Source organism: Lissotriton helveticus, chromosome 4_1, assembly GCF_964261635.1.
Source record: "Lissotriton helveticus chromosome 4_1, aLisHel1.1, whole genome shotgun sequence".
Lineage (NCBI taxonomy): Eukaryota > Metazoa > Chordata > Amphibia > Caudata > Salamandridae > Lissotriton > Lissotriton helveticus.
Window position 1 is genome coordinate 1,526,681,695 of NC_136063.1, and position 265,913 is coordinate 1,526,947,607.

The following is a 265,913-nucleotide window of genomic DNA, read 5'->3' on the forward strand; positions in this document are numbered from 1 at the left end:
TCATCTGGTACCTGGACGGGCAACTACTGTCCCGGTAGACTCATATAAATAAATAGGTTTCCTAATAGACCGTAACCTCAACTTTAAATTACAATTGGGGCAAGGCCGTACCAGAGCTAAACAACTGCAGTTCGCCTTCAGAGTCTTAAAGAAAAAACTCACAGGGTGCTCTACAGGCCATCTGCTTAAAGTCATCTCAGCCAAATTCTTACCCTCGATTTCATACCGCTTGGAAATCCTAAATATGAAAGATGTCATTTCCCTAAACTCAGCACAATCAACCCTCTTTAAGGTCCTGTTCTCAATCCCCCAACATATCTCACAATCCCAAATTCGTCTTGAGTACGGCCCGAGAAACCAGATTACCGACAGACATGGGGCATTAGCCAAATACTACTGGAGAATGAGGGATGCAGAGGATAACACCCTTGCACACTACTGCTGGAAGGAAATTGAAATCCAATCCAGGCTAAGTAACTCAACGTTCAGTGTTCTGAAAGACTCCCTCGCGGCATTGCAGGTCGAGGAGGCCTGGCTCACCCTCCCCACTTACTCCAGTTTCAAAACCGTAGTAAATAACGCAATCAAAAGGACCTCCCTACTAATGGATAGAACAGATGTCTCAACAAAAAAAACACGCCTGGGCCGTGATTCAAGGCTATCAGCGGCTGAAACCTCAACCATACTTACTAGACCACTTCTCCCAGGAGAGAAAACACTACCTAACGTTACTGCGGCTGGGGTCATTTCCACAAAAAACCTGACACCAAAATGGAAATATCCCTGGCAATCCAGAGGATGGGACGAGTCTCTCTTACACTTACTATGCATATGCCCCTCCCTGGTAGTGACTCGAAGAACGGTCCTCCGGGAAGCCTTCAGGAAGGAACAAATACTGACATGCAGAGCAGCCGTCATCCAATGCCTCGGAGGGCTATCAATCCAACTGTCCTGTACAGCAATAACATTTCTCAAAATGGCAGAAAAAGAACTGGAAAAAGTCATTCACTAATTTAATAAGTTCCAGCATACCCAATAACGGCATTGTCTAAACGTTTTAAACTCTTCTGTTTTTAATTTCAAAATTTATTTTTACTAATGGTGGTTCCCCACCCTTTTATGATTTTTTTTTAATGAAATTAAATAAAAGTATTTATGATTATGATTATGAGTTGTGCTTCAGACAAATCTTACAAAAAAGGCTTAGGATCTGTCTGCGGTTTTCTGAAATCCTGTAGCTGAAAATTATATTTTAGCTTGGCTTTACGTGAAAACTTAAAAACATCAATATGTAAATCCGAAAAAGTGCCATGATTAATGGGACAGAATCCAAGTCTTTTACTTAAGACAGGCATTTCATATACATTCAGGGAACGGTCAGACCAGTTAATAACCACATTATCACTAGTCATGGTGGTAGTCATGGTGGGCAGAGCAGGAACACCATCAGATACCAGGTTAGTTGCCATCATTTGTTCAATCTCTTCTTCTGGTTTCCAGTTAGTGCTCCTTCCTTTATTTCAGTTTTTTCTCCACCCCCCTCTCCTTGCCTTGTGGTAAGCCTCTACTGTTTGTTTCCAATACGGTATCTTAAAACCCTCTGCGGATGAAGTCATGGAGCTACTCAGATGAGCAGCCTTATCATTAATACCACCAGGGCCTGCTTCCTCAATGGAGGATACATCCTAGCTGCTGTTCACACTTGAAAGGCTACCCAATCCATGCAAATGTTGGGTGCCTGGTTTAGGGACCATTATAGTCTAAAATCTGCAGGCAAAAGTAAATATCCTCCTGTTATCTTAGTCTCTGTCACCTCTGGCAATCCTACTCATCTTTCTTTCTTTAACTATTTTCTGGTGTTGCTGGATCTGATCCTTCAAAATCACATTGTTGTTATCTATGGCCTTTTTTAAATCTAAGCCTTCAATTTCTTCTTTGCAAGCCTTTATTTCCTCTCTAAGTTTGAGAGATTTTCTCTGAGCATTCTTGATAAGGGTACTCGTTATAGTGAAGGAGGAATTATGTAAATTCTCCTCCCACTCCTGCAGTAAGTCTGGGTCGAAATCATTGAAGTTTGGAAACGTGAGGATTCTTAATCTCAATGGGGCTTTTCTGTTCTTAAGATATCTGAATGTTTTACCCGATCCTACCATTTGAAAAGCTTCCTTACCTGTACCACCTGAGAGTAGAGTCATGCAAATCACACTGTTTGAACCAAAAAGATCGCTAGCCAACTCCTCCCTATCGTCATCAAAGTTCATTTGATGATATTACAGTCAAGAACAGGTGTGCTAGCAACCCTATAAAGATATTGAACTAATTGTGGCAGCTTGGGAAACTGGTTCTGCACCACCTGAAGTTATCCCTATGTTCCAAGCACAAGTTGTCCACCTCCAATGATCAACTGCTCATTGGTCATACATTCGAAACATTAAATATAAACTGAGAGGCAACAAAACCAAGGTGTACACAAATAGAGTCTGTACAGAAAACAGCAAAGATAAGACTAGTGGGTCCTATTTGTTTGTATCTATCTTTTATTCATCTTCTTCTTCAGAAAGCACAAACGCAGCCAACACATTTGGCCTTGACAAAGACTTTGTCATGGCTGCAAGCATGCAAGAAACATAGGGCCAGATGTATCAAAGCATTTTACTCATTCTGTGTCTATGGGAAAAAGTGTTCATACATACAGCCTATAGATTGAAGAGTGTGTGGAAACTGCAGAAATTATGGTTAGCAGAAGCCATTTTGTTTGTGGCATCTATTTTAGTCAGCCATGTGCTCGCCATGTGCTTCTCCCGTCTTCACTGTCGCCTGCTCATGTATTTCACTTGAGCCATGAACTATAATTAACTCCTTCAGCACTGAGCCAGAGAATGCATCTGTCTTAGTATGTAACTGTCAGGCTGTTTTTACTGATGCAAATACATATGTAGCAGAAAAAGAACAGCGCAAGACAATCTTCCAGAAGGCCTCGGAATTAAAAAATAAAGAGATGAGGGAAATTAAAGAGAAAGAAGAAAGGGTCTTCCTCTCTTACTGTGTTGTAAATCAGGAGAAAAATCTTCTTTTGTAAGAGCTGGAAATAAGTGAATTTTTGACTCGTATGATTTTATTTTAAAGTCTAAGTTCTCGTCTGCTTTCGAATTGCCACACCCTCAGTGTGCAGTAAATTATGTAATTCATTATAATGAGTAAATCTCTCCCCAGAAAATTAACAGGACTTGAACAACATATTATAAATTCATGATACCTTCTGATTGGGACAATTTTTATAAGTCTATTTGCTGAAACATGGTCTGTTATTTGTCACTCACCTTCTACATATGGGCCACTCTGGTCTACCTCTAGGACTGCAATTCTCCTCCACTCTTAGGCACCATCATTGCAACTGATTTCATCCAATTTTATTTGGAGTTGCTGAAAACTGAGGGAAATCATTATTAATCATGAAAGTATTTTGCTTAAACTGGAATTGTTTTGGAAAATAACCATTTTATATCAAATGTTTTGCTGCATCATTAAACCCTTGATTCTGCATGTTCTGCATATAAGCCAGTTGGGCTAGCACTGTTGACTGCAACGTTCCATTCCGCACCATATGATTTGCATTCTGCTATAGTTTAGGAATGATTTGTAAATCATTTTGAATTTGATCTGGGTTTTGTATACACTCAGGTTTCCAGTGTCCAAGATGCCCACGATAGTGAGATGGAGTACTTTTCTGCAATTGATGGATTTTTGAGGAATAATATAATTGCCATGCCACTCTCCTTTTGTACTTTCACTCCCATCTTGTTATTTCATACTCTGTGGGAAATAGGATGCCTTTAAGCAGAGGGAAGATTATTGGGAGGGCCTGGTTCCATTTAGGAGAAAAATGTTTGGGTCTTGAACACACAAAATTGCAGGTGTTTGTGTCTGCCTAATTGGCCACCCAACTTTTCCCCACCCATTACCTATCTTTACACTTTAATGCATTGCCAGGGATTCTTTCATTTACATACTGTTCCACGTTCCACTTAGTTTGAAGCATATGTTTGGGGACTTTGCGTTTTGCAGGTTTGTGATTCTGCATCAATAGGGGCTAAATACAAGCAACCAGTGGGCCCTCCTTACCCACCTGATTGGACGTCTGTGTTCCTCCTTCTCTCCAACTACCCTGCTCTATAAAGCTGTCTAAAGAAAAGTTTGTTTTGACACTGATGTGATTTGCACTTTGATTGAAACAGAGACACTGGGGACACGTGGGTTCAGCCCCTTAACCTTCCCCCAAGCAGCAACGCAATTCTAACCTGAAGTAACGACGCCGATCCCCGCAAGTGCGGAACAGGATTGGGCATCCTAACTAATGGTTCTCCTCAGTGATTTACGGGGGTGCTTGCCATAACCAAACAGGTGTGAAAAGCTCTGGTTCAAGCTGTATGTAAACCACGAAATAAAGGGCACAACATTTTGGTAATTGGCCCTGTTACTTATTAATAAGTCTAAAGTAAAAATGTACTTGATTTAACCATTGATGAAGAATCAATTGAGGTATGTTAGGGGCAAACTTTTTTTTTCCTGGAGTATCAAAATCAGAGGCTGGAACGTAAAGGATATTTAATATTTGTAAAACCATAAATGGAAAGGGTCACCTGGAAAGAGATTGCAGTCCAAAAAAGATCCAACAAAGTGTTGCAAAATATCTGTTTAATTCTTTCTTTATTTTCAATCCATATACGTACAATAAACATGTAGATAATGTGTTTCTTTCAAAGCATCTTTTTGAACTTCATCAGGACTTAGGTACGTTTAATTTAAACAATGGTCCAACAGGTAAACAACTGGTGTTTACCTGTTGGACACGGTGAAGGTGACCAAGATATGTATCAAGGTATCAATTCTATGGCAATTCCACAATTTTTACCATATCAATGGAATATAATGTAAAAATATACCTGGATATAACATGATCTTCGTCTAAGAGAGACACAACTCTATATAACCCATCTATTAATATATGAGGACTTAACTTTTTTTTTTTAAAGGCAGAGGTTGTTTGCATTCAACATACCTGAGCCCTGAGGAAGTTCAAAAAGATGCTTTGAACGAAACGCATTGGCTGGATGTTCATTGTACGTATATTGATTGAAAATAAAGAAAGAATTAAACCGATATTTTGCAACACTTTATTGTATCTTAATGGACTCCAATCTCTTTCTGGGTGCACCATTCCATTTGTGTTTTTTTTTATGTCTGCTGGACAGTGGTACCAAACAACGGCATGTACCGGAAAAGTAGTTCACGGGACACAAATTTGTTGAAACTCAGTGTGAGGTGCAGTACCTGAGGTCCACCATTGTTTATTGTTTTCTGAAGGATATTTAATATTTGTGTATAACCCTTAATTGATGCGCTGTTTGACAAAACTGGAGACCTTCCATTAAAAGATTTCAGAGGATAGCAATAAGTGCCCCTGTTGCATCGGCCCCAAAACGTCTTTACAGCACATGTTGTTGATCTTCCGGATTATAAATATTCAGAAAACGTTGCAATTGTTTACTCTCTCTGTGTGCTACATGTATTTAAATAGTGATTGTAGCCTTTAATCTGTGTACATAAAGAATCCAAGTATTGTCATTGCACAGAGGTTCATAAAAGGTTTAAATGTGAATTATATTTGCCCATATTATTTTCTGTCTGTATTGCTTTATTGGACCATTAGTATTATAAATTATACATGATGATGGTGATAAAAAAAGTACTACTAGTGACCTGAATAAGGCTCAGGTGCAACTGGTATTACTGGCTGTGGTACAGATGGTCATTAGCTGGTTGATGCAGTGGTGATTGGTTTAATGGTTGCATGAATGATGAACTACCCCTGAGCTTGTTCACTTGCAAGGCTGAGCAGTAGCAGCAGAGGAGCTGACATGTTTAGTAATTTATAATTTTCCTTCCCCTTCTTTTTCTTTTTCTCTCTCTTCTTCCTCTCTTCTTTCTTCTTTTCTCCTTTGTCTTCCTTTCCCCGATGTTAGATTCATATTTCACCACTATGTTATTTGCTTATCTATATTTCATAATTACTTTGTGCATATTTTATGATTACTTCTCCATTTTGTATTGTTCCAATTTTCTCTTTTGTCTTATGTACTTGAAAATTCAATAAAAACTTCTTAAACGTAAAAAAAGTCATTGGTAATTGATCTCAACGCCTTATGACAGTCTTCACAGAGCAATGGCTCCTGCTGCTGAGGGTCAGGACTGCATTTTTGTTTTTGGTGAAAGCCCATGGTGGGAGGCACCAAGAACGGAGGAGTGGAAGGTAGCTACAAATACTTTAGGGGACACTCATTTAAGATTGTATACCATTGATATAGAGTGCAGACAAGGAGTCACACAGCAAAAGTTGGGCAGTGTGATATATGGTGTGATATTTTATTAAGCACAATTTACTTGATCCTGTAAACGTAGACGTTTCTGAACACAGTTAACCACATTTAACTTCAAAATGTGCAATCGAAGGATGTTTTCCTGTTTATAGACTAATGTAACTGAAGATTTCTTCCGGGCTCACGGACCTCAGTGGTTCCCGATCCCCTCAGTTGGTTCAGCCAGGTGTTCTAAAATGAGGGCTGGATCAAGAGAAACCTCTGTGATATGAAAGAGCTGTGTAAGAAGGATTTCACAGCCTGAACCGGAAAGATTTCCCAGGTAATTCTATTGAAGCATTAAGCTTAATATAGCATTCCATATGAGTGTGTATCACACTATTTTACACAGTGTGGTATTTCAACGTTAAACATAACACGTCATCCAATACGTTGCAGTTTTGTACATCGCTGGCTCGCACCCAAATACACTAGTCAGCCCTAGCTGAAAGACCTGCTCCAGCTATGCTTCTTGTCCAAGCAAGCACACACTTATATTTAGGTGAGTTCTGGCTCATTTGGAAATATTAGTTTAGATAGAGAATAACGATCTGCGCATAGGACATTTAGGCTGATTGTCCGTGTTTTTCTGGTGTTGAATGCCCAAGGTGTGATAGGGAGCACATTAGAATGATGTTATCAATCGTAAAAGGTAAGAAAAATAACTGACTGACATAACTGTCTGGTAGTCTAGTGTATTAGATATACTGAAGTATTGCGTTCCAAGTGAGCTCTAGAACCAAAATCGGTGAGGTGCACCCATATGGGCTTTATAATGTCAATGTTATGGTCAGTCCATCCAGGCATTCTTTCCAAAGCGTGTGCTTGATTGTGATGAGGACAGCCTGGTTTCAGTTCATCTTAACAAAAAGAGAGAGAACCACTGAGAGGTGCAGTCAACTAATAAAAGAGAGAGAACATATAGCCATGGAAAACAGAATATTTGTGAATATGGTGTACTCCGAAGAGCAGAACTTCCATTATTACTTCATTAGACGAAGTCGTCATTGTGAAGATCATGATCCAGTGAGCACTACAAGTGTACCAGTAAGACAATATAATAATCTTCAGTCAGGTGGTAGGGCATAGTGGAGTCTGCTAGAACCAGCTAAACTGATGATGACATGTGTACTGTGTGCGATGGCACGCCGGGACGCGCTGAGGCGGCACCGATGCGTGAGTAAATAAATGAGACAACACACAGTGTCTGGGACTGAGATTCGAGGGACTCATCCCCCTCTATTATATCAGCTCAGCCATGCCTGGCTGAGGTGTTGCGTGCTGTAGAAAACTGCCCCTTTTCACATGGTCACCCCACTTTTTGCCTGGTATATGATGCAATTTTGTGTGAAGTGCACTGGGGTCCTGCTATCCAGGTCCCCAGTGCTAGATCTATTTTCCTAAACTGTACAATTGTTCCCCCAAATTGGCAATACATTTAGCACCCCTGTAAGTCCCTAGTAAATGGTACCCCTAGTACCTAGGTCATGAATGCTAAAAATGGTCCCTAAGGGCTGCAGCATGTATTGTGCCATCCTGAGTGACCCTTCACCACATTCATGAAAACTGCCATTGCAGGCTGTAGGACATGTTGCAGACAAAAGTGAAGACATGACATGGCACACCTTGTGTGCCATGCCTATAGACACTGCATGCAATATTTATAAGTCACCCCTACAGCAGGCCTTACAACTCTAAGGCAGGGTACATTATTTTACATATGAAGACATATCTGCATGAGCAGAAATGCCCCTGTGCTGTCCAAGTCGATTCTTGGACATTACCAGTGAACAGGGAAGCCATCTTGAGTATATGTACTGGGCACTTGTGACTACACGTTTTCCAGCTACATGATGGCTTCACTGAAACCAAAGATGTTTGGTATCAAACATCTCGTACTATCAAGCCCACACTGGCTCCAGTGATGTATTTATCAGTAAATGCACCCAGAGGGTACCTTAAAGTACCCCTGAAACCTACTAGTCAATTATTGTGTTGAGTGACTGATAGAATGGCTAGCAATCAGCACATCAAGGACGGAGGCTTCAAAGCCATGCAACTTTGATATGCGACCCCGGCATCCTCCAGACCTGGGAGATGTCACTCCGTGCCAAAACAGATTTTTGACAGTATATGGGAAACCCAATTAACCCTTGACGGCTTGGGAAAACAAATATTAGCGTGTAAATGAGCCTACAAGGGATTTGTTTGGTGAAATATTTATATAATTACTGCATTCAATGTAGCAAGCTCTATCAAAGTAGTTTGCAATTAGAATTTTCTTAAAACCAAATTCCAATTATTTACATATAAACAAATCATCAAATAAATATTTATCACATGGGTGTATATATTCAAAGACTGAATTTTATATTAATCACATTTCATGAATTAATAAGGGCATAAAATCATACAAAACACTAAGTAACCAGAAGTCACAATCATATATATCCTTCTTAGTTACAATTGTGAACACCTTATCACAGATAATTCTACAGCAATGTGACTAGATTCTACAGACAGCTTTGCCTTTGATACATTGATCCATGAAATTGGTGTAATTGTCCATGTTTTGGTCTATAAGTGTTTGTATCCACCAGACCATCTTCAGGATTTTTAAAATACAGATGAATGACCCTTCAACAGTTTTGAGAGTAATTATTGATACTAGAATCCAGACCGATATGAAGTCTTACAAGAACCTACAATTTATCCAGCAATCAAAGTTCAATGTTGCTTAAACTGAAGACCAGTATATATTCTTCAATAAGCAAACCGGTAAATCTGTATAACCACGACGTGGGTCACAAAATCAGTAACGCTCACTTAGGAGTCGGCGTTTGGCACCAGGACAGATGGGAAATTAGTATGAAAAGTAGGCATGGAGCACACCCAAGGCAGTCACACCCACCATCAAGGAAAATTAAACTATCTTGGTGATGGCAGAATTTAGGAAACTGGGACAGGGTTATGCCCACTACCCCCAGGAAGTGGTCTTATGGAGGGCATAGAGAACCTATGGGTAGGTAGCCTATTCGCTACTACTCTCCACTCCCCCAAACACCCCTATATTTTGTATTTAGTGGGCTCCCTGAATCCAGAACATTAGATTCCACTCTCTACAAAGAAGAAGAAGACACTGTAGAGCCAAAACCCGCAAGAACTGAAGACTGCTGTGGACATTTGGTGCCAAACCCTGATTGTCGCACAGAGACTTGACAACTGAAAAGACCAGACTTGTCCTGCATCCTCCACAATCCCTGGAGAGTTGCCAGCATTTCACCAAGCAGCCAGCATCTCCCTTGGAGTAGAGGAGCTACTCCCCTGCAGCCTGGAGGCACCAACACGATGTCTGGTTTAAAGAAGCTGCTGTCCACCGGGTCCACCAAGCAGTAGCCAACCAGGAGAAGGTCAGTGCACTGAAGGAGGACAGATCTATCTTCCTGCCAAGCTTGAAGAAGCCAGTACCTCCATGAGCCCTCCTGCAGGAATATCTGGGGTACTGGGTACTTGTTTAACGTCCAGTCAGGACTCCAACAACATCACCAATGACCAGTTCCAAGGGATGTCAGCACAACAGAGGCCAGCGCCAAGAGTGGCCCAGCTGTCCTGTTTGTGTCCCCTTTGGTGATCCTGATCGACAGAAGTGAGTGCTTTGCTGCACAAGAGCCAGCCAACCACAAACACTATGCACCAGAGCCACCCGTCCCGGGCCTAAAGAAACTGACTGCTCCCCCATGCTCCCAGAAACCTCACAACCCAAGCCCCCTGTTGGGAGCTCCCAGACTGTACCCCCTTACAGGCTATTTCAGGTGGACCCCTTCCTTTCTACCACATAGCATCCAAGGCTACTACCCAGTCTAGCACCTCTGCACCCGGACTCACCGGGGCAGACATGACCGATCTGCTGGTGGAAATTTGGGCCTTTTCCCTCTATCACCTCAAGATGGGAAGGGGTCCACGGAAACACCTCGCAAGTATACGTATGCAGTAAATGTTCTTTCTCCCATAGGAAAGAATTGCGCGTAAAAACACACTGTTGGTTAACTGTGATAAAAATGCATAAAGTCTAATATGAAGAAGTACTTACCTGATAACGAAGTTCTTGAGTTCAAAATATATATAAAGATACCTGTTATTTTTCAAAATTGGTGTGGGTCTCCTTTTTGAGTGTGTGCATCATTTATTGACTCTGTGTGCGAAATAAATGTCCTACACTCCTCATTGATAAACCTAAGGTTGCTCGACCACACTACCCTAGATAGAGCACCTTGGGATTGCTAGAACAAGCCACTGTACACTCATAAGCAATACCTGGACTCTTTACATAGCATGCCTCTTTTTGGTATACTATTTAAAGAGCCAGCTTCCTACACAGCTCTGAAAATGAGCCCGGGTGGCTCACTACATCCCATCCAAAGTTAGATGTTTGAAGCTAATCCCAACTTGGCACACACAAAATCACAGCATTTCTGACTGCGTGCTGGGTTTGGCTTCTCCCACTCTTGGTACTCGTGGACTCCTCCATTTCTCCAGTCTTAGGTCTGAACTCACTGGTAATGATGGGTGTCTCACATGGATTTCACTGTTTCGGGGTCTCCAGGCCTCCAGATGTTGTTCCATTCTTCCCTTCGGGTACCATTGCCTCCTGCGTGTCCATCTCTTCCTCATTCTCCTCCACTCTTCTGTCCGGTGCCATGGTGGTCCTGAACCACAAAATATTCCTTGTTGTCACTTCCTGCCCTCTGCGAGCACTGATCATGGTTCCATTCACCATGGTCACTTTCCACGTGCCTCTCTCGAACGGAGTGGGGAACATCCTCCCTGGGTGACATTCTCTTACTGGGACATGGTCCCCCAACACCAGGCATCTTGCAACTGCTAATCAGGCTTGACTGGCTCTCTCATTAGTCCTCTGCCTTCTCCAATGGACTTCTTCACTATCCAGGGGTTCTGGTTGCCACCCAGTTGGGATGCTGTTCTTAACTGGCCTTTGGAACATGAGGTGCATGGGTGGGCACCGAGTTGTTCAATGGGCAATGTTACAGTAGGCTCTTAGGAAACAGTGCAGTTCCCATTCACTGTCATTGTTTTGGTCAACAGCAACTCACAGACCTTTATTCATCATCCGCATGAATCGCTCTACAGTACCGTTCGCCCAGGGCCACTCCAGGGTTATTTTCTGATGCCGGATTCCCAGTGTCATCAGGTTTTCTCTAAACTCTGCCTCTTGAAAAAGAGGATCATTTACAGATTTGATTTCTTATGGTATGCCTTATGCAGCAAAGGTTTCCTCTAACATTCATTTGACGTAAATTAGTGGTTTTATTATGTGAAGTATTTATATTGTATCTGTGTTTCAATAAGTCGTTTAATAGAGATATTATGTATAACAAGTTTGCAAATGTGACATATTGTAAGTTTTTTTTAATTAACTGAACAATAAACTCAACTAAACTAAACTTAGTGTGGACAAATGATGTGGTTACTACCAGCTCTACCACTGGATATTTCGACCGGTCATCTACCAAACCACGGTCAGTCTCCCATCCGGAAAATTTCCAAAGTCTAGGCTTACTATCTCCCGTGTGGAGGTGAGGCCTTCTTCCGTTTCCACTGGGGCTGGTGCAGCAGGACTCTCCATGATATGGCATGTTTGACAGAGTTGCACTAACTCCTCCACCTTCCCATCCGTGCCTGGAAACCACATTTTGCTTCTCATCCTTCTCTTTGTCTTCTCAGTGCCTTGATGGCCTTCATGTGCCAACTCAATTACCCTGTTTTCTAGGAACTTGGGAACTACTATGCAGTGACCCCTCATAACTTTTCCTTCCGGCTTGGAGCTTAACTCATCTCAAACTCTCCACAGATGCGAGAGGCTCGTCTTTACTTCTGGGTGTCAATGGTTTGCATCTTACAGAAAACACCTCCACACATTCCCGCTGATGGCCGCTTCCACTCACCGGAGCCCATCATCTTCCGATGATGCCTGCCGGATGTCGTTGAGCAGCATCGCACTGGGGCATGCATTCATGGCCACCAAGCGCGCAAACTCCTCTGCCCCTTCCCTGTAACTGCCTGACTCCTCTGCTTATTCTGACGGGTGCCTCAAGTGGAAGTCGGACAGTTTTCCAGCTCCTCATAGGTAGGTAACACTGAACCTGTATGGTAGCAGTTGCACTGCACATGACTCAATTCTTGGGGGTGGGTGGGGTGCGGTCCCTGCAAACAGACTCACTAGAGGCTTGTGATCGGTCATCACCTTGAACTCTCGCCCATAGACATAGAAATGAAAGTAGTGACATCCATTTGATGGTGAGAGCCTCACATTCGATTTGTGCGTAGAGTGCTTTGGTTGTTGTCAGTGACCGACTTGCGAATACAAGTGGAGTCCACACTCCTGGCTCTTATTCCTGTGTCAAGACTGCCCCTGAACCCACAGGACTTGCGTCAACCACCAACTTGGTTGCCTTGTCCGCGTTGAAGAAATCTATCATGGCATCCACCAAAAGGGCATTCTTTATCTTGTAGAGTACTTCTTGTTCAGTGGGGGCCCAAGCTCACCATACACCAGTTGTTGTAATCGCCCTGAGCGTCTCTGACAGACTGGCCAGATTCAAAAGGAACCTGCCACAATAGGCGGCCATGCTCAGGAAGCTGCAGATTTCCGTTGCGTTTCTTGGTACAGGTGCTTCTTTAATTGCAGCTGATTTCCTTGATTCAATTTGTAAACCATCCCTTGAGAACACAAAACCAAAAAACTCATCTCTGGGCTCAAAGAAGGGACACTTGTCCTTGTGCAGTGTCAGGTCAGTCTCTTTCAGCCGCCAAAGGGTGGCCTTGAGGTGCTTGTGATGGTCAGCCAGTGTAGTTGAGCAGATTAAAATGTCATCCGTAATGTTTAGGACCCCTCTGAGCCCAGACAATAGCTCTCTGATCGCATTCTGGAATACCTCAGATGCAGAAGATATCCCAAAGTTTAGCCTCTTGTATCGTCACAGCCGCAGTTGCGTCAAAAAGGTGATAATGTATCAACTATCCAGGCGGAGTACTAGCTGGTGTTATACCACAAATAAGTCTAGCTTAGAGAACCACTTTGCCCCATTAAGGTCAGCGATGATGTCGTCCATCGTTGGTTGTGATATGGCATTTTCTCCAGATTGCTCGATTGGGCACTCATGGCGATACAATGTCAGATTACTCCTGGCTGCTTAGGCTTCACCATGACCATTAGTGGTGAGATCCATGGGGTAGGCCCAGAGACTATTTCTGTCACATCCATTTTCTCCAGTTTTTCCAGTTGTGCTTCCAGCTGATGGTGTAAGTGGAATGATATACGCCAGCGCCTCATTGCTGTTGCTTGTAGTGTCTTGTCTATGCGTAGTTTGACTGGGGCCCCTTTTCTGCACCTGAGTCCTTGGAATAGCTCTAGGAAATGCTCCAGTTTGCAGTCTATCTGTAGGTCGTGGACCTCCCAAGAGAAGGTGATGAGACCCAGATCTTCGGCCAGGTGGCACCCGAGCAGTTTGCCCTCCCCCTCCAAAGTCACATGGAACCTTGTCTTGATTGCTCTGTCTCCACCTGAACTTCCGTTTCCATGGTGCCCATCAAGGTGAGTGGCTCCTTACCTTCCTAGGTGTATATATATGATACACGGCAGGCCGAAGGGCGGGTGCAGCTCTAGCAGTAGATATTGTCAATGGATCATCACATTAACTGACGCCCTTGCTCAATCAGGTCTTGTACTGTTGTGCCGGCGATGACCACTTTGCAGAGAGGCTTGGGCTGTGAATGAGATGAAGAATATGTCCTCTTCTTCAGGGTCTTCTTCCTCTCCCTCGACTTCCTTCCACCAGTCTTTGCTCGTGCCTGGTCACTGATAGACAAATGCCAGATTGACCTTTTTTTTTTTTTTTTTTGCAGAGTTTTATATAGCGTGAACTAGAACCGAACCGAATCAGTTATCAGAGCGCTTTACATAGCACCAGTTACGTTACATGAGGACACACTTTCATTTTAGGCACGGGGAGATTAAGTGATTTGCCCAGAATCACAGGGGGTTTTTGGCGTCATTACCGAGACTCAAACCCGGATCCCCAGGTCCGAGGTCCAGCGCCTTAGCCGTTAGGCCAACCCCTTGTTGGCGGTCTTCTGCCTTGGCCTCGGCATCCATTTTCACCATTTCTGCAGACTTGCTAAGTGGTGTGGTTTGCCGCATGCTGAGCACATGCATCCCACTGCCGGGTATCTGTCGATTGGTTGGTACTCCAGCCCATAGTTTCTGCAGGAGGCATCTGTCTTTTCACACATTCTCTCTCTTTGGGGTGGGGGTCTGCTGCAGACAGAATCGACTGTCTCTGCTTGATACCTGACTCCTTGTGGGCAACAGCTTGCCCGAGCCCCTCTTAAAGCTCCATGTCCATTTCCTCTGCTCTGGCACTGGAGAGACCATATGTGCGGGCTAGAATAAGCATATCCTCTAGCTGTATCCCTGGTTGTCTGAGTATGAGCCTACTCAAATTTGCCAACCTGCATCCTTGTATCATTTGCGCTCTGACTTCTTTTTGTTGATCATGGTCAGTGCAGGTGCTGGCTAGGGCCCTCAAGCATGCGTAGAAATTGTCCATTGATTCCCGCTCTCTCTGCCACACCTAGCAAAGCTTAAAACACAAAAAATAGGGGTTGGGGGGGCGTGGCTAGCGGGCGACAATGGCGGCAGCAAACTAGAGAGGCTCCCGGCGTAGGGCGGCATCCCGCAAAAATCTGCATCTAAATCCGTTCAACAGGGAAGGGATGCCCCGGGTCCTGTGACCGAGCGGCAACTAACGGAGCAATTTTGAAGCGGCGGAGCACCGGGAAACAGCAGGGAGACGACGCAACTGAAGGGGCCTGCCGCCGGCCAACGAGCAGCGGGCTGTGGTAGGAGCGGAGCCCGGGCGGAACTGAGGCCTTGGCGGGGACTGACTACCGGAAGTGGCCGCGGTGAGACGGAGATCCGCGAGAGCCAGAGAAACACCTGCGGTAGCCTCGCGAACCACTGGTGAACTGTAAGTGGACGCGGTGCGGCGGTGGTGCACAGTGGGCAGCAGCGGAGCAGAAGGGGAGCAGACACCGCGTTGCGGGTGATGGCGCCGCCGCTTCACGGCATGGCAGCTAGCCGGATGAAGTGACTGCTGTATGCCAGACGCTGGATACCCGCATTTAAGGCTCCTAGGGTGCCGCGCATCAAAAGGCTATAACATCGCAGTGGCCGAGACCGTGCCGCATGGCCCCCCGTTGAGCGCCTAGACATACCGCCCCCGAGACCTAACCTGAGCGGAGTGGTTATTGCTAGAACAGAGGCGCAAAATGAGCGCAGGCGACCCCCGCCTGTTTCATTGAGGCGGCACCCGGCCACACAACTCTGGTCCTACAGACAGCGGCCTTGACGAGTGTCAGTTTGCTCGGCCCACTCATCAACCTGAGGGGGACATCAATGGTCCGGTGGTGGTGCGCCGTCTCGGCCACTCCCTTGACCCGCTGAACTGGAGCTACGCGGACCGGGTACGGTGGCGGCGGACTGGATACATCGCGTCACCTCACATTAAGAAAAGGAGAAGCTGACCACGTGAAGACCGCCATTCGGAGGGCTCTGATTGGGGCGGATTTAGTCGTGGCATCACTAACCGGGGAGGCAAGAACTTGGACAGACCTACGCCTCGCGCCCAACACTGAGGGATAGGTGCACTAACATTGGACAGGTATCACAAATCCAAACGGGAGAAGTGTGGGTACACCCCCCCCCCTTTTTGGACGAGCGACACGCGACTCGGAGGTGAGACGACTATCTGGTCCTCACTATGGCTGGCAGAGGAACTAAACACAACTCCACGCAAGCCAAGCTGGATAAATTCGCCTATGACAAGCACAATCCCCCTCCGACGGAACAGCGCAAGTCCACTGGGAAACCGGCGGAGAGCGAGGGGGCAAAGAAAGCCACATTAGAGGACGTGATGAGTGCCCTGGCACAGGTGCAGGCGACGGTGGGGGCAACGGCGACGGAAGTAACCCTAATACGTGCGGACTTTCAAAAAGTGAACGAAAGGGTGAAACAGGTTGAGGTGGTGACTAAATCTTTGATAGACGATGTATCGGAGCTACAAGTGGAAGTGGAGAAAATGCAAGCCGAAAACAAATCACTCAGGGAGAAGTTAGACAATCAGGAAGGGCGCTCTCGGAGGAACAACGTCCGAATACTGGGAGTACCGGAATCGGAAACTGCAGGAGCTATGGACCTCTATGTGGAGGAATTGATCAAAAACCAGCTCATCCCCAAGGGACTCTCACACTTCTTCTCTGTGGAAAGGGCCCATAGAGTACCAGGAGGGCAGCCGAAGCCGGGGGCCCCCCGAGGCCAATCTTAGCAAGACTCTTTAACTTTCGCGACCGGAAGGCCATTCTGCAGGCGGCCAGAGTGGCTCCGGCTATCCAAATTCAGAACTCCAGGATATCCTTTTTCCCAGACTATACGGTGGAAGTTTCGCGAAGAAGGAGGACGTTTCTTGAGGTTAAAAAGATGCTGCGAGAACAGGAAATACCCTACTCAATGCTGTTTCCAGCCAGACTACGGGTAGTCGCTGACAAAAAAGTCTGGTTCTTCGACACCCCAGATGCGGCCAGGGACTGGCTCGAGGGATGGCGCACCGCAGGACCTCCTCGCAGATCACATAGGACAAACCACGGACGCCGTGACAGCAGCTGGGCCGGGTCACAGACATCTGGCAGAGACGATGCGGACAGATCTCCGACTCAAGAACATACTGAGGCCGGCAGAGGAGAATAACCCGGAACGCCCAGGGCAGTAATGGACGCTGCTGTTTTTTCTACTTGACCTAATTGCATAGTGGTTGCGGTTGGACGCTGGCCTGGGGCACCCGGAAGAGTGCAGGGATGCCGCCTGCCCGGAGAGATACTCTCTCCCAACACGCAAGTACTCTGGTTATGGGATGGGTTAAGCGTTCTGCTCAGTTGGGGAGACGGGCAGTTGAAGGTCCGTTAAGCAGGGAGGCAGAGAGGGGGGGAAAGGGAGGACGGTTGGTTGGGTTGTATTGTAATGAAGACGACATGTTTCCTGAAAGTAGATGCATTACAGGATCTCTCCCCCGCAATGTTAAGTACACTGATAAATGGCTGCACAAGTGGCAGATGCACCTGAGACTCGTATAACCCGCCAGTCAGCTTTCACAGTCCTAACTTGGAATGTTCGGGGATTGGGGGACAAGGTGAAGCGTGGCCTAGTGCTGCAATACCTAAAGCGTTGTAGCCCGGCCATAGTTTTACTGCAAGAAACTCATCTGGTAGGCTCGGCATCAAGGGCAATGGATAGATGGGGATATAAGTTCATTGCTCATGCAGACTTCTCTTCGGGTTCGAGGGGGACAGGGATACTAATAAGAAAGAACTTTCAGTTGGTGGTTCAGCAGACACGTGTAGATACACAGGGACGCTTTGCAGCGGCAACGGTGCAGTGGGAGGGCCAGCTTTTTAATTTTGAGTCCGTATACATTCCGCCAGGCCTACATGCCGCAGCGCACACTGCCCTCGCGGCTTTTCTCTTGACTCTGCCGACCGCGACATTGGTGATAGGGGGCGACTTCAATGACATTGCTGATCAGGACCTTGACAGACACCCACATACGGCGACGGTGCGGGGAGCCGGACGACTCCTCGGACTATTTGACGCCTTGGGACTCACGGACTGCTGGAGGCACAAACACCCTTACGATAGGCAATACACTTACTACTCACCTGCCCACGACTGTCTCTCACGGATAGATTACATCTTGGTGTCTGGGGATGGGCTGCAGGGCATTGAGGAGATAGACATCCGCCCTAGGGGAATATCTGATCACTCTCCACTGCGACTCACATACACGAACCACCGCCCCCATAGAAGCCGAATTTTCCCAATCCACGCGAGCTACCTGCAGGTCCCCTCTCTAATGAAAGGTTTAAATAAGGCTCCTGAACAATATTTCCGGGAGAATTCAGGCTCGGTAGATTCACACAGTACCCTGTGGGAGACTTACAAAACGGTCCTACGCGGACAGGCCATACCTCCATTGCTGACCACAAGCGAACACAGCGACGGGAACTTAGCGCTTTGGAGGAGGCGCTTAACACTGCGATCCGGGAACAGGAGACTCGACCGTCCCTCGGGGCTGCCCAGGCTGTCCGGCTACGGCGCACCGAGTGGATGACATGCCAGAAAGAAATGGTGCTGAGTACAATTCAGGCCACCCGTCATAGGGTTTACGAGCTGGGGGACAAGGCCGGAAAGATGCTGGCTTGGCTGGACAAGAAGGAGAGAGCGGGTAGAGTCATTGCACAGCTGACGTCACCTTCTGGCCATACGACCTCGGATCCCGAGGCCATAGTCGACCTACTTGCAGACCACTTTGAAACACTGTATACCCCCCAGGCGCAATACTCGATCGAGGAGGCATATGATTATATCAAAGATTTGACCATTCCTGGCCTCTCCCCAGAAGCGGCGCTCCAACTTGAGGCGGATATCACAGTGGAAGAAATACAAGAGGCAACCCACGCGTTGGCGTCTGAAAAGGCACTGGGCCCCAACGGGTTCCCAGTGGAGCTCTACAAGAACTCGGTTCACATCACGGCCCCCCATCTCATCAAAATGTTTACCGATAGTCTGGAAGCAGGAGAACTCCCTAGAGATCAGCGCCTCGCCACAATCATTCCGATCCATAAACCCGGTAGGGCGGCTGAGGTTTGAGCCTCTTACCGCCCTATCTCTTTAATAAACGCGGAACCAAAAATCCTTGCCAAATTACTAGCGCAGCGACTGGCCCCGCACCTTACTACCTTGGTGCACCCAGATCAGTCTGGCTTTGTGCCATCCCGCAATACGTCGCATAACATACGACGTTTGCAGGCTGTCTTGGCCCGCCGGGACAGTATAAAAGAACCAGCTGTTCTCCTTTCCCTTGACGCCACTATGGCATTTGACACCGTGGAATGGCCCTATCTATTTGCGGTGCTTCAGCGTATGGGCTTTGGCCCCAAGTTCTGCGCCTGGATTCGATTACTTTATACCGGGCCCCTGGCCCAGGTGGTAACAAATGGTCACATATCCAGAGACTTCCCGCTCGGTCGAGGGACTATGCAGGGCTGCCCACTCTCCCCCCTACTGTTTACTCTGGTCCTTGAACCGTTAGCAATTTCAATCAGATGGGAACCATCCATTAAGGGTATCCGATGGTCACCGACGTGGGAAGATCGCATATCTCTCTATGCGGACGATATCCTTCTCTATCTCACCTCTCCCAAAAAGTCAATTCTTGAGCTTCTTAACGTCTGCGAAAAATTTGGGAGAGTGTCGGGATATAGGATTAACTGGACTAAATCGTTCCTATTCATTCTTGCAGGCCACCCATCGTCGCTCCCGGCGAGCTGCCCCTTGAGTTATACCGACGCAGCGTTTAATATCTGGGTATTTATGCTTCGTCAGACCCGGATGAATTCTACTTCCTGAATTTGAAACCCCCACTGGACCGTTTTAAACGGGATGTGAAAGTATGCCGTTCCCTCCCTCTTACTCTCCTTGGCAAAGCTGCACTGTTCAAAATGATGACACTTCCCCGCTTCCTGTATATCCTCGAAAATACGCCGTTCCCGGTCCTCCCCTCCTATTTCACAGCGATCTCATCTGCGGTTTTGGCTTTGCTATGGGACGGTAGGCCGGCACGGATTGCGCAATGCAAACTGGTAAAAGACTGGTATGATGGTCACATAGCACTCCCCAACATAGAACTATACTACTGGGCGGCCAATCTCAAACAAATTAACTACTGGCTGCATTCCCCGCAGACTGAGCCTGCTTATTTAGCTGATAGACAATGCTTGGAGCACAGGGGCTTGTTGCGAAACCTCTACAGCCGTAGTGTGCCGACCGACCTGGTGGGACCGACGCGACACACGATTCAACTCTGGTACAAGGCACACAGACACCTCCACTGCGCTAACACAAGCACGCAAATGACACCATTGTGGGACTCACACAGACTAGGTTTCCTTCGCAACAGTAAGGGGTTCCAGGCGTGGGACAACATAGGAATATCAGTAGTGGGAGACCTTTGGAAGAAGCGCAAGGTAGTGGACTTCGCGTTTCTACAAACCAAATATGAGATGGCACAGTCTGAACATTATAGGTACATACAAATCCGCCATGCACTGCAGACAGCCATCCCAGCAGAGACAGTCCTTCAGGAATCCACTCCTTTAGAGGATAGATTGTTAACAGAACACATGCCCTGCAAAGCAACATCATTCACATACCGAAAGCTGGTAAACAATTTTCCGGACAGGTTGGCTAGGTTGCGGTTGAGCTGATCAGGAGATGTGGGCGACTTTGAGGATTCAGAATGGCAGGAGGCTATCTCCTCGCCGCGGGAAACAGCGATCCCCTCCAGACTTAAACTGGTACAGCTGAAAATACTGCACCGCACGTATTACACCAGAACAGTCCTGCATAAGATAGGGAAGACCTCTCACGAGTACTGCCTTCGTGGATGCGGGGAGAGGGGAACGTTCTATCACACTATTTGGGACTGTGGTCGAGTGGCTATGTTCTGGGCTGCTGTGATGCGTACCATATCCCAAACCATGACTGTTTCCCTGCTGCCTGAACCCCGGCGTTGCCTATTAAACGTATGGGACGCAACGGATCTAACCCTTCGACAGCAGGACTGGGCCATGCTGGGGATGATGGTGGCAAAGCGAAACATAGCTAGACTGTGGGGTGCTGAAGCTTCACCTACGCTGAGGGACTGGTGTAGGGACATGGATGTAGCGATGGTTGCCGAGAAAGCGGTGTTTGTTCATCGGGGGTGCCCCAGGAAATGGGGGCAGATCTGGGGGGCATGGAACAAGTTCAGGGGAGATATTTGTGAACCGCCCCAGATTGACTCGGATGAGGCCCTTTTAGACTGAGAGTCCCATTCCCACGATTCAGTGCTGCTCGGTGGGTTTTCTGCTTCTTCCGGAATTCAGCCATTAACTGCAGAAGGTTTACCGATGGGGACTTACCTGTATTTGCACTACGTCTTTTCCAAATATCACATACATGATTGTTTATGTCGTTTTCCATATTTGATACGATACTAACAAGTTTAGTTAATTTAAAATTAAAAATGGACCTAATCGGATTTATGATCCTTCTGTGAATTATGTACTCGCATGATTATGGAATGCCGCCGTACCCCTGGGAAGTCGGCACATGGGCTGTGTTCTTATTGATACTATAGTGTAACTGTGAATACGTTGCGGCCGGCCCAAGGGGTTGTAGGCCAGATGCTGTGTATGATGGTGAAGTACAATAAAGGTCTATAAAAAAAAATAAAAAAAATAGGAGTTGAGTTGGGGATCACAGTGCGCACTCCATGCAATGATGGCAGTGTCATAGTCGTTGACATCACCAGTGTTTTAGAACCGATTATAGATCTCATCTCCCTCAAAATAGTGACTGTTTAACTTAATTGACCTTCTCCCTCGTGGCCCTGAAACAGTTCTCTAGTCTCCCCACCCAGACCTTCCATCAGGTGCAGCAGTGGCTGGGTCCATGAGTTCACTAATGGGCCTGCTCAAAGCAGTCATGTGCACATAACCATTTTCTCCAAGGAGGCTGCTCAGAGCCTGCGTGGATAAAATGCCCACCACTCCAGCCCCTGGCTGAGTTCGGTGTCACGGCGCTCAGACCAATCACAATGCTGAATTGCAGGGTTGATTGGCTGCAGGGAGCCTGGAAGCCCTGGCGCTTCCTGCTTCCTATCTCCCGCAAAAAGCTAGGAAGAGGAGTAGGAGAGGCAGCGGCCAGGATATAAGTTAATTATTTTTTCAACCTATCCCACCCCACCCCGTCCCACTGCTGCTTCCAGGTAGCAGCCGCACTGATTTTTGGTGATCTTCAGAGTTCATTAAGTAAACTAGGTAGAAAAACAAATACGCTTTCAAGACTTTTTTAAAGGGGAGAATGTAAGGTATAATTCACATTTCATCTGGAAGATAGCTCCATACTCCTACAACGAAGGAGAATTCTTCATTCAGAGGTTTAGTTTTCTTTACTTGTGAGATGTTTTTAACAAGACCGGGTTTACTTCTAGCAGGCCTAAATCCACTAGTAATAGTAGGCATGATTGGCCAATAGTGAGGGGGGAGGTTAAGTAAATAACTTTCAAGGTCAAGCAACAAACTTTGAAAGTAATGCAAGTCTCTTGAAAAAGTGAATGTATGTTGATTAGAATGGGGTTATGATTTCATTTTTATTTTCACCAGCTATGCTCCAGTGGAGGGGTAAACACAAGAAGAAGATGGAAAGCCATTGAATGAGAAGCAAGCAAATGAGACTGACAAGAAGTTCAACCAATTATAAGCAATTCCCAAGCCCCTGTAAATGTGAGACCTAAAACAAGCATTTACAAAACCATCAGGTCTCGTCTTTTTGACCTACCAGTGTAGACGGTTTTTGTTCTGCATATGCAAAAAGCAGAATGCTGAAAAAAAGATGCATTGATGCATAATCTGCTGGCATTTCCTAAGCACATGGATGCATGATCATGTATGTGCACTCGTGCCTGATGACATACATGAAATATGCGAAACACGTGCCTAGGTAATGTCATGGGGAACATTTTTTAAAATGTATTTACCGAACCAAGATTGTGGACACCATTTGGATGGGTAAATAAAACAAGCATTGGCAAAGCTGATATGTCTCGCTTTTAGGACCTACTAACTGAAATTTCTATACAATGCTATGCAGCATAACGAAAGAGGAAGCAAAAAAAGGGTCTACCATGACATTTTGCAGGCATATTCACCATACAGGCACCCACCTACAAAACTGCAGGGTTTTATTTCTTTGTATTTACTGATTCAGTTGGATTGGCCCATTATTTTTTTTTAGGTCTTGCCTATGCAGCGCGCATGCGCTGCATAGGAGACCTTTAGCCGTCGCTCGGCTCTTTTCCAAGCACACAGTTGTGGCGGCATCCACCTTGCGGGAGCGTGCAGGGGCGCGCAACAAGCACGAGTGCAGTGCTTGAAAACAGATGCTGCCTGTTCCCTTCTCAACTGCTTATCTTTCACGCGCGCTTGTTTATCCAGTAACGCTCTGTTCTTGCAGCATAAGCATGATAAACCACGAGATAAAACGGGCCACCAACAGGATCTTTTTTAACAATCCGCCGAGCTATTTAACACACCCTTGTCAGTAGTTTACGTTTTTTTCTCACATAAAACACCAATCCTGGCATTATATAATCTACTCCCATCCCCAGCCCAAAAAACAAGAGCTATGACACCCGTACTGCGACATCATTGTTTTGATTTTTTAATATCTATATAGAAATAAACCACCCAACGATTATTTAAACATTTTAAAGAGCGTGTTTTGGGTTGGTACATTTAGATGGAAATCTGGAGACCAGATGCAATCCAAAGTATGCACACTATTGTTTCCTTTCGGTCTCCAGCTAAGAATACTAAAGACCACAGCTCACACTGTACAGAGCCTCTGGCTGTTTTCGCAGTTTCGCTTTGAAGAGCAGACTTACTTAGAATGTAAGCGAACAGTAATGAATTGGTATTTATCACAAGAGAATCTCCCTACGGCTCTGGTAAAATATACTTACGTCGGTTTGCATGTGTACGTTAAGTTTTATATAGCATTGGCTTATGTGTACGACAGCACTAAACCTTAGGTATTTTCTTCCACTGATGACACATTGAGAATTACGTTACCTCTCACATGCGAAGAGCCTTGGGAGGCGGGCGGAAAGTACTCCCAAGAGCAATATGCTGGTGGGTTGAGCCAAAGCAGCACTGGCTGTTCGAGAATCGTGTATCATGGAAAATATTTCAAATTACTGCAAAGCAATACAACGGAAGTAACAACGAACAGAAGATACATTTTAAACTGTTGTAAACGAATGTAGGACCCTAGTGTAACTTTTCCTGATTCATGCCCTTATATAGGTATACTTTACCCTATCCTTATATAGGCAAAGAAATCATTACCATATTTGACCTGAGCCATACAGCCCAAATACGGCAAGGATTCTTCCACTAAGTTCCGAGAATTCACAACGATTTCTTCGAAAAACCCGCCTTCAGCAGGTAGGATCTTCCCCCTGCTTGAGTATTAAGTTATCCAAGAAATCCTGGAGTTTTCTGGGAATTGAACCTTTGAGTGACGCTATTAAGTCCAATCATGCGTCAAATTCTGCACCTTCATGGTATAAATATGCCTACATTTGCCCAAACTAACACACAGTGGTTGTTGGAGCAGATCGACTAACTACTTGCCCGACGCCCTGCAGCAGCAAGTGCCGAAGGAAGCCGACCCTCCAGCAGACGCACTGAGAGACGCTGTTTCTTCTCTGGCCAAGAAATCCAGCTCCAGTGTTTCCAGCTTACCCTTGCGGGTATCTGGGAGATCGAGTCCTGAGAGAGAGATACAAGACCTCCTTGATTCTAAACCAAGGTACGGAGCTGATTAGACCCTTAGATAATTCTTGATTAGACTCTTGGCAGATTCTAGGCAAAGAATACTAAAGTTAAAACTACTCCTAAACTTATTTCTTCCCTTGTGCTAGGCTTAGGTCAGATACATTGGGGTAGGCGTATTTTAGAAGCACCAGTTGAGTACTTTTAGCCATCTCTTTTATCATTGTATGTATTTTATGTATTTTATCTATTTAGAGCAACTTATGGCTTTGAAACCATATCATGCTTTTACAGTACTACTTTATAATACTGTTTGTATTATATGCCTTGTACTTTATAACCAGCATTACTATTGTAGCATTAAATTTCTCATGCTTGAGATAGAAGACTGTTCAATAAATACCTTTAATTGAAAACGCCCGTCTCTCTAATTTCTCAGCAACTCTGGTGAAACTAAGTATACACGATTGACTGAGTAAAATAGTTATCTATTGTTTCCACGACTCTGAAGATTGATTTCTTATTCTTGGGAAACAAAGTTGTCATGTTATATGGTTGTCAGAAACTAATCCCTTCTTGTACTTTCGAGAACGTTTCTAGTGACCTCTGAGCTAGCTGGCACACACATAATTAAGTCTAATATATTCGGCAGAGACCTAGTTGACCTTAGTCCTATGTCTAAGCTGCAGTATATATTATTCCAATGCGCAGAGCCTATTGGGAATATAGGAACTGTACTACATGGCGCCCAGCGTTTGGTAAGGCGATAATTTAACGCTAGATACTAGAGTAACTCAGTCGTGCTTTTTACACAGACCCCTTTCTCCCGTAAAAACTCCAAAAGACGTCTGGAGTGGGTGAAAGGATAATATCCGCCAAAACTGAGTAGGACGAAAAATCCTATGTATTAGTTTTTGGTTTGTTCAACGTTGAAGGATACAGTGTTCCAAAATATTGTGCACCTAATCTTTGTTTCCTTGAAACTTATTCTGCAAACTCTTCAATAAGTAAAAAATAATGGTTACTGATGAAGAATTAGCTGCAGCAGCAGCTCAAGCAATCTTAGATGACGCTGAAATACTAGAAAATGACAGGGATGCTATACTGCTCTCGGAAAATGTAAGTAAAAGTATAACTTACAAACTGATAAATAATGGAGTATCAGCAAGAGGAGGCAGAGTAATCTTTGTCATAGAGGCACATGAATATCGGCAGACAGAGGTATTCTATGCATGGATTCAGTTTCCAGCAGCAAATGCAGGAACACGAGAGTTCCACTACTACAAAGCAGAGGAACCTCCAACGGAATACGTTCCTTTCGAAGACATTGAAATTCCATTACCTTACCAAGAGCATCAGCTCTGGTTTAAAGGTGCCCTAAAACATGAAAATCACATTACCAGGCTCGGTCCACTAGGTAGACCTGGAGCTACATGGCCGGTACTAGCCAGCTATACACCACATCCAGACATTGAAAGGATGTCAGATGTAGAATTGTTAGCACAGCTAAAACAGTTAATTAAAATACATAGACAATTGGTCCAATATGTCATGCGGACATTAACAGTCCAACCAGCTGTAAAAATTCCACAGCACACCCCTCACCAGGGGAACACAAATAAAATAACACCACCAACTATACAATCGGTCATTGGAAAGTTACCTGCCAAAAGGAAACAAATTCAGTTTTGGTTAGCACAAAAAATTACTCAAATAGAGGCAGTATTTCCTGATGGTTTGCCGGTAGCTAGAACGGTTGGAGGAACTGCAGCTCCTCTGCACAAAAGGAGGATACATAGACCCCTCATTGACCAGATCAATAATCCTGAAAGCAATACAATCACAGTACTCCGTGAACTGATCAGCTAGTCTTTTGAAGATCTATAAAAGAAAAAAAGAGCCATTGGATTAAATGGCCATTCACAAATATAAAACATCAGTCAGCAAATTATCAAGATAAAGAGAAATTACCTTACGAAGAGAGGAGGACCATACCCACATGACAATGTAAATCTCGTTTTTGCCTCCACTTAAGACTTCAGAATATAATGATAATAATATTTTCCAGAACTTTGCACTCTATAAGGTCTCTATAGCAGATCAAAATTTCTAGCACCGGCAATTGGCAACAGAATAGCTAGTTCATTAAAGTCTGTTCAGATCCAGAGAAACAGAGCATTCTAGTTGACTGGATATTTTAAAACATCGAGTTGCAGCTATAATTTACTTCAGCAAAGATCACATATACCTATATTAAAACCACTGGTAAAGAAAATCCTGAGGAAGGCAACTTGCCGAAACGCGCTGGTGGTAGTTAAACATCATTACCAGTGATGACAGCCATGAACTGATAAACTATGTTACAATGTTGATGTAATAGTTGCTGTAACCAAGGCATAGAATCTGCACCATATGTATCGGCATTAGACAGGATAGACTTTGAAAGAAATATAGTGGTGGTTTTTCACATATGTATGACTACAATTAATTGAAAATGAACATACAAATTGGAGAAAATTGACTATACAAATATAGGCCACATGATGTTTTTTTTACTGAAAATAATTATATATAAAAAAAATCCTTTTTTCACTAAAAAACGACAAAGAGAATAATAATAAAAAAAGAGTTTTTTATATCATTGTTTCCTTATGGTTATAATTTTGGATCTATAGTTTTTTCATGAACACATTGTCCTGATATTAACATCGAACTTGATGTGAATTTATTCCCTCCCTTTCGTTTCCCAAGAGTAGTATTTCCTGATAGTACACCTCATGAGAAACACAGGATTCTGACAATCTGTTTACCTATGGGGATTGCACCACACGTAGAGGATTGTGACACTTGGGGCACAGTCTTTGCTTCAATCTACACAAAAACACATGGTGTTCCGTCCATGACGGTAATACCAGATGTTTTAAGGCAGATTCAAAATGAATACGGTCTAGAACCAGCTTTAAATCTAGGTATGAAATTACTGAAAGATTTCAAACAGGTATCGGCTATACTACTAGCCAACATTAGAGGTGAAGCAGCATCAGTGGCAATCCGCCAGAAATTAAAAGAAACAGACATTACTGAGCAACCATATGAGCTTGCCAGAATCATTGAAAAATTGTATGAAGAATTAGGTAGAGATAGTTTGGGTGGGAAACCACTAAAACCACAATTAACGGAAAATCCTGAAAAAGTTTTTATTAAAAACAATCTCACTACTCCTAGAAAGAAGTGGGAAAATAATAAACAGACATTTCCTAGAGAGAAGCTTTCTCAGTCCAGAGCAAGGTCTCCCCAATGGAGAGTTAGATCTCCTGAACGGGGAGGAAGATCTCCCCAATGGGAGCCCTCTGAAAAAAGATATAACCTTAGAAATAGGGATACTTTAAGAAAACCTGATAGATATCAAGATAATGACACACGTCGCTCTCGATCTTTTCAGACTTCTTCGCAGAAATCAGAAAGAAGAGGACGGTCAGAACACAAAGAAGAACGTGTCAAGTCCAAAGACAAAGAACCCGTTCACCAAAGTAAAAAAGCTTAATTTTCAAAGAAGAAGGTAGCAAGCATAAAAATTAAACATGCCGAGGATTCTGAGGACACAACTCAAGAACGGGGAATGGGCTCAGACAATGCTAGACAGCGCAGCAGAAGTGACCATAGCTCGCAAGATCCTGATGGATCATCTGGAGACAGTGGACTTGAATGAATACATTCAAGTTGAAACTGCCGACACCAGGGTTAGTACACCCCACAAGTTATATGAAATAACACTCCGGATGGAGGGGGACATAACTAGAAAAATAAAAGCTCTCTTTTAGGACAAGCTTTCCAAAGGTTATGACATACTTCTAGCTGAAAAAGACTGACCACCTGTTGTTGTTAGGGAGTGCTCACACGGCGAAGAAATGATTATGCCAGCCTTCTCAAATCACATTCCAATTCATAAAAAATATACATATGCAAGGAAATGGGCTGTAGCTCAAGCTCCAGCATTATATAAAAATCACGTAGGATGGGATGAGGACTCTCCTCACCACAAAATACAGTTAAAAAATCCAACCTACTGCTCAGAGACAGTACCCTGTTAAACAGGAAGCTAAAAAACAAGTCGGGAGATTTTAAATCAACTTGAATATCAAGGGGTGATTGAAAGATGCACCTCATCTATGAACAATCCTTTGTTTCCTGTCTCCAAACCAGACAATTCATATCGTCTAGTTTTGGATTACAGACACCTAAACTCCTGTTGTAAAACATTCGCAGTACAAAATGCACATAGTACTGCACTGATGAATAACATCGTGCGCAAAAAATATAAAACCACATTGGACATTTTAAATGGGTTTTTCTGTTAAAACATTGCACCAGAAAGCAGACACCTGACCGCTTTCTCAATCTTAGGGACACAGCAAAAATGTTGCCGTCTCCCCCAGGGATTCAAGAATAGCCCAGGGTTATTTTCAGCCAGAGTAACAGAGTTACTACAAATGTACTACGATGAGGCATTATCTTATGTCGATGACATCTCTCTTACAGATGACGATTTGGATGTACACTTGAAAAGAGTGAACACCTTAGTACTTGGGTTTGCTTCTGAGGGGTATAAATTCAAATTTAAGAAATCATGAATTGCCCACCTCAATGTCCTATTTTTATGGTACGAGTTATCAAGTGAAGGCAAAAGCCTGGCAGCAAACTTTCTTGAGAAGTGTGCACTGCTTCAACCTCCAAAAACACTGAAAAACCTACAGTCAATTCTAGGTTTCCTGAATTTCGGTAGAACTTACATTTTGAATTATGCAGAGAGGGTTAAACCTCTCTATGAACTAATCAAACCATATTTCAAACCAACTAATTGGACTCAAGCACACACAGAAATTCTGCGTTCAGTCCAAACAGACATGTTATCTAAAAAACAATTACAGACATGCGAAAACGTTCGCAATCTAGTGATCCGTGTCATCCCAGGAAAATGTGGATTCACATACCTGACCTTTAATGAAGGTGAAAAGGTACCTTATCGCTTACAAATCACACTTGTACATACAAGCTGAAATGAAATTCTCATCAACAGAAAAAATTCTGACAGCGGTTCAAACTGCAGTAGCAAAAGAGAGAGCTCTCGCACAGGGTAAACGTATAATGATCGTTACAACTGTACCTTCCTTAGAAGCAGTGACAAGAGCTAGCATTCCCAATGCAAAAGCTTTACATCCAAGGTGGATTCAATGGGTTAACTCTCTTGCTGCAACAGACGTTGAATACCATTTTGACACTAATTTAAAGACACAAGAATTTCTCCAATACGAATATGAATGTCCTCTGCCGACTGAAATTCTGCCTCTGGAACATTACGGATGTATAATCTATACAGACGGATCGGATCAGCACAGCCCGCTATTGGGGGTAAACAAGCCTATAGTGCTGGGTGCGCGATTGTTAAAGGTCGTTGGCGCAAAGGCAAATTCAGACCTATGGTCACTAAAACTCAATCACTCGGGAACTGTACAACTCAGCAAGCTGAACTACAGGCTTTCAAGATGGCGCTTGAAAATACAGATAGTGTGCGATTCGTATTACTGCGTACAATCTTACAATGAGTATCTGCAGAACTGGGTTCAGAACGATTTCAAAGACGCAAAAGGTGGCACAATAAAGCATAAAATGCTTTGGGAACAAGTAGTTCTTTTACAGAAAGAACTACAAAAGACTCACGTGATTCATACACTGAGTCATCAACGTGATGGCGTTCACGTTGCAGGGAATTCATTGGCTGATGAAGCTGCGAAGGCAGCTGTGCAAACGGCTTCCGTAGCTGCGATTACTCGGTCAAAAACAAAAATAGACAGCGATATAATGCAAGCTGTCACTGCTTCAGTTAAAGACAGTTGTAAGACACTCCCGAAAGGCTTTCCAATAAAGTAATCATATATAACTGATGCGAATAATGTTCCTTTTGCTCGAATCCCTGGAGTGGGGGATAGGGCAATCCCAAACATGGAACATAGGTTAGGACTAATTGTAGCAGCACATGAAGGGCTAGCATCTACACATGCGGGAATTTCCGCCACGGTGTCATTATTATTAAAACAGAGATACTGGTGGCCACGGATGAGGAAATGAACTAGAAATTATGTTCTAGAATGTGAAATCTGCCAGAAAATAAACATTTCTACAGTAAAACGTCCTGCACAGACACCCCTTCTGATTTCAGACAAACCACTAGCGTGTGTTTACCTGGACCACTGTGGTCCCTTAACTAGGGATGGCAACTATAAATATATTATGGTCGCAGTGGACTCCTGCACAAGATTCATTTGGATGTGGCCCCAGCGCTCGGCTGACGCCAGAACTGTTATAAAGGATTTGCGAGTCTTTATCGGCACATATGCAATTGGCACGCTACATTCTGACCAGGGTCCTGCATTTAGCTCTAGGGCTTACAATGAGGCCATGGTCAGCTTGGGCGATGCATTGCGGTATTCTAGTCCCTTCCATCCCGAGGGTAATGCGGTAGTGGAAAGACAAAAACGTGACATAAAGCAATCCATAACAGCCAAGGTATTAGGTTCGGGTGAAGGGTGGGTCAAACATCTAATAAGTGTCCAACGTAGTCTTAATAATCTGCCAAGAAATTCTCTGGGTGGAGTCACTCCGTATGAAATAATGTTTGGTACTAGAATGATTATCGGGGACCTCGATAGTCAGACTTCAGTGGTAGAACAAAAACCCTTTGATATCAAAGATCGTTTTGCTGTTTTACAGGACTTAAATGAAACAAGAAGAAGTCTGAGTAATACAATACAGAAACAAACGACCGCTGAAGAAAAACCACCTGTCCCTGCAAGACCTGTCTGGATTCCAAAGATTGGGGATCTAGTCAGAGAAAGAATTGCGGTAAAGAAGGAATTTGGGCCTTCTTACAGAAAAGCCGTACCTGTCTTGGCAATCCACGGAACAAGATCAGTAGTACTACCGCCCCTTGCTGGTAAAAGGGAGAACAGAGTTGTGCCAATCGACCTGGTCAAACCACAATCATGTGGCCAATAATAAGTAGTAGGCCCAGTGGACTCCCAAGAAGTAGCAGGCGTCCAAATCTTGCTACAATCCAAGAGGTTCAAACTGAAAGACTTATCACATTTGATAAACCCGCAGTAAGAAAAGAAGGACTATGCAACAAAGCGATGGAACTTATGCCTCTGGATACCCAAATAACAGTTCGTCAAGACACACCTATCTACAATGATGTGACATCTGACTACGTAGATATGGTAAAAAGAGAAAAGGCTCCAGTGACTTCGAATAATCCTGAAGCTATCCCAACAATTGACAGAACTGCTTCTGGCTATTTCATAAACTTTGATACCTTTTCAGAAGATCCCAGTGAAATTGAAGAAACGCCAGGAAAAATAAAAACATACAAAGAAAAGTTAACAGAACTCTTTCATCAACTTGGAAAAACATATCTGGTTTCACCATGGGTTGGATTTTTGATTGGGTTAGGTGCATTTTTTCTCCTGCTCTGGCTCATACTTGTGTTAAGCTTGGGAAGGATGATAGATGGAAAATATAGTTCCATGGACACAGCAAGTCAGAAAATCAACTTGGTCCTGACACCTCACAAATCATCTCATCGTGAAAAAAGAGACGTGTCATCAGTGAAAATCACAGCCGTACCTATACCTGGTGGTATAGCATGGGACACTACTGATTATGACATTTATGGCCCGGTGTAACTGCTGAAGATTCAACACCAATTTAAGGTTTCTTTAAGTGACTTTGCATCACCCAGCACATTCAGTGATAATTGGGACTTTGAAGCTGTTAATAACAAGATGTCTGATTTAGAAATGTCAGCAAAATTCACAGAACACGAATACTTACAAGGTTCATCAGATTATGAACAAATTTATTGTTTTAATCACTATGGTCATCATTATTTGCATAAATCTGCTAACCCTAGAAATGTTTTTACTTACAATCAATGGGAACATTGTCCAACCCCAGCAAAAGGCAGCTCAAAAACATTTTATGTGAAATTTCAATACTTCTCAGGGTATAATGTTACCAATCCAGAAACGTTTTATTTTAAAAATGAAAATAAGACAGGAATGAAAACAATGTTGACCAACACTAAACAAATTTATTCTGCAAACTTTTATGCTCAAATGTCTACATTGGGTTTTGATTTTTGGAACAACAACATTGAGACGAAGACCATCTGGGGTACAAAAGATTGGCAGGTGCAAGGTTTAGAAGCATTATTCAGAGCCTGCATAATACCAGAACAAATAATGTTCTTAAATGACACTGTTCAACAAACATCTTGTCTTGGCATTGCTAAGATAAAAGATTTAAACAAACCGTCTATACCTAATCCCATACCTGATGGTAATGACAATACTGATAAGGATTTAGACGTATCACACATTTTAAAACAAAACAGAACTGATCCTGACTGGAAAAAATGGTTAATCTGGCCCACAGACACTAATAACTGTCGAGATAGATTCCTGAACAAAACACAAGGATTCAAAATGAACAGGCCAGATCCAAGATACTCCCAGAGACAACATCCAGGGATAGTAACTACTTATAGTGTAGGGAAGCTATGCCTTGAATGGCTACAGACATCTACACTCTCGGAGATTAAACAACACTTATCTTTACTTAAAGAAGGCAATGATTTGCGAGATTTCTTACTGGGACCTCGCAAACCACGTCAAAAACGTTTCATATACGCCGGTATATACGCTGGGTACAACGAAGCTTGGAAAGTAACGCAATTGGAAACTGCAGAAAAGATACGAGAAATTGATCGTATTAATTTAGAGAAAAGTCTCTCTGTAGTGGACAATGGGTTAACGACTCTGTCCTCAGAATTTATTCTTTGGACAACATTGTATTTTCTGCCATTGACATAATAGAGCAGGACTTGCTAATGCTACAACATGGTCAGTCCCAATTACGTTCTATCATGCAGTTAGGCTGGACGTTGCAAAATCTGCGTTCAGGCTACGTGCCTTGGCGTCTAATCAACACAACGTCATTGTTTTCTGTATTTAACCTTACAGATAAACAAATCTCTTTGGCACAAAAAGGAGCAGACTATACGGTGCTGAACATTGAAAAACTGAAAAGGTTGCCATTGACAGTGTCTTAGAAACCTGTCACTGAATGGATAATTCATGGCACCATAACAATACCGGTGACGATTTTCCAATTTCAGTATTGTCTACAGCATATACCAGCGGGCCTGTAAGAAAGGTTGGGTAAAGAATACATTAAGTCAACCTGGACTTTACCTTACACACACAAATGTTGGAATAGGGGAACAGAGGTATTCCTTAGTGGTAATAATTGTAAAAATTCACTAAGTGGTACACTTTTGTGCCAAGGTATTAATTTACATGGAGCCTGTGATGGTTCTGCAAATAACCTCTCATGCCACCTGCACAGAACTCCCTCCACAGTAATAGAACCAATTTTCAGACAGCTATCCAATGGCAGCTACGTTTTACTGAATGATCACAGCTGCTGTGGTATGTTGCCAGGAAAACTTTATCTCGTTAGTGTGTCCTCCAGGGTTACTTGTTGTATGCAAGTATTGTATCCAAGGAGCAAGTCAGACAGAGGGACGGCGTTATGGCCTTCACTGAATATCTCTTCTATACGGATTGATACTTTAAGCAGAATGAAAGCCATTCTTTTGCAAAAAACTGTGCCACTGACCTCGTCTAGAGGAATGTATGATCTGCAAGTCGCAAGGACTTCGGCAGAGATACATGCCCTATTATCAACAAATTGTCCTACGCATTTTGTAGAAATGTTGAGCCAAATCTTAAACATGTCTGATACCAGCGGAATCGCACATGTATTTAAGACAATTTTTTCTGGACTGTTAGCACCTTTTGAAGCGGTCCTCTGCATTTTTCCAAATTTCGTACACCTTGTGTTCGGCGGACTACCTCTCATCTTGGGACTCGTAGCTGGGATACTATTTTTATTTCTCCTGCTTCGATATGGCAAGTCTGACAAACAACGATACCCAGATATCCATGGAAGAAGCCCTCCGTACAATGAGGTATCGTGAGCGGATAACACAGATTCTCAGCTAGGCTTGTTTAAGAGACCTGAACACCACATGGTTTCTTTCGTTCAGACCAATCTGGCAAGATTGCATCTTACCTGTTTTACGATGCCTGCTTTGCGGAGAAGAATGCGTGTTGGACATCTGCCTTACACTTCCATCAGTACTGCCATTGGATGGTAAAGCTTTGCTAGGTCCTGTAACGGCTCATGCATCGTGTTGCCCCCAACGGCTGCCAATTCTGATGACGGCATTCATTGAGGTCTCACCGGCAAGTTTAACTGCGGGTGAGGTACGAGAAACTACAGGCATACAGGTAACATCGACTGCTGACGTTGCTAATGCTTCCTATGCTGACGGCAATGATCCACACCTATGTGCATTTGATCTGCTTGATCAAGTAGTTCCACTTTCGCCTACTACGGTAGATGGCTTCTTTGCCAGGCTCAATGATCTGATGTTTTCTCCTGACTCTGAAAATAACTTTTGATAATATTGACACGGCGTTCCCTGAACTCTGAAATTCGTCCTTCCTTTTTTCAAAACAAACCCTCCGGCTTACAAACGTTTCTACAAATGCAACTTTTGAACTTTTTCAAAATTAGAAGATTTTTTTGGGCACAGAGTATTCTGCTTAAAGTAAAACTATTCATAGAGAACAAGATTTCTTTATAGAACTTCCTACTGACAATATTTTGGCCTAGCCATCATATCACAATGGTTTCAAATATTATGCTATGGAATGGTCTCGATTTAATTTTTCTTTTCTGTACAGACTTAAGAGACATTTCATGAATGTATATTTTCATTTTGCTTTTTAAATATTTGAAGGTATGCTTTCTTATTAGCTCATACAGTGTACTTTCACTTTTGTTTTTTCATGTAAACAAGCCTTTTCAAATGCAAATTTGTATTTTGGGTGGGATTGTGAACACTTACTTTAGATTTGATCAGTGCTTATAGGTCTAGTCTTATTGAACTTAAAATCGTGGAGTAGGTGTTGTAAACGAATCTAGGACCCTGGTGTAACTTTTCCCGAATCATGCCCTTGTATAGGTATACTTTACCCTATCCTTATATAGGCATAGAAATCATTACCATATTTGGCCTGAGCCATACAGCCCAAATACGGCAAGGCTACTTCCACTAAACTACGAGAATTCACAACGATTTCTTGGAAAAATCCGCCTTCAGCAGGTAGGATCTTCCCCCTGCTTGAATATTAAGTTATCCAAGAAATCCTGGAGTTTTCTGGGAATTGAAGAACCTTTGAGTGACGTTATTAAGTCCAAACATGCATCAAACTCGGCACCTTCATGGTATAAATATGCCTACATTTGCCCAAACTAACACACGGTGGTTCTTGGAGCAGATCGACTAACTACTTGCCCGACGCCCTGAAGCAGCAAGTGCCGAAGGAAGCCGACCCTCCAGCAGACGCACTGAGAGACGCTGTTTCTTCTCTTGCCGAGAAATCCAGCTCCAGTATTTCCAGCTTACCCTTGCGGGTATCTGGGAGATCGAGTCCTGAGAGAGAGATACAGGACCTCCTTCATTCTAAACCAAGGTACGGAGTTGATTAGACCCTTAGAGAATTCTTGATTAGACTCTTGGCAGATTCTAGGCAAAGAATACTAAAGTTAAAACTACTCCTAAACTTATTTCTTCCCTTGTGCTAGGCTTAGGTCAGGTACATCGGGGTAGGCGTATTTTAGAAGCACCAGTTGAGTACTTTTAGCCATCTCTTTTATCATTGTATGTATTTTATGTATTTTATCTATTTAAAGCAACTTATGGCTTAGAAACCATATCATGCTTTTACAGTACTACTTTATAATACTGTTTGTATTATATGCCTTGTACTTTATAACCAGCATTACTATTGTAGCAGTACATTTCTCATGCTTGAGATAGAAGACTGTTCAATAAATACCTTTTATTGAAAACGCCCGTCTCTCTAATTTCTCAGCAACTCTGGTGAAACTAAGTATAAACGATTGACTGAGTAAAATAGTTTGCTTACAACAAGGAGCTTAGGGGATAAGGAACAGGTCGTCCCCCTCTCACTATAATGTCTACAACACAGGATCTGTTTCTCTGGTGAGTATAATAGTCCTGGTCAAACCAAACCTATAATTATATTAAGTTGGAACAGTGGCTGCAATAATCTATCCACCTTCTTTTACCCGATCATGCTCACCCTAATTGGGACTTTCCTTAAAAAGAAGATCGCTGTTAACACTCTATCTCCTACCTTACTCTCCCTCCCCAAGAACTGTCTGGAGTGAGAGGAGAGACAGGACTAGGTAGATCAGAAAGAAAAATGTGAGAAACCGAGTGGTGGAGCCTCACGGGAGTACCACCATGGAGGCTATTGCAGGGAGGTACTCGCCTGTCGCCTAGGTTCTCATCATCAGCGTCCACCACTCTAACCAAAGATGTGTTAAGTGTAAGAAAGAATAAGAAAAAGTGAAGGTGCTAGGGAGACAGTGCCTGTTTGCACATAAAGAAAAATGTGTGACAGGACTAGACCCACCAAATGCGGAAAAGTGTGTCAAAAACTAATGGCACTCTAATCCTGTGATTGTTAAAACCGAGCTGGATCACACTGGCCAACTTTACTTTATTCTTTGCTGTGTGTCTGCTCCCTTTAAAACGCCGCAATACAAAAGGGGATGATGGATGGAGCGTTTGAGCAAATCAAACACTCACCCCCAGTCAACTGATCTGGGTTTAATCCATCACCATTCTTTAGCCCACTCAGCCACCCCAGTTCAGACACGGCCATATGCAAATCAGTCTGACCCTGTGCCTCATGGGAACAGTCCAGCCCGAACTGCCAAGCCATGTCTTCCCTGGACTGGAAACAAGCATCCTGGGACCGGTTTCGGATTCATAATCCTCATCAGCCAGGCCCTTTAAAATGCCAACATGTTTCGTTGCCTCTTTGAAAACTTACGGAAACTTCTTCAGGGCTTGGGTCTATCACTCCCCCTGCACCAAACTTCAATTATACCTGTGAACAATGTATGAATAACAGCGGTCTTCATTATCTGTGGGCATTGGATGTCTGCACGATTCTCTCATTAAAATTGTATTCGATATAGATATACATCAAGAACTCCCCCCTTTTTTTGGCTCTATCGCGATTAATTTACCGTTTAGAGAGCTCCACGGGCATACCTAGACCTCGAGGATGGTTGTGCCTCTATCACTGGTTGAAGGGTTTTCCCTCGTACTGCTCCCGTCAGTCTGTGGAAACATGTATATAAAACACACATACTTGTGTTAACAACTAGTTGTACAACTCATTCCTAATTCTCTGTTACACGAGTCTCCCTTCTTTATTTGTTGGGCTGGTACAGGCAGTTTACTAAATGCTCGTGTTCGCCCCTCCATTAAAAGACAGCCATGCTGTTACGGCGGTTGTCGTCAGCTCAACTTTCACACATCCGTTTTCTAAGGAGTGTCGCACCGGGTTCACTTGCTTTGTGTTTCAACCCCCCAGTTCCATTCATACTCTTACCGAGAGGTGTAGCGGTGAGCCACGCGTTATCTCTGCACCGTTAGGCTTCCCGGCTCTACTCCCAAATATTCTGCAATCGGGATCACTGCGTGCTCACGTCCATTGCGTAAGCACGCGTCTCCTGTATGGCCCGAGAATGCAGGCGCCATCTTGTAATGTGTCACAATTATGTTTAACACTGTTTGTACCAGGACGTTTTATGCTTTTATTTCCTTGCCCTGTCATTCTCACTCATAGACTTCTATCAATTGTTATTGAGACTACGTTATGCGCGCTGGACATTATATTACTTGATATTAATTCTATCCCCGCATGATGCCTATATTTTGTCCTGTATCACCTTTGTTTATATTTTTAGTGTCCCTTAATGCTTTATTCATTTTACTTGTATAGGCAGTCACTTATCGTGACTATCACGAGAACCCCTATATGTGTCTCATTGTGCCTACATCATTTGTAACCTGCCAGTCATCTCAATGGGCTTCTGGTGATGTAAATATGGTACATATCTATTTGTCTCTATGGATACACCTATATGCTGTACATCTCCCTGAGTGCTGGATGTTTTACTATGCACTAAGACGGTCACTATATGTGTCTGCATGTATTGGTGTATTTACAGATTCTCTTGTGAGTTACCCTGAGTTCCTAAGGTTCTCATCCTGGATGGCTGCCTGTATGATCTATTAAATGTCTACTTTGCCCCACTCAATAAGGTCGTTTAACCCTGTCTGGTCTAAGCCCTCTTGATAAATCCATCTTGCTTCCCTGGTGCTAAGTCTTCGTTCCATATTGAACTGGTCTCCCTGTACTCTCTCCAAAACTACCCATCGGATATTTCTCGGGGTATGTTTTTGTGCTTTGTAGTGCTGGACCAGTTTGGTAGTCAGTTTGCCTTCTCGCAGGGTGCTTAGGTGTTCCTATATTCTGACTTTGACTTTGCGCGATGTCAGCCCAATGTAGTGTAAACCCCATGGGCAGGTCAGTCTATAAAATACATTGGTAGAGTTACAATTGCTGTATTTGTTCAGGTGCCAGATCTTATTATCCTTTAGGGTCACAGTTTTTGTGGTAGCTGTAAGCTCACATACTGTACATCCCCCGCATGGATGGTGTCCATGTGGGAGGGTGGTCTCTTGTAATATTTGTCTGGGGCGAATGTGGACCAGCCGGTCACGGAAGTTCGTGGATCGCTTGAATGCGAACCTGGGTTGAGACATCTTCATGTTCCTAGTGCTTAAGAGATGCCAATGTCGTCTGATGATCTGACGTACTTTAGTAGATGTGGGTCTAAAAGTGGTGACTACTGGGATGCAATCTTCGCTGTCTTTCACTGTGCGTTCAAGGAGTGCTGCGCGAGGAGTGTTAAATTCTCGCTTCTGTGCCTGTCTGATTATTGTGTTCGGATAGTCCCGCTCTCTCAATTTCGTGGCCAGTTCTTGGGGGAGGGAGAGTAAGGTCGGAGATAGAGTGTTAACAGCGATCTTCTTTTTAATGAAAGTCCCAATTAGGGTGAGCCTGATCTAGTAAAAGAAGGTGGCTAGATTATTGCAGCCACTGTTCCAACTTAATATAATTATAGGTTGGGTTTGACCAGGACTATTATACTCACCAGAGAAACAGGTCCTGTGAGTAAAATAGTTATCTATTGTTTCCACGACTTGGGAAACAAAGTTGGTATGTTATATGGTTGTCAGAAACTAATCCCTTCTTGTACTTGCGAGAAAGTTTCTAGTGACCTCTGAGCTAGCTGGCACACACATAATTAAGTCTAATATGTTCGGCAGAGACCTAGTTGACCTTAGTCCTATGTCTAAGCTGCAGTATATATTATTCCAATGCGCAGAGCCTATTGGGAATATAGGAACTACACTACAAAACACTCCCTTTTACACACACTTCCCAGAAACACATTCATTTTGAGGTGCACAGAACCATGTCTTTGTGAGGTTTTTTGCACGGTTTTCAAAACAAACAGCGTGTTAACATTTGTTTACTTTTAGATGTCAAATAATGCCAGTGGAAAATACTTTTTTGCGACATGCAGGTCTTGACTGGGAATTAGGTCACCTCACCCTTTCCCGACTACAGTTAAATTGGGTAATAGCAGCACCTCTTGTTTACAACGATTTGGCAAAAACAGCAATCTTATGCTCTGTATAAAAAAAAGTGTCACCATGTCTGAGCGCTTTTTTTCTCCCATTTGAGTCTGCAATTGTTTCCCTCTTGGAAAAAATCCTTCAAATTCAGGGAATACTCATACATTGTATGCAAGGTCATACAGTTCTTTAACGAGGCGAGTCATGCAAGGGGCACATGTTGTTCATGAGGTCTCACTAATTGGTGCATAGAATACAAATATGCATAGATTATGTATAGGTATGCACCGACTAGTCAGTAAGAGATGACCTTCCATTGAGCTTAATCAATGTTAAGGTTAAATCGACACCTCTGCTCTGTGCTCAGCTCCAAAAGCTTTTCGGGCAGTAACCTCTCTGGCCTACAACATAACCAATAATCAGCAAAAAGGGTGCAGTTTACACCAAAAAAACATGCATTCAAATCACCCATCGTGACGGTCATTCAACACACCAGGACTCCTCTGTGTATGCAAATGCACAGCTTGTGATAATGCATATTTATAATTAGTAGATGGAAATTGTGAATTGATTACTTTACATACAAAGTTTTAGGTATGATGTGCACATCGGTAAAGAAATAGAAAAACAACCCCAAAGTTCGGCAGGAGGTTGACTTTTCATTGCGGTGACAATAGAACTTAATTATGTAGAGTACATGATCTCAGGATGGTGGAATGTTTTGACCTATGACACGCCAATTGGGTAATATGCCTCAACTCACTGGATAATTAAATTATCATCAATAACTAAATGATGTTTATTTCGACGATTAAAAATGCAAATATTGATAACATGTAAATAATAGTTATGGTAACCAGCCCCCTTAACTACACACATGAATTCACCAGTCACCACATTTTGAAAGGGCTTTCCAAATATGCATTTGAAGTGTATTACAATGACTCTGCTAATTCACAGACAAATTATGCCTTCACTACAGAGACAATGTGTGGCAATTCCATAAGCTCACTATGTGGGTGCCTATTAAGGAGAAAAAACACCTATAGGGTAGGAGGGACCCTATATCTTTATAGTAAAAATGAACATTGATTCTATCCAAAATTCCTGTGCCACCCAATCCCCCAGCAGATGTCCTCATTTTGCAGACATTAAAAGTATTGTAGTATATCCCATTCAGGTAAGTCTTCACAGGTCCTTCCGTGATGGATTGTCACAAACACCATGCCAGAATCTCAAAGAAACTAGGGGCCCGAATTAGAGTTTGACAAATGAAGTAATGACAGTCAGGGCGGCGGAGGACTTTATGTCTGTCGCCGTGCCTTTACTTCGCCTGCCAGATTTAGAATTCACTGCCAGCCCTGTGGTGAACTCTATGGGTCTGAATCAACTGTCCTCATGGCGATTCATAAAAAGCCATTCAAAAGTTTGGTGTGCATCCGTCATTGGTGATGGACGCTTACACCAAACCTTTAAAAGTTTATACTTTTCAAAAACAAACTCAGAATGTGGGTTTTATTTTTTGTAAATGTAAAAGCTAATGGCTCCAACACTAGAGGAGTTTCCTCCAATGACTTGGAGTATTTTGAATTTTTTTTATTTATACTGTCCCTCACTGCTTGGATATTCCCTGCACTGACTGACCAAAACAAGCAGTGTCATAGCCAATAGGTCTCGCTTTTGGGACCTTATAAGTATTTAGTTATGCAGCACAATATCATTGGTGCAACAACATCAACTGTTGCATGGCTAAACACTTATAAAGTCCCAAAGGCGAGACCTATTGGCTATGCCAATGCTTGTTTGAAAAAGGTAGTGCAAACGCATTTCCTTTAAGTGGGTGGGTATAGCAATAAGGAGAGCGGATGAAAGTAACATGGAGGGCACTGGTGGTGTGGGGAGGATCGGGTAGGGTGGGGTCAGAGCAACATGACAGCGGCTGGAGAAGTACTTAGGATCGCCAAGAGAGACCAACATGGAGCAAGGGCGAACAGAAGCATGGAGGCAAGATAGCAATGCACGGGGAGAAGCACACAAGGCAAGCATAACACAGAGGAGCAAGTGGAGTAGAAGCACACTGGCAAGAGCAACATGGAGCACTGTGGGATGTCCCCATGAAACAAAGAGTACGCTTCAAGGCCCTCTGTACGGCCTTTAAAGCCCTCAATGGAATAGGCCCCGACCATTTGAGGCAAAGGCTCAAATGATATGCTCCTGGTAGAACTCTTCGGTCCACAGGAGCGAAACAAGTCCAAGTTCCCACATTTAAAAAAGCCAGTTGGGGAGGTAGGAGCTTCATCACCTGCGCTTCTAAGGCCTGGAATGATCAGCCATTCCACCTAAGGAATGCAGCAGATCTCATCTCTTTTAGAAGGGGCTGAAAACATGGCTGTTCACCCAATGATATCATTTCTCCGCTAACCAGTAAGCAGTGCATAGCGCCAGGACACCTCAGGGTAACCGTTGCGCTCTAAAAATTCAATTAACATAACATGCCATACATGAAGGAAACAGCTGGAAAAGCATGTACTCTCACAGAGTGCTTAGTAAAAAAAGAACAAAGAGTGGCTGAAAAGTAAGAATGGAAATGACTCAAGTAATAAAGCCATGCTCTAGGGGAGGAATAAAAAATAAATTAAACCAAAAAATACGCCAAAACTGATGTGTGAATTCAACACTAAAATTTTTAACTCGTAAGGTAAAGACACTAATCCAAACCTGAGATGTTGCCAGCAAATAGCGATTTATTCATTTAGTTTGAGAAAGTTTAGTTTCAAACAAATATTTACATTTTATACAAAACTACACCATTATATCATACAACACTCGATCAACTCATCATCCATATCACAATCACACGAAATCAGACATCCATAAGTGCACCAAATTAAGAAATTGTCACAAGAAAAAAGAACGTGGTAATAGAAAGAAAGAGACAAAAGGCTGCTCAAACAATATACATCTGTAATATACCATCTATCTATGCAATATGTACACTAGGAAATTAATCATAATCAACTTAGATGACGTAACACACTGTATATATACAGATTAGAGCATTCAAATTAACACTTGTTTGAATTTTTAATTTTAGAGAGAGCAGCACTTTGTGAAGGGGCCTACGCGTTTCGAGTCCTATACAATGAGGGGACTCTCATCAGGGCCATGGGAAATTATCTGAAAAGAAAAAATGTATCTCCATGTCAGAAATTTTGCTCAAGACCTTTTTAAGTGATTTTTTTGGCATCAACACCAATCCTCTCACACTGCTTACCCTACTGGTCTGCAAGGCCACTTTAAAGGTGTAGAATGTAGGGACTATTTGAAAAAGACGTGGTCATGCTGAAAAATAAAGGACAAACCTTAGCCTCCAGTGTTAACACTAGGCGAATACACATTAAAGCGTTACGTGGAACATAAAAGTTTTTACCTCGCTAAGTTTAAACTTAAGTTTAAACGGACCCACGGAATCAGGGACACAGTGTTTCTCCACTAAGTAGTCCAACAGAGTAGCCACGGACGGGGGCAGAGAGGGATTTTTCGCCTACAGGGGAACCAAAAAGGCAGTGTGTAAGGGTCTCTGACACAAACCTAGGTGTGTTGACACACTCATGTCATAAAAACATGTACACGAAAGACAGGGTCAGAAGGCTAGAGGAAATCTCACCTCTGCAAAATAGGGCTCAGGGCTCGGATTGTAGACGTCCCTTTCGTATTTTAACAAATACTGGATTGTATTATTGGCTCCTCTGCAGAGTCGGGCTTAGGGCTCGGACGGCAAAACGTCCCTTTCATATGTTTACGAATGCTGGATAGTCTGTTTTAAGCTCCTGAAAGCGAAACCAAGGCGTTAGTCACCGGAATCCTTTCACATGATTGACTGAAAGTAAATAATCACCGCGTTCGTGGGGAATAACACTGTACCTGGTAGAAGCTGAGTCCGTGTCTCGGGCGGCGTCTCCTGAGCGCTAATCCTTCGCGCATTCGCCGTGGATAGCGGGTCCGGCAATGGAAATCTTCTAATATAGCGTGTCCACATTACACGCTAATCTCTAGCGCATGCGCGCTAGGGTGTGTCCTAAGTTAGTGGCGCCTGCTCTCCAGGCAACTGCGTCCTACATTCTATAGACAGCATTAGGCGGTTTATACTAGTACAAAGCCTAATATATGCGTAATAGAACTGGTGGAGACAAACAAAGCGGATTTACCTGGCCATAACTGAGACAGGATAGTTTACAATTTATAAATCTCTGATAGTTCGTTCAGGCCGGTGACGGCCGTGTTGAACTTTACAATGAGGAGCGCCTCCCTTTTGGAGAGTCTGGCATCCCAGTCTCCTCCTCTGGGGTCGCACTCGACCTTGGAAATTATAGTCCATTTAAGGTCCTTAATTTGATGGGACAATCTGTTCCAATGATTTACCAGTGGAGCTGTTTCAACCCGATTTCTTAGTCTGGATTTATGTTGGGAAATCCTTTGTCTGGCCTCCTGGTTCGTTTTCCCGATATACAGGAGTCCACATGGGCACAAGATACCGTACACCACATATTTTGATTTGCAATTGCTATGGGTGTCGTGTTTCCATGAGATACCTCTGTATTGAAACAGAGATCCCTCTATTGTAGACTCGCAGCAAACACAGGTGCCGCATTTGTGGTGCCCTGTGATCGGATTTAACCCCATCATTTGTCTGATAGTAGGAGGTGTTTGTCTTGGAGTGGCTGCTCTTACTACAAAATTGGCAATGCTTTTATCTTTTTTAAAAGCAAAAAGAGGTGGTTCCTTTAAGCTTTTAAAAAAGATAAAAGCATTGCCAATTTTGTAGTAAGAGCAGCCAGGAGGCCAGACAAAGGATTTCCCAACATAAATCCAGACTAAGAAATCGGGTTGAAACAGCTCCACTGGTAAATCATTGGAACAGATTGTCCCAGGAGACTGGGATGCCAGACTCTCCAAAAGGGAGGCGCTCCTCATTGTAAAGTTCAACACGGCCGTCACCGGCCTGAACGAACTATCAGAGATTTATAAATTGTAAACTATCCTGTCTCAGTTATGGCCAGGTAAATCCGCTTTGTTTGTCTCCACCAGTTCTATTACGCATATATTAGGCTTTGTACTAGTATAAACCGCCTAATGCTGTCTATAGAATGTAGGACGCAGTTGCCTGGAGAGCAGGCGCCACTAACTTAGGACACACCCTAGCGCGCATGCGCTAGAGATTAGCGTGTAATGTGGACACGCTATATTAGAAGATTTCCATTGCCGGACCCGCTATCCACGGCGCATGCGCGAAGGATTAGCGCTCAGGAGACGCCGCCCGAGACACGGACTCAGCTTCTACCAGGTACAGTGTTATTCCCCACGAACGCGGTGATTATTTACTTTCAGTCAATCATGTGAAAGGATTCCGGTGACTAACGCCTTGGTTTCGCTTTCAGGAGCTTAAAACAGACTATCCAGCATTCGTAAACATATGAAAGGGACGTTTTGCCGTCCGAGCCCTAAGCCCGACTCTGCAGAGGAGCCAATAATACAATCCAGTATTTGTTAAAATACGAAAGGGACGTCTACAATCCGAGCCCTGAGCCCTATTTTGCAGAGGTGAGATTTCCTCTAGCCTTCTGACCCTGTCTTTCGTGTACATGTTTTTATGACATGAGTGTGTCAACACACCTAGGTTTGTGTCAGAGACCCTTACACACTGCCTTTTTGGTTCCCCTGTAGGCGAAAAATCCCTCTCTGCCCCCGTCCGTGGCTACTCTGTTGGACTACTTAGTGGAGAAACACTGTGTCCCTGATTCCGTGGGTCCGTTTAAACTTAAGTTTAAACTTAGCGAGGTAAAAACTTTTATGTTCCACGTAACGCTTTAATGTGTATTCGCCTAGTGTTAACACTGGAGGCTAAGGTTTGTCCTTTATTTTTCAGCATGACCACGTCTTTTTCAAATAGTCCCTACATTCTACACCTTTAAAGTGGCCTTGCAGACCAGTAGGGTAAGCAGTGTGAGAGGATTGGTGTTGATGCCAAAAAATCACTTAAAAAGGTCTTGAGCAAAATTTCTGACATGGAGATACATTTTTTCTTTTCAGATAATTTCTTATGGCCCTGATGAGAGTCCCCTCATTGTATAGGACTCGAAACGCGTAGGCCCCTTCACAAAGTGCTGCTCTCTCTAAAATTAAAAATTCAAACAAGTGTTAATTTGAATGCTCTAATCTGTATATATACAGTGTGTTACGTCATCTAAGTTGATTATGATTAATTTCCTAGTGTACATATTGCATAGATAGATGGTATATTACAGATGTATATTGTTTGAGCAGCCTTTTGTCTCTTTCTTTCTATTACCACGTTCTTTTTTCTTGTGACAATTTCTTAATTTGGTGCACTTATGGATGTCTGATTTCGTGTGATTGTGATATGGATGATGAGTTGATCGAGTGTTGTATGATATAATGGTGTAGTTTTGTATAAAATGTAAATATTTGTTTGAAACTAAACTTTCTCAAACTAAATGAATAAATCGCTATTTGCTGGCAACATCTCAGGTTTGGATTAGTGTCTTTACCTTACGAGTTAAAAATTTTAGTGTTGAATTCACACATCAGTTTTGGCGTATTTTTTGGTTTATTTTGTACAAGTGCTCAGCCTAACTGATTAAGAGCCAACTCTTCGTTGTTCATCTAGGGGAGGAATAAACACAAGAAAATAAAGGAAAGTCCACAGAATTGATTTCATTTGTAGATTGCCTTATTAAAAGAATGCCATTTACTGAGATTAACACTAAGTTTTCTTGTTCTCACTCTAGAGTAATTAAAATGTATAAGGAAATCAAATATGAAATGTATTCACATGTCAATCTGCCTAGTGCGCACTTGCCATAGGGTTCATAGCAGCATTCTATCATCAAGTTCCTTCTCACATACTGATTTCCATAGAATAGGCTGGCAGGTTGATAGAAAGCTATAGATGTCATGAAAATGTTTCTTGTCTTTTATATTACTTAGTTTTAATAGATACCTATTTTCAGATGAGAACAAGTTTCTTGAAAGTTAACAAATGCAAACATAGGCCACAACTTTCCATGAAAACAACAATCAAGTACTAAATTGAAAATGGTTGTTTAAAAATGAAGAGCCATCTTGAGTGAAAGAGAAGAGGTAGTGGTTACGTTAGGGTGGTGGCAAGAGTGGAGATTGGGGTGACGGTGGTAATGAGGGTGAGGCTGGTGGTGGTAGGGGTTGTGGTGATGGTAAAGATGGTGGTTAGGGTTGATTAGGGTTGTGGCTGTGATTAGACTGGTGGTGGTGATTAGTGAATGGTAAGTAGGATGTTCATTGTGGTTATGGTACAGTGGTGGTGATTTGGGTGGTGGTGGATAGGGAAGTGGTGATGTTGAAAGGGTGGTAGTGGTGGTTAAGGTAGGGTGGGGGTGATGGTTAGGGTAGGGCGGTGGTGGTTAGGGTGGCATGCTGATAGTTAGGATGGTGGGGGTTGGTGTTGTTGATTAGGGTGGTAGTTATTGTGATATTGATGTGTAGTGTGGCAGTGTTAGGACTAGGGTGGTGGTAAGGTGATGCTAGGATGGTGTGGTAGGGTGGTGGTGGTAGGTAGGTTGTAGATTGGTTGTAAACCAATTAGGGTGGTAGCATTGATTAGGGTGGTGGTTAGGGTGCTAGTGGTAGGGGTTGACAGTAGGGTGGTGGTGACAGGGTTGTGGGTGTAAGGTGGGGTTGGTATGGTGAGGGTGGTGCTGGTGGTTATGGGTTGTTCTGGTGGGTAGGGTGGCGGGGTGTGAGTGGAGTAGGTAGAGTGGCTGCTTAGGGTGATGCTGGTAAGGGAGGTGGGTAGTGTGACAGTAGGGTGATTTGGTGGTGGTGGGAGTGGTAGTAGGGTGGTCATTGGATGGTGATGGTTGGTAGGGTGGTGGTTTGAGTGGTGGTAGGGTGGTGGTAGTGTGATGGGATGGTACAGTGGTGGGGCGGTTGTAAGGTGATGCTGCTAGGGAGGTGGTGATATTAGAAAATGGTGGTAGTGGGAGTGTGGTGTCATTGTGGTGATAGGGTAGTGGTGGTAGGGTGGTGGTATGATGACGATGGTAGGGTGACTACGGTTGAGTGGTTGTGGTATGGTGGTGGTAAGATGGTGCTGGTAGGGTGGTGGCAGGGAAATGGGTGTAGGGTGGTGGGTGTACTGTGGTGGGTTAGGTGGTGGTTGCATTTGAGGTGCCCGCATGTGTCTGAGTGTGTGGGAGTTTGTTTAGATGTTTATGTTTCCCTTTTTCCATGAACAAATATAATCCCAGCAATATTTTCCCAGAAGCTTACATGAAATATAATTTTAAACAGGCAAAAGGAAATATTGAAAAATGGAGCCTAAAAGACAGCATAATTTGCAAAAGACATAATTACCTCATCAAATTTGAACAATGAGACATGAAGCACCACAAGGTCCTGTTAATGACAGATGTGCCATGTAGAAGAATAAATAATATTGAAAAATAATTATATTGAGATAGATATAAATAGCTGTGCCTCTCCTAAACACATTGTTTAGGTGGTGGGGGTGGTGGTGTGAACTCTTCAAAATAGTCAAAGAATTCTCCAACCCGGTAACCATAGAGAACACCATCCACCCCTCCCAAGACTCTGCAACACCCTCTCAGACTACTTCCACAGCAATATCACCAACAGCTACAACAATTTCCACCTCCAGACCGCCACACTCAACCCCAACAACCTCAACCAACCAGCGAACATCACCCATTACCACCTGGTCATCAGCCATTACCACCTGGTCTCCACTCACAGCTCTGACCACCTTAGACATCATGTCTTCTATCCACTCCAGGGTGCCCACCGACCCCTGCTCCCACCACCACTACAACTTAGTAACTCAATCAGCACGCAACTTACCAGCTTCTTTAACACCCCCACAGCAACCTTCCCAGACAGATGAAACACACAGATGTCAGACGACTCCTAAAGAAAGCCTCCGCCGACCCCAGCGATCTAAAAAATTATTGCAGGTTCTCCCTGTTCCCCTACCTGGCCAAAGTACTCAAGAAAGCCATCAACCAGCTGATCACCAATTTTCCTGGAACAAAACCACCTACTGGACACCTTACTATCAGGATACCGTGCCAACCACAGCACCGAGACCGCACTGATTGCTGCCCCAGACGATATCAGAACACTCCTCAACCGTGGAGAAATGGTGGCCTTGATCCTCCTCGATATCTCTGCAGTGTTTGACACCATCTCCCACAACACCCTCATAAACAGTCTCTACAACATTGGCATACAGCAAGAAGCCCTTATGTGGATCGCCTCTTTTCTTACAGGACGCATATAGAGTATCTGACTGCCTCCCTTCACCTCCGCACTCAATGATATCATATGCAGTGTACCACAAGTATCATCCCTCAGATCCACCCTGTTCAACATCTACCTGACCCCCCTCGCAGATGTTGTCAGATCCCAGGGAGTCAACATAATCTCCTACGCAGTTGACACTCAATTGACCCTCTTGTTCACCGAGGACCCCTCCAATGCCAAAACGTACTTCTGTAACACCATAACAAACATATCTAAATGGATGAGAGACAACTGCCTCCAACTCAACTCTGACAAAACTGAAGTTCTGATCTTCGGGAAGAAAACTTCCAAATGGGACCACAGCTGGTGGCCTGCAAAACTAGGACCTACACCCAATCTGGCTGACCATACACGCAACTTCGACATCATCCTCAACAGCCAACTGACCATGAAACAACAAGTCAACGGTGTCACCTCATCCTGCTTCCACACACTTCACATGTTCCGCAGAATCTTCAGATAGACCCCAGCCAACACCAGAAAGACCGTCACTCAGGCCCTCGTCACCACCCTGATTGACTACGTCAATGCCCTCTGCGCTGCATCTCCACTCAGCTCCTCAGATGACTCCAGACCATACAGAACGCTGCAGTCAGACTCATCCTGGACATCCCTAAATAAAACCAAATCGCTACCCACCTGAGAGACCTCCACTGGCTTCCCATCCAGAAGAGATGCCAGTTCAAGATCTTCAAGCAACCTTACAGAACCCTCCATGACCTAGAACCTGCCTACGTCAACCACCAACTGAATTTCCACCAGCGTGCTAGCAATGTGAATTAGCAGCATGTTGCATTATGGGACTTTGTCTTGTATTTACCTTTTCAACGGTCAGCTCCGCATTCACCAATACAAAATGCTGCTCATTAAAAAGGAAGTTCTGTTTCAATGGTCCATACATGTTACGTTCCCACTTGCTGCTGCAGACAGAGGTACATGAATGTCCTATGTGTTTGGAAATTGTACCTATGGGTTAGTCGGTGGTGAGCCAGTGGGCTGCTTTAGTGCTGTTACATGTACCTCAGGCACACTCATTCACTGTAAAATTCCTCTTCTTTCTGACCCCAACAATGACAAAATGTCATTATGTGTAAGCTTGGTTGCCACACACCTCACATGCTGTACTTGTTTAATGTGAACGGAGATTAGATAGGGTCAACTCAGTGACTTTTTCCCACACCCGTTTTCATACAACATGGAGAGGGACAGGAGGGTGGAAGAGGTCAAGCAACAATGTGGAGCGGGATGTGAGGGGGAGATGGCTGAAAACACATGCTGTCTTATGGAGTGCTGCTACAAACATTTTAAAAAGTACCTTTGAAAGCACATGAGCAATGAAAGAACATTGGATGCAGCAAAGATGCAGTATTTGGGCCATGCTCTGAGGGAAGGACAAAGACACAAAGAGGAAGTGAAGCCAGCATGCAAAGAAATGAGAGTGATAATGAACCCAAACAATGACTAGCAATGGGTGGGCGCTAAGCTTCTTGTTAGGAACCAAAATGTCTTGCAAGTAACAGCACATGCACTGGAGCAGGCGAGACCTAAAAATTGTATTTTATTTTTACGAAAACTATTTCTACTCTGTGGATTAGTCCAGCAGCAAATGTAAGGTGCAGGGTCTCTCCGAAAATTAAATTAAAAAAATATATATTACAGACTGCAAATGGTTCGTGGATCAACTGAGGATTTTTTTCTTGGAATTCTGGATCTTGTAGAATTATTTGTTCCTTTAAAAATACAGGAATACAAGTCCCAAGATAAAATGGAAAGAAAAACGGAACTCGATCAGCACATCACGCATGGACCTGGGAAACTTGGCAGCGATGGCTTAGGTAGAGGGATGAAGGAGCAACATGCAATGTACTGGTGACATGGGAGAGAATGCTTGCGGGGTGTTAGATTTGGGGGTCTCTAGTTGGCACAGGTAGGTACTTGTGACAAATAGGGACCCTTGCCTCTAGTCAGGATTATACTCCTAAAATAACCCCTGCTCAACCCCTTGGTAGCTTGGCACGAGCAGACAGGCTTATCGCAGAGGCAGTGTGTTAAGCATTTGTGACCACATACAGTAACTCAGTGAAAACACTACAGATGGACACCACACAAGGTTTTATATAAAAAATAAGTATACTTTATATAGATTTACCACAAGACCATAAACGACAAAAATACACAGTACTGTTACTTTAAGATGGTAGATTTAGCTTAGTTCAGTTCAGTTCTTAAGATGTGACACTTTGCGTCAATGTACCTGAGGTTGCGTTGCGCTTCCACGACAAGCAATGTCGCAGCGAGGTAAATGCGGCAAAGTTCAGGTGCAAAGAAATAAAGAGGTGAAGATCTTCCAGATGAGGCACGCTTCTCGGGTATGTGAGAAGTTCTCGGTTCGATGCGTGAACTGCAGCAGCGACACCCTTGTTCCGTGATGCGACGGCAGCAGCTCCAGCAGCGACACTCTTCTCCCATGATGCGTGAAGCTTCCGCACAATGCGACAACTACAGCGGCGACATCCACGATGCGACGGCAGCAGCTCCGACGGCGGCGCGCTTCTCAGGGATGCGAGGTGCTCTTCTTCGATGCGGTGCAGTGCGACAGTTCCAGCGGCGACACCCTCCTTCGGAGTTGCGACGGCAGGCACAGCGGCGGCGACACGCTCTGACCTCGTTGCGAGATTCTTCTCTTGATGCGGTGCAATGCGACAGCTACAGCAGCAACACTCTCCTTCGGAGTTTCGACGCCAGCAGCAGCGACGGCGACACACATCCTCTTCGTTGCGACACGCTTCTCTCCGATGCGGTGCAGTGCGACAATTTCCAGCGGCGACATCCTCCTTTGGAGTTGCGACGGCAGGCCCAGCGATGGCGACACGCTTCTTCTCGTTGAGTCGCGCTTCCAGCTCCTTGCGACATGCAGTTCCTCAGAAGGCCCAAAACAGCAGCAGGCACTTCCGAAAGAACTTCGGGGAGCTGGGGAGTGAAGTCTGTGTCCCTGAGACTTCAGCAGGAGGCAAGCTCTTTTCCATGCCCTTGGAGATCCTTCACAAGTTGAAAGCAAAGTACACAAAGTTCCCTTCTCCTTCCTTTGGCAGTAATGCAACCACTGCAGGCCAATCCCCCAAGCAGCACTTCAGCTTGGGAATAGTCTCTCCTCAGTTTCTTCAGGTTCCTCTCCTCAGTAAAAGTTTCTTCTTGTAGCCCAAAAGTGATCTAATTTCTTGGGATCAGGGCCCCAATATTTATACCGCCAAATCCTTTGTTCTCTCAGGGGAGAGGGGCCTTTGCCCAGTCCAAAACAGTTCTGAAGCACTCTGTTACCAGACTTCTCCTTTCCTTTCACAGTGCAGGGCAGAAACATCAGATGCCCCACAGGAGGTGGAGCCAGCATTGTAGAAGGCAAGTACAGTCCTGGAGCACTTTGTTTACAGGACTCCTTCTCTTCTTTCAGTGTGCAGGGTAGAGATATCAGCCGCACCCCAGGAGGTGGAGCCAGCATTGTGGAAGGCAGGCACAGCCCTATTCAAGGTTCAGGTGCAAATCCTCCCTCCCATCTAGATGCAGATCTCTCTATTCACCACTGGGCTGACTCATCCTGTCTCTTGGAATCCCCAGCCCTGTCACTCACAAAACCAGACAAAGGAATACACAACCTAGCAGAGGCAGGCTTGAAAGGTTTGACAAGCAAATACCTACTTTCTAAAAGTGTGGAACTGAAACATGCCGAGTGGGCTGATTGTTCAATTATTTTAAAAAAAAGGAAATCATTCAGACGATAAGAATAAAAACAGTGGGACAGAAAGAGTACATTGGGTATATTAATGACTTCCCACTATGCAGTAGCAGTGTTCAAGGTGGAGTGGAGTGATAGTTGTATCGTCAGGTTTACGCTTAAGAATGCGGATGTCTGCAAAATAAAGTCGGTATTTCTAGTAAAGAGGTTATTAATGGAAAAGTGTGTAAAGCTAATAGTGCCTCCGGACTATATAACATCATGGGTGACTTTGTGTACGATTGTCATGGGTTATTATCCTGTGCCGCTTACTGTTTTTTCATGTATGCTATGGGCATGGTTGTCATCAGGAGGCATGTAGTTATCCTCGTCAGATGATGTGGTTAGGAGCTTTATAGATGCCTCTTAAAAACACGTGGGGTACTTGGGAAGTCTACCTCTTAAGGGTGGCTCCTGCCCCCTTACGGGATTCATGATGTACATCGCGAATTCACTATATTAAGCATTACCTCTCAAACACCAAACTCGCCGCAATCTAGCCGCTCAATATATTATCACTATAGCGTATAGAACACCCCATTAATAAACGTGATGCACACATGGGTGAAACATACTGTTACCACCGCATAGATCGATAAATGATCGAGTTTGACACTGTGTGTGGCACACATGAGTGCAAGGATCTCTCATGTTCAAGCACTATATGTCAATGTTTATGTATTTGTGTCTTGTCTGTTTTTTCCTTTACAGGTGTCTACGGCATAACTACGAGGATACAACCAGCTCCCCTCCTCTCTCTCTTTTTGAATCGCACCTTAGCGCGTGCAACACTTTTTTTCACACACTTGGCCACGAAGACTCAACCTGACCAATACACAGTTTTTAACACTCCCCACTCCACAGTTCCTGAAGAAAGCCATATATTTTAGAGACTGGCTGAAACATGTAGACCTAATTTCAGGATATTAGAGTCATAATAATAAACTGTACAAACATCCGCACTTTGCTATTTTACCCCGTCATAGGGCGCATCATTAAAATTTAACTCACGAAAGGGACCCTATAAGCTGTTTTAATATCACTTTCACTGCACTATACCACACAAAAAAACCTGCTCCGCTGTAGTCGAGGCGTCGTAGCACACCGAAGTGCACTCAGCACCTTGGGTGGGACTTGATGATGAAGCATGCCACCAACTAGGTCGGTGGGTGAGGGTCTTCATTAAAAACCTACTGAGTTTCCATAAACATAAGCGTCAGGCCAGGTGTGAGCCAGTTCTTCTTGATTATAGGAATACATACAGGGGAAATGAACTAGCGGTCCCCTTTTTGATTCTTCCTCTCTCTCTCTCATTGATCTAGACAGCGCACAGCTGTGGGAGCATTTTTTCTTCCTTTTCTTGTACAATATCACCACCCAATATATAAAAGATGGCGGAAAACCAAGACCTAACATTAACAGAAGAGGATATAAATGAGATCCTCGCAGGCCCACCGTTAGTCACTGATTTTAACATTTCCCAAACCACCAATTGGGAGAAGCTCACAGAGCAAAAAAGAAACAGAATTTTGACAATTTTACAAGGAGTGATCCTGACCGAATATTTATGCAGCAACACAGCTTCTAAAGGACAATGCGCCCAAGATCTTTTTGTATGACCCGTCTTTTAGGAAGAACAGGGTGCAGATAGCGTGGCACTGCACTAGGGACTGGATTGTCCTAATCATAAAAACAGCAAAAAGACTGACAGATGCCATGCTCATAGAAATACATGTCACAGAGCGACTACCATTACCTCCTTCAAGAAAAAATTGGACAAAACTAACAAGGAGATGAATGAGTACAAATAATATTTGACCCAGTCAAAAATCACCACGTTTTAAAAAGATCTCAAAAGATTCTCTTACGCCAAAGCCTACCCATATGCAGAAGAAGATTATGTCCCACCTAACAAACAGGACACACTGTCAGACATTTCAGGGGATGATACATCAACAAGTAGTGGTTCAAGCACAGGCAGCAACCAAAAATCACAAAGGAGGAGTAAGCCATGCCAATGACTGCAACAGTGGGAAACATACACCCACCAAGGCCAACATTTCTTCCCCACCCCATTTTACCATCCACCACAAAACCCATTCTTTAGATGGCATCCCCAGTTACCCGGCTCCCCAACACTTTTTTTCACAAAACAAAAGATCGCCTTTTTTAGGGAGAGGCAAGAGAGGAAGAGGCAGGAGAACAGACAGACAACAGGTACACTGGGGAGAGGAAGAGGGACCAGTAGAAGCACATACTAGGAGCAAATCCAAGGAAACCCAAGCAGGACCGAGCGGACAGAGAACTTGAGAAGCACCTGCCAGGAACAAAACCTAGTGTTCAGCCTCTCTCTGAACAAAGGACTTAGCTTTGTACCAAATGCCTGCCTTGACAAATTCAAACTCCACTTTGAGTTAGCAGAATTTTTGCCGGAAATAAAAATTAAAGGTGTTCTTTGAAAACCAGACTCCAATTAACAACACAGAGAACCTTAATGAAAAGAGGATTGAAAATAAAATCCACCTTCGGCCCTCCACCCTCCACTACTCCGGTGGAATTAATTGCCTTCGAACAGGCCATCTTCAAAGAAATCAAAGAGACCACAGAAAACAAGACCTTCCACAACCTGACAAAGGAAGAATGGCAAGCCCTACGCAAACTCCAGAACAATGATTCCATCATTATTAAACCAGCCGATAAAGGAGGAGGCATAGTCATACAGGACAAGGGTGACTACACAAAGGAGTGCAGACGCCTACTCAATGACAACCAAACTATAGAAAACTCAAAGAGGACCCAACAGAGGCATTGAAAAACACCATCCAGGTACTAGTGGAAGAAGCAGAGACAAAGAACCACATCTCTAAACAAGAGGCTGAGTTCCTGAATACCAAGAAAGCCGGAATTCCATACTGTTATACAGTACTGAAAATACACAAAGACACCAGATCACCACCTGGTCGCCCCATCGTGTCGAGAATAAATTCCCTCCTGGAGCCCTTATCACGGTTCTGCGATTTCTTCCTGAACCCCCTGGTACAAACATCAACCACTTACCTTAAGGACACTAAACATCTCCTGAATCTCATCAAGGACATGCCCTTTGACCCACTCAACCATCTGCTAGTGGGACTTGACATAGAGAGTCTGTATACGAGCCTCCCCCAGGACAAAACTTTATGAGTCATAAAACAAACTCCAGAGGGAGCCATGTGGGAATTCAACACACCCAGGGAATTAATCATGCAGTGCACAACCCTTGCCCTCAAACAAAAACTATTTTGAATTTGAAAGGGAATTTTTTCTCCAAATAAACTGAACATCTATGGGCAGCACATTCGCCACGAGTGTGGTAGGCATCTATGAGTAAAACTTCGAAAACACATATCCTGAACCCACAAAACCCATTCAAGGAACACATAGTATTTTGACCCCGCTTCATTGATGATATCTTGATGATAGGGGTAGACCAAGAAGAAACCATCGCCACCTTCCTTACATGGCTTAATAGCCATGACCCATTTTTACGCTTTACTAGCGGGGCGGACAGAAGGAAACTCGTGTTTCTGGACCTGACCATTGAAAGAAAATAAGGTCCCATACAAACCACCACCTTCTACAAACCTACAGCCACAAATGCGCTTCTCAAATTTGACAGTTTCCATCCACACTCACCCAGGGAGAACCTACCATACGGACAATTCCTCGGGATCAGAAGGAACTGTAGCAACATTGAGGACTACCAAGCACAATCACTAAACCTAGCGGAAAAACTAAACAACAGAGGTTACTCTAAGAAAATATTACGTACCTCCAGGAAAAGAGCACGGAACCAGAACAGGGAAGCATTACTAGAAGGGAACCAAAGAACAGACACAACCATCCCACTGACGTGTGTAACAACTTACAATACCATCTCAAATAAAATGACCAAAATCATTAACAGCAATTAGAAAATCCTCAACACTGGGTAAATTAAAGTGGGAGAAACCATTGTTCTCATTTAAAAGAGCAGACAGCTTTAAGGACCGCGTCATTTCTACACGCCCAAGACAGACCAACAAACTAAGGGACACTACTGCCCTCAAATCATCGGGCCTCCCGAGTGTGATAGGCCACTTCCCATGCGGCAATTGTCGCGTATGCCATCTGACCACAACCACTAAAACCCTGGAACAAGGGAAAATCTGGTCTTTAAAGAAACACACCAACTACAACTCCACACATGTCATTCACATGATTGAGTACCTGTGTGGCCTCCGGTATATTGGCATGACTAGTATGAAAATAAAGATCAGAATCGGAGAACACAGAAGCAACATTCGCTGCAACAGAAACACTACAAGAATGACGGACCACTTCATCAAAACAGGACACACCTCAAATGACTTGAAGTGGGTTGTCATAGAACAGATTGATGTTGCAGCTGGAACAGGGGAAAACCCACTCCTGCAGAAGGAACAACGCTGGATCTACCGACTTTCGACTCATAAAACCGTGTTGAATGACAACATTCCATGGAATGCGCGAAACAACTGTTGACAATGCTTACATCCTACCACCAGTAAACACCTATGACTGATGCAGTGTCCCTCCACCAGGATATGGGACACTCTGTGGAGGCAAGAATTAAGAGGCAGACTTCCCAAGTACCCCACGTCTTTTTAGGAGCCACCCTTAAGAGGCAGACTTCCCAAGTACCCCGCGTGTTTTAAGGAGCGATCTATAAAGCTCCTAACCCCCATCATCCGACGGGGGACAACTACATGCCTCCTGATGACACCTATACCCATTGCGTACATGAAAACACAGTAAGTTGCACATGATAACCCAGGACAATCGTACACAAAATCACCCATGACGTTATATAGTCCGTAGGCACTATTATTTTGTTTATTTAATTTTAGGATTTTGTATAGCGTGAACAAGATCCTTGCAGGTATCAGAGCAAATATAGGTGATAACAACATGGATAAACATAGATTAAACTAATAAAAAGTAGTGACTATTACAGACTAACAAGTATAGCAGGTCAATACACAGGTGTATGACTAGTTCAAGTGAATTTGGCCAGAAGAATCGATTTCACTTCTTTTATTTAAAATGCTGTTGAAGGGTTCTGTCTCTTTTCTGGGGGCAAGGCATTCCAAATCCTGGGAGCGATTCCTGAGAAGGTCTGGTTGTATGTTTTCTTTTTGGTAAATCGTTGTGGTTTAAGAAGAAGAATATAGGAGCTCCTGGTGGTTCTGTTACCCCCCGATAGCGCCAGTTTCTCAGCTAGGTATCTCCGGGTTTTGTGGTATAATGCTTTGTGCATCATACAGGCACTTTTCAGGCGAATTCTAGCCTCAAAAGGTAGCCAGTTGAGGGAACGAAGGTCGGGGGAGATGTGACAGTTTCTTTTGGAGCCTGCGATGAGTCTAGCTGCTGCATTGATAGTGGCTCTTAGAGGGTCCGTCGTCGATTGGGGAAAGCCGCAGAGAGCGACACTCCCATACTCCACTCTAGGAATTACTAGAGCTTGAACTGCCTGTTTGAAATCATTTGCGGGCAGGAAGGGTTTCCGTCTTCTCAAGGTGTTCATCTGAAAATGTGCTCATTTTGTCGAAGTGATGATGTTTTTCTGCATATTTAGCTTTTTGTCCAGAGTTATCCCCATCAATTTCGCTGAGTCGATGATGAGAGGTTGACCGTTGAGTGCTGTTAAGTGCTTTATCCACTCAAGGATGATGATTGATTAGCTGGGGGGAGAGATTAGGAGGAATTCAGTTTTGAGGGTGTTTAGTTTTAAGTGTTTTTGGACAGCCAAGTATGTGTTTTTTAGAGCGCCGAATTAAGCAATTTGATGTCCTGAAGTCAATGGGTCTTTATGTAGAGCTGTGTGTCATCTGCGTACATGTGATAGTGGACTTTCGAGGAGCTGAGAAGTTCAGTGAGTGGTTCCATAAACAGGTTGAAAAGTGTAGGGGAGAGGGATGATCCCTGTGGTACTCCTAAGGTGACTGGGGTGGGCTTGGATAAGGATTGATTGATCTTGAATCTTTGTGTTCTGTTTTGAAGGAAGGAGGTGAACCAGTTGAGGACTGATCCCGATAATCCCATTCTGTGTTTCAGGAGCTCTAGTAAGTTGTCGTGTTTGACGGTGTAGAAGGCCGACAATAGGTCAAGCAGAATTAGTAGACAGGCTTCCTTTTGGTCCAGGATTTTTAATGCGTCATCTATTGTGTGTGTCATGGCAGATTAAGTACTGTGCTCTGCACGGAAACCTGATAGGAATTGATCGAGCAGGTTGAAGTGATCTATGTGGTTGCTAAGCTGAGTGTGAACACATTTTTCTAGCAGTTTGGCCAAGGTGGGGATGTTGGATATTGGGCAATAGTTATTTAGGTCTGCCGTGGCCGCCGATGGCCTCTTTAAGATGGGAGATACCTGGTCTGCTTTAAGGATGTCTGTGATGGTTCCTTGAAGGAGAGAGGTGCTCGTAATCCTAGTCCAAAGAGGCACTAGCATTGGGATGAAATATTTTAGGTAGTTTACTGGGAGAGGGTCTGTAAAGTGGTTGGAGGGATTTAGGGCCGCAAGCGTTTTTAGGATATTTTCTTCACTGTAAGTGTTGAAGGAGGCCCAGGATGCGTTGTTTTTTAGGTCGAACTTTGCAGAACAACTAAGAGGGATCCCTACCGGTGTCAGTGAGGAGATCATGTGGGGGTCGGTGAGGGATAGTAGATCGTTAAACAGATCTGTCTTTATGTTTTCTGTCTCTTTCGTGAAAAAGGAGGCAAATTCCTCGCATTTGGGCAGTGTGTTTGGATTAACTAGGGGGGAGTGGGAGACACCCTTAGATTGAGATTTGATTCGTTCAAATAGTCTTTTTAAACGATTCTTGGCTTGGTCTAATTACTTACTGCTTTTGATCGTCTAATCTTTCTGTAATAGGAGTTTCTCGTGCTTCTTAGTAACTTGAGGTGGTCAGAGGATGGTGCCGATATCTATTGTCATTCAATTACTCTAAGTGATCTTCTATCTTAATTTAGCCTACCACCATACCAGGGTTTTGAGTCTTTTGTGGTGACTCTTTTCAGTTTTAAGGGAGCAAGATTCTTTAGTACCAGGTTCATGGAGTGGAAGTAATGGTTTGTCAGATCTTGTACCTCTTCTAAACCTTCCGGTGGAAGCAAGATGTTGGGATTTGAGGTTGCGAGTATATCGGGACTGAGGTTTTTTAGGTTCCTCTTCCAGATTTTCATTCTCGTGGGTTCTACAGAGAGTAGTTTCACTGATTCATTGATGTGGAAATTGATGATGTCAGACCAGTCACAAGGGAGGATTAATTCAAGCTGGGTGGAGTCCCCTTTGGAAATTACTATATCAAGGGTTGAGCCTTTATTGTGGGTGGAGCTGTCACAGATTTGGGACAGTTTAAGGTCGGATCGGAAAGCTTTGAGGCTATTGACCTCTGGGTCGTCAGGGTCATTCCAGTGGAGGTTGAAGTCCCCCAGGAATATTTGAATGTTTTGTTGTCTCATATTTGTAGCTAGTATATCCATGAGGTGTTCGATGAAGGTGAGGTTATTCCATGGTGGGTGGTAAAGGGAATGTAATGAACATATTGGTTTGCTATTGTGAGTGATGTCTAAACATAAGTATTCACAGGAAGAGAGAACCGGGGAGATGGAGCGGTTCACAGAGTGATTGTTCAGATGAATGCAAGCAATACCACCACCTGGCCTAGCAATTCTATCTAGTCTTGTGATGTGATAGTTCGCGGGTACTAGTATGTCGAGGATGGGCGTAGATGATTTATTTAGCCCTGTTTCAGTTAAAATTATACGATCAGGTTCATTAGTTAGTATGAGGTCAGCTATATCAGCAGCATGTCTTGCGGCCGACCTACGGTTTAGTAGAATATATTTTAGCCTGGCTTTGGTAGGAGTAGTGTTGGGTTTGTATAGGATGGGTACTCGTGTGAGGTTAGTTTCAACTATACCTCTGGAGATGTGTCTTGTGGCGCTAGAGGCATTGATAGGGATTGATTGGATTAAGGAAAAGTACTGTGAGTTATTGGTGTGCCCAATATCAAGAGGTGGAGACGGGATCTTATAAGAATGGAGTAGGGAAGTTAAATCGTTCGATGATAGAGGGTTTTTCCTCCTGATCGGATGGGATGGGGCATTGGGGTAAGGTACCGTTCTCCACCTAGGGAGCTCCTGTTTCGGGGAGGTTGCGCGTAGCTGATGTGTGCAATTCGAGTGGTTGATGTTGCAGTATGTCTTAGCTTCTACTTCGGGCGCATGGACTTGAATTGTTGCAGAATCAGGCCATCAAGCTCTACACACTGTTCCATTAATAACGTCTTTACTTGAAATACCGACTTTATTTTACAGACATCTGCATCCTTAAGTGTAAACCAGACGATACATCTATCACTCCACTCCACCTTGAACACTGCTACTGCATAGTCCGAAGGCATTAATATGCCCAATATACTCTTTCTGTCCCACTATTTTTATTCTTATAATCTGAATACTTTCCTTTTTTTGAATAATTTAACAATCAGCCCACTCAGCCCGTTTCAGCTCCAGGAGCCATAGCAGTGACCACGCCCGAGTGATGATGCAATCACGCCCCGCGTGATGACGCGATCACTTGAATACCGGCACCAGATGGCGGGAGACTGCACATATAACGTGGGTCGCCAAAGCGGTCTCACATCGACGGAATCCCGAACTAAGGCCGCAACAGGTATTATCAGAGGGCAGTGGACCTTGACGAAGAAAGTGGAGCTCCCGGGCTTAAATTCCAGATCAGCACGAAGGGCCTCCCTGGCACCAGATGCTCATTAGTAACCTGTCACTTTTTATTTTCATATTTCAGCGTGTGACTACAGGCCCTGCCCCCTCCCAGGATTCATACTGTACATGGCGAATTCACCATAGTAAGCATTACGTCTCAAACACCAAACCCGTCGCAAACTAGCCACTGCGGTTATCATCACTATAGCGTATGGAACACCCCGTTAATTAACGCGATGCACGCATGGTTGAAACATACTGACACCCCCGCATAGATTGATAAATGATCAAGTTTGACATTGCGTGTGGCACACGAGTGCATGAATCTCTCATGTTCAAGCAACTATATGTCTATGTTTATGTATTTGTGTCTTGTCTGTTTTTTCCATTACAGGTTTCTACGGCATAACTAGGAGGATACAACTAGTTCTCCTCTTCTCTCTCTCTTTTTGAATCCCATCTTAGCGCGTGCAACACTTTTTTTCACACACTTGGCCAGGAAGACTCAACCTGACCAATACACGGTTTTTAACAAACCCCACTCCACAGGTCCTGAAGAAAGCCAGCCTATTTTAGAGACTGGCTGAAACATGTAGACCTATTTTCAGGATATTAGTCATAATAATAAAGCTACACATATCCGCACTTTTCTATTTTAATCCTGTCATAGGGCCTATCATTAAAATTTATCTCACAAAAGGGATCCTATAGGCAGTTTATCATCACTTTCACTGCATTATACCACACACAAAAATCCTGTGGTCCGCTGTAGTCCAGGCGTCGTAGCACACTGCACACTCTAGGTGCACTCAGCACTGTGGGGGGGACCCGATGATGAATGCCACCAACTAGGTGGGTGGGTGAGGGTCTTCATAAAAAAACCTACTGGTTTTCCATAAACATAAATGTAAGGCTTCAAGGTGTAGCCAGTTCTTCTTGATTACATAAAGTGTAAATGAACTATCTCCCCCCTTTTTGATTCTTCCTCTTTCTCTCATTGATCTGCATATATATAACTCTAACCACTAGTATATTTAGTAGACTAAAGTTCTTACTGCTATTCCTATGTGAATTTAGAGTTTATCTATTTGTACCTTGTATGTAATTTATGTACTGTGAAGTCCTTATGTAATGTAACTGGTTCCATTGTAAAGCCCTCTGACACCTTTGGGTAAAAATGCATAAATAAATACATAAATAAATAATATGCAAAAGGGGGTGATAAGAGGATATTTACCAGAGTAGGGACAAAACTAAAAGAAGAGCCATAAAAAAAGAAGCAAGCAATTAGAGAGTAGCAATAAAGCTAATAATGCGCGGCAATTCGCGACTCTAACCGCACTGTAAGTTTTTAGGGCTCGCCTGCTGATGCGCTTGCGCATAGCGGGCGAGCTTTATTGTGGCTTAACAAGAGTTTAACCACTGGCGATTTGATGCAGTGCACGTGAGCGCGTGCACAATGCCACCAGCCTCCCTCCCACAAGCTTCCCCCAGGCCGTGTCTGCATTTGTCCTCCCCTAATTATTCATGCGCGCTCGCCTTTCTGTAGTGCCTCGCTTTCCCCATATGCTTGAAGGCAATCTGCTTCCCCGCACCCCTGGTGTTTCTGGCTTTTCTCGCTTGTTTATTTGATTAAGCACTCTGTGATAGTGGATACGTTTTTCAGCTGTCTCCTTTGTGTGCTTGTCTTCATCCTGTGCTTCATGTTGCTCTATGGAACTATGCATGTTTGCTACTTTTTAAGTGAGTTCTTCTTGTTTTTGCGTTTCAAACTTTATGCCTCAAAGACTCATTTTAACTACTGTTACAGGTACTTTTATTTGAATATAACACACTTTTATCATTTCAGGGGGCTTTCTGTAACTTTACATGGCTGTGTGCATTTTCAGGCGTATTTTCACTCAGCGTCCTACTTTGCCTAATACTTTCTAACTAGTAAGCTTTCTATCTCCGTGCATTTCAAGCATGGTGGCAAGTAGCATACTTTTATCTTGAAACAATGAGTGTGGGATGCAACCGATGCACCCACCACACAGCTCCACCGAGGCCCCCACCACACAGCTCCACAGATGCACCCACCACACTGCTCCACGGATGCACCCACCACCCAGCTCCACCGATGCACCCACCACACAGCTCCACAAATGCACCCACCACACACCTCCACAGATGCACCCACCACCCAGCTCTACCGATGCACCCACCACACAGCTCCAATGATGCACCCACCACCCAGCTCCACCGATGCACCCACCACACAGCTCCACCGACACAGCTCCACCGATGCACCCACCACCCAGCTCCACTGATGCAACCACCACACAGCTCCACCGACACAGCTCCACCGATGCACCCACCACACAGCTCCACTGATGCACCCACCACAGAGCTCCACCGATGCACCTACCACAGAGCTCCACCTATGCCCCCACCACAGCGCTCCACCGATGCACCCACCACAGAGCTCCACAGATGCCCCCACCACACAGCTCCACCGAGGCACCCACCACACAGCTCCACCGAGGCACCACCACACAGCTCCACCGAGGCACCTACCACACAGCTCCACCGATGCACCCACCACTTAGCTCCACCTATGCACCCACCACACAGCTCCACCGAGACACCCACCACACAGCTCAACAGATGCACCCACCACACAGCTCCACAGAGGCATCCACCACACAGCTCCACAGATGCACCCACCACACAGCTCCACCGAAGCACCCACCACACAGCTCCACCGATGCACCCACCACGCAGCTTTACTGATGCACCCACCACACAGCTCCGCCGAGGCACCCACCACACAGCTCTACCGATGCACCCACCACACAGCATAACCGATGCACCCACCACACAGCTCTACCGATGCACCCACCACACAGCTCTACTGATGCACCCACCACACAGCTCCACCGATGCACCAACTAAGCTCCACCGATGCACCCACCACACAGCTCCACCAATGCACCCACTAAGCTCCACCGATGCACCCACCACACAGCTCCACCGATGCACCCACCACACAGCTCCACTGATGCACCCACCACTCAGCTCCACCGATGCACCCCCTGTTCCACCTACACAGCTCCACCGATGCACCCACCACCCAGCTCCACCGATGCACCCACCACACAGCTCCACCGACACAGCTCCACCGATGCACCCACCACACAGCTCCACTGATGCACCCACCACACAGCTCCACCGATGCACCGACCACACAGCTCCACCGATGCTCCAACTAAGCTCCACCAATGCACCCACTACAAGCTCCACCAATGCACCCACTAAGCTCCACTGATGCACCCACCACACAGTTTCACCGATGCACCCACCACAGAGCTCCACTGAGGCACCCACCACACAGCTCCATCGATGCACCCACCACACAGCTCCACCGACACAGCTCCACCGATGCACCCACCACACAGCTCCACTGATGCACCCACCACACAGCTCCACGGAAGCTCCAACTAAGCTCCACCAATGCACCCACCACACAGCTCCACCAATGCACCCACTAAGCTCCACCAATGCACCCACCACACAGCTTCACCGATGCACCCACCACAAAGCTCCACCGAGGCACCCACCACACAGCTCCACCGATGCACCCACCACACAGCTCCACCGACACAGCTCCACCGATGCACCCACCACACAGCTCCACTGATGCACCCACCACACAGCTTCACCGATGCACCCACCACACAGCTCCACTGATGCTCCAACTAAGCTCCACCAATGCACCCACCACACAGCTCCACCAATGCACCCACTAAGCTCCACCGATGCACCCACCACACAGCTTCACCGATGCACCCCTCACAGAGCTCCACCGAGGCACCCACCACACAGCTCCACCGATGCACCCACCACACAGCTCCACCGAGGCACCCACCACACAGCTCCACCGATGCACGCACCACACAGCTCCACCGATGCACCCACCACACAGCTCCACCGATGCAGCCACTACACAGCTCCACCGACACAGCTCCACTGATGCACCCACCACACAGCTCCACCGATGCACCCACCACACAGCTTCACCGAGGCACCCACCATACAGCTCCACCAAGGCACCCACCACACAGCTCCACCGATGCACCCACCACACAGCTCCACCGAGGCACCCACCACACAGCTCCACAGATGCACCCACCACACAGCTCCACCGATACACCCACCACACAGCTCCACCGATGCACCCACCACACAGCTCCACTGACACAGCTCCACTGATGTACCCACCACCCAGCTCCACCAATGCACCCACCACGCAGCTCCGACACAGCTCCACCAATGCACCCACCACACAGCTCCACCGATGCACCCACCACACAGCTCCACCGAGGCACCCACCATACAGCTCCACCAAGGCACCCACCACACACCTCCACCGATGCACCCACCACACAGCTCCACCGATGCACCCACCACACAGCTCCACAGATGCACCCACCACACAGCTCCACCGAAGCACCCACCACACAGCTCCACCGATGCACCCACCACACAGCTCCGCCGATGCACCCACACCACAGCTCCGCCGAGGCACCCACCACACAGCTCCACCGATGCACCCACCACACAGCTCCACCGATGCTCCAACTAAGCTCCACCAATGCACCCACCACTCAGCTCCACCAATGCACCCACTAAGCTCCACCGATGCACACACCACTCAGCGCAACCACAGCATCACTCAGCGCAACCACAGCATCACTCAGCACCACCACAGCATCACTCAGCGCAACCACAGCATCACTTAGTGCAACCGCACTGGTTCAAATATGTTCTTTCAATGTTTCAAGCTGTTTTCAAGCTTTCACGCTTTATTACAAATCTCAAAAAGATGTTAATATTTCACTTCTGTTCTTGGATTTTCGTCACAATAAAAAACACTGAACATAATCTTCACAAAAGTTATTTACAAAAGTTTAAGCTAGTGCCATTACAAATTAAATAAATATTTAAGTATTAATTATTTAAAAAAATTAAAAGCCATTGTTATTTGTAATATCAATACATCTAAGTCACGTAAATACAAAACATGTTGCATTACAAATGCTATAGGTGTCACATTTGCGAAAGTTATAACTATTGGCATTGTAAATGACAAAGTTATTAATTTAGCTATTTTAAAAAATAACACATAAATAAAAATAAATTCATTTATAAGACCAATAGCTCAAACTTTTCTAATGCGAGCCCTATTGCATTTCCAATGCTTGTTCTGTTCGGTCAACAAAGGCTTGCACTACTATAGTAAGCTCAAAACTGACTTGGAAAGGAGATCTGAGGAGGTCGTACATATGTCCGCTTTCTATATCCATGACCGAAAGGATGCCTAACACCTATCGGTGTTCGATTGCTGATCCTTGGAAGGCGGGGCTCGAGCTCCCAGAAGGCGTCCTCCTAGCGAGGCTTCTCTGCTGCAGGCTCAAGCTGAGCTCCATGATGTCTCTGCACGCACGGCTCCTGCGCTCTGTGAGCGCTGCGGTAAGTCCCTGAGCAGCCGGATTATGGTAATGCCAGCAGGAGGGCGCCATTCCGTGATGCAGCCCTGGATCCGGAGGCCGTTCACGGTCCTCGACCGCAGTGCTCTAGTATCGTTTTTTCTGAAGGGCAAAGCGGGTAGCACAGCCGTGACCTCAAGGGGTTGTGCTCTCCCAAGTGTCTAGCAGATGCCGGTTGGGAATAATGCCTGTGTTCACGCTGTCAGCTGGGTCCTGTTGTTTGCTATCTTCAGATTGATTCTGGGGAGGGAAAACATCATGTACCTATCAGTATCACGCTCCAAGCATATACCTTGGTGTGTTGGCTCAGTTTAATAGCATGACACTGTTTTTTCCACAGCAGTGGAGAAAACAATATGCATTATGTTTATATACTATATCCACAAGGGAACTTTCAGCACGAAGCCACGCGATAGAAATACTGTTGAGGCTTACGTTGTTTACAAACAGACCGCATTTGAAATTATGGTTTGGGAAGTAATAGGGTGGTACGCCTTGTGGAGTTTCTGTTGCCAGAAAGTAATGGGGTGTTTTACTGTTAAGGTATTCGCGGTAGATTCAGTTGCTGTAGTATCTGTGCGTAATCTGGTTGGGCGCTTTTTAATTTAGAGGGCCAACCTGCCTACTGGGAGCATTGTGTGCCTCTTGCAGGTTATATGTTTGCATCCTAGGCAGGAAGCCTCATCAGTTTAATGTGTTTGCATCATGTCCAAATTTCTTATGTTAGTCAAGTAGTTTAGTAGGTTGTGTATCTGTTGGTAACATTTGCCTGTAACTTGCAAAATATACTTTCACTTAATCGCAGGTTTAAATGTAATCTTCTGCTAAAGTTGATTAAAATAGATGGTTTGCTAAGCCTTCTAGATTATTTTTGACACCATACTGCTGTGCGGCCAATCATACATCTGAAGAAATGAGAAGAAGTGTCCCCTACTTTGACTCTGCATTGTCTCCTCTTGAGGAAATCTATTGTTTTCTAAGGCATCTGTGTTGTCTACTGGGCTTTTCAGGAGAAAGGACACTGGCTTTGTTAGTGGCATACTCCGGTGGTACAGATGACGGCTGAGATGTCTGCTCTGAGAATCGCCCTCTGGCAGTTCCCCTCAAATGTAATAAAGTAAGCATTTGAGTAGATTCTTTTTAGTACACGCCTCGGAAGACCTCTTGTTTTCGAGTCAAAAGGTCAGGCCTTGAAAAAGACTAGAAATGTTGCCAGACCTGCATGCCCAGTAACCTTAGTTATTTACTGGAACAAACAGCAAGCAATTCCCCTAACTCTTAAAAATACTTTTTTTTTTTTAAATTTTTTTTTGGGCAGGATTTGTGGATTCCATATTTTATTTTTTATTTTTTTTGCAAGCATATTTTAATTCATACTTTTATATCTAGATACGTGTATTACGTTTGTAAACAATAAATACTTACATTCAGTGCTTAATTTGAGCAGGAGCTTTCACCTGCACTTCTTTCACGTCTACAATTTCTGACCCTGCAGGTGGTGGTCTCAATATTAATTGTTCAAATTCAAAATAAAAAATATAACATACATTGCATGGTTTCTAGCTGGTAAATGTTCATAGACAGGCCAGCATACGCCTGTCCAGGCTGGCATGATTGTGTATCACCAAGTTAGTGATGATGTCATCTCGCGATCACAAATCCAAGAAGTCATCGACAAACTATGTCTTGCATTCTATTCCCAGAGTCTGCTGCACCATGCCACTGCCTGAGCCTAAGCCTCCCATTGGATAAATGTAGGTGGGGGGCTGGCTCAAGACTGAGTTGAGGCAAGGAAGCTGCAAGAGCGCATTTGGAACTTGGGAGTGAGGTTTCTTGAGGAAGAATAAATAAAAGTAAGTGTGGACTTTCCACTTGCTGTGTAGCCAGAGTAGCATATCCTGCAGCCCTGCATTGCTGCTATCCTCGACGTGCTCGATGCGGCTGTGGCCCAAAACAACTTTTGTGCGCCATGGCGTCACCTGTAGAATCTGTGCGCTGCACCCCAGCATGGTAATTGCTGAGCGTGCATGAGTCCAGTAGGCACCACAGCCATACTTACTGGCATTGGCAGCATTACGGCTCGGGACAATGCCTGTGCTGTAGCAGGCAGGGTCACAGCAAGCACAGCAGTGAATGCCAATGCCGTTGCCTTCCCTGGCCCGTCTAATTACAGGCAGCACTAGTAGTGATTTCACCTGCTGTGCTCGAGCAGCTACCTGTTCTGCAAATAACCCAGTTATACTGCACTGATTAATATATGCAAAAAAAGAATTGTCATTTGGTGTACATTTTGTTTTTGCACTCGGTGTAGGTAAGAGTAAAACATATCCTCTTCCTCTTCTTTAGGAAAGACTACAGGAAAACGCAGAGTTCAAAATAGCAGGGACATGTACAGGCTGACGACAGGGGTCACAGGCAGCAGCAGTGTTATAGATGAGAGAGCCAGAGAGCAGGAGTCAAGAGGAGAAAGAAACCAGAGGAGAGAGATAAGATGGAGCTAAGTAGAAGAGAAGGAGAGCAAATCAGATATGAAGAGAAAACAGCCATGATGTGAAGAAGAGAGCATTAAGAAGAGAGAAGATAGAATGAAAAGATGTGGAGGACAGGACAGAGGAAAAAAAGCAGACAAATGATAAAACGGAGACACAGCTAATCACTGCTGAAAGAGTGATCGTAAAGAGCCAAGATAGAGGAGAGAGAGAGCAGAGCATGGATACAAATGAAGAGGAAAAAGGGCAGAGGTAGAAAGAATAGAGGGCAAATTAGAAATGCAGGGAATAAGGTAACACACCAGGTGAGACAAAGATGATAGAAAACAATTAGAGAGGTTGGAAGATAGACTCTTAGAGCAAAGACGTAGGGGACAGACAACAGATCAAGGTTAGACGATAGAGACTGAGGTAGTGAGAGTGTTGAAGGTGGGGCTCACCGGAGGAAGAAGTGAGCTGTGGCCTCCTTGGCAAAATTTTCAGCACCTGCACTTCCTTTTTTACCAATTAAGCGCTGCTTGCATTTGCAATTCATCTTTACGTTCGTGATTAGAAGATTACCTATTTCTGTAACAAGTTACTTTAATAGTGAACAACAAGTATTTGGTGATGTTTATTCCCAAGTTTGCCGATAGTGCTCAGCAACTGTGGTACCACTCACTGCTGTACCTTGCTGCCTGATGCAAGGTCCATACCTCATCGAAATGGCAACTCCAGCACTCTTCTTATCCACTTACAAGTTGCGTATTATGTTTTATTGGTAGAGACCGTGCATACATCGAACTATAAAATTAGCGACATATATATGATAAGATGAATTGTGGTACACAATAAATAACCCACAGTTGCACTCTTTAGTAACTTTACAACTCTGATGTATCTCTCTCTAGCACTCCAACGTTCTTTGTGGCATTAACTGTAGTCAAAATCAGGCCTTCAAACGGATGCTGAGGCTGACGGTGTCTGCCATGGATTTGTAGCAGACACCAGTAATGGCTGCAGTGCCCCGTGGAAATGTTGCAGTCTCAGTGGCGTCTGGTGAAGTTTGAAAGTGATGAGGCGTAAATATCTTCTTCAAATTTGAAATAAACAAGCACACACACCCAGAGAGCACAACCTACTTCAAGGATTCTTTGCTGAAAACATTTTGTAAAATGTTCACTTTGGATACCAATTGCCACATTAATTCGCTTGAAGTCTAGGTGTTTTTTAAGGACACTTATGACCTATTCGAATATTCTTGTGATGTGCTTGGCTTTCCTAGGTATTGAAGGACTCACCTGCTTTATTTGGTTGTACAAAGTGCATCATGTTACCATGTGTAAGTAAAGTAAGTAATTCTTTATTGTATGAATACCTAAAATCATTTACAAATACAATACATGTTACATCATAAATAAATACATTTGATTAAAAGGTCACAAAAAAGAATGAACGTTTAAAACGAAAAAAGAAAATGCAGCAGAAAAGAGGAGCAAGACTAAAAAGCACGGTGCGTGGAAATTGCAATAAGATGTCATGCAGGCATAAGTGTAATTATTTTGTGCGCAGGAAGATGGATGGAACGGAACATATGTGAGCCATGAAAGAACCTAAAAAGAAGACGGAGCGATGTCACCGAAATAAGACTGAGCGGCATGGGTGTGAGAGCATGCGGGAAAGTGTCGTAGAGGCATGCATGTGATTTTTTTATTTTTTTAAAATTGATTTTTTGTGCATAGGCATGTGAGATAAATTGAGGGGCAGTGCACCTCCCAAAGCAAGCTATACAGTGTTAAATGATGAATAATAGTGCGTGTGGGCGAAATGCAAAATCATGATGCCAAGGTTGCTGCCACAGTTGATGATCTGTGGCTCAAGTATTATTTTGCTGTCCTCATCAGTTCTTGCGTTGATCGTAGTGCCATTCCTGCTACTGCATATAATTTCCCAATTTGTGCAAGCTCCATCGGCACTGTAGTGGTGTAGATGAACATTAGAGCCCACTTGCATGATCTTACGCCATTTTGAATAAACATAGTTCCTAAATATAGGCACCTTGGGCATAACAGGAGAGCAGCAGATAACGTGCTTAGCAGATTCTATATTGTATTGGCACAAATGACATCCACTGCTGCTTGAAGGTGTATTTTTCCAGTGAGCCCTGTAATCCTGTATTGGTAATGTTAGGAGTCTAGTCCTCATAACATTCTGTAGGGCTTGCCTTCCTAATCCTGCTTTCAGGTATGGTTGACACGAGGTAGCTTTTTAACTATTTGTAATGCTTCCCTGATTGTACCAGGACCGGCTTTAATCACTTGATGATAGAAGTTAACTATGTATTTTTTACATTCTATATCCATTTCTGGAATATTGAACTCTAAGCGAATCAGAGTGCGCCTTGTTGAGTATGTAAGCTTATGATTTAATTTACATAAGGCATGTGTAACCATAGCTGAACCAACAAGAACCAGACGATGAGGGTCCACTGTTCTGTGCACTAGAGGGCTATCTATGATTAAATTTCAAAATACGCTCTACTTCCTACAGGTTCACCGTCACCAACCCCTTTATACCAAATGCACAACACATACAGAAGGAGCGTAACGATATCTCAAACAAAAACTGTGCAGTAAAATTATTTATCAATTTTCTATTTCAATGTTGAGTCCCAAGACAAAATCTTCCAGTCGACTACTTTGTACTTCTTATTCTTTATTATGATTATTCAACATTATCAGCCAACTTTTCATGATTAAATGCACTCAACAGCCGACGCGTTTCGTCCCTAACCGGGACATCATCAGGGCCAGGACACCTCCGGGTAACAGTGCGCTTTAAAAATGTGAAAAATAAATAAAATAAATAAAGTAAAGCAAACAAAAATAACAAATAATCATAATCAACATCGCCAGTAATGTATACATAAACATCCTCATTAAGTCAAGTATTATCTAACAAGTAACCAACTGACCCTACACTGCCTATTTAACAATCTGAAAAATACATTTGCTTTCTTATCATGGAGAAACTGAACAGAGTTCAAACATATGTGTTGGCTTCGTTGGATATACCCATCAAAATTAGTACCCTAAATTTATATAGTTCTACATCATCTTTGGCGAGCTCTTTGCACTCTTAAGAGTAGGAGTTTCCTATAGCAAAAAGTCCCTTATCCTAGATACAGGATTAGTCTGTCCTTCATGGCGCTAAACATACCAATACACGAAACATGAAGGCATATTCGTCTCACCTCCTGCCACATTCAAACTCGGGCGAAAAAATATTTTTCTTGTTTTAAATTATCGTTGTAGATGTACGAGTCCTCGTGTCAAAGAACCCCTTTCACAATAAGAAGGCAAGAAAAAGATAATTGAGCCTCATGTCCTGATAGTACTCAGTTTAACCAGATGTTGACTAGCAGTCTACACTCGCCTTGGTGTGAGATTGATAGCTCTTCAACCATTAGAGTAACAATCTTCTCCACAAGATCCGTCCCAAAGCTTCCAATGAATAGACAGACGGTTCCACAAACCACTTATCCTTCAATCTATGCATAAACAGACATTTAAAAATAAAGAACGGTGATGGATTTAACCCAGATCTTTTGACTGGGTGTGAGTGTTTGATTGGTTCAGATGCTCCGTCCATCACCACCCCCTTTTGTACCGCTTTTGGCCGCCATAAGTGTGGCAGGGTATGCTCAGACGTGAGTCCCTTGCTCACTTTGCCACTGGATTCAAGCAAGCCGGGCTGAAGACGGCTGTAATGCCAGAAACCGGTCCTCGGAAGCTTGTTTCCGGTCCAGGGAAGGCATGGCTTGGCAGTTCGGGCTGGACTGTTCCCATGAGGCACAGGGTCAGACTGATTTACATATAGCCATGTCTGAACTGGGGTGGCAGAGTGGGCTAAAGAACGGTGATGGATTAAACCCAGATCTTTTGACTGGGTGTGAGTGTTTGGTTCAGATGCTCCGTCCATCACCACCCCCTTTTGTACCGCTTTTGGCCGCCATAAGTGTGGCAGGGTATGCTCAGACGTGAGTCCCTTGCTCACTTTGCCACTGGATTCAAGCAAGCCGGGCTGAAGACGGCTGTAATGCCAGAAACCGGTCCTCGGAAGCTTGTTTCCGGTCCAGGGAAGGCATGGCTTGGCAGTTCGGGCTGGACTGTTCCCATGAGGCACAGGGTCAGACTGATTTGCATATAGCCATGTCTGAACTGGGGTGGCAGAGTGGGCTAAAGAACGGTGATGGATTAAACCCAGATCTTTTGACTGGGTGTGAGTGTTTGATTGGTTCAGATGCTCCGTCCATCACCACCCCCTTTTGTACCGCTTTTGGCCGCCATAAGTGTGGCAGGGTATGCTCAGACGTGAGTCCCTTGCTCACTTTGCCACTGGATTCAAGCAAGCCAGGCTGAAGACGGCTGTAATGCCAGAAACCGGTCCTCGGAAGCTTGTTTCCGGTCCAGGGAAGGCATGGCTTGGCAGTTCGGGCTGGACTTTTCCCATGAGGCACAGGGTCAGACTGATTTGCATATAGTCATGTCTGAACTGGGGTGGCAGAGTGGGCTAAAGAACGGTGATGGATTAAACCCAGATCTTTTGACTGGGTGTGAGTGTTTGATTGGTTCAGATGCTCCGTCTATCACCACCCCCTTTTGTACCGCTTTTGGCCGCCATAAGTGTGGCAGGGTATGCTCAGACGTGAGTCCCTTGCTCACTTTGCCACTGGATTCAAGCAAGCCGGGCTGAAGACGGCTGTAATGCCAGAAACCGGTCCTCGGAAGCTTGTTTCCGGTCCAGGGAAGGCATGGCTTGGCAGTTCGGGCTGGACTGTTGCCATGAGGCACAGGGTCAGACTGATTTGCATATAGCCATGTCTGAACTGGGGTGGCAGAGTGGGCTAAAGAACGGTGTTGGATTAAACCCAGATCTTTTGACTGGGTGTGAGTGTTTGATTGGTTTAGATGCTCCGTCTATCACCACCCCCTTTTGTACCGCTTTTGGCCGCCATAAGTGTGGCAGGGTATGCTCAGACGTGAGTCCCTTGCTCACTTTGCCACTGGATTCAAGCAAGCCGGGCTGAAGACGGCTGTAATGCCAGAAACCGGTCCTCGGAAGCTTGTTTCCGGTCCAGGGAAGGCATGGCTTGGCAGTTCGGGCTGGACTGTTCCCATGAGGCACAGGGTCAGACAGATTTGCATATAGCCATGTCTGAACTGGGATGGCAGAGTGGGCTAAAGAACGGTGATGGATTAAACTCAGATCTTTTGACTGGGTGTGAGTGTTTGATTGGTTCAGATGCTCCGTCCATCACCACCCCCTTTTGTACCGTCATTGTTTGGATTGAGCATTTTACCAGCAGTTAGAAGTTCCTCATGCATCATGGTGCTTATATTCACGTGGATGGATATTGGATGGTGATCGCTTGCCGTAGTGACTAGCACCTTATATTCTTCACACCTCTTCAGGTGATTCTTGCTCAGGAAGATGTAGTCTAGCATGGAATTGTTTTTAAATGTAGATTGTTTCCTGTTTGTCTGCCCTGCTTGGTTCACAGACTCCAAGTTAAATTCATTGATGCAGACTTTCGACCACTATCCCCTTGGATTTGTTCCGGGGGGCACAGGTCTCTCATGTTAAAGTCCCCGGTCTTATTACATTTGTGCCCTGGGTTCTCATAGAGATATTCTCTAATCAGACCGGTGAAAATCCTAGTGTTTGCGGTTTTTGCTTTTTTATTTGGATTAACATAAAGGTTAATTACTGCGATTGTGGTCGGGATACCCATTAATCCAATTCCTTTTATAGTTGTGATCTGGACGTCAGGTGAGTGCGTACGCCATTCCTCGATTCGTACTTGCATGTTTAGTTTTACAAAGATTGAAACCCCACCAATCGGTCCTCCAAAGATGTTTTTCTTGTTGGCCAATGTGTGGGTCGCCTGAAAGCCTTTATTGGAATTTGATGTTACCGTCCATGTTTCCCACAAGCACAAAATATCTCCTGTTTTGAGAAGATCCATGGCTTCTTTGTTGGCTAAAGTCAATATAAGCCCTTTATCATTTACTTCACTAGGTCAGTTACAGCAGGACCAACTTGGCCCTTCAGGTGTCTGATGACATAACAAAAGGTGTTATGCATGAGTCAGAAGACATCCCTCTCCGTGCTGCATTGATATATAGTGCAGGTGGACAAGACCACAAATTAACAGGGAGAGTTGGCTCGGATCTTAGAGCCCGTGCACAAGCCCAGCTGTGAAAATATGTGTAAATCACACACAAACAAAAATATAATAAAATATATCTCTTATAAGTTCAAAAATGTATACATCTATAACATTTTGAAGCTTTGATATGAATTGGGCACATTGTAGCACTGCACTATTAAGTGGTAATGTTGTAAAACTGGTAGCTTGAACACACATTTGAAAGTGATTTTTTTTATACACGATAATGAAGTAAAGAGTTGTGGTGAAATAAAATATTTGCCTAAGAAGGCACAATTTAAGGTGGAAAGCCATGATTTATCCAGGTATTCTGGTTTCACTCTGTACAAATCAGCCAGTAAATGGGTATGTATTTGTCTTTCCTTATGTTAAGATTTGTCTTTACCTCTCAGTGAATTCTTCAACAGTTTGTAAAATGGGTATTATATGCATAGTAAGATATAGTGATTTGCCCAGAATCACATGATGTTGAGCTGCCGCAGAGACTTAAACCTGGTTCCAAGTTCCATAGTCAGCAGCTCTTCCCACAACACCACAGCTCGTGTACAGGGAGGGAACCAGAGGCCACATGAAACCTAACAGGCCTCTAGCTGAGCCAGAGCCAGGTTTGAGCCTGACCCGACTTTGTGGCTCGCCGACCCCTAGTAAACAGTAAAAACAAAATCTTTTTAGAAAGGTTAAATTTGATTTGCTCTCTATGGAGGTTAAGTGGGGCCACTGCAGACACTACATGCTAACATTTCAACACATTACGAAAAAGAAAAGCAACTTTAAAAATTACTTCATACACTTTTCATGTTTTCATGCGCTCTGCCATTTACGGGGAAAACTCTTAAAATTGACTGAAATAAAACTAACCTGTATTCCACCTTTCCTGTCGATTTACTGCAGGCCAGCTTCTTCATAGGGTCTCTCCTCTGCTTCTACGGGCCTTCCAAACCCATGCATCTGCAAATCAGGGGCTGATTTCAGACTGCCAAATCAGAAGGCTGGATGCAACTGGGGCCTGACCCTTCTTTACTCGGCTGTATCCTGCCATTTGACAGAGTATGGGCGACTGTGTCAAAAACACGGCACCGCCAGAGCAAGATGCTATCTTTAAACATGCTGCACTACACTGGGTATGCGCAGAATATGCAGTGGTTTGTCAATGTGAGTGGAGCGAAAATAAAGCATCCCTCACCAGGGGCGGATTGGCAAGGCGGGCATTCGGGCATCGGCCGAAGGGCCGGTGTCTCAGTGCCCTCTGTGGGCCTTTTTTTTCTCTCCTTTCCCAGTCCACAGAGAGTGGACTAGGAAAGGGGAGAAATAAAACGGCCCACAGAGTGCACAGAGACAGAGAAATTGAAAGCAGCCTTGCTGTGCGGCCGGACAGCGATTGTCAGCTGTGGCCTCTCCTTCACCCCCTGCCCTGCCAAGCAATCACACTGAGGCTGGGCTGGGGAGGGGTGATTGTTTGCAAGAATCGGCCTCCCTGGGGGCCAGGTGTTTCTCAGGCCTTTGAGCCATTTTCACCTCGGCCCCCCTGGCGCCCATGCAGCCCAGAAACGGTGTTAGTCTTAACACCTCACCCACAGCCCTTCACATTCAGTGCATAGTGGGCGAGGAAGAATGGGTCTTGCTGTAGGGGCCAAGTGATGTTTGGAACATGCACCATCTTCACCTCAGCCTTCCCCCTGGCTACCTGGCTACCTTGGATGACCCAGCAGCTGTGTTTTGTGCTCCCCTGCCAGGACATTTTGCCGAGGCCTTGAGGGCTGATTAATTTACTAATTGCAGGTGCATTACCTCTGTTCATGTGCTCCTGAGCTGAAGGTCTGGGGAGGGCTAAGTAGGTTAGTAATAGCAGGGCCTTTGCTGCTTTTCAGGTGCTCCTGTGATGGAGGGCTGGAATAATTTTGCGACAGAAATGGGCCTTGCTATTTTTTTTAGTTGCTCAGCATGTAGGCCATTGTCACCTTGGCCCTGTGTCCTGTCCTGTGCAAGAACAGTATCCTCCCACTTTCATTCCTTGTCTGTGCAAATGGTGTTTCATGAAAGGGCACGCCCCTTGAATGTGGGCCACGCCCCTTAAATATGGGCCACGCCTCATGAATGTGGCCCACTCTTTTCGTCAGTGCCCGGGCCGAATTGTGATCCCAATCCGACCCTGCCCCTCACATGCGCAGACCATCTAGACTCCTGCTCTCTCTCCTACCGTGGTTGCGTTGACGTGCACTTTCAGCTGTGTGAAACGCAGGCGTGGAAAAGTAAACAAATGAATTGTGAAAGCTGTAGATTCGTTTGCTTACATCCTTGTTGCCCGAACTGCAGTGACCAGTTTCTTTTTCTGTAGATGCTAGGGGGGCGTCGCTCTAGCGCCTCCTATGCACCAGCCCCTCAATGCAGTCTGCTCGTGACTGTGCAGTGACTGGCTGTAAGGCTTTATCAGTACCATTCGTGGGCAGCCCAAGTCATGTTCTACCAAAACTGTGCCAGTGTGCTCAGCTCTCGTCCTAGAAACTAATAGACCTTTACTTAAGCCCACCAATTTTGTAGAAGTTTGCCTACTCACACACGCACTGATTGATGCAAGAGGTAGGCCAAAAGAGCACATTATGTTCCTAGCCTCTCTGTCCATCAGTGCAGCTCTGATGGTGAGGGGTGGATGGAAAACATCACGCATCAGGTCTTGGAATTACAAGCAACATGGCCCTCCGCCAACCACAATTTAACTGACAATGCAAGCAGGCAAGAGGTTTCGAGCCATAAATTGGATCAACTCAGGTTTCCAAAATTGCAGAAAACCTTGATTTTCCAAGTATTTGAGCCACATTAGATGAAATTTGTTTGTAGTTTTGTAGTTAGTACTTCTTACAAGCTCCAATAAGCTTCTTGAAATTAATTGCCGCTTTTTATAATCGTGGTACTTGGAGATGGGTGCGAATTGGCATCAACTATGAAACACCCCAAAACAGTAAATTTGTTTTGTGTGCTTTAGAAGTGGTCAACATTTGTATCATTACACACACATATATAGCTAGTTACCTATTCTACAATATATTGTGTGATACAAATACCTTCTTTCAGGTTGCTAGGATTTTTCTCATAGTACGAGCACACACACTATTTCTTTAATTTCCATTTGAACTGATCCTTTTTAAAAAAAAAACATTTTTTTTAAAGAGCTTAAGAAATCAAAACACTTAATCTTTGTTTATCTCTTGGCCATGTTATGAAGTGACCCACAGAGTATATTTTTGGTTTCTGTAATTGACTGCTGGGTCTAATGAAAATCTACACCCATGCTTCTTTTTTTTACTTCTGACAATTGCTAGGAAACGTCACCGAAATGAATTACTGATTTGCTTTCGTAAGGATTTTTTTAGCTGTCTTGGTTGGGAGAGGCTTCAAATCCTGCTACTCCTTGCAGGTTTTCCCTGCATTGAGCGGACTGAATGTGTTCGCTGCAGTCTGACCTTGTGTTCGATACTGCACTGGGAAACTGGACAGATTGGTGGGGGTGGGAGTGTTAATCGTTTGTTAAACGGATAACCACCAAAATCAATCATGTTAACACTGTTTCCTACACCTGTTCAAAAGTAATCTAGGATTAGTCTTTGATTGAGTCGTAACATTTATTTGAAGAGATTATCAGTAGAGCCGCTGCTTATTGGCCCATGGATTTTTGTTGAAACTATATTTGTATTTTCAGACTAAGATATAACTTCATGTATAATAATACATTTTCAGAACACTGCTGTGCTCCCCAGAAATGTAATCTAAGCCCATAAATGTGAAGCTGAATTAGTATTTACATGTCAGAGTACGCTAGTTATAATTTTGAACTAGCAAGAGTGTCACAACTTGATTTTGTAGTTATATAATCACATCCCAGGGCCACATTCTCTTGAAACTTGGTATCTCATATTGTAGTAGTGGGCTGGATGGCTGTCTTGAATTTTGTCAAGGTAGTCTACTTTTTGCCTTGCTTGCTTGAATTCTAATATACATCTCATTCCACATTGTCAAATTTATGTTGACTACATTTTCATAAAAAATAGCTTTTGAAAGGTGGTCAAAATTGATGACTGCTTCTCTTCATATCCGCAGGCAAGAGCATTAAGAGACCCCTGAACTGATGCTTAACTTTTGTTCCTACCATACATGGGGGATAGTAAATGTTTTGTGTATAGTGAACATTTCTGTAAAGTGTCAGTGTTCTATGGCAATGTGGCTGCTGCATATTAATGCTCTAGTTAATTACGCAAATTTGATCACAGCAGGTTTTGTTAAATTACTATATTTTTGTTTGTTGCTGTGCATTAATTTTTAAAGAGATCATAGTTGCAGCCCATTAGGAACATTAAAAAGAGAGAAAAGGCAGAATGAGAGACACTTAAGATGAATATCTTAGATCTATTCATAATTTGTGAAGTGAATAGAAGATGGAATGAAAAAGATGTCGCCACAGCTTTTCTCTTCCGCGTCCTCTAAGCGTGTTGGGCTTCACCTTCAGGACAGAAGAACACTTTCGCAACCTAAATTGTAAAGGGCCCGCCCTCTTGGGAAAACGCTCTTGAGCCATGCCATGCTGCCTAAAGATATTTATACTGCCTCTGAACAGTTAGGTACTCGAATATGACCTAGACCATGATTTCATCATTCTTTCTAGATGTCCTCCTTGCTAGGCTGGAAATGTAATTTTTGTTTCTGGCGACAGCACATTTCCCCAGACACAGAGGGTTTATGCATAACGCAGACAGTCCAAAGACACTCCGAGATCTAGAGGGATGGGGTAGAGTGCCTGTAGTCTGCAAGATCTTGAGTTTGAGAGTCAAGCCGCAAATGCTAGGGTAGGGGCCTGAGCACAGCAGACATTCTCCTGGGCAAAATCTCCCATAAGGAGAGTAGTGGTTTTTGAGGTGAAAAGTCCATGTGTTTGCTGTAGGATATTGGTGATTATGTAACATATGTCTTTAGATGCCCAACCCACACAGCATTCCATGAAGCGGAGGGGTAGTGCTCCTTTCTTCTTCCTCTAAAGATTCATTCACATGCCTCCTCAGCAAGGAGATGAGAGGTGGAATCCCCCTTCATTATGGAAGCATATTGTGCTTGGAGTCGCACAAGAAATGAAAAGTGAACTGTTGCTTAGGAAAGCACGTTAGTCACAAGAGGCTTTCTTCTTTTTCAGTTTCCTCCTATTCCTCTGACTAATAAGGTTCCAGGTGGTAAGCTTATTTGTATATACTGAAACAGACAAGGGCCCAAATTCTGGCTCTTTTTCGGGAGGACATGGATTTTTCTAAAGAGGACAAACCCAGACCATATTTTAATCCCAGTGGTGAATCAATATAAGAAACTGAAACACACATGCCCCTTTGTAATCTGCTGCAGGGGAGGTGCTCTCCAGGAATAGAAGTCTCTAGAAAACAGCTTGTTTTCCTGGTTCGTCATAGTTGACTTGTGTCTGGAGATGATTCAGGCAGATTCTTTGCTAGCTAGCCTTTCAGCTCAGTGTCTTGAGATGGCAGCAAGGCAAGTAAAGTTCTTATTGAATATTGCATTTGATGGCATTAGCAATTGCCTCTGGAGCTTGCTTTGCAACCAGATAGTAGATAAATGTTAAACACTGAAAGACCTATACCATACAAATGTGACGTGAATGAATGAAAAAAATAACTTATAAAGCACGCAGACACTCTAGAGAGTGTCAATCCACCATCCCCTGTGCCATGGATATGTTGTTTGGGACCAACCAAGAAAATATCTATAAAAGAGAGGAAGCATGCTTATGCAATGCAGATGTTGTCCTCTTTTGCCAAACTTGTTCCAACAGCTCTCATGCAAAATACTTTCATAATACACCATCAGTCCAGTTCAAAGTGCAATCTAGTTTAGAAGAACGAGAACCAGTTCTTCTGACTATGTCTGGGCAGAATTATCTGTTGATGGATATTGCACTTATTCACGGAGATATACTTGTATCTGTGCATCCGGCCCATCAATTGGCAGAGTTATTTTTACAGTCTGAGTTGCGTCCTGGAGCATTTGGTGATATTGTATCACAATATCGTTACCAACCATAATATTAACTCCCAAGATAAAGTAATGGTGGAGTTAATAAGAAAAAATACACTGTTGCATTTATGATGTTTTGGGAGTTGATATCATGACCTTGATATATGCGTAGATCTAATATTTTGGTATTAATGAGGTGGAAGATAGCCTCATCTGGGACCATAATGAATCCCTCTTGATGAGGCAAGCTGTCCTGGACAAACATTCACTGATTTCTCTACCAGATCAATAAAGAGTATCTGCTTTATCCAGTTTCTGGTTCAAAAGCTTATCCAGGTATGAGTGGAGAGATAGGAGGCAATTTAAATAAGTACTGGCCGCAAGAGGTTGAACAGGAGTGCGACAGCAGCATAAGTGAAAAAGTAGATCCACAGAAAATGATTTCTTTCATCACCCTAGGGTTAAATGAGAAAGGAAAAACCTGGACGAGGGATTACAGCTGCGTAGACAGAATTGAATTGGTGGGGCTGTGCTAAAACTACTTGGAACCTCGGACTGAACAAACATTGGCCAAGAACTAACCCACATCTTCAATAGCAATAAGACTGACATATTTCAGATGGTTGCTCCATTACGTCTAAAAGGGCAAAGGAAAAAAACATCAGAACTGTGGGTCAACCATTTCAATAACAGTGAGAGAAGACCAATTGGACATACGGAATAACTATGGAGAAAGGAACCAAACATTACCCATCTCGGACAGTTGAGAATGCAAAGAATCTCATACAAAAAAGCTATTCTGGAAGCTAAAAAAGTAGTCGGACCCCAACCAGACTGAGTGAAGAACAGGTCTAGAAAAAAAAAAAAAAACAATCTGGAAAACCTCCAGATCCCACAATTGCAAACAACTAGATGGACATCTGCAGCGCCTTCTCAGCTTTCTTCAAAGATAAAATCGCAACTCTATTCCCAGCCAAATTAATGCCTACCCTAGTGAACCCACCAACCATACTCTCACAACAAACAAAAATAATTCGGACCAACACACCCCAAATGTCCTAAGGAAAAACTGAGCTTTGTGTAACATATTCAGATATCTTTCAAAGGCAGTAATCATGAAAACCATTCAATCTGTGAAACCTACCACCCGCTTCGAAGATCCTATTCCCTCCCACATACTGAAAGAGATCCTGCAAGCTGTCACCCCACCCTCAATGGACGAAAATTGTGAACTCATCTCTCCAACAAGGAGCTCTACCAGAATGCCTGAAAATGGGCCTGAGGATCCCCCCACCCCGCATGAAAAAAACAGGCACAGACCAGAATAACTTAGACAACTTCTGTCTGCTATCTAGCCTACCTTTTTCTAGCTAACTTAGTATAAAAATGCGCCTATGATCAGCTAGGTGAACACATCAAGACTTTTGACCTATTAGACAACAATCAGTCAGGCTTCTGACCTGGTCACAATACTGAGGTCGTCATTCTAAACATCCTAGATTTTATACAAACTTCACTAGACCAAAACGTACTGTCTCCTAATACTTCTGGATTTATCAGCGGCGTTCGACACGTAAGCCTTGAATGACAAAAAGAAACTCTTGATGTCAGAATGGGACTATTGGGAGCCGCTCATAAATGGTTCAATTCCTTCTTGCAAAACCGACAACAAAGAGTCAAAATTGGCTGCGCCTTATCTGATGTAGCATTATTCGAAAGGGGAGTCTGGCAAAGATCTACAATTTCACCAACGTTCTTCAATCTATATATGCAACTACTCACTGAAATCCTTAAACAATCGCAAATCTTGTACCACATGTATGCTGACAATATGCAACTCTACATCAGTCTCTCCTTTCAAGATGAAATCTGAAGGCTGGATGATACACTAAGGAAAACGCAGGCCTGGCTGGCACACAACCATCGAAAACAAAATCCACTGAAAACCAAATTCAATCTATTCTCCTCACCGCTTAGACACGAACAACCTCAGTCATGGTCCCTCAACATTAAATTGCTAAACTGCACCCAACCTTCTGCCATGTCCTAAAATCTCTAGGCATTACAGTAGACTCAAATCTAAACATGTGAACTCGCATACAAGCTGCAAACAGAAGCACTGACCTACATCTGTACATTATGAAGAAACTAAAATCCTTCATACTGCCAGTAGACCTCAAAAGGACAATTTAATCCCTTGTGCTTTCAAGACTGGTTATGGGAATGCCACACAGATAGATCTGTGATCTGCCTAAAGCCAGGCTAGCCCCAATGAAAGCGACAATAAATGCAGCAGCAAGGATCTTAACGGGCACATTCCGCTATGATCACATTTCCCCATCACTCCGAGCCCTCAACTGGCTCCCAGTGAATGCCAGAAAAGAACTGAAGTTGTCTTGCATAACATACAAAGCTCTCCACAACTCTGGTCCTAAATAGTTGGCGTGTAGAATCAAGCTATCAGAGGTGGAAGGGCTTCAAAGTGCTACACCCCTCACACTAGAACCAACCAGATTTAAAAAATGAAAAAATCACCAAACCGCTCTCTTGCAGGATCGGCTCCAAAAATCTGGATCACCCTAAATGAGAATAATTACATCTCTCTGGATCTTCAAGAAAGAAGTAAAATACTTACTAAAAGAAAACCATGTGTCTTAAGAAAACTCTTTGAAAACTGTAATTTATTCTGTTGTATCCTATTGCTCTGGAACCTGCCCTCCGAATACTATGTACAGTGTATCATACGTGAAATGAGTTTTACTGTACCGTAACTATCATCAGCTGTCTTTGTACAGCACTCTGATACTGTGATGGTCATGTTCACGCTTTATAAAACACTATAAATAAAAATAGATATTTTTTCACTGATGCCTGGTTTTCCTCAGTATTGAAATATCTTCACCAGGCAACTGTAACAGATGCTTGTGGCCTGTAGAATGACACTGAGTTTTCAGGTTGTACAAGAGTGGCGATAAGGTCTTGAAAGAACGGTCAGAGATCAAAGAGGTGGGGGTTGTAGGCTCCAACAACAATAAAAACTTCAGTTTAAGACCAAATCCTATGCATTGAATACCTACATATATTTGAATTACCTTTGTAATATTAACATGGTTTATACGTCAGTTGCTTTCACACACTTGCAGTTTCATAGTGCTTTAAATAATGTGCCTTAATAGGCCTAACCAAACTGTGGTCTATGTTTGATTGGACCTCTAAATTATCAAGGTTCAAACCTATAACCTGCAGTTTACATAGAAATGTTTGAAACAGATGCTTACTACTGAGGCTGAACTTCGTGCGAATGACCATTACTCGGAGGCTCTAGGATATTGGTTGTTCTTCAGATGTAATAAGTGGTAGGAGTAGTAATAGTTATTTGTGTCTTTTGCATTCTCGACTCCAAAATAGTCATCCTAATGCTGAAAAACGCCATCTGCTCTAACTATTGCCGCTCACTCCTAATCATTCTCTAAACCTTTAAAAATGCATTTCAGCTGACGTCCCAAGTACTTCACCCTTGATAATCTCTACGGTTCCTCCCCATCTGGTATCTACGTGCAGCTCTCACCCACATTACAATTCTCATAACCTCAATAGATCAGTCATGGTTCCTCCATCCATATTCTAATTACTTCATGACCTCCTCCCGTAACTATGCCAAGTCTGGTCATCACTGGTGCTGCGCTCGTCTGACACCTTCATTGCTGACTGATCTGTTGCATGCCTCTCTTATATTAGGGATCCCCAAACTCTGTCTGTGGTCCCCATACACAATCCCTTTTTACCACTGCTCTGTGAAGAGAGGTTTTGGCCATAGGCTATTAACTGTTGCAGACTGCACTTGACTCGTCTAACCTCCCACCTCATAATGATTTTGCTCTACCCTCACTGTGCCACGTCTGTCTTCAGTTCGATCCTCCACTCCGTTTCTAATTCTCAGCATAATCGGACAAACATCTACATCTCTTTTCTGCACTTAGAATTCTCCTCATCTTTGGCCACATTGCTTGAAACCCTTATTTGTATTTGTATATTACCTGTGAATAAATTATTTTCCACCTCAAACAAATTGTGACGGCTTTTCCTGCTGGAACTGCCTCAAAATAAGTTCTCTTCAAATCCTGATTCTTGAATATGTTTTCTATATTTTGTATCACTAAAACAGCCTATTTTTTAAACCCCATCCCTAGTATTTCCAATATCTTTATAAACTCTTGTTGAACCTTTCTTGACCCGCCTCCCACTACTGAAATCATGCGAACTGGCTAACAGTGAAATATATATTACACTTTTACATTCTTCATATGTATTGTGGACATCATGTCCTGAATTGCTGCTTGATCATAGGTGTTTTCTTCTCTTAACTTGATGATACTAATTGTATCTTCCTGTTCGTCAGATGGTCAGGTCAGTACGAGTACCTGTTATGAAATGCGGAAATAAGTCTTGCTGTGCGTGCAAAGCCCGGTAAGGCTGATGCAGGATCCATTTTAAAAAGTGTGGTGCATGGTTGTCTGCGCAATTAAGTTAAAACCTAAATCTACATTATCTAATAACCAGAAATACTATCTACTGGATGAGCTTTCACAGGAATTTTCTCATGCATAACTGAAATGAATGGCCAGTGGGAGGTGGCATTATATTCCAAGGTTTCAAATCACAGCCACTCAAGCTTTGGTGATTAATACCAAAAGTCACCAACACCTATTAAAAAATATCCCCAGATATATGTGCTAGTGTACGCGGCCGGCCCGCTAAGAGTTGTAGGCGACATGCTGTTACCATTAGTCTCCTACTACTTTTCTCTGTGCTGATAAGCATTTGAAAACAACGCGGCCGGCCCTCAATGTGTTGTAGGCTTAACGCTGTGTAGGTATGGACTTGTGCTATATTTTCTTTCTTTTTTGATTTTAGAAAATAAAACAGATTTCAAACAAAAAATATCCCCAGATAGCTACTAAGTGAATAGATGGAAATTGGACTCAGTGATCCATTGTTAACTTTTAGCAGCCATTTTTGCGGTAAAGGGGCTTTGTGTAAATCAGTATAATACGTATAATTCTGAAAGGATGAGGAGTATGGATTCAACCGTACATTAGAAGTAGCACATTCAGTATTAAAAATAATTTATGCTGTTTTGTACAAATGATACTATGTTTTCCAGTTAGATAACGAAAATATGCAAAGTAAGTTATTAGCTATCACAAAGCCCACTGTTTATTTTTCAAACCCTTTTTCTTGTGTAGATCGTTTCACTTTATGCACCAGGGTGCCCTCCTTGAATACGATGTCAACAGCATTTCACAATTTGTAAAATGCTGCATTCTCAGGACTTAGGTTTGTTTTTCCTCCTGATGCCTCAAAGCAGGAATGCCATTCTCCTCAACAAAAGATTTGCTACCTCTGAGCACCAAAAATAGCCACTTCTGCATCATTCTTCCAATTGAAGAGCATCTCAATTTGTGGTCTTTATCCTTGTAACGCCCCTTCAGAGATGTGGCCTGCTTGGACAGCAGTGACCTCATTTACACCTAGTTCCCAATGAAACGAATTTCCAGGCTTCAAGGTCTCCGAAAACAAGTTGTATCGTAACTATTCTACGGCACAGCCACAATAAACCAATCATGAAGCCATTTTACTGGTTCCAAATAGAGGCAAAAATAATTTTCAGTTTCTTTTATACCACGCTCAAGGTTTACTGGGGCAGATGTCTAGGATATCTGTTACGGATTGGCTGTCCTCCACATGCCCAACAGAAACATGCGATTAGCAATGGCTAAACTTATTTTTCAACTAGCCTTATGATGGGAAAACTTAAAGTTGGACCTCTTGGAAACTTTGAAACTTCTTGCACACAAGTGTCACAGGAGGGTTTTCAGGTAAGGCCTGGATACATAACTGTTACAAGTGCTTTCAACAAATGTCCACTCCTCTGGGCAGTGACTGAAGAATACCAGATAAGATACTCTACTGCCACTCCCCGGGCCCTCTCCCTTTGCTAAACTCCTTGTGTGTATTTCACTTAGCGCTCTAAGAAAAGGCATACAGTGCTTTATAAATGGTCTAAATAAATAAATCTGACGCAAGAGTTGCCACCATGTACATCTTGATCCTTCCTCAATTTGTGTTGTGATGTAGCTGTAGAAGAGGGGTGTTTGTATTGGTTGAAAAGCATAAAGAAATTATTGCTTTGACCAGTTGAGCAAACTGCAGTTCTACATTTGGATCCAACAGCAAGTGCTGGACTATCGTGGAGTTTAATACCAAGATAGTTTCCGACATACATGCAAAACTAGGCGTTCTGAACCCTGATTTTTCTACAACTGAGCAGTCCTTGGTGACCCCCTTCCATTGTTCTTTTGCGATTCATTTGCCCTACTGGCCTCCATTAGGTAGCTTCTGTAGGGTGTCTACATTGCTCTTGTCCTGATGAAGATTTGTTCCTCTCATAAGCAACATTCAACAGGTTGAAACTCAACGCTATTCCTGTTTAATGCTTGGATGTTCCATTAATGAAGCCGGCAATACTTTTAGGAAATTGAATGGGTGGCCGTGATTTACGGTGTTCGGACTTATCTTTACCAGGCATTTACCATCTGTCTTCGTTATGTTTGTATTACCTCTTCACCTCTCTTGAGCAGTACTCCGATTCACTTTTTCATATCTCATGAAACACCTTGTTTTGCCATTTCGAAATTTTTTGATAATGGCACCCCCCTAGCCCACCTGTCTAATATAGTGGTTATAGGGTTCAGGAGAGGTGTAATGTGTTATAAGAGTGTCATCAGAGGTTTTTACAGCTATCAGACTGTACATATTTGTTAATTAATGAATACTATTTAGTGTGTATGTAATAAAGTACTTTTCCTTTTTATAAGAAAAAACATTGATTGAACAATGAGCCACTGAGGGTTGTGTACCAGTGAGCTGGGGATACTAGCCAACACTAACACACCTCAGTGGGCCCTAGACTGCCCTTCTACGCTACCCAGAGAGAGTCAAGTGCTATAATGGTGTAATTGGTTCCCCTGTAAAGAGACTTATTACTTGAGGTGCTCACATTCTTCACAACTAATATCCCAATTTCTTAGTGTGCTTTCAAAGTTCACTGTCTCTCACATTTTGTGACTATGGGCAGTAGACCACATATAGGATAGGTGGGTTTGAGCTTACTTTCTTCCACAGGCTAGTAGTTTGACAAAAGAGAAGGCATTTTCACCCACAAAAATGACTGAAAACCAAGATCATAGTCACTAATAAGTGTCTTAGAACTATTGCTTTGAAACGGATAAGTGAATACGTAATGGGTAATGCACTTTCCCGTCCTGAGTTGGGCGTGAAATTAGAAAACGTGGAACGTATCCAAGCGACCATAATTTAATAAGAAATCAAAATTTAGGATATGCAACAATGAAGAGATGGGCCTTCTTTTAACAGGATGACATTACCTCCTCAAGGCTTGTTCTTCTCTTCCCTTTTACTGTTAGCCTAACCCTTGAGGGGGTAATGTCATCCTGTTAAAAGAAGGTCACATAATTTGACTAACCGCTTAATTTGTTCAACATTTATACATAATTATAGTGGCACCAAGTACAGTACTTGAGGACAATCAATGCCTTTGCTCTCCATGCCACCACCTGACAAGCTGATCATGAGGTCTGGCGTTATCCAAGACCTATTTTAAAAAAATGTGTACATATATTTATAATTATTTTATTGAGCAGTTCGGAGTCAATAATTTAATGTAATGTAATGTGTATACTTGTAAAGCGCACTGTTGCCAGCCAACGTCCTGGCGCTGTATACCGCTGGGGAACCTGTCCTGGCTTTCCCTGTGGGATGGTCCCTGCTGGGAATCCCCAAGGTGGAGCCAGGCATCCCCGGCGTTGATGGGGCCGTTGTGGAGATTAGGCAAGCTAATGCCCAGAGTTGCCGAGTGCGACACCTGGTTAGAGTAGGCACCGAGGCGAGAATTATCGAGTCCGCTGACCCTGCCGCGTCAGAAATCGATCCCTGGTCCCTGGCCGACTTACAATTCACCAGGCGGTATAAGCATATTAGGCCACTTCCAGGGAACCTCTGTAGTTCTGATAATAGATGTAACCCCCAGCCACCTAACCCAGTGCACTGCACAGTGTACGTTAAATGACCTTTTCCACAGCTGTACTTTCGGCCTGAAACAACCCTATGCCCCCCTCTCCCGCCCTCTTGTTATCGGTCTCAACCCTATACTACGTCTAAGACCCTCCCACCCTCAGGCTTGATATATCTCACGTTTTGCTAGCTTACATCAGTTAAGATCATCTTCCCATTCTTTGACCATTGGGGGTCTGATCGCTCCCCAGAGTCTAGCCAGGTTACGCTTATTCACTCCTGCAGCTGTGGTGAGCCATTAGAGTATTTAAGCCAGCTCTCCTCCCCTACGATACCCAGGAACATCCATTTGGTCTGTAGGCTGACAGCTACTCCAGTGACCACCTTCATCACCCCTATGATCTCTCTCCAGAAGTGTTGAATCATTGGACAACCCCAGACCATATGGTAAAAAGTACCCTATTCCCAGCATCCCCTCACACAAATGGCAGAGGCACATCTGCCGATCCGGTGTAACCTGGATCTAGAGAAGTACGACCTATGTAACACAGAGTTGCAGCAAATGGAATCAAGCACGTACGGCTCTCTCCCTGGGGCTCTGCAGGGCTACCCCCATACCTCCCGCAGTGAAAGGGTCCGGTGAATTTATTTTTTTTGTATACTCTTAAGACTGCCTTAGTGCGCATGGGATCTATGAGCAGCTGGCCTTCCATTGGTGAATAATCCAGCAGGTGCTCCCCCTCTGGTTGGTTGCACTTTAAGTTCAAAAAAGAGTTTATTGAAAGTATATAGGTGTCAGTACACAATACAGATAATGAGTTAAGAATCAATACATCACATATTTGCTCCAACAATAGTACATAGAAAGGATTGATAAAAATAAACTAACAGTGAAATGATAATGAATAATATAATAAATATTTAAATTTACAGTTGAAAGAATCATAGAAAATTCATGGGGGTTTAAGTACTTCTTGCTGGGAGGGATGCAGTGCGGGAGTTCGTTTGGCACATTTGTCGAAACACAGTGTAACTGGTGACCATAACTGAATACGTTTTGTAGCCATATGTATAGGATAAGTAAGAAAAGTGTCTACATTTTTGTGAAATCTTTCCAGTGCCTTGTTATTTGCTGAAAAGCGACTGCTATTAATAAATCTACAATTTTGACATTGAGGGTACAATTACTCCAGATTGGTGAATGCCTAAAAAGATGTCCGTAATCGAAAAGGGAGAAGTAGTGTCAAAAATTGAAATAATCTGAGCCCAAACACGTTCCCAGAAATTACATATTAGTGAGCACAAAAATAACACATGGAACAAATCTGCATTTGGAGATAAGCAAGTCCAGCAGGTGTCTGGTACATTGGGGAATCTCTTATGTAGAGTACTTGGGGATAGTAAAAGTCTATTGTATATTAAAACAATGTTTGCGTCAGACTAGCTGCTCTTGAAGATTTATGTATCTTGATCCAAATACTGTTCCACATGGGAAAAAGATTTCAAAGAATCCTGGTCTCTATCCAAGTAGTCTCTATACTCGACTTTTGTCTAATTGTATCTGTGGATTGTAGGAAATGATATACTTTAGATGCCTTGGGTAGAGTATGCAATAAAGTGGACAAATATTTAGGTGAATTGCAAGTATGTACTGTGGCCGGTGAATTGGCTAACTGAGTGCATGTGTCTAACACAGCTTTCCTTGGAATATGATATTTTGAGATCAAGGAAGTCTGTAGATCATACCAATGCTTGAATGAGGAAAAGGAAATGAATTCTGAGTGTGAAACTAATTGGTGGACCCATATTAAACCTTTTTGTCTCCCACGTTTTCCAATAAAAGGGTTTATCAAGCATTAACAAAGTTTTGTTATGCCATATAGTTGAGCCAAGAAAAGAATCAAGAGTCTCATGAGTCGAGGTGTAAAGTGGGCTAAGGAGCTTGGAAGTAAACTTAAATAAAGGAGTGGCAAGGGCCTGGGGTTTACGTGAGAAGGATAAGTACTCTTGCAAAGAAAAAGGAGACAAAAACAAATAAAGGACATTCCGCTGTTGAATCAAGTAACCAATATGAGGCTTGACGTAGTAGAAATGCTTTTTGATAGGGAAATTGGAGAAGTTAACGCCCCCTTCACTTTTGGGACGGATTAGTCTGAAGATAGACATTCAGGGTTTTTTATTACTCTATAGAAAGGAAGAAAGTATGGAGTTAATAGATTTAAATAATTTGTTAGGAATAGGGACTGGAATATTTGAGATAGTGTATAAGACTATAGGGGAAAGCATCATCTTTATAGTATCCAGACGGCCCCACCAAGATAGATAAAGGGGATGCCATTTAATTGTAAGCTCCGAAATCTTTTGAATGCACTTGTTAATGCATAATACCACAGTGCCTGGAATCGTAGGTGTGAAGTGAAGTGAAATCAGCTTTAAAAGTATATTTAGTCTGAGGTAAAATCTCGCCCTTATCATTAAATTTGTATCCAGAAATTGAAGAAAAGGATTGAACCTCTGCTAAGAAGACGGGATCGAATCGCTAGGATTTTAAATAAAAAGCAAAATGTCATCAGCGTATGCCACTAATTTAACATGGGATGTGAAAGTTTTGAAACCATGTATGTGTGTATTTTGGCATATTTTTGAAATAAAAGGTTAAAGGGCCAAATTAAAGAGAAAAGGAGATAACTGGCATCCTTGGCGCACTCCTCTACCAAGATCAAAAAATCATATTAGACCATTGGCGCATACAGCAGCGCGCGATTAGAGTATAATAAGGAGATTAAGGCTATAAATCTGGGTCCAAAACCAAACCATTTAAGGGTGTAAAATAAGTAACTCCATTCAACTCTATCAAAAGCTTTTTCCGCGTCTAGTGCTATTGCTGCCAGGGAGTGTTTTAGGTGTGAAGCTTTAGATAAGATATTAAAGAAGAGCAGTGACGGCTGGTGAATTTTGAAAGTGGTGAGGCGAAAAATTGTATCGTAGTACGAGCGAGCGAAGCCTGCACTGAGAAACAAGGGGATTGGAGGGTGGGGGTGGGGGGGGGGGGGGGGGGGGTTCCCCCGCAAGTACATTTTGCAAAAAATGGATTCAAATGGTGGCTTTTACACCACATATTTACAGCAAATTGTTGCAAAAACAGGATTCAAATAAGACATTTTAAAGCACACGTGTGAAGAAAACATTAGGAACATATCTAAAATGTGCCCAATCACCACCACTACACATCACGTCTCCATTGCACCCCCTAACTATTCGAGTACTGAGATCCTCATACACATCTCTGCCAGTACACTTGAGTCCTAAAATGTAGGCCTGCTATTCCAGTACTGTGATTCAGATGAACATCTCTGTCAGCACACTTCAGTCCTACCGTATAGGTCCTGCAATTCGGCTACTGAGTTCCTCATAGACGTCTCTGCCAGTACACTTCAGTCCTACCCTGTAGGCCCAGCTATTCAATTTCGAGTACTGTGACTCAAAGACATCTCTGCCAGTAAGTACACTTTAGTGCTATCCTGTAGGCCTAGCTATCTGAGTATTGAGATCCTCATACACATCTTTGTCAGTACACTCAATCCCTCATCTGCAGCACCCTATTATTCAAATACTGAGATCCACATTTGACCTCTGGCAGGACACTCCCCTCATCTGCAGCCCCCTATTTTTCTACTTCCATGACCCACATATAAGCTCTGCCAATAACCTCAAACCCTAGTCTGAAGCCCCATATTATTCTAGTACAAAGACCGACATGCATGTTCTGCCAGTACACTCCCTCCTCTGCAGCACCCTATTATTCTAGCACCATGACCCACATACAAGCTGTCAGCAGTACATTTCAACTCTCCTCTGTGCAGCCCCTATTATTGCAGTAACAAGACCCACACATAAGCTCTGCCAGTAAACTCCAATCCTCATCTGCAACCCATTATTATTCTAGTACCATGGCCCACATACAAGCTCTGTCTCACTTCACTATATACTGCTTGCCCCCTCCTCGCCTCCCCACCTCTTCCACTTTCTCAACTTGCCCTGTTCCCCTTGCTTCCCCCAGGCTCTGAACACCAGCCTACCTCTGTCCTCCTCCCCCCCCCGTTCAAACACTCCAGCTTCTTCAGATAATTCTATCCAGCGATCTAAGACCAAACTCCAGACCCCACTCGGGGGTGGTGTCCAGGGGATCCACATCATGCAAACAGCCCCCATGTCTGTACCCATGCGCCATCTGGCTTTAACCACAGACAGAGTGACTGAAAGAAGGGATGAAAACACAACCAACACCTAATATACAAGTACATTGTGCCCCAGAGGGGATGGGAGGGGAGGTTAGGCGGGAGGGGTTTAAGGGAAAATAAAAATAAAATAAACTTAAAACTTACCGCCCGCTTTTAGTGATGTCCCGAGACTCCCGCCGTCGATGCGTTTGAATTCCTCTGGGCTCGTCATCAGTAAGGCTGCAGGCAGCCTCCCTCCCCTTCACCCCAGCGTTGATTGGTGAGGCCGCTGCCCCACCCGGGTCATTTTCTCTCTGTATACTGCAGCATACAGAGAGAACAGGGAGAGTGGGCGGTGTTGCTTGAGGGCAGGGGGGAGTGGCTTGCCCACTGTTGTTTAATACTGACTGTTTGGGCGGCCTCAGGCTGCCCAAACAGTCAGTATTAACAACAAATACTTGTTAATCAGGAGGTGTAACTTGGGAAGTAATAATTTGGTAAAGTGAAGGAAGAATTCGACAGTAAATCCATCCGGTGTTTTGTCTTTTTTGAGATGTTGGAGAGCATCTAAAAGTTCCTGTTGTGTTAAATCAGATTCTAGGGAAGATAAATCAGGAGGAATCTGCTGGGATTTGTGTATGGTTGAAAATAAAACTTGACAGCATGAGATCTGTGGAGCTTGTTTCCGAAGAGTACAATGATTTATAAAACAGAGAAAATTCATTCAATACGTCTATATCCTTAAATTTTAAGACCGATTGTTCATCAAAAATACATTCAATGTTTAGCTTATTATTCCTAGTTTTCAAATAATTTGCCAAAATGTTTCCCACTTTGTTCTTACCACCATAAAACTTCGCACTAGATTTTAGTAAATTTAACGAGGCATTATCTGTTGAAACTTTGTTGAACTGTAGTTTAGCTTGTATAAGAGTATCCAGAACATCTTTTGCGTTGGATGTATAAAAAGGATGCTCCAGTCTCTTTGTATCTTGCAGGAGAGTCTGAGTAAGTTTGCGTGCAATATTACGTTTCTTAGCAACGTAGTTTATAATATCTCTCACAGAGGCCTAAAAAGCGTCCCAGACAGTTGAAAAAGGTAAAGAGTTAGTTTGGTTTATTGAAAAATAATCAATGAAAAAAGTGGTAAAGGAGGAAGAAAATACTGGATCCAGAAGTAGAGTTATTAAAACGCCATCTTCTAGTGGTGTTAGTTTTGGGTATGATGACTAGGCAAATGGAAATAGTAGCATGGTCCGATAACAATATAGATCCTATTTCTGCACGTGTAAGTGCTTGCGATATATTATGCGATATAACAAAGTAATCAATTTCGTGATTGAGATTGGTGGGCAGGGGAATAAAACGTGTATTCCCTTGTGACTGGATTGCATAATCTCCAAGCGTCCAAAAGTTTATGTATAAAAAAATGTATGCGGTTTATTAGGGATATATGAAACTGTGGACTTTCGGTCAATAAATGGATCAAAAATCTGATTGCAATCACCCGCTAGTATAAAATTGTTTTCCATGCAAAGAGTGATTTGCTTGGTTAACGAGGGCCAAAAGGAGGGGTCCCCACCGGTAGGGGCATAGACATTAAAAGAGAGACTGGAACAACCATCAATAACAATTTAACATTAAGCCAATGGCCTTCTGGGTCAGTCTTGAGAAATACATTTTACCTGAAGCGTTTTGCGGCATAATATCATGACTCCATTTCGCTTACCATCACCTTCGGAGAAGAAGACTTCTCCCACCCAACCTTTTTTCAGTTTTAAAGATACAACTTCCTTTAGGTGAGTCTCTTGGAGAAATATTATATCTGCATCCAATTTAGCCAGATGTGTTAAGACTCTTTGTCTTTTTATGGGAGAAGTTAGTCCCCTAACATTCCAAAATACTAATTTCAACGGCATAGCAAATTAAAAGATATAGTAAATGAAGAGGCTAAGCAATAATCCAATTCAATAAGGCAACAATAGAAAATATGGGGTAAGGAAAGCATCGTATGTATAATCACAATGACTGGAATGAGGAGAGATAAAAATGTAGAAATTGATGTGAGCGAACAATATAACTGATATGGAAAAATAGTAGACTTAATAGACATATAATAGGAAAAGCGATTAAGGAGGTAAATTAAATAAAATGAATGAATGATGACAGGAATATTTGACAGTAAGAGCTGGAAAGTAACGATTTCGGTATTGAATACAGTTGAAAGGAGAGAAAGACCACAATGAGAGAAGATATAAGGAGTAAAGAGAACAATGACACCTGCAAAAAGAAAGAGAAAAGTATTTGAACAGGAGGGAAGAAAGGAAGTTGGGAACAAAGATTAAAAAAAGAAAAGTAGTAAAAGAACCTACCTATATAAAGTGGAATAAGGGATACACGTGGAGGTGAAACCACATGGAACAGACGACACATCCCGGGTCAGCCAAATGGATAGACGGGGAGAAACCACGGTAAAGGGATAAAAATCTGTGGAGACGAAAAGTGATACATTTTGGGTGGGTACTAGAACGAACGAGAACAAGAAAAACTAGAAAAGACGAAAAACAGACTTACATAAATTGAACCCTAATAGGAACTATAAACTTAAGAAAATCACTCGTGAAATAACCAGGTATTATGAGAAAGAGAACAAAAACCAAACATTCTGTAAGAAAGAAATACAAAGTGAGACATTAAATGAAGGAGAAGGCCCTGAGGAGTCCATAGCGTTCGGTTTGCTTGAGTTTATGAAGCTTTGTAGGCGCAGCGGATCTTCATATGTTGTTGTTTTATTGTTGTATGTAACTGAAGAGGCTGGGGTGAAAAAGACCACAGCGGGCCTCTATCAATGCAAGATCAGCTCTCATGTTGAGAAAAGCCCTACGTCTGTTGGAAGTGACTTTAGCGTAATCATGCGCGAAAAATAAAGATGAACCAGACCATGTAATTCTTGGAGAGGCCTTGACCGCTGCTAATACTTTTTAATAAGTCTGTGTATTCCAAGAAGTATAAGATGACTCCTCTTGGCTTTTGTGAAGGTGAGGCAAGAGATGGAGCACATCCCAGTCAATGCGCTTGTTGAATGTTCAGCAAAGTTCCCTCTGGCATGTGAAGTAACTTGGGGAGAAACGGTAAAAAAAAAAGTAAGAGTCTGAGCCTTCAAGACCTTCTCCCAGGCCGTAAATACGTAGGTTGTTTCGCCTGTTACAATTTTCAAGATCTTCTACTTGTTTTTGGAGTGTAGAGACTTGAGAATTAAGTTGAGAAACACTGACACAAGTCTCTTTTAAAGAGGAAACGCTATGTTCAACTGCAGAGATTCTTGTATCAAGTTGTGATCAATTATCCGTTAAGATTTGCAACTTCGTGTTAGTCTCGTCCATAAAGGGTCAAAGTGCTCTAATTTCCTCCAACAAAAGTTCCATAGACACTGGCGACATTGATTTAGGTGGCGAAGGAGGATCTTTTTTGAGGCATCTGGTAAAGGATTTCCCTAGGTTGCAAATGAAGGGTCCATTGTTGTCTCTGAGCTTTGGGGTATAGATGTTAGAAAATCCTCCAACTTAGAAAATTCAGTGAAGAGTTTTGAGTTCTTTACAAAAACGTCCTTAGGCTTAGGTGGTGAAGGATGATATGTCTTTATTCTGCCCATAAAACGTAGTACAGATACTTCCTTCTGGTGTAAAAATACAGAAAATTAAGCAATCTGAGAGGAAAAAACACCCCAAAGGAAAACGATTTAAAACTGTGTCAGAATGTCCTTGAAGTTAGAGTAAGAAAGGTATGAGCATAAAAAGTAATGATTCACACTTTATTCCTCCCAGAGGTCAGTATTATGGAGATAAGAAGAGATGCTCGTAGTAAAACACTTCCTGATATTCACAAAATGGCTGCCATGAACATTTCTGCAAAATTACCTCAGCAATGTACAGAAAATGAGTTAAACATACAAAAACCAGGCCCCAAAATGAATTGTGATAAGTGTTCCTGTTTCTAAACATGGTGGAAGCATAGTAAGGATTTTTTTTAAAGCTTTGGCTGCATTCATGAGGAATTTCGCGATCGCAGTAAAAATCAAAATTGCGGCCGCGATGCCGTGAGAGAACTTACGAATTGAGATAAAGCTGCTTGTTCTCTTAGAAAGGAGGCGTCGAGGGTGTCATATTAGTCAGCTAGCCCTTAGCCATCCTCGGTCGTCATCTGGCGTCGCAGCAGTTTGCCGGAAAGCGTAAAGTCTCCAAGGCGCACCCGAGAGCCTCACCCGTGTGCGTCCATATTCCTCGGGCGCCAAGCCAAGCTCCCCCTGGTAGGTTGCACTTTAGTTCATGACGTAGCTGCAGATAACCAAACTTCTCCCTCTGATCTGGGGCATATTGCGTCTGCAGTTCTTCAAAGGCTAGCAGTGATTCCACCCCCCTCCCCTCCCCCTCGATGGTCTCCCAGCTTATCTATTCCTATCGGATGCCCCTCGTATGACTTCAGTTTTTTCACCTCCTCTAGGCTATCACTGTCCCACAGTGGGATTTACACCTTTTTGATTTTAGTAAAATATTACAAATTATAATGATATACACACACTTTACATAACTTTATGTATGATAGAATCTTACATTAGATGCTATTCTTATGAATGACATTGTACCCTATAACATTTTGGAAGATCTAGAATTGTAATTTTTTACGATCATGCACTGTGCTCTTTACGAGCATTATGCACTTTAAACATTTGAATCATATTATGAGCACCACGCACGTTACAGTACCTTCATGTGCGATAAATCCGACATTAAACGCTAATGACATATGTGGCACTTTATACAATCGATATTTGAATATGGAATTACAGCTCAAGTTGACCATTTTATGGACCTTGTAACTAATTTGTTGAAAAGAAGATTGGCTGTTTGAAGAAGTACCTTGTATTAACATGTAAATCATGAATTTGTCTTATAATCGGAAAAGGACAATCCTTGAAGGAATCCTATGGTCTAGGAATTATAGATTATATACAACATTGATGCACTTTATGATGAAGATTATTTGAATTTATTGAGTGAAACTATAAAGTTGAAAAAGTTGCGTCTCATGTAGAAAAATAGTTTATGAACTTTATATTTATCGTGTTAAATGAAGTGCTTTAAATCCTTCATCATATTGGCTATATATGTTCATATTCAGCCAGCCTTTCATCCACTCTCTGTTATTGTGTCATTGACTTTGTTATCCTGCCCCCTAGAGCATACTTGATGGGGCAGCCCATTTCAGCCATTGACTAACTAACTTTACGGTGAGTGATGGCAATTTACCTTTTTACAAGGAGCACATCTACAAAATTCTTCCCTTTAGTGCAAGGGGTGTGCGTGCTTTTTCAGACCAAAAACATATTTTTGCTTTTAAAATTTTTGTTTATTGTTCATTGGGCTGGGTAACGGAACTGCATGCCATGGCTCACTATGCTTTAGAGGGACATTTAATGCAGTATGCAGGTACAAAATTTGATTTTGAGTTAAAGGATAGAGTTCAGACCTTGATAAGGAAACACTGGACTTTCTAAATTACATAGCTGCATGTTGCTGTAGCAACAGCTGCAATCACCTCCTTAGACAATGAAAGTGTATTGCATACAGTTCAATCAATCAATCAATCAATCAATCAATCAATCAATGCAATTATAGAGCGCGCTACTCACCCGTGAGGGTCCCAAGGTGCTGAAGGGAGGGGGGTGCTGTTACTGCTCGAATAGCCAGGTTTTGAGGTGTTATCTGAAGGTGAGGTGGTCCTGGGTCATGCGTAGGTGGGCGGGGAGGGAGTTCCATGTCTTGGCGGCCAGGTAGGAGAACGATCTTCCTCCGGTGGTGGTTCTGCAAATCCGTGGGATGGTTGCGAGGGCGAGGCTGGCGGAGCGGAGCTGGCGGGTCGGAGTGTAGAAGGTGAGGCGGTTGTTGAGGTATTCGGGGCCCATGTCATGGAGCGCTTTGTGTGCGTGGGTGAGGAGCCTGAACGTGTTCCTTTTGCTGATTGGGAGCCAGTGCAGGTTTCTCAGGTGGGCAGATATGGGGCTGTGGCGAGGGATGTCGAGGATGAGTCGTGCAGAGGCGTTCTGTATGCGCTGAAGTCGTTTATGAAGTTTGGCTGTGGTTCCTGCGTATAGGGCGTTCCCGTAGTCCAGTCGGCTGGTGACGAGGGCCTGGGTGACCGTCTTTCTGGTTTCGGTGGGGATCCACCGGAAGATTTTTAGGAGCATGCGCAGGGTGTTGAGGCATGAGGATGAGCTGGCGTTGACTTGTTTGGTCATCGAGAGTGAGGTCAATCCTATGTTGCGTGCGTGGTCCGTGGGTGTCGGTGCGGTGCCCAACGCTGTGGGCCACCAGGAATCGTCCCAGGCGGATGGGGATTGTCCGAGGATGAGGACCTCCGTCTTGTCTGAGTTCAGTTTCAGATGACTGAGCTTCATCCATTCCGCGACGTCTTTCATTCCTTCCTGGAGGTTGGTTTTGGCGGTGGCTGGGTTCTTGGTGAGGGAGAGTATCAGCTGGGTGTCGTCTGCGTAGGAGATTATGTTGAGGTTGTGTTTGCGTGCGATGGTGGCGAGGGGGCTCATGTAGATATTGAAGAGGGTTGGGCTGAGCGAGGAGCCTTGGGGTACGCCGCAGATGATGTCGGTGGCCGTGGAGCTGAAGGGAGGGAGGCGGACTCTCTGGGTTCTGTTGGAGAGGAACGAGGTGATCCAGTCCAGGGCTCTGCCCTGTGGAGAAGTGTGGCTCAGGGGTTAGAGGCGGCAGACCCGGAATCTGAGATCGGTCCTGGACCAGGGTTCAATTCCCCGCCCCGGCGGGTCTTGGGCTAAAAATTCCACGGACTTGATAATTCTCGCCCCGGTGCCTCCTCGACTCACGGGTTCACACTCTGCGACTCTGGGCAACAGCTTGCTTAATCTCCACAACGGCCCCTCGTGGCGGGATGCCTGACTTTCACCTTGTGGATACCCTGCTATCTCACAGGGGAATATCAGGAAGGGTTCCCTAAGCAAGCGCCGGGAAACCCACTGCGGGTAGCTGTGCGCTATATAAGCTCAACTACATTTACATTTACATTTGATCCCGGTGTTTTGGAGGTGGGCTATTAGGGTGCGGTGGCAGATGGTGTCAAAGGCGGCTGAGAGGTCTAGGAGGATGAGAGCGGTTGTTTCCCCGTTGTGAAGCAGGGTCCTGATGTCGTCGGTGGCTGCGATGAGGGCGGCCTCGGTGCTGTGGTTGGCTCGAAATCCGGACTGGGATGGGTCGAGGGAGTTGTTTGCCTCTAGGAAAGTAGTCAGCTGTTTATTGACTGTCTTCTCAATGACTTTTGCCGGGAAGGGAAGGAGAGAGATGGGGCGGAAGTTCTTGAGGTCTATAGGGTCCGCTGTGGGTTTCTTTAGAAGGGCTTTGATCTCTACGTGCTTCCAGCTCTCTGGGAAAGTGGCGGACGTGGAGGAGTTGTTTAAGACGTTCCGGAGGTGGGGTGCGATGATGGTGTCGGCTTTATTGAAGATGTGGTGCGGGCATGGGTCCGAGGGAGAATCAGAGTGGATGATGTTCATGATGTGGGTGGTGTCTTCAGTGCTGATGGGGTCCAGGCGCTGAGGGTGGTGGTGGGGGCGTTGGTTTGGTGAGTGGCGGCGGCGGAGTTTGGGCGCCGAAGCTGTCATGTATATCGGCGATTTTGCGGTAGAAGAACGTGGCGAGGGAGTTGCAGAGGTCTTGCGACTGTGTGATGTCGTTGTTGCTGGCGCTAGGTCTGGAGAGCTCTTTTACGATGCTGAAGAGTTCCTTGCTGTTGTGTGCGTTGTTGTCCAGCCGCTCTTTGAACGATGTCCTTTTGGTGGTGCGGATTAGCTAGTGGTGTTTGGGAGTGGCGTTCTTGAGAGCTGTCATGTTTTCTGTTGTTCGTTCGTGGCGCCAGGTTTTCTCGAGAGTTCGGCAGGATTTCTTTGATTCTTTGAGGGCGTCGGTGAACCATGTGGCTTTCCTGTTGCCGGTTTTGCTTGGGGGGTTCCTCAGTGGAGCAAGTGCGTCGGCGCAGTCGGTGATCCACTGTGCGAGGTTGCGGGCTGCGTCATTGGTGTCGTTGGTGGGTTCTGGCTCAGTGATGTGGTTAGCTGGTCTGTGGTGACTTTGCTCCAGCTTCTGCGAGGCATCTGTCGCGGGCGGTGATGGGATGTAGTTTTCTTAAAGGTCAAATGGATGCAGTTGGTGCTCGGTCCAATGTATTCCGGTGGAGTGGCTGAAGAAGACGTGGTTGCTGGCGGAGAAGATGGGGTCGAGCATGTGGCCGGCGTAGTGGGTGGGGGTGTTGACCAGTTGCTTGAGTCCGAGGTTGGCGAGGTTGTCGAGCAGGGTGGTGGTGTTGTCGTTATTGTTCTCCAGGTGGAAATTCAGGTCCCCTAGGAGGATGTATTCTGATGTGGCGAGGGCATGAGGGCTGATGAAGTCGGCGATGGTTTCGCTGAAGTGTGTGCGCGGGCCCGGGGGTCTGTAGATGAGGGTTCCTCGGAGGGTGGTCTTGGGGTCGGTGTGGATCTGGAAGTGTAGGTGTTCGGTGGTGGTGAGGGTGTCTTCGGTGTTGGTCGTGACGCTGATGGTGTTCCTGTAGATGATGGCGATTCCTCCTCCGGTTTGGTTGACGCGGTCCTTACGGGTGATCTTGTAGCCGTCCGGGATGGCTATGGCGATGTCTGGGCTGAGGAGGCGTTCATCCAGGTTTCCGTGAGGAAGGCGATATCCGGTGCTGTTGTATCGAGGAGGTACCAGAGTTCTACGGCGTGTTTGTGGACGGAGCGGGTGTTGAGTAGGATGCACTTGAGGTGGTTGTTGTCGTTGCTTGGTCCGGAGGGTGGGGTGCAGGTGAATTTGCAGGCTTGGCAGGTGAAGGGTCCGTGGGTGTGCTTCGGGGTGGCTCAGTAGCAGGAGGGTGGTCGGCCGGTGTTGAGTACGTAGAGGGCGGCGGGGTCGTATCTCAGTCGGGTTTCGGCGGGAGCCAGGAGTCCTGGCACTGGGTACGGTCCAGGCCTGGACGGGCGCAGACGGGCTTGCCTGTGGCTCGTCGGCGCCGCAGCCGCTGTGCGGCCTCCATATGAGGGGAAGAGGGAGAGAGGAGCACCTGGGAGGCGGGAGCGGGGCGGCGAATGGGTAACCAGGGGGGCGGGGACGCAGCGGCGGGCGAGAGCGAGGGGGGAGCGGGCGGGTGTCACAGAAGGACGAGGAGCCAGTGTGCGCAGGTGCTGGGATATGTGGCAGTGTTTTGGCAGGTTGAGGACCAGTCTTGCGGCGGCGTTCTGGATGTTCTGTAGCTTGCGGATGAGGTTTTTGTTTATTCCGGCGAAGAGTGCGTTGCCGTAGTCGAGTCTGCTGGTGACCAAGGCGTGAGTGACTGTCTTTCGGTGTTCGAGGGGGATCCATTTGAAGGTCTTACGAAGGAGGCGGAGGGTGTGGAAGCAGAGATCAGGCCCTGAAGCAAGAAAGAATGGAGACATGCCCCCCTCCCTTAGAAATTCAATATAAGCATTCTTAAGAAGGAGCTTCTGATTATTTGTTTGTCCTGAAAACTGCAGGTTTGGAAGATCGCGAGTGTGAGAGTTGGAACTGCATTTACTATTACTGAGGTAAGGAAGTTTCTAGGCAAGGCCATTCCTTTTGTGTGTCTGATTACTGCTACAGGAAGCCTTGATGACGGCCAGATGATAGATCTTACATTTCATTATGCCTGTGTTGTGGGTGCTCCAGTTTGCAGAAAGCCCCAGTGCTGTCTGCCCTGAGAGGTATTACTTAAAAAAAAAAAATCACTAAAACACATTCTGTTCTCCTTTATCCCACCCTGATAATCAGAGGGGAAAAAGGTAGGAGAATCTCCAGCAAAAACATTTAAAATATATTTCTGTCTTATGGTCTCCTTCCACCCGATTGTATGGGGAAATTAAACGTATTTGAAATTCTGTGTGCCTGGTGATGATGTTAGTATGTGCGCGCATGCTGGTGTTTTCACAGCCTACATTGATATTGCAACACATGAAGGTTTTTCTTTAGTTTTGAATGCAATATCAAAAAGCCTCCACAGTATTCCTAAAAACCTTGCATGAATAACTGACTTTGACTTAGAACGTCTAATTATTGACTCTTCTTTTTACTGTCGAATGACTCTCCTTCTGTTCCATAGTCCACATGCCTCGTATCTGAGCAGAGCCTAATCCAAGTCACATTCATGTTTTCATTAATTCCTTTATTATATTTTTGCAAATTGCTTACACTTGTTTTTTAAGGTCACAACCTCTTATTTAAGTCCTACTCCTACAACCTAACAATACCAAGTCTTCTGGTGATCATTTGTTTGTAATGCCAACCAGTGCATACATTCACATATGTATCCCTTTAGCTCACTAAAGATCATAACATGATAACCACACCTAGTGGTCACCATGCAGCACATGGAAACATTTCCCACACAGGATCAACATAAAGGCAACACACTTCCAACCGTGCACCCAACATAGTGTAGCGTGCTAACCATATAGGCAAACGCTTCCGCGCCCCGATAGGGTTAGTAAGCGCTATATGCTGCTATATAAATGTTGCAGTACAAGACAATATGGCCTGCACATCCACCATCTCTGTAGTTGGATTCCCTGCAACACTTGCCTAGAGCGCAGGGTTCCTTGCTTATAAAGAAGACCGAGGGAGCCTCAAAAGGACTTTTATAAAAGTTGATTTGAAGCTCTCTTGTAATTTTTATTTGCATTCCCATGAGGCGCTTAGTGTTGCAGCACATGCTAACTGGCTGTGAACAGGGAGTGTACATTGTTCTATACCCTGCTAAATATTGTTTTAAGCTCGGCCCATTTGTTTATTCAGTACTTCCAGATGTCGAACCAGGGGTGTCCTGAACCTCCTGCTTTAGCAACTTCGGTAGGGTGGGATTCTTTATGGGCCGCTTCTGTCTGTAACTCGGCAGACAAAAGCTGATAGATACTGCTATGAAGAAATACAGCATCAATAAAAGACTACGCAGGAGCAAGGAAGAATAAAAGTTGGGTAAATAGAATAGGGATAGATGTATGGAGTATTGGGTGTATGGATGAGTGGGCGGATGAGTAATTAGCGTGGATCGATGAATGAGTGGGTGAAAGGATGAGTGAATGGATAGGTGGATGGACAGGTGAAATGATGACCTAGTGAAGGGGCAGATAGTTGGATGGATACTTGAATTAATGACAGAGTAAAGGGAAAGATGGATAAATGAGTAGGTAGAAATGCGATTGAATGGATGGCAGAGTGGATGGCCAAACGGATGGAATGGTAAATGGCATAGTGGATGGTTTGTTGGGTGGGGATGGACGGAAGAGTGGGTGAATGTCAATGGATGGATGGCCGATTGGATGATGGATGCGGGGATGAATGGATAGATGGATGGATGGCAATGGATAGATTAGATGGATGGCAATGGATAGATAGATGGATGGACAGACCAATTGATGGCAGAGAGGATAGATTAGATGGCAGAATAGATGGGTGTCAGAGTGGGTGGATAGCTAGATAAAATGGGTAAAGATTGAATGATGGATGAGCGAATTAATAGATGGATGACATTGTAACTGTGAAACAGTGGATATCAGCAGGTGAATGGAAGGGTGAAAGTGTGAATGGATAGATGCTTGGATGGAATAAACAAGGGAGATATTTTAGGAAGAGTTGGACTCACTTGCTTTGCTTGGTAGGTGCCATCAGAGGTGCAGGAGAAAGTGGGGGGTGTTCTAATTTTCGGTCTACTCGCTTGTGTCTGAGCATGTTGGGACAGTTTCTCCTGCCCATGCTGGGGTCACACCTGTTTCTCTCCTAGTTTATCTCAGCAGAAGTATCAGAGCGTTCTTCATTGTTAGGAAGACTCCCATTTCTGGTATACTGTTTCTTGAGACTTCGATTTTATGTCCGCACTATAGAGCAAAGAATTGGCTCCGAGCAGAGGTAGCATTCTTTGTTTTCACGAACTTAGCGCTCGTTGCGAGGGTAATCACGTGTATTTGTTTCCCTTCTTGGTTGCTCCCTATGCGGGTGCACCCCTGGGCACTATGTCCTATTTATAAGGTAGCTCTCTGGATGATGTGCATTTATCTGTTACCATGGTGACCAGCACGTCATTTTACATGCATAGTTGTGTTTTTTTCCCCTGTCCATAGGGCGATTAGCGCATTCTCCGTTATTATGGTGGCATCTATTTCTGGAATGTAATTTCTTCTACAAGGGAGTGAATGTCTGCGGTGTGAAGCCAGCCTTTCTTCGTTTCTGTGACATGCTGTGTGTCCACAGTGCTTTGAAGTTCAGCGTTCTCCATTGCCTTATCATTAATTAATAGGATAGGATGCCTTGTCACCGGAAGACCCTTGTTAAGTAGCAGGCTGGTGTTAATGATAGCACTCACAGACGCCTCACACTAAGCAGTCTTACATACCAACACCATTATCCCATCCCTTTCAGACAAGGAGTCACAAATGGAACCATAACCACTCTCACACCCCTCACAGATGAGCACCACAATCAACCAACAGCAGTCTGAAACCCTTCACAGGGTAGGATTCTCACACAACCCAACATTACTCATACCCATCTAGCAGATGCACACTATTGACAACACTCCCACTCCTCAGAGTAGCAGTCTCCTACCAAAGACAGTGCTCATGCCCTTCACAGACTAGCAGTCACCCGCTGTCAGTATCTCCTGCTAACTGCTCTCACACTGCTCATACGAGCAGTCACAAACTAAAGACAACACTCTCATGCCCCTGAGAGAAACAGCCCCAAGCTACCAGCTGTGCCTTCGTAGGTCACAAACAAACATTCTACAATTTCACAAACAAGCATTCTACCAATAGACTGCACTTCTTGGTGAAGCACTTGATGAGTGCATTTCTTGTTCCAGCTGTTACCCTATTGTACTGCTCTCCTAGTGCACTTTGTGTTGCTGTTTTGCTTGTGCTTCTCCCCATCACCCTCTATGTTGTGCTCTTGTATTCTAATTGCAGGACCTATTGACTTTGTCAAAAATTGACTTATTTGGAACCGCACTGCATTTTTAGCTGGCTGCATTGTCTTCTGGAGACGAGAAGCTTCAAATATTCCAAATTTGTGAAGGAAATAGTGCAAGCTTGACAAAGAATACAGATGTGCGAATAATTGTTGATAAATATTTAACTACTCCAGAGCAGTCCCTTCACCCCCGACTCTCCCATCTAAGATTAGACCGTATATCGAGTCTTGTGTGCCAATTGGACCAACTTTCCAACTACCCTTTTTCAGAGGCAGGAGAATAACCTCTCTTGTCAAGAGGGGGCAGTCCATATTAATTCCATGGAAGTGACTCCACCCTTCTGTCCGAACCCCACTTAATTCTAATGTGCCTTTAAATACCAGACCAGGCGCCAATGCTTTTCAAGATATGTAAAAAAAATGCCAGATTTCAACATTATATACACACCTGGCCTTTTAATTTAAACCGAACGTTACATGTGGGTAGACTGCGACGTCATACAATATAGTAAGCATATATACTATTGGTATGTGGTTTCTGAAACAGGGCTATATGTAAATTTGAAGTTACTTAGTTAGGAATACATCAGAATATTTTTGCAAAATGGTCCCAATATGATGTCCTACCATAAGAAGACCATTATACGAAAAATAATTCCTAGATTAAACTCACTAAAGCCCTGCAAGTTGCCTTAAATAATTTTAAATTTACAAAGTACCATCCTCTTGCCATTGTAGTATTTTTGTTACTGTGATTTAAAAAAGAAAAAAACATTGTTCATTGCTATATAATTTCTTTTTAATATTTTGTAGGTGCGAAATGCCCGGTACCTGCATAACACACCTCTGCGCAGAGGAGCTGGAGGAGCGTTGTTCGTGGTAAGCCATGTGATATGTTTGGAGTACATAAGTATGTTTCATATCTAATAATGCGTCAAAAACTGGCCTCCAAGGGCTCCAGCCCACCGTAGAAATGCCCAGTGGAATAAAAGACCTATCCGGCCCTGAGCACATTGGAAAAACGCTTGGTGCTTAAAGTTCTTTGTGTATAAAAATACCTTGTTGACGACTGTAAGTTTAGAGGCTTCGTAGAGACTGCAGCTCTTGTCTGTAAGTGTCGGATTTCGGATTACCTGTGTATTTTCTAATTTGATCTTCTCCATTGTACCTTTTGTTTGAATACGCCTTTTCACATCTTATGTTGAAATGGAGAGCGTAACTGGATCAGTTTACAGAAAGACTTGTCACTACATGATCCAACCAGAGCGAGAATAATATTGCACTATAACTGAAAAGCTATTTTTATGTAGAATTCTTTTAAACCCTCAACCTCCCTCCCTTTCCCACTCCCAACACACACACACACACACACACACACACACACACACACCATCCACTCTTTCGCCCTCCATCTCCCATTGCTGAAAGAACCTCTAGTTCCTTGCGTAAAAATATCCCCAGGTGCCATATTTTCAGAAACTGCTGCACGTCATTTTCCCTTGCGTGCAAAGGGTGCCTGCCTGAGAAATACTATGCACAAAGGAACTGCCCCGCCAGGTTCTTTCACTTCTGTTAGCAGTATTACCAGCACATCCAGGATAAACTCGCTCTCACATTCTGAATGTCTCTTCTTATGAAAATCAGGCCCTGGTTCAAATGCCACAAAGTGGAAATATAAAATTAAGGATGAGAACAGGACCAGGTACTTTATGTTGAAGAGGCTAGAAGAAACATTAATATTCGTAGTAAGGTGCTGTGACTGTTAATTCGTCTTGAGATTTTCATATGCTCGAGAACTCGTGTATGTTTATATGTGTATGTGTGTGTGCGTGTGGGTGTAGATGTTCCCTGTCCGTGGTCCCTTCAGGAGCACGAAAAATCGAAGTGCACACACCGAGCTTATGCCTCTGTCCTGTGCCCGTTTTTTAGTTGCTCTACAATTGTAGCATTCTTTTTTTGTCCCGTCACTGTTCCCCCTTTTTGCCTCCTGTTTTTCCTCTCGCCGCTTCTGCCCATTCCCGGTTCTCGCCACTGCGTCCCCTGCGGCCCCGCCCCCCTCTTCTTCCAGTGGCCTCCCCGCTCCTGCCTCCCAGCTGGACCTCCCTCCCACCTACCTATTTATGACGGCCACTGCGCGGCAGTGAGAGCGACCCTTAACCCTGCCTCCAGGCAGGTTGCTCCCCACACCGCACAGCTCCACCTGTCTGCGCCAGTGCCCCCAGCCCAGCTGCTTCAGCTGTGACCAGGATTCTAAGCCCGCCGTAGGCTCTGCTCATTTTTAGTTTGGGATAATTGTGCTGTGTTTTGCCTCTGTACTGTGCCCGGTTTTTTGTTGCTCTACGATTATAGCATTCTTCTCTTTTTGTCTCCGCACTGTTCCCCTTGCCGCTTCTGCCCATTCCCGGATCTTGCTGCTGCGGCCCCGCCCCTCTCGTCATCCATTGGCCTCCCAACTGCACCTCCCTCCCACCTCCCCGTATATGGCGGCTGCGCCGCTGGCGCGCCTAAGGCAAGCCCGTCTGCGCCTGAACCGCGTCCAGCGCCAGAACCCCTGGATCCCACAAACACCACAACACCCATGTCCGCTACGACGCCAGCACCCTCCACGTACTCCACTCCGGACAAGCACACACCTACTACCGGGCCACCCAGAAGCGCACCCAAGGACCCTTCACCTGCCGGAACTGCAGCTTCACCACCACCCGGCCCGCCAAATCGCCATCCAAAGAACCCAACTACCTCCGATGCATCCTCCTCAACACCGGCTCCACCCGCAAACACGCCATGGAACTCTGGGACCTTCTCGACTCTACCTCCCCAGACGTCGCCTTCCTGACGGAGTCCTGGTTGAATCCCACCTCAGCTCCCGACATCGCCATTGCCATCCCGGAAGGGTACAAGATCACCCGCAGGGACCGTACCAATGGCGCAGGAGGAGGAATCGCCATTGTCCACAGGAACACCCTCAGAGTCTCAAGCAGCACCGACGACAACCTCAGCACCGCCGAACATATGCACTTCCAGATCCACGGCGATCCCAACACCACCCTCAGTGAAACCCTTGCCTACAGACTCCCCGGATCCTGACCACAGTTCAGCTACTCCATTGCCGACTCCATCAGCACACATGCCCTCGCCTCCATGGACTACATCCTCCTCGGGGACCTGAACTTCCACCTCGAGAACAACAACGACCCCAACTCAACCACCCTGATCGACAACCTCGCCAACATAGGACTTGGACAGCTCGTGACAACACCCACCCACGCCGCCGGCCACACGCTCGACCCCATCTTCACCCCAAGCCTCCACGTCTCCTTCAACCACACCACCGAACCCCACTGGACCGACCACCACTGCATCCACTTCACCTTCAGGAAGCGCACCACCGCACCCAACAGATGCCTCGACGCTGCTGGAGCAAAGTCACCGAAGACCAGCTAACCACCACCACCCTCGCCCAGAGCCCACCCGCCGACTCCACTGACCCCGACACAGCTGCCCCACAAATTCAGACAATAGATCGACATCTGCACCAACACCCTTGCCCCACTCAAGACACCCTCCAACAGCCACACCAGCAAGAAAGCCACCTGGTTTACCGAAAAACTCCAGGCCTCCAAACGGACATGCCGAAAACTGGAGAAGAACTGGCCCCGCGAACTAACACCGGACAGCTACGCAGCCTACAAGAACGCCACCCGCAGACACCATCAACTCATCGGAGCCGCCAAGAGGGCCTCATTCAAAGACGGCCTAGATGATAACGCACACAACAGCAAAGAGCTCTTCAACATCGCAAAGAAACTCTCCAACCCCAGCTCTAACACCAACGACATCCCACCATCACAAGATCTGTGCGGCTCGCTGGTCACCTTCTTCCACCGCAAGATCAGACATCTACGACAGCTTCAACGCCATGACCACCCAGACAACTACCACCCCCACGACCATTACCTGCACCAACCGCCTGCTCTCCTGGACCAGCATCAACGACGAGGACACCAGCGAGATCATGAACACCATCCACTCTGGATCTCCGTTAGACCGATGCCCTCACCACATCTTCAACAAAGCCTGCACAGCCATTGCACCCCATCTTCGGAAAGTAATCAACATCTCCTTCGAGACAGCAACCTTCCCGGAAAGCTGGAAGCACGCAAAGATCAACGCCTTACTCAAAAAACCCAAGGCTGACCCCAAGGACCTCAAGAACTTCCGACCTATCTCCCTGCTCCCCTTCCCGGCGAAGGTCACCAAGAAAATCGTCAACAAACAACTGACCCGCTACCTTGAGGAAAATCGCATCCTGAACCTGTCCCAGTCGTGGTTCCGCAGCAACCACAGCACTGAAACCACCCTCATTGCCGCCACCGATGACATATGTACCCTGCTTGACAACGGAGAAACAGCAGCCCTCCTCCTCCTGGAACTGTCAGCCGCCTTCGAAGGCCTGGACTGGACCACATCCTTTCTCCCTGGCAGAACTCAGAGCGTCCCCCCTTCCGCTCCAATGCCACTGAAATCCTCTGCGGCGTACCCCAGGGCTCTTCCCTCAGCCCGACGCTGTTCAACATCTACATGGCACCCCTCGCCCGACTGCACGACCTCAACATCATCTCCTACGCTGACGACACCCAACTGATCCTCTCCCTCACCAAAGACCCTCTCACTGCCAAAACCAACCTCCACGAAGGAATGAAGGCTGTCGCCGAATGGATGAGGAGCAGTCGACTGAAGCTGAACTCTGACAAGACAGAGATCCTCATCCTCTGCTCCACCCCTTAAGCCCGGGACGACTCCTGGTGGCCGACAAAACTAGGAACGGCCGTGACACCCACCGACCACGCACGCAACCGGGGTGTAGTGTAATTCCTATATTCCCAATAGGCTCTGTGCATTGGAAGAATATATCCTATAGATGTGACGTAGGACTTAGGTCGACTAGGTCTCTATTGAATATATTAGACTTAATTGCGAGTGCCAGCTAACTCAGAGGTCACTAGAAACTTTCTCGAATAAACAAGAAAGAATTAGTTTCTGACAACCGCATAAACATGACAACTTTGTTTCCCCAAGATAAAACGTATCTTCAGAGTCGTGGAAACAATAGATAGATATTTTACTCAATCGTGCATGCTTCGTTTCATCAGAGGTGCAGAGAAATAGAGAGACGAGCGTCTTCAATAAAAGTATTTATTGAACGGTCTTCTTTCTCATGCAAAAGAAATGGACTGCTACAATTGTAATACTGGCTGTAAAGTATAATGCGTACAGCAAGAAGAGTATTATAAAATAATACTGTAAAGGCATGGTATGGTTTCTAAGCCATGAATTACATAAATAAATAACAAAGACTAAAAGTACTCAACTGGTGCTTCTAAAATATGCCTACCCCAATGTACCTAACCTATGTCTTGTACGAGGGAAGAAGTAAGTGTGATGTAGCATAGGTTTAGTATTCTTTGCCAAGAATCTATCCAAGATTTCTCTTGGGGTCTAATCCGCTCCGTACCTTGGTTTAGAATGAAAGAGGTCTGGTATCTCTGTCTCGGACTCGATTTCTCAACACCCCGCAAGGGGAGCTTGGAAACACTGGAGCTGGATTTCTCGGCAAGAGAAAAGACAGCGTTTCTCTCAGTGCGTCAGCTGGAGGGTAGGCTTCCTTCGGCACTTGCTGTAGCGAGCAGCATCAGGCAAGTAGGTAGTTGAGCTGCTCCAAACCACCGTGTGTTTGCTTGGGCAAGTGTGGGCATATTTATACCTTGAAGGTGCCTGGTTTGACGTAAAGTCGGACATAATAACGTCACCAAAGAACCCCAAGGGAATGGTAGTTCTTTGAAAACGCCATGATTTCTAGGACAAATCAAAATTCAAGAAAGGGGATGTCCCTGACTGCTGAAGCAGAGTTTTCCAAGAAATCAATGTGGCTTTTTGGAACTAGTGGAAGTAGCCATGCCTGTATTAGGACTGCATGGGCTATGTCTAAATATAGGTATGATTTCTATGCCTATATAAGGGCATGAATCGGGAAAATTACACTAGGGTCCTAAAACGCCATACAACACCCACTCCACTTGATTATGTTCGATATTACTAAATACTAATCAAAACATATCTAAAGCACGTGTTTACAATCCCACCCAAAGTACATAAAATGCATTTAAAATGGTTGTACACGAAAGAGGAGCATTTGTGCTGTACGCATTTAAAAAAGCAATATTTTCATTCAAAGCATGTAGTGTGATATTGGAAAACAGCTTATCAGAATGAGTCATTAAATAACATTTATGAAATGGCTCTGAAATACAGAAGAAAGGTCGAGACCATTCCATGACAGAATATATAAACTGTTTTGGTTGTGGACAAGATCAAATATTGTCTCTTGGAAGTGTTCGCAGAATTCTTGTTCTCTAAGAATAGTTCTACTTTAAGCAGATTACTTGGTGCCCCCAATTTCTTTTTCAATTTGGGAAAGGCAAATCGTAGAGAAATAGAGTTCTAAAGTCAGAGTTTTTGTTTTGAAAAACGAAGGTCGAATTCAGAGTTCATAGAACGCTGTGTGCTAATTTCAAAATTCATTCTCGTTGTTAGGAGAAAACATCAAATCTTCTAAGCTGACAAAGAAAAAGTCTACCTCAGTAGGTGAAAGTTGGGCTACCTCGTTAAGCAGATCAATCGTACACAGATGAGAAGCTTCGCCGTCATGCTTCAGTCACATAGCAATCTTCGCAGTAGATGGTACCTGTGTGCCTTTTGGTCCACGTATCTCACTGTCAGCTGTTTGTGCTGGTGAGACCTCCATGAATGCCGTCATCAGGATTGGCAGCCGTTGGGGACAACCCAATGCATGAGCCTTTACCGAACCAAGCAAAGCGTCAACATACGTTGGCAGTGCTGATGGAAGTGTTAGACAGATGTCTAGCACGTATTCTTCCCCACATAGCAGGCATCGTAGAACAGGTAAGATGCAATCTTGCCAGATTGGTTTGAATGATGGAAACCATGTGGTATTCAGATCTCTTAAATGAGCCAAGCCCTAAATTTGAATTATGCGCTCACGACACCTCATCGCCAGAAGGGTGTTCTCCATGGTGATCTGGGTGTCGCTGGTGGATTGGCTTGCCATATCGAAGCAGAAGTAGCAAAAATAATATTCCTGCTGCGAGTACCAAAACGAGAGGCCGTCCGCCAAACACCGGGTGCACAAAGTTTGGAAATATGCATAGGACTGCTTCAAAAGGTGCTAACAGTCCCAAAAAAACTGTCTTAAATACATGTACAATACCACTGGTATCAGACATGTTTAAGATACGCCCTAACATTTCTACGACATGTATTGGGCAATTGGTTGATAATAGGGCACGTATCTCTGCAGAGGACCTTGCGACTTGCAGATCACACGTCTCTTTGGACGAGGTCAGTGGCACAGTGTTTTGTAAAAGAATGGCTCTCACCACTTTTACCACTAAGAAATACTTATTTTCTCCCACTCCAACATTTGTGTGTGTATGGTAAATCCTAGGTTGACTTTATGTATTCTTTACCCAACCTTTCATACAGCCTGCTGGTATGTGTTTCAAGCAATACTGAAACTGGAAAATCGTGCTGGCAACGTAATGGTGCCATGTATTATCCATTCTATGGCAGATTTCTCAGAAACCGTCAATGGTAATCTTTCCAGTTTTTCTATGCTCAGCACTGTATAGTCTGGTCCCCTCTGTGCCGAAGAGATTTGTTTATGTGTAAGGTTAAATCCAGTAAACAATGACGTGGTGTTGATTAGACGCCAAGGCACGTAGCCTGAACGAAGATTTTGTAACATCCAGCCTAGCAGCATTATAGAACGCAATTGAGATTGTCCATTATGTAACATGAGCAAGTCCTGTTCCATTATGTCTATGGCAGAGGGTACAATGCTGTCCAAAGAATACATTCTGGATGACAGAGTTGTTAACCCATTATCAACTACAGAGAGAGCTTTCTCTAAATTAATACGATCAATTTCTCGTATTCATTCTGCAGTTTCCATTTGCGTGATTTTCCATGCTTCATTATAAGCAGCGTAAATACTGGTGTGTATGAAACGTTTGACGTGGTTTACGAGGCCCTAGTAAGAAGTCTCTCAAATCAACGTCATCTTTAAGTAAAGTTAAGTATTGTTTAGCCTCTGTAAGTGTAGATTGTTGTAGCCATTCGAGGCACAGTTTTCCTACACTGTATGTTACAAGGGAGTGATTAAACAAACTTTTGGGTACAAAATAGTAGTAGGTGAGTAGCAAAATAGGATAGCAATCAGATAAACAACAAGCATTTACAATGCAACGGTCTCGGCATTGCAAAAGTTAGAGCTATTAGCATTGTAAATGAACACGAGTTTAAGGTCTTGACATTGTAAATGACAAGGTCTTTTATTTATGTTTTAAAAACCAAGACATAAATAAAAGTCATTGTCATTTACAATGCCAATAGCTCAAAGTCGCGTAATGTGTATGGCAAACTACAGTAGCCTCCTGACGAGTGCCCTTTCACTTAATTTTTTACAACTGAAAGCCCTGGCATTTTTTTCCCCACAAATTAAGCACGGGTGGTGTCCGTGTGTGCATGGCAGTGGTGGTGTCCGTGTGTGCATGGGAGTGGTGGTGTCCGTGTGTGCATGGCAGTGGTGGTGTCCGTGTGTGCACGGCAGTGGTGGTGTCCGTGTGTGCATGGCAGTGGTGGTGTCTGTGTGTGCATACCAATTGTGGTGTCTGTGTGTGTGCATGGCAGTGGTGGTGTCCATGTGTGCACGGCAGTGGTGGTGTCCGTGTGTGCATGGCAGTGGTGGTGTCTGTGTGTGCATGCCAATTGTGGTGTCTGTGTGAATCAGAATTAGCTTTATTCGATTTTTGATTAAAAATCATAAAAGCAGCAGCAAAACACAAATAAAATACATCCATGTTACATTACATGTCACTTATAAAAAAAACAAGATTAAATTGATAAAATGGTTCAGCTAATCAATCAATATGAAAACAAAAAAACAAAAAAAAAGACACAAAGCAGGACTCTGTCAGCAGTTATTTCTGAATAGTGCTCGGAAAGTACAGAGTTTCAACAGGGGTTCAGATCGGTTAGGGGCTGCAAAACAGAACTACGGGGATTAGGCGCACAGAGTCCCCCTCCCCAAACATTATACTTCTTCACTGCCGTTCTTGGTGACTGGATGGGTGGGATGCTTGGATAGAAGTCGTATAAATCCCAAAAGCGAATTGGGCCATCCCCCTCTTGCTGCTTGCATGATCTTAAATAAGGGACTATTCCCCTATGCTTGAATTTAATTAGCACCAAGTCCCCAGGGATGGCTTTTGGCATTGCACCCAACCACCCCACCCTCCTAACGCTTAGAATCCCCCCATCTAAGTCAGGAGGCAGAGGTCTATTGGTCTGTAACCAGGGCATGACCTTATTAAGCAGGTCTTGACGTGTTTCGTGATTTCCATGGTTTAGTGGTAGAATCCCAGAGACTACAGTCACGTAGGGGGCGGCTTCAGGGGGTAAGTTGATTCGAGGCATTCTAACAGGTTCGAGTTCTGGTTTAGCCTCAATACGATTTATTAACGGACGTATTTTGGGCCGTTTGAAGCCGGTTGTAGACGGTGAAGTTTGTGTATGCTTTGGTTTTACCGAGATAGTGAGGGGAATAGGAGGGTCTGATGGTACCGGTTTGGTGCTTAAAATATGCGTTTTAATTGTCAGTTCCATACCAGATAACCTGTCTCCCAGGTCGTTTATTTTGGCCACCAATGGTGATATGAGAGATGTTAGTAGGTTCTCAAGCTGTGCCAATAAGGTTGGTTGGAGGGGTGATGAAACATTTTTTACTTCTCCACGCACCATATCCCCCGATACTGTGGTTAAATTGGTGTGGAGTAGAGAGGGGCTGGGGCATGGGTTTTGGAATATGGCTTGCTTCTCTTTACCAACGTCATCCCCATACTTCCATTTTGTGTTGGGCCCTCCCGGGAGTACGTTTGCTGGGGATCGGTATTTACAGTGAAGAGGTGAGTTCTGCAGGGTGGCCATAACACCATCATTGGTGAGCGTACTTATAGTGGGTAATATGTCCGGGACGTATTTGGTTCCACACAGGGCGTTCAGCTCCTCCCACAATGACATGATATAAAGCGGGTCGCCACAGTAAGTCAATAGTATAAAAATGAAGAAAAACCCCAGTATCTCTTAAAAGAAAATGCCAGTGGTATGGCCCGTCCCGTCCTCCTTAGGCCTCTGAGGGCCACAGAGGGCCCGCCCTTTGCCCGGGCTTAGCCCGGCGCCCGCCCGCGCGTCCCGCGTGGCCGGAGATGAGGGCTGACTTAAGTAGGCTCCGGTAGCAAGGGGGTGTGGCCGCCGCCTCCCGAGTCCTCCCGCTGGCTGCAGGTGCGTCCTTGCACTTCTGTGTGCTCACGCTGCGCCTCCCGCGAAGCGGGAGACGCGAGGTCTGATTTGTTCTCCCCCGGTAGCAAGGGGGTGTGGCCGCCGCCTCCCGAGTCCTCCCGCTGTCTGCAGGTGCGTCCTTGCACTTCTGTGTGCTCACGCTGCGCCTCCCGCGAAGCGGGAGACGCGAGTCTGTGTGTGTGCATGGCAGTGGTGGTGTCCGTGTGTGCACGGCAGTGGTGGTGTCCGTGTGTGCACGGCAGTGGTGGTGTCCGTGTGTGCACGGCAGTGGTGGTGTCCGTGTGTGCACGGGAGTGGTGGTGTCCGTGTGTGCACGGGAGTGGTGGTGTCTGTGTGTGCACGGGAGTGGTGGTGTCTGTGTGTGCATAGCAGTGGTGGTGTCTGTGTGTGCATGGCAGTGGTTTGACCGTCGTGTCTTCGTTGCACAGCTGTTTGTTATTGTGCCACTGCTAAATCCGATGGTTTCCGAGGCCTGTGATTAGTAATGGCAGATCCTGCCAGCACAGGGGGCCCCGGTGGGATTCCACGGGGTCTGTGCATTAAGTATATGGTCATATCATCTCTCAAACAGATTTTATACGGTTTACACAAGCCACACAACTGGACCTATTTATAATGCGGCGGCTGCCGGCTGGATAAAGTATTGCACTATTGCTGTGAGCACACCAAACTTATATCTGCACATCACCGACATAAGCGGCTTCATTTTAATTTCTTGCAAAGGGCAAAGTCACCCCCACGACGATCGCCAAAATAGACCCTGACAGATCCTCCAACTTTCCGAAATGTAACCCACCTGATGCTGACTTTGCTCACCTCACATGGTCCTGCCCACATATTAGTCAATATTGGAGCACTATATTCGAACACCTCTCACTGATGATTGACATTGCACTCCTCCCTGACCCCTTCCTAACGCTCTTTAGGCTTTGTGGCAAACATTCCAAAATTGGTGCGCAGACACGGGCCATTGCACTATTACTCGGTAAATGGGAGATAGTGCTACATTGGAGTAACAACATCAGCCCGACAGTTTAGGCTTGGATAACCAGCTTAGTCACTTGCATTTCTATGAGCAAAATCTATTCTACACTCCAGCCTCCCACCTCCAGACCTAAGGATATCTGGCAGTCACTGCGGGACTCCCTTCTAGCACAGGACAACAACACCACCGTAAATACATGCGAGCCTCACAACAACATGAAATGCTTGCAGAACTCCAACGATAATGCTGTACTGTTATCTATCTGTAACCACAGCTGAAATGCAGGACAGAATGCTGTTTCTGTACTATACAACATTGAATGCTCACCGTCCACTGATAACACTATTTAATGTGCCTTAACCCATTTAATGGTACTTTTTTGTATATAATTATTTTGAAAATTATATAAAGTCTTTTTTTTTTTTTAGAGTTAAAGCACAACAATGGTTATGAATTAAACCCCAAAAAACAATGACATTCACAAGTTATGGTTGAGTTGTAGCTTTTGACTTCTGCCGATACTCTGATGACAGATTATAATTTTGACAGTGTCCGAACTGAAAATAATGAGTGTGTTATGAGCCTCGTGTCCACACTCTGCATGTAGGCAGGAAGCTGAATCTCTCCATGTCATATAGAAAGGCAGAGCTCTGTGACAAATGTTAGCAAAATAAAGGTATGCTCTCTCCTGTTGGAGAAGACTGAGCAGAGAGTCGAAAGAGAGAAATATAAAACATTGAAAATAAGGCAACGCTGCTACTACAAAAAAAAGCTCACGCGCCGCGCGCTGGTATGCAGACTCCCCCTGCATTCCAGCAGGCGCGTGTCGCGATCCGGGCTGCATTAGCACTGTGGAGACAAGACCTGGCCACGCGCACAACGTTATCCTATGGGGAAACGCTGCGCGCGGCCAGGTCTTGTCTCACTTCGGCGTCTCAGACTGCTGAGACGCCGACAATAGTTCTCGGCGAGAACGCGCTTTCAGCGCGTTACTAGCCGAGCCCTAAAAAGTACAATTAGACAATCAGATAAACAAATAATACAAAGTCGGTGCAATGTCTTCGATACATCCAAAAAAGAGTTCAAGTGAATTTAGCCATAAGGATGGCTTTTACTTCTTTCTTAAAAAAATGCAGTGGAGGAGATAAGCCTGGTTTTGGGAGGGAGTGCATTCCAGATCCTGGGTGCCATTCCAGAGAAGGAGCGTTTGTATGTTTTTTCCTTCCGGAATCTTCGCGGTTTCAGGAGGAGATTTTTTGTGCTTCTAGTGGATCTCGAACCCCCTGATATAGTCAGCTTTTGAGTGAGGTAGTTGGGTGACTTGTGGTGTACAGCCATGTGAGTCATACAAGCGATTTTCAGCTGTATCCTGCCTTCAAAAGGCAGCCAGTTCAGGGATTTTAAGTCAGGGGAAATATGCGAATGTTTTTTTGATCCAGTGATAAGTCTCGCTGCAGCGTTCAAGGAGGCTCTTAGGGGTGCGGTTTTTAATAGGGGGAGTCCGCAGAGAGCGACGATTCCGTAGTCTATGCGTGGGATGACTAGGGCTTGTACTGCAGTTTGGAAGTCCTTAGCTGGGAGGAAGGGTTTAAGTTTCCTCAAAGTGTTGATTTGGAAATTAGCTCCCTTAGTTGCTTTGCTGATATGCTGCTGCATGTTGAGATTGGCGTCAAGTGTGATGCCTAAGGATTTTGCGGAGTCCACGATAGTGGGTTGGACATTGAGTGCAGTTAGGTGCTTGAGCGAGGTTTGGGTGGTGGAGATTTTCGCAGGAGGTGAGATCAGAAGGAACTCAGTTTTCAGAGCATTTAGTTTGAGGTGATTATCGGCCAACCATGATTGGGTGTTTCTGAGCGTAGAGTTCAGAAGTTTGATGTCTTCCGGGGATTGTAGTTTGAGATAGAGTTGAGTGTCATCGGCGTACATGTGAAAGTGTACATTAGATGCTTGTAACAAGGTGGTGAGTGGTTCCATGACTAGATTGAACAAAGTTGGGGATAGGGAAGATCCTTGTGGGACGCCTAATGTAACGGGCACAGATGGGGATAACACGTTGTTGATCTTGAACTTTTGAGACCAGTTATGTAGAAAGGAAGTGAATCACTTGAGAACAGTCCCAGATAGACCCATTCTGGTGTTTAACAGCTCAAGTAGATTCTCATGTTTGACAGTGTCAAATGCTGAGGAGAGATCAAGTAGGATGATGAGGCAGGTGTTGTTATGATCTAGGATTTGGAGGGCGTCATCAATTATGTGTGTCATAGCCGTTTACGTACTGTGTCTTGCTCAGAAGCCTGATTGATGAGGGTTAAGGAGGTCAAACTGATCGATGTGTTTTGTCAGTTGGAGTTGTACGCATTTTTCCAGCAGTTTGGCCAGGGTGGGGATATTGGTGATAGGGCGGTAATTGTTTAGGTCAGCAGGGTCAGCTGTAGGTTTCTTGAGTATAAGCGTGACTTGTCCCACCTTGAGGGAGTCAGGGATGAGTCCTTGTTGAAGGGAACTGTTAATGATTTTAGTCCAAAGTGGGAGGAGCAGGGGGAGGAAGTCTTTTACAGCATTAGCAGGTAGAGGAGATCGCTTCTTATGTTATCAGTCTTTAGCTCAAAGAAAGCAGAGAAGTCTTCACAGGATGGTATATCGCCTGTTGTGCTATTTGATTGTAGAGGTTGTTCCTTGGTTTGAGTTTTGACTAGTTCAAACAGTTTTCTTGGTCGTTTTTTTGCTTGATCGAGCTGGAGGCTGAAGAAATCTGATTTTGAGCGCTTGATTTTCCTAAAGTAGGCGTTTCTCTTTTTCTTAAGAGTTTTAAGGTGCAGTGCTGAGGGGTCTGATCGCCAGGTGCGCTCTGCCATTCGCATGGCACGCCTATCTTCGTTGAGTCTACCATCATACCATGGGTTAGAGTTCTTGGTGGAGACTCTCTTCAGTTGCAGGGGGGTGGCTTCATTGATTATTGAGGTCATAGAGTTGAGGTAGAGGTTGGTCAGAGATTGTACGTCCGAGGCGCTGGTAGGGGGAAGGAGGAGATTGCAGCTGTGGGAAGGTAAGGAGTTGGGGTTGAGTTTCTTCAGGTCCCTTTTCCAAATCTTGGATTTGGTGGGTTGAGCCAGGTTAAGTTTAACTTTTTCGTTGATGAAGAATGTGGTGGTCTGACCAGTCACAGGGTTGGATTGCCCCCAGTTGGGTGGAGTCCTCTTTGGCGATAATAAGGTCGAGGATAGAGCCTTTGTCATGGGTCGGGCTGTTGCAGATTTGGGTGAGGTCAAGCGCGTTGAGGAAAGTTTTAAGACTATTCACCACCGCGTCATTGTGATCGTTCCAGTGGAGATTGAAGTCACCCAGGTAGATTTGAGTGTTCTGCCGTCCGGAATTGGTTGAGATCGTGTCCTTGAGTTTTTGGGTGAAGGTGAGGTTGTCCCCTGGTGGGTGGTAGATGACATGTAGAGAGCATACAGGTTTGCCCTCGCTGATGACATCGAGGCAGATGAGTTCACAGGAGGTGAGGGAAGGGGAAGTGACTTTAGTAACAGAGAGGTTGCTCCTAAAAATGCATGCGATTCCCCCGCCCATCTTGCCGGTCCTGTCAAGTCTAATGATGTGGTAGTTGGGGGGACTAGAATGTCCATTATAAGTGTAGAAGATTCAGTAAGCCAGGTTTCGGTCAGAATGGCTAGGTCAAGGTCCATTGTTATGATGAGATCCGCGATGTCGGAGGAGTGTCTAGGGGCCGATCTGCAGTTGAGTAGTATGCATTTGAGTCGGGGAGTGAAAAGGGTGGTAGAGGGTTCTAGAGAGAGGGGGACTTTTCTAAGGTTATTGGGGACGGAGCTTCTGTTGTTTTGTGTGGGGGGCCTAAGGGGGTTTGAGTGAATCGTGGGTATGGAAAGGTGTGTGGTGGTTGTGTGGTTTAGGGGAACTGGGACATGTGAGCGGAGGAGGGTGTGTATGTCGTGGTCCAAAAGGGGATTGAGGGCACGTCTGGGGCGGTTGGTGTGATTGCGACCGGGGATAGAGGTCCAATGTGGGGAGTATTGAGTGAGAGGGTCAGTGGGGAGGGTGGGTGACTTGTTGGGCGGGGAAGTGGTGGTGGGTGGGGGGTGTCTGGGGTGTATGAAGAGAAGTTCTTTGATGGTGTGAAGATCTCTGACTTGGAGGAGGGTGGACATAATCTTGTCCAGTGTGGGACTGGGGATGGTGTTGGGGATGGGAACCGAGGGTGAATGATTGAACAGGGTACTAGAGTGGGGGGGAGGGGTGCGCTGGCGTTAGTGCCTGGCTCTGTGGTATTAGTATGTGGGTTGTTATTCGTAAGGTGAGAGAGTTTGGGGGCGAAGGGTGTGGATGAAGTAGGGTGGAGGTTGGTGGTATGAGTGAGGGCGTCGGTGGGAGGCGGCGTAGGCGAGTTGGGGGATGAGTGCAGGCTAGGGATGGTGGGGGTGCAGGTAAGGTAGTGGGGACTGAGAAAGGGGGGAGATGGGATGGGGAGGGTCCTGTTGAGAGGAGGAGGACTTAAGGGAAGGGGGGTGGTGCGTTCTGAGAGACTAGTTGGGAGAGTGGGGTAGTGGGGACTGAGAGTGGGGGGGGAGATAGGATGGGAGATGGTCCTGTTGCGGGGAGGGGGAGTTAAGTTAAGGGAGGTGGGGAGTTCTGAGCGACTAGTAGGAAGTGTGAGGGAGGTGTTAAGGTGGGAGGTAGGGGGAGTGGGGGTGTAGAGAATGTATGAAGGGAAGTGATCTACGCCTGTGATTGGGGGGTGTGAAGTAGCTACAGCGGGTGGGTGCATGACTATCGTGCCGGGGGAGAGGGGAGGGGGAGGGGGAGGGGAGAGGTGCGTGACGTTCTGATGCTGTGCTAGGTTAGAATGGTTGAGGGTGGGGGCAGATAGGCGATTAGGGGTAGGGGGTGTTGTGTAGTCAGAGATGCTAGGATTGGAGGTCCGACGGTTGGAGATATGTTCTTTGAAAGTGGGGAACAAGTTTTCGAGTAGGTCAAGGTTCCTGTCTGGATTGAAATAGGATGATCCCGTTGTTGTAGATAGTGATGGTAGCTCGGCCTGGGAAGAGTTGGGATGGTGTGATAGAAAGTGTTAGGCCATGAGCGGATTTCCTGGTGGTGGAGATAGTGAGTAAGGAGAGGAGCGCTTTTCTCTATTGTGCTCTACGTATAGTGTAGAAGATGATATTGGTGCTCTTGGCTCCATTGCTCAGTGAGAAGTAGGTGTCCACGAAAGGGGTTTCAGGGTGGGCCTTCAGGAAGTTGTGTTTGAAGCGTTTGGCGTTTTTTATGGTGAGCTCGGGTGGGTAGTTAATTTTATATGTGTGCTTGCCCGTGGCATAATCAGTTCTGTCCCATGCTATACCACCAGGTATAGGAACGGCTGTGATGTTCACTGATAATAGGTCTCTTTGTTCACGATGAGATGATTTGTGAGGCTTCAGGAGCAAATTGATGTTCTTACTTGCTGCGTCCATTTTACTATATTTTCCATCTATCAGCTTTCCCAAACTTAAAACAAGAATGAGCCACAGTAGGAGAAAAAGTACACCTAACGCAATCCAAAAATTCAACCCATGGTGAAACCAGATAAGTCTTTTGTAGTTGCTGAAAAAGTTCTTTTACTTGGTCTTTAAAAGTTTTATTTGCTGGCGTTGTTTCTGGCTCACTTGGATCCTCAGAAAACGTATCAATGTTGATGAAATAGCCAGAGGCAGTTCTGTCAATTGTTGGTATTGCATCCGGATTACTTGAAATCGCTATTAGCTGCTTGGTCCCTTGTCGTATTTGTGTAGTCAGAGGCTATATCATTTTAGACAGGATTGTCTTGACGAACTGTTATTTGGGTCTCAAGAGGCACAAGTTCCATGGCTTTGTTGCATAGTCCTTCTTTTCTTACTGAAGATTCTTCAAAGGTGATGAGTCTCTCAGTTTGAACCTCTTGGATAGTAGCAAGATTTGGTCTTCTGCTACATCTTTGGAGTCCACTCGGCCTACTACTTATTATCGACCACATAATGTGGTTTTACCAGAACGATGGACACAAACCGGTTCTCCTTTCTTCCAGCAAGGGGCGGCAGTAACACTGTTCTTGATCCGTGGATTGCTAGGACAGGTACTGGTTTTCTGTAAGAAGGCCCAAATTCCCTCTTATCCGCGATCTTTTCTCTGACTAGATCCCCAATCTTTGGAATCCAGACAGGCCTTGCTGGGACAGGTGGTTTATCTTCAGTGGTCGTTGGCTTCTGTAATGTGTTGCTTAGACTTCTTCTTGTTTCGTTTAAGTCCTGTAAAACAGCCAAACGGTCTTTGATATCAAAGGGTTTTTGTTCTACCACTGAAGTATGCAGATCGAGGTCTTCGACAATCATTCTAGTACCAAAAAGGATTTCAAATGGAGTGATTCCACCCAGAGGATTTCTTGGCAGATTGTTTAAACTACGTTAGACACTTATTAGATGTTTTACCCACCCGTCACCCAAACCTAATACCCTAGCTGTTACAGATTGCTTTATGTCTCGTTTTTTTCTTTCCACTACCGAATTTCCCTCAAGATGGAATAGACTTGAGTACCGCAATGCAACGCCCAGATTAGCCATGGCCTCTTTGTAGGCTCGAGAGCTAAACGCAGGACCCTGGTCAGAATGTATCGTGCCGATAAAGACTCGCAAATCTTTTATAACAGTTCGGGCGTCAGCCGAGCGCTGAGGCCACATCCAAATGAATCTGGAGCATGAATCCACTGCGACCATGATATATTTATAGTTGCCATCCCTTTGTAAGGGACCACAGTGGTCCACGTAAACACATGCTAATGGTTTATCTGAAATTAGAAGGGGCGTCTGTGCCGGGCTTTTCACGGTTGTAACCTTCATCTTTTGGCAGATTTCATATTCCAAAACATAGTTTCTGGTCTGTTTCCTCATGCGCGGCCACCAGTATCTTTGTTTTAATAATGACACTGTGGCAGAAACACCTGCGTGTGCAGAGGCAAGCCCTTCATGTGCTGCTAAGGTTAGTCCTAATCTGTGTTCCATGTTTGGAATTACTCTATCCCCCCACTCCAGGGATATGAGCAAAAGGAACATTATTTGCATCAGTTCTATATGAGTACTTAAGTGGAAAGCCTTTTGGAAGTGTTTTACCACTGTCTTTTATTAAAACAGTGACAGCTTGCGTTATTTCGCTGTCTATGTTTTTTAACGAGTGATTGCATTTACCGAAGCCGTTTGCACAGCTGCCTTCGCGGCTTCATCAGCCAATGAATTCCCTGCAACGTGAACGCCATCACGCTGATGACTCAGTGTATGGATCACGTGAGTCTTTTGTAGTTCTTTCTGCAATAGAACTACCTTTTCCCAAAGCAAATTATGCTTGATTGTGCCACCTTTTGCATCTTTGAAACCGTTTTGAACCCAGTTATGCAAATATTCATTGTAAGATTGAACGCAGTAATACGAATCACACACTATGAGTGCGGGGAATTCGCAATCGGTATTTTCAAGCGCCATCTTGAATGCCATCTTGAATGCCGGTAGTTCAGCTCGCTGAGCTGTCTCCTAGAGATTGAGTTTTCGTGACCATAAGTTGGAATTTACCATCGCGCCAGCGACCTTTAACAATCGCGCACGCAGCACTATAAGCTTGTTTACCCCCAAGTGCTGATCGTCTGTATAAATTATACCTTCGTACTGTTCTAGAGGCAGAATCTCAGTGGGAAGAGGACATTCTTGTTCGTATTGTAAAAATTCTTGTGTTTTTAAATAGGGATCAAAAACATATTCAACGTCTGTTGCAGCAAGAGAGTTAACCCATTGTATCCATCTCTGATGTAAAGCCTTTGCATTAGGAATGCTTGCTTTTGTCACTGCTTCTAAGGCAGGTACAGGAGTAACGACCATTAGAAGTTTACCCTGTGCGAGAGCTCTTTTGCTACTGCAGTTTGAACCGCTGTAAGAATTTTTCTGTAGAAGTGAATTTCATTTCAGCTTGTGTGTACAAGTGTGATTTGTAAGCAATTGGTACTTTTTCACCTTCACTAAAGGTTAAGTACGAGAATCCGCATCTTCCTGGGATTATTCTGATTACAAGGTTGCGTACGTTTACGCGTGTCTGTAAATGTGTTGTTGCGAACATGTCTGTTTGCACTGAACGCAACATTTCTGTGTGTTTTTGAGTCCAATTAGTTGTTTTGAAATCAGGTTTTATTAATTCGTAGAGAGGTTTAACCCTTTCTGCGTAATTTAGAATGTACGTTCTTCCAAAATTCAGGAAACCTAGAATTGACTACGTTTTTCAGCGTTTTTGGAGGTTGGAGCAGCGCAAACTTTTCTAAAAAGGTCGCTGCCATGCTTTTGCCTTCACTTGAAAGTTCGTATCCTAAAAATAGGACGTTGAGATGGGCAATTATTGATTTTTTTTTTTAAATTGAATTTATACCCTTCAGATGCAAAGCCAAGTATTATGGTATTCACTCTGTTCAAGTGCCTGTCCAAGTCATCGTCTGTTAGATAGATGTCATCGACATAAGATAATGCCTCATAATCATATGTTTGTAGTAACTCTGTTACTCTGGCTGAAAGTAACCCTGGACTATTCTTGAATCCCCGGGGGAGACAACAGAAGTGACGTTGTGTCCCCATAATTGAGAAAGCGGTCAAGTGCCTGCTTTCAGGTGCAATGTTTTGACAGAGGAAGCCGTTTGAAATATCTAATGTAGTTTTATATTTTTTACGCACAATGTTATTCATTAGTGCTGCACTGTGTGAATTTTGTACTGCAAAAGTTTTGCAACAAGAGTTTAAATGTCTGTAATCCAAAACTAGACGATATGCATTGTCTGCTTTGGAGACAGGAAACAAAGGATTGTTCATGGATGAGGTGCATGTTTCAATCGCCCCTTGGTATTCAAGTTGATCTAAGATTTCCCTGACCTGTTTTTTAGCTTCTTGCTTAACTGGATACTGCCTCTGAGCAGTTGGTTGTGTTTTTAACTGGATTTTATGGTGAGGAGAATCCTCATCCCATCCCGCATGATTTTTATATAATGCCGAAGCCTGGGCTACAGCCCATTTTCTGGCATATGTGTATTTTTTTTTTTTTTATTCAAATCTATTTTATTTTTTAACACAGCGTTAAGCCTACAACCTCATGCCGAGGCCGGCCGCGTAGATGATAACTCTCGTGTTGTAGTGCCAGCGTGAATGGGGAAGGGGTTTCGACACAGCGCCATGCCTACAACCCTCCAAGGAGGGCCGGCCGCGTGGCTTAAGGGGGCATATCACAGAAAATTGTCACACGTGAGAGTGTATCCGCTTTTGCGAGGAAGGCGTAGGGCGTGAAACTAGCCCAGCTGTCGTAAACTGCCCAACAGGGCACAACTGTCTCGTAGAGAGACGAGGGCCAGAGCGGCAAGTGGGAGAGAAGGAAGTAGGAAGGACGAAGGAGCCTGAGGGTAGGCAGAGAAAGAGAGAGGGTGATGGATACGCGCAGCCTGGTGATGTGTGAAGTGTAGGGAGCCGTGTGTGGTAGCATTAGCATCATCTATAGTGTGCATAGTAATCAAGGACACAGCCTGGCCGGGTCTGCAGGAACAATGGCATCCTCGAAGAGGTGTAGCGCGCGGAGTCTAGGGGGCATATGTCGCGTGTATTCTATAGAGCAGAGGTGACGTACTAAGGGTTCCCAAACCGCCTTGAATCGTGTATCACGCGCCTGCAACCTTGCTGTGAGTAGCTCCATCGCCAGGACCTGCCAAAGGCGCACAAACCAGGAAGCTATGGGTGGTGCCTCTGCTCGCTTCCAGTATAGGGCAATGAGCTGTTTAGCTGCACCCAGCATTTGGAGCGTAAGGATCCAATCGCTGCGGGTAAGTGCCTTGAGCGCAGTAGGATAGATGCCGAGGAGGATCGTGCTCACTTCCTCAGGCAGGGGAAACCCCAGCACCCCTTTGATGTTGCTAAGCACCTCCTTCCAGAAAACAGTCAGGGTCGGACACGTCCACCATATATGCACAAAGTCACCAGTCGCAGATTCACATCTCCAGCACATCGGCGAAGCGGTGGGAAACATTTTGCTAAGGCGCAGAGGGGTGTAGTACCATTGCGTGAGCAGTTTATAGGCGTTTTCCCTCTGCGGGATGCTGCGGTACACCTTGGGTATATCCCTCCACAGTCTGTTCCATTGGGGGAGGTCGATGTCGGTTCCGTCGCCGATTGCCATTGTCTCTGATAGGGATGCGCAGGCGCCAACGTAGGGTGCTGCAGTATGCAGTATATTTGCGAAATTAGCCTCCTCAGCCTCTCAAAGGGTGTAAATGCCTGGGTGGCCGCTTGATACATGTCGTCGCTCGCGGTCCAGTGGCGCAGCTGGGCATGCTGTAAGCTAGCCGACTTAGGCACCCTAAATTCCTCCCTGCAGTCCTTCCAAGTCTTGGGCGAGCCCCCAAGGAAAAGGTCTCCAACTACTCTGCAGTCCCCTTGTGTCCATTTGTCAAACGCCCGAGATTGATGGGCCGGGGGAAACTGCGGGTTCCCCACTATCGGGGTGTGTGGGGATGGAAACATGGTGAGACCTCTAGACACGGCTATGCTATCCCAGATGTCTAGAACCGTTCTTGTGGGGACCGCGAGGTATGCACTTCTGGAGCGTGCCGCCCGCGGGAGCCAGGGCAGATCCCATATGGTACGTCCTGTGACAGCTCGGTCCATGTGGAACCAGCGTTTGTCGCTTTCACGTGCGCCCCACTCTACCACGAAGCGGAGATGTGCGGCCCAATAATAGTGCACCAAGTTGGGACACGCCAGGCCGCCTCTGTCCCTCGGCTCCATGAGAACCTTCTGCGAAAATCGGGGGCGCTTTCCGCCCCAGATAAAGGACGTGAGCTCGCGTTGTAGGCTCCGAATGCAGTGGAGCGGGATAGGAGTGGGTAGGCATTGGAACAGATATAAAATTCTAGGGAGGATCGACATCTTGACCGCATTAAGGCGTCCCAGCCATGAAATCATCAGAGGCTTCCACTTCCGAAGGTCCTCTAACACCGCTTTGCGACACTCCGTCCAGTTCACCGAGGACCAGGAGTCTAGGTGGGGGGTGAGAGTAAGGCCCAGATACCTGATAAGTCTTTCCGCCCATTGATAGGGCACAGCCTCCTTCAGGGGTGGAATATCCGCCGCAGGTACGGTGAGGTTGAGCGCCCAAGATTTAGTGTGATTTATTTTAAGGCCCGACGCTTGTTCAAATAGGCAAAGCACCTCGTGGACCGCTGGGAGGGATTCACGAGGGTGTGTAAGGGTGAGGATCAGGTCATCCGCGAATAGCGCCACCTTGTTGTCCCTCCCCCCATGGGCAATTCCATGTATTCTAGGGTCTCGTCTTATCAGTGCCGCAAGGGGTTCTACTGCGAGGGCGAACAGGAGCGGCGAGAGTGGGCACCCCTGCCTCGTGCCTCTGTGTATCGTCAGCGGTGGCGTTAATTGACCATTCACCCTGATTCTGGCCTGTGGCCCTAGGTATGGGGCCATGATACTCGCTATCATTTTGGGGCCTAGACCTAATTTCTGGAGGACCTCTCTCAGGAAGGCCCAGTCCACCCGGTCGAAGGCCTTCTCCGCGTCAAGCGAGAGAAGGCAGGCCGGAATGTCCCAGTGCAGCACCTTGCCCACCAAGTGTGCCAGTCTGCGTACATTATCGGCCCCCTGCCAGTCCCGGATGAACCCCACCTGGTCCGGGTTCACCAGTCCCGGCATGTAAGGGTCAAGTCGCTTGGCCAGTATCTTGGTATAGATCTTCAGGTCGGTGTTTAGGAGGGCGATGGGGTGGTAGGAGGGACAGAGCGCAGGGTCTTTCCCCGGCTTCGGTATCAACGCAATCTCCGCCATTCCCATATCAGGGGACGGACCAGATGTGTCCGAGAGAGTGGAACAGCCTCAGCAAATGAGGGCGAAGTTGAGCCTGGAAGATTCGGTAGAAGGTCAGTGGCAAGCCATCTGGCCCCGGGGTTTTCCCGGCGTGGAGATCTTTAAGAGCCGCCGAGACCTCGTCCTCCAAGATGGGCTCCTCCAGCTCCCTCGCGCATACCGGTGACAACGGAGTCCCCTCGTATTCAGCGAGGACAGCCGCTCGCGCCTCCACCGACGTGGAGTCGTTCGCGTACAGGGAGGTGTAGTAAGCTACAAAGGCATCCTGTTTGGCTCTTTCAGTGACGGCACTAGTACCATCCTGGCGTCGTATAGTAGCAATATGGGCTCTGGCCGTTCTCGCCCTCAGTCGTCCCGCCAGCAGACGTCCCACCTTGTCTCCCCCCTCGTAGTATTTTTGTTTGAGCGCCAGCAGGGAGTGTTCCGCCTTGTTGGTGCACAGGAGGCGAAGTTGTCCCCTAAGGTTCGCCAACTTCCGTCTGGACGCCAGGGAAGGTCGGTCCTTGTCCAGCGCCTCCGCCCGCTTGATCTCGCCCGATAGGTCAGCCTCCAGCTTATAGGCCGCCCTGCCTCTCGCTATCGCCAGGGAGGTAATGTGACCCCGTATGGTGGCCTTAAAGGCATCCCACACTACCGGGAATGGTGTTTCCGAGATATCGTTGATAGCGAAGTACGAGTCTATGGCTTCTCGGATGCTGTTGACATCCTCCGGGTCTCGAAGGACGCTCGGTGGTAGGGTCCACCTGCGCTCCCGGGGGGTTTGCGCCAGTGGGTCTTGGAGAGTCAGTTCGACGTGTGCATGGTCCGACAGCGAGATATCCGAAACAGCAACCTTCAGCGTGTCCCGCATCAGATCTAGAGAGATAAAAAAGTAGTCGATGCGCGAGTAGGTGCGGTGGGAGTGCGAGTAGAAGGTATAGTCGCGTATCCCGGGGTTGTGATATCTCCACGCATCGACGAGTCCTAGGTCCGTAATCTGCCCCCTTAGCATGGCTGACATCGCGCCCGTGCCGCTAAACGCATTGTCCCCGCGGTCTATGTCTGGGTCCCATACTAGATTAAAATCCCCGCCTAGTATTGTGCGCGGTTCGCTGGTCCGAAAATGTTCCCGCAGGAGCGACTGGAGATATTTATCTTGCGACTGGTTGGGTGCATATACATTGCCTAGCGTGAACTGCATCCCTCCCACCTGTACCGTGGCCCGAAGGAAGCGTCCGTCGCCACTCTTGTAGGGTTTGGTGGATCCCTGCCTAAAGCCAGCCCTGCACAGTATCGCCACCCCCGCTGTTTTAGTGTCAGCCGAGGCCCAGAATTGTGTGGGGTACCTGGGATGCGCCATGCGTCTAGTGTCCCCCCGCAAAAGATGCGTCTTTTGGAGGAAGACAATGTCAGGGGAGTGATGGAGAATGTAGCGCCATACCTGATTACGCTTGTTGGGGAAATTAAGGCCTCTGACATTAAGCGTCAGGACTTGTAAGGGTTTAGGAACGTTCACCGCCATGGCACTAAAGGGGTTAGAGCCGCCCCGTCACCCAGCAATTCCCACCCCGTGGAGCGGAGGGGTTCAACCCTCCCATCCCACCGCAGTTGCACAGGCATCCCTGAAAGTCTCCGAATCACCACTCTGAACCAGGAGAGAAGAGGTCTAGTACCGAAAAGGCTCAGACGAGAAGTAGGAAAAATAGTACAAGTAGGAGAAGAAAAGGTACATAGAGGGTACATAACCACAACAGGCCAACGTGGCCGTAGAATAGTGTCCCAGGTTCCGGGCATCCTCTACCCGAGGGTTTGGATGGACTCAGGAATGTCACTTCCTAAGGGACAGTAAGGGGGGGTGTTCTGTTAGAAGGGTGGGTCTCGATCGCCCCGAGGCCCGTCTGCCCCGCTGCCCAGGGCGGATTCGGGGGGACGCTACCACAAATTTAGCGCGAAGGCAGTCGTATCACATCGATCGGCTCTGAGGCGTCAGGTCCCAACGGCGAGGAGAGCACTCCCGGACTGCGGGTCCACCGGGACCGATCCTCACTATCCCCTCCATGAGAGCAGCCACACCCCAGGACGCTCCCCCGCAGTCCCCGCTCCCGCCGGAAACTCGATGAGGCCTCCACCAGTGTCCAGTCGGCCTCACTCCTTGGGATGGCAGGTTCAATTCAGGGTGCGCTCTCCGCCTGCGGTGCCTGGGAGTGCAGTCACACAGGGGCACCGTAGTGGGGGTATCGACTTATTGTCTTTCGGGGAGCGCCGAGCCAGGACAAGTGAGCAGTACAACTTCAGGAGGTGGGGCGGAGTTTTCCCCGCTGGCCATTGAGTATCAAACGTCGAGAGTCAGTCCTCTGCAGGCTACGGAGTGCGGGGCTTCGTAGGTCGCCCCTCGCGGTCATCTTCAAGGGAGCGAATGTGTTCTATGATATCTCGCTTGGCCTGTGACGTGGAGCAGGCATCCACTGGGGGTGTTCGGCGACGGCGAGTCACCGTGGTGCAGTCCGGTCGGGCCGGGATTCTCTCTTGGCGCTTGGGGCGGGAGGGGCTGCGCTCCGGGGATTCCGGGAGTCCAATCAGCTGTGCCGCCTCACGGTAGGAGCGGATGGTCCTGCGTTTGTCCTCCCAGCGAAAGATGAGAGCGAAGGGATGACCCCACTGGTAGGGTATGTCGAGGGCCCGCAGCTTCTCTGTCACCGGGCGGAAGACCTTCCTTCTGTGCAGCGTGTTGGGGGCCAAGTATTGGAAGATTTGGATCTTGTGTCCTCCATAGCGTAGGTCCTGCTTGTCTCTCGCCGCTTTCAGTATGGCCTCTTTCTCCGTGAAGTAATGCACTCGGGTTATAATGTCCGGGAGGAGGCCCGACCGACCTCCCGCACCGAAGATCCGATGGGCACGGTCCAGGAGTGGTGGGGGGGCTTCTTCGTTTCCCCACACCTCGTGTAGAAGGAGGGCCACAGAGGCCATGGTGTCCGTCCCTTCTTCCCCGAGTGGCACGCCCCGAATACCATATGTGTATTTTAAGTGAATTGGAATATGATTGGAGAAGGCTGGTATTATGATCTCTTCGCCACGTGGGCACTCCCTGACAAATTTTAATGGCCAGTCTTTTTCAGCTAGAAGAATGTCATAACCCTTAGAGAGCTTCTCCCAAAAGAGTGCTCTTATTTTCCTAGTTATGTCCCCCTCCATCCATAGTGTTACTTCATATAACTTATGGGGTACACTAACCCTGGTATCGGCAGTTTCAACTTGAATGCTCTCATTCAAGTCCACTGTCTCCAGATGATCCTTCAGGATCTTGCAAGCTGTGGTAACTTCTGCTGCGCTTTCCAGCATTGTGTGGGCCCACTCCCCGTTCTTGAGTTGTGTCCTCAAGATCCTCGGCATGTCTGATTTTTAGACCTGCTACCTTCTTCTTGGTGAATTGTTTTTTCTTATTTTTTGGAACATGTTGATCGTCTTTGGACTTCACGCGTTCTTCCTTGTGTTCTGACCGTCCTCTTCTTTCCGATTTCTGTGAGGAAGTCTGAAAGGTACGAGAAGAACGTGTATCAGAATCTTGTAGTAGTAAAAGTGTTTTTTAGTAAAGACCTTTTCAGGACTTACTGTTAGTTGGGGCTTAACTGGTTTCCCACTCAAACTATCTCTACCTATTTCTTCATAGGATTTTTCTATTATTCTGGCCAGTTCATATAGTTGCTCAGTTACATGAAGTTGTTTTAGTTTTTGGCGGATCGCCACGGATGCTGCTTCACCTTTAATATTAGCTAATATTATAGCTGAGACCTGTTTGAAATCTTTAAGTAACTTCATACCCAGATTTAAAGCAGGCTCTGCCCAGTATTCGTTTTGAATTTGTTTCAGGACGTCTGGTACTACCGCCATGGACGGAACACCATGGGTTTTGTGTAGATTGCAGCAAAGACTGTACCCCAAGTGTTGCAGTCCTCCAGGTGTGGTGCGATCCATATTGGTAAACAGATTGTTAAAATTCTGTGTTTCTCATGAGGTGTACTATCAGGAAATACTGCCTCTATTTGAGTAATCTTTTGAGCTAACCCAAATGGAATTTGTTCCCGTTTTGCAGGTCATTTACCAATGACTGATTGTATAGTCTGTGGTGTGATTTTATTAGTGTTCCCCTGGTGAGGGGTTTGCTGTGGAATCCTGATGGCAGGTTGGACTGTTAGAGTCTACATGACATATGGAACCAATTGTCTATGTATTTTGATTAATTGTTTTAGTTGAACTAATAGTTCTGCACCTGTCATTCATTCACTGGCAGGATGTGGTGTATAGCTGGCTAGTACCGGCTATGTTGTTCCTGGTCTACCTATTTGACCAAGCCTGGTAATGTGATTTTGATGTTGTAGGACACCTTTAAACCAGAGCGCATGCTCTTGGTATGTTAATGGGATTTCAACATCCTCGAAAGGAGTGTATTCCGCTGGAGGTTCCTCTACTTTGTAGAAATGGAACACATGTGTTAATGAATTTGCTTCTGGGAAGACAATCCATGAGTAGAATACCTCTGTCTGCCGTTATTCATGTGCCTCTATGACAAAAATTACCCTACCACCTCTCGATGATAGGCCATTTGTTATGAGCTTTATAGTGATGTTTTTTTCTTAAGTTTTCCGGGATGATTATAGAATCCGTGTTGTCTTCATTAAACCCTGTAACGTCAAACCCCGGTCGGGTTGCAGTTGCAGTTCCACCCGTTGCATTATTGCCTGTCTGTTCACCGTTCTGGGTGTCGGTATCCGTCATTTTGTTGAAACTTTGCAGAGCAAGTTTCAAGGAAACAAAGATAAGGTGCACACTATATTGGAACACTGTATCCTTCAACGTTGAACAAACCAAAAACTAAAATAGGATTTTCATCCTACTTCAGTAATGGCGGATTTTTTATCCTTTAACCCACTCCAGACGTCTATTGGAGTATTTTACTGGAAAAAGGGGTCTCTGTGAAAAGCACGACTGAGTTACTCTAGTATCTAGCGTTAAATTAGTGCCTTACCAAACGTTGGGCGCCATGTAGTGTAGTTTCTATATTCCCAATAGGCTCTGCGCATTGGAATAATATATCCTATAGATGTGACGTAGGACTTAGGTCGACTAGGTCTCTATTGAATATATTAGACTTAATTGTGAGTGCCAGCTAGCTCAGAGCTCACTAGAAATGTTCTCGAATAAACAAGAAGGGATTAGTTTCTGACAACCGCATAAACATGACAACTTTGTTTCCCCAAGATAAAACGTATCTTCAGAGTCGTGGAAACAATAGATAGATATTTTACTCAGTCAATCGTGCATGCTTCGTTTCATCAGAGGTGCAGAGAAATAGAGAGACGGGCGTTTTCAATAAAAGTATTTATTGAACAGTTCTTTCTCATGCAAAAGAAATGAACTGCTACAATCGTAATACTGGCTGTAAAGTATAATGCGTACAGCAAGAAGAGTATTATAAAATAATACTGTAAAAGCCTGGTATGGTTTCTAAGCCATAAAATACAGACATACATAAATAACAAAGACTAAAAGTACTCAACTGGTGCTTCTAAAATACGCCTACCCCAATGTACCTAACCTAGGTCTTGTACGAGGGAAGAAGTAAGTGTGGTGTAGCATAGGTTTAGTATTCTTTGCCAAGAATCTATCCAAGATTTCTCTTGGGGTCAAATCAGCTCCGTACTTTGGTTTAGAATGAAGGAGGCCTGGTATCTTTGTCTCAGACTCGATTTCCCAACACCCCGCAAGGGGAGCTTTGAAACACTGGAGCTGGATTTCTAAGCAAGAGAAAAGACGGCGTCTCTCTGTGCGTCAGCTGGAGGGTCGGCTTCCTTCGGCACTTGCTGTAGCGAGCTGCGTCGGGCAAGTAGATAGTTGAGCTGCTCCAAACCACAGTGTGTTTGCTTGGGCAAGTGTGGGCATATTTATACCTTGAAGGTGCCTGGTTTGACGTAAAGTCGGACATAATAACGTCACCAAAGAACCCCAAGGGAATGGTATTTCTTTGAAAACGCCATGATTTCTAGGACAAATCAAAATTCAAGAAAGGGGATGTCCCTGACTGCTGAAGCAGAGTTGTCCAAGAAATCGTTGGGGCTTTTTGGAACTAGTGGAAGTAGCCATGCCTGTATTAGGACTGCATGGGCTTTGTCTAAATATGGGTATGATTTCTATGCCTATATAAGGGCATGAATCGGGAAAATTACACTAGAGTCCGAAAACGCTATACAACAGGGGGGTCTTCCTCAACTCCACCCTCTCCATGACTAAGCAGGTCAACGCAGTCTCCTCATCCTGCTTCAACACCCTCCGAATGCTCCGCAGGATCTTCAAGTGGATCCTCACCGAAACAAGAAGAACAGTCACTCAGGCCCTCGTCACCAGCAGACTACAGAAACGCCCTCTACGCAGGAACTTTGGCCAAGCTGCTGAGACAACTGCAACGCCTCAGCACGTTTGATCCTCGACATCCCCCGCCGCAGCCATATCTCACCTTACCTGAGACCTGCACTGGCTCCCCGCCAACAAGAGGATAACCTTCAAGCTCCTCATCCACGCACACAAAGCTCTGCACAACACCGGCCCAGCATACCTCAACAGACTACTCCGCTTCTACACCCCCGCCAGCTCCGCTCCTCCGGCCTCGCCCTCGCCACAGTCCCCCGCATCCGAAGAATGACCACCGGCAGCAGATCCTTCTCCCACCTCACTGCCAAGACCTGGAACACCCTTCCCACCAACCTACGGCAGACCCAAGACCTACTGGCCTTCTGAAGACTCTTCAAGACCTGGCTCTTCGATCAGTAGCAGTGCACCCCCTCTCCCCCCCCCCCCCCCCCCCCAGCGCCTTGAGACCCTCACAGGTATGTAATGTGCTTTACAAGTGTATTTATTGATTGATGCTTATCTTCTTTTTATTGCCAACACGCTAGAAACACTTGACACTCGTTTCGGCACGATCGCCTTCTTCAAAAGAAAAAATATATAAATCTATATTTTGCAATTTTGTGTGTTTATATATTACCATAAATATACGAATAACGCAAACTCGGGACACACAAGAATGCTCAGATACGCAGTTTAATGAGCTTTAGGTGAAGCTCGTTAAACTGAGTATCTGAGCATTCTTGTGTGTCCTAAGAGTGCTTTATTCATATATTTATGGTAGTTATTTGGATCGGTGTGCTTCGCCGACACAATCCCTACCTTCCTAGGGTCCAGCAGAAGCATACACAAATTGCTGCCAGAAGATGCCGTAAGCCTGCCTTTACGTGCCTGTGGTGGCAGCAGGAGCCTCCCAGTATTTTTCAAAGAACAAGAGGAATGCGGCACACCGATTCAGTTCTCAGGTGATTTAACGTGCAGTAACAAAACAACGCGCTTCGGCCGTAATGGCCTTTGTCAAGTCCGTTCAAGTCGAAACGTGTTGTTTTATTACTGCACATCAAATCACCTGAGAACTGAATCTGTGTGCCGCATTCATCTTATTGTTTGAACTGGATTTTGTTTTGTGTGTATGTATGTATAGGTGTGTGTTATATATATATATATATATATATATATATATATATATATATATATATATATATATATATATATATATATATATATATATATATATATATATATATATATATATAATATACATAATGTGTTGGTTTGTCTGTGGTGTTGTACAATGCTCCATATGAATGAGCTGCTCTCAAACTAATACTTGAACTACCCATTTCCTTTTTTGGCATAATTTATGTGACACTATTAAGCCCTCGTCATCCATTTGTCTGTTTTGTCATTTACATGTTTCTTCTGTCACCACAGCATGGTGCAGTAGGTCAGCCCACTCCTGCCATTGGCTATCTTCACTGTGAAAGATGATATTCTGTTCTTTCGCATGGAGAACATCCTTCAATGTCAGGCACTACTTTGGCAATGTGTGTTTTTTTTAAACCCAAAAATATTTTTTAGCCCTTTTTTGTGTGTATTCGGTTGGCTAGGGTGCAGTAGCCCCTCCAACAGTAACGTTTTCTAAAAACAATGACAAAACAAGCCTTGACAAAGCCAAAATGCTTTGCCAATGCTGATTTAATTTTCCTCTCCGAATATTAGGCTCGAAGACCGGTTGTTAGACAGTTGTGTTTGTTTTTTTTTTGCTGCAGACATCGGTGTCCAAACTGCAGACATTTTATTCTTATATGCAGAACCGATTCACTCTGTAATCTTTTCGTAGCCAACAAAATGAGTCCCTTTAGAAAAACGTATTGCCTAAAGCAAAGCCATATGAAAACAAGATTTATTGAAATAAAAATAGCTTTTTATTATCCCTGTTCTGTGGTTACTACCAGGATTCAGGATGGCATGCAGCTATACCTTCCTATACATGATCTGTTCACATCAATAACAGTCAGCGCCCTTCATTTCATGCACATGTATATTTTAAAACCTAGAGTTGCGGTTGTGCGTGCTAAAAGAACGTCATGCACAACTCACTACTTTCTGGCTGTAACTTACACACTTTGCAGGCTTCCCTGCCTCCTCTGTGAATCTAGCCACAAGTTGCCTGTTATCAAGCCCCAACCTTAACACTACTCTGAGATTTTTCATTGCGGCACAATGTTTTCTATTATTGTGACTGAATCCTGCTCTACCGTGGGTTAGTAAATTCTGGTACAATTATTTTTTTTTTTCACCTATCACTTACATCAAATGACAAAACACATTGGGCCCTCCTTCACAGATGGAAGGGAACGTTCTTTATTGTAATCTGGCACTGTGAAAGAATGCATGTATTTAAAACTGGTTTAATCTTCTATTGATTTACATAGATTGGAAATTGATGTATATTTTTATATCTTGTAAATTATTTATCCATGCTGTGCATTATTAGGGTTTATAAAGCCATTGTTATCTTTCAGTCTTGTAATATTAAGTGTGATCTCTGCAACAGGCTTTATCAACATTGAATTTGTAAAGTTCCAGTTGAAGAGTATTTTCTAGACTGGTTGAAGCAAATATTCATTCACTCAGTTACTGTACATGCCCAACTAAGGAGCTTACTGTTGTGCTAGCTAAGCAGGGCAGTGGCTTGTGTTTGGCCCATGACAAATGGTGACTTGCATTTTCCCTTGCAAGAGTGAGACGGGTTCTCTTAAAAGTCTTCTTGCTTTGTTTTTGTATAGCATTAACATTGCACTACAGATATACTCTAGCTTCTCGCCAAAGTTGATTTTTATGTTAATCTTCTAAATGTTGGCCTTCTCCCTTATCCTCATGTTCAGCATGCATACCTGTTCCACCAAGAAAGCGCTTCATAATTATGTTCATAGGACCAAAACATACACTTCAGTGTGAATCTTTTCTAGCATATATTGCATGGATCAAGAGTGAAGTCCAAGACAAACACTTTGTTGATGAGATGTAAATTGGCATTTGCAAATGCTTTTTAACCAGTTTCACAGATAGTGTGGTAAAACATACTGTCATTAATGGCAGTGATACCAATTGCATGGACTTGTACACTGTTGGCCCATTACCTTCGCGTGATGGAGAAATTAAGTGCCTAATGTTAAAGCTGGTAATCCTCCAGAACATTTTTGAGGACGTCTTAAGAGATGAGAACCCGTGTCTACATGTATTTGTACCCCCCTAACCCCAGCCCCCATGCCCCCCCCCCGAATTTGCGATTGAGGTATTTTGCATAATGTTTTTTCTTGCACAATGGCTTACATTTGGAAACCAAAAGAGGAAAAAATATTAATTGGTAATGGGCAGAGGATGTATCCTTACGGCTAGAGCGGTCGACCTCGAAGCTGGTGATCCTGGTTAAAGTCTCTGCAATGACGCTCAGCATCCTGTGATTCTAGGCAAATCGCTTAATCTCCTCGTGCCTAACAAAATGAATATGTTCTTGTGTAACAAAACTGGTGCTCATGTAAAGTGCTCTGATACCGGATATCTTCGGGTCTAGTATGCTCTATATAAAATAAAAAAAATCTACTATTCTGTGTTGGTACACTTCTCCCTTGACAAAAATGGTACTCCACTAGTGGGATGGGCCTAGCGCCTTCGACAGCAAAGGCCCAAAAAGTGATGTTGAACATCCCATTTTTGGCATGGAAAAAGAATATTTTTCACAATGGTTAGCTGCAGAATTTGGGCCCAGACCCATCCACCACCGAGCGATACTAATCTACTCCCCACATTTCTGAAAACTAGACACCCAGGGAAGTGTCTTTTGTGGATTGCACTACATCATCTCACAGAGACTACCTCCCCACCCCCAACCGAAACACTCCGGTTTCGGCAAAAAACATGCACTTTCCTCCCATTTCTTTAAGGGAAATCTGTGGGGATCCTCAAAATACCTACCACCCAGTGTTCCCACATTTCTCCAGATTAAAAATGGTGCCAAAGTTGTGTGGCTGAACTCCCCCCCCCACCCCACCAAACCAAACCCCCCTCCCCATGCAAAATCATCACTGGTGCCTAGTGGGCTTTCTACATCCTTGTAGTCTTGTTGCCAAATTAGAGCAAATCCTCTTATGTACCCCCATTCATAAGAGCATGAAGACTGTATTGGGCCTTCTTTGGTGGGGACATGGCCTAATGACTGGTTGGCCCACCCCTAACCTCTTCGTTTTCTGCCATGCAAAAATCCCTGTTGTCTTGTGGATTTTCTTCCGCCTCCCCCACCCACCATGGTGGTTGGAGGGGGGCGAAAAGACTATATTCACTAGGGTGCTGTGGCGGGGTGTTGGTCATTACCGAAGTGGCGTCTCTCCTTTCCCCTTGCAAAAATAAGAACTCTCTGGTTGGATTGCTGCTTGGGGATCACCCCCGATCCACAAAAATGTGTTCCACTAGAGAGAAGCAGCACTGGAAAGGAGAGATTTTCCCACTTCTCACTCTACCTCTCTTGCAGAGATCGGTGTTGGGTGTTGCAGAGTTGTCTCCTGGCATCAGTCAAAAGTGAAAGACGACTGCTCCATTAGCGCTTCTACTCTCACTTTGTTTCGCTGTGAGTTTTGAGCACTGTGCACCCTCAATTGCCAGTAAAACCCCAAAATGATCAAACTCAGAATTTGAGAGAGACTTAAATTTCTTTTAAGAAAATGAAATGCATGTTGTGATTTCACCAGAAGTATTTTTGGGTCTTGTCTGAGACCGCATATGCTCAGTCACTTGCAAGACATTTTGTTAGCGTACAGTGGGGTTAGTGCCCAGCCTTTGCTTAGCATTGGTTTGCTTAATCGTCACTTATGCTTGGTTCTCATTTTTTACCATATGTGGCCTTCATATCCTCTTTTATATGACCCTCCCCCAGGAGCTTGCCCAAAGTACGTGTCCTTTAGCTGCTCGCTTATTGGGAGCTACTTTTTCTTTTTGTTTAAGTACTGTCTGAGAGTTATGGGGAGCTAGTGCTCTCATTTGCTGCTTGGCCCATCCTCCCCCACCTGCATTCGGTGTCGCTTTCTGTCACCCATATTCTTTTGTTCCCTACCCATGCTCATGTTGCTGTCTTTCGCCCTTGTCCTCCTGCCTTTGTGTTGCTTGCCCCTTCATCAGTTCCCTCTTTTGTCCATGTTGCCCCCCCGGCACATAACAAAAAATAAAAATGCATTATGACCCGGATACCATAGCACTTTGTTTCCCCACCTGCCCTCTGCGGTCTCCCCCCACCCAGTGTTGATTCCCACTCCTCCCTCCCGCCTACAAATAAATGCTGTCTCTGGCTGTGTCTTAGCATAGCAGCCCTATTGCAACGAGCTCTCAGGCGGCCTCTCTTTCAGCAAGTAATGGGGACGTTTCCCTATAAATATGCGGCTACTGTGTTTGACTCAAAGGAGAAAGTTGCATTTTCAACATGTGTTAGCAAAGGCAACCAACCGATCCCAGAAAGAAACACATCTGTTTCCAAGCAAGGATAAAACTCCTTGATTATTTTTATTTATTTAGTTTTCATATGTTTGCAACGGAAACCTGAACCATCTCTACACAAAGCGAACACGTTGGCAGAACTGTGCCCTTCGGCCAAGATTACCTCTTAGGTTGTGGGAGCACCCACTCCAACAGCACCCCTTCACCAAAACCTACAAGATTGACGTGAATTGTAGGCATAAATCTCCAGCTGTACTCTGTTTCCTGTACAAGAAAAGTTCATATCGTTCATTCTAATGCAGTGGCGGCTCCTCTGCTAAGGCGGAGGAGTGTCACCCCACTGTTTCAGCAGTGCAAAAAAGAAAATGATAATAACAGGACTTTACTATCATTGTATTTTTCTATGCGGGACTCTGAGCCAGGTTGGAGCGGCATTGTGCTCTTTGACACCAGAGTGAGGAGTGGTTTGCACTCCTCTAAGTGTGCATAACCGTATGGCCGGCCCTCTTGGGCAGGCCTAACCGTCATGCGCACTTAGCATGTTCTCCACAGGGCTGTGTTGCACAACCCCGTGGAGAACCTGCCCAGGCTCCCAGGTACTGCCTGAGCGGCCAAACAGGCTGCTTAGACCAATCACAACGCTGCTTATGCAGCGTCATGATTGGCTGGGAGAGTAAGGGAGCCTGAGTGCTTCCGGTGCTACCAGCCATCTGCTGCTCTTCAACAAAGAGGACGGAGGAGAGGTGGCGGCAAAGGTAAGTTTAAAAAATATATATATTTTAATTTTGTATTTTTATTTTTCTATTTATCCAGCCCCGCCACCCCCGTTCCGAGGCATCCGCCATTGTTCTAATGGCTACCGTGCCATGTGTAACGGAGTTCGAGTGATATGGACTTTTTGTTACCAGAGCTTTGCACGCTAGGATTTATTAGCTCAAAAGTCCAATGTCCAAATCAGAACTACAAGTTTCAAAATGCTAGATACTGTAGCTAAAAGGGCTGGGATGATTGAAGGTGACCTCTGACATGACGTCTCCTGACAGCACTGCTAATGAAGTGACATTACTAAAAGTTATTGGTATTGCCGAAGGTCCATCGCCCAACTGACTCGCGGCTAAATTGTATTGCAAGTGAATTGGAGTCCTGTTCATTGCAGACCCAGAGATGAGCTTTACACCAACTAAAATCAGTTGAACTTTAGCCTCTTCGATGCGTTGGCCGGGCAGGGGCCAACGGTGGGCGTGGGCGTCGGATGGTCAGGGGCTGTCCGATCTGTGTCAAATTCCGCTGCACCGCGGCGGAATTTGAGCCGCAGCGAAGCGGTTAGGCATTTGTTGATAACATACTCCGTGCATTGTTTAATACCCACTGCCATTCGCAGCGGAAAAATTAGCTTTACCAGCACCTCGCCATAGGTGCCAAATGCCATGGGACCCGTGTCTCTTCCTCTTGTTTTATACAGTAACCGCGGCGGCTCCTCCCCAAGGCAGAGGAGCATCACCTCACTGCTTTGCAGCAGTGAAAGAAAGGAAAAATAAAATGTTAACTTGACGTTATTATCATTTTATTTGTTCCTGCTGCGGTAACATGGGGGCGGGGCTGCTCTGCTCAGTGCAGGGGAGTAGTGGTGGGCACACTGAAGTGCGCACGGCGCGTTGGCAGGCTGCCTCGGGCCGGCCAAACAGTTGTGCACTCTTACCATGCTCTCCACCCAGGCTGCAAAACAGCCTGGGTGGAGAACATGAAGCCCCCAGGCCCCATCTGAGCGCCGAACTACAGCTTTCAGACTAATCACAATGCTGCAATTCAGCGTTGTGATTTGCTCAGGAGAGCCTGGCTGCTTCCTGTTTGGCCGATGTGAAGGAGAGACAACGTGGGAGAGAGCAGCGAGGAGGTCTCTTTCAATTTTTAGATTTCCTTAAACCCCCCCGTGTCCCCACCCCACCGAAGATCCGTGCCGGCCACCACTATCCATTAAGCACTTGGAGATGGAATTTTTTAGTTCTGCCTTTTTAACAATTGAAGTATGAACTAAAAAATTCATTATACAGTCTGCTGTAAGATTTTAAAAAGGCCACAACTGGCTGTGTCTAACATGGTCCAATTGACAACTAAGATTTACTTCCCGCTATGTTCTACATCTGTGTGGCTGCAGTACAGCTTAGCTGCAGTGCAGGATGGCTGAAAGTTAAAAAGAAAGCGAGATTGTGGCTGTATCATATCCTATTTACAATTTATTTATATCTTTTAGCCATGCTGCACATGTTGTACAACATGGCTAAAACATTGACAAAGCCAATACCTTGCATAGATGAGACCTGCTGGCTTTACACATGCTTGGTCTTTTCTTTTACGGCAGTCAACACTCTCCCGTCGGGTGCACTCTAAAGGTAGGGGGGACGGTCAAGAACATGCTGACAGCCAAACTTAAGCAGGTAAGGCATGTATCTTAAAAACTTGAAAGTAATAATAAGTACATTACATCATAGATCCTCTAGTTCTTTGTGCAATTACATTAGCTAAAATGTCAACATATATAATTGCATTCATGATACATAATGTTTCAATATACCCATACTACATTTCATAAATTAAATCATTCTCCACAATTTCTTTATATCAAATAAAGTGTTAACCAAAGCATTTGCAACATTCTAATAAATCTTACTAATTATTGGGTTTGTAGCTTAATATCCCAAAAATTATTTTGTTTTTCTTTTAATTGGTTGCATAATTCTCAGCCTACACAGAATACATATGAAAATCAAAAAATACACGTAAAATTGCTTTTAACCAAACACACATTACTGTTGTGACAAACCGTATGTAAAAAACAATATCCTAACCATTGAGGAAGAAGAGATAATCGTTACTTCCATAAACAGTATTGTGCTGAAATGAGCCTTATTTCCCCTTCCCTTAGAACCATTATGGAGCTATTGACCATAATATTCACAAGCCCAGCTTTAGATAAACCTGGAATATCGCAAGGAGGAACAGCAATTGTGTTGGACGTGGAAGATGTGGTCGATGACAATTTAGAAAAGCACATTAAACAGTCAGAGTAACCAAGCCACTCAGCATTCTTTTTAGGTCGAGCTTAGACCGCGCTTGTTCGGTCTTTTCGAGACATGTTGTGTATACTTTATGGGTTTACAAGCCCGCCCATTGCTTTTCATTAGTTTCTTTCTTGTCCTTTAAAAATCCATGCTTCCAAGTGGTTAATCTTTTCTAAACGTCCCCCCTTTTCATTAGTTGTTCACTCCAACAGAGCAGAGCCCCAGTACTTGTAGCCTTCCACTTGTCCCCTTTTAAGCAAGTGTAAAAGGGACTACTTTTTCCATTGTCCAAGAGCACTGCTGACAAGCACTCAATCTTTTCAGTCGCTCTGACTTGGTTCCTGCCAACAAGGCTGTAATTCTTGTTTTGTTTATTTGAGCTCTTAACACAAGCTCTTATGTCACTCTGAGCTCCAACGGGCCTGTAAATCTAGCACACCTTTGTTTTATAAGCACATCATGGTCACCATTGCGCCTACATCAGGAGGCCGCACACCATTTATTTTATGAGCATGGCACCTGTTTTGCCGCGCTTCATGTTTCTTCACAGCGATGGCTTTAATCTACTTTTGCTTTCCGTATATTGAAGCTGTTTGCTCCTCTTCTGCTCTCCCCTGCATTTTTATCTGCTGTTACCATCGTATCTGCTATTCCTGTCCCGTTAATGCTTTTTCCGCTCTTCTTGATCTGTGCTAGTTTTATATTCCTTTTTATCCTCGGTTTCTCTCCTCTGTATGTGCTCTCTCTCGTCCAGTCCTCTGTTGACGCTCTTCTCCCATTCAGTTCTACCTTCCTTCCTTTTTTGATATCTGTCCTACCTTCTGTTGCCCATCTCTTTCGTTAACTGTCCCTCCCCTTTATTACCTGTCACCCCTTCATTGCCCAAAAGCTTTTTACTATCTCTTTCAGATATTTGTTCTCGCTCTCCCCCTTTTTTTGCCTGGATTCCAGTGCCTTCTTAGCCCTGCTATGACCCACTCTCGCACAAGTTGCATTGTTCTTTTGTCGGTCCCTTTTCTATCGGCCCTTCATTCCGCTACACCGTCATGTGTGCCCTATTTATTTATTTATTTATTTATTTATTTAATTAATTATTTATACGCTTATATAGCGCTGGACTCGACCCCCAAAGGGGTATCTCCGTGCTTGGTTCGCCATTAATACCAGAATCCGAGCCTTTTAAGAGGTGCCAACAAAACTATGCTTCTAAAAACAGGTGCGTCTTCAATGTTCTCCTGAAGGAAAGAAGGTTGGAGTTTTGCCTCCAGCTAATAGGGAGTTTATTATGAAAGAGCTCGACCGCCCTGCTTAGCCTTCCTAATTGGAGGAGTTTTTAATATAAGTTGGCTGCTGGAACGCAGAAGGCGTTCCGGTTTATGAATCTGAATTTTTTGGGCTAGATATTGCGGACCTGTGCCAAAGAGGCTTTTATGTATTATGCAACAGATCTTGAATTTTATACGCTGGCGTATGGGCAGCCAGTGAAGCTCTTCCAGAAGGGGCCTGGGTGGAGTTCTCGATGGGACATTAAGGACTAGTCTAGTCGCTGTATTTTGGGCCACCTGCAGTCGGTTAAGCACGTCTTCATTAGCGGAGATGAGTAGACCATTGCAATAGTCTAACCGACTTATTACAAGGGCCTGGAAAAGGGTCTTTCTGTAGACGTCTGATAGAAAAGGAAATACTCGTCTTAGAAGACCAATTGTCCGAAAACATGATCCAGTCACCACGTTCACATGTTCTTTTAGAACTAGTCCCTGATCTAATCGCACTCCCAGATTCTTTACTGATTGCTTTCGGCATGGAACAGGTCCTAAGTCCAAAGGCCACCAGTCTGGTACCATAGGAGATTAGCTTTCCCAAAAAGCATGACCTCGGTCTTGCCCACATTACACTGAAGGCAATTGGAGGCCATCCAATTGGACACTGCTCTCATGCCCTCGGCAAAAGCATTCTTAGTGGCAGGAGTGAGAGTCTGGAAGGGAAACAAAAGCTGGGTGTCGTCAGCGTACGACACTGGAATAAATCCGTGTGCTCTCACAATGTCAGCAAGGGGGGCCACATACACATTAAATATTGTGGGGCTTAGGCATGAGCCCTGTGGAACCCCCTTAGTGAGCTCCCTAGAAGTGGAGCGATAGGAGCCCAAGCTGACGCTTTGTGAGCGGCCAGAGAGAAAACTCTCCAGCCAGGACAGTGCCATACCTCCAATCCCCACTCTCTGCAAACGACCGAGAAGAATCTCATGCGACACAGTGTCGAAGGCTGCAGACAGGTCGAACAGCACCAAAATCATAGAGCCTCCTCTATCCTGTGTCATCTTGATGTTATCTGCCACAGAGAGGAGCGCAGATTCGGTGCTGTAGTTGGGTCTGAACCCAGATTGTGAATAGTCCAGACCCCCTGTTGCCTCGATGAAGTTGGACACCTGAGTGTTCACATGTTTCTCGGTCAATTTGCTCAAAAATGGCAGTAGGGAGATGGGGCGGAGGTTGGAAAGATCTGTCCATGGCATGGCCGAGTTTTTACGAACCGGATTTACTACCGCTTTTTTCCAGTCTTGGGGTATTTGTCCCTCTTTAAAAGAGAGATTCATGATGGTTCGGATCATTGGGCAGAGTAGATTACTTAGTGAGGCAGTTATTTTAGCTGGAAGGGGATCTAGAGGGGAGCCTGTTTTCATGTTGCTTATCAAAGACAGAATGTCATTTTGACTAGCTTCAGAGAAGGTAGTCAGAGTACCCTTATGTGTACTAGAGTGTGCCAGAGTACAGATAGCAGTGTATTTGGAATTATTAGCATTGGTAATTTTTTCATAAATGGCCTCTATTTTGTTTTTAAAAAATAGGGAGATGTCATTACATAAGGTTTGAGAGAACTCTCGCAGGCCGAGGGTTTCACAAAGGTCTGTAAGATCCTGTATAGCTCTCTGGAGGAGTTGCCTGCTTCTGTTAGCTGTGATGTCAGGCAGTTCTTCCTGGCTAGCCTGATGTTTTTGTAATAGGAAGACATGGCTTCAGAATGGTTTTTCTGGCTTTCTTCAGTGTGGGTTTTCCTCCATATTTTTTCCAGCTTCCTGCAACCCTGCTTTTCTAGTCTAAGATGTTCGTTATACCATACCTCCTGCTTAGATGTAGGATGCTGTTTCATTAATTTCAGCGGGGCTAGGAGATCAACTGCTTCCATGAAAGCTGTGTTGTATTTGGAAAGAGCTGACTCTACGTTGTCTGTTCCTGCAATGAGCGGCTCTCTCCATACTTTTTGGATCTCATCTAGAGTAACCCTATGCCATTGTCTGCGCCATATGGGGGGGGGGGGGGGGGGCAGGGGGTTGTTTAGTGGGTTTAACTAGACCAGGGAGGGAAAATTCAACCACACAATGGTCTGACCAGTTTACTCAGGTCGGGGAATGGCAGTATATCGTGGGGCAATTGGAGAAAATTAAGTCTAGAGTATGACCTCCTATATGGGTAGAACCAGTGTTCTGTATCCTAAATCCTTAAAGGGCATGGTCGGAGAGCAAGGACAGGGTTTCAGGATGATCAGGGATATCAGCATGAAAGTTAAAGTCCCCTAACAGGATAACATTTTCTTTAGCTCTAAGGTGTTGTGCTAGTAACTCAGTTAAAGACAGAGTAAATCCTGTACTTTTTGCCCAGGGGGGGCGTTAGATCAGGGCTCCTTTCCACTTTTCTTTAGGACCTGAATTAATCTTAAACATCATCACTTCCATCGAGGGGCGGCTAATCTGTTCAATTATAGAAACTTTTAAACCTTCTTTATATATAATAGCTATTCCGCCTCTGGTTTTGATCGGACGATCCAGCCTTAGAATTTTGTATGCTGCAGGAATTCCTAGTGTAATGGCAGGGGTCGTGTGTGGTTTTAGCCAGGTTTCTGTTAAAAAACAGATTTCCGGTTTGGTTGTATTAATGAGGTCCCATACCTCAAGGTGGTGTTTAGGCAGTGAGCGGACATTAAGAAGAAAACTTTTCCAGCCCTTGGGCGCTAATGTTCTCCTTACAATGCCTCCAGTGAAATTAGCGATGTAAGATGCCTGGAATCTGCACTGAATGCACGAGAATGGGCCTTCAAGACATGGCCATTGATCCCGAACACAGCCCACCGCCCCCTGAGGTTGCAGGTCCAATAAGGCTTGGGATGTGTACCTGGTTCGGATATCCGACGTCCGATCCATGTTAGTTCAAAACAGAGTTTGTAGCCCCTAGCCCCGTCCTGTCGCGGACGGGCGCAGACTGGCTACTCTTCGGCGTAGCTTTGGCTCCACTGCGTGCGACCGCTGCGCGCTCGGAAGAGGGCGAGAGCTAAATAGCCCAGAAAAAAGCAGGCGCTAGAGCGCTAACCGCTCCAGCAATCACCCAACAGGAAGTGCCTGGCTCTCCCTGACCCGCCCTCCGCACAACGGTACTAGGTACCTCGTCGGACCGGGGCGGGCAGGAGTGGAAATCGAGCCCAGGCTTCCTCCGCTGACCAGAAGTACCGTCTTCCCCCCCCTATTAAATCAGGACTGAGGAAAGGTGGCGCGAGGTAGCGCAAGGTGTTAGTCTAACACAGAGAAATTAACGTTTTTTAAAAATGTGTGCAAACAATTCAGTTCAGTTATTAAAAGTCTGTTTTTAAATCAACAGCAATTAAAAGATAGCAATTCTCTGAGCACAGCAATATAGGCACAGCGCAAGGCACAGTTCTTATACCTCTGGCGAGCAAGCGGATCGGGATGACTCTGCCACAGTCTCCCTACCGCGCTGTTTCCTCACTCCTCCTTCCCCAGGCCCTGCCCAGTCGTATGTACTGGTGCAAGACAGCTGAACGCAGTGTTTTCTACGGACCTAACACCTATCTTGATAGGCCAGTGTTATGACCCGTTCCCACAGAGCAGGAGGTGGTGCTCGTGAATCACACGTCTCCTCTGCACCACAGCATGGCTCCAGATCGGCCACCTCCCTCAGACTGTCCGCAGTCGTCTAAGCACACTCCTCTGGGTCTGAGGCTTCATTAAGTGGGCTCCCATGTGATGGCCTTCTTGGTCTGTGTACGGGTTCCTCTTTCTTTATGTCAGATGGACTGTCAGCATGAATCGGTTACCAGTATCAACCTCGGAAGCACAAACCTATTTTATTTGTCAATGATAGTTTTTCTTTTCTAGGACAGAATGGTTAATGTGCAGCCTATCGTCTTCAGAATTCGGTTTTTAGGTCTGCAGTTAGCTAAGGCCTTTTGAAAAAAGTCTGAGGGTATGGGAGTAGGTTGTTCCCTTGACTTGGCTCACGAGCTGTGCTGGATAATGGTTTTAACTGGGCCCCTAGTGCTATTCGATGCCTGTGGTGACTCTCAGCTGATGCCTCACGTATCTGTGATTATAACATCCAGCCCTGCAGGTTCTTTACAAGTATCTGTATAGATAGGGGCGACTGGGCATTTCTTGGATAGGGTGATTAAACTTTGGAGATGAACTTGCTGCTTTCTATATGCGGTTGGAGTACTGCCACTTACATTCCCTCAGGAGTGATTTATAGAGATCCAATATAGGATCTGGGCTTCTATAAGGGATAATAAAATACAGAGGATTGGTATATCTTTATTATATAGGTGGTTTGGGAGTGCCGGAAATCATTCGATGCATCTGTGCTGCCCTACTGACCCCCGCTTTGTTGTGGATAACATAAAAAGGCACACATGGGGCGATGGAGCAACTGGTATGTAGAACCCCTCGGACACATCTCTTATGGCTTCCTCCCTGGGTGTATGTCCGATTGGGGGGGGTCAATGTTTCAATCAACCAGCATCACATTGCAGTACTGGAAGGGGGCCGTCAAGGTAAAATTGATAACTACCTAGCCCCCCTCCACCCCCCCCATCTCTCCTCTCCCCACTTACCCCAATATTAGGAAACCCAGATACCGGGAATGTTTGACATCGGCTTCGCCCGTTAGTGGACCGGACCTCCTTCATACTTTGAGACTTATTCATAGGTTGAACCCTCTGAACAAGGGACCAGTGTGCGAGCGATTTCAGGCTGGGCAGAACAGATGTCTTTCGGATCACCCCACTGCTTCATTTGGCCCGCCAGCAGATGAGGACATTGGAAGGGACATAGGTAACCACTAAAATTCATGGTCCTGTTCATGGGCAGTGAAAAAAGCTGCATCACGTGTATGTGTTTGAAGACCCCCTCCCCCACCAGACCCCACCCCTCCTTCCTCTCCAGGATATGTGCTATATCTCCAAGTTGCAAACCGATCTGGATGCTGAGATACTGAAGGACCAATTGATAATTTGTGTAAAGAAAGCAATTATAAATAATGTTCCGACTCAAATTTCAGAGGTGTAATACCTACATCTTTGGGTGGAGTGCCCCCGACGTCTGATGCTTTTGGGAGATGGTGTTGGCCCAGATCTGGAGTATTACAGGAACCGATTTGCGCATGGACCCGCCAGCTGTTCTTCTGGGGACAGTGGATGAATAGGGTCAATTTACCCTTAGTTCAGCTATAGGGAAGCTTATTTCCGAATTTCTACTAGCAGCCCTGCTGATTTTTGCACAGAAATGGAAGGGCCCAGACCGTCACAAGATTTGCAGCTTCAGTTTGCAGCACATTGTCGCTGTTTAAGAAAATTTGGTCCTTGACATTCATAAAGTGAAAGGACCCCGCATCTCCACTGTGCCCCAAGAATGCTTGAGATGGCCCACTTATCTGTTTCCCCATGCAAGAGGGAATGAGGCATGGGGACCCTTTTGAAGACGAGGGGCGCAGGTGAGTTTGGGAGGATATCTGTGGCCTGCAGCCATTTTTCGACCACTGTGTGTCTTCATTGCTCAAGCTGCCGGAAAGGGGTGAGTGGGGGCTTCGCTATATCATGGAGACTATATAAAGAATCTACAATCTTAGACCTTGCACCCAATGTATAGCTCCTATGTGGAACCTCACCGAAGCACGTGGATTTGTTTTGGGAATTAATATAATCACTTTTGTTCATAATGTGGCATATAGAGTGATACTATTCGAAGTGTGAGTATTCCCAGCTGTATCTTTTTGAAATTTACAATGCTTGATTGAAAACTCTGCCCCCTGGTTTTCCAGGTGTTTGTTTCAACATGACCTAAAGTTATTTAAACAGTTAAAGAATCAGAGGTGGGGTTAAAAACTCTCATTAATCTGAACTTACATTAGCTTCGATGTCCACATGCTATTTGAGGTTTAGCAGAAGTTGAAAACTGGCTTCTGAGAGCAACATGTAAATTGTGAAATTCTAGTAAATTGAAAACAATAGCAAAAAATTAAGTTAATGCATAAATTGCAGAGGATGGGGAAGAAAGAAGAGGGTCATCTGAAGGAGAAAGGAGAGACAAAAATCAGATATTTTACATAAAATGAATTTTTCCTGCCATATTTTATCAAGAGAGTACACATTTTGAGATTGCAAGACTCTAGACGAAACAAGAGAAACCAAAGGCGAGACCTGTTGCATTTTTAATGCTTGTAATATGTAGTTACCTGAATGTGAAAGACCGAATAAGTTACCAAATATTTAGTTTTTTAGGCATGTCTTAGACCACGCCCCCATGCTCACTCACCCCGCCCCCATTGCGTGCAGTATCATAGTTCCCATACTTTTTTAATGCACTTCGACCACTGCCCCAGAGACGCACCTAAAAGCGTCTCCACCCAACAAATAGCTAGACATCAGTGGGAAGGGGCTGATCTGGGGGTGAATCAGTAGAGCTGGGGGAGGTGCAGAGATGTTTGTGTTCATAAGCCAATCACTGCACTGGGCTGACCTGTGAACTCAAAAAGGGGTCCCAGTTTTTATGTTGCAGATTTACATAGCGCAAACAGTATGTATTGGAGCACTTTACATGAGCACCAGTTACCTTACACAAGGACACGTTAATTTTTTAGTAGGCAAGGGGAGATTAAGTGATTTGCTCAGAATCACAATGCTGAGCCAATGCCGAGGCTCCAACCTGGTATCCCCAGCTCCAAAGTCGGTAGCTCTGGACGTTAGGCCACTTCCTCTCCCCAGTTGCCTTGTTTATGCACCGGCGAGGGCACCTTCTTTCTTTCTGCCCATGACGCCATCAAAGCAAGGAGCGGCTCCTGTGGACGGTAGAGACCAGGAGCGGTGCGAAGGGTGGTTGTTTGTGACGTAGAGTGGAGAGTAGAGCTCCCAGTTTTTCAGTATTTCTTGCAATGAAAACAAATAAGCACAACTGATAAATTCACAGGAAGTGATGGTGTCACACAAACGTTGACCTCACTGATAACCAGTCGCGGCTCGCATGACTCGCGGGTAAGTGGCTTGTGGGAGGGTTCGCGCGGGCAATGAGGGATTTAAAACTATTTTTTTTAAAACCTCACCGTAGCGGGTCCCCCACCACCTCCGCTCCTGGCCGGGTCCCATGTTTTCCTGATGCTTTCCTGCTCTCTTGCCTCCGGCAGGAACAGGAAGCAGGCAGCCTCCCGCCCCTCCCTAAGCCAATCACAACGCTTCAGTAGCGGCTTTGTGATTGGTGGGGTAAGCGCCCATGCGGGTGCCTATGGGGAGGCCATTTTTTCCATGTATGCTGCATGCAGCCTACAGAGAGAAAATGCAAAGTACGCATAACTGGTTTAGTCGGCCCCAGAGGGCCGGTCAAACAGTCAGGGCCCACAGCATTGGGCAAGCCACTCCTTCCCAACCTGCCCCCATCCAGGCATACTCTTTTGCTTTCTCGCAGCGCGAGAAGCAGAAACATAAAAGGTACATAAAATACCATTTTATGTTTCTGCATCTCGCACTGCAAGAAAGAACAGGAGCGATGCTTCTCCGCCCTAATGGAGGAACCGCCTCTGCTGATAGCATGTGAAGAGACTGGTGAAATAAAAAGTAATTTTATAAAACTAAAATGATGAAAAGAGCAAAACATCAGTAGAGTAGAGGTGTTAGTTCTAAATGTAGTGGGCTAGAACTCTGCTATTTCTTAACCAGCTCTTCCTGTGAATCAAGGAGTTTGGTAGGAAGACTTACTTTGTGATGGAATTGCCTTCTTAAGTATTCAGAGCTTGCATTAGCTGGTGTTGCAGCACTGGCTTAGAAAATGTGGCCTAAGGTCCAGGGCTGCTGAATTAGGAGTTGGGGGAACCAGGTTCGAGCCTTGGTGTGGGATCAACATCCTGTGATTCTGGACAAATCACTTGATCTCCCCGTGCCTACCACAAATGAATGTGTCCTTGAGTAACGTAATTGGTGCTCATGTAATGCGCTCCAATACCTTTGCGTAGAGTTTGCGCTATATAAACCCCACCCCCCAAAAAAATGCCAAGCAGCCTATCAGCAATGAACCTACACCAAGGATCAACTGTCTGTACTCTTAAAAAAAAAAAAAAAAAAAAAAAAAAAAAAAAATCCATTCCTGAGTGCGGAACCACAGTCCTCACTAAAATTAATACATTCTTATTGTTATGTTACATTTCTTTGTTATTCAATGTGAAACACTAGCATACGTGTTTCAATGGGTATCAAAGCTAAGGTCCCAGTTGAGGGGCGTGTCCTTTTAGGCGCTCCTGAAAGGCTGGACAGCTCCCTGTGCTAGGAGGGGTCAGGGAACATGCTTCCAACAGATGCTACAGCTGCAGACATGCGCTGTGCGGGTTTGCCATTGCTGCAGGGGGTTCTGAACAGAAATATTGGGACGCGAAGGCCTGCTGGAGCTCAGGCGAATTGGGGTGGGGTGGGTTTAATGGCCCATTTCATAGACTTTCCCTTTGAGCTTATCTCGCTACCATCTGGGTCAGTGTTGCGCTTGTAGCCCGGGGCCGTGTGCTCATCTGCAGCCCCCCGCCAGTGTGGATAAATACATTGACCGTACACTCTAACAGTGCGATCAATATACACACTCATGAGAGCCCCTCCCTGCTGCCCTCCCCCGCCCCATTCCCCCTAGGTACGGGATATTAGCAATCAGTAACTCCTGCGGGTCCGTTTGCCAAGCCGGAAAAGCAGCGCAGGGGGTTAATTAGGCTTATATGCATTTACATCTTAATGCTACTAATTTCCGATTTAAAAACAACCGCAGTGAAATATAAATAAAGAAAATGTAAATAAATGCATGACTGAATTAGACCCCATTTAACAAAACATGCATGGAAAGACACATATTAATAGTAACTTGTTCTTCTATCGCATGATCGCGATAACTTTTGCTATGGTTAAAGATCAGAAAACATTATGGTTGACCACGATTGCGGTTTAAAAACAGCACAACATTCAAATGTTCTGCAGAAAAGCGAGTTAATCGACATCAACGTTAATATGGTATTTGAGGAAACATTGTGAATTTGAACGATCTCTGTTGAAATCTGGCTGCTACCCGGTGCCACAGGCTCAACCCACAACTTCGCATTTCATCCTGCTGACCATCCATTGTGGTTTGGGAAACAGTAACTTATCAGTTTAGAGGGACCAGGGCTGCTATGTCAGTCTGTGAGGAAATCTAGGTTTTCTGTACCAGGGGGTGGACTCGTTGGCATTATGGGAGATCACGGATCTGGTGAGGGTAGAGGATGTTTGTCCGTTGGCTAGACTGCCGACATTGGTGCTGGGGTACCAGGTTCGAGCCTCAGCATCGGCTCAGCATCCTGTGATTCTAGGCAAATCATGCAATCTCTCCGTGCCTACCAAAACATGAATGTGTCCTTGTGTAAGGTAACTGATGCTCATGTAAAGCGCTCCAGTACCCTGGGGTCGAGTTTGCACTATATAAATCAGCAAAAAAAATCATGGAGGGTGGTGTTCCAATCTGGACGGACTGTGCCAATTCAAGAGACCTACTGTGTGTACCAATTGGGGAGAGACACAGGGATCTTTCTGCAGAGCAGTGTGATTCATGAGAGTTCAGGTTGACGGAGCTCGGGATGACGGCCTATACCCGCCAGGCTCAGGTGGAATCAGGGCTAACGAGGCTGTCTGTACCGATATCCTAGGAGCCCCCACCTTCACGGTGTTTCCACAGTGCCCTTATAACAGGTAGTTCACGATCAGACCCCTGCTGCTTTTATGTCTGTGTGCCTCCACCCCCATGTGGGGTAGTTTAGTTTCTCGCGACGGAATGCCACCCTCACATAAAATATGCTCTTATGCGGGAGAGGTTCATCTCTCGGACACGCGGTCACCGAAGCCTCAAGGGAGGTATACATCTCGTACCCAATGCACCCGGGTGAGACGGGGTCGGGCAGGCCTGTGGGGGTAGACCTGGCAGTACCCGAAGGCTGATTGGACATGACGGTGTGTGGGCCGCTTTCTTTGTCTGCATGTGGGCTTGTTTTAAGGTCTGAGTGTCAATTTTTAAGCGGCCACCAACGGTACGACTTTGTACAAACGGCACGTCAAAGGCTGGGACCCAAAGGCGATGCGCCGCCTCTCGTTCTTCTTCGATAGATACAATGTATTCAATCGAGATCACTGACACCTGCACTTGATAGCGCTGCGTTAGAACCCGTACAGCTAACTTGCCACTAAGCGCTATATACATAATGACACACTGTACTGCTTCCGTCACACTTGATATTTTGGTCCTCATAGTCATTAAGACCAACCTCCCTACCCTTTAATATACACTCCATTTGTGTGGTCCGGACAGAGCGACCCATTTCCGGGAGGACACCCCTACTCAACCTTGCTGTGAAATCTTCAGTCTAGGCTTGCTGAGGAATGCTTGACACCCCCCACATGACACACTAAGTACCTGCCACCCCCTGCATTCAAACCCAAACAGAACTCCGCCTTAAGAGGGTAACGGCGTCAGGATGGTGGCGGTGGGTCCCACCACATCGATAGCGTTGCTAAAGGAGTCCTGCTGGAGTTGCTGACGGAAATTTTAGGCAGTCGGTGTGTATCTGGCAAAGTTTTAAAACCTTTATATTGGTTTTAGTTCTGGAGATTGAAAATGGGGAGCTATTTTTTTATATTTTGTTGTTAGACGGGATCCAGAATTTAAGAATCATCTTCCAGATAACGGCCACATTTCCCCATTGCAGATGGTGCATGTTAGACGTCTACCCTGACGTTATTCATGTCAAATAGATAACCAACTCTTTCGTTACGTCACATCATGTTGCGGACTGGTACTTGCAGTTTGCGTCACATACAAAGACGCAGTCCAATTACATTTCATAGAGCACTTCCACCCAAGGTATCGTGATTTCCTGAATCTACTACATTAAAGGGAAAATGAAACTAAAATCCCTATAAAGCAATTCTAAAAACAAGCACGGTCTGCTTTTACTTTAGTCTGTCGTAAAAGGTTTGTTACATGGCCGCATAAAGATAAGAATCCTTTTGCGACGGGAAGAAGTCAGACCAACCCGTCCAAGTAGGACGGCTCAAAAAGAGAAAAGAATAAGTCATCAAAACCTCTTTCCCAACGGCTGGCCACCGTTTAGCATAAACAGTGACGCCGGCCAATGGGAAAGAGGGGCGGGGCTTAAAGCCTGATACTCAAAGCTCCTCCAAATCATAAAATCTCGCCAGTGAGACTGCGTATGTGCGCAGCCCACGCAGGCGAGACCTAAAAAGGGACGTACCAACGCGGCCGCTTGACCGTGTAATTTAGTAGGTGCACATGCTTGCCTCTTCTAGTTGTTTCTTTTTCCCTTTGTTAATGTCCTTCGCTTGCAGTCAAATGTTCTCTCTCTAGTCTCGCATCAGTGCAGACAGCAGAAAGCGCCCAAGACCACATGATAGAAATAATCGTCTCCCATAATGTCGTGTTTGCAGCGTGGGGAGGGATGCTGTCTTTGGTTCACGGCTAGGATAAACAAACAATATGGTGTACTGAGAAGGACTATAAAGGGGCAGAGCAGGCTGTGGTACTTGCAGCAGGGTCACAACACTCTGGAACTTCCTGCAGCCGGGCCTTCTTCTATTGCACGAGAGTTTTTAAACCAGTTTCACTCTCTCCAATTTCAGTTACTTAGAATTCTTGGGCTACTGCGTGTATTCTTGGTCTGTTGTTTCTTATGCTTTGTCCGTTTTCCTGGCTCTGATGGTGCACCTGGGGCGGGATAAGGTTTCTTCAGTTTTACTAGCAGACTACAGCAACCCACCTGAATGTTTCTGTGTAATTTTAGATGGAATTATGTTTTCATTACTGTCGGTTAAAGTATCGGTCGGTTTTCCCTTTTGTCTTTAATTGGTATTTTTATTTGGACTAAAAGATATTGACAAAGCCAATAGCTCCTCTCATAGTCAAGACCTATTGGCCTTGGTGTGGACACCTCGCTCTGTCACAAGGCATCATATTTCCAGTCACAAGTTTCATCTAATAATACACACAGTGTTCTAGGGTTGGATTTTTGCCGTTCAACTAATCAGACTAACACACCTTATACGATTAAGCGAAAAGCATAGAAAACATTCCTCTTTTCCAGAGGTCATTGCAACAGAATACAGTAATGTGCAGTGCAAGTGCATACTGCAGGCAACTACCCTGAATCGGCCCAACTCCTCCATGGTGTTGAGATCATATGAGTCTCACTCAACTGAAGCGCTCCTGTCCGCAGTGTCCCACATCGTGAGATATCACTAACAACTAGCTTCCGTCTGAAGAAACCCCATATTCGTAGTTCATGGTGATTGTTTTCATGTGAGCAACCAAACTTCAAAAAGCTGCATTTCACTAGACTCCATGGAGCACCATATATATATAAAGTTACCCTTTCCAACCCTATGTGGTAGAATTATGCAAAGCTTCCTTACTTTGTGATTATGCCTCTGTGGCTGTGCTCGAGAGTAGAGATTGCAGTGGTGAGTAAAGAATTAACTGTCGCAAAGTAATATTTTGGCAGGTAATAGAGATTTGTGTGGGAGACGTCGTTTTCCTTTAGCATTTATCTGTGCTTGTTGCAAAGTCTTATCTTGGCTGCTGGAATGCCTCTTCACAATTGAGGTTACTTTACAGTATAATTTAATGTTCTTATGTTCATTTATCATCCGCCATCTATCATGAAACCGATCACAATTGGGTTCTAGTTCTGATGGCCTTAATTTGGATAGTGGAATGGCCATAAAATGGCTTTGTTGAATCTTTCTCTTATATGATTTTCTGGTTTGTCTTCCAGCACAGAGATACAGCAGACAACAATCCAGAGACACCGTTTGATTTCACACCAGATAATTACCAGGTACGCAGGGACTCTTTAAAATGACACTTTAATCTGATAAAGCGGAGCTATTTTTGTGCTGCTAATGCTTTTTTTCTGTACAGAGAATAGAGGCTATAGTTGGAGACTACCCTGAAGGGCACAAAGCAGCAGCTGTGATACCAGTGCTGGATCTAGCCCAAAGGCAAAATGGATGGCTACCCATTTCAGCAATGAACAAGGTAATCTAAGGAAGTAATGTTTGTTTGTTATTTAACATGACTGCGTGATTTTTACTGGTGTTCGCAATACTATGGAATTCACTTCAAGGAGCTTCTGCTCTAGGGCAGCATTGTAGCAGGGAAGGGTCTGTGATATGAATATTGTTTGCTGCTCAAAGGATTATGGAGGTGGGCATTGCTACTAATCTTTGAAAATAGCTGGAAGCCTACTGTGAACCATACAGATTACTGCTGTATGAGTATTGTAAAGTGTTTGCTAAGCCTACTTACTTTTTTCTACTTGTGATTGTAGAAGTGGTGGGCTGTTGAGAGTTTAGTGCTATGAAGGGCACCTTTAAGTAAGGTCTGATGTGTTAATCCAAATGTTTACACAATTCTGTGGAAAGATTTAAAAGAGCTGGAGTGTGAAATTGACCCAGTAACCTCCGCTTGGTTTGCCGAGACACCCGTACTATGGGTGCAGTGGTCCCCTCTCTCCAAAAGTCCCAGGTGGCACCTCCTGCATTAATACGCGTTTTTGCTATCCCCTGTAGATAGGAAGGGTTTTCAAAATTGTATGTTTATTCAAGCTATGTGATGATTTGGGCCCTTGGGGGTTGAGGTTCTTTGAACAATTGACGGACAACTATACATTTTGTAACACGATGGGATGATGAGTATATCCTGGACTTAAATTCAGATAAAGACCATGTAAGAGCTTGATGATGAATACAAAGCAACCAATTCTAAAACCACCTGAAAGAGACCCTAAGGGCCAAATAATGTTTAGTTTTTTTGAAGTACAGCATCCAAGGAGTGCTGATTGGTGGCCAATTTACAGCGTAGGCCAGCACATCAAAGAATGGATACAAAAGCCTCATGATGAAGATATTCATATTGTAATGTGGTCTGAGTGTTCTAACCCTGTAAGCACTGAGGTTTGTGCAGCCCAAAACCTATATCCGGAAATTATCACCTTCCTATTAAAAAGTGGGAGGAGATCCTGCACAGGGATTAGAATGCTCACTAAAGTAGTGCCAAGACAAAGTTCTTGATGTGCTAAGCCCACCAGCACATATATTTGATATGGCAGAGGAGGCGCATCTTAAGGTTACCAAGATAGATATTCGTCTGTTAAGAGTTTGGATACAACAGGATGCATGTGCTTTAGATAATGCAAATAATGGGTTAATCAGTGAATACAGAAAGGTGATATTTATGAGAATCTGATCTAAGGAGGGCCATTTGGCTAGTAAAGGTAGGAATATGGAGACCAGAAGGTTGTTCTTTGGAGAAGGCATGTTAAAGTCTGTTGGAAAATGTTTCAAACGTAAAAGCTTTAGGCAAAGCACAAAATTCTATGAGGAAGGTCTTCGGAAGTGGGGAGGGGGATTGGAAGTGTTCAACAAGGGCGACTTTTTCTAGCTGTGGTTTCACAAGGTCCCATTATAATTATGTAAATCCAGTACTTGTAAAACGCACGAATCAACCCCGAAGGGGTATCTCGGCGCTGGGGGCCGTTGGGAAGATTAAGCGAGCTATTGCCCAGAGTCGCATCGTGCTGGGCAGACCCCTGCCGCCGGAGCCAAGGATCGAACCGTGATCCCCAGCGTCAGTCGCCCTGGCCACTTTAGAAATATCTCGGCTGGCACTGGGTTTATCTTGCAGAGAGGGTGAAGCAATTGGCAGTAGAAATCCCAGACAAAGGCTCTAAGCATTGTCTAACCCAACAGGATGAATAAGAGGATTTGCACTGGTTCTTCCCCAGTAAAATTGGGAGAAAGATTGAAGGAATTCACCAGGAAATGGAAGGGAATGAAGAACAACCTTTTGTGTGTTGTAAACCCTAAAAGATTTCATAATAAAGTTTGCAGAGTGTCAAAAGCAAGCGAAGTAGCCAGGTTCCCTGGTATGACCAGAGGAGGACAGAAGGGTAATGGTTTTAGTGATGAAGTAACTATTGCAAAAAGGGTTAAGAAGGAGAGGCCCGAGGGAGGAGCCAAGCTCGCGAGCGTAATGGTCGCCTTTTAGCTCGGCTCCCGCAGCCCTCCGGCCTGATCGCCTATCCTGTCTACTATCCGGTCCGGAGACGACACATTATCGGGGAATTGGAAACAGAACACCTTGTTTGTACTTACTATTTGGCCCGGAGATTTCAACGTGCAGCGGCTCCGAGGTTGTGCCCTCCGCAAGATCGGGGCCTCCGTGGAACCTAGACCGGGACCTAGCCTGTGGGATCCGACGGCTCTCGGCCCCGGCCGAGCGTGTGAACCAATGATGAGAGCCGTTGTGCGAAAATCCCGGCGATCCTGATCCGGGCCTGCCCTGGTGACCGCGCGGCTGATGTGGGTGAGATGCACCGGGGACTGATTCTGTGAAGGGGTCCTCCCCCCGCCGCTGCTTTGTCCGGCGGCCCTGGTCCTCTGCGCCCGGACTCTGCTTGTTGGGGGCGCCGGTGCTGGTGTAGGCGGGGACCCGTATTGGGCGGACATCCTTTCGGCACCAAGGCTGCCATTGCTGGGACCCCCGGAGCTCTGTAAAGTCCTACATTTTTGATCTGTTTTTCCAGGGGTCGTGGAGGGCGGCGACTGGGCTGACTTCACGAAATGGCGGCCGACCCTCTGAAACAAGAATCGCCCTGTGGCGGCGGGCTTGGATTGCCTAATTGCGCGGGGTCTGGTCTGGTGAGCGTGAGCTTACGGTCAGAGATATCCTGGAAGCTCTGAGATCCCTGCGCGCATCCCTGGCCCCCGATGTCCCTGTGGGTCCGCCACGATCTGCCGCCATTTTGGGCAGCCGTTTCTTCTTGCCGCCCTCTTGTTTCAGTGACTCCATTGCCTCGCCCCCCTCGATTGCTGCAAGTGTTGCTGCCGCTGATCGAAGATCGTTTTGTGTACCGGTGACTTTGGAGCTCCCTGTTTTTCGAGGTTCTGACCCCGGGGACTTGGACATTGTGCCGCGGCCCTGTCCGGCATGGATGCCTGGAACTATTGGTGGACTGCCGCCTGCACCTGCTCCGATGTCTTTGCCTTTGTCTATCATAGAGACCCCCTCGCCCTCCCCAGCGGCGAAACTGAACTCCTGTTTTTCATCATCCGTGCTGCGATTGCCGATACATCTAAACTCTCTGTTTGGACTTCTGCTCCCTTGCGGACCGATTTACCCCCCATGTTGTTATGGTAGTCACCATTTTTTTCGACTGTATGCTGGTCTTGTATTTAGTATCTCATTTTACACTGTCATGTGGTGGGTGGGATTTGTGGTTCGGAAGGGATGGGGGTGATATGCACGACTCTTGGTTGATTCTTGGTATACGACTTAGTGGCGCAGTTGTTTGTACCCATGGAGCGGTGGGAGGTCCCCTTCTCTGTACGTTTTATGGCGCTTGATGGGGTGTCGTCCTGGTCTGTTTTTGCTGTGATTGTCTGGTTGGGCGGAGGGCGGCGGCCGACCATATTGATTGCTGTTCTTATGCTCCTCCCTCCTGTTTTCTTATTTCCGTTTCTGTTTCTTTTTTGTCTCGTTCTTCTCTCTTTCCTTCTCGCTATATTTCTGGTTTAGGGCGACAGGCACGCTGTCTGAAGGGTAGGCCATAGCCTTCTACAGGGGTGCAGGGTGGGATGGGTGGGTTGGGTTCTGTTTGTTGTTTGTTTTATGGTTCTATGGCCCTTTTGTTTCTCCTTTTCGTAATGCCGCGTCTGTCCCGGCCTCCCGTGGTGTGTTTGGGGTGGGGTGTGTGGCGTCGTTAACCCTCCTTTTATGGTTCGGTTGCTTTTCTTCTCGATCGCTGTACCCTCACTGGTGCTGATACTCCTGTTGTCTCCTGTATTCCCGCCACGGGACGCCTGTGTCGACGTGTCTTCCTTCTTTCGTTTTTATATTTCATTTCTATTTTCCTTTTATCATTTTTCCACCTTGTCCTCCTCCCCTCCCCCTCCTTCCCCCCCTCTTCCCCCTCTTTTCCTCGTCCCCGCCCCCCTCCCTCCTTTTTCCTAGAGGTCACTATGACGGGCTAGTTTTGATGTGCTGTTTCTCCGATCCCTCTGTTCTGGCTTAGCTGTGGTTTGGGTGGTGGGCATGTGACGATGATAATGCTCAGGTGTCGATTATGTCTCAATTATCCTGATCTTCTTGTGTGCATTGTGTTGTCTCTCCTGTACTGCGGCCCCTTACCCCCTTATTGACGCTGAGGCTGGTTCTGGGACATCGGACGTCTCTATATTGAAAGTGAGCCTGTCGTACGCCTTATCCCCATATTATAAACTAAACCTTTTTTTGCTCCTGTGTTTTGGCCCTCTGGTTCCTAAGTCTCTTCTCCCCTTTTTACGATTGTACTGCCTCTGCTTCTTGCTGATTGATTCTGTAATGTTTGCCTTGGAACCTCTGATTGCTTTACACATTGCGGCCGGCCGATTTGGTTGTAGGCCTAGACTTGTATATCCTTTTGATGCCAATAAAGGTTTTAAAAAAAAAAAAAAAAAAAAAAGAGAGGCCCAGCTCCTGTTAAGATTGCAGGCTGAGCTCCTCCAGACTCCGTACATAGGAAATCAGCGTCTGATTCGATTAAATAATTTTTCAAGGTAAAGGAGGTGAGCGATACTTCTCTGGAATGCCTTTAAGGCAACAATGCAATATTAAGACGGGAGAGGTGGCTATATGAGGAGCAGTTAATGGAGCATGCTTATTAAAAGGAGAGCAGACAACTCCCCCTACTGGAAAAAGGTAAACTCACATTTTCATACATTTCCGTACAGCTTAGGTAGGCAGGGTTGCCTTAGACAAATTGCTAGATAATGACAGCAGAGAAGACTAACACTTGAAAAAGATCACAAGAAAAAAACGCTATCCTCTGATCATCATTGGTCATAGTTAGGGCTTCCGGTTTTATGGTATTTTTTTTCCGTTTCCGTCTGTATTTTTCCATATTTATTTTTTGTTAATTTTATCTGTATTTATTTTCGTTTTTGTGGAAAAATTAAGCTGAAACTACGATATTTCCACATTTATTTAATTGATAAATATGCACTCATGGTTAAATGTCTGCCAGGTTTCAGTGCAGTGAACACCCGCAGAAGATAAATCAGTGCACTTATATGAAAATATGCTCATTTCAGTAACAACCTTGTGCATGTCAACTGCTGTCAAAGCCTCTTTACTAAAATTCCTTTCTTTTTTAACCCCCTTATCCATCAATCCACACATCATTGGCCTGGCAGTCATGGCAGACAGTGTTTAGAATTACTCAAAAAGCAACTCCATTTCCGTTTTTATGCACATTTAAAAATAAATACCTACGCTATCCAACGCTTTCCCTACTGTTGCACTCACTGGAGTGGGAATAGTAATTTTTATCCTTACGCTATCCGACGCTTTCCCTACTGTTGCGCTCTCTGGAGTGGGAATAGTAAGAATTTTTTCTTTAAAGTTACATTAATTATTTATTAATTTTAAGTTTATTTAAGTATTTTAAGTATGTTTATTATATTACTTTAAAATTACTTTTAAGATATTTTAAACATTTGATATTTTGACTGTCTATTTTTTCCTATCGATATTTTGGAATCAATATTTTTGTACTTACCTGTTTGTAGATAGGAAGTAGATATTCTGGCATTCTATATTTTTACCTCGATATTTTGGCAAGTCGATATTTTGACTGTCGATATTCTGTCAGTGATCCAGAGTATGGACTTGAAGCTCTCTGCCCATATTTTTCTTTGGCTTCTGTCCTTGTCCTTCGTAAATGCAGTCTTCTGATTCAGTAATCGGCTTGTTAGTCCCTCCTTTTTTAGGTTTCAGCTTTTCGGCGCAGGCGAAAACCTTATGTTAACAGTAGAGTGGCTTGGGAATCCGCCCTCTGTTCCATTGGCTAGCTCCATAAATGGAGGCTAGCCATTGGAACAGAGATCTGTCCGTCAATTGCGGAGCAGATTCGGGGGCGTTCCGGCCATTTTTACTCATCCTGCCCCTTTGACAACGTCATTGCGGTGGTGGGCGTGTTTTTTTTTTTGGGGGGGGAGGTTTATTTTGGGTCATTCCGCCGAAAGAAGTCGTCCTTGTAGGTTTGCTCGTGTCCTGCTTGTTAAGTTAGAAGTCGTCCTTGTTAAGTTTGCCCGTGTCCTGCCGGAAGAAGTCGTCCTTGGTGAGTGCTTGTTTTTTACTTCCACTTTCCTCTTCTGATATATTGGCATGCATGCTTTTACTTCAGAAGCCAGTCTGATATTGGTAAGAGCCACGGAAGCATCGCCTGTTTTTTTTTCACGATATTATTACTTGAAAAACCAACACACATACCAAACATTTCAAGTTTTCCCGGAAAACACAGATAGTTTCAGATGCTCTTGGTCTCTTCCCTCCCCCCCCCCCCCTTTCCCTCCTTCTGAGTACTTCCGAAGTTATCCGGAAATTGCCGAGAGTCCGTCCGCCGGGCTGCTGGAGGCGGCCGCAGCTCCATCTTGGATGCTCTGCTCCTTCAGTGAGAAATCCTGCGGCAACCCTGAGTGCCCCACTAACCGGAATCGGGGTACCAGTCCCAGTAAAGTAGGTGCGATCGACAGGATTAACGTACTTTCACATCCCCATGCTCTCCAATACTATGTTTTACGTGAGCACTGATGATAATGTCTATTACTGGAAAGCGTGTGATGCTGCAGAAGGAGTATGAGACATGGTTAAAACTTTATTTGTAACAAACTAGAGTTGGTCTTTCTTATTTTTTTCCCTTCATACGCCTATCGTTCGGTTGGTGTGTTTTAGTCAAAGCGTGTGATGTAAATGAACCATCAGCACCTCCGTCGATTACCCCCCCACCCCCCTTTCATTGCGTCTTGCAGATTCCACCAGTGACCATGTTGTGGGCCGCATCACTCTGAGTCACAGGAACTGGGAAGGGTTTAAAGGAAAACGAAAGATAAGCAGTGCAGCAGCTGCGCTCTGTCATGAGTACACAGACAGGGTTGTATCACGAGGTTTCCTTTGTCGGACTTTACTTTCACTTTTAGGCATGGTAACCTCCTCACTTGCAGGAAGCTGGGCTTCTTACAAGCTGCTTCAATTGTAAAGGCGAACGCCGTTTCATGATATCATCTTTTGACTATTGAAACACTCCTGACTTAAAATCAAACATTGTTTGCAGTTTTGTGAATTTAAGTTTGGGTTTTCTGCGCTGTAGGAGTCGGATTCCAGCACCCGGGAGGGGTGGGAGTCTGATGTCATTTCTGTTGCTTGGGGTTTCTTGCGCTGCTAGTGGGATCACTTACAATGTGGATTGAGTAGAGAATAGTGGCTTGAACTACAGATCCTGCATTTAGGAAGGATTTTTCTAGTGCAGAGAGTTAGGTCCTCTTACACTAGTGTGCAAGAGGGCCACTTTATCTTGGTTTGTGTAAGATATTTTAGTTTAAAGTATTTGAGTTTTCCAGTGAATAACTACTCACTCTCTACTACTCTCTACTCACTCTCTACTACTCTCTACCCACTCAACTACTCTCTAATCACTCTACTACTCTCTACTCACTCTACTACTCTCAACTATGTTCTACTCACTCTACTACTCTACTATCCACTCTCTATCTACTACTCACCCTCTACTACTCTACTACTCACTCTCTACTACACTCTACTCACTTTGTACTACTCTAATACTCTACTACTCTACCTCACTACTTCTACGCGTACACATATATATATATATATATATGTGTGTATGCATTTATATATTATGTGCCACCTTTTATTTATGTTTTTGAAACATAAATAAAACGCATTGTTATTTGCAATGTCAATAGCTCATACTCACGTAAATATGCAACCTATTGCATTGCAAATGCAATAGGTCTTGCATTTGCGAGAGATTAAGCCATTGACATTGTAAATGACAATGCCATTTATTTATCTGTTTTCAAAACCAACACATAAATACAAATTTTGTCATTTACAATGCCAATAGCTCTAACTTTTCTAAAGGCGAAACCATTGCATTGTAAATGCTTGTTTTTTTTTTTTTACTATTTTGCAGTTTTGTGAAAAAAGATAAAGCAGAGCAGAGTTCAAGTACATTGCAAATAGGGTACAGTTCAACATAGTCATTTCAGCATCATCCTTAAGACAAATTATGACAGCACAACGTCAATCACAGCACAGCCGATGTGTCCCCAAAAACACCAGCAAGTAACATGTCATTCCTGCAAGTTTAGGCGACTCCTCCCGACTCTCCATTAGACCACATAGACCCAAATGTGCTCCCAGTATCATATCATACTATATAGGGCATACACAATCACAGTACAAGTACAATGTCTCCTTCAACCCACTCCCGTCGGCTCCCCACCCTGGTCTTGTTGCGTAGGATGGGCTTGCTGCTGTGACGCAAGGAAAGCTCGGTACGGCCCCCAAATATCCTTGGGTCTAGAAGATGCTGGAACAGTACTGGCATACAAATCGCTCTTTACTGAACAATTCGCTAAGCTTTGGTGCTCTCCTGCTACCCCAATAAATTGCGACTTCCCTTTTAGCTAGGAGTAAGGAAATGACTGCAAATCTGCGAACTTTCAGGGGAATCTGTACCACATACCCCAATAATGCTATCTCAGGCAGTGGTTCCATGGGGATTTGAATCATTTAACTCAGAAGTGCATGGACTTCCACCCAGAAAGCGTGGATTTGTGGGCAATTCTAGGCAAGATGGGAAAAGTCCGCTTGTGGGGCCTGGCAACGCTGCTGGAGTGAGGTCTGGAGGGATCTATCTTGTGATAACAGGGCGGGTGTAACGTAAATTCTGCGTAGGAATTTAAAGTGTATCAGTTTATGTTTGTTGTTCAACGACACTGTTCTAGTAACCCTGCAGCAGGCTAGCCACTGCTCGTCCGTGACTGGGTTGCCCAAATCCGATTCCCATGCAGAGCGTACCCTTGTGTCGTCCACTGGCACACCAGGTCGGAGCAAGCCCTGTATAACTGGGATATAAGATGGTGCCCCTTGTTGCTGTCTATCACTAGTGTGAGGGGGGAAATGAAGGGGGTTCCAGCGGACAGTCTGGAAATCTGCCTCGTAAAGCTGAGAGTAGCCTGGCCAGAATGAACCTGTCCATGAATGTAGCCTCTGAAAACGTGGGCATATCCTCTAGGTCAAAAGCATGACCTGCGGGAAAGAGATCTCCTAACGTACGAATGTTGAATTTGGCGCAGGTTCTTTGCACCAACGTTTCACCAGTTATAGGTAATAAGCGAGCATTTGGCAGTGGAAGGGAGGAGGAGTATAGCGTCTGCGTGCGGGTGATACTACACAGTCTGAGCCATGCCCAGCTGGTAGTGGAAACTGGCTGTATATCTTAAGGGTCTTGAGGGATACCAGTGGGCAAAAAAGAGGCAAGTGTGGCAGGCCGGACGAAGTCCGATTCAGGACGGAGGTAGGTAATCCATGCATCTGGGTGGTACCATGTGTGCGCAAAACTGCACTGTGCAGTCAAATAGTATAAGTGTGGGTCAGGGACCCCATACCCACCCCGGTCATAGGGAAAAGTCATCACTTGCCATTTCACCCTGGGTGTCTTGTCGCCCCAGACTAACTTGATCAATAACGACCGTAGAGTACTGAAAAACTTGTTGGTGAGTGGGATTGGAATGTTATGGAATAAATATAGGAACTTAGGGAGGACTATCATTTTTATCAAGGCTACACGCCCCGCCATGGAAAGAGGGAGTTTAAGCCAGGAGTCAATGCGCGTCTCTAACTGGGAAATTGCCACTCCATAGTTGCGGCGTACAACCTGTTCAGTGTCATGATGAATGTGTATCCCTAAATATTTCACCGAGTCATTGCACCAATCTAGTGGAAATTCCGGGGTCCCTGTCGTGAGAGGAAAGATAACTGACTTGCGCCAGTTGATCCCTAGGCCAGAGAAGGTGCCAAAGTGGAGGATCTCCCTAAGCAGCGGGTCAAGATTGGTTCGAGGGTCATGAACATATAGAATTGTGTCCTCTGCATATAGGGAGACTAATAATGGGCCAGTGTTAAATACCAATCCTCTGTGGAGGTCTTTTTCTTGAAAGTGCCTAATCAAGGGGTCCATTGCCAAAATAAACAATAAGGGGGAAAGGGGGCATCCCTGACGCATGCCGCGTGATAAAACAAAGGGGGCAGAGAGGGTACCGTTTAGTCTAGCTGTGGGTTGCGTGTATAGTAAGGCCGTAGTTGCAATAAAGCCCTTCGGCATTCCCATGCGTTGCATTATGGAAAGAAAGAAGGGCCATCCTAGGGAGTCGAAAGCTTTTTCGGTATCCAGTAGGATCGCCGCCGCAGGTATTTCCGGGTCTAATCTGTGCAGGGTATTAAACCAGGTGCGGAGATTGAAGGAGGTGGATCGGTGTGGGACGAATCCTGATTGGGCAGGAGATATAATAGATTCCATGAGTAACGAGAGGCGACACGTCAAAGCTTTCGCAAGAACTTTATAGTCTAAATTTAACAAAGACAAGGGGCGATACGAACTACATTGTAGGGGGTCCTTGCCGGGCTTCGGGAGCAATATAATAACAGCTTCTCTCAGGGTAGGGGGGAGCTGCTGTTTCTCCAGGTCCTCGGCATAAACGTCCAACAAGTGTTGGGTCAATAGGTAGGCTTTATAAAACTCACTTGTGAATCCATCCAACCCGGGGGTTGTAGATGTATTCAGGGCGGTAATGGCCTCATTGATACTGTCAGCTGTTATGGGTTCCGCTAAGAAATCTTGCATGAATTTCTCTAAATAAACTAATGCTATTTCCGAGAGGTATTCCTCTTGTCCAGAGTGATCCGGTCCCAACTTGGTAGTGTATAGTGTTTTAAAATAGGATGGAAATTCTTTCTGAACCAATACGGTCCGTGAGTGTGGTTCCGGAAGTGGATTGCAGCTCTGTGACGTTCGACTTCGCATAGGGAGGTCTAAGCATTTGGGCTAGAATCCGGCCAGGGCGGTCTCCCTCTCCATAAATATTGGCACTATAGTATTTTCCCATATATAAAATTTCCTCATCAGCCACTTCCCTGTATTCCAGCAGTAGAGCTGCCCTCTTCATGTTGTACCCCGGGTCGGTGGTCACTCCCTGTGAGGCGTCCAATGTTGTCAGTTCATTTTCTAACCGGGAGTGAGAATTACGCAAGTCCCGGAATATCGCGGTACTTTTTGAAATACATATTCCCCTCATATAAGCCTTGAAACCACAGAACCTGAATTTATGTCAAAGTACTCTTTAATGGCTACATATAGTTCCTGTCAGAACAAGTCGTCATCCAGGGCGCGATTCGGGAATCTCCATTGTTGTTCATATCCTCCGGGGTGGGGAATCAGTAGCCCCAACAGCGCCGGGGAGTGGTCAGAGTAAGACCTGGGTAATGTTTGTAGTTTGGGGAACCATCTGGAGAGCTCAGGGGAGACCAGCAAATAGTCAAGTTGTGTCCAAGTGTTGCTCGTGCCAGTGTAGTGTGCATAAGTAGTGTGGTCTGGGTCACGGACCCGGCCCATATCCAATAATGAGAGGCAGTCGCACATTAAATGCAGGGCTTTGCGTGCTCTAGGTTTCGGGTCAGGGGCTAACGATGTGCTGTCGGAGACAGGGTCGAACGTACATTGAAGTCGCCACCCAATAACAGGGGTGTGGAGCCCAGGCGTAGTAACTTCTCATAGAGTATGAAAGAAGTCCGGTGAGTCAGTGTTGGGGCCATAAACGCACCCCAGTAGTAGTAGTGGAAAAGCGTGCCTTCTACAATTACAAACCTGCCGGAATTGTCATACGGAACAGAATGGCATTTGAAGGGGAGTCGTTTATGAATAAGGATGGCCGTGCCCCTAGTGTAATTGCTATAATTGGGGAAGTAGCAGTTTGGGCCCCATGAGGATGCAAACCGGGACCGGTCTGCGAGAGGAAGATGGGTCTCCTGTATTAGGGCGATGTCTACTCTGTCTCGGATCAAGTAATGTAGTACCTGTTGTCTTTTACGGGTATCATTTAAACCCCTGACATTCCATGTGGCCAGTGTAATGTTGGTGGGGCCAGTGTTGTGCCCTAGTTGCGCCATATCCGCACCGTGTATGCAATAATGAAGAGTAGCCAAGACCTGTACCCAACAAGGTTATCAGCAATTAGATATAACATGAACTCAGTGCAATGCAGAAACATCAATTCCCCTCCTGCCACCCCCCACCCAGCCGTTGTTAGTCCCTCCTTAGTACCGCCTTGTCTTCGTTTGTCACCTACCATGGCTACTGGCCCTTTTACTTCTGACTTATGTTGTTACACGGTATGTCTTATTTAGTCTGTAAGCACTACTTTCTTTAATGAGTTTTTCCTACTGCAGACACACATGCTTTCCTGCAACATTCAACACGCCATGCGCGCTTTCCCATTCCAAGCAGCCCGCCTGAAATAATTGTGGACATACTCTGGTGGTTTTGTTTTGCTTTTATTGTTGTGGATTGCATCCGTGGGAGTTCATGTGTACCATAAACAGATGAAGCTTGAAAAATGTCCATAGTTGATTAGGAAAAGGACTGTGTACCAGGAATGCGCGGATGCATGTTAGTTCATTCTAATCTTGTGGCATTTTCCCTGGTGAACGCACACATTGTTAATGAAAATGAGGTAACCTTTAAAGTGGAAGCAAATGGCTCATCCACTTTGAGTAGCACTGAGGTCTAATAGCACTAATGCCATTGCATGCAAATTTTTTTCGAGTATTACACATAACACAGCAAACTGCAGCCGCTAAGCTCACCAGCTCAAAGCACTAGAAAGAGGAAGCGAGAACCATCAATCCAATTGGTCTACCAGGGTAGGGCTTAAGTCAGATCAAACAGCTTTGTCATCAATTGCTTTCTCCACAGACAGAAGTTTGACATTTCAGCTGAAACGGAGGCTGAGTGTTTAATAAATTGACCATATAGTTTAAAAAAAAGTCTGAGTGAGCAGGCAAGGCTGAACAGTTTGTAAAGCGTGAAAACCTTGGCCGCAGTTTGAGAGCTGGGATTGGAGCTTGCTTTTCAGCTTCCAAAGGTCAGACCCTTCAAGCACAGACATTGTCACAGGCTTCCACTGAATCTAGTACTACGTAGTACCAGGGGCTAACCTTGCATAGAAATCCACTATATTTCCTTGCTCCTGGGCCTGAGATTAAATAGAAACGTGTTTACAGTGTTAACACATACAGTCCGTGTATAGAAATATAGCCAGTAAACATATTTAATCATAAAACCTAAGCAGAAAGGGTTTTGTCCATGCATGGAGATAGACTTTCTACATGCAAAAGAAGCCCTCTGCTACACCATTTTCATATAGTGTATTAGACATTATTCACAAAGCCTCCTTCGTACTGTTTGAAGCTTGAGTGCAAGTTGCTGTGGTGTGCATGCTAGAGGGATTCCTTAGTGGAGATTTAATATTGGTGTCTGTTTCACAACCATTTCTTCCTGTGATTCAGATGCTGGTTTGCTCTGTGTCTGTTTACGTGTCTCTTGACTACCCTTGTTCCATACACAAGGAGTGTTCTCGGAGTGTTGTGCGATTCCAATTAATTCCAGTACACTTAATACCACATAATTACTATCCACATAATTCCACTGCACACTTTGCCATATTATTCCACTACACAAATCCACTCCACACCACTCAATTTCACGATACACAATTCCACAACTAACTATTCCAATCCAACCCACATATTAACACTCCACACCACATACATTCACTAAAAAAGAAAACGTATAGGTGAAAAACATTGTCATTTGCAGCGTCAATAGCTCTAACTCACAAATGCGAGACTTTTTGCATTGCAAATGCTTGTGTTTGTGTTTTTTATTGGAGGTCCTTATATAGCAATTTATTTTGCAAATGTACCTACCTATGTTGTGTGCACATCTACGAAAAGTTGTGTTTACGCTCTACCAGTGGGAGAGTCCTGTTCTTTTTTTGTCGCTGCTCAGGGGATAGGTTTGTTTGCACTGGAGGTTGGTTCAGTAGCTCTCCCACTACCTCTAGGGAAGAGCAATATACATTTCTGTATAGTGGTGTCTGGTGTCTTTTTAGAGCTCACCCTAGCAGCTCTAAAAAGTCTATAGCAGAGACTTGTGATGTTAGAGGAAAGGCCTCTGGGATGTGTTTTTAAATCCTATGCTTTCCTTGTGTTCCAGTGCGATCCGACGACCACCTTTTCACAAGAATGTATGAAGGAGTCAGCTGCATGTTAAGAAGCAGCAATGATGCCGGAAGGGTTTTGGGGTGGCGGGTGCAAGATAGACATGGAAGAGAGAATGGAAAAAAGAACGAGAGAAGGAAAGGTCTCGAGGAGTAGAGGGTTAGCGTGAGGGAAAGAAGAGATGATAAAAGCAACAATGGAGCAAACTACACCAATGACTGTAGGCATCAATGATTAGGGAAGAAGAAAAAGAAAGAGTACTTGGAACTCAAGCAGAGGAAGGACACAAATAAAGACATTAATCAACACTTAGTCCATGCTCCATTGAATGGACAAACATACGAAAAGAAAGTGAAGCTAGGATGCGCTGGCCAATGGGAAGCAAGAAAATGAGTGACAATGAAGCTAACCAATGGTAATTAATGGGCTGGCTTTAAGCCCTTTTAAGATTTTTATTTTTCATGTTTTAATTTTTTAAGTTAACGAAAGGTCTCTCCAGCTACAGTGCATGCACTGTCTCTGGCGAAACCTTAAAACATAATACCACTCTGCCTAACCGAATCAGTGGATGGAGTGTGCTAGGAGAACTGTTACAGATTAGGCCTGGGAAAATGGAAATGTCATGCTTAGATAGAGTAAATGTAATTAAAATTAATATATTGACCCTCTTCTACTGTTCCCAGAAAAGAGCTCCAGAATCTTTGTAAACACCAAGTCGACATTATGTGGACTGGCACAAGAATGGGATTGCTTTTGAAACTATTGATGGTATGAATGGATAAAAGATCTCACCATTCCTGATATTTTAAAATACTTCCATGTTTTGCACTAAAGGATTTTAAACGACTGGTCCAGCACGGAAAATGTGAATAACTTGACATACATGGATAGGGCAGTTGGAAAGAGGGCTCTCGGGGACTTGGTCTCCTATCCAGAAGAATCGAGACGAAAGAGCGTGTATGCCAGTTAGATGATCAAAACCACTCTAGTGATCCAGGATCGAATTTGTATTCAGTTTGGATTCACCACCCATCTTGCACCCTCAACACCCCACCTTCCACTTCTCAATGCATTGCAACCCTTAATTCTTGCCTGCGATGAAAATGGTACATTGAAGAAGGAATGGAAGATAGAGTAATTACATAAGGTTTATGAACCGTGTAAACAATATTTGAGCCCCTGATTCCAAGCACATTCATTACATAAAAATTAGAGACTATGTATAGAATCTAATAAATAAGGAAACCGCCACAAGTTCTTGCATGTTGTTCAAAAGGTTTATCAAGGAAAATAGTGGCATTTAAAGCATTGTTTTGTGAGTTTGTATTGCTGCTGGAAAGCAGACCCAACAGTTTTCGGGCGTACCAGGACAAATTGGGTAAGATCATGGACAGGAATGTACAAGACTGAGAAGGGCAACAAGTGTGGTACGGCTTTACTGCGGCATATAACAGAGAAGCACATTACAAGATTATGTATCAATGGCATCCCATCATCTGCCCAGCCCCTTCCTTTTCCCATCCACCCCACAGCCTCATAGATTTACCCAAATTCAGAGTGGAAGTGTTCGAGACTTCAAGACTTTAAAAGGTTGAGGGAACATTCAAACATATTTGGTGGGCTTGCTTGATGATTAAACTGTTTTAAAGAGCAGATATTTGTCTCATCAAACAGGTATTGGTCTTTCCCATTACAAATCACTTGGGTCAATTTCTTGTGTACTAAGGACAAAAAAACAAATGCCTAAGAAGTGAAAAAGTCTGTACTGATGCACTTGTTGGGAACAGCAAGAATGTTGATAGTTGCCTGCTGGAAGTAAATGGATAACCTTCAAGTGACCCAGGGCATACAAAGACTATGGGAAACTATACCTTTGGAGACATTATTTTATGATCTCCTAAAACAGGATATGACATTTTCAAGAACGTGATAGTTGATGATACAGTATTTGTCTCTTGTGGATAATCTCTTTTGCCTGCTGCGCCTTTACCATGTACAGTTGTTTAACTTGATGTAGGGGAGCAACACATAATAGCACAGGTGAAAAGGATATGTATAATGAAAGGAGATGAGAGAAACCGTTGCTTATGGTCCATCCAGAAAGAGGTTGTTTTCTGGTTTTTGGTTATTTTTTGGATAGGTTTGTTCCATTTTGCATAATAATGTACCATAATTCAATATTATTAATGTAGATTACAATCTCCTTTAGTTTACTTACATATGATAATGAAACCTAATACAGTGTTTGATATATAAAAAAAATGCAGTGATACTCATTGTTTTCATCGACTTTTTTTATTGCAGGTTGCTGAAGTTCTTGAGATGCCTCCCATGAGAGTATATGAAGTAGCTACTTTCTACACGATGTTTAATCGTCAACCAGTAGGCAAATACCATATTCAGATCTGCACAACTACACCCTGCATGCTTCGGGACTCTGACAGCATACTGGAGGCAATTCAGAAAAAACTTGGTATCAATACTTATTTATAAATCTATCAATTTGTAGTAATAGTATTGCTTGAGTTTTATACATGGTTGTAAAACAAATGTGAAGTATTAGTTTATCACCTCAAATAAAAGTCGCAATCCTTTTTCAGGTTAAACCACAAGTCACTAAATAAACATCTGCTTAACTCTCTGGTAGCGTGGCACAAAGCAGTCCAGCTTAACATAGTGGCAATGTGTAAAGTATTTATGCAGCACTCAAGCAGCAATAAAGTGAAAACATTACACAAGAAGGATCCCCAATTAATTAATAAAACTAGAGAACATTTTAATAAATTAAATGGCACTAAAATGACAAGAATCCCATAATTAGAACCAGGGAGATAAGAGTTTTTGAAGTTTCAAGTAAAAATGGCCAAATCTGTGGGTATCTGGTTGCACTGGACCAGGACAGAGTCCGGTTCAGGTCGGCCATGATGGAGCGCACACCATAAACGACCAGGTTTGTCCTACTGAAGGTTTTGCCTTCTGACTTGGGTATAGGGTCTGTTCTGCAGAGCTCTGTCTCACTCTGGATCGGGCCCGGTGAAACTTTCAGGTGGGAGCTGCGCGGCACAGCTGGGCTCTGCTTCCTATCTGGTGAAGCTTTCATTCAACAACTGCTCGGTACAGATTTTTGAAACTCTGAGTTGCTCAGAGTTGGATACAGTGAGCCTTCTCTTAGCCTTCTCTATTTGAGTCTTCTCAGCAGGGAATTGGGAAAGACCTCCGACATTTATCTCTTTTGTTTACTCAGGAGGTCAGCAGACTTACACTTGGGGGTCGGTTTTGGGGTGACGAGTTCTATGCAGGCAGGTCCAGTCTTGCTTCAGACAGCAAGACAGTCTTTGAGTTTTCACAGATCCAAGAGTGTTCTGATTTCAGGTTCTGGGGATGCCACGTTTATGCCTAGTGCCAGCATGTTTGTGGAGAGACAATCCTTTGTCTATTTCCTAAACTGGTTCCATTTAGTTCCCCCCTCTGCTCTAGGTTTGGCTTCAGCCTGGTTAGTGAAACGAAGGCAGTAGCACGTCCAGTTTCAGGTTCTTCTGTGTGGGCCAGGACAGGTCCTTTAAAGTTCACTCAGGGTAAAGGTATAGCTCCTCCACAACCATCCTGTCGGAAAGACCCATACCTCCCACGTACAGGCCCTTTGTCACCTGTCTGGGAGCAATACGCACCTCACTTTGGGGAGCCAACAGGGGTCCGGTAACACCTGGGCAAAGTCATTCAGTTTTAGGTTTAGGCAGAGAAATAACACATTTCTAAAAGTGTAATTTCCAAAATAGTAAATCAGAACCCGACTTCACTGTTATGTTGAATTTTAAATGACTATTTAAAGGATTCTTTGAAAAAAATTCTAGCTGTTTCCCAACTGAATTTAGCCCTTGTTAAATTTATTTGGGTAACCCAGTGTTAACCTATTGTGCCTTACCACAATGCAAATCGACTTCGGAGATTTTTTCGCTGCCATATTAATTTTTTTATATATATATATATATATATATATATATATATATATATATATATATATATATATATATATATATATATATATATATATATATATATATATATATATATCTCAAACACCAAGTCCAAATAGCGTACGCTCTCAACAACCGAAAATCCACACCAAGTAGGATGAAGAATAAGGGGTTTATTCCTCTCACAACATGTTTCGGCTTTCAAGCCTTGCTCTTGAGTGTTTGACTTGGATTACCGGCGTGCTCCGCCGGCGAGTACGCCACCTCCCGAGGGGCCCCAGCAATCGGAAGGAGCGATGTGTTTTTTTGGATATATATATATATCATATCTATATCCTGCTTCAGGATTTTCTTCTTGAAAATAAAGTATACAGTTTGCTCAGGGCTTCGTCGTATTTCGGGGCTTCTCTCACAGAGAGCAGATCAGCCCTCTTTTGTTCATCCTCAGGTCCAGGAGCGTTCTGAAGTAGGTGTCTAGAGATGCTGCATTTCAGCGTGGATGGGATAGCTTCACGGCACACCGTAAACAATGGGGTGAAAGTTTCTGGGGCCACCCTTTCCCACTTTAGGCAATTTCAAGATGGCAAATGGCTTTAAAACTTGTGGGCGATGTGAGGTGAGTACTATGGTAATCCTGATGTCCTCCCACATCTAACACCAAAATCCAGTTTGAAGCAGCCACCAGTAAACCCAGAGACAGAAGTGTGGTAGAACTGAAGCGGGGTTTTCCAGCAACCAGACCATGAATACATAAGAGCTGTTTTGGCACCCTGTTCCCTTCCTTTCAAGTGTACCCAGAGAATTATATGTAATCTCGGCACACATGCCAGGCAGCATTTGAGTAAGCAGTGTCAAAAATATTATCCATAGCCCCATCCTGCATATTTGGTAAGGTTTGGATGATTCATCTCTGGTCATTTGAGTCAACCTGTTGTTTTCTTCTGGAAGTCATTTCAAACCTTTTTCACACATGTTGAAATCCTAGTCACTAGATAGGAGAAAAACAAATGCAAAATTCACAGTTGATTTGGATTTTAATAAATAATAAATATAGTTGTTTATTTTTCTAGGTTGTCCCACTCCTGAGACAAAGTATCAGGATTTTAATCTGCATTCTGGCTTTCTCTATGGGTCACCCAGCCTTCATAACGTGAAAATAGATTTTGGGTGCTAGTCACTGTAAGGACACTTTAACTTTCTACATGCCGTACATTTAAATACCAGTCACCCTGCCTTGTGGGCTTCAAGGCCTACATAGGGGTAACTTTTTAATATGTAAAAGGGAGGTTTTGACCGGTCAAGAGTTTATTTTGACAGGTCATAATGCAGTTTTTGCACTTCTACAGTCCGGCTACAGTGGTAGGCATTAAGCCATGTTTGCAGTGCCACTGTAGGGTAACACACAATAGATGCTGCAGTCTACTATTGACACAACCTACAGACCCTGGGTACATTTTGGCCCATATATTAGGGTCTTATAGGCAAGCTAAATATGCCAATTAGGATAAACTCATTCCATCATTTTGAAAGCAGTAGCACCAGCACTTTACCTCTGGTTAGTAAGGGTAAAGTGCTCCATATTCTACAGTCAGTAAAAACACTTAAAGCAAACAATCTTGGGGTACATAAGCAAAATATGGTCATTTCCTACATTCACCAATCAGAAATACTAGAATATGTATGTGGTTTAAAATGATTTCATGCACAAGCCTTTAGGGACTGTGGTTGCGGATGATATTGTAAATGTATTGCGACTTATATAGCGCACGTATCACCCGAAGGTATCAAGGCGCTTGCTTAGGGAACCCGTCCTGGTATTCCCCTGTGAGATGCCCCGGCAGGGTATCCACAAGGTGAAAGCCAGGCATCCCGCCGCGAGGGGCCGTAGTGGAGATTAAGCAAGCTATTGCCCAGAGTCGCAGAGTGTGACCCCGTGAGTTGAGTAGGCACCAGAGCGCGAATTGTCGAGTCCGTGGAATTTTTGAGCCCGAGACCCGCCGAGGCGGGGAATCGAACCCTGGTCCACGGCCGATCTCAGCATCCGGGTCTGCCACCTCTAACCACTGAGCCACGCTTCTCCACAGGTGGTAACACTAAAGAGGAGAGCTTCAATTATGTCTGCTTGCAGAACTAGCAAGTTCTGAACTCCTTCACCCACAAAACCTTGAATCCTTTCCCCTGAGAACAAGGTTGTGCTGTACACCAATAATTTTTCTTGAAAAGTTTTGAACGGGTATATATCAGAAAATGGCTTTCTAGTTTCTATGTAGTTTTAAAACTCCATTCTGATTTAGAGAGGGCTCTTGAGAACCTTGAGGTTAGGATGACTTTGTGATACAAGAATTTTATTCAGCTCTGTTAATGTTATGCCTTGACGTTGGGTAGTGTCATTTTTATTAGGATTCTCCTAAGCCAGCGCACATGCGCGGCTCTATGAGGTTTCTAGTAAGGACTCTTAAACTCAAAATACAGGCTCGTGCGTGTGCTTTTTTTTTATCACCCGCAATTGGCCTTTGAATACGTATTTCTAAGAAAGACGGCACACAATTGATCCAAGGCAGGTGCATGTCCCACCCTCTCTGTCCCCTGGCCTAGGGTGCTCGGGAGCGAGCAGCAGCGCCATCTGTTTCCAATTATCCAGTTAATTGGAAACAGATGGCGGTCAGCGCTGGTGGCACAGGTGATCTTGTTTTTACTTTCCACAGCTCAGGCCTGGGGGTGGGGTGCTTGGTCTGGAAATGCCTGGGTGTGCGTGCGGAGAGCAGGAGCTTTTACAAACAGCTCACCCGAAATGAACTTAGTGGCATGTGCATGAAGGAGGAATCTGCAGAAAGCTGCTGTCTCCCAGCACACACTGGCCACTACCGGAGCGAATGAGACGGGCAGTCCAGTCCCAGAGACACCCCTCCTATATCTCTTGCGTAAGTACTCAGACACAAAGGTGCCCTCGCGAGACGCGCATACACACGGCCCTCCCACAGCATGATTCAGTGGTTTTGGAATGTGAACCCATTGAAATCAATCGAGATGAACATTTTTGGGGGTTAGAGGAGGAAAATTTGTAGGAGTGGGTGACCTTACTCAAGCCAATGAGATCCTTTTACTTGTTTGGGGGTGGATGGCCGGACAGTGCTTAATTTGAGGCAGGCACTCACATGACCCTCTTGAAACGAGGAAGAGAGACTATAACACGTACATCACACTCCTTACTCACACACAGTTCAGCTCTACAGGCCGATCTCTCGTGCCGGCCTGTGCCGGAAATAGAGCTATGTATTAGATGCACAGAAACACCGGCCTCAACCAGTCACTCACTGATCTCTCTCCGCGTTTCATGAATCACAAAGACAAGCACGTGCACGTCTCTTAACTTTGTGCACGTCATAAGAGGGACTTTTATCCACATTCAAGGAACCTGTAAGTATTACAAGCGTGGGCCTGCAAATCCCAGCATGCAATATGCTGCAGTGAGCCATGAAAAATCGAGAGGCACCCTGTTGTTTTAATATTATTATTCAACTACAATCCACATCCACTACCACTATAGTATTAACCATTTCTGCGCTTTTTGCTGCTGGGGCTGGTGTGCCTTGGCGTCCAAACAGGTAGGTAATTTGCTTATTTTGGGCATCTGTGAGGCTGCACATCTGCCCTTCATTAAACATACTCTGAAGACAACCGTAATGAGATTTGGGTCACCTCTTTGATAACGCCCACACTATCATTCTGCTGTCACCCCTGAATTAGGTTGGTCCTTATTTTCACCGCACCTCTTCTCCTGACATTCATGCAGGCTTCTCTTTGTGTACCCTGTCGCTAGAGCATTGCAGTCTTCGCCACAATCTAGGGTAAGTAGTACCGCGGGTGCAAAAAATGCTGCAGTGAATATCCGAAAGTTCTCTGCAAATAACCCTGAAGCTGTGCTGCTCGTTCCAAGCTCAGTCTAAGAATGACATTGTGCATTGCCGTGGCGTAAAATGGCGCCCTCACATGCAGAATGGGAAGAGGGGCCCCTGAGTCTGCCAAATGACGGAATGGTGCCTCTAAATAGTAGTGGGGACGGAGAGGTCTGTCTGGTTCCCCCATCCCCTGCGTTGCAAGGCCTGCAGGGGCTTGTGTTACTCCTCTGTCCTCTTATTCAGTGGCCGCCTCTGCTGTGCACTGGCGCAGTTCCGACACATGAAATGATTTGGTGTACCAGATCCTCGCACTTCTGCCCAAATGCTTGGCATTTCTCTTTCAGTCTCTCGGGGCATTTCCCACAGTGCATGAGTGGTGCAGTTGTGTTGGCCGGGTTACTGGCTGTTTGGTGTGCTGGGCAGTGCTTGAAATGGAAAAATAGAAGTGCTGGTTCTCTTCCTCTCAAAATAAAGAAGCATTGGCAAAGCCAATTGGTCTCGCCTTTGGGACCTTACAAGTGTTTAGTTATCCAGCACAATATCCTTGGTGCAACAACATCAACTGTTGCATAGCTAAACACTTATACGGTCCCAAAGGCGAGACCTATTAGCTTTGTCAATGCTTGTTATATTTACTATATGTATTCATATGACAATTTATTTTTCTGTTAATTTTAGGATTGCTTTTGTTGAGCAGTGCCTTGAAACTATAGTGTTGGGTATTGAAGATTTTAAAAATAGACTGGACAATTCAAATCCAGATCATGTTCTTTACTGTAGTGGGTTATTGGTTAGATATGATGGCACTTTACAGTGGCATGAAAGAGTTGTGTAATGCATTCTAACTTGTTTTTACCTTTTTAAGTACTCATACAAAGTTAATAATGCAAAATTATGTCCGGAAGATCAAGATAAATGTGTGGCCTATCCGATCAACGCTCAGATGATAATTTGTTAAGAAGATGTGTGTGTTGTGTGTGTTGTGTGCCATACTTTCTGCATTTGATATGCAGTTGATATTAGTTGGTTGAACTGATGCCCTGGTGAAACGGTCTGGCGGAGGAACATTTTAAGCTTGATCTGTATCGGCAATAGCTGACTTACTTTCCTTTGTATAAGAATAGAGAGGTGCTGGTAAGTTAACCTATGTACATTATACTCCCTATGGTACCTTTAGTCCCTTAGCTTGCCCCTTCCTTCATTAAACAGACCTGCTCTGCCTTTAACTGTGTTCTGTTACCTCTGTATAACCTTTCAAAAAATAGAATTGGCAGACTGAGACATAATCCATGTGTAGAGAGGGGGGTGCTTATGCACTCTGGTCTCCTGCATTATATTTAGATCCATTTTCAAGCTTTATCAAAGAATCAGGACCACTGACCCATGCATGTGAAGAAAAGTGGGCGAGGCTGAAAGACCAAGTTCTGGAATTAATACTGTGTGTGACATTATTACTCGTTTGTGCTGGAAGTAGGGGTCCTGCAGCACTCTCAAAATAACCATGCTAATTTCCGAAGGTGAACAAGTAATTTAAGATGCCTTAAAAGTTTGTTTTTAACTAGTCAACTATGCTTTACTTTCAAAGACATAGGTCAAATGTCAGGCTAGGTCTTATGATCAATTACTGCTTATACTTTTAAAATGGAGATTGGTGTTTACTTTTCTTTCTCTGATTGCTAAGTGAGAGGATTTTGTAAAGTGAACTATGCCGGAATCTTGCCCACGTGAAAGGAAATGCTGAAGGAAGTCGTTTTTCTAGCACACATTTTAAACACCTATAAATTAACTGTACAAATATATTTCACAATATATAAGGCAGTTTAGAAAGCATAAATGAGGCGATTTTTTTGTAGTTCTGAACTAAGATGGAAACGAGGATTTGATATAGGATTAAGCTAATCAAGACACTTTACTTAGTCATGCTCAATTGACAAATCCCACTGAAATACAATTTCCACACATTGCCCTTTGTGTGCTAAACATTTTTATCACCAACACTGTCTGCTCAGAGTTACTTGCCATTTAATGTGAAATGTGCGGTCTGTGAATGACAGTACACTACCACACCAAGATTTAGTAATGTATTGTCCAGTAGACTTATTACCACTCTTGCTGAATGGGCTCGTCTCCTTTGCTACACTTTGTGACGCTAGCATTGTTCACAATCCCTATGAGGTCAGTGATGTAACATTGATGGTAGCACCTCTGTAGAATTGTGTGAGGTAGTCTAGTGGTTGGGGGGCGGAGTCTTGGGAGGAGCAGGAACAGGAGGAGCCGGGGGACAGGAACCGGGCAGTTAGAGTAGGGACAGGAGACAGCCTGGATGCAACACAATAAAGCTCCAGTATACATAAGAAATAGTGTCTGTGGTTATTAGTAGCAGGATGCTACAACTGGCGACGAGGGTGGGATGGTGAATCCCCTGCCTGCAGCCCCTAAGTAAACACCTGTCCCTAGGCAGCGTCGAAGAAAACGCCGCCGAGTGAAGCCCAGCTGAGGAGAGGAGCCGATCACGCATCTCACGCTGGAAGCGTGTGCCCTGAGTGAGTGTCGCGATTGCAGAGATCGGGAGCCCACTCCGACCCTGTGTGGCGCGGAAAAACTGAGCAAGAAGTGCCCCAGAACAGCGAACGTCGTCTGGGAGGCGCCGCTGTCAAGCGCTGTTGAGAGCGCAGAGATCGGGGCTTGTGCATTTCCCGACGGCGGAAAACCTCACGCCCGATGCGTGAGTTTTGGCAAGTGGTCGGAAAGAAGCGCTGCATGGCCGGCGTTTGAAAGACGCTTTCGCGCCAAAAGAAAGCGCCGGAATTGCCCCAGTGACGCTGACGATAAAGGAGGTACTGGGAGCCCACCCCAGTCCCACTGAAGTGACTCGTGAATGTGGAAGGGGTCCCAGAAGCCAAGTGACTCCTGCAGAGGCACCGGAGAGAAAGTGCAGAGTCGGCCGACATCGGGTCTCACCCCCGATGTGTGAGAAACGGCGAGCGGCCGACGGGAGAAACCGGAGCTCGCCCCCCCCCTGGCCTACCTGTAGGGTGAGAGTGGCCTCGAAGCTGAGCTGCGGAAATCCTGGTGATCCAGTGAAAAGACCATCGGTGAGTGAGCTGAGGAGTGCATGAGAACCAAGACCTCGTGGAGAATGAGAGTGCATGGAGGCGGCCATCTTAGAGTCAGGCGCCTTGGAGGACATCACTAAGCTGTACCTGGGCGGCCATTTTGAAGTCAGGCAACCCAGAGATAGACCCCTGGATGTCCAGAGAGCGGCCATTTTTAGAGTCAGGCGTCACCAAATAAACAAGCCTTGGCAGACCAGAGCACTTAAAGACAACAAGCACGAGCTAATGCAAAGCCAACCAGATAAATAAACAAGCACAAGTTGGTGCAACACTAAATGCAGGTTTGACAAAACACCGAGATACCTGAGAAAATAGAAACAAGCATTGGCGAAGACCAAACAAGCATTGGCAAAGACCAAACAAGCACTGACAAAATCAAATAAACAAGCAGTGGCGAAGAGCATACAAGCACTGGTACATGCAAAGAAACGAGCATTGATACCTGCAAATAGACAAACATTGATACATGCAAATCAACAAGCATTGGATAAATCGTGGCAAAGGAAGAAAATAAGCATTGGTGAAGGCCAAACAAACATTGGTGAAAACCAAACAAGCATTGGCGGAAAACAAACAAACACTGGAAAAGCAAATAATCAAACACTGGCAAGAAACAGCAAACCAGCACGAGCACCTACAAAGGTGATGCAACATACATTGGCCAATGCAAGTGTGGAAAAGAAACTAACGCAGACGCATGCAAGAGACAGACAAAGACGACACTGAGCACTAACCGAAGAGCGCCGAGGGGAGAAGAGCTGCTGGGCAGAACTGCAGAAGACCCAGAGGAGGGCAGTCCTACAGAGGACCCCGGAGAGAGTAGAACCATCCAAGTTCATTCACCGGCGCATACTGTGATGGTTACAAAGACTATCAATTCCTAAGCAAACGACAGACCAAAGACCTTGACCAGAATCTCCCTCTCTCATGGCGGGAGGAGACGTAGCACAGCGGGTCACTCCATAAATTGAAGTACCGGCCCCAGCGGTGCAGACTGATGATTGGATCTCGAATCTCAAACGACACTGGTGGCTCGAAGCATTGGAAGATTTCTTAAAAGCCAATGGTGAGCAAAGAGAGAGAAAATGTCTGATACTACTCCTCCATCTGGTGGGTCCTGAGGGCCGATGCCCAATCAGGACATCTTCCAAAGAGGATACAGAAATCTATAAAAGACTCCAAAGGGAGCTCTGTGCCCATCTCAACGCACAGACAGATGTGGATCATAATCGCATGATTTTCAATACAGCACGGCAGGAACCAGGCGAACCGTTGCCAAATTTCATCACTCGGTTGCAAAGTCTGGTACGAGGCTGCCACTTCAACACTTTTACAAATGATGATGCGGTTCGACTTCGGATAGTTGAAGGTTGCACAAACCCTGACACAAAGCGCAAGATCCTGCAAGGGCATTGGTCGTTAAAGGAAATCATCAAGAAGGCCGAAATTGGAAGGCAAATCAAAGCAAGAGACGGATTGAAGGACGTGCACCTGAGAGCAAACCATCAAGATATCTGGGAAGACAGAACTCAGAAAACAAACAGATCTGAAAAGAGAGAGAGGGAAGGCAGACCAGAAAAAAGACAACGGGAAAGATACAGTGACAAAGAAAGTGACAAGGATTACTCAGTCAGATCCCTCAGCGTCCGACTACTCAAAGTCCACCACGGATCACTGGGAGTCAGATGACTCAGAGTCAACCATCCAAAAGACAATTCCAAGGAATTATTCACCCCCCAGGAGTTCCTCAAGGAGTCATTCAAAGTATGACACACAGTACTCTGATGAGGAAAGAGCGTCAAGTGGGACAGATTGCACTCCTGGACAAGAGGGCATTCTGCACAACAAGTGGGAGAGAAAGACAAACCATAGAAGAAGGGGTCGCACTGGTCCACACCGGAAGTTGGCGCAGGAACATCAGTCGTCAAGCAGTGAAGACGAGTCCAAGGAAACATCTGGCAGGAGAACACATCACCCCCAGATCAGAGGTGTTAGAGCATTAAACAAGCAAGAAGGAGAAACAGGTCGCACAAGACGGACTGATCCTCCACAGCAACGAACCAGAAAAGATCCATGCACCCGTGGCTCCCGCGACAACGAAGAAACGGAGAGGAAATTGGTAACTTCAGGCGAGAAGGACAAAGAGGCAAAAGCTTGGGACCAAGCACAAGGAACAAGCACGGGATCATCAAACAACCTCCCAAATAAGACAGCATTGAGGATGTTCCAACAAAGACACACGGAGAAGCTTCTCAAAGACAACTCAAAGGGGAAGTGCAGTTTGCCACGGACTACGGAATTCAAAAATCCATTACCCAAGACAGTTTCAAAGAAACGTTTGAGAAGGAATGGGGAGAAGGATCTCTCTGACGCGGAGTGCACATCCATCCGATCCTGGAAGTCGACAAAGGACTTCTCTGACCCAGAAAGCACGTCTATGGCCAGGAACTCCTCTGGTTCAGAGAGCGCATCTGTCCGCTCCTCTAAAAGGGGTATGGCCAAGACCTCCTCTGATTCAGAGAGCTCGTCTGTCCAATCCTGGAAGTCGACAAAGGACTTCTCCGACCCAGAGAGCACGTCTGTTCATTCCCGTGAGTCGACCGAGTCATGGTCCCGACAACAGCCATGGCGTCAACCACCCGAACGCACCATGGAACCAGAGGACATCCTTCCCGTCAAGAGCAACATGTCACACACTAAGGTCTCTGAATACTCAGTCACTCCACAAGACAACCTGTCATGTCAGTCACAAGTATATCCGGACATAGATCAGACACCGTCACCCCTGAAGGGATCCGCGAGGCTGACTCAAAGGACCTACAAAAGGAAAACAGAGACAGTGGACCTTAGTCACCGGATGGGAAGGGACCAGCCAGTCATTCCGCAAGGAAAGCCGGACGTGTCAGTAGAGAGAGATTATCAGATGAGAGAAAAACATGCCTATGCACAGAGAGCTCACGAGTTCGCCAGACAACCCGAGGCTGTGAATGAGTTACCGAATCAAGCCAAGACAGTTTCATCAAATAGCACCATACTGTCTGGTATACATGACCCTGAATTGGAGGGCAGTGTTGCCCTCGGCTGGACAGGACAAAAGGAAGTAAAAGTAGATGCGGGCGCTCTGAAGAGGAGAACATTATCCACTCATGAAAGAGATCGAGCATCTGAACTAACCGTAGTTACACCACCAGAAGGAAACATGAGGACTGCAGACTGTGAGAGTAAACAGTTTACACGCAACGTGGTCAAGAATGCTCTGATCAAGACACCGGAAAGACTAACCAAAGCCAAGCCCATCACTGATTCGACACTAATGAGGCTTGAAGAACAGGCTGTCCGCCAACCCGTGTGGTGGATTGAAGAACTGCGAACACTAAGGACATTAAGCTCACTTTGTTAAGAAAGGGGGAGATGTAGAATTGTGTGAGGTAGTCTAGTGGTTGGGGGGCGGAGTCTTGGGAGGAGCAGGAACAGGAGGAGCCGGGGGACATGAACCGGGCAGTTAGAGTAGGGACAGGAGACAGCCTGGATGCAACACAATAAAGCTCCAGTATACATAAGAAATAGTGTCTGTGGTTATTAGTAGCAGGATGCTACAACCACCACTCTCAAAATTGTTCCAGCACCACTGGTATTACTCCGCTGTTTTATTAATGTGTAAAGTATCAAGTTTGCTAAATAATCTTTTGTAACTAACTTTCTAAAATATTCTTTAGGCATAAAGGTCGGAGAGACAACGCCTGACAAAATGTTTACTTTGATAGAAGTTGAATGTTTGGGAGCCTGTGTAAATGCACCGATGGTACAAATCAATGATAACTATTATGTAAGTCAATTTTTCTACCTCCTTTTATTCAAATGTGCAGTTTTATTGACTCCTGTATGGTACTGACCTGTAATTTAGTCACTCCACCATAATTTTGGTTGACTCTCGTCTCACCGACTGATGAATGTTTCGAAGCTTGCCCATTTGTTTCAACCATTTCTTTTGGTGTGAAGTTGATCAAGTGAACACCGTTTCTAAACTGATACATATTAGGATTTTTGTTGTAACCAGTATAATCAAAACAAACACAATATGCTATGTTCGCACATTGCGTTAAATATCAAAATCAACTTTAGTCCTGCAAAACACTATATATAAAGAAAACAGAGGAAGGACGTCTGCATCGCACAGGATGAAGTAGCAGGGAAGGAAGCACTGAGTGTCCATGCCAACACAGCTCTCCCACATAACTTAAAATGCTATGGCAATACTGTGCCAGAAAAATAGCTCATTACTTTGACAACAGTCGCAACAAACTTTATATCCATTATTGATTTGCAACATTTTCATGGAATTCGGTTCTATACGTTTATCTTTCTGGTCACTCAAAGCGCCTTCTAAGCATGCATCCAATTAGGTAGTGAATTTTTTTTTAACCAGAACAGTAAATGTTGACGGTGGATAGTGATTGAAATAAAGCTTAAATAAATCTAAATGCCTTGTCAGCCCTCCAAAATGTTGCCACAGAAAATTAAACTAGCAGAGTAAAGGAATGTAGAGTTACTAAACGTCTAACAGCAGCGTCAAACTTTTATTTTTTACAATGCTCTAGTGTAGATGGATTTGTGTTTTATTTTTTGTTGGTTGAATGTCTGTTTCCCATGTGTCTGAATGCCTGACTAAAATGTAGATTTCTTTTCTCTTCCGAGATGTGTATGCCTAGGTCAACTCAAATTAGTACAGTATTTGTCAAAGACCCATGAGTCTGATCAGCATATTTATTGGATACATCTTCCCACAGACTTCTACTGTAGCAATTATCCTGTTGCTCCTCTCGCTGTACGAAACAACCCTGCTTGGATTCAGGAAACAGAGTTCTGCTGATCGCACGCACCTGAAGCTCGTCAGCTCGCCGGGCGGGAGACAGAGAGTCTGAGAGTTGAACGCAGAGGCAAGCTGTGTCGGGCTGGAGCCGCCAGCGATCGAAAACTTCGGGCGGTTAGGGCGGTGGAGGCTTCAAGCAAGCCGCTGGAGCTGCCGAGAAATGAGAACGCGGCGGGAGCCACCATTGCCACTGTTGCCCGGACCCCCGGAGCGGTCGTTGACACAGGAGCCGTAGGAGCCGCTAGTCCAAGTCAGCAGGGCGGCCTCCAATGCGGCCGTGGAACGCCTGTGGTGCCGCTGTAGGATTGCGGTAAAGTCAAACACGGTAGGAGCCGCTCGCATCAAGCTTCATTAGCGGCCGCTGGGAATAAACGCGGTGTGAGCCGCAGGAATCCCGCTGTAAACCTAAACGTTTCAAAAAGGGGGGTGGTGATGGACAGAGTATCTGAATTAAGCAGAACACTCCTACCCAGTCAAAAGATCAGGGCTTGATCCAGCACCATTTTTTAGCTCACTGCACCATCCCAGTTCAGAACCTGGCTACATGCAAATTAGTCTGTCCCTGGCCCAGTGCATCATGGGAACAGGGCAGACCAAACTACCAAGCCAATTCTTTACTGGAAAGGAAACAAGCTTCCGGGGACCAGTTTCTGGCATTACAGCCGTCTTCGGCCCGGCTTGCTTGAATCCTGATGGTGCAGTGAGCAAGGGACTCGCATCTGAGCATACCCTTCCACACTTGTGGTGGCCAAAACGATTCAAAAAGGGTGGTGGTGATGGACAGAGTATCTGAATTAAGCAGAACACTCCTACCCAGTCAAAAGATCAGGGCTTGATTCATCACCGTTTTTGAGCTCACTGCACCATCCCAGTTCAGAACCTGGCTACATGCAAATTAGTCTGTCCCTGGCCCAGTGCATCATGGGAACAGGGCAGACCAAACTACCAAGCCAATTCTTTACTGGAAAGGAAACAAGCTTCCGGGGACCGGTTTCTGGCATTACAGCCGTCTTCGGCCCGGCTTGCTTGAATCCTGATGGTGCAGTGAGCAAGGGACTCACATCTGAGCATACCCTTCCACACTTGTGGTGGCCAAAACGAATCAAAAAGGGGGGTGGTGATGGACAGAGTATCTGAATTAAGCAGAACACTCCTACCCAGTCAAAAGGTCAGGGCTTGATCCATCACCGTTTTTTAGCTCACTGCACCATCCCAGTTCAGAACCTGGCTACATGCAAATTAGTCTGTCCCTGGCCCAGTGCATCATGGGAACAGAGCAGACCAAACTACCAAGCCAATTCTTTACTGGAAAGGAAACAAGCTTCCGGGGACCGGTTTCTGGCATTACAGCCGTCTTCGGCCCAGCTTGCTTGAATCCTGATGGTGCAGTGAGCAAGGGACTCACATCTGAGCATACCCTTCCACACTTGTGGTGGCCAAAACGATTCAAAAAGGGGGGTGGTGATGGACAGAGTATCTGAATTAAGCAGAACACTCCTACCCAGTCAAAAGATCAGGGCTTGATCCATCACCGTTTTTTAGCTCACTGCACCATCCCAGTTCAGAACCTGGCTACATGCAAATTAGTCTGTCCCTGGCCCAGTGCATCATGGGAACAGGGCAGACCAAACTACCAAGCCAATTCTTTACTGGAAAGGAAACAAGCTCCCGGGGACCGGTTTCTGGCATTACAGCCGTCTTCGGCCCGGCTTGCTTGAATCCTGATGGTGCAGTGAGCAAGGGACTCACATCTGAGCATACCCTTCCACACTTGTGGTTGCCAAAACGATTCAAAAAGGGGGGTGGTGATGGACAGAGTATCTGAATTAAGCAGAACACTCATACCCAGTCAAAAGATCAGGGCTTGATCCATCACCGTTTTTAGCTCACTGCACCATCCCAGTTCAGAACCTGGCTACATGCAAATTAGTCTGTCCCTGGCCCAGTGCATCATGGGAACAGGGCAGGCCCAACTACCAAGCCAATTCTTTACTGGAAAGGAAACAAGCTTCCGGGGACCGGTTTCTGGCATTACAGCCGTCTTCGGCCCGGCTTGCTTGAATCCTGATGGTGCAGTGAGCAAGGGACTCACATCTGAGCATACCCTTCCACACTTGTGGTGGCCAAAACGATTCAAAAAGGGGGGTGGTGATGGACAGAGTATCTGAATTAAGCAGAACACTCCTACCCAGTCAAAAGATCAGGGCTTGATCCATCACCTTTTTTTAGCTCAATGCACCATCCCAGTTCAGAACCTGGCTACATGCAAATTAGTCTGTCCCTGGCCCAGTGCATCATGGGAACAGGGCAGACGAAACTACCAAGCCAATTCTTTACTGGAAAGGAAACAAGCTTCCGGGGACCGGTTTCTGGCATTACAAATGCTCTGTCCATCACCACCCCCTTTTCTGAATCGTTTTGGCCACTATAGGAGTGGAAGGGTATGCTCAGACATGAGTCCCTTGCTCACTGCACCATCAGGATTCAAGCAAGCCGGGCCGAAGACGGCTGTAATGCCAGAAGCCGGTCCCCGGAAGCTTGTTTCCTTTCCAGTAAAGAATTGGCTTGGTAGTTTGGTCTGCCCTGTTCCCATGATGCACTGGGCCAGGGACAGACTAATTTGCATGTAGCCAGGTTCTGAACTTGGATGGTGCAGTGAGCTAAAAAACGGTGATGGATCAAGCCCTGATCTTTTGACTGGGTAGGAGTGTTCTGCTTAATTCAGATACTCTGTCCATCACCACCCCCTTTTCTGAATCGTAAACCTAAACGTGGCAGGAGCCGCTTAATAAAAATAAAACATCAAAAACACCAAAGCGGCAGGAATTGAAAGTGGAGACTGTTTGGAGGACGTGGGCCGGATTGTAATCGCCCAAACTCACCGGAGAGACCTGTTCCTGACTGGTTTGTGGGTGCGGGACTGCGAGTCCTAGCAGGGAGAGCGCTCGAACCAACAGCGCACCTGCGACTCTTCCCGCCCCACCCCTCCTCTGTAGCTGATAACGGCTCGCGGGAGCCGCTCGCAGCCGTCTTGTGGAAAGACACTTTGCCTAATTGCTGAATTGAAAGCGGAGACTCTTTGGAGGACGTGGGCCGGATTGTAATCGCCCAAACTCACCTGCGACTCTTCCCGCCCCACCCCTCTTTTGTATATAGGTCAGCACACAAACGCGCGCGGGACTGAGCACGGGGCAAAGCAGGCCCTCAGAGGCTGAAAAGGCTGGTGCTGTGCGGACCCCTGCACTATTTTTAGTATAATTTATTGTATTTCTAGTGTTAGTATTATTGTGGCTAAATTGTCTATTGTTCGGCTAATTTTTAATAAGTTATGACTGCCAAGAAATTGAGGTCTGGGGGACTTCTGGTAGGTAGGTCTTGCTCTAAAACTAAATCTAACTCTTTACGAAATAAGGATGCCCAGACTTCTCTATTAAAGGGAAAATCTCAGCTATTTAGCTTATGGGAAAGAGGCAAGGATAAAATACTCTCTGGGATACCCACGTCAAACGATAGTTCACAGGTCGGAGCTGATGTAGTCCAATACGTAGAGAATAGGGATACTACTCCTTCTTTCCCTATTTTTGTACCTACGAGGGTGGAGAGTATTGGCCCCCCTCAAGAGGAGTTGGGGGTCCTCTTGTTTTATCAAAAATTTCGACTTCATCTCGGCAAATTGTTGACTCCACAAACAAACTTGGTTTTTCCCCCTCTCGTAGATTATCTGCACAAAGTTTTAAAACTGTGGATGTCATAGTACATAGTAAAATGTTTAACTCCGGTGAATCCCCAACTCCTCTAGAGAATTCTTCTGATACCTCATTGCAAGAGGCAGCTCAAAATATCGATCCCCTTTGTCTTGATATAGATATGGATCTCTGCAAAAGGTATATAGAGGATGAAACTGATGTGACATTAGATCCAAGAAAAACCTCGGCAGGACCTGTTCCAACTGGGCTCCTATTATATAGCAGCACTCCTTCCAATAATTCTCTTCTCTCTTTGCCCCAGTTAAACATTTCTTCTAGTCCCCCATTTAATATCACCAGTACTGACCCAATTGGGCCTTTTAGGCATGATAACCCAGTTTCAGAATCATTGATATGTCTTGAACATTTGCTTTTTTCTATTCTTTCCCTGTTGGAAAGATTTGTTGGCGGTTCCGATTGTGTCTTGGAAACTGTGACCCAAATATTAAAGGTTCTGCTAGATAGAAAGGGGGGGAAGGATTCTAGCCCATTCTCTGCGACTGTTCAATCTGGCTCTGATGCACCGAAGGTTCTATCGGAAGAGAATGTGATTATCGTTTCAGTCCAAACCGATTTACTGGAGAATTCTCCGTCTTTAGATAAAAAGAAGGTACTAACAGATCGGAAGATTTCTCCAATAAATCAGGCGGAAGCTCTCAGGAACAACTGTGTGGTGGAGGGTGATTTGGAAATTGAATCTATAGGTGTCCCGGGAAAAGGAATATATCAAGATTTATTTCCCATCTTTAAGCCTCCTGTTAAAGTTGGAAAAGAGGAGGTATCGGTGCTATCCAATGAGGGAAAGATAACGCATTTAAAAAAGAATGGTGGGAAAAGGAGGAAACAGTTACGTAGATTTGCTAAAAAAAAGGCGGAGGAAAATTAACTTTGAAAACCACCTCAATATTACAGTTAATAATTCCCCTGAGGAAATTCGGAAGGATAAGACTTCTTATGAGATACTGGGCCTATCAGATACGGGTGTTGTTCCCTCTTCCCCCAAAATCCCCTCCCCTCTATCTCTATGCAGCCTATATCAGGTTCTGCCTGTCCGATACCTGGGGGATTTGCCAATATAGTTCCTCCTGTGGAGTTGATGAAACCTGTCGATCAAGTGTCATCTAGCCTTAATCCTCTAGCGAAGCCATTCCCCACCATTGCAGGAGGGGATTAGATGTAATAAGGTCAACTGAGATAATTGAGGAGGAAAGTATCGATACCTTTATTCTAGATTTTCTTCCCTTATTTGATTATTATTTTAACTTAAATAGATCTACATTTCTTAAATGTCTCCATGAGACCTATGGATTGAAATTGCTACAGACAAACGATATAGATTTAGTAAAAATCTTGAAAACTGATGTTGGGACTCTAACTAGAGTAAGATTCTACTCAAAACCTGTTGTTAACCTTATTCTCCAAAAAATTGAAAGTTTTCAGTGCAGGGGGATTGATGTTATGCCGTTTTTGGTTAAACCCCAATCCAATAGATTAATGGGTAAGCCTTGGTTTTCTCAGGCTGTAGTTGGAAATGGGGCTTATCCCCATTTCCAAATTAGTATTGCAAAAAATGGGCGGCATGTGGAGCATCCAAATCCCCCTCTCTCTCACTCTCATAGTGCTCCAGCAGAGGAGTGTCATCAATGGAATTGGTTGCCTGGAGTCCTAGCGAGTAAATCCTCCTATAAATCCCAACTGCAACCGTATCTTTAACAAAGATTTCAGGATTTTATCCTGGAACGCTGCTGGAATACGAAATAGCCCTGAAAAATTACTATTTCTACTTTCATTAGAGTTCAGTGTTATATGCCTCCAAGAAACCTGGTGTATAGAGAATTTTCCTACAGGAAAGGATTACTTTGTTTTGGAAGGTAGAGCAAGTCCCTCAAGGAGAGGCCATGCCAAAGGGGGAATAGCATGCCTCTTGTCCACCAAAATACAAAGGAATTTTTCCCATTTTTTAGACTCCAGTAACCTTTTCCAAGTAGTTACGTTATTCAATTCTGCTAATTCTGAAAGCAAACGTATTATTTTAATAAATGTCTATATTCCACCGGATGTTTATTATAATGAAATTTTATACAGGGTTTTCTCTTATATTAAAACACTTTTGGTAAATGATGCTTCTCCCCATATAATTTTATTAGGGGACTTTAATTGCAAAGTCTCCAACTTAAGTTTGGAGATTTTTCAAAATTAACATAAAGAGGATTCCCTACAGATACCCCAATCTCTTTTTCCCGGGAACATTAAAACAACAAAGAGAGGGAAAATGTTACTTGAAGAACTCTTTGAAATTGATGGAATTATAGTAAATCGTAGGCTTCCCTCTGATACTCCTGCAAAGTTCACGCACAAGTCTATTATTGGTGAATCTATTTTAGACTATGTGGCGGTAGATATTCCAACTTTCCCCCTCCTCAAGGACCTCACGGTCACTCATACCGTCTTCAGCGACCATAAAATAATAACTCTCTCACTAGATTTAAATCTTCCTCCTATGGATCATTGGTCCTTGGATGGTAATCTGGTCAATTTTGGAGTTCAAAGCGGAAGATGTTTTTGGAATTTTAAAGCAATTAAGGGTATCAAGAGCCTGCTAGATATTGCAGTGAATGATTTGATCAATTGGAAGGGTTCTGAATTAATTTGCTTCGCTAACTTCTTGAATAAGGTGTTATTGGTCACAAAAAAACCACCAAAAAAAGAACAAGCTGGAGGGGGCGTGGCTAGCAGCCGATCATGGCGGCAGCATAAGGGACGAGCTCCGCAGCTGAAGCGGCCTCTTCGTCTATCCGACCACAAATCCGCCAGAATATCGAGCCCTGCAGGAGGGATCGGAACCCAGGACCGGGCGGAGCAAGTAGCGTGAAGCGGCGCTCAAATCAGACGCCTGGAGACCGTGTCTCGTCGCAGCTGCGGCCTGGCCTGTATCGCCTGCTTGAGCCGGGACCTTCCCTGGGCGAGTGGCCCGACAGGAAGTGCAGCTGATCCGGGGGCCCGGGACCGGAAGCGCCCGCGGGCCGAGCAAGTCGACCGCCGCCCTGAAAGTGACGCGGCCGGCCTGAGAGCAGCTTGCGGTCCGGAGTGAGGGGACTGGCCGGTTCCACTGTGGCCGTTGCCTACGGTATGTGGGCCGTCCGGCGGCCTCAGCTGAGGGGGAGCCTGGGACGGTGAGGGACGGCCGCCATCTTTTGGGCCAGAGACGTCGCCGCACGCTTCGCCCTGCAAACACCCTACAGGTGCCTGAGTTGAGAACCTGTGCCCGGCGGAGGTCCCCACCTGGTTCAGGGCCCCGCTACGTTCTCCTGGGTGCACGGGGGGAGACGGCCAGTTACTGTCGGCGAACGCTTGGGAGACGCCCTGACCGGGATCCCGCGTGGACGAATCCTCCATCGTTCTGTGGCCGACGTGGGAGCACCACTCCGGACAAGCTGGAGTTGAAAGGCCCGAAAACCAAGAAACCCACAGGCATGGCAGGGAAAGGCTCTAAGGGCAGTGCCACACAGACCCGCATGGAGCGGTACACCTCCGAAAAGTCGTCCCCCTCCCCAGTGACGGGGAGAGAAGCGGGGGGCAAACCAACAGACGTCCCGGGAGATAAGAGGGCGACGTTGGAGGATGTGATGCAGGCACTGGCCATGCTCCAGACGACGGTGGGGTCAATCTCAACGGATGTCACTTTGCTCAGAGCCAACCTCCACAAAATGTCGGAGAAGGTCAAGGACATGGAGGTAGTCACAAAATCCCTAGTGGAAGATGTCTCCGAACTACAACAGGCAATGGGGAAGCTGGCGCAGGACAACAAACTGCTTCGTGGGAAGCTTGACGAACAGGAAGGGCGTTCCAGACGGAACAACATCCGTATTATTGGCGTGCCGGAATCGGAGGGCATAAGAGCAATGGACCTGTACGTGGAGAGCTTGATCACGGGAGAACTTCAACCGAAAGGACTGTCAACCTTTTTCTCCGTGGAACGGGCCCACCGAGTGCCGGGGGGTCAGCCGAAGCCTGGGGCGCCCCCAAGGCCCATTGTAGCCCGCCTGTTCAATTTCCGTGACCGGGACGCCGTCCTACAGGCGGCAAGAACTTCCCCTCCTATCAAACTACAAAACTCTACCGTTGCCTTTTTCCCTGACTATACGGCAGATGTCGCACGCAGGCGGCGCACCTTCTTCGAGGTGAAAAAGGAATTGAGGTCACGAGAACTGCCGTACTCCATGCTCTTCCCTGCGAGGCTTTGGATAGTAGCAGAAAACAAAACCTGGTTCTTCGACACTCCGGAGGCGGTACAGGAATGGCTGGAGGGATGGAGACCGGGACGCCACCCTCGACGGACTAATCGACCGCTGAAGGGCCGCACTGGAGGAAACCATCCGGACTCCCAGCGGACGGGTGGGGACGCAGAGACTGGCGCGTCCCTGGGAGCAGAGGGCGGACTAGAAGAAAATGAGGACCAATAATCTCCTGGCTTCTATATTTTGTTAGACTTACGATGCTGACTACGCTCTTCCCGCCAGTGGACACTGGGTGATGGACCTCCGAGGGTATGATTAAGAGGCCGCTGGCAGCGGAGAGTCCCTCACCCCAACGCGCAAGTACACTGTTCTGGGGTTGGGTTATGCACTCTGCTCAGTTGGGGGGGCGGGCAGTTTGGAGTCCGTGTAGCAGGGGGGCAGGGAGGGGGGTGGATAGAGGGGTACGAATGGTTAAAGTTGGGGACCACTTGGTCCTGTATGTTTTAGTTATGTATGCACACATGTTTATTGGTAGGACTCACCATCTGGGAGGAATCGAGCGGTACTGGGGCAGTCACATGGCGGGAGGTTGGGCGGGGACACTTCTGCCTCACGCTCGTCTCCACTTAACACTTCACTCACGGGGCGTAGGCCCTGCGGTCAACAGTGCTCCCTCCGTTCCGTTGGTATGGGAGGTTATCCAACAGGCTCCCCTGGGCCCACTCACCGACTCTTTCCATGGCCAGGACTGATACTCACACCACACCGACCCCGCTGCAAATCATGTCCTGGAATGTCAGGGGACTGGGCGACAAGATCAAGAGGGGCCTGGTACTGCAGTGTATAAAGAGACGGGGACCCACCTTGATTCTCCTACAGGAGACACACTTGCTGGGGGCGGCCACACGGGCGCTGAATAGGAGAGGGTATCGCATGATAGCGCACGCTGATTTTACCTCAGGGTCTCGGGGCACAGGTATACTGCTAAGGAACTCCTCCCACTACATAGTGAAATCCACAAAAATAGATGATCGGGGCCGCTTTGCGGCAGTACATGGCCAATGGGAAGGGAGACCGCTCAATGTGGTCTCAGTTTATATTCCGCCGGCGTTACATTCACTGGCCCTGCCGGACCTCGGCAAATTCCTGTTGGAACTTCCTGAAGGGGACTTGCTTGTGGGCGGAGACTTTAACATGACACTCTCAGACACTCTTGATCGTTTCCCCACACGTCCGCAGGCGGCTAGCCCCACAAGGCTGCAGAACTTTCTTGAAGCACAGGGTCTGATGGATGTATGGCGTGCACTACACCCAGGTCAGCAACAATACTCCTACTATTCAGCGACCCACAATAGTCTGTCAAGGATAGACTACTTTTTTACATTGCGTACCGGTCTCCTCAGCATTAGCGAGGCGACGATTCAGCCGAGAGGCATCTCGGATCACTCACCAGTCACCTTGACCGTCACTTGTGCGAGCGCCAAACGTGAGAGAGTATTTCCGATCTATCCGGGTTATCTCAAAGCTCCACTGGTTCTTAAGGACCTGAAGACAGCAACCCGGCTCTACTTTGAGGAGAACCAATCCTCGGTGGACTCCCCCTCAATATTATGGGAAGCCTACAAAACGGTGTTCAGGGGTCAGGCTATCTCAGCGATAACGAACCACAAGCAAGCACACAGGAAGGAGGCATCAGAATTGGAATTGGGCCTCGAGAGGGCCAATGCCGCCCATATGGCAGACCCGTCGGACGACACACTTCATGACCTGCAGCTGCACCAGCGCCGCCTCAGCGATCACATGAGGCATGTGACGATGGCGGACATTGCCGCAACAAAGCACAGGGTTTATGACTTAGGGGATAAAGCAAGTAAACTCCTGGCATGGTTGGACAGGTCACAAGGAGGGGGTAGGAACATACTACAAATAACGGACTGTTGTGGCAGCGTCCACACCCGACCGGAAGATATAGTAGATGCCCTGGCTGACCACTTCCACGAAGTGTACACTCCACCAATAGCGGTGACAGAAGACGAGGCCCGAGACATCCTCGACCATGTGCCTCTTCCGTCCTTGACGGCTGAGGCGGCCAAGGATATCGATGCCCCCTTAACGACTGATGAAATTAAATTGGCCATTGACTCCCTCCACTCGGGTAAGGCTTTGGGTCCCAATGGGGTACCAATCGAGTGGTTTAAGATCATGTCTGAATCCCTGAGTACGCCCCTTCTGCACATGTATGAGGAGAGTAGGACGAAGGGACTCCTGCCTACAGACCAATGGATGGCGACTATCGTCGCTATCCCGAAACCGGGTAAGCCGCCCGACGACTGTAAATCATACAGGCCTATCTCCCTCTTGAACCCGGAAGCCAAAATCATAGCGAAAGTACTGGCAAATAGACTTATGCCATGCTTAAGTCAACTGATACACCCAGATCAGTCCGGCTTCATGCCACATAGGAGCACGGCCCTCAATCTTCGCAGGGTACACGGAGTTGTGGCGCGACTCTCACTGTTGCAGGAACCGGCAGCGATATTGTCGTTGGACGCCAAAATGGCGTTCGACTTAGTGGAGTGGAGCTACCTCTTCGCGGTGCTGACGCGGATGGGCTTTGGCCCCGTCTTTATTTCATGGATAAGGATGCTTTATAAGGATCCTATGGCCAGGGTGGTAGCGAATGGCCACATTTCCCGGACCATATGTCTAGGTCGTGGTACGCGGCAGGGGTGCCCACTCTCACCTCTCCTTTTTGCTCTGGTCTTAGAACCGTTGGCAGTCACTATCCGTACTACGCAGCTTCTGAGGGGGATACGATGGGATTCGCAGTGGGAAGACAGGGTGTCCCTTTACGCGGACGATATGCTAATATACCTTACAGACCTAGAACGCAGTCTGCCCAATCTCCTAACTATTTGCGACTCCCATGGGCGGGTGACAGGATATACCGTCAACTGGGCGAAGTCGACAATTTTTGAGCTCAAGGGGCCACTCCCGCCGATGCCGGACTCTTGTCCACTGAGGACAGCTCCCTCATCCTTCAAATATCTGGGTATCCACATCACTCGAGATGGGTCGGAATTTGCACGACTCAACCTGATGCCTCCCTTGTCCCGGCTCCGTAGCGATGTACAACACTGGAAGGAACTCCCATTGACACTGCTGGGCAGGGCGGCGTTATTTAAAATGATGGCCCTGCCGCGTTTGTTATACGTCCTTGAAAATACCCCCCATCTATTGCCTGCCGGGTACATACAGAAAGTGACAGCGCAGATTTCCAGTTTGCTATGGGGGAACCGACCAGCTCGAATTTCCCATGCGAAGTTGAATAGGGGCTGGTACGATGGGGGCATTGCACTGCCCAATATCCAATTCTATTACTGGGCGGCCCAACTCAAAATCTTAAACCAGTGGCTGCACGCCCCACAAGACGACCCGGCATATAAAGCAGACAGGGTCCAACTGGGTACAAATAGCTTATTGGCACCTCTGTATCACCGAGGCATTGCGGCGAAACTCATAGGGCCCACTAAACATACCGTTCAGCTGTGGTATAGGGCACAAGCGAAGTTACAATGGGGAGGGATCATCACAAAGCTCACGCCTCTGTGGGACACCAAAGCGCTGGGTCATTTACGACGCACTAAGGGATTCACTCAGTGGGACAACATCGGGTTATCGACCGTGGGAGATATGTGGACTGGAGAGGGAGTGATCTCGTTCGCGACCCTTCAGGAACAGTACGACATGAGGGACAGCAAATTATATAGATACATACAGATAAGGCATGCCCTGCAGGCGGCGATCCCACCTGATACGTCTCCACCTGCATCCTCCCCACTAGAGGACCGTCTACTCACAGATTTCATACAGGACGGGGCAACATCATTAACATACCGCAAAATACTCAATAATGTACCTGACCCGCTGCGGAAGCTAAAAGAAAACTGGCAAACCGACGTCGGAGACCTTGACGAGTCCGACTGGAGTGCGGCCATGGCGTCCCCACGTGAGGCGGGTATATCATCTAAATTCCGCTTAGTGCAACTTAAAGTTTTGCATAGGATTTATTATACCAGCACAACACTACACAAACTGCTGAGAGCAGAACATCCGTATTGTCTCAGGGGCTGCGGGGAGGAGGGCACGTTCCTACACACGCTTTGGGCTTGCCCACGCATTGTTTGTTTTTGGCAGCGAATACTACGCACTATCGCACAAACGCTCCGCACCTCACTTACACTGGACCCGAGGCTATGTTTACTGAATATATGGGGGCCTACAGATCTTACTTTCTATGGGAGGGTATGGACCACAATTGGACTTATCACGGCCAAAAGGGATATCGAACAGAAATGGGGGACGGCGGAACTCCCCACGCTGACACAGTGGGTTAAGAATATGGATATGCTGATGTTGACGGAAAGGGCAGTCTATAAAATGAGACATAACCCGCGCAAATGGAATGGAGTTTGGCAGCCTTGGAACTCATACAGGGGAGCCATTGGCAGGTGAGGACCTTGAAGGTTCTGACGACGAGGAAGATACTGATTAGGGGGTGAGTTCAGGGGAGGGCGATACGCATGCGCAGGGAGGGGTAGACCACAGAGCAGTGAGACTTGATAGAGGGGGGAGGCGCGGGCGGGATGTGTCTTTGAGAGGTTCGCCTAATTGGTCCCATACAGGGCGCCTTTGATACTGGATGACAGGCCAAGATTAACCCATTACCGTACTGATTCATGTGTGCAGTTTTGTTCTGTTTAATTTTTATTGGTTCAAGTTCAAAATGGAAACAGACGCAGAAAATATAAAAAGCAAATTGTATTTTCCCTGTAAAGCACATTGTAAAGCACATTCGATTGATGAGATCGATCATTATGTTGATGGAAGCCGTCTCTGCAACCTGACAAGGTTACGTGATCTCTGTTTTGCATATCCTTCTTTAATACTGTAAATCGGCCTTAAGGTTGTGGGTGCTTCTTTGTGCTGTGATGATACTGCTATATGACTTTGCAATAAAAATATATTTAAAAAAAAAAAAGAACAAGCTAAAAAACTCCCTATCTCTCTGAAGTTGCTCAACTTAGAAATAAATAAACTTGTAAGAGAACAATATCTGAGTCACTGCCCCTTAAGACATCATAGATTGGCTCTATTAAAAAGGAGGAAAAGGCTAAAAATTAAGTTAAAAAAGGAAAGCGAGGATTCGGTATGGATTAAACTGCGGGAGGCTGTTATTAGCGGCCAACCTAGACTATTCTGGTCACTCATTGGGGAAGGTTGAGGTCTTAGATCTAGATCCTTACCAGTCCCGATTGAAGAACAAAAATGGGTAGAATACATCTTGAACTTGTATGCCGGAAATGGAATAGTAGTTGTTCATAATAGAACAAAAGAGAACAATTCCGGCCTTGTCCCACCCTCTGAAAGGACTATTGAATTAGCCATCAAGGGCATGCGTTCGTCGGGAGCAATGGGCCCGGATGAGCTTCCCATTTCTGTATTAAAACAGAATAGTATCACCTGGAGTAAGATTCTCTTCCCGGTGTTTAAATTTTTTTTTTTCATAACATGATTCCTCCCTCCTGGAAGGGCAGCATACTGGTCCCCCTGTATAAGAAGGGAGACAGAAATGCTCCCCAAAATTACCGACAAATTGCCCTTCTCGATGCTATTGGCAACGTTTTTGCTAAATGCCTTTTGCAATTAATTAATGATTGGGTAGTGGAGAATAATGTATTGCCTTTTGAGCAGACGGGATTTCGACAAAATCATGGCACCATGGATAATTTGACCGCTTTACAAGTTTTATCGGAGAAATATATCAAGCTCCGGGGAGGGAGAATATATGCAGCATTTATAGATTTCTCCACAGCCTTTGACAAGGTAGATCGTCCATTGCTGTGGAGAAAACTATTGGATCTGGATATGCCTACTGAGCTCTTGGACTTGGTCCGGGAGCTCCACTCCGATACATGGTGCCGAGTGCTTCTGGGAGGGGAAAGAGGCCTCTCTCAAGCTATCCCGTCTGCCAATGGGTTAAAACAAGGTTGCCTGTTGGCACCATTACTGTTTTCCTTATACCTATCAGATCTTCCTCAAACTTTATCATTAAGTGTGAGTATTGCCCCAGTCTTGGGGGGCAAACCGATAGTATGTCTGCTATATGCAGATGATATACTAATTTTGGACCTGACCCCCACTGGATTGAATAATCGGCTGCAAGCTCTTCACAGATTTGCAGAGACACACCATCTAAGGATAAATGTATCCAAGAGTAAAGTCATGTGCATTATAGGAAGGAAAAAGCCAAAATACGGAAGTTTTTTCTGGAATATAGGGGGCCTTGGACTGGAAGTTGTTCAATCCTATATTTTTCTGGGGAAAATAATTTGTAGCACACTAAGTGATAAGGCCCACATAGCTAATAATATTCGGAAGGCAATGGCTCATGGGAGGGGTCTGAATACCGTCTATAGATCTACTGGCCAGAGACATTTTGCTTATCTACTGGAGGTTTTTAGAGCTAAAGTCCCGGCCTCCTTACTATATGGCATAGAATTACTCGAAGTGGGGAAATGGGGTTTTCTGAACACCACAGAAGGAAAAATTCTATGGAAATTGTGTATGGTTAATACCGCTTGTAATATAGCGGCTCTTAGGCTGGAATTTGGCATACGAAGTGCTTGGGTCCAGGGCCTTGCCATGGGTAGTACGGTGGGTTTCCAGCTTGGCGAAGGGTGAACCTGGCACCTTAACATATTTGATCCAAAAAGAACTTCTCGGAACCCTAAAAGAGTACTCCTCGATTGTAAAGAATTTTAGATTAGCAGTTAAACTTTTGAAATTGGATGAATTGACACTTTTTTCTTTATCTGCTTATCAGTTAAAACTGACTCTAAAATTGGCCTCATGGAACCTATGCTTTGAAATAGATAAGGAGGCCCTCACTGTAAAAAGAGGTCCCCTACCAGTCATTAATTCCTATCAAATTAGGATTTCTGAACCTTATGTTTCCTGGAATCTCCCCCATGGGGTATGTCGTTTTTTGTTTCTCCTGAGGCAGGACTTACTCCCTTTAAATAACCTATTGTCAAAATGGTATGGCTCATCAGCGATGTGCAATTTTTGTAACAATTTTAAACAGGATGTTAAACATGTGTTATTTGTATGTCCGGCCTTAAAACAACACCGTCTTAAATGGTTGAGACCTACTTGCCTAAGATTAAATATCTTCTCCTCCTCTGCTTTCTTAGATGCTATCTGTAATCCGCCAAATGAGAGGTTTTGTTGTACAATTTTTAACTTTTTAAAAAGTTTTTGGGATATATATTAGATTTGTTCTTTGTAAGTTGTTGAAAATTGTATAAATATTATTGTTTGATGATTTTATGTGGACCTCTGTCATGAGTTCCAAAACATAAATAAAAAGTTTACAGGTTTATCCGTTCCAAGCTTCAAAGTGCTCCAAAAAAAAGTATACCAGCACTGCCAGCTAGCTCTGTGCGGCTTCTGCCGCAGCTCCATTTCCATACATGACATGGCTTCTCAGCATGGGTTTCCAGAGACCTTGTTTGTGTCTCCTAGACTATACTCCTCACAGCAACGAAGTGAAATGTCTTCTCCCAAGCTTTCTGGTTTCAAGCCTTGTCTGAGATGCTGCAAGAAGATTACTTTTCAGGTCCCCATGACAACTGCAGGTAGTATTTCTGACCAAGTTCAATGCATTAGTCTGTGATTCTGGTGCCTCTGCACGCAAAGACCATCAGGGAGCGAAGTCAAGTTTCTGATTAAGGCATACATGGAGACACCTAAGCGAGTTCCTTCTCCCACAGTCAACTCATCTAAGAGAACAATCTGCTAAAACTTTTCCCCAAAAAGCGGCATGGAAAGGAGAGATTCTTCTTCCTCTGAGAAACGGTCTGGCTCCAGAGACGGTTCAGTTTAAACATTAGTTCCCTGATGCTAAACTCTTCCCTTTCATTAGAGAATAGCGCTAGATTGAAAAGGACGAGACCAGGGTTTCTGGGTTCTCCAGCTGTGAGTACTTTATAGATTTGCTTACATGAATCACCCTAGTACTCAAACTGGGAATCCCACTATAACATTACAATAGCATTCTATTGTTCAAGCCCAAGAGGCAGTCAACTTTGGCATCTAATTATCCTGCCCACCTCATTGAAAAAGAACCAGACTTCTACCAGTGAGGTGAAAGGACACTGAAAGCCAGACCTCCCCCCCCCCCCCCCCCCCCGAGGCAACTGTCCCAAAAACATCTGCTGCACATGGCGTGTGAAGGGAGTCCGTTGGGGTTCTCCTCACATCCCAGTCTCTTTTGGATGTAAATTATTGTTTCCAACAATTGTTATAGCTTTTTAGCAGCCTTTGTCTGGGGCACTTGCATCACGCTGAGTTTAAGCTATGTTGCTTGAATCTGCTAGAAAAGAAACTATCTTTTCAGAGCTTTTTAGGATCCTCAGTCATGAACGTATGATATTCCAGCCTGGGTGTGGGGACCCTGAACACTTCTTCCAAGAATGTAGTATTGTAAAATCTTCAATTAGAAGTGCACACTTGGTGTTTTCGTAGAAATTAGGTCTCCTCTACGATTTAAAACTTGACTGATTTTCGTGAAAATATTAACTCTCAAAAGAATACATTTAAACTGTAAAAACAAAATAAAAAGTTTACAGTGGGGCACCTAGCTGTAATAAAAAAAGAATACACCCTTAGAACATGACCTTTCAACCTTCCTCCATCAAAGAGTAAAAACAAACAAAAGGCATATGTAATGTTAAAAGTGTACCAGTCTAAATAATGCACACTGTTCTTTCAAGAAGCCAGTAGGTTCTATCCCCCCATCATGTACTGGCAGTGTAACCCCCAGTCCAGTTTTTTTCCTTGATCATTCTGACTGGATCGGAGGGCTTTGTGATCCACATTTTATGAGGATTAATCGTCAGGAAACACTTTTTTTTATTTTTAACTTCTTTCGACCTTTTGCACATCGGTGAGAAAAGTCCCTTAGATCAGTGTATCCCAAACTGTGGGTCACGTCCCACTGGTGGGTTCTAAAGCCAATGTTCGGGTTTCAAATGTCCAAGCAATAAATAAAGAAGCCTTTAAATTATGTATTCATCTTGTCACATCAGCTGAGCCTCAGGCCAATGTCAGGCTATGTCCTCTGACAGATTGCTGCTCATATTTTTAGGTCTCGGCTCTAGACCGTGCATGCACTGTCTCGAAAGAGATGTGTATCTACTTTGTGGGCTTCAGCCCGCGCATAGGCTTCCCATTTTCTGGCTTCATAGTCTCTTCTGTTCTTTCTCCCCATTTGTCCATGGCATGCGTGCGTCATACCTCTTCCTGTGTTTAGCCCTTCCTGTGAGCAGGGACCAAGTGCTAATATCCATATACAGTGGCCATTTTAGGACATGTTATCAGGACTTCTTTTTCTTTGATAATAGCGCTTTTCACAAGCACTCATGTTTACATTTACTCCAAGCTTTTTTCGAAACAGGCCTGTAAATTATGCTTATCACAAACACGTGTTTCCATTTAGTCCAGGTGATTCTCTAAACAGGCCTGTAAATCTTGTCCTGATCTCATCAAATTGTTTTTGCATTCCAGTGTTGCTCGCCTATCTCCCACCCCCTTTTACGCTGGTTGACCTTTCCACCTGCCCGTCCCTGCCTGCCTTGTGCATGAGCACTCGTGGCAAATGTTCCCCAGCTTTCATTTACTAGAACACACAACAGGCGATAGAAAAGCTAGTTGATTGGAATACATTATTTAACAAATTGTTTAATGAACGCGGCTCACTTAACTCAATGACTGACATACTCCCTGCGCACAATTTAATTTAATAATTTGCAGAAATGGCGTCTGTGAAGGAAGCGTGCCTAGATACAGGAAGCTGTGCATCAAAAACACTAAGATCCTGGAACGTGTGGAATGACCACTTTTCGAAGCCTTTTGAATTATGCAAAACTGTAAACGAAGAGAATGCTAATAGATTATGGATGGCGGGATGCATGCAGGAGTAGCACTCAGCCACTAATGTACAACTTAAGTGACATTTTCTATGCACGCTTTACAACAAACTCTTCCAGTGCTAAGGATGTTCCTGCAGTAGGTGCACTAGAACAAATCCTGCAAAGCAAAAGTGAACCGCTCCATGTCTGCCATAAAATTAGCTGGGACATGCACATGGAAGAAAGACTCCAAAGCAGGGTTGTGAAACAACTAAAGTGCTGGCTTTATAACAATAACACTGATGAGTGCAATGCGATGCACAGTGGTGACATAACCGTCCACACCACCTACGGGACCGTTTTTCAGCTGAGAATCTGTATATCAATAAAACTAGCCCCAGCTCCGTACACAATTACATTAACATTGCCAACACCTGTAGCTCTCGGGTTGCCGAAACTTATTGGATTTGCCAATGCTTGTTTAACACGGGCATTAGGGTTGACAAAATCTGCTGCCAGAGATAGAAAAGTAGAGTTCTGCAGTACAGGGAGAAGGAAAAGCTGTGGGATGTCATGTTTTGTGTAACAAAGTAAAATGTAGATACTTGAAAATGTGAACTGAACACATTCAGCACTTCAGGAAGCAAAATGAAGCACATTGTTTTTGGACTTCTGAAGTGTGATGGAAACTTTACTTTGGTGCTCGTATTACCTTGGTTTCTGCAAACTCAGGCTGTCTTACCATTGGTATCTGACCCCCAGCCTACTGCATTTGCGATGGACCCACTGCACTGACCTGGGCAGAAACACCCTTCTCCATAACAGTGCGTAGGTGTAATCATGAGGCCACTCGATTTACCGGTTCCTACATACCACTCTACCTGGAGAACTCAGCCCATAACCTTTTCGTCCCACCAGGATTGCTTTCCACATCTAGATGCCAAGTCCAGTGTACCTTTTAACCAGTCTGTTGGAGGCAGAGGTGAAGGGTTTGTCCACAGTTTGGAGATCTCCCTTCTAGCGAGAAGTAGGAGCTAAAACAAGCCCCACTGTGATTTCCCCTACAGGCTGCGTGATGCCATATCAACCCCCAATAGAACCAGCGCAGAACTCAATTTAATTTTGACATCCAAGATTTCTGCAATGATATCACCTACAGACTCCCAATACCTGCTGATCGTAAGGCAGGAAGAAAGCATATGTTCACCATTTGCTTAAAAATGACCACATTGACGGATTTTGCACAAATCTTGCAATCTTTTGGAGGTCCAAAATATTCTGTTGAGGGTGAAGTAGTAGTTTTGCTTCAGATTAGCTGGTTCAACCATGGTGAACAACAGCTTCAAAGATGAATGCCATAAAGGTTGGAACTCGGGCCATGGGATTGTCTACTCCAATACCATCTGCAGTGCCACAATTGTTCTATTCTTGGCATCCTGGAATTTCCAATACCAGATGGCATCCTCTTTACTCGTGGGCCTCACATCCTGCATTAGTATCATCTTCCCAGCCCCTCTGCCCCCATCTCCATGTTGGCACTTGCAAACCAAGAGAGTCGCAGGTATTTAAATCTCGGCAGCGAGCCCCCAGTTATGACCTTTAGGACTTGCCACGGTAGTAGTCTCTCCCACCGAGTAACTATCCCAGTCTTCCTCAGGGGAGCCTCAGCCTATCCAGAGGGCATTTTAGGGTACCCGGAGAGTCTCAAATTGGTGAGAAGCTTGAAAAATACCTGATGCCCCAAGGTCTTTCTGCCTCTGAATCATAATTATAATGCAGCCTTTTAAGACTTTTAACCTGACTTTTTAAAAGAATTTCGGGGCCCCAAACTTGTATAGGAAACCTGTGAATCCATGCTAAGTTTACTCCCCTAAGTTGAACTGCCCCGGATTCATAACAAAGTCCTAAAATGTTTTTATTGAAAAGCCACCCAGTACGATATCAGGTCCTGAATAGCTAGGCCCCCTTTCAACAACCAACACCTCATTGTTTTTCCAAGTTAGCATAGCCCCATGTGAGGCCCATATAAAACTAATTATTTTTCTTGGGAATGTAAGTGGGATACAATTAAAAAGGTACTTCAGCTTGGAGTATCAACATTTTAATCAAATTCACTTGCCCATAGATCGTCAGTGGCAAGCTTCTCCATCTGGCAAGTAACACACTCCCCTCCTTCGCCACCCTTTCTGTTATACAACTGGGCAGCCTCCAAGGGATGGGCTATTGAGACACCCTAGTATCTATTCACAGTCTTAGTCTCCCCTACCCAATTAGTGCCATTCCAACACATGTACTCTGACTTGAAGCTGTTCACTAAATAGTCCGATAGGGCCCCAAACATCTCCGCCAGTCTTTTTACCCTGGGAACAGTCCGAACCGTGACTGATGTATAAACTGAGATCATCAGCATAAAGTTCTAGCTTGTTGCTGTTATACGGAGGGAATGGAAAGGGATTACCTGTGCATCCCTTCTATGTAGCTGAGCAAATGGTTCAATGTATACATCAGAGCAGAGGATTCCCGGTCCAACACTATCTCATGCCCCTGCAAATTCCAAAACTCTTGGTCAGTGAACCATGGAACACATTTCAGGCCGATGAATTCTCATACAGACTTTCAGAAGAGTCGAAACAAGAACTGAACCCCAATACTGCCAAAACCTCCCATAAGTAGGCCCAGCATACTCCGCTGAAGGTCTTGGCAGCGTCTATTGTGACCAAGGCTATCGAACAGGTGGTGGCCAGGTCAATAGATCGATCAGCTGCTGAGTGAGCTCCTGAATCTATTGCTTTGGTAAAAACAATTAACTGAGGGGCATCTTAGACAGCCTTCTGTAATCTGCATTCAATAACGAAATTGGCTGATAGGAGTCATCCTTCCCGGGGTCTCTGACTGGCTTTAAGATCAAAACTAATGTGGCTTCTTTCCACAAGTCGGGAATCTGAGCATTCCCCAGATAGATTGAATTAAACAATTTCACCCACACTGGTGAGATCTCTACTTTCAGGAGCTTGTAAACCTCTGAGGAAATGGCGTTTGTGCCTGCCGCCTTCTCATTCTTGATATGTGATCAGTGCTCCAAGATTTCCTCCTCTGTAATCTGCGCCTCCAGGCATTCCTTGCCTGGCACTACAAGCTGGAGAACGTCCCTCTCCAAGCCCTAATATACCTCTTCTGTATACAGTATCCAAAAGCGGAGTGACGAGGTGCTCCCGCATTTTCCCTGCCTTATTGGAAATGTCTCCCTGGTAGTTGATAACCAGCTCCTTAATGGTATTCCTGGACCTCTCTGCCTTCCATGCCAGAAGTGCTCCGATTGTTCCCCATACTCAAAATTATTCATACACCTGGTCTGCCACCTTTTCCTGCATTTAATATCAAGCTTGATTTTGAAGTTTAGCTGTGCCTCTTCCAGCTTCTTCAATGCTCGTTCCCTGCCCAGCGGGAAACTTTGTGTCTGCAAGACAGCCTCTAATGCCCTGACTTCTTGCTCCAATCTAGCCACTTCCGCCCTCTCCGACTTGCTTTTAAAAGGTGCTTGACTCTGCAGAATCCCCTGTATAAAAGCTTTTTAAAAGTGTGCCAAATTATAGCATCGGAGATGAACCGGTGTTGTCAAGAAAAATATCAGCACTGTCTTTTTTCAAGACAAATGCCACTCCAACATCCAAATACGATTTAATGTCCATCTTGAGTTCAGGCTGCATCCTGAACATCAAAGTACAGGGGTGTGAAATTTATTAAAATATCTACTTGTCCATGGGACAGGTAGCTTCATAAATCTACTTATCCTCGTAAAAAAAATCCACTTGTCCCTTTGGTGCCTATGGCAGCAATCTCATTATATAAAGGCCCTGGTATTAGCCTTTCTGATTATGCCAGGGCTCATACTATTGTAGGGGTTGAATTCTAGCAGTTTCCTTATTTTGCCTCCTTTCCACTGATCTACATACTGTGGCTGGAGGTAGCGTTCAGCAATATTTCCAGGGTTGGAATGCCCTTTTGAGTCTGTGCAAACCAACCAAACCACTAGCATGTTTTTGGGGTTTTCAACCGCTCTTCTCTAATCTTTTCCTGCACTGAAAAAGGTTGGAATTTACTCCTGATAACTGCAGAAGTTAAACTTCTTCCAGGGTTGGGGGAAAAAGTGGTTGGAGGGAAAGTAAACTTGTAAAAGCTCAACAGATTTTCACATGATCAAATCTACACATGCATATTTGTGCGTGCTAAAAAGCAGTAAACAAATATTTTCTAGGAGTACGATTTCCTGGCTAACTTCTGTATACATTTGTGGATTCATGGCACCAGTAAATCTGCACTCTTGCAAGGACATATACAAAGGGTACAATTTTGTGACTTTCTTTAAGAATTAGGCCCCGATTAGGTGTGGAGTTAACCAACACATTTCATTTTTTATAAACATTCTATCTCTTTATCTATCTATCCATCGACTGGCTTCTGCTCTTTCACAAGGAGCATATCGGCATACAAAGTAGTTTTGTTCAGTGCTAGGAACTACGGTGGCAATGTGTGCTTTTTGAGACAAAGAAATATTATTGCTTATTGCCAGTGTTTTTTATAATGGTGAGGGCTTGGCAGCTCCCATAAAGTTTTACAAAAACCATATCAAAATAAGACATGCATTGACAAAACCAAAAGGCTACCAATATCGGATCTATTGGCTTTGCCAATGCTTGTTTATTTTCATGTTTCCCATTATCTTGTAGAAACTGGTTGCACTAATGTTCATTATGAATATTTTTCGGAAATACTAGCATGCATCAACACATTTTATTAAATGATGCTTCAAAGAAATGTTATCAACAATTTCACTGTATTTTTTTGGTAGTTGCATTTTTTTGTGAACCTTTTATTTTGAAAGCGAAGGATCATCAGTCTTGCTTTCAAGCTTCGGCAGAGATTTGCACCTAATTAGAGAGCATTCTGGCACGCTTTGTATGTAGACTCATATTGTTAAACTTTGCAAACCTGTGCAACATTTTTACACTGTAACGCCTGTCAGTAGTGTTGTCCGGGCTAACCCGTTTCCTTGGAGCCTGTACCCTAATAAGAAAGGCTTTCTATTAATGAACCATAAATACAAGTTCGAACAACATTGACATATGCACACAAATTTTACCTGAACTGCAGACAATGCCCTTCCCTGATCCATAATATGGTTCTGTAAACTGACAGCCAAAGGGTATGTGCTGCACGGGGTGGGCCTACTTGTTCCAGGGACAAAATACCCATGAAAAATGGTTGTCCTTGACCCCAAACAATATGTCAGAGTCGGGCATGGTAACGGCTGAGGATCAGAGATGTGCCCCGATAGATGGATGTTTGACCTGTTTTTTTTTCTAGCTAGGGCTCTATTGACAGTTAGTCAAGCTTTGAAAAATGAAAATACTTTTATGTGGAATGTATACCCTCTCGTCTGGCCCTTTAAGTGTCTCCACATGTTAACCAACCCCAGGTCCTGTAACATGTTCTCCATTTTTCCTTTTTATTTTTTTCCTATGCCAACCCGGGCCACCGGAAGCACAGACTTTTGAGATTCCAAAATTTCTCTCCCTTTTGATCGAACCAATCAACGTATCTACGTCCTCTAAGGCATGGTAGTTGAACTTCTGATTGTTTCCACATTATGCACAGCATTGCCGGTAATTTTAGTTGTACTTTCGCTCCCAGCTTATGGAACTCTTCTATTCTCCTATCAAGCTCCCACGGATGCTGGTCTGTTGCCTTGCACTACAGACCTGATGACTAAGGGGAAACCTTTAGTGGTGAAGGGCCCACACTTCAGACAATACCCAAAATGGCCTCTTTCACTGCAGATGAGGAAATTTACCAAGATCTTCCTTGGTTTCTGACATTGCAAATTCCTTTTAAAAGGATCCCTGTGTGCTCTCTATATTTCCTGCTTAAGGTTGATGTCTGGCCTGTCCTTAAAAACGGTATCTCGTAGTAGGGCAATTAGGAAATAATTTGTCGGCACCTTCGCCTCTGGTATATTTAAGAATCGGAGGTTGTTCCTCCAGGAGTGACTCTCAACCCTTTAGCGGTCCTCCCTCAGACCTTGATTTTGTTTAGTCCGCATACGTATCCCGGTAGTGTTTTTCCTGACATCCTGTTTAATCAGGACAACCTCCTCCTCTAATGCTCTGGTCCAAGCAGCCACTTCATCTAGTTTCTGGGCCAAAGCAGAATAGGAAGCTTGAATTCCCAACTGATTAGTATCAGATACCTCGAACTTGCTTTTAACTGAGGCAGAGGAGCGCCACCCAAAAACAAACTGTTTTTTTTGTTGTGTTTTTTAAAGCCACTGGGTTTTAATCTCCTCTTTTAACCCTAGGAGGATAGCTGCCAATGATTCATTAGACTCTAGCCACAGCTGCCCCAGCCTCCTCCAGGAAACAAAACTTTCAATAGGATAAAGACACTTTGTGCTTATTGATGCAGTAAATTAAATCTATCTACCAGCAACCCATTCTTTCAAAGAATGGAAGTCCTGTTCTAAAATGCCAAAAAGCTCTAAAAGATCTTGATGTCATTGGCCTCAGATAAAATTAGAAGACCGAATGGCGCAAAAGCAGAAGAAGCAAAGAAAGCAAGCGAGGAAGGGAAATCCCTTTACTTGTCTGAGCACTCTCGTGGTGAGGGCTCCCATAGAGGGTGATCTAGGGAGAGAAAGAGGCAGACCCCTCCTTCACCACTTCAGACACTTGACACAGATGATGAAATGGAGCATATGACAAAAGACGCAGAGACCTTAAATGCTGAAGGATTGGGGGGCGTGGCTAGCAGCCAAGCATGGCGGCCGCCTAGTGTGAGAGCTCCCGAGGGCATTGCAGCCTTTTCAACTATCCGTCGCAGATATCCGTCACCACGCACGCCTGAAGCGGCGGCGTTCGAGTCCGGGGCCCGAGCGGCGCCTCCGGTCCAAGTTTCGAGAAGATCGAGGCACCGGAGCCGGAGCTGCACCGTGTGACGTGTTGGGGCCTACAACCGGAGAAGAAGCACCGGCCTTGCGTGACACCCGGACCCCGCCGGAAGTGCGACGGGGCCGGTCAACAGAAGGGGACGCGCCCCGGCGCCTCCCATGCCAATACAAATAAGCCTGATACCCCTGGCTGACTCCTCCAGTATTACCACGATCTCCTGGTGGGACCTGGACAGCGCGGAGCTCGGACCAGACACAGCCTAGCCCACGCGGCATAGAAGCGGCGTACTAAGTCGCCTGAAGCACCTCTGTCCCCCGCTTTCCCCCTCCCCGCGAGTACTCACCTGGCAGCACAACACTGCGGGGGGCAACACCAGTCATCGCCGGGGAGACGGGGAACAGTGGACTCGAATACTGTCCCAGCACTGACGCCGGCTCGACGGTGCCCCGGGGGGACGGCGAACTGCCGGGCATATCCGCGGGAGCGTGGAAAACCCCCCCCCCCAGGCCTGCGACCGACTAGACGACATCAGCGGAGTCGGCGAAGTCGCCACAACGGCAATATCCCAACGTACAGCGGCCTAACCGGTAAGCGAGAGGGGCCACCGGCCCGGGCCAGTGCAGTGCAGGCGAGCAAGGGGGGGACCACAGTGACCGCCCCGTCCCGCAGAAGGACTACTGGAGACGAAGACTCGGACCGCGTCGGTGGCTCCTAGGCCCCCACGCGCACAACCGGGAAGGCCAATCATTATCCGGCTGCCACCACCTGCCGGGGAACTTCATAGACTCGCAGGCTGCGGTCACCTGAGACATATTTCTGTTACTCGAGGATCCCAGCACCATGGCGGGAAAAGGCCTTAGGAGCGGATCCACGCAGGCCAAGCTGGATAAATTCGCCTACGGACATCAGGGGCAACAGCAAGCTACAGGGCGACCCTCTGCGGGCCATACCCAGGAAGCAGACAAACCGACGAAAATAACGCTGGAAGACGTCATGAAAACTCTCACGGAAGTGAAAACTACAGTGGGTGCCATCTCCTCAGAGGTGTCTCTGCTGCGAGCAGACTTTCGCAAAATGGCGGAGAGAGTGACACAGGTGGAGGTGGTCACAAAATCACTCGTGGAGGACACCTCGGAGCTCCAATTGGCCATGGAAAAGATGCAGAAAGTCACCAAGCTCCTGCATGACAAGCTGGACGACCAGGAAGGGCGATCACGCCGTAACAATGTGCGCATCCTTGGGCTTCCGGAGACAGAGGGGAAGGGGGCCATGGACCTCTATGTGGAAGACCTCATCAAGAGCAAACTCCAGCCCAAAGGCCTGTCGCATTTTTTCTCGGTGGAGAGAGCACATAGAGGTTCGGGAGGCCCACCAAAGACGGGGGCGGCCCCGAGGCCAGTGTTAGCCCGGCTCTTCAATTTCAGAGACAGGGATGCTATATTACAGGCTGCGAGGAATTCACCACCAGTGCGCGTTCATAACGCAACATTAGCATTCTTCCCAGACTACACAGCAGAGGTGGCCAGGCGACGTAAGTCCTTCACGGAGGTCAAGAAGGCACTGCGCGACAGAGAACTGCCATACTCCATGATATTCCCAGCTAAAAATACGGATAGTGGCCGAGGGGAAGACCTGGTTTTTTGATACCCCGGAGGTGGCTCAGGAATGGCTGGAGGGCTGGAGACCGGCGGGGCAACGGCACCGCTCACAACGAGACCGCCAGGGACATCAAACGACGCGAACACCACCACATCAATCCTCCCACTCGCCAAGCCGAGAAGAAGGGGCGGAATTAGAATCGGACCTCGAGAGGGATCCGCTGGCCTCTGGGCGATTGACTCCGGTGTAGCATTGAACTGTACGCATTATTGGAGTTGTGTGGGCCGCGGGACTGTGGCTCGGACGTGGCTGAGTAGGGTGGGCACAGGCAATGCCCAGAGGGGACTCACCAACCCTACGAGCAAGTAAGATGTTTGAGGGAGGGATGAAGCACTCTGCACAGTTGGGGAAGCGGGCGGGGTTTTGTCCGTGGAGCAGGGTAGCAGGGAGGGGGGATGGGATTGAAGTTTATATGTTGAAATGTTTGCTCTTGTTTGTAGTCATCATTCACCACCTACATTCTGATATCACCCTGACACCTGCATGTCTCCTACGCAGTACGACACTAATCGATGCAGGGGTTGGGTCACAACACGCACTATGTGTTAGACTCCCTTACCAATCTAATGACCAGGCCGCTTAATCACAAGCCCCCCGAGGGCCACTCCATAGCTGGGAGGGCTCCCCCGCTACGCATAATGACATGGAATGTCCGGGGTCTGGGTGACAAAATCAAGAGAGGCTTGGTACTCCAGGCTATAAAGCGGCAGAACCCGGATGTAGTCCTCCTGCAAGAAACCCACCTCACGGGATCCACATGCAAAGCACTAGACAGACGTGGATACACGATGGCGGTCCACGCCGAATTTACTACTGGATCCAGGGGGACAGGCATACTGGTTAGACGTTCTTCCCCCTTTATGGTGTCCCGCCGTGTGACGGACGATCAGGGCCGCTTTGCCGCGATCCATGGGCAGTGGGAGGGCAGGGCCCTAAACGTGATTTCAGTATATGTTCCACCAGCCCTGCACTCTGTGGCCCTGCCGGCGCTGGGTAAGTTCCTTCTTGATCTCCCTGGTGGTGGCGCGATTGTGGGGGGGGACTTTAACGCAGTCATGGATCCCCTTAAGGACACTTTTCCCTCCAGAACCCGACTGCGTGGTGCTACGCCACTGTGCGAATTCGCAGAAGCCCTAGGCCTAGTGGACCTCGGGCGGCAGCTTCACGCTGAGAACACCCATTACACTTACTACTCAGCGGTACACAATAGCTTATCTCGCATAGACTACTTCATGACACTGGGGTTGGGACTTGACATGTTCGAGGCAGTGGACACACTTCCCAGGGGGGTCTCAGATCACTCTCCCGTTGTCCTATCGCTGACCACTGGAGAGAATCGGAATGCTCGGCTCTACCCGATCTATCCCAATTTCTTGAAAATCCCCAAGATTCGGAAAAAACTCAAACTGGTGACGTCATTGTATTTTGCTGAAAACACGGGCACAGTAGAATCGCCCTCCACCTTGTGGGAGGCATACAAGACTGTCCTCAGGGGGGCGGCCATTGCGGCAATTACGGGACACAAAAGGGACTCACGGAAGGAACTCATAGACCTGGAACTTGCACTTGCCTCAGCCAATAACGCTCATATGGCAGACCCCTCCCCGTCAGCAACACATACCCTCATGCTTCGGCAGCGACAATACCTAACTCACCTCACAACAACAGAAAAGGGTAACATCGCCAACACCAGACATAGAATCTACGATGTGGGTGACAAAGCGGGTCGTATGTTGGCATGGCTGGACAAGAGAGGGAATGGGATACGAGGCATTCATAAGATCACCACAGAAGATGGGCGGATATTGGTACATCCTGAAGAAATAGTGGGCGAATTAGCAAGACACTATCAGGCGATCTATACACCAAAAGGGAGGGTCACACGACAACTTGCGGAAGCGACACTCACAGACATTGCCATCCCCAGCATCACACAAGAGGATAGTGACATCCTGGAGCTGGACCCAACGGAGGAAGAAATCCAACTGGCAATCCAGGCGCTACAATCGGGTAAGGCTCTGGGCCCTAATGGGATACCGATAGAGTGGTACAAGACCATGGCTGCTGACCTCGGTGCCCCACTACTGGACATGTATTTAGAGAGTAGGGACAAACTGGAGCTGCCGCTAGACCAGCGCACGGCCACGATTGTAGCAATACCCAAGCCCGGGAAACCGCCGACGGCGTGCACATCGTACCGCCCGATATCGTTACTGAACGTAGAGGCCAAAATTCTGGCTAAACTCCTAGCCACCCGCCTGCTACCCCATCTCAGTGCCCTAATCCACCCTGATCAATCGGGCTTTATGCCCCACCGGAGCACTGCACTGAATCTCAGAAGGGTCCATGGTGTGCTGGCCCGTTCGCACCTTCTTACGGAGCAGGCGGTGATTCTCTCTCTCGACGCCAAAATGGCATTCGACTTAGTAGAGTGGGAATACCTCTTCGCGGTACTGGAACGCATGGGCTTTGGGCCGAAGTACATATCATGGATACGCTTACTATATACGAAGCCCGTTGCACAAGTGGTGGCAAATGGTCACACGTCACGGAGATTCCCCCTGGGCAGAGGAACCAGGCAGGGCTGCCCTCTATCCCCCCTGCTCTTCGCGCTGGTGCTTGAACCATTGGCCATTCAAATCAGGTCAACAACGCTCTTCACGGGCATTAAATGGGAGGAGGGATGGGAAGACAAGGTCTCGCTGTACGCGGATGATATGCTCATATATATGACCGCACCCGAGACCGGCATCCCGGCCCTACTAGACCTCTGTGACGCGCATGGGCGGGCGTCGGGATACACTCTCAACTGGTCGAAATCCACCATTTACACGTTAAAAGGCCCGGAGCCGCGGCTGCGGGGGAACTATCCTACGCTTACGTCGTCGGACTCTTTCAAGTACCTAGGCATTGTTGTCGCGAGTGGAGAAGCGAACTTTTTTGTTAATAACCTAAAACCACCCATTGATCGTCTGCGAGCAGATGTTCAACATTGGGCGACCCTTCCCCTGACCTTATTGGGCAGGGCCGCGTTATACAAGATGATGGCCCTCCCAAGACTCCTCTACGTCCTGGAAAATACTCCATATAGGGTACCACAACGTTACTTCCAACAGATTGTGGCGCTGGTCACTGTCCTTCTCTGGAACACAGGCCCGGCGCGTATAGCGTACGACAAGCTGGTAAAGAGCTGGTACGAGGGAGGTATAGCGCTCCCCAACATTCAGCTATACTACTGGGCGGCACAACTTAAGATTGTAAACAGTTGGATCCATGCCCCGAAGGACGACCCGGCCTTTCGGGCAGACTGGTCACAACTTGGGACGGACTGTATGCTGTCCGTGCTTTACAATAAATCGAAACTGAAGGTCCTGACCGGCCCGACCAAACATACGGCAGCGCTATGGCATGTTGCACAGGCCCGTCTGGGATGGGCAGGCCGCCTCACTAAAATGACGCCCTTGTGGGATACGAAGGTATTGGGGAACCTGAGGGGCTGTAAAGGGTTTGAACGGTGGGATTCAATAGGTATCTCTACAATAGGAGACCTCTGGGATACCGACACGGTAATATCGTTTCCTCAACTGCAGCGACAATATCACCTTGGACCCACAGAAACATTTAGGTATGTCCAAATCAGGCATGCATTGCTGCAGGCAATCCCTGCCGGCACCACACTGCCGGAATCCTCTCCTTTGGAAGACAGACTGCTAACGGAATACATGCTCCACAGCGCCACCTCCTTTACATACAAAAAGCTAATCAACAATCTTAAGGACCCGACGCTAAAACTTAGGGGTAAATGGGAGGGGGAACTAGGTGAGACGGACGAATCTGAATGGAACGAGGCCCTGGCCTCCCCAAAAGAGGTGGGAATCTCTAGTAAGTTCAGACTGGTACAACTTAAAATACTGCACCGCATATATTACACCAGGACACTGCTACACAAAATACACAGAGCACCACACCCCTTCTGTTTGCGAGGATGCGGGGAGGAAGGAACACTGTTCCACACACTATGGGAATGCCCGCAGATACGCGAATTTTGGAGACAAGTGCTCCGTTCCATCTCCCAGGCCCTCAACCTTTCCATTCTGCCCGAACCACGTAAGTGCCTTCTAAACATCTGGGACCCAAACGATCTGGGTAGATATCAGCTGATATGGGCGTCACTGGCAATGACAGTAGCAAAACGAGACATAGCGCAGAAATGGGGGGCGCCGGAAGTGCCCACCGCTAATAGATGGGCTAAAAACATGGACATCCTAATGGTGACGGAAAGAGCGGTCTATGTGATTCGAGCAGCGCCCCGAAAATGGAATAAGGTGTGGGCGGCGTGGAACAAATACAGAGGGGAACTCTGTGAGCCCTTACCAGAGGAAGAGGACTCAGACTCAGAGGGGGAGGAGGAGTGACTGAACGGCTGCGGGGCGAAGGCCTCGGGGACATGGCAAGGCAACTTGGGAGACACTACACTGGCCTTTCTACTGCAATGCAAATGACGACACAGGTTATGTCACATTGCGAGGGAGAGCAAAGGGTGATGATGACACGGGGATGGGAGGGATTGTTGGGGAGTTTATTGTTAAGGGGTTAAATGGTAAGAAATGCAGCCATCCTGGGGTTGGGAGGAAGGGTCATCAGGGGAATACACTTTAAAAGGGAGCGATGTTCCATATCAGGGGCTCAAAAAGACCTACTGCCGGAAAAGAATTACTGTCTTAGTTGGAAGATTGTAGCCCGTAATTTACTACGTTGCTAACTTGTACGAACTGTACTGTATACCGATTGGATGTATGTAACTGATTAACCAATATTCCTTCCTCGAAACAAAATAAAAGATTGTTAAAAAAAAAAAAAAAAAATGCTGAAGGATTGGAGGAAAATAAATGGTCCTACTGGTCTCAGTACAAGTGCAGAGACTGCAGAGGCAGCCTGAGACCAGATATCAATAACTACTGACAAATGGGTCTTGCAAATAATAGAGAAAAACTACGCTCTTCAATTCAAACCTCCTCCATTATTCCCTCTGAAACCAGCGCTGTAATACAAACTACGGTTAGCAATAGAGCCTATTCCTCAATATCGGCGAGGAAAAAGCATCTACTCAAACTATTGTGTGGGGCCCAAAGCAAGAATTCAGCCTCATTTTGGTCTTGAGGTAGGCCAACAAATGGATCAAGAGACAAAACTTCAGAATGCTGGCTTTGCACCAGATATATCCACAGCTCATAAAGAAACTTGATGTGTTGTGCGAGACTCTTCATGGTGCTTATTTTCACATTCTGATAGCTGTGAAACACAGGAAGTTGCTCTGGTTCATTGTAGGCAACGCACTTTTATCAATACAAGGTCCTATGATGAGAAATCTGCTCCTAGGACATTCTTAAAAAGTGTATGGCTGTTGCACTCATTTGCACAGCAAAACGGTGTATGTTTACTATTACCTAGATGGCTTGTTGATAAAGTGGAACAAGCAAAGCAAGGCTTCAACCCTCTTTGCCCGTTTCCTTTTTTAAATACTTTTTTTAAGGCTGTTTAGGTCTGCACATCAAGTCAACCTGGATCCCTGTGCCAGTTCTCAACTACATACGTGCAACACTTATAACACAATAAAGTGAGAACTGTATGTTTCCGTGGACAGAATATCTACCATTTTAAAGAAATATCACCGGCTGATGCAAACCCAGTTTCTAACCGCATGTCAGGTCTTGTTCCCTCTAGGATCAATGATGGTGTGCATATTCCGTATACCCAATGCTCCGCTTCACTTGAGACCCCTGCAGATTTATATGGAAGATCAGTTGTCTCAGTAGAAAGACGTTTGTAAAGACAAGCTTGCCCTATCTTCCCAAGACAAGGAACCACTGAAATGGGGGTGCAAAGTGCTAAATCTAATGAAGAGTAGGCCTCTTTGTTAGGACTTACCAACCGAGGCCATTGTTAAGGATGCATCCCTAACAGAATGGGCAGCCCGCCTACAAGATCTATATTTTCAAGGAGTGTGGTTGAAGAAACAACAATTCTACCACATAGATGGCATGGGAATGAAAGTAATCTATCTAGCACTGATGTACTCTTCTCCCATGTTGTCAGCAGTCATGTTTTCCACTGTCATGGAGCCTCTTCATCGTAATTCATTCAACCAAGACGAATCAAGGGTATAACCCTGATACACAGCCCCTGAGCTTTGTTATATGGCACCGGAGGTTTATCTTGAATCCACAATGTATGATGATCCTAGAAAAGGCACAAAGCCCTATAGTAGACATACTGTACGCAGCAGAATATTATGCTTACCACTTCACTCCACAAAAACCCATTATGAACCACTATTCAATGTAGTATTCAGTTTCCATTAGCACTAAAACATAAGGTTAGTTCACACATGTATCCTTAGTCATTAGGTATCTGTGGCAAAATAGGGGGAAACACATGCCCATATTAAACTTGCAGTCGGTAAAACCCTTCTGGAAAGATCTGAATATGTCGCCCGTTCAGCAACAATTCCAGCCCTGGATCTAGTTTTGCTCCTTACAGGACTTTTAGATCATCCCATGTAGTCCATATATTCTTGTTTCATGGAGTTTACTTGCAAGCTAGTCTTTCCTTTACACCATCATCTTGTCATGATGGGTCACTTAGTTACTAACCCTTCTCATAGATTACACTTATCTCCAATTAAGTAAATAAATACCATCTAGAGTGGTAGTAGGCACACCCATATATATCAGATTATTGTATCATCTTTTCATATAAAAAAATGCTGTATCCACAACAGAGCAATCGCGAATGACGGGATGCAAAAAGAGCTGTCAAATGATCATGCAAACCCCTTTCTTCCTTTTCCCTCGTGATCTGATACTCTAGCTAATAGTTTTGCCCTGCGATATCATTAGAAACTCATAGCCAAGTTATTCCTAGCGAGATTAATTGTAATTTGGTAAACCTGCCAATTACCCACTCCCGTCATCACCCAAGACCACATCCTCGATGCTCAAAAATTCTCCACCAGGGATTTTATGGGTAATGTATCCCTTACCCACATTGGCCAAGAGGATGTTTGGTCCTCCACGCACATTCACATGAGACGGTATGAAATTCAATCTGGAAGAGAGGCTCTGCTGGGTAAGATGAAATTCTGTCAGTACCGTCAAAAAACACATTCGCCCTGTGATTTCCCCACTTCCTCACTCTAGTTTCAGGAAATTGAGGGTACTGCTTTATAGTAAATGCAAAGCATGTGAACATACAGTAGAATACATGCTGCAGGTTAAAATATTACTTGGCTATAACTGTTTTGCAGCTTTTTCACTGTAGAATGTCAGTTGCCCTCCCACATATACTTTATGTAATGGTAACTTGCAACATGCTGGGGAGGGAGCAATTAGATGTGGCGTCTGTGTCCTAATGCATTGTAGGTTTTAGGGACACGCAGGAATGAGTCATTTGAGTCATTCCTGAAACCGAACTAAAAATGTCACAATAAATGTGTAATTTCCCAGACACACACGTAGGTGGCAGAAATGTGTATAGCATGTAAATCTATAACTGAAGCAAGCTACAGAACGATAGTTGCAGGTAAGTTAGTTTCTTTTTTTTATACATTAAACAGAAATGAAAAAGACTGGGTAAAAACATGAACCAAAAGAACGGGGGATGTTTCAAGGAGATGATCAAGTCAAAGCAATGCTTGCACTGGCTTTTCTTTAAACTTTTTTTAGAAAATAATTTGAATGAAAAGTTCTTGTGGTTCAAGATCATAAATCAGACTGATTATAGAAATCCTTTTTTCGAGTTACTTTAGGAAATTAACCATTTATATCTTTTATCATTTTTAAATAGGTACGCCTACTTGTCCATGCATCCTCATTACCACTTTCTGCTCCTTCCAAGGTCCTTTGTTGTAAAATCTCACGTTTACAAAATTAACTTTCTTAAGAGTTTTGCATATTCTTTGCTATGTGCTGAGACCACAGGAATGTCCATGTCCATGTCCACCAGCTGAGATTTTTCTAGTTTGTGAAACCCTTGATGCAGATTTAATATGTTACAAACTGCTTCTGGGCACTTCTATAAGCCACCTTGAATGTTCACTCTACAGTTTCAGACGTAGATGCAATTTTCAATTCAGCATCTGGCAGATTGAAATCGTGAGGTAGTTTTCCTTTTAAAAAGAAACCGAAAATGTTTGTGGGGCTGATAGTCTGAATCCATTGGTACAAAATATAATTGTGAATTCTGAAATTTCCAGGTTTGAGATTGAGGCCGAAACCTATAAAGGCACTTTATAGGTGGATGATATTTTATTCTTCATTGCAATGTCCAAAGTATCTTTAACCGTTAGTACCTAAGAACTTGGAAAATCCTCTCACGGTTAAAAGTAAATTATTCCAAGTCTATTGGCCTGGGGCGGGGTCTCAGAATCAAAACTAACCCTAAATTACATATTGCGATCTTGTGGATTTGCCTTGACCAAGCAGTCTGCAATACCTGGGAATGAAATACCAGCAACGTTAAAGAAAATGTACAATATCAATAGCCCTGCATTATTAGATACCTTGTTTAAGGACCTTTATCACTGGGAAGTTAAAAATGTCATGGTTTGACTGCATAGTATGAACCTTATACCTCGACTATTCTATTACTCTCAAACCTTACCAATGATATTAACTACCAAAATGCTAAGAGGTATCCCAGTGAAATTGATCGCATATACATGGGGAGGGAAGGCCACCAGAATGTTGAAGACAACATTCAAACACCTATACCCCTAGCACCCCAGTAAACGACCCACCTGCGGTTAACGCCCCACACTCCCCAAGAACAGTCACAAACGTCTCCACCTCATATACTAGCCGCCCCTCTAACAGGACCCCTCGTACCCCCTCCTACACCCCCTCCATACCTCTCCCACTTGACTTAACAACTCCCACTCTCAACACGCCACCATCTGAACACACCAACGCCCGGGGCTTATCCACCCCCTCCTCCCTTCCCTCCCACGGCAGACCCCTCTCCCTCCCCAGCCCCCTCCCCAGCTCCCTCCCCACTCCCACCCACGAGCCTCTTACACCTGACACAATAACTCTCACCCACACGCCACCATCTGAACACACCACCATTTGGAGTTTATCCACCCCCCACTCCCATCCCCCCCACGGCGGACACCTCTCCCTCCCCAGCTCCCTCCCCACACCCACCAAAGACACTCTCACCCTCCCAACAAAAGATACAGAACATACCGCCTCCTTTACCTTAGCATCCCCCTCTCTCCCACCTCCTATCCTCAGCCCCCACTACACTCCTGTCTCCCCCACTGTCTTCAGCCTTCACTCACTCTTTTACCCACCGACACCGTCTCCCACTGACGTCACTACCTATGCCTCCCACCTACCGCCCATTTCTCCTACTTCACCCACCCCCCTCGCCCACAAAAAGGCCCCCACTTTGAATGCCATCCCACTCTTTAGCACTGCAGAACCCTCCAACAACGCTAGCATATCCACCCCCTCGATACCCTGCCTGCTCTCCAACTCACTACTCAACGATTCTCCAATGGCTCTCATCACTAACCCCATCCCCAATCCACCCCCTGACCAGACTTTATCCACCCTCCAGCAAGTCAAAGAGGATATTCTACAAATCAAAAAAGATGTCCACGCAATCAAAGAGCTTCTCTCCTCACAGCTCAGTCTACCTCCCACCATCCCCCTACCCTACAAACGACGCACCCTCCCTACATACCCTCGCCTCCAACGACACCCGCGCTGGCCGACTATCCCCGTTCGCACTAACGCCCACCGCCCCCGGCGTGTCCTCAACCCATTGTCGGACCGTGAATTATGCTCTCTACTACGCTCTTATGGCCCTGGTCCGGAAAAACACATATCCAACGTACACATCCCCATACCCACAATTCTTACAAACCCCCTGAGGCTCCCAACACTCAATAATAGAGGTTCCGTCCCTAACAACCTCAGAAAAGTCCCCCTCACACTAGAAAGCTCGACCACCCTTCTCTCTCCCAAACTCAAATGCATCCTACTCAATTGCAGATCGGCCCAGAGACACTCATCCGACATCGCTGATCTCGTCTTAGCTAGGGAACTGGACCTAGCCATTCTAACGGAAACGTGGCTTACTGAAGCCTCTACCCCGATTATGGACATACTAGTCCCCCCCAATTATCACATCATCAGGCTGGACAGGTCTCCTGGCAAGACGGGTGGGGGAATTGCATGCTTGTTTAGGAGCAACCTCTCCGTTACTAAAATCACCCCTCCCGCCTTCCCCTCCAGTGAACTCCTCTGCCTAGACATCACCAGCGAGGGCAAACAAGCGTGTGCTTTACATCTCATCTATCACCCGCCTGGTGACAACCTCATATTCACCCAACAACTCATGGACATGATCACCTCCAATGCCGGGCGGCAGACAACCCAAGTCTACCTGGGTGACTTCAATCTTCACTGGAACGATCAGAAAGACACAGTGGTGAATAGTCTCAAAACTTTCCTTAATGCGCTTGACCTCACCCAAATATGCGATAGACCAACACATGACAAAGGCTCGATACTCGATCTCATCATTGCCAAAGAGAACTCAACACAACTGGAGGCGATTCAACCCTGCGACTGGTCTGACCACCACATTATCACCTTCTTTATCAATGAAAAAGTGAAGCCTATCCCAGCTCAACCAATCAAATCCAAAACATGGAAAAGGGACATGAAGAACCTTAACCCCTCTACCCTGCCTCCCCACATCGGCAATCTCCTCCTTCCCCCTTCAGGTGCCTCGGATGTTCAAACACTGATAGACCACTACCTTGACTCTATGAACACAGTAGTCAATGAAGTCGCCCCACTTCAACTGAAGAGAGTCTCCACCAAAACTTCTAACCCCTGGTATGATGATAGACTCAATGACGACAGGCGTACTATGCGAATGGCAGAGCGCACCTGGAGATCGGACCCTTCAGCACTGCACCTCAAAAGGCTTAAGAACAAAAGAAACGCCTACTTCAGGAAAATAAAGCGCACAAAGGCGGACTTTTTTAGCCGTCAGTTGGACCAAGCAAAAAACAGGCCAAGAAAGCTGTTCAAACTAATCAAGACCCAAACAAAGACTCAACCCCTACAATCAAACAGCACAACAAGCGACACCCCACACTGTGAAGCCTTCTCTGCTTTCTTTAAGCTAAAGACTGACAGCATAAGAAATGACCTCATCTTGGATGTAAGTCGATTCCCCAACAACACCAGAATGTCTTACACTCAACCTAAAAACAAGGCATCTTGGCTGTACTTCGATACCTACTCGGAAGAAGCAATCCGCAAACTGCTCTGCACCTTGAAGCCCTCTAATCACCTCACAGACCCTCTACCTGCTAATGCGGTAAAAGACTTCATCCCCTTGCTCCTCCCTCTCTGGACCAAAATCATCAACAGCTCCCTGCAACAAGGCCTCATTCCGGACTCCCTCAAGGTGGGGCAAGTCACGCCTATACTCAAGAAACCTACAGCTGATCCGTCTGACCTAAACAACTACCGGCCCATCACCAATATCCCCACCCTGGCCAAACTACTGGAAAAATGTGTCCAACTACAACTAACTAAACACATTGACCAATTTGACCTCCTCAACCTTCATCAATCAGGCTTCCGAGCAAAACATAGCACGGAAACAGCTATGACACACATAATTGATGACGCCCTCCAAATTCTTGATCGCAATGAGTCCTGCCTCCTCATCCTTCTTGACCTCTCGTCTGCATTTGACACGGTCAAACATGAGAACCTGCTGGAGCTGCTAAGCACTAGAATGGGTCTTTCGGGAACTGTTCTCAAGTGGTTTTCGTCCTTCCTTCACAATCGGTCACAGAAGTTCAAGATCGACAATGTGCTATCCACTCCTGTGCCTGCAGATCTAGGTGTCCCACAAGGATCCTCCCTCTCCCCCACACTGTTCAACCTCGTCATGGAACCGCTCGCCACCTTGCTCCAAGCTTCCAACGTCCAATTCCATATGTACGCCGACGACACACAACTCTACCTAAAGCTACAATCTCCTGAAGATATCAAACATCTGAACTCCACGCTTATTAACACTCAATCGTGGCTGGCAGATAATCACCTCAAACTAAATGCTCTGAAAACAGAGTTCCTACTCATCTCACCACCAACGAAAACTTCCACCACCCAAACATGGCTCAATAATCTAACAGCACTCAATGTCCAACCTACCATCGTGGACTCGGCGAAATCCCTAGGCATCACACTCGACGCCAAGCTCAACATGCAGCAGCACGTTAACAAAGCCACAAAAGCAGCGAATTTCCAAATCAACACATTAAGGAAAATTAAACCTTTCCTCCCTGCCGAAGACTTCCAAACTGCTGTACAAGCTCTAGTCATCCCTCGAATTGACTACGGAATTGTGGCCCTCAGCGGACTCCCGCTATCCACAACAGCACCCTTAAGAGCCTCCCTGAACGCTGCCGCGAGACTCATTACTGGCTCAAGAAAACATTCGCATATTTCCCCAGACTTAAAGTCTCTAAAATGGCTGCCTTTTGAAGCCAGAATACAGCTAAAAATTGCAGTTATGACACACGCGGCCGTGCACCACAATGCACCCAACTACCTCGCTCAAAAGTTGTCTATCTCAGGAGGTTCGAGGTCCAATAGAAGCACAAAAAAGCTACTCCTGAAACCTCGTAGGTTCCGGAAAGAGAAAACATACAAGCGCTCCTTCTCTGGAATGGCACCCAGGATCTGGAACGCGCTCCCGCCTGAAACTAGGCTGATCTCCTCCACTGCACTCTTCAAGAAAGAGGTGAAAAACATCCTTCTGGCCAAGATATCCTGAACATGATTGGTGCTGGATCAGAGACTCTGCATTGCTTGTATCACCGCTCACCTTGTCCTCTGGCACTATGCTCCTAACATGATGCTGTCACTACCAATATATGTTACACGTTGACTCACTCTTCAGATGCTCCCACTCAGTGTTCTCGCTGCACTAAGTCTTTGATATAAGCCATCCACACACCCAAGGTCCACATGAACACCCCTGTAGTGGGTTCAATGACTTGTGCCGTCCGATATTATTTGTTTACCTGACTGTATTTTGATATGTTTCATGTATGTTATTAGTACCCCACCATGTTAGTGACTACTATATTGCTCCCATTGTCTCTGTTCACTCCTACTGCCACTACCCTGTCTTTGTGAAGCGCTCTGATATCTGTAAGGATCTTGTTCGCGCTATATAAAACTCTGAATAAATAAATAAATAAATAAAACAAAATGAGGGTGGTCTGGCTTTCCCCTATGTAGAAGAATACATACAAGCCACCCACCTCAGACCCTTAATGGACTTTGCCACAGCACATAATCAAAAACATTGTGTTTGAGTGAAAGTAGCATACTCAATTAAGCCACTTCTCCTTTTTACCTTGGTCCAGAATGAGGGAAGAAAATAATTTGCTAAATACCACCTGAATTAAATTGCCACGCGGAAAAAAGTATTCATGTGGCAAAGTGACATTTTACCCATCAGCATTGTGTCCCATATACCAAAATTCCGACTTCCAGCTGAGGTCCCAAGATAAAGGTTTTATAATCCGATTGTACTGAAGCAACTTGGGAAATCTTAATGAAAATAAAATGTCACCCAAGGTCTTTTCTTCATGTTAGCAAAAATGGGGAATAAAACAACCTGAGTCATAAAAATATAATTATATTGAGCAAAAGGCACAGGAAAAAAGCTGCAACCACAAATGTAACAGCTTTTGAATATTTATTGAAAGAGCATGCCACAAAAAGGAATAGCCATGCTTTATCGACATTTGGTTCGCCTACAAGGGACACCTAAACCCACCTAACGCTGAATCATGACTTGTGCCTCATCATCCATATGTTGTCAGGGAATCCTGTTTGTTTACATGCTTTCTGATACGTGTTGGCGGGTATGTGGATTGATGGGGATAATGGCACAAATGTGGTGGACTTGTAAAGAAGCACAAGCATTTTAGAAAGATGTGATGAGGCAAATACAATTAATAACTGACAACAAACTGTAGCTTAATACCCTCACGCTGGTATTATATGACACTGGTGAGGATTTGGAGTATACCCTACCTACCACCATAGGCAAACCTTTAATTCCTATGCTCATAGCAGCAAGACTTATCATTGCACTCTGCTGGAAATTGTTCCCCACACCCGCTACACAGTGATCGAATGGAGGTCAAACGTATGGGCAGTTTATACCAAGGAGAAATTAAAATTATTCATGCCAGAATGAACCCAGATGTAAGGGTCTGGGGTCCCTTCCTTATGTAGACAAAAAGAATCAAGGTATTCAAAAATCAGGTCCTTATAAGATCTGGAATATTTTACCCTAGCTTACCCTATCGCGTTCAACTAAACATGTTTTTTGTCTATGGAAATGCATATTATGTTACACCTGTATAGGAAATCTGTATAGGGTCTGGGGTCCCTTCCTTATGTAGACAAAAAGAATCAAGGTATTCAAAAAGCAGGTCCTTATAAGATCTGGAATATTTTACCCTAGCTTACCCTATCTCGTTCTAATAAACATGTTGTTTGTCTATGAAAATGCATATTATGTTACACCTGTATAGGAAATCTGTATAGTATTATACTGTATACTCTGAGGTGTTGTTTTTCAGGAAAAGACAAGACTACTGTACATTGAAAAAATATGTATACTGCTTGAATGGTCATTTGTTTTAAAATAAGTATTTTAATGATAAAAGTAAAACTGCTTCATATAAAAGTACCATATCTGAAATTGTTCAAATATACCCTTCAATTTGGGTGTAGTTTTCATTTTCAAGTGCCATTAATTCAGTGAACTCCAAGGTAGTTTCTCCAGCTTCTCTTTCCACCACCAGGCTGACTATGCTTGCTTACAATTAACTATCACCCTTGTGTGATTTACTGTGTCTCATCCCAGGTTATGTAAAATAGTTAAATACTTAAACCAGTCAATCTTGCAGCTGCCTACATGAGCTCCCCTTTTAAAGCATTTCTATATGACGGAAGAAAGTGCCCATTGTTGAAGGGGTTTGAAGTAAACTGGAGAGACTATGCACTTGAATCCTAGCTTCCAAAGTATGCAAGTGCTAGGTGCAGTAAAAATTATTCGAAGGAGTTTTTTGAATTTTTTTTAAAGAAAATAATTCTCTGCAGTTGTTTTGAGCAATTGGTGAATCCCAGATTTGGGACCCAAAGTCTAACTGCACCTTTATAATGCTCTACAATAGTTGAGATTACTTTTACTCTATGCTTGATCCTAAAACACATAATTGCAAAATTCAATAAAATGGTGTTTCACTTTACATGTCTTGCTCATATTGCATTGTCGCTCATTCTCAACCTGACACAAAGTGCTGTACCCACTCAAGAGGGGTGCTATAGAATATAGTGTTTGATTTTAATGTTTTATCTAGGTGGCATGTTCTATTTTAAAACTTTGTAGTCTTAAACAATAAAATGGTGCCATCAGCTAAAAGCAGTGTTGTAATCTTTTCTCCTACCAATCGTTGATTATCCAGTCAGGAGAGACTAGCCCATTTATAAAAGGGAAGATGTTGGGGGGGGGGGGGGACAAGGATGTAGCCCTGGCGTATGACATTTTTAACAAGAGATCTCAACCTCACTTACCGCTCCCCAAGTACCCCATTTAACCTATGTTCATTTGGGTGTATGGACCCTGATGCAACAGAAAGTAAGTGATGTGGGTCCCAAATGCCTTGAAGTCCCCGAAGTCCGCATACAGAGGCACCCTCTTGAAACACAAATTTGAAGATTATTAAATGGTACCTATTTTTAGGTCTCAGCTACGAGCCCACGCAAGCAGTTTATTTGCAAAAATATTTATTGCCAACTTGGAGCGTACCCATCACTTACCATTGGTTGACTTTATCACTCTAATTTGCTCGATTTTTATTTGTTAGCTTATGTGGGCTTTCCGTCCTCTTCTTGCATTTGTCACCTGGCCTCTCCATTTGTCCTTCCATTGCTTCATTTCAGGCACTACATTTTTCTTTTATGTTCAAGTACTTCATGAAGTGCATGTTTTCCCATTGTCTCCCTCATGTACTCCTTTCCACGCCCCTCAACTTCCCTCCATGTTCTCTCTTGTGTGCTTCTTCTCCAACCCCTCAGTGTGCTTCTCCCCCTATGTTCCTTTCTTGCGCATCTGATCCCATGCTCCAATTTGCGCTCTCGCTCCTGTTGTATACTTATCCTCCAGTCCTTTGTTGCATCCCCTCGCGCTCCATGTTGCTTACCCTCTGTCCTCCATGCCCCCACCCGCTCCCTCTGTGTTGCTTCCCCCACTTGCTATTTGGGAAAAAAACACTTTTGTGCTACTCATTTTGTTTGTTTGCCTATCCAATACTGATTGGTAAATGAAAAAAAAAACCACCTTCGTCATTTCGTTGGAATGTGTACGAAACTACGACATGATGCAGCAGCCACAATCCCGTAAATGCCTCTATTCTTTAGGGTTTGCTTTTTAGCCTTTCTGTACAGATTACCTAAAAACCAGTGTCAAAGTGAATGGGTCCCAAATGTGAGGCCTACTGGCTTTGCCAATGCTTGTTTGAGATAGTAACCTTATCAGTGTGAAAAAGACTGTTTTTCCTCATTTCAGCATTTATGCCAACAAGGACCACTTTCACAAATACTATTTGTGCAAAATCAAGAAGGCTGATAAAACTGTAATTTTCAGGAGTGTTGAGAAACCCTTCTCCGTAGATGGACACTTCCTGTGCACCCGGCCATCGAAGCTGGTCAGAGAGACCGTTTGCTGCAGCACTGGATATGGGGTTTTTATTTATGTCTCAGTGGGTAATGTGTCTAGACCTCTGGGGCTTTACCCGCTTTGTGGCTCATGATGGCTTATTTGGTTTTCTCCAGGTTAAATACAGTTGATGTGCTACACGTAGGAATGACTGAATTCTCTTAGAATGCTGAAAAAATTTACACATTGATCTTTCGTTGTCTGAACTTCTGATTTACCGGACACAGCTCAAGTGGAACTACTAACATTCAAATTGAAGAGTAGTTGTTTTTTAGTTCCAGTAGCCCCCTACTAGTGTGGACTGTTGGGAGGTCTATCCTTCTTCCTTTTCCCTCGTGATCAGACTCTATCTTCTAATTGGTGCAACTGCCCCTGCCCCTCAGAATTCAACATCTGTTTATTCTGAACTTCATTAAGGGGCTACCCTTTCTGCGGTCTACAATGCTTAACGAATCATGACCCTGCATGACCGTTAATGTACACTGTGGATTTGGGGAGATTTGTTATGTAGGATACCACCAATTTGCACATCCTAAGCACGCCATTTTCAGAGACATTTACATGTTTCAGCAAAAAGATTTTGAGTGTTAGTAAAATAACCTTGTAGATTTCACTGTGGGGAAGCCAGTGGATTCCCTTTGAAGACTGATGCAGTCGTTAGAGATCACAACATTCCCATTTAAAATGTCACTGATGGCATTAAAGGAGCAAAGAATGTCTTAAATGATGGCATAAGGGCTTGTGATCACTTTCTGCTTTATAAATCACTTTCCTCTGTTTAAGTAAATGTCTCTTTCACTCAACAAACATAACTTCTATCAGGCATGAAAACCCTGTATCCTTGGAGTTTGGGGCGGGACCATAAATTTGAGCATATTCAACTATCATATGCACTTAAACTGTTTCTAATCTGCAGTACTGCCATCTGTGCAAGCGCTTCCTAATCGTTTAACAAAGATTCTCCCTATTTGGGTAACTTCAACGCCTACCTTCCTTCCCCATTAACTTGATGACATCCAAATACTGTTCAAACTAAATCCCCTGCTAGGATGCTAGAAATTCTGCACTCCATTTTTATCATTTAGATAGATTAGAGGGATAATCGATCAATATTAACCTGCTAATTCATATTTGTTGAACTGTAGGTGAATGAAATTAAGGGCCTGATGAGGACTTTCGAGATTCTTAGCAAAAATATCTGATCTAATCACTCAATAACAGCACCCAACATCATGAAACTAGAAGATGAACTTCTTGGATAAGCCTATGTGTCTTCAGTTTGTCCCAGTTTAAGGTTAGGCACACCAAATGGGTAAATAGAATGGCATATTTAAATTTGGAGTTATGGGCTACCAAAAGTGCATTTCAGATCATATGAGTATTAGTAACCAATTTGCCTAATATTATGAAAGGTGTTAAAATGTCTGTCAAAAACACTAATGGTGTTAGACTGCCTGAGAGCAGACCGGGTTCTTGGTCTTTGATAAAAATGTCATTATCCTTGAAAATGTGGACTAATGAGAAACTGACAATTTCTTCCTACTGCGTTTTACATATATATTACAACTTGTGTATAATTATCATATTAACCCTATTCTGCTTTGCAGGAGGATTTAACACCAAGTGATATTGAAAATATAATTGATGATCTGAAAGCTGACAAAGTACCAGAACCTGGTCCAAGGTAACCACTCAAGCTAATTTTTTATTTTTAATGTATGAGCAAAACAGACTGTAGCATACATTTTGTCTTGAACATCTGTACGGTGTGTAACATGCTTGAATTTTCTCACTATTAATGGGAATCTGCATTTTCCAGCAGTGCCGCGTATGCCTGAATTTAAATCTCGCTGGATATTTTCTGAAGTGGCTAGAAGTGTCAAGCTCTCATAGTGTGTCATCTGTATTGTAGTAAACCTTCATTTCAGATACTTTGCAGAATTTGTTAGGGGCCAATTTGTTTAAAATTCAACTGCTAGCAAATTATTGTCATTTTAATCTCATCACAAACTGTTGAGTTTGGATTTGGGTGCAAGTGCTTGCATCGCTTACGTTTCTTAAGTTAACGTCTGTGCAGAAAGATACTTAATTTTGTAAAAAAAAAAAAGTCTAAATCTCAGAGGACCAGCTGTATCTACATTGAATGCACATTTTAGGTATTTTGTCATACTTGAATTATTTTCGTCATGGAATATTCTTTCATTACACCCAATGTTGAGAAATGTTTTATTTCAATATTGTTTTAATGGTTTCTTTTAAATGTTTCTTCTCAGAAGCTCTAATGTTGTTTTATTTGCTGTAAATACTTGTTCTTCCCAAGCAGTAATACATCTTACAGTAAATAAAATAATATTAAAGAATATGGGTTTTACTTAATTAAGGAATGCTTGGAATTCAGATCTAGGAATCTTTTAAAACGTCACTAGTCAAACATTTATGGCCTTAGGAAAGAGCATCTGGGACTTTTTAATAACTTTATTATAATTTGTGAAACGTTTGAGATGAGATTACCAATAATATACAGGTTCCTAAAGCTGTTTATATGGATTTGACAGAAAAATACTGAATTTGGGGTAGACCTGGTCAGCAAATCTAACTGTTTAAGTGCTAGGGCTCTTCTGCTTCCCCTGACACTAAGTGCATTGAGGGTCCGAGTCTGTCTGCACTCTAGAATGCAGCGATGATTCTTTAACAATTACCTAGGCGGACTTAGAACTAATGGAGTATCTCTTTTTAGGCCAACGTCCACCTCACCCTTAACTTCTGTTCCCTGATATTGCAGAACTATGAAGACTTGAAATTAGTATTGCTGCACTAGAAAGGGAATAAGAACCCCAAGCTCTATCAAAGCTCCTGTTATGTTTAATTGACTAACGGTGTGCTATACATGTAAATGGATGAGGATGATATGCAAGAGTTCATCTCCCCTACTCATACCAACTAAGGTATTAGTCAGCTGCAGAATCCACCAAGAATTGTTTGCAGCTCTTCAACAAGCTAGGACTACAGCTAAACAAGGACAAACCCTCTGTCCTCTCAGAAATATCCAATTTTGGGAGCCATGCTGGATGCAAATAAGAACAAAGCATTCTGGCTCACCTCTTAGCCAAGCAGTTGCAAAAAAGAAAATCAATCACCATTTGTCTAGTCAAAGTCCCTTTTAGGCATGATGTCATCTTTCGTTCCTTTCATTACACATTACCGCTTTCACATGAGGCCATTTCAAGAAGGACCAGACAAAGAATGGCCACAAAAGGAGGGTTCATTCGATAAGCTAATACAAACAACAAGCTAAATGAAACAGCCACTAACTTGGGGAGGGGTGGAGAGAATCTCATATTCCCGAACTAAAAAAGCAGTGAGCAGCTAGGTGAAAGGGTGAGAAGACAGATGTTTGGGATTAACTGTTTCCAGGAGGAACAGGGTCGGTACTGATTTGCATTGGGTGAGCCTCTGTCTTGAGTGGAACACTGGGCTAAAAACTATGTGGTGGAATGCTACCCTGAGCGATTGCCACTGGTTAGATTATTTGCAAGCATTCATCCCCGTCAGCTTTTGGGCGATTGGTTGCCAGTGTTATGCCTGGAAAGTTGAGACTGGCCAAGGTTTTCCAATACTGATACTGCCAATGTTGGTGAATTCCAAAACGTATTATATTTGCACCCTTTCAAGGAGTACTTATATAGGTGCAGATTTAGCACGTTTTTGTTAATCCAGTTACTATATTTATCAAAGATCCCGATACAAAAATAAACGAGTTAAAACCTCTTAGTGAAATAAGTACAACGGAAGAAAACGACAGACATAGTAGACCTAACTTGGGGGCCCCAGATCCAACTAAAAATACAAGAATGCACTTGAGGGGTGTCCTACCCAAACACTTCAGCTGAAGCGAAGTCCCTGCCCTGTAACCCCTGGGCTTGGCAGTTTTCCTGGAACTGATAACACAGTTGGATTTAACACAGCAGCCTGAAGTTCGTGCACTGGGATCACTTATTTTGAATATATTTGTTTACTGCATGCACTCATATTTATCCCTGCTTCATGAAAGCTTAATGGTAGAGTTGTCAAATTGGTGCATGTGGGTAGGGCTTCATGTGTCTAGTCCTCATCTTCTGCAAATCATTTCATCAAGTGTCTCATATCCCCATGTACTAAGCTCAAGTCTCAAATAGAGGAAGGCGCACAGGCAAATTAATACGGCAGGCTAAATCCGAGCAGAGCCATGGGTCTGGCTTGGCTCCAAAAGTCCATGACCAAGCCAAGCAATTAAAACGTTTGGCATGTATATCGTGCAACAAATATAATGTATAACTATGATACAATCTCTTCAACATTCAAACTAGTATATATCTTTAACAGGTGGAAAAGTTTCACCTTGGTACATCAGATTACATCATGGCAGAGACAGACACTTATGAAAGGTGGTCGTTTTTAGAAACATTCATGGCTAACTCCCAAATGTCTATGCCATTAGTGAAGGAAGAGGAAAATCAGTTATCATGTAAACCATGAACTCTTTTCACAATTTGAAACTCAACCACCAGATGGATGGGTCTCTCTCTCTCTCTCTCTCTCTCTCTCTCTCTCTCTCTCTCTCTCTCTCTCTCTCTCTCTCTCTCTCTCTCTCTCTCTCTCTCTCTCTCTCTCTCTCTCTCTCTCTCTCTCTCTCTCTCTCTCTCTCTCTCTCTCTCTCTCTCTCTCTCTCTCTCTCTCTCTCTCTCTCTCTTTCTCTCCTTTTCTCCCTCTCTTTCTCTCTCTCTCCTTCTCTCTCTCTCTCTCTCTCCTTCTCTCTCTCTCTCTCATATAAAAGGTCACTGTTTTGTCTTTCATTCTTGGATTACAACAAGAACAACCAACACCGAAATAGCGGCCAAACTGCCAAAATATTGCATTTATTTGGGGGAGTTCACAACGCACCCCCACCCCCTAAAGCTACGCTCCCGGGTGCACACTTGCAGGAGTTACAAGTGCAACAGTCAGTGGTCCTTGAACAAAATGAATCTTCACATACATGTTCTCGAACTGAGAGCAATCGCTCTTTCCTACCAAGAATAAGCAATTCATCCATGTTGATAGGCACAGACAACACCTCAAGTATGTATTATAGTAACAAACAAGGAGAAACTCGTTCACACTCACTATCCAAAAAAACACACAAAATATGGAATTGGGTAATACAGCGATATGTTCAGATAACAGAAGAGGACTTTCCAGGAATAACAAACTCCTTGTCTGACAATCTTAGCAGATTTACCCCCAAATACGTCAAGGGGACTGGATGTGTACCACAGACACAAGATGCCTTATTCCACATTCCAAAAAAAATCATAAATTCCTGAGATTTGTTGTAGGCAAAGACCTCTTCCATTTCAATGACCTCCCTTTCTGCTTGAAGCCAGCCTTTCACACTTAATCAAAGTACCTGTTAGTGGTGGCTGCCCATTTGAGAAGACAAACCTCTTTTTGTCAAACCATTCTTAGATGTGTGGCTAACAAAAGTACTATCACAAGAAAAAGTCCTGATCGTTTCCTTTAGGCTGCAGACCTCCTTCATCATCTATGTCACCGCATCATCAGCAAAACACGACTTCTACGCTGGTTCAAAGGATTCACTACTTAGTTGTGACTTTATGTTGCATTCGATTACGAACACCTCCTCCAAACTCAGAAGATTTTTTTTTTCTTCTAGGATCAATAGAATGATGCATCCTCCTACTCTCACACAGCATGCATTGAGACAACTGCAACAGTATTGAGATGAGTTAAAAAAAAAAAGCAGAGGATGACTCAGTCAGTCGTTACAGGAAAACCACATAAAAAAAAAACATTTAGCAACGAGGTGCTTCCAAGTGTCTTGAAAGATTGTGGCGATCGGCAAATAAACTTGTTTATGTACACTGAAAATATTTTGTGATGCAAAGCATACTTCCATCAGAACATCATACAAATTTAAGTGAAAGCAATTCTGCATCTGGTGCAATCACAGGAACTATGATGTCAAGAAGATGTGGTCATACGTTCCCTACTTCATCTAGCGAGGTGTAATCTTTTATTTGTACCAGTAAAGGTACACCTTGCAGCAATCCTTGCATACAGGAAATCAACTTCACAAACTTCTTTCTTTAAAATAACTGTGGTAAAATTTCCGGGCGGTCATTAAAAAAAATTCCTTCTTACTAGAGGCCCATACCCAACTTGGGAGTCGAACATTGTTCTGTCCAGACTAATGGGTCCATCTGTTGAGTTGGTAGATAATGCTACAGTGCCGCATTAAATCTGGAAGTCATAATAGCCATCCCCTTCATTCCCAGTCAGTGAAATTCATGCTCTGTTCACCGCAACCTTGTACAGTTTCCCATAAAAACAGGGTGGTGATGAGAACTCCTTATTTTTTTTTCCCTAAAGAACTTTCTGACTTGCTTGCAAGTCAGTCACCATCTTTACCAACCTTCTTTCGGAAGCCTTGTACAACAGAAATAACTTCACACATTAGGCTGAAAAGAGTACTGGAAACGTATGTTGACAGGGCAAAATAATGAAACCAAGCCAATCGCATATTTCTAAATTATGGTCCTGAAAGAACTGACTTGCCCAGGAAAAGGCAATTGCGATAGTTTTATGATGATCTAGGGCTTATTCAACTAGGGGAAAGGCTGATAACATGGCTCTTAAATATCCCTGTTTCAGGTGCATTTAAAGCTGCTACCTTGAGGTGTACGCAGATCTTCTCTAGACACTATTGTTTAGATTCCAACGCTAGGTCAGGCCTCTTTTAGGAATTTGTTTGGATTAAAGTTAATGCGGTTTCTTCCCTGTCTTCCTCTTCGACTTGGATGGACTTGCTGCTCTAAAAAGCCCTGATAACTATTCACGAGGAGCCCCTGGAAGAGAAGCAAAGGTTACTTATCTGTAATCCTAGTTCTCTTACACTGGAAGAAGGGTGGTGAATAACTTACATTTCGATTATCCTGCAAAGCCACAATCAAATGTATGCTGCCTTTTGAGGAGAGGATGGCCAGTCTGATGTTATGGGGTGTACTAAGTCATAAGGTCTAAACTTCTGCTGTATGTGGGAAGCTAGGATCAGTAAATACTTAATTACTGAAAACATTTGTGTAATCAACCAGCATTACAGTTGCACACATCCATTCTGTATTTCTGTAACTCTCATGCTCACTGAACTCATCGGGAATCCTTCCACTGCTTTATTTATCTATGTATTTCTATAAATCCTCTACTACAGCTAGAGAAAGTGTCTGGCCTGCACCAGAACAGTGGCGGCATACTCTCCAGTGCTCCCACTATGGCGGTTCCTGGATTTCTGAGTGTAGGTACTAGAAGTAGTAGGGATCATTGGTCTAAACCTGACCTACTTGTCTTGGGTGATCTGTTCGAGAAACAAGTGTGGTTGCCATTTGACGAACTCTGCCAGACCAAACTCATACCCCGAGGACAGTTTCTCAGGAATGTAGCACTGATCGGGCAGCTGAAGTTTAAATGGAAGCAGAATAACTCTGAGCCACAGCACACCTTACACCTCCCTGCCTGCTCACTCATGGACAGGACTACGGGACTTGTATTCTCGATTCATATTAAGCAAGCTGATCTCACCACAATATTACCCGGTCCTCCTAGTACATGGTAGACTTTGCAATCAATTGCGTGGCAGATCCTAATTGAATTTGTGGGTCAAAAATTGGTCTGTTCCTGTCCTTGAATTTTTTATACACCCATTAGGCCATTCAATCATTAGACTTCATATGCAATTCTTCTGCAGTCGACTGTCCTAAATTGTTGTAGGAGAAAGATTTTGCAATTTTAGATGGTCTTTTGGCATATAAACCTGCAACTGCAGCCCTCATCTGGAGCCTCTGCTTCCTTTCTGAGGGATAGCACTGGCTCAAATGTACCGCAAAACATAATCATAGTAGATGGCAGTGTTGATTCCTATACCCTCATCCGGCACAAATGTGCCTGTAGCCTTTCTCCACATCCTGGAATCATCTCTGCATCCATGCTGCAGGTGGTTTTTCAGATTTGAACTTTCCACTACAGCCAAATAGGAGTTAACACAAAGAAGCTATCAAAGTTATCAGTTAGCCACATTTTCCAGGTCAGCCTTAGAATTAGGATCTGAACCTCCGCGAAAGCAATACTCTGCTTTTGGAATAATGCCTCATTCACTTACTGTCTGGAAGGCTTTTGTATGTTCCACTTTCCACCCATATTTCATAATAAGGTAAGCTCTCTGATGTAGTTATTACACTCAAAGAAGACTAGATTGGGTAACTAGGTGCACTCATTCACTGCATTGTCTCTTTTCATGGACGTTCTATGTTCTGGCTGACCGTAGGATTTCTCAATCTAGATTGCTTTGTTTGGTGCTAGGACACAGGACTGGAAAGTGTACTGTCCTTAGGAGCCTCTGCAGACTTCAGCCATCCGTCTTAAATGTTGAATCTGATCCAAATGCAATTTTAATTCTCTGCACAAGATGTTTCAAGATAGCTGTAACATTCTAGCCATTCAGTAACATAGATGATTGTAAGAGCAACATCGAGAATGTGTAATCTATCCCCCACCAAGACTACGTAAAACGTACAGAGTAAATGATAACCACACTGGTGTGTGATAGGAAGAGTTAACTGGAGTGTCTGTTTTGAGTTCAATTTGTTCAATAATGACATACTTTATTGTACCCAGTGATGTATTTGACACATGTAGCTGTACTATGACATGTTCCAGATTTCACAGAAATGAACACATTATTCATACGTTTGAAAATTGCTTAAGCAGATTTGAGGATGAAACTTATCGATGACTCCTGGTAAACGAAAATCCGATACAGTTCAAAGTAATGCAACTTGCGTTTGGCTTTGAAGAAAGTGGTCCCAATTAAATAGGCTGTGAATTTATTCATAGGAGTTTTACCTAATAACGAACTTCTCTCTTTCAGAAATGGACGCTTCTCTTGTGAACCTTTAGGCGGCCTAACTTCTTTGACTGAACCACCAAAGGGTCCTGGATTTGGAGTTCGAGCAGACCTTTGAGGATCAAAATGTATTTACTACATGAAAATATAACTAAACACACTGTTCTAAGATGTTGGTGCAAGTAGTTGTGCATTTTAATAAATTTTTGATTTCATACTGTGCAAAGTCCATTTGTTTCCTCGAAGATGGTTTGCTTGAGAACTCATGACTTTGATTTCCGTCCACATAGTTATTTTGTTCACATTTCTAATATACTATCCCCCTCTGTTTGACTGAGTTGGCTGAAAATTAGAGCCACATTAAGAGAAACGTAAGTATTACAGACAGTAGGCTAGATGTAGACTGATGGAGACTTAATAAATGCAGACACGGTTCCTTTATTAGGACGCACACGAGTTCGTTCGATGAGTGAACAGCCAGCCAGTGCCTTCCCCACAGTTTGAATGTTCAGTTTCCCACATAGCAAGAATAACTAATTCTGTAACAAAACCAGCCCAATTATACCATTCGCCACGGGGACAACAGAACAAGACATAAAATAACAAGTAGAACAGAGTTCAAAGGATACACAAACCAACATAAATCAGAAAACAGATTGTATAACTCACAAATATCTAAAGAGGGCAACCAAAGAAACTCTAAATAGTTATAACTGTCACAATTTCCTGCAATTTATTTGGCAGGTCACCACAACAGCATCACTTTCCTAAGTCTGAACAGAAACTAAACATCACCTATGTTATCAACTACCACATTTTCGTTGTTGTCACCCCCTTAAATCCAACAGTATTAGTAACCTACTCAAGATTTCACTTCTCCTTCAGAAGTTCCATATTTCCTCTTTCATTTTGTACTTTTTTTTTTTTTAAACCCAAACTTCAGCAACACTTCATTCACCATTTTAGACAGTCTCACTTCAACCACATTATTCTTGACACATTTCAACTTCTCATACCTGATATTGGCCCTTGAACTGACTAGGCTGTGCCTTTTTCCATGACATGCTTCTGGCGAAAGCCATCTGACCATTACCTATTTCTACATATGTACAGCTACTCTCAAGTTAATCGTGTGTTTACTTGTCTACCCAAATCCTGATTCCTTCATTTCTAAAATATCTACCAGTTTGGTACCAATGGGTGACACTTAAGAATTACTGAAATTTAGGACTCTGCTTCTCTTAAGCTCTATTCTCCGCTCTCCGGTGTTATTGCTGATAGCAAACTGCCGCAGAAGAACCCATGCACAGAAAAATAGCCAGAAAGTGAATCCATTCAGTGATCCCCTCATGAACACTTGATGAAATAAAGGTCATGGCATGAACATCTCAACCTCCCTAGGAATTTCGCCTCCATCAACTTCCACGCTCTCCACATGACTCTAGGACTCATTACCTTTTTCTCATTGGTGTACCTCTCTGTACTTAGACCTGAACTAGTAGATTTAGTCCTAACTGCTCAAGCAAGTTATCATTTGACAGTCAAGTATACAAAAAGCAGTCTTGACTAACCTTTTGTACTATAATAGAAACCTTGGCCAACACTAAACAAGAGTACCCACAAAATATAACAAAAGAAAAGTAACCATCGATCATGATTAGAAAAGGTCTGGCATAGTTCATCCTGTGAATGGGACCGACCTGAGCCCAGGATTATAGCCTATGCAGAGATTAATTCAATCTGATTGGACCCCTACAATACTGAATCCTCCTGCCTCATTTTGATGACGCAGGCCTTCGTGTTATGGCTTGCAGTGTGAATGCAGCCTCATTTCGTCTCTCCCACTGGTCAGGAAGTCCTCAATTCTGCTCATCCTCATCAGTCCTCAACCTCAAGGGATGGGGAATGAGGATTACTGCTTTACATGAGATATGTTGATTTTGGGGGGCAGAGGTAGAGAGTGCTGGTTTGTATCATTGCTGTTGTAAGTTGAAGGTAAATGATCTCCCCCATTTCCTGCTTATTTCCACTGTATCAGAAGGCAAGTGAACTTTACCTTCAACCAGTTTTGGCTCTCTGTGGATTTAGGTCTGCTGGTTTTGTACAAGATATTTGCATCGGAGCCACCTTTAATCTCCATAGATATGAGTGCCTTTTAAAGGAATGTTGTAAAACAATATTTTGCTTTTATATTTTATGTTGGTCTTCTTTTTAAACATTAAAATGTGTTTTATATGACAACGTGTTTGTATGTAGTTCTAATGGTTATGAGGACTCTTATTCTATACATTAATACATTTTTCCTGACTGATGGTTAGGGCATGGACAAGAGTTAGGAAATGTGCACCCTTAATGAACTTCTGACATCGAAAGATCATCCCGTTTTGGCCTCTAGCAAACCGAATGATTGTTAATCTTAAAGAAGAACATAAAGCAAGCTGAAGATCACCACATCTCAGTCCAGCAGGCTTCCAACCAAGTTCTCTGGGTATACACACACTCCTTACAGCACAGCTTGGAGGTTTGAAGTTGCAGTGACGTGTAAGCTGATACATGCTTATCCACATGCAGTGTTGGAGTCAAGGGGTGAAGGACAGTGGAGGAAAACAACCTGCAGAGAGTGATCAGGAGAAGTTCACCAGCAAAATGATGACATGCTGATAATGGAGGAGAGGTCTAGGAAGTGGAAATTAAAGAGCTGACTGGATATGTGCTCATTTGATTTTGTAGAAGACATCAACAACATATGGCTGCATGCCTCTACAGGCAATCCTCTCATATGTCTGCACTGCTCTTCAGATGATCCCCAGAAAAAGGACCATAGTCCCGGCTCAAGGGTTATGAGCTTAAGTCACACATAATGTGACTTGAGTCGTTTGCCAAATTAGACCGAGTTAAGACAACAAGACTATGGCATTTTTAATTATGTGTTGAAGGCAGTCTACTGCATAAGTGGAGGTCAACAATGGAGCCCATAAGCCCCTTCAGTGATCAACCAGAATCTATAAAAGTTGAAAAGGCTTGAAGATATATAGGCATCAAAGATGTAAATAAAAGCAAAGCCTGCTGGCTATAGCCCCTTCTTTCAATCTTATTATTTCGTTGTTTCCTGCCTTGTCATCCTTTCTTTTTTTTTTTTTTTAAAACCTTTATTTGCATCAACAGGATAGACATGCGTGGGCCCACAACCAATCCGGCCGGCCACAATTAAAATTATCAAAAGTCAAAATAAGCAACACAAGGCCAGCTGGCAGGCAGGCAAACATATTTAAAACAATGCTAAGGAAAGGACAAGCGACATTACCGGCCCAATATCAGGATCAATGAGGTCCATTTTATAATAGGGGACAAGGCTCATGGCAGATTCATAAAATACGGAAAAACAATAAACAAAAATACACCCTCGCCAAAATGGGAAGAGGAGGGGGAAGGGAGGGGGGAAGTGAAGACACGAGTCGGTCGTAGCACAAAACAAACGCAAAATATAGTAGATAAGCATACAAGTACTACCAGCATCTCACGCCCCCCACCCAATAACACGCTAACGAAGGTAAGGGGAGCAGATAAACTGCACAATCGAAACCTACTCGCCATACGAGCCTGGGGAAAAAGGGGGGGGGGGAGGGAAGGGGGAAGGGGGTGGGAAAGGGGAAAAATAGGGGGGAAACAGAGGGGAGGAAACCAATAAGGGCAAGAACAGGGAAAGGGGAAGAAGGAGGAACAGAGAAAAAGAAATAGAAAAGGAGAAACACAATCATGCAAGATGGGCGCCACCCCGGGCCAGGCATCCCGCGGCTAATAATACAGAAGAAAGTAGAGAGCTGGCGAGAAGAAGGGTATGGCAGTCGCGAAGGAGCATCGAAACAGATAAAAGTGGCATAGTGACAGACCCCAACCCACTCATGCCAGAGAAGCGAGGACAGAAGCGGCACCGTTATAAAGGGATAGAAAAGGGCCATAGAACCGAAAAAGAAACATCTGAAAGACCCCGCCCACCCGTCCCACCCCGCACCCCTGCAGAAGGCTACGGCCTACCCTCCAAACAGCGTGCCTGTCGCCCTAATCCGAAACCCGAAATATAGTAAAGAAAGAAAGTAGAATAAGGAGACAAAAAGAAGGAGGAAAGGGAATATGAAACAAAAATAAGATGTGAGGGAGGAGCCAGAGGATATGAACAAACACACTCGGCTACGACCCTCCCCCGACCAGCAAATGAATAATTATCAAATCAGTGCTACACCTTCACATACAGCAAAAACCCGCAGGGGGGGAAGGGGGGGAAATTTTAACGTTTCACAATGTCGAGAGTACAAGCATCAGTGCAACAGACAGGTAAACCAGCAGTCTATCAGTGTCTTGCAACTTACCCCCAGCCCTTCCTAATCACGAAACCAACCCAATAAAGGATAACATGAAGCGGACCACCCAGCACAGAATAATCGTAATGTTGACCAGGGTTACGGCAGTGATGTAGAGTAGGGAGAGCCACCATACTAATGGAATACAAAAAGTCAATGAAGCAAGTCAATTGTAGCAGCAACGACAGGGCAAGCAAAAGCAAGCCGGAGTCCAGTTTCGTAGTTCGACAATGCAAAGGTACCCCACCAGGACAAAAGCTCGAAGCCATCGAAGCGGGAGCAAACAGCGGTCCACCGTAGTTCCCAATTGTCCGGGAAGGAGCAGATCTCCGCGTCGTGTGCAAGTCCTCGAAGTCCGGGCGGTGAGAAAGCGGAGGTTCAAAAGCCACCGGCCCATCAAGCGGCCGAAGAACAGCGACAGCCACTCCTGGCGCAGCCGAAGGGGGCAAAGCAATGGAGGCATCAGGACGATAGGGGTGCATGAAAGAGCGAGGACCCAAAATGGCGGCGGGCCGCATGGGGTCGGGAGAAGCACCGGGGGCCAAAACAGCGTACAAGGACATCAAGGCGTCCAGGACATCTCCGAGCGTGGGCGCTCGAGCACACGCCCAGGCCTCCGCGCAATCCGGCCAGCAAGGTTCGTCTGTGCAGAGCGGATCACCCCCCACGTTGTTGGTAGCCATTTTGTGAGTTTCGCCGCCCTGCACTCCACCGTGGGCCCCCAAACAGTTCCCAAATGTAGGACTTTACAGACTTCCGGAGGTTCCCAACAATGGCCTCACCGGCACAGAACGGGCAGGCGCTCAATGGGGGGGGGCCCCTCCGAACAGTGGCGGGCCCCACAAGCGAGAGCCAGGCGCGGGGTCCAGGGCAGCCGGACAGAACAAAGGCGAAGGGACCCCTTCACACAGTCAGCCCCCGACACATCTCGTCCCCCTCCAGCCGCACGGTCCACAAATCGGGGCCGGTTCAGGATCGCCGGGGCATACACACAACGGCTCCCACCAGTGGCTCACTCTCGCGGCCGGGGCCGGCAATCTCAGCACCGCCGGTCGGGTCCCACAGGCGAGGTCCCGGTCTCGAGCGCCCGGAGGCCCCAATCCCACCGAGGGCACAGCTGCGGACCCACAGCACGCAGGAGCCTCCGGACCAGACGGTGAGTAAGAGTGGGTCGTTAAATTCCAAAATCTGTAGTGAAGTATCGTCGCAGTACAGGATATATTGCAGGATATTCGAGGTTGGCCGGAGGTCCGACGGAGCCGAGCTAAAAGGCGGCCATTACGCTCTCGAGCTAGGCTCCTCCCCCCTTGTCATCCTTTCTTAATGAAACAGGAAGGAAGGATGTATAGACCATTCTAAGATACCATCGCACAAGGGGTTACTTGGGTGTAGTTGCTTGGGGGGAGCTGCACTCTCCAGGATAAGAGGAACAAGTATTGGGACATTTTTTCTCTCTAACTAGAGTAGTTCAGAGCAATATATGTACCTGAAAATTGTATTCACAAAGAAACAAAGAAAAAATAAATATCTCCCTGAAAAGGAAGAGAATTAATAATAATTGTCAGAAAGCTGCATAGTACTTTGAAATATGTCTTGCTTCTAACTGGCATCACTAAGGTAAATGTTGGACGTAGTGCTCAAATGCCATTCTATTATATCATGTATTTCTCTTGCTGTCATCTGGGTCTAAAGTCCTCTTCCAAGCTGCTACTTAAGGCTGGAATGTTAGCTCCTCCTACACCCATTTTGTAAGCTAAAATTAGTTATTTTAATTATAATGCAACTAAATGAGAACATTAAATCACCCTGTTTTCCCTCCTAGGTGCTTAAAATTGGGGCATGTATGAATCCTCAGTGTTTCCTTGGATCTCTGGGCCCAAGTCATGGGATTCATGCGATGTCATCAATGGGCCTAACGTTAACAATCTGCTTTCTAAAGTTATAAAACCTAGAAATGCTGCTTTTTTTTCTCCACACATCTTTGCAAGATTTATAAATTGAAGGATTCTAAAGCTGTACTTCTTAGCAGGCTTGTGTCAGGAATGGAAATGCTTATCTGAAAGAGACAATTAGTTATAGATTCCATTACCCCCAGGCATCAGACTGGATCCAGAGAATTTTTCGTCAGCAGTACCCCTGCCCATCGAAAGATGGCGTCGGTCGGCTCTGCGTTCATCGTTGGCGTTACTGCCGCTGGTGTGACGTCGCGCCAGCTGCTTAGGTGCCGTCCTCGTGCGTTGACGTCAGTTCTTTATTTTTCCGCGCCAGCCAGCCTAGATCCGGAGAGAGCGGTACCTCCAACTTTTTTGCGAGTTTTGTCAACACTGTTTTTGAGTCTATCGACTCCTGGTGCACGTTAGGGATGCCCGGTTTCAAGGCTTGCGGTTCCTGCAGATCTGCACCGCGTGTGACTCTGGTGCCTCGAATGCGACCACGATCCAAAGTCTTGTTCCGACTGCCAGGCCATGAATCCGGTCTTTTCAGGAGCGGTCCCAAAAGCTTCTCAAGGCCTGGCAGTCCGCTCTGCTCTCGGTTTCGCCAGCGCCACTGCTGAGTTTCCCTCCTTTTTCGGGCCCGGAACAGTCCCTGTCCAGCTTCGAAGCTTTTACGAAGCGATGTATGCCATCTTTGGGCAGCCCGACTGTGCCTGCACGCCTTCGGGCCCCGCGTACTCGGCTGGAGGCCCTGGGCCTTCGATGCTGACAGCTCCAACTCCAGTGTCGCAGGGTCCCCTTGGATCCAGGCCTGGATCCGGATCGGCGCCAGTCGACCTCATAACACCTCCCCCAGCGCAGTTTCCACTGGCACCACGTCCATAGACGACGCCGGTTGTGTCCCCACCCAGCGTCGACCCCGGCCTCCACCCTTCGGTCCGGTGCCAACCCGTCGGCACCGGACCGAAGCCGGATCCGGTGCCGACAGGTTCTTTTGTACTCCTGTTCTATCCTTGTTCTTTCAGGCCAGATTGGCAACCAGAGGAGGGTGAGGAGGCCTGGGAGGGACCTGGAGACCCTTTGACTGACCAGTTGGAGTGTGATCCGAACAGGAGAGAGGAGTTTGGGAAAGCCAGTGGTCTGGATACCTCCCCAGACCTTGGCATGTTGTCGCCTCCCACCTTGGCTACGGAGGAGGGAGCTTCTTACGCAGTGGAGTTGCATAGGGCGGCCGAGGCTCTCCACCTCGAGCTACCTACGGTGGCAGTCAGGACTTTGGAGCCCCTGCTGCCGTTTTAATGAAGCCCTAACTGACATCCTTTTGGGCACCTGGTCCAGGCCCAACACAGGGGCTCCTGTGGATAGGATGATTGCCTGACGCCACCGCCCGACTCCGGGCGACCCCACTTTCCTCTCCCAACACCCACCCCTGAGAGCTTGGTGGTCCAAGCCTCAACGTTCAAAGACTCATTCCCTGCCGCTCCACCTAATAGGGAATCCATAAAGCTGGACCATCTTGGGAAGAAGATGTTTTCTTACTCCAGCTTGGGACTGCAGTCGGTAAACACTGCATGTCTGTTGAGCCGTTACACCCACTCTATGTGGGCTACGGTAGCTCAGGTGCTGCCACAGTGCCCGGAGGAGGCCCAGGTTGTGCTCTCCTATGCAGTTTACCGAGGGGAGAGATTCAGCCAAGTTTACCATACAATGTGGACTGGACGATTTCAAGGGCGGTAGCCCTTCGATGCTACGCCTTGCTGAGGGCGACTAGTTTTGCAGCGTGAATCTTTCTGGATTCACTATGCTGTGCATTATTCTGCGGTCTACTAGTTGGGTCCGGGATCGTAGTATTTTTTATTTTTTTTTCGTTGCCCAGGTGGGCGTCGACGTCCCACCATTTGGTGTCCTTCCTGTGACGTTGACGTTGCCCTTGGGCACCATCTGCAGATTATTTTTTCCGCCATTGGGCCTGGATCGTCACCGAGAGGTTCCAGAGTTTTTGGAGAAAAGAAAAAAATAAAGACAGAAGAACACCGAAAAAGTTGGAGAATACATCTTGCAATCAACACCACTGAGCCATGACGATGAAGAAAGAGGAGAATATTGAAAACTTCGACGTCCAACGGAGAATGCACACACAGGGGGCCCCCTGAGTGCAGGAATGGACAAAACACCTTTTAAATTTTGCCGTAATTGCCACCACAAATACGTGCAGAAGGACCAGCATCTGGTTTGCAATCTCTGTCTGCCAGTCGACCAAGAGATTAAGGATTGCAACAACTACTCGGCTTTTACCCTGAAGACACTCGGGATAAGAGAAAGACAGAGGAGAGCCAACTGCAACATGCAAGGCCATGGTCAACCTCTGTCGCTCCGGGGCTTGGGCCTCTCCAGTGGGGAAGAGGACTACATCGTCGAGGGACCTGATGACTACACGGTCGTAGAGACCGATTCCAAATCCACAAAGGAGGTAAGATACGTCGACCCCCCCTAAAACCCCGACAGACTCTCAAAAATCAGAGTCAGACTATCTCAAAACAGTCAAAGTTCTCGAAAGGAGCACTGGCGCAGAAACATTCGACAGACGCAGCTGCATCCAGGGACAAATAGCCCAGCGGATCCTTCGAAAAGGACTCCCAGTCGGTGAAAAGACAAGACAAGCATAGGTCGTCTAAGCACTTCCCCGAAAAGGCGCGCTCGACACCGAAGGAAAAGGACCCGAAGTCGACGTAGACTTCGACATCGAAGAGGTCCGCCGAAACCCTCAAAGCCGAACAAGCTGCCGAGATGGAGAGGAAAAAGAGAAGGCTTGAGGCCAAAATGGATAGTATCCTCCAAAGGAAAAAGGAATCCGACGAGTGGATGAAAAGGTTCACCATCCCGTTGTGATGTATTCCTATAGGTACTGTATCGATTCCCCTATTCCTGACCCTGGTCTGGTTAATAATTAACTAGCAGCCATCTAACGGTGCAAAAACCGTTATCTGATTAAGCCACACCACGGCACAGAAGCGCGTTATCTGATTAGGTCATAACGCATGCCATCTAATTAGACAAGCGATATTCCTCCAGCCCCTGATAAGGCATACGGAGTTCTCAAAACAAATCAAACCTACAGCGACCTGGGAAATTCCCATAACCATTGTTTTGATTTCACAGAGAACTTCAGCAAAAGAATGTGCGAACGAGCCCGTTCATATGACATCCTTATTGACGTATATATGTCCATCCTTACGTCAATCTCGGCACCTTTCAGGTATAAATATTACCGACATTGCCTTAAGCAAACACATGCGGTGGTGACGAGATCGGAGCAGCGAGACGTGCTGAGGAGCCCAGCAGAGAGCGAAGCCCACAGGCGCTGCCCCGCCTTCCTGACGCGCTGAGAACGAGACACTGCCTTTCTCCTGCTGAGAAATCCAGCTCCGGCGCTTCCAAGCAGCCCTCGCAGGCAGCTGGAATATCAAGACCCGGGATAAGAGATACCAGCCCTCCATCATTCTAGATCTCAGGTACAGAACTGAATAACCCCTTGCAGAGAATTCTCGAATCAGTCCCTTGGCAAACAAACTTAACTTAAACTGCTACTTATCTACTCCCGCCCACGTATTAGGCTTAGGTCAGGTACACTGGGGTAGGCGTGGTTAGAAGCACCAGTTGAGTACGATTAGTCAAATGTATATATGTATGTATATATTTTATCCATTTTAAAGTATCATATGGCTCAGAAACCATATCAATGCTTTTACAGTATTATTTTATAATTCTGTCTTTACTGTATGCACTTTACTTAACTACAAGTATTGCAATAATAGCGATTCATTTCTCTTGTATGAGAAAAGAGACTGATCAATAAATAACATCTTTTATTGAACACGCCCGTCTCTTGCTTTTCTCTACAATCTGGTGAAACTAAGAATGCACTGAACTGACTGAGTAAAATAAGTTGTCTTTTGTTTTCACACGACTCTAGAGATACACTCTTGATTAGGGGAGAGCAAAGTTGTCATGTTCTATGGTTGTCAGAAACTAAATCCCTTCTTGTCTATCCAGGGAGGTTAAAATCCTCCTTGCCTATTCGAGAAAGTTTCTAGTGAACTCTGAGCTAGCTGGCACAAACACAAAACTTTAAGTCTAATATCGTCGGTAGAAGACCTAGTTAACCTCTGCCCTAGGTCTATACTATTGAAGATATTATTCCAATGCGCAGAGCCTATTGGGATAATAGGAACTACACTACATGGCGCCCAAACGTTTGGATAGGCGATAAAACTAACGCAAGACATTAGAGTAACTCAGTCGTGCTTTTTCACACAGAACCCCTTTTTTTCCCATAATACTCCAAAGACGTCTGGAGTGGGTGAAAGGTCATATCTGCCAAACCTCGCAGGAGGAGACTCCTATGTATGGTTCTTGGTTAATTCAACGTTGAAGGATACACTGTTCCAAAATATTGTGCATCTAATCTTTGTTTCCATAGAAACCTGATCTGCAAACAAACAGAATAACCTTCCTGTCAGTAAAATGACAGAAAGTGAAGAAGAAAGGGAGACAGTTAGACTAGTAGCTGAACTCCTAGTAGCAGACAATACTCTGCTGGAAAATGACCCAGATGCAATACTCATCCCGGTCAACATAAGGAAATCTATAACCCTAAAACTTATAGAAAATGGACTGACACCAAGAGGTGGTACAGTCATATTCGTAATTGAGGCACACGAATATCGGTAGACAAAGGTATTCTATTCATGGATAAACTTTCCAGCAGCAAACGCTGTAACAAAGGACTTCCACTATTACAAAATAGAGGAACCTCCTAGTGAGTACACTCCTTTCGAGGAAGTGGAAATACCACTCAAATTCCAAGAGCACCTGCTCTTGTTTCATGGCGCCCTAAAACATAATAATCACATCACCAGGCTCGGTCCACTAGGTAGACCAGGAGCAACGTGGCCGGTCCTAGCCGGATATACACCACATCCAGACATTGAAGAAATGCCTGCACCAGAGCTTTTAGCACAGCTAAAACAATTAATAAAAATACATAGACAATTAGTCCAATATGTAATGCGGACTTCAACAATCCAACCAGCTATTAAAATTCCACAGCTGACCAATCATCAGGGGAACACAAATAAAATTACACCTCAGAACATACAGTCCTGTCTAGGTAAAGTACCCGCAAAACGGGAACAAATTCCTTTCTGGCTAGCACAAAAAATCACTCAAATAGAGGCGGTGTTTCCAGATACCACCCCTGTTGAGAAACATAGGATTCTGACTATCTGTCTCCCAATGGGAATCGCACCACATGTGGAGGACTGTGACACTTGGGGAACAGTCTTTGCCTCCATTTACACAAAAACACATGGTGTACCATCCATGTCAGTAATACCAGATGTGCTAAAACAGATTCAAGATGAATACGGTCCAGAAACCGCTTTAACTCTCGGTATGAAACTACTGAAAGATTTCAAGCAGGTCTCTGCAATATTATTAGCCAACATAAAGGGAGAAGCAGCAAATGTGGCGATTCGCCAGAGGTTAAAAGAGAGAAATATAGCAGACCAACCATCTGAAATTGCCAGAATCATAGAAAAATCCTATGAAGAACTAGGAAGAGATAGTTTGGGTGGAATACCAGTGAAACCCCAACTAGTTGAAAGTCCTGAAAAGGTATTTATAAAAAATAATTTAACCAATCAAAAAAAGAGCAGGGATGGAAATAAACAATCCAATCCTAAAGAAAAAAGATTCCAGTCCAGAGGAAGGTCTCCTCGGCGGAGAGAAAGATCTCCAGATCAAGGATGCAAGTCTCCCCAAAGGGAGACCTCTGTGAAAAAATACAACCTTAGAAATAGGGAAAATATAAAAAAACCTGATAGATATCAAGATATTGATACACGTCCCTCTCAATCTTTTCAGACTTCCTCGCAGAAATCGGAAAGAAGAGGACGATCAGAACACAGGGAAGAGCACGTCAAGTCCAAAGACAAAGAACCTGCTCATCAGAATAAAAAATTACAATTTCCAAAAAAGAAGGTAGCCAGTATTAAAGTAATCAACAATGCCGAGAATACTGAGGACACAGCTGAAAAACGGAGAATGGGCTCAGACAATGCTAGACAGCGCAGCAGAAGTGAGCATAGCTCGCAAAGTCCTTATGAATCATCTGGAGACAGTGGACACGAATTAATACATTCAGGTGGAAACTGCAGATACCAGAGTTAGCAAACCTCATAAAATATATGAAATAACATTGCGTATAGAAGGGGATAAGACTAGAAAAATAAGGGGTCTATTTTGGGATAATCTCTCCAAGGGCTATGACATCCTTCTAGCTGAACGAGACTGGCCTCCAGAGTTTGTCAGGGAGTGCCCACATGGCGAAGAAATAATTATGCCTGCCTTCTCAAACCATATTCCAATTCATAAAAAATATACACTTGCAAGAAAGTGGGCAGTAGCTCAAGCCCCTGCCTTATATAAAAATCATGTGGGATGGGATGAGGACTCTCCTCACAAAATCCAGTTAAAATCACAACCTACTGCACAGAGGCAGTACCCGATTAAGCAAGAAGCTAAAAAACAGGTAAAAGAGATCCTAGATCAACTTGAATACCAGGGGGTGATTGTAACTTGCACCTCACAAATGAACAACCCTTTGTTTCCTGTCTCCAAGCCAGACAATTCATATCGTCTTGTTGTGGACTACAGACACCTTAACTCATGTTGCAAAACATTTGCGGTACAAAACTCGCATAGTGCTGCACTAATGAATAACATAGTGCGCAAAAAATACAAAACAACCTTAGACATTTCTAATGGATTCTTTTGTCAAAATATAGCACCAGAGAGCAGATATTTGACGGCGTTCTCAATAAATGGCACGCAAAAAAATTTCTGTCGTTTGCCCCAGGGGTTCAAAAACAGCCCAGGATTATTCTCAGCGAGAGTAACAGAATTACTACAAACATATGATGACGAGGCATTATCTTATGTCGACGACATCTATCTAACAGACGATGACTTGGATACTCACTTGAAGAGAGTGAACACCATAATACTTGGGTTCGCAGCAGAGGGTTACAAATTCAACTTTAAAAAGTCAAGAATTGCCCATCTAACAGTCCTGTTTTTAGGATATGAACTATCAAGTGAAGGCAAAAGCCTGGCCGACAATTTCCTAGAGAAATGTGCTGTAATCCAAGCACCTAGAACACTGAAAAACTTACAATCAATTCTAGGCTTCCTAAACTTCTGAAGAACTTACATTATAAATTATGCAGAGAGAATTAAACCTCTCTATGATCTAATAAAACCAGATTTTAAAAGAATCAATTGGACTCCAAAACACACAGAAATTTTGAGATCTTTACAAACAGATATGTTAGTTAAAACAAAACTACAAATACGTGACAACACACGCAACCTTGTGATTCGAGTCATCCCAGGAAGATGCGGATTCACATACCTGACCTCTAATGAGGGAGAGAAGGTACCAACAGCATACAAATCACATTTGTACACAGAAGCTGAAAAAAGGTTCAGCATTAAAGAAAATATTGTTCAAGCGGTTCAAACAGCTGTAGCAAAAGAAAAATACCAAGCAGACGGTAGACAGGTTACAGTCAGAACAGCAGAATCAGCTTTTGAGGCATTAACAACACCATGTAATTTACCGACAAACTGCACTAAATCCAGAATGGATACAATGGGTAAATTCTGTTGCTACAGACAAAGTAAAATACTATTTTGACCCAGAAATGAAAGAATTAAAATATCTAGAATATGAGAGAGAATACCCTCTGCCAATCGACATTCTGCCTTTACGACAGTACGCCTGTGTAATATATACAGACGGGCATGCTCAACCCTCAGTTTGGGGGGAGCTGGCTTACAACGCCACATGCGAAATTGTAAAAGAAGTGTGGCGCGGAGGTAAATTAAGACCTCTACTCACAAAAACACACTCAGTGGAAAATAATTCAGAACAACAAACTGAAATAATTTCATTAAAAATGGCGCTAGATAATGCCGATCGCGAATTCCCGACACTTATTGTGTGCGATTCGTATTACTGCGTCAAATCATACAATAACGATTTGCAGAAATGGATTCAAAACGGTTACAAAGATGACACAGGTGCCACAATAAAGCAGAAAGCACTTTGGGAACAATTAGTTCTTTTAAAGAAAGAACTACCAAAAACTCACGTGATACATTCACTGAGTCATCAGCGTGATGGCGTTCACGTTGCAGGGAATTCATTGGCTGAGACAGCCACAGCGGGAGCAACTAAACCGGCTTCCGTAGCTACAAAAAAAGCGTACAGTAAAACACATTGACGGTGAAACTGTGCTGGCGGTGAAAACGTCATCAAAAGGCGACTGCTCGGCGCTACCGATCAATTATCCACTCAATTATACATACATAATCGATGCAAACTCAGTCCCTTTTGCTCGAATCCCTGGAGTGGGGGATAGAGTAATTCCAAACACGGACAGGAGAGGCTTGTTAATAGCAGACGCACATATGGGTGAGGGTCTCAGACACCTTAAGCAAAAAGATTCTCTGGAAGAATTACAATCAGTGTACTGGTGGCCAGGCATGAGCCTGCATCATCACATTTTTGTAAAAAACTGCCCAGACTGCAATAGAGATCGCAGTGGCGAGCGAGGAGAACTATTGCCATGGCACTTCGCTCCAGAAAAACAACAACAATAAGAATGTACCCATCACGAAAAAGCGTTATATTAACATAAGAAGACTAATTTTCACTTATGATGTAGAACCCAGCGCTCGGCTGACGCCTGGACTGTTATACAAGGATTTGCAAGTCTATAATGGCATATACGCTAGGAGCATGCTACGTTTTGAATAATGTGTTCCCTTTAGCCCTCAGGCTTAAAGAGAAGCATGACCAAATGAGCATAGCATAGCGGGACTCTTCTCACTTCCTTCCTGAGGGATACGGGATGGTGTAAAGAAAAAACCAAGACATAAAGCAATCTATAACGGAAAAGGTATTAGGTTCGGGTGCTGGGTGGGTCAAACATTTAAGTGTCCAACGTAGTCTAAATAACCTGCCAAGGAATTCTCTGAAAGGGTTCAGTCCGTACGAACTATTGTTCGGGACTAGAATGATGATCCAAGATCTTGATAGTCAGACTTCAGTGGTTAAAGACAAAAGCTTTGATATCAAAGATCGTTTGGCTATTTTACAGGACTTAAATGAAACAAGAAAAGACCTGAGCAACATAAAGTTGAAACAACAGCCAACAACCACTGAAGAGAAACCACCTGTCCCAGCAAGGCCTGTCTGGATTCCAAAAGTCGGGGATCTAGTCAGAGAGAAGATCGTGGTAAAGAAGGAATTTGGGCCTTCTTACAGAAAAGCAGTTCCTGTCTTGTCTATCAACGGGACAAGATCAGTAGTACTACCGCCCCTTGCTGGTAAAAAGGAGAACCGCGTTGTATCGATCGACCTGGTTAAACCACAATCGTGTGGCCGATAACAAACAGTAGGCCAAGTGGACTCCCAAGAAGTAGCAGAACACCAATGTTTGCTACGAATACAGAGGCTCAAACTGGAAGACTGATCACATTTGGAAAAACTACAGTGAATCAACAAGGACTATGCAACAAAGCAATGGAACTTGAACCTCTTAAAACCCAAATTAAAACTTTTCATCAAGAAACAACAACCTATGATGATGTAACTGCAGACTTTGCTAATGAAACAAAGCAAAATCCAAAAACAATTGGAACAATTGACAGAACATCATCCGGCTCCTTCATCAACTTCGATGATTCATCTGAAGACCTGAGTGAAGCAAAGAAACAGCCATCAACAAAAACTTTTAAAGACAAAGCTAAGGAACTTTTTCAAGAGCTGAAAGAAACCTATCTTATTTCTCCATGGATTGAGTTTTGGGTAGCCTTCGGTGCATTTATCCTCATTCTTTGGCTCATCATGGTACTATGCTTGGTACATTTCATTGAAGGAAAATATGCTAAAATGGACACAGCAAGCCAGAAAATCAACTTGGTCCTTAAACCACACACATCTTCACACATCGAGAAAAGATAACTTTCTTCAGTGAACTTCACAGCCAATCCTATACCAGGCGGTGTAGCATGGGACAAAACTGATTATGAAATCTATGGTCCGGTTGAAATCCTGAAGTATCCACACCAATTCAAGATCTCATTGAGTGACTTTGTAAAACCGAGCTCATTTGCTGATGATTGGGACTTTGAAAGTATTAATGATATGATGTCTGATCTTGTGATGTCTGCTAAATTTACAGAACATGATTATTTGCAGGGTTCGTCTAATTATGATCAGATGTTCTGCTATAACCACTATGGTAACCATTATCTACATAAATCTGCTCAACCTAGAAATGTTTTAAATTATAACCAATGGGATCATTGTGCTACTCCTCCAAAAGACAGCTCAAAAACATTTTATGATAAATATTCATACTTTTCAGGGTTTAACACAAGTAATCCAGAAACATTTTATTTCAAATTGACAAATAAGACAGGTATGAAGACCATGCTTACAAACACAAAATTGATATATTCCGATTCATTCTTTGAACAAATGAATACATTTGGGTTTGATTTCTGGAACAATAATATTGAAGCAAAAACTGTTTGGGGTACAAGAGATTGGCAAGTACAAGGTATAGAATCATTGTTTAGAGCCTGCATGATCCCAGAACAAATTATATTCTTGAATGACACTATTCAACAAACTACCTGTCTTGGCTTAGCAAAAATCAAAGATTTGAACAAACAGTCTATTCCAAAGCCAACAGTGAACAGTAATAGCTCTATAGATGATGAGATAGACGTAAACCATATATTAAACCAAAACAGAACACATCCTGAATGGAAAAAATGGTTGATCTGGCCCACAGATACAAATAACTGTCAAGACAGATTCCTGAACAAAAAACAGGGGTTCACATTGACTAGGCCAGACCCTAGAGATTCTCAAAGACAACATCCAGGGATAGTAACCACCTACAGCGTGGGCAAGCTCTGCCTTCAATGGCTACAAACGTCAACACTGGCTGAAATTAAGCAACACCTAACTTTACTTACAGAAGGTGCTGACTTGCGTGATTTCATATTGGGACCACGCAAACAGCGTCAAAAACGTTTCATAGCGGCCTCTATATATGCAGCTTATAACGAAGTTTGGAAAGTAACTAAAATTGAGACCGCAGAAAAAATACGGGAAATTGACCGTATTAATTTGGAAAAATCACTTTCTGTGGTGGACAATGGGTTAATGACTCTGTCCTCCAGAATATATTCTCTGGACAGCATTGTGTCTTCAGCAATCGATATAATATCGCAAGACTTACTGATGTTACAACACGGTCAGTCCCAATTGCGTTCTATTGTACAGCTTGGCTGGACGTTACAAAATCTGCGTTCTGGCTATGTGCCTTGGCGTTTAATCAACACAACGTCATTTAATATCTAACCTTACTGATAAACAAATCAGTTTGGCACAGAAGGGTGCTGACTATACAATTCTGAGCATTGAAAAACTTGAGAGATTACCATTGACAATGTCAGAACGACCTGTCATTGAATGGATAATACATGGAATAATAAATATTCCGATAACTACTTTCCAGTTTCAATTCTGCCAAAAATATATACAGGCAGGCCAGTATGAAAGGTTGGGTAAAGGATACATTAAGTCAATATGGAACTTGCCCTATACACACGAATGTGTCAGTAATAAAGGCCAGAAAGTGTTTCTCAGTGGCAATAATTGTGCAAGATCACTAAGTGGTACACTTCTGTGTCAGGGTATTAGCTTGCATGGAGCCTGTGAAGGGACTTCAAATAACCTTTCATGTTATCAGCTAGGCACACCTGCAACACGAATAGAACCATTCTTTAGGAGACTCTCGAACGGGAGTTACATTCTAATAGTAGATCGCAGATGTTGTAGTTTGCTGCCCGGAAAACCTTATCTCATAACCGTGACTAGGAAGGTCATGTGCTGTGAACGAGTTTTGTTCCCGAACGATTCTCCAGACAGGGAGGCAAGGTTATGGCCCGATTTGAAAATTGCTTCTATTCGAATAGATACTTTAAGCAGAATGAAGACTGTGCTCCTACAGATGCCGACCAGGCTCACGTCATCAAAAGAAACGTATGATCTCCAAGTTGCAAGGACAACAGAAGAGATTCATTCATTATTATCAACTAATTCCCCCATACATTTCGCAGAAATACTGAACGAAATCTTAAATATTTCTGATACCACTGGTGTCTCAAGTGTATTTAAAGCAGTGTTTTCGGGTGCTTTAACTCCATTCAAAGCCATCCTGGGTATTTTTCCAGACTTTGTCCATTCCATTTTTGGCGGACTTCCACTCCTTTTGGGACTAGTAGCGGGTATTCTATTTTTGATCCTGTTATTTCGCTATGGCAAACCATGTCACAGACAAAACACCTGCGACAAGGGAAGAAATGATCCTAGCCATTGGCTACCGGGACCGGGTAACTAAAATCCTTGGACTATCTCTGCTTAGAGACCTGAACATGACTTGGTCTCTTTCATTTAGACCAATGTGGCAACGTTGTGTTATGCCTGTATTAAGGTGCTTGCTATGCGGCGAAGAATGCGTGTTGGACACCTGTCTGGCACTACAATCGGATGTGCCAATGGACGCAGATACCTTGTTGGGTCCGGTAACGGCTCATGCATTGTGCTGTCCCCAGCGGCTACCAATCCTGATGACGGCATTCGTGGAGACTTCACCACTACGATTGAGGGGTAGTGAAGTACAAGATGAAAGCAGCATCGATCAGGTACGACCTTCAGTCAGCTATGCTGATCAAAACATCAATGGAGGCAATCATTCTCAGGCTCATGAATGCATGGTAACAACCTTTTCCGAATTAGTGGAACTTACGCAAGAAGCTGTTGACAGTTTTTTCAACAGTCTAAATGATATGATGTTTTCACCAGAGCAGCAGGAATAACTTTGAGCAAACTAGAACTCGGAGTTCCCTACATCCTGAATTTGGCCTTCAACATTTAAAAAGCGATATGAAAACTTTTTCTCATCAGTTTTTCAGACTGCAAGAACCTTTTTTCCCAATTCAAAAATATTTACGGTTTTTGGGACACTTATCTTCTGCTTAAAGTAGACATTGTTCTTAGAGAACTAAATTTCTATTTTAGGTAGTCACAAGACATTCGCTATCCTCTAGCACTATTATACATAACTTTATGATTGTGATGAAATGGTCTCGCACTTTTTTTTCTGTATTAAGAGCCATTTCATGTGTGGTTTTCGCATTTATTCATGCTGAATTTAGAAATATGCGTTATATGTTTAGCATTATTAGACTGCTTGTGCATATAGTACACGTGATAGTACATGTGATTATGTTTCAAAATTTTCAGGATACATATGAATGTATTTTGGGGTGGTACGATATACACAAACGCTACTGGTTTCCCTATGCCTAGACTTGTAAATATGGACATAGTCTACGTGGAGTGGGTGTGATGTATTCCTATAGGTACTGTATCGATTACCCAATTCCTGACCCTGGTCTGGTTAATAATTAACTTGCAGCCATCTAACGGTGCAAAAACCGTTATCTGATTAAGCCACACCACGGCACAGAAGCGCGTTATCTGATTAGGTCATAACGCATGCCATCTAATTAGACAAGCGATATTCCTCCAGCCCCTGATAAGGCATACTGAGTTCTCAAAACAAATCAAACCTACAGCGACCTGGGAAATTCCCATAACCATTGTTTTGATTTCACAGAGAACTTCAGCAAAAGAATGTGCGAACGAGCCCGTTCATATGACATCCTTATTGACGTATATATGTCCATCCTTACGTCAATCTCGGCACCTTTCAGGTATAAATATTACCGACATTGCCTTAAGCAAACACATGCGGTGGTGACGAGATCGGAGCAGCGAGACGTGCTGAGGAGCCCAGCAGAGAGCGAAGCCCACAGGCGCTGCCCCGCCTTCCTGACGCGCTGAGAACGAGACGCTGCCTTTCTCCTGCTGAGAAATCCAGCTCCGGCGCTTCCAAGCAGCCCTCGCAGGCAGCTGGAATATCAAGACCCGGGATAAGAGATACCAGCCCTCCATCATTCTAGATCTCAGGTACAGAACTGAATAACCCCTTGCAGAGAATTCTCGAATCAGTCCCTTGGCAAACAAACTTAACTTAAACTGCTACTTATCTACTCCCGCCCACGTATTAGGCTTAGGTCAGGTACACTGGGGTAGGCGTGGTTAGAAGCACCAGTTGAGTACGATTAGTCAAATGTATATATGTATGTATATATTTTATCCATTTTAAAGTATCATATGGCTCAGAAACCATATCAATGCTTTTACAGTATTATTTTATAATTCTGTCTTTACTGTATGCACTTTACTTAACTACAAGTATTGCAATAATAGCGATTCATTTCTCTTGTATGAGAAAAGAGACTGATCAATAAATAACATCTTTTATTGAACACGCCCGTCTCTTGCTTTTCTCTACAATCTGGTGAAACTAAGAATGCACTGAACTGACTGAGTAAAATAAGTTGTCTTTTGTTTTCACACGACTCTAGAGATACACTCTTGATTAGGGGAGAGCAAAGTTGTCATGTTCTATGGTTGTCAGAAACTAAATCCCTTCTTGTCTATCCAGGGAGGTTAAAATCCTCCTTGCCTATTCGAGAAAGTTTCTAGTGAACTCTGAGCTAGCTGGCACAAACACAAAACTTTAAGTCTAATATCGTCGGTAGAAGACCTAGTTAACCTCTGCCCTAGGTCTATACTATTGAAGATATTATTCCAATGCGCAGAGCCTATTGGGATAATAGGAACTACACTACACCGTCTAGGTTGAGGACAAAGAGGAGTTCGACGCCGAAGAGCCGCTGTGAACTCCGGAACCCCAGGAACAGGAAGAAGAGGGCCTATACTATTATAAGGTAGAAGGCGAGGAAGACCAACAAACAAGTTTGGGGTCGGCATCCTGGGTGGCGCAGGACCTGGTTTTGTAGGACCTCGACGCCGAAAGCCCGGATGAGGCTGTGGAAACATATCCTTCGAGGCCTTCGCCGCCGGATGACATTGGCATCTACAATATGGTCATAAAAAATCCGGCAACAGCATATGGGGTGAAACTGGAGGAAGAGAAACCAAAAGCCTGCTTCCTCTTAGAGACTCTGCTCACCACTCAAACTAGAAGTCATTTCCTACCCATGCTCCCAAGTGTCCTGGGCCAGGGAAAGGAGGCATTCAAGGAACCAGCAGGCTGCAGATCTGTTACACCTAGGACAGAGAAGAAGTATAAACATTCCTCTAAGGACCCACCATACATCCAGGGATCTGTCATGGCTGACTCCATCGTTGCAGCAACAGCCAGAAAAAGGGTCAACATTCCAACAAACTCAGGCCCACCCCCAGACAAGGAAAGTAAGAGGATAGACCTCACTGGGAGAAAAATAGAGAAGAATACAGGAATCCACTGGCGCATTGCCAACTCTAATGCCCTACTCAACAGGCATACATACCAGCATTGGGAGGAGGTTGGACAGCTACTCAAACACCTCCCTGAACAATACCAACAGAGAGCAGCACACCTGGTGGAGGAAGGCAAGAACATAGGAAATTCATGCCTAAAATCAGCCCTGGATGCGGCAGACACATCCAGCAGGCTCATGATGATTGGGGTAACGGAAAGAAGACATGCCTTGCTAAGGATTCCAGGTTTCAAGCCGGAAGTCCAGAATAACATTCTAAACACCCGCTTGAATGGAGAAACACTGTTTGGAGCGCCAGTCGATGAGAAACTGACGCAGCTGAAGAAGGAAATTGAAACTGCAAGGTCCATGGGGGCGTTGCAGTTCAGAGGCATGAGAGTGGGCACCCCTACACGGAGACCAAACGGTAGAGGCGGAAACCAGCCGGGATCGTCGCACCAGACATTCCAGCAGAACTACCAGGACAACAACCAAGCGCAGCAGGGTCAGCAGCAACAAACCTGGCAATACCCGCCCAGGGGCCAGTCCTTTCGCGGAAGGGCGAATGGACGAGGACAAACAAGAAGAGGGGGTCAGCAATCCACCTCAAAGTGACTCAGCTCCACCAAATGTGTCCACCCAAACAACACCTCTAGGGGAGGGCCACAACAAAATAAGCAAAAAAGTTTTACATGCACTCAAATAGGGGATCAATGAACATGTAACACCAGTAGGAGGCGGACTAAAACATTTCTTCCAGGAGTGGAAGAAAAGAACAGACAAATAGATACTTAACATCATACAGTTTGGATACTGTACAGAACTGGAAAAGAAGCCTCCAAACAAGAAACCAAAAGGAAAGGCGCGCTCAGCAAAAGAACTCGCACTACTCCAACAGGAAGCACAAGAACT

General features: G+C 45.1%; 1 protein-coding gene across 1 annotated transcript; it reads left to right on the forward strand.

The window, feature by feature from the left end:
* The first annotated feature begins 67,916 nt into the window (after nt 1–67,916).
* On the forward strand, nt 67,917–243,381 carry NDUFV2 (NADH:ubiquinone oxidoreductase core subunit V2). Its single transcript, XM_078688131.1, has 8 exons — nt 67,917–68,091; nt 108,991–109,056; nt 160,562–160,624; nt 160,708–160,824; nt 177,274–177,442; nt 189,675–189,784; nt 235,839–235,915; nt 243,191–243,381. The coding sequence occupies exons 1-8, from the start codon at nt 67,924–67,926 to the stop codon at nt 243,282–243,284; spliced, it is 864 nt and encodes a 287-aa protein (XP_078544257.1). The 5' UTR covers nt 67,917–67,923; the 3' UTR covers nt 243,285–243,381.
* The last annotated feature ends 22,532 nt before the right edge of the window (nt 243,382–265,913 follow it).

Excerpts from the sequence above, each read along its gene's own strand:
- NDUFV2 (XM_078688131.1), top strand. The coding sequence starts at position 67,924 with ATGACCGAAAGGATGCCTAACACCTATCGGTGTTCGATTGCTGATCCT. Across the intron at positions 160,625-160,707 it reads TCACACCAGATAATTACCAG|AGAATAGAGGCTATAGTTGG; the intron begins GTACGCAGGGAC and ends TTTTCTGTACAG. Across the intron at positions 189,785-235,838 it reads AAATCAATGATAACTATTAT|GAGGATTTAACACCAAGTGA; the intron begins GTAAGTCAATTT and ends TCTGCTTTGCAG.